This window comes from Lynx rufus, unplaced genomic scaffold, assembly GCF_022079265.1.
Source record: "Lynx rufus isolate CCGP_SWC_20201006 ecotype Redwood Valley unplaced genomic scaffold, mLynRuf1.p SCAF_3, whole genome shotgun sequence".
In the NCBI taxonomy this organism is placed as follows: domain Eukaryota; kingdom Metazoa; phylum Chordata; class Mammalia; order Carnivora; family Felidae; genus Lynx; species Lynx rufus.
Window position 1 is genome coordinate 15,821,815 of NW_025814845.1, and position 288,358 is coordinate 16,110,172.

The 288,358-nt window shown below is 42.1% G+C and overlaps 1 protein-coding gene across 3 annotated transcripts; it reads right to left on the bottom strand.

Moving 5' to 3' along the window:
• Nucleotides 1–55,006: 55,006 nt before the first annotated feature.
• Nucleotides 55,007–234,521, bottom strand: PPARGC1A (PPARG coactivator 1 alpha). Of its 3 annotated transcripts, none has more exons than XM_047090903.1 (13): nucleotides 234,466–234,521; nucleotides 149,154–149,333; nucleotides 97,957–98,151; nucleotides 95,534–95,656; nucleotides 94,469–94,673; nucleotides 90,126–90,171; nucleotides 89,943–90,016; nucleotides 75,827–76,742; nucleotides 75,118–75,222; nucleotides 74,838–74,958; nucleotides 65,450–65,571; nucleotides 64,965–65,116; nucleotides 55,007–58,910 (listed from the first exon to the last, which is right to left on the bottom strand). In XM_047090903.1, exons 3-13 carry the CDS (start codon nucleotides 98,002–98,004, stop codon nucleotides 58,807–58,809), a joined length of 2,016 nt encoding a protein of 671 aa, XP_046946859.1. In that variant the 5' UTR covers nucleotides 98,005–98,151; nucleotides 149,154–149,333; nucleotides 234,466–234,521; the 3' UTR covers nucleotides 55,007–58,806. The 3 variants fall into 3 exon arrangements, with proteins under 3 accessions (XP_046946859.1, XP_046946860.1, XP_046946858.1); XM_047090904.1 differs by lacking the exon at nucleotides 234,466–234,521 and adding an exon at nucleotides 154,356–154,470 and having other exon boundaries at nucleotides 76,625–76,742; XM_047090902.1 differs by lacking the exon at nucleotides 234,466–234,521 and adding an exon at nucleotides 154,356–154,470.
• Between the last annotated feature and the right edge of the window lie 53,837 nt (nucleotides 234,522–288,358).

Sequence of the window (288,358 nt, forward strand, 5' to 3'; positions counted from 1 at the left end):
ATGTTGTGAGGAGTTGTACAAAATGGAAAGCTTTTATAGGAAGGAGGGCATGGCATGGAAGTTATTCCAAAAGACAGGAAAGGATTGTTTCGGGCCATGACCTCTTCTTTTTGGTGGGAAAGGAACCGGTATGGTTTTTATCATTCAGATGACCTCGCTGGCACTGATTAGGAAATTTCGGATTGACTTTTAAAAGGTCACATTCCTGGGATAGGTTGAAACTGTAATTAAATCTTAAATCTTGATTTGCTGTCCTTGTGGGGGATGTGGGGGAAAATTACTCCAATTTGGCCTTTTTTTTTTTTTCTTTTTTAACACTCTCTTAATACAAAACGATCTCACAAATTAACATAATCTAAATGAAGCAGGTAAGCAAATAGGTGCAAAAATCACTTGTTCTTAAAGAAGAGACGAAGAGTGGACAAACATTGCTTATTCAGGATGAATGAATGATTCAACCCAGTCAGCATTATACCTCCTACACAGTTATGCAGACATTCTGGAAAACAAGAATATTACAAGTACTCTCCCATGGTAAGTCTGAGAGCCATACAGCAAACTGATGGCAAGAGACCAGATTTTTACCTGCCTGTGTTAACAGAATCTTCTGGGTTTGTTTTGTTTTGTTTTGTTTTGTTTGCTTGGTTTAATATCAGAGGGCAAAACTTTACTAAGACATGTGACAATTAGCATTGATTGGGGAAATCTAATTAGCAGCAACTACCCAAAACTGCTTTGGAGGTATGGATTATCCTAAGAATTTTACTATTGTCTCCCAGCACCCAGTTGTTTTATTCTTTAAATTTCTTGTTTCGCTGCTGGCCTAGGGGCATCACACGCTTTTTAAAGAATCAGTTCATCCAGGATAGTTTCCTTCATTCTGATCAATGATTTTGTCAGGGGAGAAATTGTCATTAACGGCCACAAAAATGCTAAAACTCCTATAGTCCACGCTATTCCAAAATCTTTAGGGTACATAATCCAAATAAGCTAAATTTGGCTCTTTTTTTTAATCAGAGGCAAGAAACCTCTGGGTCACAGTGATGGAAACAAGGTAGTGATGTAGCTCCAGAACACTGAGAGGTAGCCCTGACGAGCCTGCATCCATTCCAGCCCAATTTCACGTTAAAGATGAAACGATCACGTGTCCCCCTTCGACTATTAACTCCCCATATATTACTGTCATTTCACTTCCTAAGCAGAAGATAGCTATGTGGACCATGACCAACCCAACCTATTTTTCTTTGAAGACATCTGTATCCCCCATCTTCCCAGGGGAAATGCTTTCACGAGGTACATGCAGGAAATTGATGTATCACCTTCGGTAGATTTCACCTAATATAAACATGAGAGAGAACACCCTGAGTTCTGATGCCAAAGAGTTTCTATACAATGACCTTGACACACAACCCTGGAATGCTTAAGCACTCTTATTCCAACCCAGGCTGAGACTGTTCCCATTGGCCAGTACTTTCTTACCCTCTTCTGGGGATCTTTGCTTTTCTTCCCTTTCCTTTTTCTCCCTCTCCCTTCCCTATGCTGTAGGTGCCACATGCCTCCACAGATTGTTAGTACATTTCCTTTTCTGTGCCTTCGTATTAGTTTGACTTTCTAGCATTGGGCTGGGCCCTTTTCATATGCTTCATTCTCACTGGTGTTTTCTCTCCATGCAAACTTCTACTTGGTATCTCTTCCAAAGCTAATTTTCAACTTTTCAAAACTCTTACAAGAAGTAAGGTAAGCTTGGAAGGCAAGCCTTGACATTCAAAGCATCCTGGAATATTCACCTCAACTGGGTCTTATTCCCAAGATGTTTGCCTTTCTCTTCTTGTTAGCAGAATGCTGGAGTGGAGAAAACGAAGACACAATATGATTGCTGATCTTGGTCTTATGAGACTGATATTTTCATGGGAACAGACTGTTTGTTTACAGTGAGGGCCCTGGGGGTGGTTTCCATTGCTGGTTGCCGTGGCAGCTTCAACAACACCATCAGCAGAGATTTACCACCACCTTGTCTTTTCCCCACACCTCCTTCCTCCCACCTTTCCTCAGTCCCTAGCTACCAGGACACAATAGAAAACTAAAACGTTATGTAGACCTCTTTGTCAATAGAAGAGCTGACTTGCTGTAGTTAAGCCTGTGTTTGCAGAATTAAAGTCAGCTACTTGCCTCCATTTCTAAATGTCCCACTCTGTCAAAGCCCAAGACAAATGAATCTGCTCCACATTCAATCAGCCTTTATGTTGACTGTGTACCTGACACCATATAATCCCGAAGGAAATGCCAATTCCTGCCTTTCTGGAGCAGCTGATAGCTTGGAGGTCCCTGTGGCTGATACTAGGGCAAGTCCAGCGTGATAGGGGTCAGAATAAATAAATAGTTGGCTGTCACTAGGTACCGTGCCTAGTTTCTAGTGTGCCTGGGGAGAAACTGAACCCCTGAACCCACAGTCTCATTACCTAACCCTGAAGGTGGTATCAGACCATCTAATTGGCTTCATCCTCCCTGTTTTTCCTTTCCTGTTCTAACAAAGTAGCCCTTTTCAACCAGAGCAAACTCTACTTCCGTACCCCTGTATCAATAGGAATTGACCTCTTGTATTTGAGACTGTGGAACCAAAAGTTTCATATCTGAGTCTTTGTGTATTTGACTGCTGCAATATTGGCAATAGTGGAGGTGGCCTAAAGGTAGATCGAGCTGGATTAATATTAAAAGATGCCTCGAATTTGATGCTTTGAAATCTGGATCTTTCTAGAAAGGGAAGTTATCCCTTAGCATGTGACTTCTCATATGTTTTAGTAGTTTAAGAGACTATAAGTAGAAACGTTTTAAAACAAATCACCACTCTTGTAGGTCAGAGTCCTGGGAAGCTGTGCCTCTCATGTCATATCCTGCCCACTCCCATCACACAGAGAAGATGGAAAGAAGGAGGAAGGTTGCCATAACTTCACGCCAGTAAAATATAATGACTAAACAATTTAAAGACAATCACAGGATCCCAGGCGGCCGGCCTCTCAGTTTTAAATGACCGTGGACTCATTTAAGCATTTGTTCACAGAGGGCCAAAAGTCTATGATGGATCATGCAAGTCAGAGCTAAGTAATGGTTCACCATGGCCTGGTTAATAGTTAGACAAGCTGTTCAGGTTTGATTAGGGTTTTCTTTTCCATTGCTATAATTGTATGATAATTAACTCAACAGAATTACATCTCATTTGGGGAAAATACGTACATTTTGAAGTTTCAGGAGTAACATTCCACATACCAAGAAAACATCTGAAATTATACTGTGGGTCTACTGCTCAGCCATAAAGATTAGACCGTTAGGTGTGTGCCTTGTGAGTTTTGTCTCTAAAGGAGCTGGTGAGTTTCCTTAGCTCCGACTTCTTCCAAAGGCCCTATGCACAAAAGTGCTCTACCCAGACAGCTGTTGATAGATTAGAATTGCCAAGTGGCAAACAGCATGAACAACTAATGTAATCTGACTTTGGAACTCAACTTGAGATAGAACACACGAGGCTTCCCTGAAAGAAAAAGCATCCATTCATACAGACACCACCCCATGATCAGGTGTTTTACATAATGGAAGGAAATTCTTTTAAAGCAGATGGCAAAGTATCAGAGTCGGTATACGCATTAAGTCATTTATAAATTGGCCACACTAATAACCATAGAGATCTTTTCCCTCCTCTGACCGCATATATACTTATCTCTACCACACATTAGAGCTAATAATAATTTACTGTCTCATATTTATGCTAATTTCTAGAGTTGCTTGTATCTTTAAAAAAATTTTTTAACGTAATTTATTGACATATTGGTTTCCATACAACACCCACTGCTCATCCCAACAAGTGCCCTCCTCAATACCCATCACCCACTTTCCCCTCTCCCCCACCCCCATCAACCCTCAGTTTGTTCTCACTATCCAAGAGTCTCTTATGGTTTGCTTCCCTCCCTCTCTGTAACTTTTTCTTTTCGCTTCCCCCCGCCCCGCCCCCCGCCATGGTCTTCTGTTAAATTTCTCAAGATCCACATAGGAGTGAAAACGTATGGTATCTGTCTTTCTCTGACTGACATTTCACTTAGCATAATATCTTCCGGTTCCATCCACATTGCTGCAAATGGCCAGATTTCATTTTTTCTCACTGCCAAGTAGTATTCCATTGTATGTATAAACCACATCTTCTTTATCCATTCATCAGTTGATGGACATTTAGGCTCTTTCTATAATTTGGCTATTGTTGAAAGTGCTACTATAAACATTGGGGTACATGTGCCCCTATGCATCAGCACTCTTAGATCCCTTGGGTAAGTTCCTAGCAGTGCTTTTGTTGGGTCATAAGGTAGTTCTATTTTTAATTTTTTGAGGAACCTTCACACTTGTATCTTTATTTAAAAAAATTACAGTTATTTATTTTTGAGAGAGAGAGAGAGAGAGAAAACACTAGTGGGGGAGGAGCAGAGAGAAAATGAGACACGGGATCCAAAGCAGGCTCCAGGCTCTGAGCCATCAGCACAGAGCCCGATGCAGGGCTCAAACTCACAAACCGTGAGATCATGACCTGAGCTGAAGTTCGACGCCAAGCCAATTGAGCCACCCAGGTGCCCCTAGAGTTGCTTGTACCTCTAAAGAGAGAGAAGACACTTTACAGCGGAGACTCTTCTCTGTTTCCTCCAGATCTTGCGAGTTCAGTGCTAGCTCATGGTCTGTGCTTAATATGTGAATCAAATCATATCTGTAGGCCTCTACATCAATGCCATCTTTTCTAAGAAGCCACCCTTGACCACCAGTATTGGGTAAGTTGTCACTATTCTGTTTCTAGAGCTTCTCGGACTTAAACTTATCAAAACATAGGAACTCCTGTATTAAAATTATTTTCTTGCTTATCTTACTTGTCTACAGTTTGTTCTCAATAAGGAGTTTTGAATGAATAAATGAACAAACACATTTACCTTTCTCTTTTAGCAAATAATAAGAATGATACAAGGTTCTTTGACAAACAGGCCAATTTATCTTCTGGCTAAAACTTAGTATTATTCCCTTGCCAAATTCCAACAGTCCTATAATGTCAGGATTTAGAAAGCTAAACAGACTCTTCTAGGATGTCAGTAATGACCTGTCAGAATAGGGGGAGAGAAGGACAGGGTGAATTGAAGAGAATCCTACGATTTCTGAAAGGCCAGTGCAATGTTGCTTGATGAGGCAGATAGCAAACAAATTATCACCCTTAACTGTTGTCTGTGCTAACGATGTCTCTTCTTCCAGGGACCTTTGGATCCTAGACGCAGTGATAAGATTGATTGATGTAATACAAGCAAAACAGGGATGGTTTTCCTGCTTTTTGTCTACCAGAGGATTCTAGGGACCTAATATCTCTTACCGAAATCCTTGATTTTTGAGTAGATGAATGTTCTGGTATCACTGACAGTATTCCCTGTTCTCCTGTTTGCCTCTGACATGATGAGTTTGTATTTCTCCCATTGAGTTTTTCCTCCCTTTTACCCGTCTCTATCTCAACAGGGAAGCTCTTCTTTTTCTCTCTGGTCCAAACCTGGATAGAAATCCCTCTCCTTATTTCTCCTTAGAATAACTGAAACGTGCTGACATTTTGGCCGGATACTTTATGGGAAAATAGCCAGATCCAATGCAGATTATAGAGTTCATTACAGAGTTCATCTTAACAAGTGCATGTTTCTGATTCTATACATGCTAGAAAACGCAGTGAAGAGCATTCACACCCCAAATTCCCTATTCCTGACATAATGACATTCTTGAAAGCGTTGGCACAGCTGTCACTGTGGTTCTTCCTTCTCAGCCTGGCTATAAGCCATGTTGCCTGAGGACACCATCTTGCCTCTCTATCACCCATATATAGAACTGCTTATTTATTATATCCTTCTAAGGATGAATATCAATGCATTAAATGACAACATTCGCTAGTTCAAGCCCTGTAGACACCTAAGGCCTTCCCACTCAGCTCCTGTTTCCTGGTGGAGGGTCTAGCCTGGTGCACACATAATTTGCAAGGAGGTGTTCTTCCTGCGATCCCCTCGGGCGACCTGATTCTTCCACGTCTGGATTATCCACAGTTTTGCACACATCTCGAGAATTCCAAACGACTCACCAAAGGACGCACCATCACCTACATACCTAGAGAAGTAGTATTTCACTCGACCACCAGGTACAAAAACATACTTTCAATAAGCATGTGCATTACTTTTTTAAAAGATATATTGCATATAGAGACAAGGAAATGGTGCTTGCAGTGTCCTACGTTTTACTGTACTGACTTGAAAGATTTTAAATGCTAAACATGTAACTGCTTACAACAGTAGCCATTATACTCTCTACATATTTGTTTATATTTGTCTCCTTAAAACCAGGAGCCCCTAGAAATCAGAGATCATGCCTTGTAAAACATTTTTTCATTGTCTTCACCCAGCACAGGGTCTAACACTCAGGTAGCCCTTAGTAAATGTTTGATTAATTAGCAAATAAACGTGTGAATGAATGAATGAAGTCTGATGCAAAGTAACTTTGTTGTAGTAGGTACTATTTAAATTTATATTAAGGAAAACATAGACAAATTCAGGTAAAGCATAGCAATTGAATGTCCTAAATGTATGTGGGGTGGTAGTGCTGTCTTGGGAGCACAAGTCAAGGATGAAAACCTGGATTTGAATCTCATCCTTACCCAAGGGAAGGGATATCACTTTTGGTGAGTTGATTTCCTTGTCTGAAAAATGGGGATAATTACCTTCATCTCATTAGGCTTTTATATAAAATAATGTTTATAACGACCTTAGCATGAGCCTGGCATGGAGTCAACGCTCATAAAATGGGAGCTTCTGCTGTTGCCATCAGTGTGTCAGTGTAACAACAGCAGACAAAGCACAACTAAAGAGTCTCCTGGTTAAGAGATGCCTAGAAGTCTAAGTGAATCATTATCTGAGGCATCTGTCTATGGATAGCTGATGTCTAGACCATGGACTAAGGTTAACAGTTAAACTTTTAATTGCTAGAAACATTTGACAAAAGCCAAATGGGGTCTCTTAAGCAAAACTGAGGGTTTTGAACAGACAATGATGTGGGAACTTAATAATGGGACCAGAGAAGAAGTATTATGTGGCCACATAAAGACACAGGCCAGTAGAAACAAAGGCCGTAACTCCATGGCCAGGTAAGGAGACCTCACTCTTAGCAAGGAGTATAAGTTCCCATGTCTAGGGCAAGCGGTTTATATGAAGCCCCAGCAGACAAAGAGGTTTTAGAGTACTAAGAACTCTGTCCGTAGGTGCAAAGTCAACTGGGGCATGGCTGAATCTACGAAAGGACAGCTACGGACCAAACTGGGAGGAGCTGAGGTGAGCAGAGGCAGGCTGACAGAGACCAAGACTAGCACAAAGCATTCAGTGCCTAAGGGATAGCCATGGCATTGGGGTGAGAGTCTGTAGCTGAAGCTGAACAAAAGAAAATCCTGCGTGGCCAGGCCCCATTCATACAACGAACACTCTGGGCGTCCATCAAAATGGAATCATGTTCAAAGTGAAATCGTGTTTGCATGGCCAATGACAGTGCATCAATCAAAATGTACATTTGAGTCCAGGATGTAGTAAGAAATCTGAGGTACAAGATAGCATCAAATGCCTGTAGCAATATGACATAGAAGGCCCAAGAAAGACAATTTGGAGAAAAATACCACAGGAAAATGGAGTTATGGACATACATCATTCCTCAGGGTTGGGTTGACCTAAAGACACATATCCCAAAATACGTTCTTTCTAGTATTAAACTGTGAGAAGCTCCAAGAAAAAAATCAGTTCTGTGCTCAAGTAACTGCGAAATGCTACATGCTATAGCCCCTTTTGGATAGTTATAATATCATAAGAGCATATTAATAACATAAAAAGACCTGTTTAAAAGCATGATTACATTTGTTTAATCTAACACTACCCCAGTCTTCCAGGGCTGCCATTCTTTTCATAGTACTCAATATTCTGTGAAATAACTGGGAAATTGTGGCCCAGGACTATCCATATTAAAGCAACTACCGCTTGTTGATTTCCTCATTTGAATAACAGAGATACCAATAAGATTGCAGCAAAGTGTAAGGATCAAATAAAGTAATGAATGTTACATACCAAGAAAAGCACCCAACATGCTATATTGTAGGCAGAAACAATGGAGGTTAACAAGATGAATTCTTGAGAACAATGGCTAAGAAGAATATTACTATTATAGCTAATGTATCTTTGAAATATTAGAACTAATACCTTTTATATTATTTTAGCTAATATATTTTTGCATCTGTATCCACTATTCAAGAAATGTGTGAAGCACATCTTACTGGGGGCTTACATTATAACACAGTATTAACCTGTTCCCTTCTCAGATCAAATATTTCTGATCACGTGTCAGTTCTCTAGAAAATCTCTGTCTCGGTGGTCACCCAATCCGCATCCTGTTTCCCTCCAAAAGCAGCACCATTAAAAAAAAAGTGGTTTTTTTTAATGTTTATTTTTTAGAGAGAGAGAGAGACAGAGAGAGACAGAGACAGAGCACGAGCAGGGGAGGGGCAGAGAGAGAGAGACACAGAATCCGAAGCAGGCTCCGGATGTGCTGACAGCTCAGAGCCTGATGTGGGGCTCGAACCCACAAACCGTGAGATCATTACCTGAGCCCAAGCAGACGCTTAGCAGACTCAGCCACCCAGGTGCCCCAAGCAGCACCATTTTAAATGGAAACTGAAAAGCAACAATAACAAAAAAAAAAAAAAAACACCTTGTTTATCTCTTTTCTTTCCTTCAGATCCTCAATGGATGGGAAGAATCAGATCAAACAGAAAAATCTTGGAACTGAATCTTAGAGAAGAAAAAAAACAAGAAAACCCCCTCACACACATACACACACCTCAACATACACATCCCAGTGACAACAACAACATAGATTTTGCACAAGGTTGAGTTCTAGAGATTCAAATGTTGAGTTTTCAATCGACCTAACCTTCTCCCAAAATTTGAAACTCTTATATCTATCTGCCTATCTTATATCTCCAATTGGATATCAAAACCAAATTTTTGATCAAATTTGCTGCTGCTAGGTTATCAAACTGTTTCCCCCACAATCATTCAGTAAATGCAGTACACAGCAGCCCAATCTATCATTCCTCAAACGGAAGTCTCAATGCCATCTTGACTTCTGTCTTTCTCTCCCATACCACTTCCAATTCTTTAGCAAAGCCCACTGCGATGTATGCACTCTACTCCTGTGGAAACCACCGCTGTCTCTTACTCAGATTACTACGTCATCTTAACAGATATAGCCTTGCTTTCACCTGGTGCTGCTTTTAGCATGTTAACCTTCTAGTGTAAGGTCTCCAGCAGCTTCCTAGCTGACTCACAGTATAACCCAAAGTCCTTACCATGGCTCCCAAAGGTCTGCACTCTGCTACCGCCCGCCCCACTTTGGCACATCTCTAACTCTCCTCCTACCCCTTCTTCTCCATTTGCTTGCCTCTGGCCCTCCTGCTCTATCTGGAACATTCAAGAATGCTCCCACTTTGTAGAACTATCATAAAGATGAAACGGTTGGGGCACCTGGGTGGCTCAGTGGGTTGAGCGTCTGACTCTTGGTTTCAGCTCAGGTCGTGATCTCGCAGTTCGTGAGTCTGAGTCCCACATGGGGCTCCATGCTGATGGTGTGCAGCCTGCTTGGGATTCTCTCTCTCTCCCTCCCCCCATTTGCTCTTTTCCTCTCTCTCTCAAAATAGATAAATAAACTTAAAAAAAGATTCAATGGTTAACACGTACACAGCATTTTGAGCTGCATCTAACTCATTGTAAGTTTTAATTAATATTGCATCACTATTATTTGGAGCTCCTATGTCTTGCTTTTGCTCCTTCTTTATATTTTTAACACGTAGTGTATCATGGGTACTATCAGGGATGCCTCCACCTCTGAGCATTTATTTCCTCCAATGACTCCCTCTACCAAAATAGTATTTGATTCTGAAAACCACATGGTCTTCAGCCTCACTGCCTTCAGATCTCTCCTAAAATCATCTTACCCATAGGCCCTGTTGACCACACTAATTACATAGCACCCATGACACCTGATGTGCTGACAATATTAAGAGGCAAAACAAAGAGCCATAGATCCTCCAAATAGTTGTAAACTGATGTGGAGACTTACTGTGAATAAGGCATGGCTCTAAGAGCTTTGCATGAAATTGATCATTAAGCCCCCACAATAATTCTATGAGATAGAGAGTATCATTCATCCCATTTGTCAAAGAAATTTAAGATGCATCAAATTTACTAACCTGCAGAAGGCCATGCAGCGAAAAACCGCTATGAAGTTGAGATTTGAGCACAGGCATTTAAATTGATGGCCAATCTGTTTATCTACACTGCAGCCTGTGTGCCTTGCTGCTCCCTCCATTCTGGTGCATATAGAGCCCATCTTTCACTGATTTAGCAGTGTGTCCTTGATCACCCACTGTGTGGCATGGTGTAGGCATGGGAACAAATACTGGTAAAAAAATTAATTTGGAGAGGTAGCCAGGGCTCAGATCCCACATGGCTTTGCAGGTATTGTTCTAAGAGAACCTTGGGTGTTTTTCTAAGTGTGATGAGAAGCCCTTGGAGAGAAACGACGACATTTGTATTTTGAATGAAGCACTCTTGTCGCTGAGTGGAAAATAGACTGTAGGAGGCAGTAGAAGAATCTGGGGGTCATTAAGGAGGCTATTGCTGGAGTTCATGAAGGAGGAACCGTTATGGGTGGTGACTTAGATGAGGCCTATGGTGGGATTGGTGAGAAATGGTCAAGATTCAGGGTACATTGCAGGGGAAGAACTAATGGGATTTGCTGGTGGATTGGACATACATCTCCCATGTTTTAAAAAAATTGTCCCATTATATTCCGCACTATGAATACTCCATTGCTTATTTAGCCATTCCTTATATGTAAGGCATCCTTCTCTCCTTTTTTTAAATTCCAAAGTGTGCTAGAATATTTGTTCACATTCATGGCTCTTATACACATGTGATTGTTTATATAAAGCTATGAGGTGAAATTTCTGGGTCATGGAGTACATGAAAGTTTAATCTTAACAGATACTGACAAATACGTCTCTATGCCATATGTACTGATCAGCCCGTGCCAATTGTTATTTCTTTACTCCACTCTTTAAAATGCGATGCCAATGTGATTTCAATGTGACATTGACAACAGGCCCTCTTCTGTTTTCCCAATCTATCCACAGGCCATGCTGGTACTCAACCTCACCTATACACCAGTGATGAGATGGTACTTGTTGCATCACTGGCCTCTCCCTGTCTAGTCTTTGCAATGCCCAAGCTGACTTTCATTTGCTATTTGCTACTGTCCTTTCTGGGGAAAGTTGAGAAATCACAGACAGAGAAAAGGTGTGGTGACTTTGAAAGGAAATGGCAACTGCGGCATTTGGCTACCCTTGTAAATACTTGAATAGAGAGAGAGCCCCCCCCCCTTGAAAGTCTGGTTATTTCCGTGTTAGGAAGATGTCTTTTCACAGCCCTGGTACAAGGTCAGGCAGTGCCTTCAGGGACTGTTAAGAACAGGTTGCCCTGTAATTAACCGATGTGCTACAATACAGTAGTAAGGCATGTGTTTCCTCTAACCTTGAATATCACCCTGTGCATAGGTGCTCATTCACCTGTAAGTTGAGGGCTTCCAAGGAAAAGAGATAACTCTGCTCAATAATCTTTTGTACCAAGGTTTCATAACCCTCCACTATCTAGCACACTCACTTGTAGATTGCCTATCACAACAGACTGTAGACTTTCTGATAAACAGTGCTCTGGATACTTTCTAAACTTTCTACCATTAACCCTTTCAACCTCACATACCTGGGAGCCAGAGAGGCAGGGATATGTTATTCTAAGTTTACTTAGGTCAACCTGTGGAATGGAAAGGTTAATTGACATGGCCAAGGTCATAAAACAAGCCATAAAGAGAGCCAAGAACAGAATTCAGATCTCTGGAAATGTTTGCAGTCTAGTGTGGGAAATGTTAAATGAAGTACATTGCTCTAATTCTGCACTGTTCTTTTCTACAGTCTTATCCCCCAAGAGCAATTTTGCCTTTTCAATTCTTCTCAATTACATTTCCACATCATGGAGTACACATAAAATGGCACGGTGTACACATAATGAGTGTAAATGGATGGTGATTTCTATGGTCCAGGCGACCAACTTCAAGTCCTAGCCATTGCAGGCCCTGTGTACTTATTTCGAAGAATGGAGGCACTGGCATCTCTGTCCGCTGTGATCTAGTGGGATCAAACAAATGAGGAAGCATCCAACATTTCTACAAAACTCGACTTCCTGCCAAGATCAACCACTCTGCTTGGAAAAAGATACGAAACTATGACAGAACCTGAAGGCTTGTGATGTCATATACGCTAGAGGACCCTCTAGGCCTGGGACTCACAGCTGCAGGAGACCAGGGGTTTGGAAGAAAGAACTATGGACTAGGGCAACCTCCCAGATAAGAGAGGATGAACTGCAAGACCGTGAAAATGGCAGTGACAGAGAACAGGCATCTGATTTGAAAGAAATTTTTAGGAACGGGTGACTAGTCATGTGGAGTGTTACAGGAGAAGTTAAGGATGTCTTCAGCATGATTAGCATTTTATAGTTCTCACTAATGCTCTTTTCTCTATACTTGAACATATCATCTCAAATCTTATATCGTTACCTCTCTAACATAAAAATTTGGTCACACTTTCTGGGCAAGCTTTAATGGTTTCTTATCTGCCATAGGAAAAAGTCCAGGTTCATTACCTCAGCATGAAAAATCCTCCAAGACCAGTCCCTAAAAACAAGGCACCAGGTTTCTCTTTCTCCACTATCTCCAAACCAGACCCGAACGCACAGCAAAGAATGATCTCTTTACCAGATTGAGCTTGTCTACACTTTGAAGATGCTCTTTGCTCTTTCCTTCTTCTTGTTCTTTGCCTGAAATACACCTACTCCATATCCTACCTCAATGCTACCTCCTCCATAAAGTGCTTCCCGGTCTACCAAGTATATGAAGCTTCTTCTTCCCTTTTTCTCCCACAGAACCTTATAATTCTTGCATATTAACTAATGATCCGCCTAAATTTCATCTCTCCCATTGAAGAATGACATTCCCCCCTAATGTCAATGCCAAGACTTAACTACAACCCGCATTTAGCATAGTGCTTGGAACATGATAGGTGTGTTTGTTGGCAGAATTAAATAGATCTTTCATGTTCACCAATGTTTGAGAACTAAGGAAATGATGATTCTTTGTATTCTCTAACACTTTGCTAGAAGTTGCCCTCAGTGGTGCAGAGGATAGGCTGAAGTCATACATGATTTTTAATCTCACTTTTGACATGATTTTAGGTGAGTTACTTCCTACCTTAGAGCCCCCTTTCCCTCACTTTTAGAATTAATAGAGCAATACCAACCTTATAAGGTTGATGAGAGGCTCCAGTGTTACCCTAACACTTGCCACATTCCAGAATGCTCAGTAAACATTTCTTCCTTCCTGATTTTCTTCATTGGCTCCACTTTGAATACTAATAAAAATGCCTCTTGTACAACACTAATCTTTATGCACATCTTTACTCTTTTATAAAGTTCATACATTTACTTTTGGACTTCTTTATCTATGTGAACATAACCTATTAAAGCATATATGTATAGTTGTGTCTTTATGTATATAAGCCATAGTTTTAAAAGGCATACCCAAGAAATCATTGTTCTGCTAAATACTCATATAGTCATACATATATATGAATGGCTAAAAATAATATCTTACAGTAATAATCTGAGAGGTAATGTAATATTAAGAGCTTGAGCTAGGGGGTGAGAAATAAACCTGTATTCAAATTTTTGACAATATACATTACAGGAAAATCTAACTTAATGAGGCTTCGGTTTCCTCAACTGTATCATGGACATGTTAAACATGTTTAACTTGAAGAGTTGTAAGGACTGAGAGAGATACTGAATGGAAGGCACTTGGCACAGAGCCTCTCACCTAGGACACTCAATAGCTGTTATTTTTATGGCTCCAATCATTATTATTATTTCTCTGGCTCTCACCCAAACTTGCTATTGCAGACTTCCAGGCCCCTGATAATCTCACCTACCTACTCTGAGCATAGGGAGCATAGGAAGGAAGAATGGGCGCTCTTGGTGAAGATCTACGCCTGCACAATAGATCCACGCAGGAAGCTGTGTGACTCCTCTTTATCAATCGTGCCAGTGCCAGAAAAGCGGTAGTCCCCTCCTCCAACACTCTACCACCCTTCCATCCTCTGAGCACGGCCCCAGTGCACACGGCCACCCTGAGGCACGGCCACCCCAGATCTTCCTGCCACTTGAGTCCTGGGTATTTCCAATGTACAACTGTTCTTGATGTGCCAAAGGAACACTGAATTCTGTGCCAAAATGAAGAGAATGTTTTGCCACCATCTGTTACATTACATTTGTGACATAGACACAAAAATGGTTTGGCCCTGTGGCCCAACATTTTATAGGGTTTTTACTGTCTGGGAAGTAGAGGTTAAGGTTGTAGGTTGGGGAAATATCTGAATGACTGAAAGCGTTCTTCTATGAGAACCACTCCTTTTTTTTTTTTTTTTTTTTTTAAGAACCACTCTTTCCTTTTTTCCGATAACAGAGTCAGATCACTAGACACAGTCAATTTGTTTGTTTTGTTCTTCCCTTAGAGAGAAAGTCACTCTAGTTGGCATCCCCAAACATTCCCACCCAAGTTCTATGCATAGTGAACGCAAACTCTGTGTGCCTGGGAACAGGGCCAAAAATGGCCTGACATGAAAGCTAAATCTATTTGGTGTTTCATCTTTTATCTTAGGGGGGAAAAAAACATATGAATTTGGCATCCTCTCCATAGTATTATGTTAATATAAAATAATGGCATTATTCCTCTGGATTTTTTAGTCCATTTCATGACTTTTGGGTACCCCCTGGAATACCTCACCAAACTCAAGAGGACTTATATCCCATGTCACGATCCCAGATCAGCCTTGGAATAAATGAGTTCTCTCTCAGGAGACTCCTCCTTTGGTAGAACTTGGTAGAAATAGATTTCTGGCATATTCTTCCTACCCATTCGTCCAACATGCCCTGACGTGGCCAAATCCCAGCCATAAACACAACTTACAATTAAATGTGCCTCTTCTATCCCCCAACAGATCCCAGCCATGCCTCAGAGACATCATCAAGAACCTTCGTTTTTATCCTGTCATCTGCCTGTGCATTTGCCAGTGAAATGTGAGGTTTTGTTGGCTGAGTAGTCAAAAGCAGAAGGTTTGCTGTGCATGACTACTGATGGCAACCACATTTCTTCGAAGCGTGGACATGCCCAGGGAAACATTTGACAAAGGTGTCTTAAAGGCAATGACTCGCATGGCAGTATAGCCTTATACAAAGAAACTTTGGGTTATCCACAGATATTCGGGGCCTTCCGGAAAATAAAACCCATTCGATGAGTTCCCTCCATGTACTTAAGCATATAAAAGTAATGGATCCATAGAAATTATTGCATTCCATATTCATACCAATTAAAAATTCCTCAGATGGTTCAGTCAATGGCCCATATGGATTATAGTTCCAGCAACTCTCAACCATATGCAGTGACATAGGCTGTGCCAGAAGTACCAAAATAGTCTTTAGAAATAAATGCCTCTGCATTGTGGCTCATAAAAAATACCTGTTAATTATAAATGGAAGCCAACTCAGCCCAGTATCAGCTGAATGACATGAAGCTAATTTCTGAAACGCAGGGAGCTCGAGAACTAAACACAGTGGGTAAAGGCTTAATGGAAAAGTAATAAGGTTAGGTCATGTTACTCTTACCTGCAAATTCCTGTGGTTTTCCATGAAATAAGTGGAGCTCACTGCAGTCCTGTGAGATACCGAGTGTATAGCCCTCATGTTGGTTGGGCTTAAAAAGGCCAACCTACCACAAAAAGGAATGGAGTACAGATACATGCTATAACATAGATGAACCTTGAAACATTATGTCCCGTGAAAGAAACCAGTCACAAAAGGCCATGCATTGTATGATCCCGTTTGTGTGAAAGCTCCAACACAGGCAAATCCGTAGAGACAAAAAAATGGATGAGTGTTTGCCAGGGCTTGGGGAGTAACTATTGATGAGCAGGTGTAACGGAAGTGTTCCAAATTTACGTTGTGGTGATTATTGTGAAAATCCACGAATGCACTCAAAACCACCGAGTTGTAAGCTTTAAAGGGTGAAATTTTATGGCAGGTGAATTATATTTCGATGAAGCTGTTATTAAAGGGGAAGAAAAAAAGGCCAACCAGGGTGTGGTATTAAGTGAAGTCTGGGAATGGGAAAGGATGAGGCATGACCAAAAAAGACCAAAAGGCCTGATCGCGACCAAAATCCTTAGAAGAGCTATAGTGGACCTCTCCGCTCCTGGACAGGCTTCCACAATATCATCCAGAATCATTCTCCGACTTCATAGTTTTCATTGCCAGGATCCAAAGGGCCACGGTCTTCAAGTTACTAAGATGTTGGCGTTCCCTCTCTTTCTTTGTTTCTTTTCACCCCCTCATTGGATTTCCTAGTAATTTTCAGTCAGGTGGAGAGGAGTCCGCTCTGCTTGTGCTGTTCATTATGGAAATTGATTTGACCCTCATTTGCATCTATTTGCACTGCCATCAAGCTGATTTAGAATCCGAGGGTGGTTGCAACCTCCTCCGAAGCTGGCAGATTTGCTCTAAAAACAGAACCCTGGAACTTTCCAACCAGCTCCGAAGAACTTGTTCTCTTGCCCTTTTGATTTCTGCACAATATGGGAAGAGTTTCAGAGAAATACAACTCGTGGTAAAAGAAAGAAAGGAAACCTTTGTTGCCTCCTGCTATAAATAGCCTCCATTCCCTTGCCTTCCCTTCATGCTACTAGTCAACCCTGCAATCGTGGGTTGCACATCAGAAATAAACACATTGGTCTGTGGAGCCAGAGGCCCCAGGCAAGCTTGCAGGCTGGCAACTGGCAGCACAGGAGTTAAATCTTAAACAATCCAGCATGGCAATTATCCCTCCTGCACTGACCCATGGGTTCCTCACTAGCCCCGGGAAGTGCAGCCCTGCTACCCTAGCCAAGGAGCCAAGGGGAGTGATCAGAAACTAGGAGAGTGCAGACTTCACCTGGCTCAGCCATTCTGGCCTCTCTGGTTTCCCTTTGCCTCTACAGCCCTGGGCTGGTTCCTTGCTTTCTATCCGATTCTTCCTCTCGCCTGCCCTGTGCGGGCCTCGCGTGTGTCCAGCGACAAACACCATCCTCACCTTCCCTGTGCACCTGTGCTCTCTTTTATTGTCCGAATGGAAATTGCTTTCTTGCTGTTTATGATGTAAAATGCTGGATTCTCATTGTAAAAAAAAAAAAATCAGTTTATATAAAAAGGGAAGTAAGAGGGCATAAAAATTAGCTACGCTCTCACCGCTCAGAGAAATTCACCCATACTGCAAGTGTAGAGTCTTCAAATTCTAAGAGAATGTTTTTTAAATGAAACCTATGAGACATATCTATTTTTCACTTAGAAATCCATCTTGTGCATTTTTCATTTCAATAAATATAGATCTACACTACCATTTTTAGCAGTCTCTATAAATGTATCCATAATTTGCACACTTAGTCTGTTTCTTCTTGATTCATATCTATGTATATATATATATGTGTATATATATGTATATATATATATATATATATATTCATAGATAATATACACATTCACAGTTTTTTTCTTAGTCCCAAATTTATCCATGAGGCCCTCCTTCTACCCTCAAGCTCAGTCACACCTGACATCTGGGCCTCCTGCTGCCCCAAACTGTCTGCTCATCAGAAGTTACCCATCCTAGGCCTTACTCCTCAAGACCCTATGCTACTTGATGATAAATAGAGAAACATAAGGAACAAAGTGAGTTAATGGGTTAATTGGTACAGTGGCTTTTATTTGGTGTCAACGGATAATTAGAACAGGAATGACCTTTAGAAATAATCTGATCTGTCATTTTCCTAACTTGTCAGTAGAGTGTAGGGGTGAGAGAGGTATAAAAAAATTCACTGGTCCCTCCTCCAGAGAGTTCAACATATGATTTGTCTGGAATGGGGTCTGGAAGACTGTCATTCAGCAAGCTCTTCATGGGATCATTTTGATCAGTAACATTTTAGAAACTCTGATTTTATTCAATATCTTTATCATTCATGTGAGGTCACAGAGGACTAAATAGATCTGGATTGTCACGTCTACATGGACAATTGGCAGTGGGACTGGAGGTATTGTCTATATTTCCCCATCCCTGAGCCCATCATCATTTTGTTGCACAAGACCATCTTATTCCAAAGAAAAATTTTATTAGAACAAAGGACTTCTAAATATAATACTATAAGGGGAAGGATTTGTACCTGTTACACAGTGACAATTCTGGAACTCAAAGTGGGCTAAAGGGAGGTTGACTTTGAGTCAAGGAAAGGATCTTTTATTGACACTCAAACCTGTATCTTGCAAATGACTGCATGCATGTGCGTGTGTGTGTGTGTGTGTGTGTGTGTGTTGGTCTTAGGAAAAATATTGGAAGTCAAACATGATTACAGAACCCATAGTATAATAATAAAAGATAAAGACCTATATCTAGAAGTATCCCCAGTGGTGGGGGAAAAAAATGCCGGTGCTAATGCAGAAAGACTGGATCTAATCAAAAGCAAAGATTTCCTTTTACTTGAGTCTATCTTCATCCATGAAGACCTGTTTCAGCAAGATGTTCAACTTTCGTTGGAAACATGTGTTATACAGGACACACAGAGACAGAAAGAAGACTTCTCAAGGCAATCTTCAATAGGAAGCTACTTACCTACTCTGGTGGCCAGCTCAGTCATGGTGTTCATGGATAATGGGTATCTGACAGGATTCTTTAATCCAAGACCTAATGAAAATAATAAAGGTGATGATTTAAATCATCCTAGCCTCATGGAATAGGAACAGTCATGGACACCTTCCATTTTCCTGGCAGACAGTAGTTCTTCCAGCGGGTACAGCTTCAGATGGTACATTCTGCTGTCTGCACTGTGTGGCAGGGGAAACAGCCGTATTGATTTGCATGGCTCCTGTTATGGGTTGCATAACTCCTCAAAATTCATATGTTGAAGTCCGAACCCTCCTGCTACCTTGAAATGTGACCTGATTTGGAAACAGGGTCATTGCATATCCAATGAGTTAAGTTAAATGAGGTCACAGTGAAGTAGGATGGGCCTTCACTGCAATATGACTGGTGTCTTTATTTAAAAAAGGGGGAACTGTGGACACAGAGACAGAAATACACACACAGCAAAAATGTCGTGTGAAGATTGGAGCTATATGTCACAAGCCGATGAACTACCCGAGCTAGAAGAGGCCTAGAACAGATCCTACCCTAGAGCCTTCGCAAGGAGTATGGCCTTGCTAACACCTTACCGTTGAACGGTTGGCCTCCGAAAATAAATTTCTGTTTGTTTCAAGTACTCTGTTTGTGGTACTTTGTTCCAACAGCTCCAAAAAACTAGTAGAGTACCCTTCAGAACACAGCCTCCACCAGATGACAGTTTTTAAGGCAAGAACAACTCAACAATGGGCTTATCCTTGTAATATTTACTAGCGTGGCCACACGAAATCTTAATAGATTTGGAGAGCCTAATGCCAAAGGAGGAACACCTGAAACAAAGTACTTACTAACCTTGATTCTCTTTAAATAGAAGCTGATTCTTCCCCTTTGCCACTTCAGGCTCCTTATGTGGCTGCACCAATAGGCAGAGAAAGGTCACTGTACCTGCAGCCATGATTGATCCTGGGTCACCGGATTGTTGCTATCAAAGAGTACAAGAAGGGCTGTATATGGAACATAGGATGTCTCCTGGACGCCTCTAAATGCTCCCTTGCCTCAAAGTACTAATGATTGGAAAACTGGATCAACCCCCTTCCCAAACACAGACACACACACACACACACACACACACACGCACACATTCTTCCTAAAAGACCCCTAGGGAAGCAAAATTATGGGAATGAAGGCTCAGGTCACCACGGTCCCCACTGAGGTGCTGCCGCAAGCTACGAGGAACTGGAAATGTATGGTAGGAAGGGATAGTGATGATGATGCTATTGATAGCAGCATGACCAGCTTCCAAAGCCTGATTAAATATGATGATTTTTTACTTTTTCTCTTTCCTCTGCTACATATTTTATATGATGACCAGGAACTAATGTTTTAAGTTTCAGGTAGAAGGATGAAGGAATCCACGTTACTCCCCATAATAATACAGTAGTGACTTTGTCTCCTGTGTTTGGGCCATAAGTTTTGAAAGGGACAAATGATAAGACCAGTTATCAAGACACCAAAGGGATTGACTGTGCTAATTATAATTCCCTTGTGTCTTTAGATCTGCTCACTACTCTTCCTCACCCTGCCTCTTGCCTCAGGAGGATGACTTATAAATGTTACATGAATAAATTCTCATCTCTCGGGGTTCCTGTTGGCATCTTCTTCACTATGGTTCTCTCAGATGAAACGAGAACGGTGGGACTAACTAAATGAGAACAGTAAGGACTAACTTGATTACCTCTTCCTGGGACAAAACTTTGCCTTTGAGTATAATGCTGTAAGACAATGGAGTCTATTATCGATTCAATTCAAAGTTTTAGTGGAATATGAACTGGTAAAAAGACTCCGGGTAGGGAGTAGTCCAGATGTTTTCCACTGATTTTCATTTTTTCACTAGGATCCTTTCTCCCACTGTTACCACACGGGGATTTCCCTTCCAGAGCTCTTCCTGGTAAAAACATTGGAGGATTCTGTGTTTGACATCTGTAACGGAGGAAGTAGCTGGACCAGACAATAAACACTTTGTGAAAGGTGCTGTTGAGGAGAAAATAGTCCAAACCCATTTACACAACTGTGACACCATGCTTCTGAAAAACATGTTTTTTTGGTAGGACTTGGTGGTCAATTTTTTTCCTACCTGTATTGAGGTATACAATTTACACATAATTTTAGGTGCACAGCTTTACACATTCTGACAAACTGACATTGTCATGTTACCACACAAAAGCCAAATTGTAGAATATTTCCGTCACCCCCAAATATTCCTTTGTGTCCCTTTGGACAAAATCCCCTTTCCTCAACCTTAGTCCCTGACAGCCTGTGATCTCATGTATGTCCTTCTATCTTTGCCGTTTTTAGAATGGTATGTGAGGGGGATCGTACAGTATTGTGGCCTTTTGAGTCTGCTTTTTTCATTTAGCATAATGTTTTTTGAGAATTATCCATTCTGCTCCAGGTTTGAGTACTCATTTCTTTTTTATTGCTGAATAAAACACTTATTAGAGCATTTTATTGTATCATACGCTACCATATGTATCTGAATTATGCCTACAATTTGGTGGATAATTGAGTTGTTTCAAGTTGTTGACAATTATGAATAAATCCACTGTATACATTCACATATACGTTTTGTATAGACATGTATCTTCATTTCTCTTTGGTGAATATCAGAGAATGTATTAATGGGTTGTATGGTAAGTATGTGCTTCACTTCATAAGAAACTTCCAGACTGCTTTATAAAAAGCTACATCATTTTGAAGTGACATTAGAGTTCTAGTTTCTCCACATCATTACTGACATTGGTTATTGCCATTTTTTATTTTAATAATTGTGTTCTGGTTGTTAGTTTTTTAATGTTTTTATTTATTTTTGAGAGACAGCCTGAGTGGGGAGGGGCAGGGACAGAGGGAGACAGAGAATCCAAAGCAGGCTTGGTGCTATGAGTGTAGAGCGCAACGTGGGCCTCAAACCCACAAACTGTGGGATCATGACCTGAGCCGAAGTCAGACGTTCAACCAGCTGAGCCACCCAGGCGCCCCAGTAATTGTGTACCGGTTCCAGTTTCCGTTTCTCTAATAGTGAAGGCCGTTAAACATTTTTTCATGTGTTTGTCATCTGTGTATCTTCTCAAATGAACTGTAAGTTCAACTATTTTGCTTATTTTTTATTGGGTTGTTTCTTTCCTTATTATTGAGTTTTGAGAGTTCTTTATATAGTATGATTACTCCTCTTTACAAATTATTGCCTTTAAAAATATATATATTATATATATATTTATTATATATATACATTTAATATATGCATTAAATGTGTACAGACACACACACACACACATATAATTCCTTTACATAACGTTGCAACCCCAAGGAAAGAATCACCTCCTAACTCTTTTATCACCTTCTGAGGATCATTCATTTCAAACAATTATACTTCTGTTATGCCCAGAATTCGTGATCCACAAAGACCACCAGGGAGCCGAGTCCGATGCAAAAGCAAAAGAGCCTTTATTCGAGCTAGCTCGAGCTCAATCCCCAACCTGCACCGACACAGCGGTGAGATACCAGGGAGAGAGAACGAGTTTCAAAAGCACAAAGGTTTTATTGGGGCCTAGGGGCAATTGGTGAGGTAATGGCTGTGGCCTCGGCCGATTGGCTGGGGAAGGGTCGGAGTCCTGTTACGCAGGTCGCTGGGCGTGTTTTGATCAGGAAGTTTGAACGGGTGAGCAGGAGGTTACTCAAGGGGAGGAGGCGTGGTCTAGGTGAAGGACACAGAACAAGATGGAGTGGGCTGGAGTAGGCCCGCCCTTTCACTTCCTCAATCTTTTAATCTTAAAATGTTGATCATGCGTTGCTTTAAAAGTTGTATGAAAACTAACTACTCACTCTGTCTCCCGTAAAAATCTGCATATATACAAATTTTTGCATATCCTTTTTGGAGTCCATAAGATACCTGCTCCTGAAGTTGCGCGTGGACCGCAAAGCAGGACCCCGGACTAGAAACTTACGTGTGCAGTCTGTTAATGTCAACTTGGATCAGTATAATCATCTTTCTTCTTTATCTTAGGTGAACTTAAGCTATTGAATGATGCAGGATAAGGCATGCAACTGTGCAAATTAATGCACTAAAGATATACTTTCATCCTTTTTTGCAGGGTCTGTGCAGCTACACAATATTTTTTTTATTAGTCTCTTTAGTTCTATTTTTAACGCCCACAGAAGCCAGTTGACAAATGTTCTTTATCACCTGTATCCCCTTCACTCTTTCATCCTGCTACCTACTCCACTGAAAAATAGAAGAAATCGGGTATAAATAAGTATCCCCACTTAATTTAAACTTAATCTAAACTTAATTTAAACTTAATTTAAAGAATGCACCTCCATTCTTCCTTTGAATCTCCGAAAGAGATGTGACTTTCTTGCAGCCAATGTTATTCCTTCCTTTTGGGCTCCTGATGCTACTCTATCCTGGACCCCACTTTTGCAAACAGCTCCTTTACCTGTATTATTCAGGTCTCCCCCTTAAATTGCTATTCATTCTCAAGATTTCAACATTTTTTTTTCCCATTGGAAAAGAGAAAAAAGCTCCCTCAACTGTGGAGCCCACTTCTCACCCCTCCCCATACTCTACCCCATGCATTTCCTTTGTTTCACAGCCAAGCAGAGACAAAGACTTTACACTCGCTGTCTCTAATGGTTCCATTTCTCACATCACTACAAACTCTCTAGCATCCCCAACACTCCATTAAAATTGCTTTTTACAAGCAATAAATAATTTTCCAAATGGTCTAATTACAAAGAAAAAAAAACGAATTGGTTATTTTCAATTATTATACCTGTCCTCTGGGAAATATTTGTTATTGTTGACTATTTCCTGAAACTCATTTCTCTCTTGTCTTCTGTAGCAATACTCTCTCCAAACTTCTCTGTTATGTGTCTATGTTGTGGGTCTCCGACCTCTTGTTCTAACAAGTACCACTGTGATAGTGATCCTCGGGTCTCTCTGTTAAGTCTTTTTTTTTTTTTTTTACTCTCACTCAATTGCTGAATGACCAAACTGCATGATATTTTCGACTATTGCCTACCTACCTATAGATCAATGAACCAAAACTCTTGATCACTTTTAGGAATTCTCCAAAAAAAAAAAAAAGAAAGAAAAAATGAGGCAGTCTTCTCCTAAGTTGTTTGAACACAACCAGTCCCAAGTAAATGTCATCATTGTTACCCTCCCCAAACTATTCTCCAAATTTATTCCCCTCTCTTTTTTCTATCTCAGTGATTATCTCCACCATTTCCCTTGTTGCCCAAGCAAAAACCTGAGAATCACATTAAATTACTCATTTCATTTCTGAATAGTGACTAGTCAATCATACACTTATATGTGCAATAAATAATTATGGAGTGTATATACCATGTGCCAGCCACTCAGCTAACCCTTTCTGCTAACCCTTTGCCAGGTTGAATTAGACCTTATCTTTGCTCTCAAACTGCTTACATTGTAATGTTGCAGAGGCTACAGCCTATATTCAATGAGAGTTTAAAGGAAGGGCTCTCTGAATCAGACTGAGGTGGAGGTGTCAAAGAGAACTTGCCAGAGGCAATCCTTGCATTGAATGATAAAGGATCAATGGTAATTAGCTAAGGAAAGAAGAGAACAATAATCCAAGAAGGAGCAGCCTAATGCAAGTTTTGACAAAGTGGTTCTGCTTCCTAAATCATTCATAGCCCTTTGGCTTTCTCTCCAGATACACTGCTAGAAACTTACAAACAGCCAGCCACCATATTTTTCACCAATAAAATTAAAAAGGCCTTTTCATTAGCTCTCATTGGCCGCTAGTGTTACCTTCATCCAATCCATCTTCCACATGGCTACTGGACAGATCTTTCTAAAGTGCCTCTCTGAGCATAACTCTCTAGTACTTAAATGGACTTCAAGCTGTATTCCAAAGCTGTAATCATTAAGACAGTATGGTACTGTCGCAAGAGCAAACACTCAGATCAATGGAACAGAATAGAGAACCCAGAAATGGACCCACAAACATATGGCCAACGAATCTTTGACAAAGCAAGAAAGAATATCCAATGGAATAAAGACAGTCTCTTCAGCAAGTGGTGGTGGGAAAACTGGACAGTGACATGCAGAAAAATGAACCTGGACCACTTTTTTTTTTTAATTTTTTTTAATGTTTATTTATTTTTGAGACAGAGGGAGACAGAGTGTGAGTGGGGGAGGGGCAGAGAGAGAGAGAGAGAGACCCAGAATCTGAAACAGGCTCCAGGCTCTGAGCTGTCAGCACAGAGCCCGATGCGGGGCTCGAACCCATGAACTGTGAGATCATGACCTGAGCCAAAGTTGGATGCTTAACCGACTGAGCCACCCAGGCACCCCTGGACCACTTTCTTACACCATACACAAAAACAAACTCAAGATGGATGAAAGACCTAAATGTAAGACAGAAAGCCATCAAAATCCTCAAGGACAAAGCAGACAAAAACCTCTTTGACCTTGGCCACAGCAACTTCTTACTCAACAAGTCTCCAGAGGCAAGGGAAACAAAAGCAAAAATGAACTACTGGGATCTCATCAAAATAAAAAGCTTCTGCACAGTGAAGGAAACAATCAGCAACACTAAAAGGCAACCGATGGAATGGGAGAAGATATTTTCAAACGACATATCAGATAAAGGGTTAATATCCAAAATCTATAAAGAACTTATCAGACTCAACACCCAAAAAACAAAACAATCCAGTGAAGAAATGGGCAAAAGACATGAATAGACACTTCTCCAAAGAAGACATCCAGATGGCCAAACGACACATGAAAATATGCTCAACATCACACATCATCAGGGAAATACAAATCAAAACCACAATGAGATATCACCTCACACCTGTCAGAATGGCTAGCATTAACAACTCAGGCAACAACAGATGTTGGTGAGGATGCAAAGAAAGAGAATTTCTTTTGCACTGCTGGTGGGAATGCAAACTGGTGCAGCCACTCTGGAAAACAGTATAGAGGTCTCTCAAAAAACTAAAAATAGAACTACTCTATGACCCAGCAATTGCACTACTAGGTATTTATCCAAGGGATACAGGTGTGCTGTTTCAAAGGGACACATGCACCCCCATGTTTATAGCAGCACTATCAACAATAGCCAAAGTATGGAAAAAACCCAAATGTCCATCGATGGATGAATGGAGAAAGAAGATGTGGTATATATATACAATGGGGTATTACTTGGCAATCAAAAAGAGTGAAATCTTGCCATTCACAACTACATGGATGGAACTGGAGGGTATTCTGCTAAGTGAAATTAGTCAGTCAGAGAAAGACAAATATCATATGACTTCACTCATGAGGACTTTAAGATACAAAACAGATGAACATAAGGGAAGGGAAGCAAAAATAATATAAAAACAGGGAGGGAGACAAAAACATAAAAGACTCTTCAATATGGAGAACAAACAGAAGGTTACAGGAGGGGTTGTGGGAGGGGGGAGGGGCTAAACGGGTAAGGGGCATTAAGGAATCTACTCCTGAAATCATTGTTGCACTATATGCTGACTAACTTGGATGTAAATTAAAAAAATAAATAAAATAAAAAAACTCAAACCAAATAAATCAATAACCCCCAATTTTCACATTGCATCCTAAGACATATGATTTAGCTTCTCACTACCCTGCAGGTTTAATGAGTTACTATCATTGGACACTCTACTAACCAGTCAGTTTACTGACTGTGACAATGTACTCTGTAACTTTTGATCCTTTGCATATGTATATGTTGATTCCTCCTAAGATTTTCTTCTTTCTTCTTGTGTGACAGATACTCACTTACGAGTGAGTGTACTTCATCAAGACTCATTTAGGTGGCATATCTTTAGATGCTCAGGTAGATTAAGCACTACGTTCTCTATGGTCCACAGCAACATATGCATATATTCATTACAGCATATGTCACATTATATTATACCTGTTTACCTGTCTATTTCCCCAATCAGACTTGGAATGTCTTGGGGGAAAAAAAAATGTATTATTCATCTCCATATCCTCAGTGCTCACAATAGTTGCTGGCATATTCATAGGTGCTGAAAATATTTATTGTGTAAGCATTAATTAATTAGTTAATTAATATTAGGCACTTCCATTGATTAGTAAGGGAGATTTCCTTTGTGAAATGGAGAATATTTCTTTCCTACAACCTTAAAGAATCAACAAATATTTGCCAAGCTCTGACTCTATGATAGTCACTGTGCCAAGCACTTTTAGTTTAAAGGCAAAAAATATAGTCCCTACTCTCAGTAGGGCTTATATTCTATGAAGGAAGACACACATGAAAATAGGCAACTACACAAGAGAATTAAGTGATATGATAAGGGAAATAAAGAAAACCATGAGAAATCGGGGCCAGAGGACATCAAACCTACTTCTGGATCATTAGAGTAAATTTCCAGAGCAAATGACAGTTAAGCTGGGACCTGGAGAATAGGTAGGAGGAGGGGACAGCTATTCCAGGCAGTGGGAATTTCATGTGAATGTCCTGAGTGGGAAGAAAAGCACACCCTAGCCACAGAATTTAAAGATCGGTCTGAATGGATCACAGTAATTCAGAAAGAGTTGGTGGGAGGTGAGATTGTGAAGGGTTTTGATATCTCCCAGGATTTAAAAAAAGGGACAGAAAATATCATGCTATGTTTAAGAAGATCACACTGGCTGCAGAATGGAGGCTGGCTTGGAGGAAGGCAGGAATAAAGACTCACATGCAATCATGTAAGTAGGAGACGGTGGTGGTAGTGTATAGGAACTCTGTCACCCCCAACATTTTTTTAAGACTGGCCCCTGTGACCATGGACTGAGGAAAGCTGCTGTGCATTGAAGGAACTCTAACATCCTGCCTCCCTCACTGGGAAATGAGAGAAAAGCTATAGAGTGAAGGCAAGGGGAGCCCTTATATCTGACTTCATTTGGATGCTTATTTATTTATTTATTTATCCATTCATTCATTTATTTAAAATTTTTATTTAAATTCCAGTTGACATACGGTGTAATAGTAGTCTCACGTGTACAATATAGTGATTCAACACTTCTATACAACACCCATTGTTCATCACAACAAGTGCCCTCCTTAATCCCCATCACCTATTTAACCCATCTCCCCACCCACCTCCCCTCTGTCACCATCAGTCTGTTCTCCATAGTTAAGAGTCTTGTTTCTTGATTTGTCTCTCTGTCTTTTTCTCCCCTTTGTTCGTTTGTTTTGTTTCTTAATCTCCCCACGAGTGAAATCATATGGTATTTGTCTTTCTCTGACTTACTTCACTTGGCTTAATACTCTCTCATCTCATCTCCATGGTTGCAAATGGCAAGATTTCCTCCTTTTTGGTGGCTGACTAATATCCATTGTATATATGTACCCCTTCGTCTTTCTTCATTCATCACTCGGTGAAGCAACTTGGGCTGCTTCCATAATTTGGCTACTGTTGATAATGCTGCCAGCTTAAATGTATGATGCAAACCTGAACAAAACATGGTGTGAGGGGCTGAAGCTCAGAAATGGTGACAGGCTGATGATTAGGCCCTGGCCAGCCACACCCCAGAAAGAATAGGAGGCCACAGAATATTTCACTAAACAGCAACAGTGAAAGTATGTTCCATGGGCAAGAGAAGATCTTGATGGGCAGCTGAATAACCACTGAGATAGCTGGCCCGTAAAATAGGAGTCTTTTCAACTGGACAGAAGTTCAATTCAATAGGGAGGCAATATAAAATCAGAAAGGGGCTTCTGTTGAGGTACTTCTTGGTTATGAAATGGATAAAAAATGAGGCTTCTCTGGTTTTATGTCAGAGCCGAGGATGGGCATCCACGCTGGGTTCAGATTCTTCCAAATCGCTGTAGTCATTTTGTTTTCTTAGAATCTGCCTTCAAGTCCTTCTTCATTTAAGGAAAAGGCACCTGGAAAGGGACAGTAGAACCTCTGCCTGCGAGGCCAAATGTTTTCTACCATACTCCTATAGCAAATAAACAGCTACTGTCAAGAAGAACTCCCCCAGATTTCCCCAGTGAGCCCATATATTAATACCTCACAGCAGAGTTTCCACTTGGCTTCATGACTACAGGAAAGCATTCAAGTGTACACAAAGCACCTTGATGCTCTAATACTACCCAACCTTTGCCATAAACATTGGGCCTGTTTCACGAAAATGAGAGGTTCTCCTCCCCTGTATTACCAACTATAAAAGTGTACATTTTGCGGGCATAGGTTTCTCATAAGCTCCCAGTCACTCAATCAGATGTTAAAAATATGGCATGAAATCTGAAGTCATATTTACTCCAGATGGATACCAGAATATGTATCATATTACACATTCCATGTCGAAGGACTATGGCAAGTTCTGCCTAGCTCAACTTTTTAGATTATCTCTTCATCCCATTCACTTTCCTCTATCCCAATGGCCACTGACATAGTTCAAGCCACTACTATCTCTCACTCAGAGGCTATAATTGAATCCATCCCAAATGACTCTGCCTACAGTCTTGCCCCATCCAATCCATCCTCCACACTGCAGCTGGAGTGATACTTCTAGAATGCAAAATGAATGAATCATGTCGCTTCCTTACTTAACACTCATCAAGTGTTTCCCAGTGCTATTACAATAAAGTCCAAGCCCTTTAGAATGCCCTTTGTGGCCTGGCATCCTGCCTTTCTTGCCTAATCTCACCCTCTTGTCCTTCCTACCTTAGGTTCAAATCAAGAAATGTGTACTTTTCCAGTTCTTGAGCATAATTTTACTCTTACCTACTGAACTCTTCATGGCCACTTTTTTCTTTTTAGATATCATCATCAAAGCTTTTCTACCCTTTGGTAAACAACATCAAATGCCCCTTTTATGAGCTCCTATTAAATCTTACATCTTATTGTTGTATTTATCACATTTTATCACAGGTAATGATTTAACTGCCTATTCTCCTGCCATACTGTAAGCTTGCAAAGAAGTGATCATTTTTTATCTTCTTCACCACTGTATTCCTAGCACCTAGTGCAGCATTCATATCAATTTGTTGGATGGATAGATGGATGGATGGATGGATAAGGATGAGCTTGTAGAGAGCTTGATAAAGAAAGCGGATGGAGGCTTGTATCTCCTCTATAAAGAGGAGATAATAAAAATACTAACCTCATATCATGGCTATAAATATTAAATGAGGTATTTATTACATGTAAAGTATTTGAGACTGTGTCTGCCATGTTATAAGCACTCCTCTAAAAAAAGTCAGCTATTATTAATATTAATATTAATATGGTATATTCTCAAGAAATATGACAAATAAATGAATGGGTTTAAAAAGATTATTCAGTAGTAAAATCTAGATACATTCTCTCCGGCATCTCTGTCTAGCCCTTAATTACAAAAAAGCATTTGAGATTTCCTGATAATGCCCAACATCTGTGGTCACAACTCACCCACATTCAGCAAGCAATACAATAATAGAGTACAATGAAACATTTTCTGCCCTAGGATCCAAGTTCAACCCTTATTACTAGAATTGTTTTTGTCAAATTCCCACCCCTAGGCTCTGGATGCTGCCTGTGTTCTGAGATCTATGACATCTTCTTGCTCCCTGCTCTCTTACCTGACCTTCTGGTCTTTGGTCCCTTGCCTGTCTATACTGGTGGTACCTGATTAATTGGGCTCTGCTCCTGACCCTTTCTTGTTTGGCTTGTGTCCAGGGTGGGTCAATGGCTTTAAGGACATGCCCCTGGGCAGTGCACTGTGCCAAGACACGCAGGAGAGGAATGCCACAGTGGTTGGTCCGCATTAGCATAATTATCTCCTGAATCTACTTTCAACCAATTCATACTTTGTCTCAGACCAACCTAGTTTTGACCTTCTTTTTATTTTTATTACTTCCTTACAAGTTGCCCTTTCAACCTGATGTTGTTCCTTTATAAGGCTTTGATTAGCATTCTTCTAATGTGACATTTCCTTGGAAAATGTTTGGCTTGGTCCCAGGATCCCCCTTACCAATGGGCATACTTCTGTACTGCCCTAAGTGGGTATAAGCCCGAGGTGATATGCAAAATATTTAATATCTGATAAAACAGAGGCAATGAGGAATCAAAATGAATGATGGCAAGAGGACTGGAGGTGGATACTGGAAGGTCTCCATACTACGTCGAGCACTGATTCGTTAGTAGCTGTATCTAAGGTTACAGACTGGGGATGTGGGGAAACAGCTGCTTACCAAGCAGTCTAATTTTTAGCAACCACTAGAGTATACCTCAAGATTTTATCTAGGTTGGTGTTTTCTAATACAAGCCTATTTTTTCATGCTCCATAATGCGTTGCCCATTAGACTAATCCCTAAACTTAGGCACTAATTGACAGGATTGCTCACAAAAATGTCATATGCACATATATTGGCTTTAGTTGTCCAGTATGAAAATTGCTAGAAGCAAAATCATCCCCCAAATTACTAGGTTTTTGAGGGGATGATGTTATTCAAGAAACCTCAAATTTATTATTTTTAACCCTATAAGCCCTCGAAACTTCGTGAACAAGAAATAAACTAGAAGTTTGTACATTCCTCAGGAAAAGTATCTTCTCCAAAGTCAACTTCAAATATAGTCATGATGAATACTAGGGATCCTCATAGGAAAAGATAGGTAGATTGTCTAATAAAAAAAAAGGTGGACTCCAGGGCCAGGAAAAGTCCTTGCTATTTGACATGTTATAGACCAGTAATTTGTATGTAATTCCCATTCTTCCTTTTTCTAAGATAAAGATTCTATTGTAGTTACCCTGTTCCTTCACCACCCCTGGATACTGGATGAAGGGAATAGACAACTTATCTTTCCTAATAGTCTCTAGACTAGATGATGTTATTCAAGAAACCTCAAATTTATTATTTTTAACCCTATAAGCCCTCGAAACTTCGTGAACAAGAAATAAACTAGAAGTTTGTACATTCCTCAGGAAAAGTATCTTCTCCAAAGTCAACTTCAAATATAGTCATGATGAATACTAGGGATCCTCATAGGAAAAGATAGGTAGATTGTCTAATAAAAAAAAGGTGGACTCCAGGGCCAGGAAAAGTCCTTGCTATTTGACATGTTATAGACCAGTAATTTGTATGTAATTCCCATTCTTCCTTTTTCTAAGATAAAGATTCTATTGTAGTTACCCTGTTCCTTCACCACCCCTGGATACTGGATGAAGGGAATAGACAACTTATCTTTCCTAAGAGTCTCTAGACTAGAAAATTCACATCTGGATCTGATAGCGAGGAGTGGACATTACTCAGAGATGATACACTTTAAGCTAGATCCTAAAATAAATGATCTCTGGGGTTACTTCCTCTAGAAAAGGGCTCAGTAGACCCTATTGAAATGTGTATATGAAGAATGGTATGCACGGATGCCCACTAGTCTAAGGAATGTCAGAGACTGTTCATTGTTGAATTCAGTACTTACCTCTAACCTCCTTCTCCTGTGCCCCATCCACCGCAGAGGCCAGAGAAGCTACATATGTTTTCCCAGCTTCCCTTACAACCAGGGTGAGCCACATGACATACTTCTAAACAAAAAAGATGTGAAGGTCAGAGGTAAGGTGTGAAAGCTTTTACTTTACTGATGAAATGAACAGACATCACTGATAATTTACCTTACCCCATTTTTCCTAACTTTAAGTAGACATGAGATTTGGTGATGTGGTATCCATCTGATAACCATGAACAACAAACGAACAAACCAACCGAGAGATTTAAAGAGGTGCAAGCCCTGACACTACTATGCTAGTGAACACGTGTCAGCAATAATCAACCTCCTGATTCTTGAGTGCAAAACAGTCATATTATTTTACACCACCGCTGATTGAGTTTGCTGGTGTTTGCCGCGGAAAACATCCTTACTAACAGAGCCCTTTGTGATGCAATTAAAGTCTCTAACATCATTACCCAAGTGAAAACAACGGTGAATTTTGCACTGCACATTTTTTATATTTTCTTAGATCAACATCTCTGTTTCCTTACAGTCCATGTGGGATGTCTGTTCTCTGCTACGAAATCTGTCAGGGTACAATTTTGTAGCAACCCCAACTGGGCAAACAATACAAGGGCCAGATGGCTATTATGATACATCAATCCTTCCAGAAGCAAATTTTATAATAAAAAATTTAGAACCCCCCAAAATTATCAGAAAACTAAACATAATTGAAGTAGCAATTAGGCATGAATCAACAATAAAAAAAAATCATAGAATTCAAGCTAGCACTTCCAAGCACCATGCCTATGATAGATATTGCTGATGATTACAGTATCTTTTTTCAGAGATACCACCTCATACCTGAGAATACTTCATAATGGTTCTAGGCAACCATTATCCAGTAATTGGAGCTGGCACATAATGTGAAACCTAACTGTATCTCCTAATAACTGCATAGTCACGCTATATATATAGTCACAATCCGAACAAAAATCCATGTTCACTAGAAATCGATAATATCTTTTTGGGGGAGGGAGTTTGGAGGGTACCAACTAAGTGTTTCAATTTCATTTTGTACCCCTTCTTATTTCTCTTAAGTCCTAGTTGACCTTGTCATCTTCATGACTACCTAGTCAAGAAGACATATAAAATCACATTGAGTTCTGAAAAGCCCCATTATTATGACCTTGTGCCCATCACAATAGCTAGTAAACAGTCTACGCCCTTTGTATTAATCATTGATTGATTATATCTCGATCCCTTTGTCGTTGCATCTGAACATTTGAAACTTGGTCAAAACTAGTCTTACTGTTACGTATAAAAAGAATTTTCTATTACCTCTTTACAAAAGATTGTGTATCTGCCCTTTTGGACAAATGGGCACACACATTTGTTTCTAGATATGACTTTTTGGAAGACAACCTCTCTCCTATACAGGAAAAGACATCCTGGCTTGAGAGATTTTTCATTTTCTACTTCAAATCTATCTGGCACCTTAAAGGATAGATACAAAGGAGTAGAACTATTAGGAGTTAATGCTTAACACTTTCCTGCCAGGTACATGGAATGTCCTTCTTTGATCTGGGCTGCATTGAAAGAGTGCTAAAAGATACTACAGAAGATACCAAAATAGAAAGAGATGCTATCGGGAAACTCAGGCAATTGCTGTTTGGTGACCTGAAAGGAAAGAATTACATATGAGAAAAGCAAAGGATAAAATACAAGGAAAAGAAAATATAGGTCACGGGGAACAAAATAAAGCATAAAATTAAGTTGAGTAACATTTTAGAAATGAGTGTATACATATATATGTGTGTGTGTGTGTGTGTGTGTATACATACATATATATGTATGTGTATATATATATATATGAAAAAATGGTCTAAGAAAATTGGACTTCTGCTAAAAGCAACCCTAGAAGTATAAGAAATCTGAAAAATAGAGAAAGTTTGACATAAAATCAGCTGGTGTCAGTAAGAAAGAATGGGCATGGAAATTCCAGCTCCCCATGACAAAATGGCATGATCTGGAAAAGTAACTCTAAGTTCTCTCATTGTAGGTGATGCTGTGAGCCCTCCCCCAAGGGAGGAAACAAAAACCACATGAGGCAAAGACAGTAAACAAATGAAGAAGGGCATTTTGACTTTGTATTCATTCAATTATTCAAATATTTAGTGAATCTCTACTAATGCTAGGCACTGTGCTGGGTGATGAGTGTATGTCAGTTAGCAAAAGCCTCAAAATACCTGCCCTCATTTCTAGCAAGGGAAAGACGTGATACACTCTAAGGAATTGTAGAGATCATATCCCTTCTGTATTATATAATCGTGTAAAATTAAGCCTAAGTATTGACAACTTTTCAGATTCCACTGACCTATGGTCTAATGAAGTCAGTGTAAGAGAGAAATTATGTATTTGCATATACATATTGCCTTGCCTATTTATGAGTCAGCATCCCTTCCTATAAGAAACCATGCTTTGCTAGAAGCTCAATTTCCTGATCAGGAGATGTAAAGTGGACTAGGCAGTCTTATATGCTATTCCCCCTGACCTTGCTCTTTAGGTTAAGGAGGTTAAACCTTCAAAAGAAGGGGTAATCAAGCAATGTTTAGCACTAGAAAAATCTCAAAGAAATTAGTAAAGATACTCAAGGCCAAAGCACTCAGATAACATCTTCTTTAAAGGTAAAAAAGTTAGTATAATGATAGGTTAAGAAGTATGTTCTCAGGCAGGGGCTGCTGTTCTAGGTCATCTGTCCATCCACCCATCCATCCATCCGTCCATCTGTCCATCCGTCCATCCATCCACCCGTGTATTCTAGGAAGAGCAGGGAGCTATGCAGAGGCACAGGCAACTTTATCCTCACTAGGAAAGAGGTGCCCTGATACAAGTTGACTTGCAAAATCATATTCAAATCCCGTGGAGTTTATGTTGTAAGCTTTGTCAGTAGAGTTGATTCATGCGGGGGAGGGGGGTGGCACTTGTGACACCAGCCATATTTGTCTCCAGCCCAGTCTCTTCTTCTCATCCTGTGCATTGTTACATTTCTTAAATTCTTTTTTAAGAATTTATCCAATTTCCCAAAGTTGCTGGATAGCCCTGTTTGTGATAGACAAAGTCAAGCCAAAATCCTACAAAGAGAAATTTGCCTGCTGTCAGAGATCTGACATACTTTTGTATGAATGATGTAGATAGATTCTATAAAGCATTAAAGCAATCCCTGAGAGATTGATGTTGAACACAATCACTCTTATATAGACATATATCTTGGAAGTCCACTCCTTGACATTTCTTCCTTAAGACAAAAATTAAATAATGACTCTCTGTAAAAACATTAAAGGTCTCCTTTTACTGGGGAAAAATGAGCAAAATCACAGGGCACTTTTGAAGCTTAACTTCTCTTCAGCCCACCTTGAATTCCTTTGACACACTTCTAGGTCTACCTAAGAGCAGGAGAGATTCCGTAAACTAGAGATTTATAACATATGACAACTCAACCCAGATCCTTATGAAACTAGAAGTGAGTCAGCAACATTATAGCTGCTTGAAATTCAGGGCATTTCAGAGTGAGGGGGAGAAATCTTCAAGAATTTCACAGGCAATGTTTTACTCTGAAAAATTGCTGAGAATTCTTCAGAGGCGAAGTGGTGCCTGAGTTTTTATTTTCCATGGCTAGCTGGTAAATGAACCAAGGCTTTGTGAGTTGGGATCAGACAGCTGACGACAAGAAGGGCCACATCAGCGGGATGTCTAGTTGCTTCCACACAACCTCTCTCAGAAAGTAGTTAACCTTCAATGGCTCCCATTCCCTTCAAGAAAATAATCTCCAATCCTTAATGCAGGCTATAGGCCCTTAATTAACTGGCTCCTGCCTCACTAGTCACACATGCCATCTGCTCAGGCTTTCTGCTCCTCTCCTCCATACTATTGCCAAACTGAAATTCTCTCATTGCCTCGATGAATCATGCTCTAGTTCTAATTAATTATGGAATTGACCCTCGATGGATTCATAATATAAAACAACTAATTATTATACATAGTAATAACAAAAATAGAGTCTCCGTGTATTGAATATCTACTCAGTGCCAGACATAAGTCTTATGTTTCCATTTTACTAATTTTCACCCAAACCCTGCAAAGCAGGCTATATATCTTTTTTAGAGTTCAGGAACCTACATTTCGAGAGGATAGATAATTTGCTTAAGGTAACACTGATAGTATGCGGTGGACATACAACTTTAGCGTAGGTCTTTTTGGTGTCCCCTAATTAACTCATCTTTGACTCTCAGTACTCAATGCATTGCAGCCATGTTCAGAAAGGTTTCCTCTGATGCCCGCTGCTCCTGTGGGGAGAACAGGTGCTTCTCTTGCTATTGGAAAGCAATTAAAACCTCTATGAGTTACTGGTTTGCTTCTCTGTCTCCCCTCTCTTAGAATATGAGCAACAACCAGCACTCTTTCTTCTCCGTAGCATCTTTACCTCCCATGTGGTAGCAGCTCATAAGATGTTTCTCACCCGTGGCCAACCATAAATGAGCGAATGATTGAAGAGGTGTCACGTGGTGATGCAAGACCCAGGTGAAGCCAGGAAAAAGATATCTTAAGCCTTTGCCAGTGAGCACTTTCTGAAGCTACCCTTTCTTACTTTACTAGCGGTAAGCACTGACTAGGACAATTAGATGTAGCTAAAAACCCAGGACTTTGTTTTTTGAGCCCTCACCCTCACCCTCACCCTCACCGAACCCCCTCAGCCCAGTTCACCTCTCCAAATGATCCAGAAAAACTAAAAGACAAAATCATCTCCCTACAAGGAGGTTTAAGAGTGATCATGTAAGGTAGCTGCTGAGGGACCGGCGTGAAGGGAAGTCATGATAAAGGCTGTTAGGAGGCTCTATTGAATCATAACTCGGGAGAAATGTGGCTGGATTCATCAGGCTGTGGTTAGGAGACCTATGAGCAAATTTTACTGGCTGACCTTAACTAGAGAATTGATTTTTCTTTTCTCACAAATCTCATAACAAGAGTAGAACAGAGAAAAGACAAGAAGCCGGCAGGGATGGAGAGAAGAGCTGGCAGAGCTGAAGGGATTCTTCCCTTCTTTCCTGAAGAAGAAGAATGTGTTCTCTGCCAGGCTCAGGCCCGGGCCAGGGCCCCGCTGCAAATGAAATCCATGCATCTCCTGAGCTCTTCAAGGTTGGGAATTTCCAGACCAAATCACAGAGCAGGTCACAGAATGAGGATCACAGGAGAGGACGTTGATTTCCTGCTTCACTTTCAAGGGCACTGATTCATACATGTAAACACACACGCGCGCACACACACACACACACACACACACACACCTGTTTTCCTTTCTTCTCTCTCCATCTCTTTCCGCACTTGACAAGGAATCCCTGTTGCACATAAGCCCTGCCCATGCTTGTTTAATAGCTAGTATGTATTTTCAGTCACTCAGATGTCTTACTATCCTACTGAACTGGGGTTACGGAGCATGCAGGGAGCACCAGGTACTTGAGCTGCAGAAACTCTTCCGAAGTATGCCATTTATTAAGTGACGAAAACTCTTCCCTGGCAGACATGGTGATCACAGATGTTGCAGTCATTTGCAATTTTATTTATTTTTTTTTCTTTTCAACGTTTTTATTTATTTTTGGGACAGAGAGAGACAGAGCATGAACGGGGGAGGGGCAGAGAGAGAGGGAGACACAGAATTGGAAACAGGCTCCAGGCTCCGAGCCATCAGCCCAGAGCCCGACGCGGGGCTCGAACTCACGGACCGCGAGATCGTGACCTGGCTGAAGTCGGACGCTTAACCGACTGCGCCACCCAGGCGCCCCAGTCATTTGCAATTTTAAAAAAGGTAACCATGAATATTTTTATATGTCACCTCTAGGGATTCCTGAACTGACCAAACTTCTTGATCATAATAGCTGTTGGCTGGTGTAATCACACTTAACTCCCGGGGACTGTGAGCACCCAGGGAGGGGATGAATCTCCTGCCATGTTGGAACAGAGAAATAATCAATATTTGCTGTTATTATTAGTCACTGGTAATATTGGTCCCATTTTATAGATAAAGAGGTTGAGGCTTACAAGAGTTCCAGGCTTGCCCAAAGTCACACACCTAACAATTGACGGAGCCAGGTTTTGGTTCCACTGGGTGTACGTGAAGAAGCCATCAAGGCTTCTGGACAAAATAGAAATGGGTGTAGAATCAGAGGAGAAGAGAGACTCACACGGCTGCCATTTTCTCTCCTTGTCTCAGAGGAGAAGGCCAAAAAAATGCTTCTTAATGGGTTAAAGACAAGGAAGGTCCAACACCGTGTATGTGGTAAGAAATCAGCAGCTGGTCCTTGGGACAACTTCGCCAAACACCTCCATCTCAGAACAAAGTTGCTCCAGCTGCATTTACCGGGAAGTGCCGTTAACTCCTTGGAACTCAATTGCGTTCTGACACCTTATTCATCTTCCAGATTATTTCCCATCACTGACCCCGATCTTATTAGAAAAACCTTGGAGAATATCAGTAATGGCACCTTTTCTTTCTTGCTCGCTTGCTTTTTTTTTTGACAAGTTACTCCAGAATGGATTTCATATCTTAAAATTGTCATTGATTGAAACTAGTAATTCTAAATGAGCAGTTTAAAACTAATATCGCTCTTTTTTTTTTAAATCTTTTTTCTCCCTAGCTACTCGACACTTGGTCTTTTCAAGGGTGTCTTCCTAAGCATTCAACAGGCCATAAAGATGTCCATGGCAGACAAAGATGGCGAGAAAATGTCCAGGAGCGTAGGACCTCCCCAGAGACGTCACTTATTCTCCCACTGAATCGCCCACCTACCAAAGAGTTTAGCACATAGTAGGTGCTCAAGAAATATGGAACAAATCAGGAAAAGTCATTCCTAACTGGAGCTTATTATTCATAAAATTAGAGGCTAGAATCTCAACACTCAGTACTTCTTCAGTGGAGCTTTTGTGAGAAACAAACTACCAACATGCAGGTAGAGTGGAGGACCTGGAGGCAATGAACTTTTGTCTACTTCAAACATTTCTCTTCTCTCTCTCTCTTCCGGCAACCTTCTACTAACTGAATTTCCCATCCCTTCCCTAAGGAAGGGCACTAACTTTGGAATTCAGAGCTGTTAGCCCAGATAAGTTTATTTAACTAGCTAATAAAGACCTTGGGCCCTGGAAGGACAAAGATATGGGGTGGGTGAGTCCCAGTTCCAGGAGGTAATCAAAAGTGCTCAACCAAAAGGGTGGCATGATTGGTTGCTGTTTGAGCAGAGGAAGTTGAAGAGAGCATGCTAAAGGGAGGGCCACCTAAACCCAATTCACCAACATAACTAGCTTGGCCCTGACACCAAATGAATGGCATGGGTTTGCTGCAAGAAAGCCATGTTTGCATTGTTCACGAGAGAAATGCAGCATCATGAATAATAATAATCATAATCATAATAATAGGTTTGGGGGTCCGAAAAACCTAAATTGGAGTTCCATCTTCATCCCTTTTTAGCTATCAGGCCTATGACTTACTTTGTGTTTACTCAGTTTCCTCACCTGTAAAATGGGTACAGTTGCCCCTCCTATTCAGTGGCGCAATAAGGCATAATTGAGATCATGAAAATGCCTAAGATTGAGTCCAGTGCAGAAGAGATGCACAGTGAATGGTAGTTTTATCACCCTCAGTAATTATCAATAATTCTTTTCGAAGCAATCTTTAGCCTTGTTACTAAAGCAAAAATGAAGAGGGTCAAGGGAAAGAGGTAACTAAACATGGAGAGGGAAGAGCAGGGACAGGAATATTTATCAAGCATCTACCAGGTTCCTTCACATAAGAACACACCCTGAGGAAAAACAAAATGTGTCATATGAATCTAGCCTTCTCTGTCTCCCCCCTCACATCACCATATCCCACAGACCCCAACTCTTCAGGCTCCCAAAAATACAGAAACACCGATGGAAAAGGAGAAACGTGAGTGGGAGGAAGAAGAAGAAAATTCTGTATAAACCGAAAGCTTAATTGCTGGAGTGTCAGACCCGGACACTTTCTGAGTTATCTCAAAACTCTGACTAGCCTCATAGGGGAGAGGGAGATTCCCACACTGCCAACAAGAAGTGATCCCTTAGGGGCGCCTGGGCGGCTCAGTCGGTTAAGCATCCAACTCTTGATTTCCGTTCAAGTCATGATTTCCTGGTTGGTGAGATCGGGTCCTGCATTGGGCTCTGTGCTGCAGCACGGAGACTGCTGGGGATTCTCTCTCCCCTTCTCTCTCTTTGCCCCTCCCCTGCTCACTCTCTCTCTCTCTCTCTCTCTCCCACAATAGATTAACATTAAAAATAAAAGGAAGCGATCCCTTAAGAACACAAGCCCCGTAGCAAATGGAAACCTGGTGTGCACTGGTTCAAACATTCCAGGGGAAGGGACCAAGAAGGACGGCTGAGCGATCAGAATCACGGAGTCACAGAGTCAGGCAGTATGAGCTTATAATCTTGGGAAATTCTGGAAGAGAAGAGTTTGCTTCCCTCCTGCTATTTGTTCATCACCTCTTCAGAAGTATTCAAATGAGCTGAGACAACTGCTTCACTTGGCATTTGGATCCATCTATTAGCCACTCCGGGCCGCGAGTGCTTAGTCATTTCTTAGCTCATGTCACTGCCACTTTGTTCGCGCATTTGACACTGACTCCAATAACCTTGTAGCATCTGCCCTCCCAATTCCCTGAAAACCCTGAGCAGCCTGCTTCGATGAACGCTCCTTTGAATGTCCTTTTCTCTTTCTCTCTCTCTCTCTCTTTTTTCTTTTGACAAGGAAAAGAGCTATCAGGTTTCTTGAACATTCTTGAATAGCTAATTCCTGGAGTCCTTGTCCTCACTCCTTCCCCTCTGTACCTCACTGGCATTTGCTCCGAGATCTGCTGCTTTTCAAACAACGACCTGGCACCGAGCTGAGGTTTCCAAATGTTAACTCCCTGGCATCAGTCCTGTAGGTGCTAAAAGAATTTTTCCCTGATTTGCACACAAACCCTTTCATTTCGATGCATATCAGGGTCAGCCCGGCTTTCTGCCTTACCTACAAGGTGGTTTGGAGGCCATGGCCCAGAGAACAGCTAGAGAAGTGTTCCTCTTCCTTTTCAAACCATCTCTCAGCCGCTCTCACCCAACCATTTAGAAATGCACAGTCCTCCCAGGTTCTTGTTTAAACCCCTACAGGCAGAGTCACACGGTGGACTCTTACCTACACTCCAGCTTGTCAGACTTCCTTCAGGGAAGTCTGCACAGGCTCCAGCAGCTTGTCTGTTCTGTTCTCATGCCCTTGCTCAAGGGAAAGCTTGTCTGAAGCTCCTATGATGGAAGAAACTTTCCCACCCAGGTGTCACTGTCAATATGATTATTTTAGCAGATTGCCACGAGGCTATGATGTCTACTCTAGGGCGAAGGAGTGGTCTCACCTGCCTGATATCCATTGGTTTCCACATTCCGTGCTTGATTCTTACAAGCAGAATGTAAGTGGAGCCTGGCGAGAGGAAATCAAAGACAGAAGGCGACACGAGTAAAAGAATCCATTCATTCACCTATTAATTCAAAAAACTTTTTCTGAGTGCTACTATACGGATCTGGGAAAGGTGATGGGGAGTCAAGGAGACACATGGCTGAGGCCTTTGTCCTCCGGAACCTCAAGAGTCTAGAAGAGAAAGTGAAACCATTTCGATAGCATATAAGCAGAGCCTGTTACTTAGGAGTATTTGACCAATGCTGAGTGAAGATTAGGGATTTAATAAGAGCTTTCCAGAAGGAAGAGTGTTGGAGTCAAATCTCAATGGGAATGAAAACCTGTTTATGGTTGGCCTGTTGTGGCTCAGACAGAGTGACAAGTGCTAGATATACGTCAACAAAATAGACTCTGTCCTGACATCATGGAGCTTAAATTCCAGCTCAGGACGTAGAGAGATGGAGTTGGGGACGGGAGGCGCTTAGATTCTCGTTGTAAAGGCCACGTGTTAGTTAACAACTACTGAATGTTCCTATGTGCCAGATGCCATGCTAGATACATCATATTTAATCTTTAGAATGACATTATATAGCAGATATTGCTATTTCCACTTAAAGGTGATATAACTGGGATTTAGAGAGCAGTAACAGCCTGCTTACAAAGTTTACAAGTACTAGATCTGGGATTTGATATCTAGTATGTCTTACCCCACAGCATGGGCTCTTAATCACCATGGGGAAAAGGCCGATGGGCTCTCTCTCATAGAGCAGGTGAAGGAGGGCATTCCAAGTAGAGGGGATGGCTTTTGCAAAGCTTCGGAAACATGATAGAATAGAGCATACTGTATTCTGGAAGCTGCAAAGGATGCAGTAAGAGTGGAGCTGTCGTGCCGGGGGCAATAGCGCTGGGAACATGAGGAAAAAGAATGTTTGTGTGAGGGGAGAGACCGTTCATAGATGAGTTCACACTCAATGCCAAGGACTTGGCACTTGGTTCCAGGGAGTCTTTTTTAAAGAGCACATCAGTGGACTCTAAGTAAGGGCAGGGTAGGATAAAATTGGGGTTCCAGAAACAGTATTTTGAACTAAATGGAAGAAATGGTGGAATTGGTTATATGTGAAATAATGACGATGAGAAACGATCAGTTTGAGAGCTTTGAAAGAAGTAAAGAAAATGCGATGATCTTCGATTTGGTGAAATTAGATGTGGGGAGGAAAAGGAGGAAGGATTTATAGTGACTCCTAGGTTTTTGGACAGGGCAGGTTGAGTTGATGACAATCTCTGAAAAGAGGAATGTAAGTAGATTTTTAGGGAATAAGATGATCTGTTCGGCTTGGGAACATATCATCTTATTGTTAGGGGAAACTCAAGAGGACATGTCCAGTAGGTCAATGAGTCTGAGCAGTGGTTGGGTTGGTGAAATTGATATAGAAGTCATCTCCCAGGGCCTTTGGAAAGTCAGTGTTGTTGGAGTCAGTGATACATCTCAAGGATACAGTGGCACACATCAAGAACAGAAAGATGATTCAAGAAAAAAGCCAGGGGAATATCAACATGAAAGAGTTAAGTCGAGGAAAAGAAACTAACAAAGGAGAATATGATAGGATAGCCAGAAGAGAAAGATGAGAGCATATTTTTCTACCTGCAAACCATTTTAGAATTGGAAGCTATCTACCCCCTTTGCTTTGAGATGTGGTCAGTGGGGCTGGGAGAGATAAAGGGTATTGGCAAGGTGCGTATAGCCGACTGATACTAAAGCCAGAACTAACACCCAGAGATTCTAGTCCAACTGATGCCAGGGTTTTGGTTTCTTTGTTTTTGTTTTTGTTTCCCTTAGTCTATCTGGAATAGTGTAGGAGGACTAAAAAATGTTGATTGAAAAAGTATTCTTTGGAACTCAGATTTCCTTACAAATTTCCATGTTTTGAAAGGCATCTCAATTGTCACTGAGAAGGGATGTGAATGTGCTCATTGTCTGCCAGGTTCTTTGACACAGATCAGGAAATATCATATCAACCCCACAAAATGGACTTAATTTTCCCACTTTTTATTGAGGAAACTGAAGCTAAGAGATGTAAAGAAATAAATTTCCTGGGATCACGTGGGGAAAGGAGACAGTTATTTCACTGTCCCACTGTTCTCATTACTTGCCAACTTCTTGATCAGAGCTGACTCCATATTCAAACTCGACAGAAGGGACAAGTTTAGAGGGGCACACAACAATAATAAAAGGGGGAGGCTAGGTTGATTTAAAACTGTCGTTCTCTGTACTGGGGGACTGAGGTGAATTCTACAGTGGAGCCATAGCTTTGGGGAAATTAGCAACATCTTTCAAGAAACGCCAATAACTGAGAACCAACTTCAGAGTTATTAGTTGGTGCCTTGCTCCTTCAGAGCAAGTCTATCAATGTGCAGAGGCCTCAGCCTCTTCTGTGGGAAATGAGTTAATGTAGTCAAAATATGACATGCTATTTTTATTTCTTACCCGGATCAGCCATACTCTAACAATGCATTTCAAAGCACTGCTGATGGAAGCTCCACCTGAAACCTGTTCTCGCAGATAAGTATCTTCATCCCATTCATCCTTTCAAGAAAAAGAAATCTTACTGCACAGCAGCATTTTCATCTGCTTTGGTTTCTACCAGAGATAAATTGTGCCTGCTGCAACCTAATTAATATCAGTCACCTGGAAAGCAGAAATTGGGAGACAACAGGCTTCTCTTTCTTGATAAACAGATTGCTGGGGAAGGGATGCACTTGAATGTGACAATTCATTTGGCCATGGAAATAGGAGAAATGAGACTTTGGGGCCAGATACTTGGAAGGCATGAGGAAATCTCTTTCGGCTTCATCCACCTTCAGATCAGGTGAGGCTTTTGCACTAAGTTTCGAGCTTCCCGAAGTCCTCATATTCAGCAGAAATTTCTAGGCCCCCAGAAAGGTTGCTCTAAAACTGTAACCAGACTGTTAATGACCAAATACTTGGAAAACTGGCTCTGGGGACTGAGGAGGGCACCTGTTGGAAGGAGCACTGGGTGTTGCATGGAAACCAATTTGACAATAAATTTCATATTAAAAAAAATTAATTAACAAAAAAAAAAGGAAAACTGGCCCTGTATTCCTTTCATTAGCAGCCCCCTTGCCTGACCCAAGTTCGCTCTTGGGTAAAGAACCCAAAAGCCTGGCCTCCATAGTATGTAATGCAAGGAATCCAGTATCAGAACCAAGCAGCTAGAAAAGAAGAGCAAATGATGTTTAGAAGCAAGAAGCAGCAGACAGCTTCCCCAGAGCTACCCCGTGGGAGGAGATGTCCTAAAGTGCTGAGAAAAGACGGTTGTTTTGCGTGGACCAAGTGGAACAAGTTCATCCCAACTACCCTCAAATGAAGATATCACATCTTTGTCCTAGCAAAACCGTTGTGTCAGGAGGTGGTTCTCTGAGCCATGAGAGGGCAAATGCCACCATATGAGTATTCCTTACACCCAATTTGCTACAGAAGGCTTGAGGGATCATTTTCCCATCTCAAGAATCATAAATTGCCATTTTTACAGGAGTCTCAGAAGAATGATACTCCAGAAATGCTTCCATAGCCACAGAATTTGGGGATTAGTTTAGCTAAACATGAAAATTCATACCCATCCTTCCGTCCAGTCAGTATCCTCATAAACCCAAAGGGCAAAACAAAGGTAAATTAATAAATTAAAATATGATATTGTCATGGCTGTGATAGATGTGGATGTAGAAGACAAAAACGAGCCAGTTCTACAAATCTGGGGTAGGAGGTGGGGATAGGTCAGAAGGGTTTTTGTCGAGACGGCAACACTTGAACTGAGTCAAGGAAATACGGCAAGAGTTCATAGGCAGACAGAGTGGGGAACTCTAGAATGCTTTCAATTCTAGAGAGACCTGGGGAAAAGATTGTTGTACTACTTCTACTTCTGCCATTGCCCAGTTCTACATATCAAGGTCAACTCAGGCAGTAAAGATCCCATAGAGACTTCACTGTCCAGCCCCCTTTGCTTAGTGGATTTGTTTCCATAGATCTTGGGACATTTCCTAGTTATATGCTCATGACATTGTAATGAGTCCACTGGATTACAAATTGCTCAAAGACAGGGTCTCTCACTAACTCATTTTTTTCCACTTTGGTGACTGAAACAGTGTCTGGGACAGAGCAGGTATTTTGCTGGCCTTTGTCAATACAGTACATGTCTCCACACCTGATTAAGAATTTCTGAAAGATAGGAACTATATGATTCATCCCTTTTAGGTCTAGTACAACACTCAAAGTAGATGTCCAATAACTTTAATGAATGAAAAAATAAGTGAAAAAGAAAGTTCTTAGGCACTGAGAATATAAATACTACATCTTCTTGGAGCCCACTCAAACTTCAATGTGATAGTGAAGTCAATGACACACCCACTATATGCCCTTTTTCTGATCGCCCAGCGTCATTGTCTTTCCTGCCTTTCTCCAGTCAGTGAGGGCTTGGGTACCCAGATTTGTTTCACTTTTGCTCTAACACACCTTGAAATTATCTGAGCAACCGTGGGCTGGAACTGGTAATGTCTCTGGTTCACTGGCTTACATCATTTTCGTTATTTATTATCATTTTATCTTTTCAGTTTTATTTTAAATTTTGTAAATATGTGAATCACCAAACGTTGATTATTTGTAAGAATTATGTGTAAGTCACCCATGGGAGAGATATTTTGTGGGAAGGAAACCTGTACACGGACCTCACAACTCCCACCATGCAGCTGCCTGATCTTCAGTGAGACTGATTCTGCCTCCTGTTCTGGCCACACCTGACTGGTCAGTCAATATCCCTGTTGTCCTGATGGACTCAATTTCTTCTGTAAGAGTTTGGTATTGTCACCGTATTGCTGGCTCACGTTCTGATATTGTATGGCGCTCAGCAACCGGTAGCATAAGTGATGTAACTGCAGCCTGTTCTAACTCAGGCTCTACCGTTGCATGACCTGAAGCCAGGAACTTAGCTTCTGTGACCCAAGCGTCTTCGTAGGTGTCCTTGAAGATCCTCATCGTGATGCTAGTTCTAGAATCCTTTGAGTTTTATTTATCTTCTCAGCGAGAACCCGTGAAGACAACAGGGATGGCATTTCACTCTAACAGCTAGGTTTCCTTTAGAAGGGAGAGGGGTGACCTTGGAAGGATGGAAAAATTGCCACGGATCTTGTATAACCTATTAACAATGATTCGTTAAGCTGCCAAGAGGTTCACAGCCTAACTATGCCTATAAAACAACCTATTCAATCCCAACCATTGGTTTGATCTATGCAGAGCGTTGGAAAATGCAAAGCAACAGAAAACTCTGGAATTGGAATGTCATCCATATATTTGTTGGGTGATGGGAGAGACATGAAGGAGCAGGGACAGATCAGATCAGGGAGTAGTGCCTTCTGCATCCAGACTTACTTCAGAACTACCTCCTTTTTGAATTTAGACATCCATTGGTTGTATATAGCAGTCCTAAATACAGAAAGGTCACCTCAGGGAGAAACATGCCCTCTAAACAGAGTCTAGAACCAAGTTCTAGACAGATTCTTCCAGAATAAAATTCTGCATTTCTTCTATAAATCACAGCCTCTTTTCAACAATTCCTTTCTTCCTTGGCTCATGAAATGAATCACAAAGAGATTATTTTCTTGGCAAAATGGTAGGAAAACCCTAATGCAGACAGTTCCCCTTCTGATTGCAGTCTGACTGCCCCTTATTGAATATTACATCAAGTAGTGGGTCAGGGGTTTCAAAGGAGAGCTCAGCAAAAGGAGACAAAAAAAAAAGCCCACAAAATTTTTCAAGGTACCTACTGCAGAGTTATCAGGTCATAGATCTAAATGTCAGCACTGTATGCCTGATTTGCACATTTCAAACCGATTTGGTTTTTTTTTTTTTTTTCATTTTTATCTGCACGCCTGAAGTACTCTGGAATACTGAAACAATTTAGAATCATATTTAGTTTGCAACAGTTCAATTAACTTAAGTGCTAAAACATGCTCCCCAGCTGGTAACTAGTTTAATCGGTTACTATTACAAGAAATAATTTTTTCGGTGCCGGGGCTCCCCGATGTCCTCTCTGAGAGGGCATGGCCATTCACAGGTATGTGGGAATGGGAAGGTTAGGAGTCTGGCAAAAATCTCTGACTTAGCAGAGAAGAAAAAAAAATCAAAGAATCCATTCTCCTATAAAAAACAAAACAGAACAAAAACCTAGGTATGGGTTTTCATCTTCTGCTGTGATTTTATGACCTCCTGTTTCTCTGGAATAAGTTTATAACCACTCAATAAGCAAGATGAGGGTATGGACCGAGGGTCGAAGATTTTTAAAGATATTGCATAAATGCACTTAACCATGAGCCAAAGTGATAAATAGGAAACCAAGATGAATGTCAGAAACACTGTGAAGAATGATTAGCTGGGACAGTTGGAGCAGCTGCTAAGGCAACTCCAAACACCTGGAAAGAAGGATTTCCTTCTGGCTTACACCAGGGCTGAATTGTTCTAATTGCATTTGCATTAAAAGGCACCACTGGCAAATTGCAAAAAGGATACATACAGTACAGTAGAAAAACATTATGTAAATTTTCAAAAGACACACAATAATACTGCATCTTAATTTTGGATATATGGAAATGCAGTTAAAAGAGAAAGAAATGGATGGGGAATGACACACACCAACCACAGGAGATGGGTCACTACTGAGAGGGGAAGGAGATGGGTATGTGATTTGTTTGAAGAGAGATTTTAAGCATACAAGGCAACATGTTAAGATCTTATAAATCAAGGAAGTGGATATACAGGGCTCTATTTCATTATTTTATGACCTGATGCTTGTTTGAAATATTTTATAATTAAAGCCATTTTTTACAAGAGTCACTGACAACACCCGTTTTGTAGCCATTGTTAGTCATTTCGCGAACATTTGTATCTCACCATGGAGACCACAAACCCTGGACTATTCAGGGTTCATAGAATTCCAAAGACTGATCAACCACCCTCTTTCCCATTACATGATCTTAACTGACCTCGTTGAGCTTGACAACCGAGTTGGAGATGGAGCCCAGATATGGCCGTATTGGAAACCGAGCCCTCTTCTCTACTATTGGTGCTAGATGCAACGAGAACACTACCCCAAAAAGACCACCCATAAACTGGGACTGTGAGTGTCTAGTGATTGATTTCCATGGTAATCCTCAGATCCAACTGTAGAAAGGTTAGCTCTGTAGAGACAAATCCAGATTAATATATCTGAGAAATTTTGAGGAGGCCCTCTGCCACGAACAGCTGATAGTCAAGATAACAATGACCATGACCACAGGAATGAGGAAGCATCCGGTTCAAGGGTAACTTGTCAATATGCCTATTGTTTCTTATACATCCCAGCCTAAACCAGAAACTTTTAAATAGTGTTTGTAAAATCATAAAGAGCTCTAAGATAATTGGTTTTGTTATTGAATGCCTAAGTGGTAATAGTGTGCCAACTTAAACCTCCAAATCCATTTTAATGTAGGGAGGAAGTCTACTTTTTTCCTTTTAAGTTGGCTACCAGTCCTTTTAAATCAGGTTGTGTACTACGGTGTCACAGCCCTGTGTTAGTTTTGTCCATTAAGTATGAGGATCTCTGACCTTAACCTTCACAGAAATTTGTTACACAGTAATAGATATTCCAGAAAACACACACACACACACACACAAAGGGTCCTGGCAAGAGGGTCCTGCTGTTGCTATTAGTAAACACACATTTTATTTTTCTTTTACTATATTTCCAGCTAGAATGTAGGGTAGGGTCCCTATCTAATTCTCCTTTTGCTCTTAGAACCTCATGTGGATTCTGGGCCAATTCGAAGAGTTTGATGAATGGATGCAATATGTGCTAAATTTGGCTTAAACCAGATGGTAACAACAACCCTACCCCAACTTTTCAATGACCTCCAATGCAAAATATTTTCTTCTGGGCATTTAGATTTTATTTGTCGAGGCATTGTATGTAGTAAGATGGTCAATGAAGTAAGTTTTGGGGTGAACTGGACTTCGCTCAGATCTTGGCAGTCCCTTAACTTCTTTACATCGCCCTTTCCTCATGTATGCGATGGGAACAGTTGTATATCTACTTCATTCTTCAGTTTGGAGGACCAATTAAGAAAATTCGCATAAAGAGCTAAGCAAAGTGACGAGGAGACAATAATCTTATAATAAATGTTAGCTGATCATATTATGGTCATCATCATCTTCGTGCTTTAATCACCCCTGAGTCTACTGGACTTTCAAATGGAGGATGGCTTTTCCTATTGGTCTTCTCATTGCAACAGGAAGATTTGTCTAATTTAAAATGAAGATGTTAGGGGAAACTGGCCAGATTAAGTACCACCATCACAGCCGAAGTGGAATTACTGTGAAACAAGGAAAGCAGATGCGTTGCTGAGAGCCGATTCTAAGAAAGGAAGTCTCCAGGTTGATCCAGTCTCCAAATGGAGTCGATAAGGCTAAGTTTTTGAAAGCGTGAAAAAAATGAAATAATATTTGTAAATCACCCCAATGCCAGAGTTTAAATGTCTCCACAGTGTCTAACAGATAAGACTTTTTGAAGGGGTTCAACGTTCACCTTCAAAATGCTGAAAGTCTGAGAAGGTTCCTTGTCTCAGATGGCTATGGGAGGGTAAAACTGAATAAGTCAGAAGAAAAAAGGGGATCTTCCTCAATGAATTATTGGGATGTGAAAAGCATTGTTTACTGCATGCACATAGGGGCATCTTTTTATCCTTCCACAAAATTAAGGTGAAAATTTCCATCCAAAAACCTGGCTATGGAAATCCCTAAAAGCCTTCCACCAATCCAGTAGCTGAGGCAATAGGCAGGATTTCAATCAACTCCTCAGAACAACATCAGGTCAGTGAAGGCCAACTGCTGTGTAGCTGACACACAGCCACGCACACACATGGAACAAGCATTGTCAAGTCCATTATCTTCTTCACAACTCTACTGCCTCAGCTGTACAATTGCCTCTTTTGTTTATAGAATCCCATGGAATGAGTTGGCATGAAAAGCAAATAAGACACCATGAGGAATCTTTGCCCAAACCTTGTTTTGTACCCAAAGTTCCAATGTGTTTGGTTAACCTTCTATTTATTTCTTGTCTTTTCACCAGCTGACCTTTCTAGTCTTCGTCTTTGCCATGGCAGAAGGTGGCTCAGTGAGACTCTCGTACCATGTGACAAAGAAACTCTTATGGGCTCTCTATGAATTGTTTCATTCATCAGGTGCATTCACTGGCGCTCCTTTGTATGGCCACCAAACCTGCCATTAAAAATGGGAAAATGTCATTTTCCAATACACAGGTACTTCTAATCTTCAGACACTGAGGCAAACAGTGGGCAGTGACCGCCAGTTTTTACGTTTCCTCCAGTTATTTTCCTGTTGGACGCTCTGAACTGCAGTTTGGATTGCTGACCCTGGGAAAGGTACCTTATTGAATAGGGATCAGGATGTTTTTCCCATGTAGCCAGATAACTGGAGGAAAATTAGGCCACGCGTTGAACTTGATCATTAAGTTACGTGACATGAAAGTAATATGGTGACATCACATACTGTGTGGCCAGTTTACTAACTTAAACTGCTCTAGGAAGTAATTGATCCTTATTCCCTGATAGGGTACACATATTCCTGCCAACAAATAGTAAAATGCTCATGGGCGGGGCGGGGCAATACCTCTATGCATTATGAAACACTAATCACTTTATTAAAGGATATAGCAATCAAGCTGAAAATGGTCTAAATGGTTAAACCAGGAACAAGCATGGTCTCACTGTCCTTCAAGTCTTTCAGCGCACTGAGAATCTCAGTAGGAATAGGCAAGAGGCCTAGTTGGAAGTGAAGTGAGAGAGCAATGGTATGAATGAAGACAGGACGTGATTTTCAACAACACAGAAGTCAATCAAAGGAAAGTACCGGTGAATTCCCTTAAATGACCTGCTGGAGGGTATTGTGCGGTAACGATATTACTATAGCTACTTTTTTCCCCCCATCAATTAGTATTGTTAGAGAGAAGCTTGACTATGGAGTTCCTAACAGCAGCAAAAATAAATTCCCTCCAATTAAGTAGTCTAATAAGCTATTTAGGATTTTACCACTTAACATTCTTTCCTTCCCATTTAATTTCGGCTTTCACTTGGATGTCATCTTGTTGAAAATCCATCACAGAAAACTATGTGGGGAGAAAAGATAATGTTGCTAAGTGCCCCTGATGTTCAAAAACGAGCGGAAGCACAATATTTTTTCTAAATCACCCCAGGATTTTTCCTAATAATTCAGCGTCTTCCTCCTAGAAATTAATATATGAAAATATATGAAAATGGTCAATATGCAGATTCAAATATCACACCAGCTACTTGTCTTCAGTAAGTGCTATATGCATAAATTTGGAACAATATAATATTCTAAGGTTCCTTGATTATAATAATGCCTTGGTGTGCATATGTGCATGTATAATTATGCTCATTTAATTTAATCATGAAAATATTATAGGATCATTTGGTTTTCTCCTCTAAAAGTTCTCTCACTTTTTTCAATTAATTAATTCCACTTTGCCCCTGCTAGAAGTCAGCTGATGGTAAGTAATGGTTTTTGAGCTAACAGGAATATGGCCACATTTCTAGGGAATTATGGGTAGAAAAGAGGCATATGGGAAGGTGATGGCCTCTTTAGCATACATCCCAGTCATGGAATGATGATAAGCTTTTCAGTGGAACCTGATCCTAGAAATACTCGCATTTTATGATCATTTCTTCCCGCAAGTTTCCAGTGTCCCCCAAATACTGAGAATTTGCCCAGGGGCAGGCACCTGATTACAACAGAAGAGTCAGCTCATGTGACCCTCACATTCCACATGCTTGACTGGAGTGGAGCTTTGGGGACTTTGCAGAATTACTAGAATCACGTGGGATATATTGAAGGGAAGGAACGAGGAGGTGGAGGACATTGAACTTAACTGTGCATTAGAACAGATAATGCCTCTGTAAGTAGAATGAAACAGACAATTCTGAAAGGGAAGAAACGTGGCATAAAGGCCATCTCATACTATCCTTCCCCCATCAAGACATCTTGTTTCCGTTCTCGCCGAAAAACTGTGTCTCTTCTCCCCAACGTGTTAACAGAGACCAATGAAAAGAAATAGGCTGCTTTGTGCCCATCAATAGAATCTATATAGCATCTTTTCCCCCAGGGATTAATTCAGCTTTTGATTAAATCTTTCTGAGATTTAAATCATGATGTTACAAACCTCCAAGGAACTCCTCTATGAGTTGTGACCTTCTTTATTACTCTCTGCTGTTTGATAAAGTACGAAGATTGATTTATAATGGCGTATAATGTGTTTGAAAACAAGGAATGGCAACAGGAATTGCAAAATACGAGATTAATACAAAGTAAATATTGCGAAAAGGATGCTTTGGTTAAAATATTCTATAATTAATGCTGAGTTACAACTGTGTAGCTCGTAACACTAGTGTCAAATGAGTATACTAATGTTGGGGCTGTAAATTATACCCAACGATTAGCTAAATAATCCTACAACGGAGAGAAAACCGGCAACGCTGAAAAAGAATTTTGAATATCACATTGTACAGTTCAGGCAGATTTCGTTTAGAGGACTTCTGCATTGAGACAAGCTCCCCTTAAGTAAGCCATTCATATTCAGCGCTCATTTCTTTTTATCAGCCTAATTTTGGTCCCAATAATTGTTTTTGCCATTCGTGTCATCAAGGATGGGAGTGATTTAATGTTTTGAGGACAACATGAAAAAGAAATCTTTTGTTTTGAAGCAGAACATCCTCGTATCAGACCAGCGGCTACTACTGCTGCTTCTGCAAATTCCCTCTTTACTCTCCAAAGGTTTTGAAGGGTAAAAAGTTAACCTTTAAACCCTTTAAGAGAAATACTTGCATTATTCTAATGTCCTTGCTGGGTCCAGCCAGAAGATTGAAAATGTCGTATACAATTTAAGCATCAACCGAGACGGGTCAGAATCTGAGGGTGATCTACCGAATCTCCAGGAGTGCTTCATGCCCACGGTTGTCGATGAGGATGGTATTTGGGTTAGATAATGGCAATTTTTATTTTCTATTTTGCTAACGTGACTGGCGAATCTTAGAGTGGCATAAAATAGAAATAATGGGCAGCGCTTCTTGTGTTATTTGGCAGGTTCCAATGTACTGTTTCCAAGAATTGCACACACTTTTTTGCTCTAGGAGGCGGAAGGGGGCGAGGGCTGGGATATATTTAGCCACCTTCCCCCCAGTGCCCCAATGTTTAGGGTGGGTCTTGCAATGCAGGTGGCTGGGACCGGGGACGACCATCTGAAAGCAGGAGAGGACAGAGCCCTAATAAGTGTGCCCTCTGTCATCTCTGTCATCAGGACCACCAGTCACCTGCGAGGCACAGCGGACAGACATCCTGACGGCAAGCTGTGTCAGCGGCTATCGGCTCGTCCCATATTTAACCTGATGACTTACATACGATGGGGGCTGCGTCCTGTTAACAAGTCTTCGAAACGTGTTCAGTCCGTCCACGGAATTGCTTCCTAAGCTGAATATTCAGCAGGTTTCTCACTAGGGGCAATGGCTTGTACTCAGGAAGACACAATTTCTGTACAAAAACAGAGGCAATCCATTTCATAAAGTCTCACGTCACTTCTCGTGATAGAAAGCACTTCTGCCTCTGCCATTTGAAAGAAGAGAAGGTAAAACACAGAAGGTCTACGTTACCTTACAGCTGAGATCCATCCATGAATATGGAAAAGCGGGGAGAAAGGGAGGGAGATCCAGAGAGGAAATCGAATAATAATAAGCGAGTAATGGGTACCGAGCTGAGAAACATGCCAGGAGTTTGGTTACAATAAATAAGAAAAGCAGAAGTAGATTTGAAACATTCGTTTCCCTTTATTAGCTCAGTGAGGCTGATGTGTACTGCACATTTAAAAAAAATCACAGGAATTTTCATACAATGAATAAAACCACAACAATACATGTAGAATCGGCAGGTGGAAAAAAGAAAAAAAAAAAAAAGAAAAAGAAAAAAAAAAGCCCGGCAAGGGCTGAACTAATCGCTCACTTACCCTCTTCAGCATAGTTCAACCAACAGTGTTACACTTTCACCTACAAATCTTAAAGTAGCTCCATCAAATCAGCAGTTCACATTATTGAAAATGTCTGTCACATAGGTACAAATTTAGAATCATCACATTATATTACATGGCTATTCTAGGTCATCTATAGATCAGGTCTTAGACTACAGTGATTGAAGTTCTCGTTACAGCCATCGAAAAAGGACACATAATCATTACCTACTGTAAGCTCACATCTAAAGGCATGAAAAGGTTTCCTTTTTTCAACTGACCCAACCACACACCCCAATAGTGCAAAGTTCCCTCTCTGCTGCTTTGAATGTTGACAGCCCAACCGCGTTGTTCTCGGAGTCGTTTAGCAAAAATTGATTTGGTTGCACTGGAAGAATTATTCTGCTACATCTCTTTAAAAAAAAAAGGAAGAAAAAAAAAGCCCACATCTCTAAAGCACCGGTTCGGTTCCCAAAACTAGATGTGGTACTTACCACAGCAAGAAGGCAATGGCCCGCGGTCATCTAAAAATCCTACAGATCTATGCTGAAATTTGCCTCCAGTGATGATGGTGTGCATGTGTTCATTGGAAAGATTCTCTCCAAAAAGAAATTACAAATAAAAGTAAGAGGAACACAGTTTACGTTTTGATGGCCTACCCACAGGGTCTGCATAAGATACAAAAAGCTCTACTCGGACGGTTTAGTGATTCTCTTTTTTGCACTAATTTTAGATGCAATTTGAAGTCCGTGGAGGAAAACTATCTTCATGGTAACAATATTTGTCAGGCCAGAGTGGGGATAACTTAAGCCTCAACGTGAAATCTGTAGTGTTGTCTTTTTGAAAAGTAAGAAAAGAAACCAAGTATTTGACTCATGTCAACAATCCAGGGCAAAAAGGAGAATGTATTTAAAATTGGATCACAAAAATTTAAAGGCAAAATAGAGAACGCATCTGGTCCTTGAACACATAATATGATTTACTAAATATTGATTTCTTAAAAATAATTTATTGCTCTTAATAGTCTTTTTTTATTATTATTATTATTCTACAACAGAAGATACTCAAAATTCCGAAAGAAAGACTGTAAACTTTAGTTTGGCGTTCACACAGAGTTAAAATATCTGCATTTAACCTACAGAACAACAAGAATTAGGCGGATTAAAGATGTGTTACTGCCGTAACGCAGAACCTGTGAACAAGTTCTTTGATTTCATATTTTTTTTTTTATTGCTTTCTATCTACTTAGAAATAAGAAGCCAAAAAATCAAGCAAGCATCCGACAGGACAGACAGTGGATTCACTCAGAACACAATATGCTGGTGATAAATGAATACAGCTATCAAAATTAGCTGCATTGGCCTGGGGGTGAAATCCGTTCTCTAAGATTGTGTTGGGCGAGAGAAAGGAAAAGAACGATTAAGTAGTAGGTGTATCACATCTTCCAGAAAAGTCATGTCGGCCAAACCGTAATCGAATCTCAATTTAGAAACTTGAATACACACTCCAAACTTTCCTGACTTCCTTTCCAGGGGCTCCGCACTCAGATGAAATCCTGATGCTCAAAATGGAGGTTTTTCTGAAGTTTTTATTGAATTTAGCAGAAGCAATGTCATCAAGAACAACATCATGGTCACGTGAGAGGCCAAGCTAGTGCAAGTAGAAACACCGCTTCTGCAAAAGCTGAATTTTCCAAATGAAACATTTCAACTGCAACCTGACAGTCGCCATGCATCCTAGGTAGAAAATTTCCACTGGCTTTATTATTTTCATCCCCTCATAATTTATAATAAATAGGCTATCTGCAACTGATAAATATGTCTCTTTAGTAAACAAAGGAATGAAACATCAGTATTTATACAGGATGCGTAACTGTAAAAAATACAGATAAATACCATCATCATACTCTGCCAAGGGAAAGAGATACTGGCTTCAAGAATAGTCTTCAGACACACATTAATTATTGTAAAAATCATACTGTAATTATTACCTCAGCATTTTGTATCAAATTAAAATCACAAAAATTAAAACGAAACAGCATTTTAAAAAGATTTCTGACCTCTAGTTTCAAAACTACTGTTGATAGAGAAAATAAAAACATTTCTTAATGGTTACCCATTGAGAGACTTTACATAAAATCATGATATCTCCTAGAAAAATTTTAGATGAGAAAATTTCATTCCCCTAACAAATCCAGTGTATAAAACTTCAAAGGAAAACAAGCAACAAGAAAATGTGGAAAAATATCGCGTAAGTGGTTAATACCTTTGGGGGGGCTGGGGTATTTCTTGACAAGATGCTCAGATTGACGCTCACGTAAGAAGGGATGGATGTGAGTAAAGCATCATTTTGTTGTTGCACTTGACGGACACACACACTGTCTTTTTTGTTTTTTACAATCAAATATATATAAGCAGTAAGTTCAGCTTCTAAATATGTTAGTGTACAATAATTGTATCACCTCATAATTACATTTGAATATTCTTGATTAAGAAAAATTTAGCAGTTTTGAAAAGAAGGCTGCATTTACAGTGCATAGCTGTAACAAAAAAGAACATCGTTGTATAGTATGCACACAAAATAAAAATACTCCATTTAACATCTGTAAATACTTCACTACATCAGAGAATGTAGCAATGACACTATCTGAACACATACCAGAGAGTTCTACCCAACTCTCCTCAGTAATGTAACACCGTGCCCGCTCCTCAGAAAGAACCACTGAATAAGCCGCGCGCTCGACCATTTACAAGGCTTTTGAAATTTGCAGTGGAAGATCAACATGTGGGACATTTACATGGGTGTCAGGATAGAGGATGAACTACAGAAACTTCAAAACGTTAGGAAAGTTTAGCATTCTGGCGCCCGCAGTATCCTCTCCCACCCAGACTCCATGGCAAAAGGAAAAAGAGAAGAAAAAGAAAGGGAGAAAGGAAGAAGGAGAGAGGAGAGACAGGGGGAGGGGACGGGGAGAGAGAGGGAGGGGGGAGAGAGAGAGAGAGAGAGAGAGAGAGAGAGAGAGAGAGAAAGGATATTAGTTCTACCGAAACTGTGGTTTCTTCGGGATTGTCAGATAACCATTACATTACGAGAGAAAGCTTGCTTCAAGTTGATTTTGCACTTTCTTAAAAAACAGAGTACGGAGGTTGATGCCCAGACATCGGTGGCTGTCATTTTAGGGTGGTTTGTGGTCGGTTGGTTAGTTTGCTTTCCTTTTGAATTTATGCATTTTTTTTTCTTTTTGAATAGAGTATGAACATTTTGAAGTTCTAGGTTTTACGTGCGTCTTCATGGAACTGCTGCCATTTGAAGCGATTCGCCCGGGCACACTCTGGTCACGTGCCCCCAGTCCCCACCTGTGCATACAGACTTCCCCCACACCAGCCGTGCGCATGCGCGCACACCCACGCCCATACTCCCGCACGCACGCACACACCCGCGCGCGCAAACACACACACACACACACACACACACGCACACGCACACACACTCCGTCACCAAGAGACTCCAGGGAAAGCAAAGCTGACACCCATGAATAAACGTGCTTACTGGATATCCTTCCTGTCTCTTGCCTCTTCAGCAGCTGTGTTCATGTAAACCATTGTTGTTGTTGTTCTTGTTGTATTGTTGTTGTTTTGTTTTGTTTTTATACAGAGAGTGTAAAGTAGGAGAAATTCCTAAGTATGACTTGCAATAGTCAGTTAGGGAAGGACGCGCTGTCCCGTGAGGTATTCACCGTCCCTCTGTCATCTTCAGCCAGGGAACATGTTACCTGCGCAAGCTTCTCTGAGCTTCTTTCAGTAAACTATCAAAATCCAGAGAGTCATACTTGCTCTTGGTGGAAGCAGGGTCAAAGTCATCTGAGTTTGAATCTGCAAGAAACCCAAGCTAGGTTAGAGACACCCTTTGCCAAGTGTCATTAACTCAATCATCCAATTCAAGATTACCTGATTCAAACACAACTTGTCCAGTTAAAAAAAATATACCCAACTTTTGTCGGTATATCTATATCTAGATAGATATATTGCCATAAATATCAATATTGATATTAATTGACATAAATATAATTGACATCAACATCAATATTGATGTAAATTTATATAAGTACATATTTGCAGAGGGTATATACACCCAATATTTTATCGGCATACTATTGATACATATATATAATTTACATAATAATTTATGAATAATATATCAGTATACTTATACTTTATTGGCATGCTATTGATACAGATATATAATTCACATAATAATTTATGAATAATATATCAGTATACTTATGAATTTATATATATATAATTATATATAATACATAAAAATAAGTATTTAAAATACACATATATTTGCAGAGGGTAAGGGGTGGGAAGCATTCAAAACACTCATTTATTGACTCATTTTAGTCTTAAACAATCCTAGGAGATAACCAGAACAAACTTAGTATTTCTATTCAATAGCAACACATTCAATCAATATACTTTAAAAAAAACCATGTCCTGCCCCCTTTCTGGCATGTTAAACGACTTACCCAAGGTTCCTCGACAACTTAGGTGGACAGGTAAGAGTAGAAGCTGGAATTAACTTCCCTATCCAATAGGATGGATTTCACAGAGCATAAAAGCCAGGAGAGTGGGCAGGAGGGGGAATCATTAGAATTTCACCCATTCGCCACCTGACTGCTCCCCTTTGAGGCAGGAGGGACATATGATCCATTGATCTATTCCAGTACCTTGGGGAAACCCCAGCAATACTGGCACAAATTATGCCCACATGAGAAGGTTCAGGGAAACACTTCAGGTCCAGAGAAGGTGAAGTCAACCTCTTTACCCAAGAATACGAGAGGAAAAATTCACAGGTAAGAATAAAACCACGGTCTTCTTTGAATTCCTACACTAGTCCAAGTCAGCTTTTGTGAAGAGTTCCACGTACTTCACATAGCCCTTAACAAAACTGTCATGTTCCAGCAGCAATGGGTGTGAAATGAAATTCTGATTCTAAATATTTCTGATTTTCCTCCGCTGACATTTATAAAAAAGTCAGATATTTCTTGCCGGTCTTGCAAATGAGGAAAAGGTATCTTGGAGACAGAACAGGAAGCCTCTTGCAAATGAACTCATTCATTTGAAAGCACTTATTTGCAGGGAAAACAAGACCTCTCTGGGAAACATTAACAATCCTACTAAAATATGAACCCTTGTATGTTTCATCCAGAATAAGTTACAAAATAGAAATGTCCGAAGTGACAGAGAGTGTAAGAGTAGATAATGTGGAGGCATCCTCATTGACCTCACAAGCTGTTCTGCTGAAAAGGTTGCAATCCCTCAAGCTCTCCAGTACCAGGCTGATTTCCCCTCCTCGCTTCGAGCTCCTTTAACCATCTCAGACTTAAAGGCAAGGAAATTCCTTCACTTTTGTTTTTCCTTTCACTCTTACCATCCCTTGTATTTACTGACGTTTTGTCAATCCAGTTTTTCCAGGGAAGAACAGCAATTGCAGTCGGCCGGACATAAAAGAAAGGGGAAAAAATCGCTCCTCACTAAAATCTCCAGGAGTCAATTCTTAAATCACACTGGCTCCCACCCTTCTCTTCAAAGCCTGATGAGCAGTTGGCTCGTATCACTAAAGCCTCACGACCAGCGGTTGTTCCAATCAAAGTCTTTCTTGTAGACACACACACACACACACACACACACACGAAGTCCTGCTCGTGGCTTGACATTAACTTGAAATCAGAATTCCACTTGCATTACAAATAAAGTTAGACGAGCTCCCTGATGGCCGGACTCTGTGGCATTAAGGTCATCACTGAAACACCAAGAGCACACATACATATCTTTCCTGAAGGAAATTCTGAGAAGACTTAAAATATCTTAACTTTGGGTCACTCTACATCAAACCCAGAGTTTCAGGGTTTCCATATTTTCGTTAGCAAAAGATGCTTCAAAACCGTGGCTCTCAAGAGTTTCTTCACTATGAAACATGCTGGCTGGTATTCACATAGATGGAATCACTTATGCGGGCATACTATGTCACACTACGGGCATCCGCAAACTCTTTGTCGTCGCATGAATACAGAATGTGGTTACGTACAATTCCTGAGAAAATAACATCGACAACACCTCTTTCTTGCCACTAAAGAAGGATGTCGCAACACAACTAAGACATAATAAAAGTTTTATGGGAATAACCCCAAAGCCACTCTAGTTATTAAAAATAAATAAGTTGTTACAAATAATGATACCGTATAAATAGAAACACATCATGTTACAACGGTATTCCTACCGCCTAGAAAGCTTCTGGCACAAAGGAGGTACTAAAATGAATATTTTTTGAATGAATGTATTAATCTTGAATGCCAGCATACTAAAAAAAAAAAAGTGGTTGAAAATATTTGTGTTGGGATCTTGGGATGATTTACCAATTAATGCCAAGGGTATATATAAAGTTATGGATATATTCAAGATGCTGATAATGTAATACATTTTTTGAGTTAATAATTTGTGATGGATATACTATTTATTTTATTTTTCTTAGTATAAGTTTTATGCGATAACTAATTCCTGATGAGCAAATTATTATATTCCTTTTTATACCTTTTTTTAATGTTTATTTTTGAGAGAGACAGAGACAGAGTGTGAGCAGGGCAGGGGCAGAAAGAGAGGGAGACACAGAATCTGAAGCAGGCTCCGAGCTGTCAACACAGAGCCCGATGCAGAGCTCGAACTCATGAACAGGGAGATAGGGACCTGAGCCGTAGTCAGGTGCTCGACCAACTGAGCCACCCGGGCACCCCAAATTATTATATTCTTAATACTGACCCATCCTTCTCTTCTGGTCCTACAGTCCTAATTTAATTTCTATCTTTCCTCTTCAAGATTTTTCATCGAGGTCTTTCAGAAAGACCCATCTGTTTACAAGACAGTAAACAGACAGACTCACAGATTACAGATTCATGGAAACCAGGCCTAAATCCTGGCTTGACCTTGGTAACTTTGATTGTCCTTTTAAACTCTCGAGTCTCACTTATAAAAGTGGCTCATGATATTAACTTGGAATCATTACACTGTGCACTAATAGCATTGTGGTAATCACTAGGTGGCCTCCATAGCAGAGGGATAGGATGTGTGAGCTAACTTGGCTTGGGGAGCAAATAAAAACAGAAAAAAAAAAACTGGTTAAATCTATCTAAGATGATAGGTCACTTTACTCCTGGTAAAATTAATCTATATCACATCCTTTTCACTAACTCTGGACACACATATGAGCTCCCAGTCCCTCCAAGTGTCCAGTCTGGTCTCATGTTCACCAAATTCACCGGACGTTCCCTGAAGCATTGCACCGAACGTCTTCAGGGGATAAAAACAAGACACATATGAATGTCATTCAGTTCCGAAGCTGACCCCTGACGCTGACGCTTTCATTTTAAAATAACTTGAAACTTCAGAGGCGCCTGGGTGGCTCCGTCGGCTAAACGACCCACTTCAGCTCAGGTCATGATCTTGCGGTCAGTGGGTTTGAGCCCCGAGTCAGGCTCTGCGCTGACAGCTTGCAGCCTGAAGCCTGATTCAGATTCTGTGTCTCCCTCTATGCCCCTCCCCCACTCACACTCTGTCTCTGTCTCTGTCTCTCTCTCTCTCTTTCAAAAATAAACATTAAAAAAATAAAATAACTGGTATTTCTAACTTCTCATTACCATCATTTATAATCACAATCATAGCTTCTATTTATTGAGCACCTACTTTCTGCCAGACACCGTGCTAACAGCTTCACACAGATACTGTGCTAACAGCTTCACAAACATTTAATCTTGGCAACAACATTATGGAGTGGTTTACAAATGAAGGACTGGAAGCAGAGGACGTGTAATTGTTTGTTCAAGGTCAGAATTTAAGTCAGGTTTCAAAACCAGATCTGTAAGATTCCAAAGCCAGGGGTCTTTCCACTACAGAGCAACTACGCTCCAATCGACTACCCTTCGTGAAATTGTAGGGCTTGAGGGAATTGGAAAAAGCCATGCTGCTACAATACACATCAAACCTACTTTTCACAGAATACAGAGCCAGCTTAGCGACGGCAAAGTTTCTATTGCTGCTGGCTAGACAGAGAGATAACAAGAGGGGAAACATTCTTCTTAGAAATATTTCAGGGAGGCTCCGGTTCAATTTGGAAATACCATCCAATCCTCCCTCTACCAGTGATGAATCGTGATTTAAAGGCCCCTCTAGGTAGCTTATTTTAAACTCTAGATGTTTTGAAAGACTGGAAACACCCTGGCCTTCATCACTGAAGAAAATAAGTCAAATCAACTTAAGACTTCAATCCGTCTTGACTGTTTTTATCAGCCAACATTTGAACAAATGACTTGCCACCTTTTATATTTTCATCCCTAGGCCTCTATCTCTCTGACAGTCAGCTGCCTCTCCCCTGCTTCATACTATCTATTTAGCCTGTGAAGTGAATTATAGCATATTCCCCCCCGAACAATGCACACCACCTATATCAATTACTTTAGGAAGACATCACTTCGGTGGAAGGGAGAAAAAAAATCCCCGTATTTGGTATTCATTTCTTTCTTTATACCAAGCCAAAGCAAGTGCAGACAGATACAGAGTAATGCTTCGGAAGAGATTTCTATGTTAATTTTATGATTATTGTTACAAATTGATTTAAATAATTATGTCATATGCACAAGACATTTGCCATTTTCCTTCCTTCATTCCTTCATCTAAGAATTTAAAGGCTTACAATACACACATTAAATAGGGACTGACATGCAAAGGCACCAAATTAAAATGGAGAAGAAAATTAAGATGTCCATTTTGGCATTATTTATAATGCCAAAAAATTGACAATTAAATAAATGTTTAGCTGTAATGGAATGATTAAATATAATGGTACTCACCTAACACAATACAGTGCAACCATTCAAATAAGTTGATAAATTATTTTGAATCCCATGAATCACAGTGGAAAATGAACTTCTATAATATTAACTGAGAAAAGTAGAATTTAAAGCTTTATAAATCTATATGATGTGACCTCAACTGTAAGAAATTAGACATTCTGAGACAAAACACTGGACTGCAAATCACACAGCAGACCTTTAGGTGATGTGCTGATAGGTGATAGGACTCTTTTTCTTAGTACTTTTTTCTATTTCCCAAATGTTACCCCTTGAGTCTGTATAACTTTTATAACAGGAAAAATGAATACTTAGAAATGCTTCAGTTTCCTTATCTGTCAAAGGGAGATGACAGTAACAATAGCCACCTTCTAAGATTGTTCTGTAGTAATTAAATAAGAAAATGCTTGCAGAGCCCCGGGCACAGTGCCTAGCATCTGGAAACACTAAAAACAGAACAGGGTTGTTGTTTTTTTTTTCCCCTCTCCTTTTGTTTTAAAGAAAGTATAGTGTGATTTAGCATATGAAATTATATTTTCTCTTCTCAAGGTGTAATTTGTAGAATATGTCTTAACATTTTTAAGAGTTTGTAGGACAATAAGGAAAAAAGAACCAGACTTTTGCATATTCTGTTCCATGAGCCAATGATGATAATGCTAAGGTTTATACAAAAGGAGTCGCACTGCAAACCTACACAATAAAGACACACACACACACACACACACACACACACAAAACATAAACGCTTGCTAACACACACATACGCAAATAGCCCAGACTTTCAGCATTTGAGAAGATACTCCAAAGAACTCACTTCTGTCCTTTGTTTCCAAAACCTAAGCCCCTTGCTTCTGAGAATGGCCCAGATGATAAAAAATTAGAAATAAGATAAAATATGTATTCAAATATCCCCCCTAGCAAAATAAAATGATGGCCCAACCCAATATGCCTATGGTTTACATCTGCTTCCATTTTTGAGCCTTCCATTATGGATTCCTCATTCCATGTACAATAAAATCCATACCTAGGTCTGCATAGTTAGACTTGAAAAATTGCTTGCGTCCACAAAAGTACAGCTCGAAGTCAGTTTCATTCGACCTGCGCAAAGTGTATCCGTTTTCAAGAGCAGCAAAAGCATCACAGGTATAACGGTAGGTAATGAAACCATAGCTGTCTCTGGAACAGACAAAGAAGAGAGGATCAAAGCTGGTGAGGAAGGATTAACATATATGCCTGTAACCCTTCCTTACTTCGGGAGACTTCGCTGGTGCCAACGTCTCAACCGCTGCATCCATTTATCAGTGTGATTGTCCTGTCAAGCAGCTAAATACTTATTTCTGGGACAGGAAATCTCAACTAGAAAGATTAATAAATAGGGATAAAAGAAAATAAATAAGGTTCTGAACTCAACATGTCATCTGTCAAAGCATTCCCATCCTAGTAATCTTATGGCCATAATTTTTTACATATGTCAGCCTCTAAACAAGAAATAATCTTGAAGATTCTTACCCATCATCCCGCAGATTTACTGTGCACTCCTCAATTTCACCAAAAACTTCAAAACGGTCCCTCAGTTCCGTCCGTGTTGTGTCAGGTCTGATTTTACCAACGTAAATCACACGGCGTTCTTCCTGGGGAAGGGGTGGGGGGGAGTAAGGAGAGACTTTTGCCAGTTCTGGAGATAGGAAGGAAGCTACATCTCTAGAAACATTCATACATGTGTGCTCATGCGCACCAAGAGCCCACGGAGCATGCCAGTGAAAGCCAAACGTACACTAAAACTGAATGAGAGACAACACGTGACCCCGGTTTTCGTGTCCATTTCTCCAGTACTGCTCTTTCTCCCGCGCACCCTACCCTGGATCTCACTCTTCTGCTTTTGCTCTCCAGCTCTGTTCTTCGCTCAAGTGAGCGTCTATGTTTTACAAAAGAAACATGGGCAATGCAATCTTTTTATCTCTGGACAGCTGGAAGATACCGGTTAAATATTTTAACACCTGTGACTTGATTATTCATCTTCCAAATTGGTAAGAAACTGACCTGGCTTGCAAAACTGTTTAATTTCTCATTTAACTCAGGATTCGAATAATGAGATGTACAAATTTAGACATCCCTCGAAACAACGATTCTTAAACTCCAGTATAAATAAAAATTACCTGGGGTGCTTATTAAAAATGCAAATTATTGGGGTTTATCCTGGCTATATTAAAAAAATTAGAAAATACGATTCAACAATCTTCATTTTTAATAAGCACACCCCAGTGATTCTGATGCAGGTGGTCCAAAGACAATAATATGAAAATACAGTCTTAAAATGTAGGCTATTTTAAGCCATGGGTCTCTGCAGAATAAGAGCTATAAAAGAAGCTATAAATTTCACTTTAGCAATGAATCTTATTTTAGGAACAGACTAGAAGGGTGTGGCCTAATTTTCAGAAGTGGAGTCAATATCATCATAATCTGAAAGTCATCAGCAATTTATAGCCTACAAAATATGGGAATAATATCTTACAGCCCAGGGATGGACTCCTTTTTCAGGAAACAGTAAAAAACACTTCTCAGTGTAAGAAGCAATCCTGTATTTGTCGTTCCAAGAAGACAAGGCCAAAGGTGATGATGTCCCTCAAAACCAAGGCAAGGTTTTTCGAGAACATAGGGCGTCAATGGAAAGAATGTGCTTACCAACTCGTCTATATGCCTACTGAGAACAAACAAGAATGAAGTGAACTTATAGGTTGCAAGCTTTAAGTTAGATGGGAGCCAAGATTAGGAAACACACAGGACTAAGGCATGGATTCAGCTTGCCGAAGAGTTTCCTCCAGATGTACTGAGGGTGTCCTGTCTCGGATGAGGTACAAAGTAATCTGGGCTTATGGCAAAGAGATACTCTATGTTATTCCCTGCATGTCTTTCCTTTTCATATGCCCAGTATTTAGCAAAGGGCCTGGCAAAGAGTGAAAACTCAGTAAGCACTTGTGAAACGTAACTGAGCAATTTACAGACTAGAGTCTCCTAGGTGATCCGATCATCCGTTCATCATCTTCTTTTACCACAGGCAACGCTCATATTTCTGTTTTGATAAGAGAAGTTCCTCGGAGACTCAGATGCAAATAGCCAACTGTCTATCTGACATCTCGAGCTGGATGTCCCCTGAGCACTTCAAACTAGACCATTACCCAAACCCAGCGCTCCAGTTCCACCCTCTCCCCAGTAGGTCTCTCTCCAATGGTCTTAATGTCAGTGAAGTTAATGTCATCTAGCCAAGATTCAGGACAAAAACCTGAGCGCCTTCCTCGATTCTTCCCTTTTAGTCCCCTCTATACATCCAATCATTCATTGGCTCTGTTGATTTTACCTCCTAAATACCTGTCTGGCCTGTCTCTCTTACTCGATCTCCTCTAAACCGAGGTGCCAGCATCTCTTTGTGGACTAGCATAACAGTCTCTTAACTTGGATCCTGGGTCTATATTTATTCTCCTCCAATCTATTCTTTCACTTCAATCGGAATAATCTTTGCTAAGGGAACAGGAATCTGATCATGTCAATTACTGTCTAAAACATTTCAATGGCCTCCCATAACTTTTAAGGAAAGACCTAAATCATTAACAGGACCCACGAGGACTTGCGTGGTCTAGACTCGTCTCCCTCATGGGTTTTCCCTCCTACTTCCCACTCATCCCTTTATTTTCCAGCCATCTTGAGCTACTCGGTCCCTAGTATATAGTGTGCTCCTTTCCTTCCCCAAGGCCTTTGCACAAGCTGTTCCCTTGCTCCTTATAATAGCCTCCCCACACCGTCTCCTCCTCCTCTTCTCCGATATACACATACTGTCTAAAATTACACCGAACTCAACAATCATTTCCTTTCTGAGACTTGAGAGGAGGTCAGGTTTCCTATCATTTGTTCTTATAGTACACTATTTCTCTTTCAGAGTTTGATGACCAATTGTAATTAAATAATTAATAATTAACTCGTTGTTTCATGTCTGTTTCCCCCTACAATCTGCATCTGTCCGATTGACAACTGTATGTTAAGGGTACTTGAAACCTAACAGAGTCTAAATGAATATTTGTTGAAAAATCAATCAATCACCAGTCAGTTAATCAATTTCAACACTTACCCTTACACCCTTCATTGCACCAAAGAGGCTGAAGGGTAATCCTTACTCCCTGAGACTCTCTAAGAAAATGGAGAATGAAAGCCAGGTTTGATGCCTAGTCATAGGAAAGACCTTGCCAAGGTAGTTAAGCTGAGTGAATTGACAAAGGTTTCCATGATTTGTTTTTACAGGTTTAAGTGGAAGAAGTGTGGAGTAACTACATGTTTGCAGAGCTCTCACTCCTAAAAATCACTTCTGAAAATCCGAGGTGGGCCTCCACTGAAACACTCAGTAAAACACAATTCCCTTGACAACAGCTATCAGGCCTAAACGATTGACCGGGTGAAGTCCCACAAACAGAACGGACTGCCTGATTCACTTCCATGTAGATTGTATGTCTCAACTGAAGGCTGTAATTGTGTTGTTCCAGACCACCCAGCACATCCTGGAAATCAATAAATATAAATGGATGGTGAGACTCATCCTGGGGCAGTGTTGTACACTGGAGTAAGGGACTCATCACACCACATTCCATTCTATTTACAGCCAGCTCTAGCCAAACAGCCAAATGTGATGGGACTGTTATCTAAACTTTCTGGCGCCTGCTTGCATGGGTGTTACTTTTTTTTTTTTTTTTAATAGGCCTTTTTTAGGAAGGTTACTACTGTATAAAGAAAAAGGAGGGGGAAAGGCAGAAGAGAGAGAAAGAAATTGAACCATCACAAAGAAATTGCTCAACTACCATTATGGGAATACACACAGCCTACGTATTCAAGGAAATTTGAAGTTAAAGCTAAAATCGACCATATGCACGTCCATATGCAAACATATTGGGACAGTCTCTGAATTGCTTCTTTATACAAAACTGTATGCAACAACGATCCCACAAAGAAGATAAACCAGAGGACCTTTTTGGATACTGATACATTCTGCAGTAAAAAGAAGACACAATCTAGATGGGAAAAAACAGAGACCCAAAGGGCTGGTGCACAATCACTTAAATTACCTATTTGTCTATCATCCCCTTTTATGAAACACAGGAATGGAACCACGTCTTGCTTCCTTACAAAGATCAGAGATTGAATACATGCTGAAATTCTCATTTTAGAAAATGATTAGAGTGCTTGGTTTTCCTAGTGCTAAAAATGAAACTAAAAGGCATCTGAAGGTCTAAAAGCAAAGACAAAAATCTTTCCAAGATTGGCCAAAATGTCTAGCAAAGAACCGATTATTTTTAACATGTTGCAGTTTTATTAGGCAGATGAATAGATTCCATATCTTTAAAAAACCTTAACATTTGCAGCCAATTTTTCAAGACATTAATTTCTAAACAGGAGATGAAAGGAAAAGAAATCAAAATGCTTAATAACATTTTCAACTTCTTAAAGGCTTGGAGGAACTCTAAACCTTTGGAAAAAGCTCCTTGAAAAATGATTTTCGGACCAGTTTTCACTATTGAGGAGGATGGAACATTTATCAAATATCTTTTAGCTTCAATTTTCACAAAAGCTAGTTTGCTGATGGTGTGGATAACAAAATTGAAGATTTATATTGCATTAACAGGTATAGTAAATCATCATTATATCAAAATGCAGGGGGGGAAATACAGGGAAAAAAAACTGACTGAAATTAACTGACTTTGCATGATCAAAATCTTTATCAAAAAGAGAATAGAGCCTCTCGGGTAGCTGGGGAAACATACAATGGCTGCAGTCAAATAATAAGCTAGTCTTGGTAAAAGGGGTTTGACTAAGAGAAAGGGAATTTAGCAGGGAGGTTAACATTTATTGAATTCTAATATATGCCAAGCACTGTGCTTGATGCTTCTTTATGGGTTATCTCCCTAAAATGCTTTGCAACGCCAGGTAACAACAAGGAACAGCCTGATAGAATTTAGATTTTGATTCTCAGATCTCTTAGCCTACATTTCCAAGTCGGGATAATGTAAAAATTCTTTTTCCTATGTTAAGGAAGCTGCATGTCAACTTCAGCCACGAAAGACTCATGTTCATTTCCAGATTAGCTACCAACCTGACTTCCTCAGAAATTTCAAAGATATTACAAATACTGTATGTGAGGTGTATGGATAAAATCTATGCCCTCTAGGCTGAATGGTACAGTGAGGTCCTCCATCTAAAAGACAAGGTGAGGGGGTGGATGGCTGTGAAAAGGCACATATGGACAGAAAGAAATGCCAAACCTTGACAAAAGTCAAATTGTGTTTTTTCCCTCTCTTTCCCTTCATATTGATTATAATAATACTCTTAGGGAAGAAACAAAACTACAGTACTCAGTTTTCCAAAGTTACTTGCAGTTAAGTACTACCCAGGAATATTCTTCTAAGCCTAAATTTGGATCAGGGTGAATAAATCCAGGATAGTCTACGTAAGAGCCAGTATGCAAGTAAACACACGGATAAGGCAGACAGCATGGAAACTGAGAGGATGTAGGACAGCTTTCAGTAAAACTGATAATTTCTAAATAGTGAGGTTCAACTCACAATAGAACATGTATTCTAACCTACATGAAGTATCTCTTGAAAAAGGCTTGGATAGAAAACTATTTTCTCCAAAAATTCTAACTATGAGAAATTACACACACACACACAATTTTTTTTTTCCCATTTGGAAGAAGCTGATAATTATCCGTGATGAAGCACTGTTCCTGACTCCTGGGCTGCATACTGACGAATGGAAGGGAGAAATGAAATGGCTTAGTCATTGCCCAGGCACATCTGGTTTGGGTTTCAAGCACTGAGCCGTATCATAATGTGTACATTTACCCTTTAAATGAACATCCCATTATCATGTTTTCTGGCAGAAAATTTTACCGACTGCAAATGAGTGGGACTTAGAACTCTACGAGAAATTAGGGCAGTGACAGTTTAGACATTAAGTGCCAAACTCTGGCTTGCAAAGTTCCGATTAACCTAAATTACTGCAAGGCTGAGAAAGACAGGGTGACGTGGTTCTTGAGAAAGAATTCAGGTGGAAAGTGGAGGAAAGGAACAATCAGAACGGTGGCAATGGTCAACCGAATATAAGACTCTGTGTTAGTAACTACTGACTATTAGACCTCTCTTAACTCTCTGATTTGCTACATCCAGGTTGGTCTGGATAAAGACTTTTAGACGCATAAGCAATGACAAGTTTATACAGACCTCCTAAACCGTCTCCTTACGGAACTCAAAATAAAAGCAATATAGACAGCAAGCCAAAGGCGGCAAAGACCGCTTTAATTTTGTAAAATATCAGTTATTCGATGATTTAACATTTTTTTCATTTCCTTTTTGGGCCTCTGCTTTGCTAGTCCTCTAATTATATGATTGATCTGAATTAATAGATAACCCAACATTGCGCCCTAGATATTCTAAACAAAATTTACTACTTATTCCTTACGTCAAGGGTTTCTCAAAAATATGAATGGAAATCACCTACCCAACCAAGTTAAGAGGACTGCCCTAGTTCCTTTAGCTGTTTCACGAATGACCTCTCAAGCTGATCCAGTCAAATGAGTCAAAGCTCATCACATGTATCTCTGTGCCCAAGTCCATTAAAATACATTTTGCAAATGCACTGTGGCACAAGAAAGTAAATCATCTTGATGAAGGAAAGCAATCAGAAAATCTTCCTATGGTAAACTCATTAAGAAATTCCACTATGCCTTCAAGATAGCCTTCACAATCTTTGTCATGTCTTACAGGACACTTTAAGGATCGCGCTTCCATCGAGCCCTCCAGTACCGATTCTGTTCCCCAGTGTTCTGGTTAAATGACTAGCAGTTTCTCAGCATACCTTGCTCTTGTCTAGGGACTTACTGTGACCTATAGCTTCTGCCTAGAACAGCAGTGCCCACTAAAAACATAATGCAGCCTATGCAAACTTAAATTTTCTAGGAGGCACATGTTAAAAAAGCAAAAAGAAACAGAAAATTTAATTTTAATAATGTATTTTGTTTAGCTCAATATGTCCAAAACATTATCATTTCAATTTGCCATTGATATGAAAAGTATTAATCAGGCATTTTACCCTCTTCTTTTGAACTAAATTTTCAACAGCCAATCACATTTATAGTGCATCTTAATTCAGTGTGGCGAGTGGCTGCCATATTGGAAAGCACAGGTGTAGAAAACCTTTGCCTTCCTTCTCTTTCGATTTCAGATCAATCTCACCCTCACCAGGAATGCCCTCCCTCATTCTCAGGTCTAGGTGTCCACCCATTTGCCACCAGTACCTTAGGTTACCTTCTGCCATAGCACTTAACGTACCTTATTGCTCGTTTGCATATCTTTATCTGCAGGGAGACTTGAAGCTCCCTGGATGTGTGGACCAGGTCTTACCTGATTCTATATCCTAAGCAACTAGCAAATGTTTATCACATAAAGGATCACGAGTTCTCGCTTATGTGAAGCAGAAACAGCATGTCATTGTCCAAGAGGGGGTGAATTTACGAGTTAGTCCCAAATCTTTATATTCAGCTCTTATTATCTATAGTTCGCTGATTACAGAGTAAATAATCCCTATGTCCTAGTTTTTTTTTTTCAATCTCCTTTTCCAAAACAAAAACAAAAAAAATCTCAAAGCCAGATGTCTAGTTAATTTATAATGACTCAGTGTAAGCCAACTTGATATTTTTACTATATAAGCCATCTTTCAGAGATAACTGATAAAGACTGTCTTACTCAAAGAATTAACTAAAGAACTGGTCAACATTGGTGACACAAAGAGAAGGCAGAGGGTATCTGCTTTCAGTCTGGGGCTAGTGACCTCAAGGTTGCTTTTGGCACAGGCGTAACTGTGGAATGTAGACCAGCCACACCAATTGACATTTTGGAAAGAGCCAAACTAATGAAAAGACCCCTCTCTCCTTTATGCACTCTCATTAAGTATCTGGCACTAAATTATCTTCGGAAGGAAAAAAAGAAACACATGCCATTTAGCCACATTTATCTGCACAGCTTTGGTCATAGTGGTGTATTTTGCACAAACACACGATGAAACCGTTAATCGTTCTCTTCGCTGTGATACTTTTGGGAAGAAACATGAAGGATTTTACAAAATATGGATTTGCAAACACTGAAATAACTCTTTTCCTACATGCTTGCTCAACATGATTCTCTTTTGTAAAGATTAACTGTAATGTGCCATACCAAAAGGCTTTGTAAACTCTATGGCATTATATAAATGTGAGTTATTATAATTATTGAACAGGCTATTAATTAAATACAGCAAAATTAGAAAAATTGAATTTTTAATTTTCATTAGTCTTCTTTAAGTGTTAACGAATGACACTCCGGCACCTCTTAATATCACAGCTCATTTGAAAGTTGAGAAAAATGAGCAAAGGTGTTGTAATTTGCACAAGACTTTTGATTCAGTCTTAGGTAGCTTCAACGTTAAATGACAGCAAACACTCTAGACCTTTAGCCTAAGTATTCAATTACTTCTCCCTTCTTTTTCCTCGAGTGCCTGCTATTAACAAGCCTCTCAGTTAACCTTTTCCCTCTGGTTGATAACTGTTGGCCAGTGCTTGATTTTGACCCCATTCATCAGTTCTTTTATGTAGTTTTTTCAAGATTTTGTTGATGGTTGTAGGTTTTCTTAAAGGTACAATATAAATCTCACCTTTACAGTTGAAAGTCATTTCCCTAAACCTTGGTTCCCTTATATGCAAGACCTGGGAACAGCTGATCTAACTGAAATGACTCTCAGGAACAACGAGCACGGACAGGCAGCCACGGCGGACGAAAGCAATGCCACTTCTGATTGATTACTCAAGGCTCCCTGAAGCCCTGAGTTGGGAGAGACCCAAAGTTTCCCCGCGGGCTCAGTGGGAAGAGTTCCATAATTGATTAGGAATGTCTGCCATGGGCAAGACTGACAACTGGGGCCACTGGCTTTCGCCTTCTAAGTTCTGGGTTGAAGAGCAATAGGAGGGAGCTGGGGTAAAATCTACCTACTTGCGAGCAGGTGCTGAGAAGTAGTGACCCGCAGAGAACCAACAAGTTCAACATAGCCTGGATCTTTACATCGAAGTGTCAGTGATGTCTGTATGTCAAGGAGATGCGATGCCTTGCAGTACGTGGTGACGAAATACATAATGGGTTACTGCAAAGTAGCTCATAAGAAATGTGGATGTGTCAACTGCCCGGTTAGATGCTGACCCAGCACAAGTAAGAAATGATGACTTTTTAGCAAATCTTCATCTACCGCCTCCTTTAAATCTAACTTGAACCCGGTCCCTTCCTGCACGATCCAATTCTAACGTCTGCAGAAAAGACAAAAACTAAAAAACCAAACACGGGCACCGCCTCATCTTCCACTCACAAAAGCCGCAGAGGACGGTAAGAAAAACCCATCTTCTGACCCCGATGGAACCAGTCTTTGACTGAATAAATCCCTGCTCCCTCCATTTTGGAAAACAAAAGTAGAGAACAGCAAGGAGCTTCAAGATGAATGAGGAACGTGAAGTCCGAATAGGAACCTACGCTCATTTACCATGTTGCTTCCCAATAATCTGCGTCAAGAGGGATTGGATGGGGGACCCACCGCTGTTTCAAAGTCAACAGGCTGAATGTTGCATATTCTAACAAAGCCTTCGCTTTAGTTTATTTTCTAGTCTACAAAAGAAAAAACAAAAAACAGGTGGAAGGGAAGGGAAGGAAGGGAAGGGAAGGGAAGGGAAGGGAAGGGAAGGGAAGGGAAGGGAAGGGAAGGGAAGGGAAGGGAAGGGAAGGGAAGGGAAGGGAAGGGAAGAGAAACCCTCCCTTAAAATGAAAGCGAGCTCCCAGCTGCTTACAATTGCCTTCTGCCTCTGCCTCTCCCTTTGTTTGGCCCTTTCAGACTCCCGCTTCTCATACTCTTTGCGGTATTCTTCCCTCTTCAGCCTTTCGTGCTGATATTCCTCGTAGCTGTCATACCTGAGAAACATAACTTCATCATTAAGTCAACCGTCAACCGCCTCCATTTACCCAAGCAAAACGAATCATGATGGGGGGAGGGGGCAGGGTTCGAGCTAACACCGCGTCATCTAGAGGAGGGGGTGAGAGGAGCAGAAGGAAAATGACAGGCGCCCTCACCTGGGCCTCCGGCTGTAGGGCGACCCGGAACGTGATCTTGCGCACAGAGGAGAATTTCGGTGCGCGCGGTGTCTGCAGTGGCTCGACTCATAGTAGTAGCAAGATCTGGGAGCGAGAGGAAAAACAGAGAGGGCATTTGCAACCGCCGCTTCACCCCGGTTTACTGGCACGACAGAATAGCCCCCGGAACACCGTGTGACAGAGAGCGGCTTTTTCTTCCTAGCTACTGGTGAGATTTCCCGGTGGCGGTTTGTGATGGTGTAGTCAGCTTAGAGGTCTGGGGAGTGATGTGTGCTTTCCCAGCCTCTCTTATTGATGCTAACGCCGAGCGCCAGTCTGGTACAATGTCAGCTTTATCTCGCGTGGATCTCAACTGTACTGGCACAGGGCAACCCTCCAGGTAATGGAAAAAGTTAGGGGAGCAAGTAGGTTTCTTACAAATCGCTCTCTGTGATCCGACTGGCTCAAGCCACTGTGCTCAAGGCTGACAGATTTAAGATGAGGAGGACTGTCTGTGTGACAACATCCTCGTTAGTTCCAGAGGCACTGGGGATGCGGTGTTGAGGGGCCGGGCTGCCTGTGGGTTGCGAGTGCGTGTTTTGGTTTGTTTGTTTTTTTTTTGTTTTTTGTTTTTTTTTTTTTTTGGTTGGTTGGTTGGTTTGTCTGTTTTTTGGACCTGACGCTCTGGGGTGGGTGATGACAAGGTTACCTTGAAGAGGATCTACTGCCTGGGGACCTTGATCTTGACCTGGAATATGGTGATCGGGAACACGACCTGTGTCGAGAAAAGGACCTTGAACGAGAGCGCATCCTTTGGGGTCTTTGAGAAAATAAGGATTTGGGTGGTGACACGGAATCTCTACACGGAGAGTTAAAAGAGGAGCAAGAAGGCGACACATCGAACAACGAATAGGATTGTGTGCCATCCCAAGGGTAGTTCAGTTTATCACTTTCATCTTCACTGTCATCAAACAGGCCATCCATGGCTAGTCCTGAATTTATAAACATAGGTAGTTTGGAGAATTGTTCATTACTGAAATCACTGTCCCTCAGTTCACTGGTCTTGTCTGCTTCGTCGTCAAAAACAGCTTGACTGGGATGACCGAAGTGCTTGTTCAGCTCGGCTCGGATTTCCTGGTCTTGGAGCTGTTTTCTGGTGCTGCAAGGAGAGACCTGCTTGCCCGCCCCCGGAGTCTCTCTCAGGTAGCACTGGTCTGAATCTGTGGAAGAACAAATCTGCCCCTGCCAGTCGGAGGGGGCATCTTTATATTCTAGTTGTCTAGAGTCTTGGAGCTCCTGTGATATATTAATGAGTATTTCCGTTTTGGAATTAATCGACTGACAATAGTCATGGTCACCAAACAGCCGTAGGCTGGGCCGCTTGGCCTTCCTTTCCTCGTGTCCACTGGTGAGCACGGAGGTCTTGCTGAGTTGTGCGTACAACTCAGACTGCTCGGGCCCCTTCTTGGTGGAGTTATTGCCTTGGGTGCCAGGAGGCTCACTGTACCTGGGCTTCTTTGATGGAGGAGGTCCCACAGTCTTGCAAGAGGACTTCAGCTTTGGAGAAGTCCTGAAAGGGTTATCTTGGTTGGCTTTGTGAGGAGGAGTAGTGGGCGGAGTTAGGCCTATGGGAAAAAGAAGGAGGGGGGTGGGGAGAGAGACAAGAGATGGAGATCATGTGGTTAAATGCCAGGACAAGTGTTCCTAACTTCTCCAGGGCTTCAGACAATGGCGAGAAAGAAGGTACACGAAATTCATGCAAGGCCTGAAAAAGTACCTCTCTCCCTGTAAGCCCCTGTCACCAAGAAAAGACAGATTTCACTACTGGCAGGCAGCAGTGAAATCTGTGATATTTTGTGTTTTAAATGCCAATGCTAACAGACCTGGCTTCCCAGAAAACTCGAACGCCTCCCTACCGGCCTCCACGGGCACCAGGCATTACCCAAGCTCGCATTTCCAAGGGCACCGTGCGTCTGCCTTATGGAACATTAACACAGCACGGCCCAGGGGGATCACAGAATAGCTTTGGTAGCCTTTGTCTGCAAGGAATTCTGAGGAGCACACAAGTGGCTCAGAAAAATTTCCCCAATCGAGGATCACTACCCAAGGAGCCCCAGAACTCGGCAACTTAAAAAAAAAAAAAAAAAAGATGGGATGACAGACAGCAAATGTGGGGCAGGGTGGGAAGGACACAGACAACTTCAAAGGAAGTCCAGTAGAACACGACAGACGAAAGCAGGGAACCAGACAACTGTGCAACTTGACGGCAATGATTCTTTTGTCTCCACAGTTCATTAACTTAGTAAACCATGGCTAATGTAGGTATAATACTTTCTTGTAAGCATAACTAATACATTCTGTCTAAAATATGGTTCTGCAACAGAAACCTAAATGAACAGGAACACTAAATATTGCAGTGCTAGTGGACCATTTTATTTAGAGCACAACATCGGGGCGGGTTAGGAGGCTGAAGGACTGAAACGGACCCAAGCTCCGGCAACCAACTAATTAAAAAAAATAATAATAAAATAAAGGGAGACCAGAGACACCCCATCGGTTGGTGTCTTTCGTCCTTTTCTACAGAAGAGCAGAAAATGCCATCAGATGGCCACGGTGGGAGAGTCTGTGAGCTGTAGTTGCCTCCACTATGTTTCACCCCTGAGAAAGTTCTACTCATCCCTTCACACCGAGGAAGGATAATTGGGAAATGGCTCCAGAGTCCAAGGAACTTTGAAGAAGGGCACGCTAGGGTTCAAATGACTTTACGCTTACAAGGGAACATTTGAGTTTACAATCCATTTTCTATTCGGGAGGATGGGTGAACGCTGTTCAGCAGAGTTCAAGTCTGTTAACAAGTCTGGGGTTAGACTTAAGGCAACTGCACATTTCAAGGAAATGGCAGAAAAATCTGACTTTGCTGGAGAAAAGGGAAAAAAATACACACACACACACACACACACACACACACGACCAAGTAGGTCACAGAAAGCCACATGCAATTTTGGTATGAACAGGAAGATACTGCCTCTTTTTCCTACTTTGCAATAAAAATATGGAAGAAATTAATATTTCCTGTATAATAAAATATTTGACACCACTATTTGGCAATTTTTATTCTGTACGGCTAAAGCTTTCTAAATGAGGGGAGAAAGGCTACAAAAATGCAAAGTAATGTGACTTTGGAAATCCATCCCAGAAAATTCAGAAAGACAGGGGAATACAAACACAGAGAAGGGACCCAGCAGAGTCCCAGAAAAGCTCCCTTGATTAGCAGGCACCCCCACATGCCTTCCGTACTCTTCATTTGAAGGTAATAGGGAGGTGACATATTGTACAATGAAACCTCCATGTCACTGAGGCACACTCTCCTTTTGTCCCCTCTTTCATGGACAGGTATGCCTTTTACTCGCTCTAAGAGATTCTTATGTATTCAATCTTTCTCTCTCTTTGTTGCCCTTGTTTCCTTTACCTTTCGCACTGCCCCGTTTCTAACACTCATTTCTACCACATGCTGTCTTCAGTTACCATTACAACAAATTTAAAGATACTAATGCTCCTCCAAAGAAACGATAAATTCTCAGATACTTCTCACAGGAGGCTAAGATGCCCAAAGAAATAATGATGAATAATCTCTCTTTGCTCAGCCAATAAAAGTCAAATATTGCAAATGACATAGCCTTTGAATAGGGGAAATGACATTCGACATCCTAAAATCCAATTCCATAAATCTTCTCGTGGTTCCCAAATTAGAGTAGTTGTTACATTCCTAATAATTTATTGCCAGGATCACTCGTTTGATACTTATCAGATAATGCTCTATATTCTTGCTCATCTCTTTTTTGAATGTATAGTTTATCTTGTCTTTCCAAATAGATTATATGCTCTTAGTAGAATGTTGCTTGGGCTTATTTGTGCAAAAATTCTTGTACTTTTTTTAGAAAAATTTTTCTAGATTCTCCTTTAGTAGCGGGTCTTATATTTCAGTGGCTCAAGAATACCTTGGGAAGCTGGTCAAACATTTTTAATGAGGTGGTTCATGGGCCGCATATGGAGAGCCTCTGTCCTGTCATGTCTAAGTAGCACATTGCCTTGTTCTCAGGTGTATGTATTTTGACTGACATTCTAGACTTATAAAAAGAAACCCTAAACTTCAGAAACACCAAATTAGGCCACTATTAAAGAGAGACTAGTTCTAAAAATAGCTCAGCTATCTAGGGATTTTAAATATAGAAATTCTTTTTAGTCTTGAACATTCGAAACCCTTGTCCTAGTACCTAAGCTCATTATCACTTAAATAACTGATTCTCAAGTTGCTCTGGGGAGTGGCGACACCCTGATGGTAGTTTGTTTGTTTGCTTGAGTTTTTTTGTTTTTGTTTTTGTTTGTTTTTTGAGTTAAAAACAAAGCCTTTTCCCTTCTGCACATTTTGGAGGGCCTATGGGGGTGGAGCAGAAATTCACTGGGCTTGTACTCTGTGCTGGGTAAGACACCAAGATGCTGGTATTTTAGGGACTTCATGGTTCCTTTTAATAAACGGGCAATTCCCTAAAACTTGAAGTAAGCGTATGTTCTTGCATATGTGCATAAGATTTCCGGAAACACTCCGAGATAACCAAATAGACCCCACGAGGGAGAATACGAGGGGTGGAAATTTCTGTGGGCACTGCTTGTTAAAAAAAAAAAAAAAAAAAAGTAATACCTGTTTCATGGATGGAAGTTATTTCAGGATTAGTGAGTAGGTGGGTAAGGGAAAACAACTCAGATAATTCCCTAAACTTTTGTACTGTTTACTGAAATATCTTTATTCAGAGAATACCTCCAAGCAAGACTGGGAAATCTCAAGGATGCAACCACCAGTGCCTAAGTGAAAATCTATTTCCAGATATAGTTGAGACCTAAAGCAAAACAAAGCAAAACAAAAGCGTGAGAAGCACTGTATATACTTATATATATAAAATAGTGTCAAACTTTCAAGAGCCGCTGATAGGACAGAGACCCCTTGCCGCACCTGAACTAATTGGATTTCTCCCATTTCCCCACCCAGAACTCTGTCCCCTGCGGGAGGGGGGCAGTCAGTACTCAATTCCTTAATGCCACTACCTTTGCTCATCTTCCCTCTAATGGCCAGACTCTCAATTTCACCCCACAAGCTTAAATCAACAGGGCTAATGCCTCCCATAACCTCCGGATTATTTCCTGTGTGTTGATTTTCCGGGGAATGTGTACATTTTGGTGTTGACAGTACAAGGTATATTCCGTGCTCTCTCTTGAACTTAGCAGGTTTTGACAGATTTATGTGAGGACAGATGGCCATTACAGGCTGAAGGCTGACAAGAGGCAGTTCAGAGCATTGCTAACACACTTGCACAAACTCTCAGCAGTGCAGCACTGTGCAGAATGTAATTCAGACTATAGCTTTTTTATTACTGCCTATTTTCTTTTGTCAAAAGAGCCTGCTGTGCAGAGCAACAAATGGCTGCTATTACCCGGAATGTAATGGGTGTCAGACAAATCACGTAACACAAACAATCAAGAGTATGTAGGTCATATTTCAACAGAGCACAACCTTAGCAATATTTATGATTACTGCATTGAAATGTGTTCTATAATAAACAAGTACCTCTGCATCACTCACACTTAGGCACTTCTGCAAAGCAAGTCTGGGAAAAGTGGTGCACACTCCACAGTCATCTTTTTAAACAGCCCTTTTATTTAAAAAAAAAAAAAGTCAGAGACAAGTTTTGTTTCGTTTTTCATTATGGGCTATAAAACGATTTTCTTTGAGGAGTTCTCTCTTGGGTTTGTTTGTTTAATTGCATGACTCTGATAAACGGTGACTCCTCTGTGTTTTGCATGTTCCACTGTCTACGCAGTGACTTCAGCAGGGTTTTGCTTGTTGTTTTTTGTTTTTGAATAGTTTACAGTATTTTGCAGACCCTAACGCTGTATCTGTGCCTTGCCTCGGAGTTTCTTTGACGGTGGGATTTCCCTTAGGCCACATGTCGATTCAGATATTTCTTAAGGACAAACAGTGGGAAGATGAGGTTCTCATTTGCTTCAAGCCTTCCCAGAAAAAAAGAAGGACTGGGCAGAGAGGCGTGTGGCTCCTCCTACCCACACAATCTATGCCTCAAGAATCTGGAGATTGTAGGAAGGGTTGACACTCAGTATGAACTGTGACTGCTCTGCCACTGAGAATATTTTGTTAAAAGAGTTGCTCCTGTGGTCTCACCCACCCCCAACTTCCCCGGAACTCACCGGAGCCCCAGAGGAGCCAGCCACGGAAGTGTTAATGCTTGCACAGGGGAACATCCCACACCCTGCCCAGTACTCTGGCTGCCATCAACCCCGGCTGGTCTGAGGGCCAGTGCTCCTGCCTTTACTGCTTTTTCAGTATTTCCTACATCACCCCTGATTCCCGGAGAACAAATCGGCCTCACGGAAAGCCTTCAGAACATTCCTAGGACATGTGCCTAATTCCCCAACTCTTGCTCATGGAAGATGAAGATACTAATTGGTTCCCCTTGCACTTTCCCACAGAGCTGGGGCAGGAGTAGGGATGAGGGTGGGGGTGAGGGGGTGACGTTTCTGGGAACGTCGATCACCAACTCCCCCCACAAGCTGATGTGGGAGAGGAAATCACTGTGTTATTCTTGGCTTTAAAGAAATTTGGATAGTATTATTTCCTGAAAAGATAACAAAGGAATGATCATTCCAGATGTTGGGTCAAGAAGAATGAGATCAAAAAAAGAAAACGAAGAATGGAGTTGAAATATGGAGGAAACCCCTGACAGTAAGAGGTGCCAAACACTGGAATGGGCTGTAAAGAGAATTTGTGGGGTCTCTCTTTCTTGGAGTCTTCAGGCTCAGTAAAGGATTATATGACCTGTCAAAATCACTTTCCAGTTCTCTCATGCTATGGTTTTCCTTTGAAAACTACCAACTACTGCTCATATTTGGCTTTGGTTCATTTCCCCAAAGATAAGTCACATACAAAAGAAGTATATACCAAAAGCGTACAGCAAATCTATGCTCTCTGTCAATATTCTGTCCAGCAAAACAGATTTTCAAATGGGAAGTCCAAAAATGGCAATATAAAACTCTACCTAGGGGCACCTGGGTGGCTCAGTCAGTTAAGCCTCCAACTTCGGCTCAGGTCATGATCTCACGGTTCGTGAGTTCAAGCCCCACATTGGGCTCTGTGCTGACAGCTCGCAGCCTGGAACCTGCTTCGGATCCTGCGTCCCCCTCTCTCTCTCTCTGCCCCTCCCCCACTCACACTCTGTCTCTCTCTGTTCTCAAAAAATAAACAAAAATGTTAAAAAAAAATAAAACTCTACATAAAAGAATAAGAAACGACAAGCTGATGGGTTAATGAGTGGGTTCTTTTAAGAACAAGTCCACCAAAGCTCAGTTTGAATGTTGGCCAATTTAAGCCAAGGGAAAACATACAGTGAAAAACAAATGACACCAAACACTTGTCCTCTATCATCAAAACCACGAGGAAACTGCAATACCAATGGAGGAATATACTGTTAAGACCTAGTGCGTTAGGGTGATGAAACTGCTGATTATTTTGGTCTTCCCCTTCCCCCTAATTAGTTATAACATAGCCATCTTGCTTTTTATTACTTCTACAGAAATAATTTTAAAACCGGTTCACGTGTACATGTACACATACATACATGTGAAACAGTTGAGCTGACATTGCCTTGCCATTTCCATTTCAGAAGCAAAAAGTCTAGCACTCTGAAAATCTCCATATGCAATAGATTTAAATGCCTTCTGCCAAAAGAGCATTCTCTCCTCTCATCTTGTTTTACTAACAGCTATTTTGAAATCAAATTAGTTTTTACACCTGTAAAAAAGAAGCGTTTTTTTTTTTTTTTATCAGCCCAAATGAGCTAGTTTAGGACAATCACAAAGTCAGACCAGCTGGCAATACCTAATAAAGCAAACTTCCTGTCTCATCCCTCCTGTTTCCCAAAGACTCTGCAGATGGGGCAGAGGGATTTTTCTGGAGGTCTCAGAATTTTGTTGACTCTTTACATCTGCACGTAAATGTTTGGAACATGTCCCTAAAATTTGTGAAAGTAAAGAAAAAGGAGACACCAGAAGGTCCTGGGCAACAGCTTGATCCATTTCCTCGGCCATAACGAAATGGATTAAGCCTGTAGACCAAGGATCAACAAATCAACAACATGAATGTTTCCACCCTGTCCACCCCCTTGCTGCACCAACGGCAGACATCACTAATTGGTCATGACATTTTCACCGAATACAGACTTGGCCTTGGAATCCTCCTCAACACAATGCTCCTGGCAGCCAATACCAATCAATGACACTTGGCAAGTGAAATGAAACCTATTTAACATAACACATGTTGACTACTATCTTTAAAATTCACGCTTCAGGAAGGAGACATCATCTCTAGTTGGACAGACGTGCTTTGAACCCAGGGTCCACCACGAAGCCAGTGTCAACACACAGGTTTTTCCTCAACCAGGAAATGGCCAGAGAATCAAAAAGATAGTATATATCACATGCTTACTAGGGAGTGGCTAATCTCCAGAATGTGTAGGAATAATAGAAGTAGCTATTATTGACAGAGTATCAGAGAGGAGATTGTTCTTCCTTGACTTGGTAAATCCATACCCATACCAAAAATGGTATGTGCTGAATTTCATATTAGAGAATTAGAGGGATTTTGCCACAAAGAGAATATGTAACTTCATATGAGTGTGCCAAGGAGAAAACAACATGAAGGCCAATGAAAGGGAACAGGTGAAGATATCACAAGTTGAAAAGATGAGCGACAGGGTACAGACACCTCAGCAGATAAAATTAAGGCAGAATCAGTAATTAAATACCTTATATTTATTGAATACTTATATATGCTGGCACTGGAGTAAACCTTTTTTCACATTTTATCTCAATCCTCAGAGAGACCCAATGAGATACTGGTGCTGTTATTATCTTCCCTTGGTGCATTAGGATCCTGAACCTTACAGAAGTTAATTAAAATGACCAAAGGCCATATTGCTAGCTGGTAGATCCAGAATTTGAACTTGGGTTTATCCAATGTCAGAGCCAAGGTTTTGCATAACTTCACTAAGCTATGCTGCCTGCTTTCAGAAAATCATAGTAGACTACTTTTATTTGGAGCTTTGCTGCTTATAAAGTTTTAAAATTCTGGTTGAACGCACACAAAATTGCCATTTTAGGATGTCAAAAATAGTTGAATGCTGGCAATTTTATTTTTCCAACCTATATTTTAGTCCTTTAAGTCAGACGGTAATTCGATTGGGGGATTATAAGTATGATTTTAACATTAAGGAAACTAAGACCCAGAAAAGATTAAGGAGAGAGAAAAGCGTTTTAGCAATTAAAAGACGAAGGGGGAAAAGCGCATGGCCCGTCTTGCAGTTCCTTACTGATGTCACTGCCCATGCCAAGTTCAGTGTTACTAAAACATCTCTTTGATTTCCTGCCTTCTTGCTTCTGCTCCATCAATATCTTCTCCCCTTGGTCCCCTGGGCAGTTCAAGTCTGATACAAATATTCCTCTCCCTAAGGCTCCCCCAGTCAGTTTTGCCTACAGAGAGCAGGGTTCCTTCCACACTCCTTTCCATGGATCGCCTGGGTCCTTGGCTAATGATATCACCTCAATGCTTCCTTTGGTCCTTGAACCGTCTTTGTAATCCTTTTCAACCTTCTGCGCAGTCATTGTATTTAACTTGAAGCAAAGTGACTTGATAACTTCTTTTCTCCCTTTGGTGATTCTCCTGAGCTGCAATCAGTGTGCATCACATCCTCCAAACACTACTATGCAAGAAGTTTTACTAGAGATTGTTTCAGGAGATGGAGATCATAACCATCACATACGGCAGAGCGTTTCAAACCCACAATATCTCTACCAAAAAAAAAAAAAACTTCCTTACATCCTTCTCCAGTCAAGTTCCAAACTTCTCTTCCTAACCTCCTTCTGCCTGCTGCAAGTTTCTCCTCAGTCCCTTGTTTTCCTGGAGCTGTAAATTCTTTCTAGTATGTAATGCAATTTGACCCCACCTCACTTTCTCTAATTTGCATCTTTACACTTAAAACTACCATGCTCAAGAAACTAAAAACCACCCCCTGGGCCCACCTTTCTTAGAAGATAACAAAACATGAGAGGTAATAAATATTTCGCCTTCATGCTACTTGTCCCATGTGTGTTATTTCCCCAACAGACTATAAGCCCATATCCTTTTTTTTTTTTAATGTTTATTTATTTTTGAGACACAGAGACAGAGCATGAGCGGGGGAGGGGCAGACAGAGAGGGAGACACGGAACCCGAAGGATAAGCTCACATCTTAAACACAAGACTATTGAGCAGGCCAAGTACAATGCTTTATGCTTTGTACGGATCAGTCTCTAGGCTTTATATTTGCTGTACATCCACTAAGACCTATCATATTGCAAGCATAGAGCAGGTATTAAAAATGTTGGTAAACTGATTTTCATTGTACCCAATAATCTTTCAAAGCACCAAGAAGAAAGGATTTAAACCAGTCAGACAAATTCTGATTCACTGACAGAAATAAATCCACTGTGTATATTTTTAAGGATTCTAAATATGTGAAAAAAAATGTATCTTCTATAAATCGCTACTTTTCTCTCAATAGCGTGGGCTACTAAACTTTCAAAATGATAATTAAATTATTTAAAGTTAGGTTCCTCTCAAGAAGAAAAATGCTAAAACTTTTGCAAGAAGAAAAAAGAAGTGCTTTTTTTTTTTTTTTGTAACACCATAGTCTCACTAATAGAAGGAATGCAATTAAAGTGACATTCTCATATATACATGCGAGCAAAACACTTCAAAAACAAAGATACCTAGGGGCACCTGGGTGGCTCAGTCGGTTAAGCCTCCGACTTCAGCTCAGGTCATGATCTCACCGTCCATGAGTTCGAGTCCCGCCTCGGGCTCTGCGCTGACAGCTCAGAGCCTGGAGCCTGCTTCGGATTCTGTGTCTCCCTCCCTCTCTGACCCTCCCCTGTTCATGCTCTGTCTCTCTCTGTCTCAAAAATAAATAAACATTTAAAAAATTAAAAAAAAAAAAGATACCCAATGCCAGGAAGGATGTAATAAAGCAAGTATATCCATGGAAGGATATCCATAGGGTGATAAATGAAAGCACTTCTTTTGGAAAGCAGTGTGGCAATCTATACAAGAAGGCCCTAAGATATTATATCTTTATACTCATTATTAAAAACTACTAAGAATTTGTTTTGAGACAATAAGATTAAATTTATGAACAGAACCAACAAAACCCACAAATAATCCAATTGAAATGGGCAGAAGACCTGAACAGACATTTTACCAAAGAAGACATACAGATGGCCAATGGACACATGAAAAGACGCGTAACATCACTAAATCATCAGGAAAATGAACATTAAAACCATGGTGAGATATCACCTTATACCTGTCAGAACGACTCGTATCAAAAGACAAGAAATAACAAGAGTTGGTAAGAACGCTGAAAGAAAGGAACCCTCGTAACTTCTGGTGGGAATGTAAGTTGGTGCAGCCACTATAGAAAATGATATGGGGGTTTCTCAGAAAATTAAAAATAGAAATACCATCTAACCCAGTAATTCCACTGTTGGGTATTTACTCAACAAAAATGAAAACACTAATTAGAAAAGATATATGCATCCCTACATTTATTACAGCATTATTTATAGTAGCCAAGATATAAAAGCAAGAGATGAATAAAGAAGATATAGTATACATATAAAATGGAATATTACTCAGCTATAAAAAAAGAATACAATCTTGCCATTTCTGAAAGCATGGATGGATCTAGAGTGTCTTGTGCTAAGCAAAATAAGTCAGACAGAGAAAGACAAATCCTGTATGATTTCACTTATATGTGGAATCTAAAAAACAAAACAAGACAAAAAACGAACAAACAAAAGCCAGAAACAGATTCACAAATGCAGAGAACAAACTGGTGGTTACCAGAGGGGAGGGAAGGGGGGGCGGGGATGGGCAAAATAGGTGAAGGGGATTAAGAGGTACAAACTTCCAGTTATAAATATGTCATGGGGATGAAAAGTACAGCATAGGGAATTAATCAATAATATTGCAATAACTTATATGTTCACTAACAGTAACTACACTTATCCCGGTGAGCACTGCATAATATATAGAAGTGTTGAATTACTATGTTATATACCTGAAACTAGTATAACATTACATGTCAACTATACTTCAGTAAAAAAAAAAATAAATTATGAGCAAACATTTCTAATGCAGTGCTATTTCAAAACAGTAACACTTTAAAACAACCAAAATTTATAATAGGAGTATGATGAAACAAATTTTGATGTACTTACTAAAGCTAATGTCATACAACACGTTAAAAGCCTGACAGTAAAAGGCCGGTGAAGATATGAAAATTTCTTATTAAAATGCTAACTGAAAAGTCAGGATGCAAAATTATATATACAAAATGACTATGGTATAAATATAATGTATAAAATTATCCATAGGGAAAAAATACTATGGATAACTGTACATCTTAGAATTACAAAGAACTTTTCTACTAGTTTATATTTTTGACATTTTTACAAGAAGATTAAATTATTCATAATATAATACATAATACAATAATAAAAATGTTTTAACAGAAACCTGGGTGTGGGTATACACGGTGGAAGCTTTCTGAATCCTCTTTGGAACAAAGTAACTGCCTTTTACAACATTCTGCACACTCATGTTTAGTAGATTCAACTGAGTTCTTATCATGATCCACAGTAGTATTTCCCAAACAAGGTGATGTCTATTATAGTGGTAACTGGAATTATGTAAGATAATAAAATATTACAAAATTGAATGACGTATACGAAAAATAGTTTCCATCAGAAGAACCAATAAAGGTATCCCACTAAAAGAAGAGTTGTCAAATAAGTTGTAGACAGGTGGTATTAGAAATACTGGGAAAACATGGGAAATGATTATTATTATTTAATTATGTGAAAATCATAAAAATCTAGGATGATTTTGCTCTCAGGCTACAACACAAATATCTTTAATTCTTTTCCTTTAAAAATCAAGAAATGAACAGTGTATACCATCTATGATACATTATTAGTGCAGTTTGTGCCAGAAAGATGAATGGATTGACAGGTTGGACATTAAAGTTGAAAGCAAAGGTCTCTGTGTCTTATACAGAAAATTTGATACTTGAATGTTTCTTTATATGATTTCGGCAAAAGTAAAATGACAAAGCTGTATACTTTAATCAACTTTTTCAACAGACCCACCAAATACTCATTCCAACTGGTCAGATAAGAAGGTCTCTGCTGCGTATGATACACACACATAAAAGCTACTTATAGGAGTAATTATAATTTATTTAAGAAATGATGTAAAGCATATGCTTTTAAGCAAATCTCTGTGCGCGTATATGTATGTAGGCATATAAAGATATGTTTACATTTGCATATGTATATGTCTGTATACACACACATACACACATAAAGTATATATAAATACCATGAATTCAACTAATCTACTGCTTGAGCAAATCATGCGATCATGCGATAGACCTTTTTCGTAAGGAGGTAATTTAGCAAACTCAAAGTGCGAAATTAAACTTAGCAACAATGACCATGGTGCATATAGGCACTATAGTTCTGGTTAAAGGAATCTTGTTTAAGTTACTGTTCCTTTACCCTTATCAGCAATGGCCAGAGCCAAGGAACTTCCTACTCAGACAAGCCTAAGATTCACTTTCTGGTGTAGTTTAAGTACCTCCACATAAAGCACTCAGTGCAAAGGCACTTTTTGTAACCAACTTAGAAGTCTTCCTAGGAAGTCCCTGGATGATTAAGTTACTTAGGGGTTACTCCAAGTTTTTAAGGCTCCTTCCTCTTCAGTATATAAAGTAAGACTCACTAAATGAGTCCAGAAGTCCAAATGGTAAAGAAAATCACTCTTGTTTGAGGATATGGGAATACATTTCGTTTTGGTGAATGGGCAGATTTTTATTTTTCGCCTTTGCTGAAAAGATATAAAGATGGTAACATATATAGGAGAGATCATATTGTTAAGTACAATGGCGAGCGAGAAAATATTTCAATTAAAACATCGATGTAATCACTTTGCTCCTTGGGTTCAGAACTTTGCTCCCTGTTTTCTAGCTCTGTGATCTTGGGCAAGTTACTTAACATTTCTGAACCTTATTTCCTCATCTTAAAGATGGGAAAACTACCACTATCTTCGTGAGGTTGTTGTGAAACCAGTCAAAAATTCCTCATGTTTGGGGCACCTGGGTGGTTCAGTCGGTTAAGCGTTGGACTTCGGCTCAGGTCACGATCTCGCGGTTCTGAGTTCGAGCCCTGCGTCGGGCTCTGTACTGAGCTCAGAGCCTGGAGCCTTCTTCCCATTTTGTGTATCCCTCTCTCTGCCCCTCCCCCCCTCACACACACACTCTCTCTCTCTCTCTCTTTCTCAAAAATAAATAAAACATTAATTTTTTTTTTAATTCCTCCTGTTCAAGTTTTGGGGTCTCAATCTGAAATAGGGTTATTCAAGGATCCAAAGCAATAATACACATCAGAGGATCTGGCCCCAGTCTGACACACACAAAAAATGTCTTCTTTAAAAAAAAGAAGAATAAACGAAAATATTTATAGGTAACTTCTTATCCAATGTTGTTTGTACTATTTGTTAATTTCATTAATCACATACAGAATACATGCTTTCATTTAACACATATTTCATACACACACACACACATAACTACACACGGTTCCAAGTGATATATAAGGCTTACCTGCAGTTCCAGAGAGTTCCACACTTAAGGTTCGTTCAATAGTCTTGTTCTCAAATGGGGAACCCTTGGGGTCACTGGAAGATATGGCACATTTATAAAAACAAACTGAAATGGAGTTGCTGTAGCCAAATGTATTAGAACCCCCTTCCCTTTCTGAAAATGGTTACATTTCTTAATACTTACTTTGGTGACTCTGGGGTCAGAGGAAGAGATAAAGTTGTTGGTTTGGCTAAAGGAAAGAAAAGGAAACTAATTATGAAATATTGAGGGGTTTTTTTTTAGATTTTTTTTACTACAATCAGGTTGGAAACTGGAAACTGGAAAACTAAATTACGGAAATCCCTGAATATTGGATCAAAGTCAGACAACAGTCCATTATGCTAAAACAAATTCCAAACAACATTTGCATCAGTAAACTATCATTCAAAACCACATACAAAAACCAGAATTTTCCCCAAAATGTAGCATCTCGGTTAAGGATACAAATTTTGCATCATACCATCAGAGAGAAATAATGTTTTCTATTTTAATTTGGAATACAGTACACGGTTTGTTTAGACAAGAAAACAGCAGAATAACTATCAGACAACAGAACGTTATGAATATTCAGTTGATTTTTCTCCTAAAATGTATAATTTTGTATCTAGCCCTGAGAATAGGTTATATCTATGAGGCCAAAGCTCAAGCAATAACCATTCCATTTACTGAAAATTAATTGAGAGATTATGACAAATTGTGGACATTGACCCAGATGGTTTAAAAGAGGTTTAGATCCCCAAATCTTACAGACTACGGAAGTAAAATACTGCATTTATCAGTGGAGAGATCAACAGACTTGCAAAGAGAGAGCTCATTTACTTCCTTTTATGCTTCCTAAATCTTACCTCCTACAGGTGGCATTTCCTAATTAGGAGGGGTGGAGTAAGAATATTCTCACTCCAAAATTTCAATTGCTTCTCCTTGGCAGTCTTGTATTTTAAACAGAAGGAGGGGAAAACATGATGAGAAACGCACTTGGGATATACATCCACATATTATGCATATATGTGCTTATCTATAAAGATATATTTACATGTAAGTAAGTTTATGTCAATTTCTTCTCATTAACATAACTACTTTCAAAAGGTCAAGAGGTAGTCATTTACGTAATGAAAATCCTAGACTTGAAAATAAAAAGGTCTCTAGAACAAACTCTTATTTTAGAGATGAAAAACCTGAGGTCTAACGATATGAAATGATATTTCGAAGGGCCATAAAACTAGTTCCTGGCAGAGTCAGCCCAGAATATGTTTCCTTTTTCCTATTACCGAAAGGAATTGCATTCGATAGATATTAAAGTAAATTAATCAACCCCAGTAATTAAGGTCCTTTGAAATGTGAAAATATTATTTATGTCCAAATTAGGCTGAAATTACATACTTTACTTGGATAAATAGTATTTACATATTTAATTTGTCGATTTAGATTTGGTTTTTAAACAATTGAATGGTTTATCATCTATCCAGTGTGCATCCAGAAATATGAAGTTCATGCTGTCTTCTACAAATTAGGTACATTGATTGATCGGCTTTTATATATACAGATAAATGAACTGGGTTTTACATTAATTGTTTTAGTATGTCTGATATAATGAGCCTTTCCAAAAGAGCACACTCGTGAAAGAAATTTACCAACTTTTTCAGTGTTCAACTAATAATTAGGATCACGCATACAGGTTTCATGGAAAATGTCACCAGATAGGAACTGTGTGCTATAGGTCACACAATAAATAGACATTGAAAATCGGTCTTTGAAATTCCAGTTTTCAAGGTGTAGGGTAGGCTACCTGAAATGCTCAAAGGAAGATTCCTAACATTCTGATAGTTGGGTATAGGTGATCATGATACCATGATTCCTGAATATGCCCACGGTCACAAAAACTACCACTAGGGGAATATTGATATGGTTTCCTGGGAGTTTAATCCACACCATTCCAATGACTGATAGACCAGGGCCTCTAAGATCCTTGAGGGCAAGAATGCATCTTTTTCCTTCAGATCATGGTATTTTCGACCACGTAGACCCTTGGTTATTGTCTCTAATTGTGAATACATTTTTTTCGGTTTGAATAATAATTTAAGTAAGTCCTGAAGCTGAGCATTTATTTCCTGTTGGTTATCCACAGCCAACCATTTTATTTTTTGTTTTAGGCCTTTGATAACTTCAGGAATTTTGCGGGTTTTTTTGGTCACTCGTTTTTGTTTTTTGTGTTTTGTTAACAGGCCTTGTTCTGGGATAAACTTTTTATGCTTTGTCACAGACAAAATATCTTTTTTAAAAACCCATACAGGGGCACCTGGGTGGCTCAGTCGGTTAAGCAGCCAACTTCAGCTCAGGTCATGATCTCACGGTCTGTGAGTTCGAGCCCCGCATCGGGCTCTGTGCTGACAGCTCAGAGCCTGGAGCCTGTTTCAGATTCTGTGTCTCCCTCTCTCTCTGACCCTCCCCCATTCATGCTTTGTCTCTCTCTGTCTCAAAAATAAATAAATGTTTAAAAAAATTTTTTTTAAATAAATAAATAAATAAATAAATAAAAATAAATAAATAAAAACCCATACAAAGCAGGTCTCTAAGGAATATATCCTCCACAGGCCAAGTTAACGCCTCACTGTCATGGTTTTGTAAGAGGTTACAGTAATATTAGTGGTAAATGGTAAATAGTTTGATTTAAAAAACAAACAAACCGAGACCCCCCAAACTCTCAAAATCCAAAAGGGCCAAATAAAGTCTTAAGAATGTAAAAATTAAAAAGATGTTTAGGGATGCCTGGGTGGCTCAGTCGGTTAAGCACTGAACTCTTGGTTTCAGCTCAGGTCAGGCTCATGGTTGGTGGTTCAAGCCCCGCAGGGGGCTCTGTGCTGACAGTGCAGAGCCTGCTTGGGATTCTCTCTCTCTCTCTCTCTCTCTCTCTCTCTCTGTCCCTCCTGCACTGGCGCTGTCTCTGTTTCTCTCAAAATAAATTAACGAACTAAAAAAACAAACAAACAAACAAACAAAAAAAACCATGTTTAGAACATGTGCTGCTTGTCTGGTTTCACGCACTACAGGGTTTCAGCCGGCTTAGGACTCCAAATTCAACTCCAAAAACGCTGAACTCATGACTAGGACACACTAGGACCAGGGGGAGAGCAGCCCAGTGAATTTTTCATCCCCTCACTAGAGCAAGCCCAGCTGCGCCCCCTTCCCCTGAGGCTCTCTCCACACCACTGCGTCCCAAAGCGCCGCGGGTTCTGCTCTAAGCGAAACTGTTCCCGCGCATGCGTGTGAGGGGCCAATCAGGGCAAGGTGAGCTGCAAAACAGCTTGGCCCATTTCAAGAAATCTCTTTCCCTGAACCGACAGAAAAGGATAGCCAAGTGATTTTGAGATAACCACCAGGGAAAACCTTATTGAAAGCCAATTTCAAACTCTGAAAGAAGGTTCCAGAAGGTTTATGGGGACGTAGGGATGAGAGAGGGAAATTCAAAACACTGGAAAGAAAATACTTATTAAAAGCAGCAGCAACGGCATACCTGTATGAAATAATCATGGTTCAAAACAGGGATCAGGGACTACCACTCTTCAGCTGGAAGGGGAAGTTGAGGAAACAAAAGGGGAAAAAAAGAAGTGGGTGTTTGTAATGGCTATTTTACAATATGCCTGCTTCCACTATAAGGTTAAAGGTAGGGCAAATGTGGAAGCTGGGATATTTTAAAGCAACAGCAACTTTCATAAGCTTCTCAGACAGGACTTTTGTGAGGGAAGAGCCAAAAAGAAAGAAAATTATATCTCGGCCAAGGCAGGTTTTCCCCAAATCACCCTGATCTGCCTCAGAAGCATCGGCCTTCCAGCAATGTATGGGAATAATAAAAATCACCCCAGATGCTTAGTTTGCTCTCGGCCATATTTTTTAATAGAAAGCAAATGAAAATAAATTCCAGGAATTTCCAAATCATTATTTACAAAATAAAATCTATGAGTGTAACATGTGGTCTTAAAAAAAAAAAAAAAAGAAAGGGAAGAATACACTTAATAATCGGGAGAGGCTGCATACATTATTATGTACTATTTCTTAAGGTATGTACAGCAAATCAACAATGCCTCATTTTTGCCATTATTAGAAGAGGGAAAAAATAAAATCTTTTTAATATTGGCTAGCCCAGCTTGCTCAGAATTTCAATTATCTCAGCAATTCAGATTTCACATAAACCTTGTCCGAGGTAGCTATTCCCTTTACACGCCCGCCCCCCCCCTCCCCGTCCAGTTCACATTTCAGGTGCCTTTTGGTGATTATGAATTCGGCCGCATATCAGCCAAAGAGGACGTGTTCAACCTGTGTCCAAGGGAAGATTTTTTTTATTTTCCTTAATCTCTACCCAAGTGCTGAATCCTCTTTCCAGAGAGACGGCCGCGGAGCGAAAGCCCAAAGTGGGGGCATCGCAGCGCGGTGCAGGCCGGGTTTGCCTTCGGCTCCCTCCCCGGCAGCCTGTGTTTGGGTCCCCAGCCTACCTTGTAAATGTTGAGACTGCGACTGTGTGTGGGACTTCTTTTTGGAGGTGCATTTGTCTCTGCTACTGTTCCTGTTCTCTGTGGGTTTGATATGAGGTGGGTCATCATTTGTGGTCAGATACTTGAGCAGCTCCGAGCAGGGACGTCTTTGTGGCTTTTGCTGTTGACAAATGCTCCTCGCTTTATTGCTCCATGAATTCTCGGTCTTAAAAACGAGGCATAAAGAAAAAGCTAAAATTAGTGAACTGAACCTTATCAGAATGGATATAGGTTTTCTGAAGAGATGAGATTTTCAATGAAGTGTTCAGTCTAAGTGTACTAGATCTATGAGCTGTGAATAATTGTTTGCAGAACAAGGAAAGAAAATTACATTTAAAATTCCTAAATGACATTTAGGCAGCTTTTTATTTCATTTCTCCTACATTTCAATGTTCCTACTCAGCAACATGTAACTAACAAGACCCTATAGCGCCTTTACTGTGAATAAAAAAAAATAAGCTGGTTTAAACCTTAATTTGCCACTGATTGCTGGAGCCCCGTATTCACAATTCTCTTAAGTACCCCTTAACGCTCCGTTTTCACTCACAGTGAATGGCAAGACAAACATTGTTTAATACAGCCCGCTAACCGAATTATGTCATTGCCAGCATTCTATCCAATTAATGGCAGAGACAGATCTTTTGCGGTGATTCCAGAACAGTCTTTCTCAGGTTAGACAGCTGGCGAAACGGCAGTCCTGCATCTTAAAGTCACTCCTAGACAATACCAGCCTATCAGCAAATTTTATTGTAACCCACATTGCCGCACGTATTAATAAAGTGGGCAAGGAGTAACAGACGGTGGAACTTCCATTCCAATCATCCGAAGACAAAGCATAAATGAACTCTTTCTAGTTTAAAGTAGCTGGAGCGCTGCTTTTGGAAACCCATTTCATATAGTTTCACAGTTAGAAAGCAACTGCGGGATCCCAACTGAATACGTAGAAATAAACCTATCCTTTGTTTTACAGCTTCAAGCAAAATCCTTTGTTAGTTTCCCTCCTATATTACAAAGTTCACATCGTACCTTGACGACTGCAGGGTTTGTTCTGATCCTGTGATTATGGTTTGCATGGTTCTGGGTACTGAGACCACTGCATTCATTATAACTTAGCTGAGTATTGGCTGGTGCCAGTAAGAGCTTCTTAAGCTAGAAACATATCAGGGGGAAAAGCAAGAGAAGTTATGCATCTTTTAAGCATCTGAATAAGCTATTGAAATTTTAAACTTAAAATTAATTAATTATAATTATAAACATTAATTCCATCACTCTCTAATTATATTCACACCTCGGCACAATAGTGCTAAAGGAAACATATTTCGAAAAAGAAAAATTTGGCATTACACTACCAACTGTGAAAGTATGTCCTTTCCCTACATTTGAGACTAAGTGTTGTCTACTTTGATTTTTTTTTAAAGATAAAATAAGGCAAAAGGATCTTCCTGAAAGGGTTTCTAAATACCTACTAGATGAGAAATGCTGCCTTGCTAAATGAGGAACTGGGGACTGGGGACAGAATCTATGTATTCTGTCCCCTCAATAACCCAAATGCATCAAGTGAAAATATATACAATATTCCGCAACGCTTTGAAGGATATTTCACAATCCATTTTAACTTTACTGATTCAAATATTTGTGATGAAAGTGTGGCTATCACTGAAAAAGATTTGTAAGTAGATAGAGTCGGGAGATGTGATTCTGGTTCACGCAAAGCATTTACTCTCTCTTTTTTTCTGAAGTTTATTTATTCATTGTTAGAGAGATTGTGTGTGCACACGTGTACATCAGCAGGGGAGGGACAGAGAGAGAGGAAGAGAGAGAATCTCAAGCAGGCTCCGCATTGTCAGCGCAGAGCCCAACACGGGGCCCGATCTCACGAAGCCATGAGACCATGACCTGAGCTGAAATGGAGTCAGATGCTTAAAGCGACTGAGCCACCCAGTCGCCCTGTCATTTACTCTTTCTTGACCTCTGTTTCTTCATTTGACTTGCTGGCTTGCTGGGACCTCCCTGCTTGGACAGGCAGGATGACTCTGAATCAACAACTCCTCCTAGTCGAATCAGTTATGCGGATGCAAATCATCTGGTATCAATGTAAAGAAATCAAGAGAAATGGAGAAACGGTGTGTGTGTGTGTGTGTGTGTGTGTGTGTGTGTGTGTGTGTGTTGGGGTAACAATTACTTAGGAGACAGTTTCTTCTAAACCAGAAAACTCAAAATGCACAGGCATACGAATAGAGTCTCCATATGTTTACATGGAGTGCTTTCCACATTTAAAAAACTTAGAGATGGGAGAGAAACAACCTCTAAATGGCATGCCAAGGAACATTATTAAAGTTTGGAGAACAGCATTCCATAATTTACATAGTGTGGTCTTACATCAGATTTATGGCAAATGACAAATGGCTACCATAGATGAGAAGGTAAACTGTGTCTTAGAACTAATAAAATTCTGGTCAAGCACTGCATCGAAAAGAAAATTTACTCTTCATTGCCAACAAATTCACTCTTCATTGCCTACCATAAATTTAGGGAACTTAGGTTGCAAATGTGCTATTATTTTTCAATCTTCATAAGAATTATGGATCTAAAACCTTAAAATATTGCATATCCCTTTTTCTACCTTTTATTTCTAGAATCACGGGCATAAGAATAAAACTACAGATATGTCGATTATTACATTATTTATGATGGTGAAAAAACAGGACAAAGACCAAATATCCAACCACAAGAAATCTCTTAATGAATTAGAGCATCTCCAAACAGTAAAGTCATGTATAACACTAGCAGTTATGCATATCTAAAATTCATAAATATGATAACAGATCTTAAAACAAGAGGAGATTTCAACCTTTTTTATATTAGAGATTATTTGAAATCACAGGTGAATTTTTGGTGCATTCATTTCGGGTCATCTACGTCTTCTAAGTTTCTACCACGAACATAAATAATGCTAAGAAATAACGATACACACACATCCACAGCCATAGACAGTTAAAAACAAACTTCCGTAAGCCTACGTGAAGACTGTTAACGACCAACATTCTTTTTTTTTTAATTTTTTTTTCAACGTTTTTATTTATTTTTGGGACAGAGAGAGACAGAGCATGAACGGGGGAGGGGCAGAGAGAGAGGGAGACACAGAATCGGAAACAGGCTCCAGGCTCCGAGCCATCAGCCCAGAGCCCGACGCGGGGCTCGAACTCACAGACCGTGAGATCGTGACCTGGCTGAAGTCGGACGCTTAACCGACTGCGCCACCCAGGCGCCCCACGACCAACATTCTTAAACACAAAATCACAAGAATTTGCAGCTCCGAGTGTGCTCGGGAATTATTTTGGCATCAGTCTAAATTAAAAACCCAAACCTTATTGGCACTACGTCATACCCATGCAGCGGGTAGCCAGAGGCAACTCCAATTCCCGTTAAACACTAGGAAGGGTTCTTACTAGAGACGTCTCTTCTGCCTCCTGAGGCGGAGGGGTGCCGTCAGGCATGGAGGAAGGACTAGCCTCATTCTCAGTGGTCACATCTCCATCTGTCAGCGCATCAAATGAGGGCAATCCGTCTTCATCCACAGGGAGACTGTCCAGTGTCTCTGTGAGGACTGCTAGCAAGTTCGCCTCGTTCTCTTCATCTATCTTCTGCAAAAACGGAAAAACAGACGTCGTGATGAGCTGACGTTGGGCGATAGGTAACGCTACCAATCAGCATAGGCGGATCATGTTTATCCAAATGAGGAAACTATTCGTGAAATTTTGAAGGCTCATGCCGGAATACAAAAGATCCTGTCTTCCTCAAACTCCAAATTCACTTTGGGTCTGAATCCGACAATTAACTGATACCTCTCGGTACCGGTCTTTGATTGTTGAGCTGTCCAATTTAGCAATTTATGGCATCAGTGCTTATCACGACTGGGTATGACTCCGTCTTGCTCGCACTTTCCCCATGTTTATGTCTTGTTTCCCTAACCAAAGGAGAAGGTCTAGAGAATCTCTAGAACTTGAGAGCATTTTAACCATCATCTATTTCATCTGCGGATGCAGTGTTTCAATCTCCTGTACAGGCAAAATGTTTAGATAACCCTCAGTTTGAACAGCACCAGAAACTGAAACGATACCAAGAGGAACTATACACTTTCATGGTTTCAATTATAATCTCATCACTGAACACTCCACAGCCATTTATTTCCCTCCCTGACATCTCTCCCAACTTTAGTCATAAATCTACCACTGCCCACTGGACATTTCTACCTGATAACGGCTCCCTCATCCTTCAAAACCCAAACTCAGGCCCTTTCACAACCAAACTGCTGTTTCCCTTGACTTCCTGAGTTTGGGTAACAGTTCTGCAGACTCAAACTCTAGAAGTACCCCGAGTCTTCTTTATCTGGTCAGTCATTAAGTAGAGTCTTGCTTTGTAACGTCTCTCAAATGCATTCATTTCTTGCGGCTGGGGTACTAGTCTAGTGCAACATTACTCTGAATGGGGGCTCCTGAAAACATATCCTAACTCGTTTCTCCAACTCCCACAATCATGCCCATCGACACACCCTTGGAGAGTTAAGCTTCAGGTATTCATTCCATAAACATCTGCACACCTACAATACCAGGGCCATGCCTGGTGTTAGAGATAAAAAGAGAAAGACCAACCTTCGCCCTCATAAACCTTCCAGTGCAAGGGAAGAATGTGTAAATAACGTATTATAAAAGATGATATTTATTTCAGGACTCTGCACAAAAACTTTCAAGATCTCCCAAGTTGGGGCTTATACACCTTGTTTAGAGGAAAATGTGTTATGTACCCCATGCACCTGGGCAACCAGGGCCAGTGCTGGCACACGGTATCGTCATTGCTTCCTTGCTGAATAATTCCTTGATCTGCATTTAGTACCTAGAATGTATGTTGTGTAGATCACTTTTTCCCCCTTCTGATAGCACTTCACATTGTTTGTCCAATTTGACCTGCTTCATAAATCTTTTTTTTTTTTAAGTTCTGTATGCTATGACATTAACAATATCGGCTAAATTATCCCACACAGACTCTATTACAAAAGGCACCTAAGCTACTGACATCTAATGAAGCCAGCAGTGCCCACACGTCCTTTCTCTCTAGCACTCAACTCCAGTTAATTGACCTGACAAAATTACAAGAATCACAGAATAAGACAGCTAATCAGAAAATCAAATTGTATTACTAGAGAAATTAGGCAGGCCTTTATCACGTAGACATTCTATTTTCACATAAAAATTGTTTTCCTTCATTACTGAGGAGTCCCCCATCCAGGAATAAAACTACAGACTTCTTTCTCTTTTGGATTCAAGGGCCCAAAAAGAGCCATTTGTCCTCACGGTGGATTTCACTAGCATTTCTTACATTTGCATAATGTATCTCTCGAATGCTCCTGGACTTAACGCTATGAGTCAAGTGGTTTTGGGCACACGGGGTAGAATGACAAGTCTCTGAGTTTGAAGGCTCCAATGCAGGAGGTAAATCCTAATCAGAGGGGTAAAATGTTAACTCCAAAATGGCACCACTTCTTCCAAAACTGACCGATTCTTCAAAAACAAATTGCTTGATTTAATAACAAAACATTAGTGAGCATATCCCCCAGCCTCCATTCTTCTGGATCTGTCCATGTAATCTGAATAATAAAGATACTGAAGTGATTGTCACTTATTTTCTGTCCAGGGTCATAACCTAGTGTCCAAAGATTCCGATCTCTCCTCTTTTAATTTAGATTCCCCCACATACAAAAAACCAAATTCGGGTTATTAATCTGTCCTAAATAGAAGTCATATTTAAATGAAATATATATTATTTTAAATCATCTAAAATCACGAGACTTACATTAATGTAAATGTATGCATATTATCTAATAAAAACAATCTTTGAAGATATCTCAAGCACACACACACACACACAACTCAGTGAACTGGGCTTCTTTTCCAGGTATCCCAATTTTCAGAAAGGCTTATTTCAATGGCGTTCAAAAATAGCTCAAGAAAAACAGTTAAGAATGTTTACCAATAAATGAGTAATTTTGTTTACCCCGATTTAAATTTTGTGTTTGGCTTTCCAGCAACACTACAAGCCTCTATTTGCTTTCAATCACATAATACAATAGCGCCTTAGTTCCATCCCTCGTGTAAACAAACTACAATAATTCCAATCAAGTCAGAATGACAAAGAACACTTAAATTAACTAGTTTTCTCCAATTTCTTTAATAAAGCCCGGGTGAATGTACGTCAAAAACAATGGCAGAAATAGTGGAGCCTGATAATGTCATAATTAATTTACAAGATCTGATTAAACCACAGCCATTTAAATTCTCTCTACTGGAACCACAATGGGAGGGAGGGTTGTGGGACGGAAGATTGGCAGTGTGTGTGTGTGTGTGTGTGTGTGTGTGTGTGTGTGTTGGGGTAGGTAGCTAGGGCAGGCTGGTAGTCAACCAGTATGGACTGTAATCGTTATTTAATCCGTGTTCATCAGAAATGATTATTAAACCTCTTTATTACCATCCCTGAATGTGGGTGACTCAGACAGGTGCTCGGAGACCATTTAATCAAGTTGTTCTTGAATTATGGAAGAAGAAAATGTTATTATTTCAAATTCTCCATGTTTTGTCTAATCATAGAAGACCGGGGGGAAAATTAAAATATTTATTGATGACATTTTCGTTTTGAAGCTCAACACATACTCCTGTATATAAAGGTGAGTGGACATTGCTCCTCACTGTGGCAATATCAATTAGTTTAGCATGAGTTTCAACAGTCACACAACTCCAGAGAAGGCAATGGATGTGACAAAAAGGATTCTGGTAAACAATTAATGTCACTTCCCATTATCGCTCCGGTCCCAATTTACAGAGCAAATAAATCAAAGTCATTGCAGATGAAGCACACTGGCCTCCTAACACATGCCTGTTCACAGGTGACGGGGCATGGAAATACATCAGGTTGTAAAGTGACTTTACAAGATATCCCTTCAAAGACTCTGCTCTGCTACTGCTTTCCAATCGTTTGAAATTGCCATTCCTACAAAAATACACTTATGAGCTCCATATAAGTTAAGAAAAGAAAAGCAGAGAGTGGGTCACCAGTTCCGTAGCGATCGACCTACACAGCGGAGCTCAGTCTCGCAGGGGGTAGCAGAGAGATAGAGAAAGGAAGGAAAGAGCCCAGGCCGATGGGCATTTCCGCAGGGGAGCTCTGTACCTATCAGGCAGCTCTTCCCCTGGTGGGGGTCAACCTTGGGCTCTCCTTCCGCAAGTCTGGTGCTATTCTTCCGGCCCGAACAAAGGTCTGTGTGACTGTGACACTCACTCTCTAAGGGAGCTCCAGGAGTAAAGACGCCTCATCAACAAAAACTCACTCAAGCTGTAAAGAATTTCCAGTGACAGATGACAGGCGTACACGTATACTAACAACCCAACATTTAGAATGTGCAACAATTCCGAAGCGTTCGTCACCAACAAATGACAGTTCGACACACTCCATCAAACCAGAAGTTTCATTACGATCGCTGGTTGGGACTGCTGGGTCCCTATTTGACCCGCACTAAGTGTGAACTCATTCAAAGGGTACAGTTAAAGGAAGGTCGATCCTGCTCCTTCAAGTGCTCAAAGTCACCTCGAGACTGCAGTTTGGGATCCAGTACGTCATATCTGGGCCTGCTTCCCTTGTGAGCAGTTGGCAAAAGGATCTTCCAACCGATTACACATGGTGGGGCAGACATGCATTCAGCTTGCCCAGGTGCGGAGAGAGTGACTAAATCTACTAAATGAAGGAGGAAATGAGGGACTCTGAGATGCTCACCGACACCTGAAGGGAGAACTGCGAAGCGAAAACCGCATGTGGTATCCCAAAGATTTTTAAATGCAGGCTATTATGGAAGGACCATGCCCTGCTTATGATAGTAATTTTTTCCACATCTTGTAGAATTGCAATTACACTCTGCGTCCCCAGATTCTCACACTCGCTTGATCTCTGTTTGATAAAAATAGTTTAATAGCCATTTAATCACAGCTTCATTATCTTAGCTCTCTTAATGCGAATTAGGCCAGGAGAATTCTTGCTTCCTCATTATTCAAATCATCAATAAGAAGGAAACAGTGGGGTCTCCTTATCATTCATTAATCAGTTTCAGTATCTTAGGTACTGTTTACTCTGAGATCAATCTATGTGAGGGGTCAACCTCTCTGAGCCTCTATTTTTTTTCTATATAAAATTTTAGGTCATTATCTGCCTAATTCCTATTACAGAATTTTTTCTGCACTCATGGTAAATAGGGAGACAAAAAGAATTGATAAAAGCCTGAGAATTCTTCAAGAAGGTGCTCAACAAACATCTCCAGTGTATATGCCCATCGTCTTGATTGCCCATATTTGAATTTCATTCTTTGAGCACGATCTACCACAGACTTTTAGCACTGGGCCAGCTTCCTCCCAAATACCCAGCAAGCCTTGAGCTTCCTCCTTGCCCCATCCCGCTGATTTGGAAGCAGCTAATGAAGACAAAATTAACTCCTCCTTTAAGTGAGGCCTAATTAGGAAGGGAAATCTGCTAGAGTAACATCTGGTAATGCATTCTGAGGCCAAATATAAATGACATTTTTGGATTATCCACTATTTTGGATTATTTGTCCCACTAGACCCCAACTGGGAGTTGAAGTAAATAAATGAAAAAGTGACTTTTAGGATAGATTCAGGGGTTCAAATAAGAAATACAATTGATCATAGGAGTCCCTTTCCTGGATCTTCATAGATAAAGTTCTGTATTTCTGTTTCAGGCACAAAAAGACAAAAAAAAAAACTTTTACATGTATAATTTTTGGTTTTAATGTATAAAGTTTGATTCAAGATTTGCAAAAAGCTGAACTAAAATTTTAAAAATAATAATTTCTTCTTTTTTGAAATGAAATAAAAAATAACAATTCAGACTTAGACTACTGAATTAGACTTTGAGGTTATTGGCTTTTTTTTCCTTTAAAGCATTTTAATCAGGACAGATCCCACGTCACTGATGGTTTGTTGTATGCATCCGCTCTGAGGGGTCTGAGCCTCTGCTGGAGAGGTTAATATTTTGAATAGTCACCCTCAAACAACTCTCTTTCTCTTTTATACTTTTGTATCTATTCATTTCTCACATACTCCCTGAGAATTTGCTTATTCCCCTATTTTATTCCCATAAGAGATAAGATAAGCACATTATGTGACACTGTATTTGCTCTGTTGGATGCCAAAGTTGCTGGAATTTAAAGTTGTACTGATACAATGGTTAATAGAACACAAATTTTAATTTCACTGTTTGGGTAACTCTCCATGGACATATAGGCTACTTAAAATATCATGTATGTAGGGGCGCCTGGGTGGCTCCGTTGGTGAAGCGTCCGACTTCGGCCCAGGTCATTGATCATGCACTTCGTGGGTTCGAGCCCCGCGTCAGGCTCTGTGCTGACAGCTCCGAGCCTGGAGCCTGCTTCGGATTCTGTGTCTCCCTCTCTCTCTGCCCCTCCCCTGCTTGTACTCTGTCTCTGTCTCCCCAAAATAAATAAACATTAAGAAAATAATTTAAAAAAGAACACCATGTATGTAAATGTGCCTATAGATACCATGCCCCCAACACAAACACACAAAAGTTTGCATCTCAAGTACACATATTTAAAACAGAATCCATGTAGATGTGCATTTCAATCTCTTAAGTGTATTCTCCTATATTCCATTGCAGTTGACTACATATGTGTGTCATCAGCACATGTACTCTTCCACCCAGTTACCCACTATAACTGAGGGAAGCCATGATCAAAAACTGAAGACAGTTCCTGTACAAATAAAACGAGAACCAAGTGAAAATAAATATAAGCAAAACTGAAGATTTCCCTCCATAGATATGTTTACACCTGTGAGAGTCTAGTTCGTTTTTGTTAACATTTATGATCCTATTGAAGCAGCCAAATAATGTGTGTTCACATCGGTATGAGGCTCCATCCAACCTATCAGCTTATAGCACACATCCATGAGTTAATCAGCATGCCCCCAACATGTGGAATTCATTATTCTGAAGAGGTCACATGAGCCCAAGGTGGAAATACAGACGTTCAAGAGAAAGGCTTAAGAAAATCTTGGTTGAGGCTTCAAAACGAGCTATCATTTGGAAGGGGGGGGAAGGGAGATGTTTCATGTCCATTTCTCACCACATGAAGAGGAAGCAACCACGTGGTACTACCACACAGGAGGCTTAACGGGCCTGTAAAGATCTAGCCCGGCACTCAGTTTGTTCTCAGGCTGAAGAAACAGGGCTCTGTGTAAAGGACACCGGAGTGAAAGTCAAGACAATTGACCCAAGTCCCTTCTGCACCACTAACTAGTTACACAGCCTCAAGTGAAATGACTCAATTCTGGCTGCGGTGCACATGCCCAAACAGTAATCTGGTAGGTTCCCAACTGGCTCCGCGGTTTTCACCCTTGCCTCTTGCCTCCCCATCCCAATAGCCCATTATCAGCACAGAAGACAAAGGGATCCCTTTTCTAAAAAAAAATATTGATCTATTTATTTTGAGAGAGAGAGGGAGAGAGAGAGCCTGTGCACCTGTGAATGTGCAAGAGGGGGAGGGGCAGAGAGAGAAAGAGAGAGATTCCCAATTCACTGACAGCACGGAGCCTGACACGATGCTTGATCTCACCAATCGTGAGATCATGACCTGAGCTGAAGTCAAGAGTCACTGCTTAACTGAGCCGCCCTGGAGCCCCAGAAGATGAAGTGATCCTGATAAAATCTAAATCATGCCTGCCCCCCTTTTGATGTGGCCCTCCAAGGCTTCTCTTTGTCTCTAAAAGTTAAAATCCTAAGAGTGACCTAGTAGCCTCGGATCACCACGTAACTGAGCACCCAAGCCAGAACACTCTTGAGCATGTAAATACTCAATCACTGGGGTATTAACCCAGACTATCAGAGTCTGAGATGTATGGTTGATTGCCCTATATTAGACCTACATCATCTGACCCTGTCAATGCCCCCATTTATCTGTCTCAATCCTCTCCAACGACTCTGATCTTAGTACTACTCTACAGAAATGCCAGGCATTCTCCTGCTCCAAGGCCTCTGCCCCTGCCATTTCCTCTTACTAGAAGGCTCTTCTACCAGATAGCCACAGACTTGCCCCTTCATCCCTTCATTTACCCAAAAGTCACTTTCTCAGTTGGACCTTTCCAACTACTCCGAGCACGTTCTATCCATTACCTTACTTTATTTTTCCTTTCGACACTTCCTTCTATAACTCAACTCAATATATTTTACTGACTTACCGTGTTCCTAGTCTATCTAAAATAGAAGCACCGTGAGACCTGTCTGATCACTACTAAGGCACTTGGCATATAGTAGATGCTTATTTAAAATGAATAAGCATCACAAAGAAAATGTTGAACCAATCCTAAAAATATAATGTGACTTTTCATTTTCTTGTTGTTGTTGTTGTTGTCATTGTTGTTCATAATTCCCACCTTTTCCCACCCCCATCTAATTAAACGGTGTTCATCTTTGGCTATAATTTAAAATTAGCTTGCATTCATTCTCATACATCAGCTGATAGGCCAAACAGCCAATATTTTCTTAGTGGGAGATAAGGAAATTTGAACAGAACTACAGAGGGGCGGATTCTGAATTAAGCCCCAAAGTACTGAAATTGTATGAGTCAACATAATGTACACTTTTTGTAAAGGAAGAGGTGGGGATAGGTCTTGTGAACAGAGAGATTAACTCACCCCAACTCTGGTGTTTGGGAGGATCCTGGAACGCATCATCAAGGAATTAATTTGCAAAATTTCCAAAGAGCCAAGATGGTTTGTGAAGAGAAAATCATGCCAGACCAACTTACTATCTGTCCATGCAGAAGCATCAGGCTCACTAATCAAGAGAAAACAATGGATGGAATCTATCTGGACTAGAGAGAGCTTCTTTATTCCTTACTGTATAACACACTCATCGACAAAGTGGGAATATATAGTAGCCAGAGTCTTTTTCGAACTGTAGGCCATGGAGCTGTGGATGTTAGTGCAAGTGCTATAAGGACTGATAATAAACGCTGTAGTATGTGCTATATTCATGTATTTATATAATTGAGCTCATATAGCAATATAATTAGTTTTTAGAAAGCAACATGCACACTCAAATGTGTTATTTCTCCTATCATAAACACAGTGGAGACCACCACTGCATTAACTTGCCATGCTGAATCACTTTATGTTGGTCTCAGGATTTAAAAAAAAAAAATACCTTGAGAAGTGAGGGTGAGCAGCTTAAAACCTGGAGCCATTTACAAATACTCGTTTCTATGAAGCAGGATTTTCTCAATCCTCTTAGATCAAAACAGAGTACAAAATAATCAGTTGCTAAGATTGATATAAGATACCGATCATCATCTTAAGCCTCAACTTCACATTTTTTTCTGCTCATTTAAATAGTTTCATAAATACTACTACCAGTACATTTTATTTTAATAAAAAAAAATACGATGAAGTGGCAACTGACTTTTACTGAGTGCTTCCTACGTGCCCAGTGCGGAGTTAATTTCCCCGTACATACTATTTCATTTAAACCCCCCATTGACCCTATTGGTGGCCCTAAATTCATGCAGCTGATAAGAGGTAGGGTTGGCTATCAAACTAGGTATATCTGATAAAACCTTGTTCTCACTCCCTTTCTTTATATGTTGGAATTTTATGACCGAATTGATGGAACGAAAATGAGAGTGGGCATGCGCTAGTCTAATCTACATTCATATTAGAGGATACAAAATGAGTTAATTATCAACAGATAAGAACTAAGGTGGGGAACCGCAATTACATCCCCTGACGGCCTTCCATGTAGAAAGAGGATATTGCTTTGAGATTGCTTCTCAGTATTTATTGCTGGCCCAGTGTTCCACAGAGCTTATCTTCAGTCCTACTGGGTGGGATCCATCCTTCTATTAAAATGTTCTTTCCATTTCCCTTCATTTCTTCATATCCTATCCCTACCTCAAAGCCTATCTACCTTCAAGCTCCTAAAGCCTTTGTAAGAATAACACGGATCCCCGGATAGACATACAGATTTCTAGGTCTCATCACAAACCACTACATCAAAACCTCTAGATCAGGGTTTCTCGACGTTGACACTGTTGACATTATGAGCCAGATGATTTATTGTTACGGGCTGTCCTGTGCATTTCAGGATGTTTCGCCGCAGCCCTGTCCTCTACCTGTTAGATGCCAGTAGCATCTCTCTAATTATCAAAATAATCAAAAACGTCTCCAGATATTGTCAAACATTTGCCGGGAGGCAAAACTGCCCCCAGTTGAGAATGTTATCCCGGAGGAACAGTCCAGGATTCTGCAGTTTTGATAAGCACCCCAAGAGTTTCCGAATCATGCAGGTCTGGGTAATTTTCTGTTTTGTGGCCGTTGAGTAGTGTATAGATCAATTTATGACTGGAATTTATGACTCCATGTGCGCTAGACTTATCCCTACTAACACAGGCAACTCTAGCAGCTCTTAATAGTCATTAATAACATAGTTTTATTTACTCTATGTGAATTCTTATCTCCAATATCTTACATTATGTGCCCAGATGTTTTATAGTCAATGCTTCCTTGTTGATTATAACTTACTGGTTATTTACTCCCGGAATTTCTTTTTGATTAGTCCGATGGCATTTCACTCTTTTTATTGCCAATCATTCTCCTCTTTCTTCAACAATATTCTTACCATCATCATTATCATAAAGTTCATTTTGGTTTTGTAGTCTCTTTGATTACATAGACTACATGCTAACTGGTTCTTGAGGGTTTTCTTCTATATAGTTTCACAGAGTTCTGAAACACTTCTAGACTTCTTAAGATTTTTTACAGCTCAAGAAGTGCATAAAAGCCTTATACAAGTTTTATGTTATTATGACAGAGGCGGTGAGGCAAAATATAGACTCTGAAGTTAGACCGCTTATGTTTGGATCCTGAGTTCATCACTTACAAGGTGCGTAACCTTCAGTAAGTTACTTAACGTCTCTGTGTCTCAGATTTCATGTCTGAGAAGGGGGTTATAATAAGACCTCAGTTGAGGGCTTATTTTGAACAAATCCATGAAAATCATGTAGCACAGTGCCTGATAGATAGCAAGGACTATCATTGTCATTATTATAGTCCTTATACACTAGGTTGAGTTCAAAATAAGTGACACACAAAAATGGATTTACTGGGAAAATACTATAAGGGAGAGAACATTGAAAGTAGACTGAGTTGGCACAGGATACGAACAAATGAAGGGAAAAGGGAAGACCATTCTACACAATAAGCCTACACAATATAGAGGTTTTAAGCGTGGCCTCAGAATGCTCAGAATGCTCAAAAATCCTTACAACTGGTGTAAAGGTCACTGTCTACCAGTTACTTGTTAAGGCTGATATGTTGGAGTTAACAGATGCAGTTTGACATAATCACTGGCTGTTTGCATGTTTATCCCATGGACTGATGACCTGAAATCCATACCAAGCTGAACCATGATATCTGCATTGGATGCATCCACCATTCACGTACACACATGCACACCTATACTATATTTATGTACATATATTTTGATTACTTATACCTATTTATTGAGTGCCTACTATATGCTATAATCTGTTTTCTAGGAACCTACGTTTTACTTTGGTGGGAGCAGGAAGGCAGATAATAAACAAATGAGCCCTTTCCAAAGATAGATAAATAGATAGGCAATGTATACATACACATATAGAGAGAAATAATATAGAGCATATAATATATGTACTCTATAACATAGAGGGTATATATGTACTCTATAACATATAGAGTATGTATAATAATATATAATTTCATACAATTATGTTATTATATAACATAATAATACGTTTTGCATATATATACACAAAACATAAGAAGAATAGAATATGTGTGTATGCGTACTTGGTAGCAAAATATATACGTCCAATAATGTTTATGTACATATACTGATGTATACACAGAGAGACAGACAAGATGATAGCATTTGAAGTAGCAAGCCGTAATAGAATGTTCTAGGCAGAGAAAGGAAAAGTATAAAAGTCCTGAGCTGAGAACTTGCAGTGAGGAAGACATTAACATTTTCAGAGTTTACATATTGGTATAAGTGGGAGGGAAGTGATCTTGAAAATATTTAACAAACATTACACATGAGCACTGATCAATCAGAACAGCGGCACCAGGATGTCAGAAGAAGGCCTATCCTATAAACGACACATAAAATTTTATTGTGGCAAATTAGCAGATTATATTAACCCTGGGCATAAGCATGTTTTTTAGGCTGACTCTGTAAGACATTTCGTAAGGATTTCCCATTACAACCAATAAATTCTCTATACGATAGTGTATTTCCTGTCCCAGAGAAGTGCTTAGAAGGTATTATTACACAGGCCAATGCTATTGGCTCATGAAGGCTTAGCACCCCAAGATGGGTGCAAACCACGCAGCTGCAGATCCCTGGCACCTGGACGTACATGGTATATTAAGGTTGGGGATGCCAAGATTCAGGCGACATCAAATGATCTGATTACTTGCAATAATCTGGCAATGGCATTAAAATGGCATTAAAATGGCATTGAAATTGTCTCAAGGTGGTTAGGAGCTATTCAGAGGCAAGGCTGTCCTCTCTGTGGGGACATCTAGGGTGAAGGAAATCAGTGTGCTTCCTGGTAATCCTCTGTGCCGTGCAGGGCCCTTCCCCCAAGAGGATAGGAGCCATTTGGAGCCCGGGATCGGGTCTTCGACTCCTTGAGCAACTTCCACTTCCTACGAAAGTGTTCTGAACAGAGTAGTGGGTTGTCAGTAAATACTTGCCAAACGAATACAATATGAGCAGTCTCAATGACTTTGTATCTAAGTATTCCACACGGGTCTAGGTTTCCAAAGCATCTGAGTAAGGCTGCAATCTCCTAGGATTTAGAAACTGAGCTTCTCTTAATACCAGAATGAGTATACCCTTCGTGAGGAATCTTTAAATACTTTATACTGAGTCAGTTCTTGATGCAGAATCACTCATGATTCTCAGCGATTTGCATGCATATGGGGTGAACACACACAGTAGGGTAGCATATGACACCCAGTTAGACTAAGTGGCTAATAACACACAAGGGGACATTTATTAAAGTGACCTTGATCACTGGATTAAGGAAGCACAGGTGCCTGTAACAACGCGGAAAATGACAAAGGAAGTACAAACCAAACTGGATAAAAATTCAAGAGTTACAGGACAATAAAAGGAGAAAAAAGTCATTTAACAATAGGCTCACATAATGATAGGATGTAGTCACTGAAATACTGAAGAGGGAGAGCCAAAAAGTCAACTCATCCAACTGTATGATTTTTGGAGATGAGAAGACAGATAAATAAAGTGTTAAACAGACTTTCTCAAGGTCAATTCGGAACTGATCTAAATCTGCATTTGTTTGGGGCCTATGGGCTCCCTAGTCTTTCTATTATGCCATGTTGCTTCCCTGGAGAATAAGAGGAAATACTAGCAAAGAATCTTTCTCTTACAGTTGACATTTTTCTTCTTTAGGCCTCTACACTGTTTAGAATATTGCACATGGGAAGTTCCCAGTGCAGACCTCTCTAGAAATCCTGGACTGTAACAAAGTTCCATGTTTGTGTGTAACGTTCTTGAAAATAGGAATCATGTGCATTTGTGCCTAACCTTCTTGTGTGTTTGTGCATAACCTTCTTGAAAGTAGGAATCATGAGGGGCACCTGGGTGGCTCAGTCAGTTAAGCGTGTGGCTCTTGACTTCAGCTCAGGTCATGATCTTACAGTTCATGAGTTCAAGCCCCACATCAGGCTCTGCACTGACAGCACAGAGCCTGCTTGGGATTCTCTCTCTCTCCCTCTCTCTCTGCCCCTCCCCAGCTTGTGCGATCCATTTCTCTCTCAAAATAAATAAACTTAAAAAAAAAAAAGGAATCATGATTTGCACATCAAACTGTCACCAAAAAACATTCAATATTTGTTGAGTACCTACTGTGCACTAGGCATTCATGACACTGATCTAGCAATGAACAAAACAGCTAAAACTTCCTGCCCTCACAGAGCTTTATTCTAACAGGAAAGGCAGATGATTGACAAAATAAATTACTGTAAACAAAATAAACAACTGTGTGGAAGAAATAAACGGATAAAACAATACAAAGTCCACTTTTATTTATGGAAAGTCAAATATTTTTTAAAAATCTGATTTATTTAGGGAAGCAGAGCATAGATATTTTTCTTAGAAAAGGGGTGGAATAACTTAGAAACACTTAAATCCCTAAATTGTTGAAAATATAGTTTCTTAGTACAAAAACTTCACGCAAAGAAAAGTTTCCTGCTGACCATCTTTTATACCAAGCGGAAGATGCCTATAAAGCCACGAGTCTCAGTTTTGGCTACATATTAAACTTAGGTGAGCATTCAAAAAATTATTTATGCTTGCCCTCCACTCCCACCCCTAGCCCAGAGCAATTAAATCAGTCTCTTTGGAGGACGGAGTTAGTATTTTTAGAAGCTCCCCTGGTGGGACTCTAATGGGAACCAGGACTGAGAATTACTCCTATAAAAGAGTGAATGGTAGAGTCTTTGAGGGAAGGTGAATATATTTGCCATGATCTATCTTATGGGCTAAAGCTGAGATGGCTTTCCCATCAGGGTAGACCAGCTGTCTCACATTGTGACACCTGAAACCCATGTCTTCTATCATAAAATGTTAGACTCTGTATGTTCCATCTTCAGCTGGTACATATCAAGGTAGTCCTCTTTACTATGAAGGCTTTCTTTCCTGGGCCCCAATTCTTGCCTCAATTGCCCTCTTGTAGCCGGGTGTTTCGACCTTTGAACCCCTTCATTTGTGCCTATCAGTATCTTTCTCCAATGCTTCCTTCAGTACTTATAAGTCCCTCAAACAGATCTCTTTGGCAGATGGCAGGGACACCTACCAACCAAGACCCTACCTACTATGATCATAGGCTAGTCAGGCTACGAAAGCTTGAGCTTAAAGGAAGAAGATGTCCAGTAGAAGCCACACCATGACACTCTACATCCATGAAAATGATGGCATAGATGTATGTCATTAAAGTGAAACATACCCATTAAATAGCATTAAATCAATCAAGAAAGTTAGCCAGGAGCACTTGTTCAGCCCATGACCTAGGCATGCATACTGGAAGCCATTTGAAAGAATAAACTCCAAAGTATTATAAGGAACTGTGACTTGAGATGACCTTAATTGAATTTTTTCCTAATCTTTTTACAATGAGCATTTTTGTATCTGTAACATACAAATATAAAACTGTAAAACGTGTATGGTGTGTGATAAAAGGGACAAGAGAAGAAGCTCACGTGTGACTATGTAATTAACCAAGGTCAGTCCAGGTCTACTCAACTTTGGGGCCCTGGCTTAGAATCTGGCTTTATTAGGCCTTAATTTCCTCATCTGTAAATTGGCAGCCGTGAAATCTGCCATGGCTATCTATCCCCTAAGGTTACCAGAAATAAGCATAGCATAATACCTATGCGCTTTGAGGAAGCATTAGATAAAAATGTAATGCTAAAGATACATGCACCTCAGATTAAGTCAATCAAACAATATTTACTGAATTTGTACTACCCTTTTATGGTTGAATCCTTCACTTGGATGTATTTCTCCCTCAAATCACCCCACAAGATCAAACAGACGATAACATCCTATATAAGAACGATGACAGTTTGCCTGAGACTCCACAGCAACGTGTGGAAGGAAAGGAGGAACCACAGGGATGCTCCCCTCGGGGAGTCCTCTCTGCCCCAGGTGACATCAATGGTTGTAAACAAACCTTCCAGGTCTGTTGGTCGGGATGAAGTCAGCCAACCGCAATCTGTTCGGAGGTAAAGATCTGATGGTAGCAGCTAAGGGCGGCCCTGAAGTAGATCCTTTCACCTCCAGGCATAAAAGGAAAATACCAGGCTTTAGCAACTGACAGAGAAATAGTTCTGTGCCATTACAGCATTAATTGCTGTTCAGTCTGCCCCTGAAAGAGCATTCGGTAGTTCAATATTTCTGAAACATGAATCCAAGGCCTCTCAAGTTGCTGCTGTTGCTATTGATGGCATGTCCCCTGTGACAGTTTCCAAAGTAGTAGTCAAAATCTTAAGAGCTGTGGTCTCCTAAGACCAGATTCACGTTCTAAACCTGCCCCTTACTAACCTATATTCTTGGAGAGGCATTTGGGCTTTGTGTCCCCAGTGCCATCAACCGGACAGCAAAGATAGCTGCCCTACAACAGTGTGGTAAGAAGTAACGTACTGGGCGTGATGGGCACCATGAAATACTACATAAGTATTTCCTGCTATTTTTCTAACGATTTTCCTTTTATTTATTTATTTATTTATTTATTTATTTATTTATTTTGATTGAGAGAGAGAGAGAGAGAGAGAGAGCATGCACACGATCAAGGGAGGGGTAGAAACAGAGGGAGAGAGAGAATCCCAAGCGGGCTCTGTGCTGTCAGTGCAGAGCCCGATGCAGAGCTTGATATCATGGTTAGTGAGATCACGACCCGAGCCAAAATCAAGATTTGGATGCTTAACCAACTGAGCCACCCAGACTCCCCAATGATGTTCCTTTTCAAGAATCATTTTCAAAATGCTATCCTGAATAAAAGAGCAAAACCAACAAGGAAATCCAAAGAAACCTTATATAATAAGAATTTATTACCTAAGATAAGCCATTTACAACGTTTACTCCTGATTAAATAGCCTGCCTCCTTACCTAACAAATTGGGTTTAGTAACTTCTAAAACCCTACAGGTATTGCCTTCAGTCGGAAGAGCTGACCTAGGACAAAAATATCGTTAAAACAAGACAAAACAAAACAAGAAACAAACACACAAAAACAAATGCCACTGAGTCATAGGAAATATCAACAGAAGATATATATGAAAAAGCACAGTTTATCTGTTTGGAGATGACAAGGCAGAAGAACAATTCATTTTACTTAAAAATATGATTAGGCAAAATAGAGTCCTCAGTAAATGCAGCAGACATTTTACTTAAATTCTTTATAATATCTTAAAAAAAAAAAAGGAAAGAAGGCCTCAATACATATCTAAGCTGTTTCAAGTCAATGGCCATGTTTTATTTGGCTTTATTCATTCTTTTCTTCTTTTATTCATTTGTAGATTTACAAGATAGGTTTTTGGCTCTCAGGTGTTTCAGGAACACAAAGTGGTTCTAACTGACGCAGTCCCTGTCCTCATGATGCTTACAGCATCCTAGCTGCCCAGCAGTCACTGGTAGATAACACAACATAATTATTTCAATGTTGAATGAAGGAAAAATAGACTAAAAAATAAAAATACGGATGGAAAAGAAACAGGAACACCAAAGTAAAGGGAATTAGAAAAAGAGTGGAATAATCCATAATTGCATCATCACTTATAGTTACAAATAAAATACTCTTCTCATGTTCTATTCCTCATTGGGGCTGCGGGCTCCAGAAAATAATTACTCTCTTTGTAATGTGAACTAACGTTTTTATCACCACACACAACTCTTCAACTCCTCTTTATTCTTAAACGTTGCCAAGATCGTTGGGGGCTACAGCTATAATGAGACATTAGAGGAGAAGCAAGATTTTTCTTTGAGCTTCTGTGACACTGGTCATCAGAGTATTATTGCCATAAAGGCCAAATAAAATCAAACCATAATCTACCAGGGAACTAAAAAGTAAACTCTTTTTTTTGGCAGAAACTGTCAATTTCTCTCAAGTATTAAGCATGACAGGGAGATACAGCTTTCTTTCTGATAGATAATACAATGGCTATGTGCTTTTTAATGATTACATCTTTAATCTTGAAAGAAGAAGGCTGCTCTAAAATCCAACTGATTTGGGGATAAAGGGCAAGTGAAGAAAAATATTTAGGTTGACAAAAAAATAGTCGTCTTTGAGTTCTTGCTGTGGGCTAGGGTGTTTTTAAACACTTTGCACGTGCTCCTTCCTTTTATCTGCATTACAATCCTTTGAAATATCTACAATGTCACCTTTATGCAGATAGAGAGGCTGAGGATTAAGGAAGTTAAGAAACTCACCTAAAACTAGAATTTAAATAAAAATTTGGAGAAAAGAAAATTGTTTAAAGAAAGAAAAGAAACTCACCTAAGATTCTATACCAAACAGACTGGAAATTTGAAGCCAGATTTCCCTGTCTTCAGTACCCATAACTTTTCCAGAGAGTTTTTCCAGTAGCAGAATTCAAAACTCTTCATACCTTCACAGGTGTACATTTAAACTTAATTGTTAATTTTATTTTCAAGATCTCTTTGGGGAAAAAAACACACTTCACTGAATATTCTTCTAGAAAAAGAAAGTCACATGTTTCACTGCCTCTAATGAGTTGTTGCAGTTCAGAAGTTTCCATTACATTCTGACAATTAAGTTGCTAATAAACTGAGGAACCACTAATTGACTTATCCATCTCGCAAATTCAGGACCCAGCTAGCACCCTAGAACACAATTTCCATCACCGGACCCAAAATCGTTCACATTTTGCAGTCCACGGAGTGATTAGATTTGATTTGGGAAAACCACATATTGTCCCTACACTTGACATGAAGTTCTGACTGGGAACGCACACGTGCTCTCACACAGACTAGTAACAACGGGCTGTACAGGTGCCGACTGCATTATGGGAACCAATAACGAGAGGTCGTTAAGCTGGGGCCCGTGCAACGGCCCAATATAAAAAATTCATGGTGATTGAAACCACAGAATCTTAGGAAATGCAGTCAATTTCATACAGTATCAAAAGGTCACTCTATTCAATTCATACTTGAAGCCGAGCACAATACTGAAAACACACGTGAAAGCAAAGGGTCCTATCAGCTGTCCAAGATTCAACATTTACGGACGATGGAAGGTAATTTACTGATTACCAAATAAATGCATTACCTGTGTCGAGCCCTGTATTGGCTCGCCAAATTCTCGTACAGAACTTAACGCTTTGAAAGCATTACTAAATATGTCAGCATTACCATATTAACTGCTCCATTCAAGCTTTAGTAAGAGTGAACTTTTTTGGTTCCATGTTCCACTAGTAACTCTAAAGGTTCTTGGAAATTTGGCTCTCTGCTCAGACTCTTGGGGTATGATCTGTCTTACAGGAGCTACTTAAAAACAAGAACGTTAAGTCCCATATCTGGTGCTTCTCAGACAATAATGTGCGTACGAATCACCGGAAGATGTCGGTAAAATGCAGAGTCTGATTCATAGAGCCTGAGACTCTCAGTGTCTAACAACCTCCTAGATGATGTTCACGCCGCTGGTCCACGACCACAGTTTGAGTACCAAGACTCCAGTTTTCTTCAACTCAGCACATTTTCTTTATTACTGGCCCTCATCATGTACGGGGCAGGGGGGAAGATCTGTTTAATGACAACTAATCCCCACTGGAAAGGCATGCCATCACGTTTTGAATCAAGACTTACATCCTTCTATCATTTCACTCCTTCTAGCTCGGGTTGCAAACTGAAGGTCCTCAGGCCAGAGCTAGTCCAGACATAGGTTTTGTTTAAACAGCATGCCTCTAAAAGATTTTAAACATTATTGATAGTTAACAAGATTTACTATACTGGAGATTTCGTCTAAAGTTTCTGTCTTTTCGAAGGAACCCAGAAGATGAGGAGATGTGATCAGAACCCCCTCCCGCTCTCCTTACAGCCCTGACTTTGACTTCCCGCGGTCATCCTTACAGTATTTCCCGTTGGCATTGGATTCACTCTCTCCTCTGATTTGTTTTTCCTCCATTTTTGCACCTCCTCATTAAGTTATCTCTGATATAAAATGCTTTTCCCATTTCGTTTCCTCAAAAAAATCCTAAGTGGGGCTTAAGATCCCGTTTGACTTTTCCTGTCCCATTAAATATTCTGTAAGCACACTAAATTAACTCTTTTAAAGTGTCTTAGCACATCATACCACATCTTATGCTTATCATATAAAGCCCAGTTTTCATCTTTTCATAAGCACATTTTCGTCGGCCTTTATCTGATGAAGTGAAGTAGAGACGTACAAGATCTATGACGGAGATATGCAAGTGTGTATGCATTGCCCGTGAGCCGTTTGTAGACCAATTACTTCAACTTTCAACTACATTGTCACTGTCCTCGGGGAATTTACAGTGCGTTGAGGTGTTTGCGGGTTAACAGGATGATCTCCGTGAAGTAATTACAGGAAAAGTTATTTCTGATTGTATGATGGAGCTATGATAGACCTGTTTTCACAGGTTTTCCTTTTTGTACAAGGCACCTATCTGTGAAGAAGTTTTTTGGGGGGAGGGCTGCCTGGGTGGCTCAGTCAGTTAAGCATCCGACCTCAACTCAGAGCATGATCTCCTGGTTTGCCAGTTCAAGCCCCGCATTGGAGCCTGCTTGGGAATCTCTCTCTCTCTCTCTCTCTCTCTCTCTCTCTCTCTCTCCCTTTCCCTCCGCCCCTCCCCCTCTTGGGCACTCTCTCTCTTTCTCTCTCTCTCTCTCAAAATAAATAAATTTAAAAAAAAATTAGAGAAAAGAACTTTTCGTTTAAGCATTCAGCACGTAGGGTATTGTTTTTCTACATTAGAAGAACGTTTTGGCCATAGAAAGCAAAGCCATAATCAAAACTTCTAACTACTGAAAACTTGACAGGTGATTAAACGTTAAGTCCAGAAGTTTAGTGGAAGGCACTCTCTGAAACATCTCTTCGAGTGGGAGACACGTAAATGGGAGACACGTAAGAAACAGAGGTGGCGCAGAAGATTCTGCACAAAACCAAGATTTACACTAGGGTAGTGATATTTGATGTGCTCTCTTACAATGGGTCACGGGATTATTAGAATAATGAACACATTTGGGAAACTATTTGGTAAATCGATCATTTCATATTTGTGGAGCCCCTTCCATACCTGAGTCATCATTCAGTAAGGCAAGAGACATCTCGCAAAGCCGTGCAGTGACGTGGACGAGGGTCCAGGATCACTCTGCGTGGGCGGGGATCCTGGCCCTGCCACTCGCTAGGGTTGAGGATCCGTGGCAAGCTACTAAACACTGGGACTCAGTTCCCCATGGGTAATGAAGACAATTATAAAACACCTGCCCCGAGGTTGGTGTTAAGATTAAATGGATTAAAACACGAAAAGCACACAGAATGCTCCTGGCCCATTGAGGCTTCTGATAGATACTAATTATTGTTAAATGTTATTTTTGCCCTCCTCCATGAGTTTATAATCTAGTCGAGGAAGTGAGATAGGACAATGAAAATAGCACTATCTCCCAAGGCTTGTATGTATGAGAAGTGTCAGATAAGCCATTTGGATACTCGGGGTTAGTTCTGAGAAGGGAGAATCATTTTTAGTTTTAACTCATGTCACCAGGAATCTAGGCAAGGGATTGCTTATCAAGGCACGGAATTTTTAGCAAAAGGTTACCACAGCATACATTATTTTGGTCATGGAAATCCCTTCGACGACCATTATAAAACAGACCTCTCCTAACATTCTGGCGTATGAACACATCCAGGCTTTCCCCTCTGACCTGGACAATGAAGGCGTATCACGGGCACATCTAGACTTCACACAAAAACTGATTATGGACCTATCCAATTACTGGCAGCACAAACACATTTCTGAAGGCCTCTCAGCTCACCCGGCCTGACAGAGAGGTCTTAGAGTCAAATAATCCCACAGGCTTAGCATAGAAACATAACTTGAAAGAAGAAATAAAAACTCAAACCAAGATGCCCTTGTCCCACAAAGATGAGCTTATTTGTATTCAGTTATTTTTATCAGTCTACTTATCTTTAATTCAAATGCAGGAGTTTTATTTTATTTACAAGTTAGGAATGATCTAAAATTAAAATAGGACGCCACAATGCGGGGGGGGAAGCAGGATTTCTTTGATGGGAGCTATATAATAGAAGTTTATCAATGCCATATAGAAAGCCTCACATATTGGCATTTACCATCAGTATAAAAATGGCAATACACATGTTTGCTATCATTTATACGTTTTAGTTCATTTTCTGAATGTCAGTAATAAAGATGTGTCTTAATACTATTAAGATGCACTGTACTAAAATGTTTGGTTCAAAGGCAGGGCTCATCTTCAAAAAATGTTTAACTGTGTGTGTTTCCTGGGGACAGATGTGCCATTTATTTTTATATTCTAAGTATCTAACACAGCATACACTGAGTAAGTCCCAGATGAATGAATGAATGAATGGCTAGGATGAAAAACAGGGAAGGAAGAGAAAGAAAGGCCTTATTTCAGAATAAAATAAGTTCAAATATTTTACCAGCTTTATAATCTCCTTCCGTATGCCACACTTCACTTGTCATTGTCTTATTTGAACCTGCCACTCAGCACTCAAGACAGAGAACACTTAATATTAGTTACCCTTTAAAATACCCATCTTTACTTTCACATAGATGCTGACCTGGAAAATAGGAGGCATTCAAAGAGCATTTGTCCAATATACAAGATTGGTTGAATTCACTGGAAGCTCCTTTAGGACAGGCAAGGACCTACTTATGCTTGATGGTTCTCCAAATACCTAGCATTATACCTTGGTATAATGTACTCCAAAAATAATTTCAGATTTATTTAACTCCTTATTCATTCAACATGTACTTACTAAGGATTTACTGTATATCAGACACTGCACTAAATAATGGGACTGTGTTAGTGGAAGTCACTGCCCAGACCGTCAACGAGATTCCTGTCCAGAGGGAGAGGCAGAATAGATTAGAAACAGGTAGATTGAGAAATCGGGGGGGAAAGTACAGTTGCTACAGGGCACTTAGTGTAGACACCTAGATCCCTCAGGACACCAGAGAGAGAGATTCTAAGCGAAGTGATAGAGGAGGGAACACTCAGATGATAATACGGGATTAGGCAAGCAAAGAGGTGGATAAGGAGATGTGTTGCATCGAACCAAAACAATATAACTTACACATAGAAAAACCCAAAGTGTCTCCAGACCTGACATATTGTAGCAGATATTCAACAGTCATAAGCAAGGATTACCCCAGCATTATGTCAGGGAAACCATCTCATACATAACTAACACCAGGTTCTCCCGCCCTGCACCAAAATAAAGCATAAGATATGCAAACTTGTTGCCAGAGTTATAATATAAAACAACAACAAAAATGTATAGCCCCTGACCCCTCCTCCCCTCCGCCCAAATGGCTCACACAATGCATAATAAAGCTTGCCGCCTTTCTAGAATTCGCCATGACAACTGTAAAGAAAATCACAGAGCAGTTTGTTGAAAATGCCACGTGCTGAACTTTTGCAACCGGTATCCTGAGCAAGGATCCTCTGTGTTGATATTTTCTGTAGTGTAGGCCTCTGCTTCCCGGCTTCTGCTTAGCCAGGACTCATTAGTCATCGCAAACATCATTGACTAAATGTGGTTCACTTTAACATACAAAATGCCTTTGCGTGTTGGCTCTCATCAGCCACATGAGAGAGAGGTCCGGGCCGTGCTCAAAGCTGCAGGGCACTCTGAGGAGTCACACTGTGGATGCTTGTCTTCCCTCCAAAGGTTACATTTCATGACAGAGATTAAACATCTTGCCCGTTCTAGGATTGCTTTTGAAAATTATGCACTAATGATAGCCACTCAAGCAAGGAGCTTACTCATTTCCCTTTGGCCTCTGTCTAGAGCTTCCCAATTTGGTCATTTCTTCAACAAATATTTCTTAGGTGCATACCATGTGTTAGGGAACCGTGCTCAGTGAAGGGTACCATGGTGAATAAGAAGAAACATGGCCCCTCCCTCACGGCCTTTACACTGGATTAAAGGTACCCACTGGATACACACGAAGAAGCCACTTCAGAAGCCCCACTTGCCCTACATCGCCGAGGGGCTGGCACAGAGCCCAAGGGAATGCTGTTGGACACACCCTCCCGAAATCTGAATCTTGCCTAGAATTCTCTTACAGTTTTGTGCCCAAGGACACTTTTGGTTTTACAGAGCTATCCAGGAAGTCTGGGGTATTGAATCCTCCTACAAATTGCCATTTATTGACTACCGATTATGTAGAAGCGTTGAACTATGCCCTTCCCTTACATTATTTCTCCATATATTATTTGGAATTTTTTTTAATGGAAAGACTCATGTTTCTTGGCAGAGACATACAAGTGAATTCTCAGGGATAGCAAATATATGCAATTACAAAGCGCAGTGTAACACATCCTCCCACGTTCCCAGAGCCAGCATACCGCTAGACTCATAGAAGATGCTGATCAGTGATGCTCCATACCTGCTTCTAGAATTGTTCAATCACCAGAAAAGGCGATGAGTGCACGGTTCCAAATGTCAACGCGATGCACAGACCATAAGAGGGAGAGCTCACCTTTGGTAAATAATGTCAGAGGTAAGGTTTCATAAAAGCGATTTAGTGTGTGTTTATCTACATTTAAATTTTAAAGGCACTAATAATGAAAAGATCAGCATTATTTTCAATGACTGGAATCCCAGAGGACACCAAGGGTGGTAGAACTCCCACTGCTTATTGGGGAACAAGAGCCCCATTTGTTTTCTAAATGTCAAAAACATGCTGATGATAAGATCCTCTAACTACTATGAAGACCCTATAGCTTTCATGTGTTGTTTCTTGACTGCTTGTAACAGCACGAAAATTTCCTTTATACATTATCCCTCCACCGTTAGGTACAAGCCAAGAGCCAGAAAGCAAACTTGAAAAAAAAAAAAAAAGCGGGGAGGGGGGATACACTTGGGTGGCTCAGTCGGTTAAGCCACTTGGTTTTGGCTATGATTATGATCTCACGGTTCATGGGTTCAAGCCCTCCTGTCAGGCTCCCAGGAGGACACCGTGGAACCTGCTTGGGATTCTCTCTCCCTCTTTCTCTGCCCCTCCTCCTCTAAATGAATGCATAAGTAGATAAGATAAACAAACACACAAAACCAACTTAAAAGAGCCAGAAAGCAAAAGCCCCACTCTCTGCTCACTACCCAGGGGCTGGCACAGAACCCAGGAGAAACCTACTGAAATCTGAATTGTGACTGGAACCTTCTTGTAGTGCTGCTCCTAGTTCAATACCCTCGCTTGGCCTCCATGGATATTCTTCTGCTTTTCTGTTTAAGGAAAACAGACTTGATTCCTTTTTTTTTTGTTTGTTTGGTTTGAATTCTGTTGTTTGCAACCAAAGCACTTTAAATTATAAATCCCAACTACTATAGTTATAATATATTGTTTAGAATGGTTTCCCTGGGAATAGACTGATTCTTAGAAAAGAAAAGGTCTTATTGGGGCGCCTGGGTGGCACAGTCGGTTAAGCGTCCGACTTCAGCCAGGTCACGATCTCGCGGTCCGTGAGTTCGAGCCCCGCGTCGGGCTCTGGGCTGATGGCTCAGAGCCTGGAGCCTGTTTCCGATTCTGTGTCTCCCTCTCTCTCTGCCCCTCCCCCGTTCATGCTCTGTCTCTCTCTGTCCCAAAAATAAATAAATGTTGAAAAAAAAATTAAAAAAAAAAAGGTCTTATTAATATTACATTTTTTTATCTTTATAGATATACTTATGGATAAAGGCAAGTATCATCATCTACAGCTGTTTATAGACCTTTTATTCTTATTTCCAAAAAAACATTTATTGCACACCCACCATGTTCCAGGCACCGTGCAAATCACTTTCAATGTATTATCTCATTTAATTCTAACAACAACCCACTAGCAGGATTTCTAGGAAGGCAGGATTTCTTTTACCCCTTCATTCACTACTGAATCCCCAGTGTCTATCAGATTTTTCACATGTAGGTGATCAGTAAATCTTTGCTAAATGAATGAATAACCCTATGAGGCAGACACTGTTATGTGAAAGAAGAAACTGAGACTCAGAGAAGTCGAGTAAACATTTCCATGGTCCCACTGCAAGTAAGCGGTGAAGCTAAATATAAAACCCAGGCCTGTCTAACTCCAGGGCTCCGCCTCCTAAACATCTGTTTTTAAAGACCTTTTAAAAATGTTTATTCATTTCTGAGAGAGAAGGGGGAGGTGCAGAGAGAGAGGGAGACACAGAATCTGGAGGAGCTCCAGAATCTGGAGAATCCGGCACAGAGCCCGACGTGGGGCTCGAACTCATGAACTTCGAGATCATGACGTGAGCTGAAGTTGGACGCTTAACCGGCTGAGCCACCCAGGTACCCCTCCACCTCTTAAAGCATCTTGCTGTGCCTTTATGTTCTCTTGGATTGCCTATGTCCAGGAGCTTAGGCAAGGCCCTCTGATTTCTTGTCTCTTCACTGTGAAGTGGGGATACGACTCTCATTTGGCTTTTGTAAGTTCGTGGCACTCTTTTTGCACACGTGGAGAATGCCATGGAGTGATAATATGTTAAAATCAAAAGAGGCCAGAAGAGTCAACTCTCACCTTGGCCATTGCTAGCTTGTGGGCTGTCAAACCTCTTAATCCTGAGAGTGAGTGCCACACCTCAAAACACCTGCCTTGTAGTCTTTGTGAAAGGCAGGGAGAATTACTGCTCGCGCATGGGCTGACTCTGTGAGTTGAATTATAAACATTAAGTTAAGGCATTTAAATAAATAATTATATAGACATAAATTATATATAAACTTAACGTATAAATGTATACCTATGTTTCATAAGATAATTATAAATATAAATTAAGGTAACATAAAAGTGTAGATTTATATGATATAAATAAACATAGTTATAAATATAAATTAAAGTATGACCGTAACGACTTTTAATGCCAGCCCACTCCAAGTATTCATGAATTATCCACTCTCCTGGATTTCCTAGACTTCCCAGGGAATAAAGTTATATTAGGAGCCTGATCAAGCATCGTTCCATAAACCATTCTTCCTTGGGTTGCCTCTTAATTAGGGAAGAGTGATATTGCTTCAAATGCCAGTCCCAAAGTCAGACCAAGACAACACTCGGGGCAGAGATGATGCCAACACAATCAACACGGAGTCACTGGTGGGCTATTTCAGATGTGATCTTTGGCGTGTCCAGTTAGCTCTAGTCTGCTGGCATTCCGAAAGTGTAAGGAAGAGGCACCCTTAAGATCTTCCAACAAAGGAAAGAGAAAAGATGTGTTCAGAAAATGAGGAAGAACATTAAAAGACTGCAAAGGAGAACATTAACAAGAACTAAAACACTGAAAATATTTAAAACATTTAAATCATCTAAAATAAAATACCAAGGGGAGCAAAGAGCTTCACTACATCCTGGTCAATGGGGGGTATTCAAATAGCACAGAAAATTCCAGAAGAATGGGAACCTGATAAAAGGCTTTATATTAGACAATTAAGAATCTTTGGATAGTATCAGAGGAAGCACCATTAAACTCAAGATGGAGGGGGGATTAGATGGAACGGTATTGTGTCCTCATACTCCTTCCAAAAGTAGATGAAAGTATGACTTAAAGTAAGAAGAAAAAAAAGTGAGCAGAGCAACAGAAAAATTCTAAAAAGCTAAGGAATTCTAAAAAAGGGGTAAAAAAAAGATTGATGCAGGACAAGAGAAGAGGCAGAACACAAACGGTGATGCTTGGAGGGCACTGGGTACCACTGGTTCGTACTCTGCCTGGTAATACTCACCTGCTGACCATTCTTCGCCTCCACGGGATGACCAGGCTCCCGGGAAAAACAATAATGAGACTGGTAAAACCAGTTGTGCTCTTGGAGATTTATCTCCATCCAACAGCGGTAGAGCTGTTACCATGATACCCCAATCAATAACTTGCCACTATGACCTTTAAATACAACATATTTCAAACGAAGGGCAAGTACATGTAACAGTGTTTCCTCAGGGTGCTGCAATGGGGCTGGTTGCGGGCCCTCTCCTGTTTAGATGGCAATAGAACACTGTTTTGTAAACATAACCAGAAATGCACAATGGGCACCGCTTTATCTTAAACATCAATGCACAAAAACTTGTATTATTCGAAACAGTGAATAAAACAAGCTGAAATGGACTCGTTGGCCTAACCAAAATTTTGATACACTCACCAGACCCAGCCCGGCAACTGCTTAGAGGATCTTATTACGCTGGTAATTTTCCCAGTCTCCTAAAAACATTTCCAGGATGGTTTAGGAGATCACGAGTTAAATGCCACTCATTCATTCATTCATTCATTCGTTCGATATGGAGTACCCTTGGTGTCCAGAATTTTGAACTAGGTACTAAAGAATGGCTAGAAGAACACAGGAACCAAAAGGAATTAAAAAATCATCATCCCTACTTATAACTTAACTGAGGTAATAATACGTACCTCAGTAATAACACGTAACCCCACGGCATGTATTTGTTGGTTTCTATTACGTATGTGCGAGGTGTTGCATTTAAGAAAAAGATGAATAAGGTGTGGTTTCACACCTTAAGCCAAGAGCAACAGAAAGCCAAAATGTTAAGAAAAAAAACTACACGGCCACAATTGCAAGATGATTTGGTGCCTGCTAAGGGAAGGAGAATGATCAGAGCTAAGTGCAATTTGTAAGAAATGGTTTATTTGGGGGAATATGCCTAGTTTCAATTGCATTTTAAAAGAGTTATATTCTCCACTAAACTTGTCTTTCGGGAGACTTATCTTGCAGGTATATTCTACCAAATCTACTTTACGAAGACATGCCCAAGAGTTCAATAAAGGACTTTAAAGCCAAGGTTAGGATGTGTTATCAATACTTCAGAATTGCCTTCCTTCTCAATCAAATGCCAAAAAAAATCATGGTTAATCAGTCAACAAGTATCAAAAGCATGCACGCTGGGAGCAAAGAACATCACAAATAGTTACCGGCCTTACGATTTTAATACATGCTTTCAAGAGCAATTCTCTGCAAATGGAAATATCTACAGATCCACGGGCAGCAGGGCACGAACTCCGATCTGCTGACCAGTCTGTGGCAGCATGGCTTCATGCTGATCTCTCGGCTAAATAACATGAAATCTGCTCCAGCAAGATCAGGTCTGGGCTCTGTTAGCTGTTTAGGTAGAGGTGGAATTAATCAGGGAACACTTCCTGAATTTGAGAGGTTCCTGCGATTTTAAAATTCAGCAGGATTGAAAACAAGAGGACAGAAATAATTCCAGGCATTTGGAAAATTTGAAAAAGGCTTGGGAGTGGGAGGGGATGAGAAGCTTAGTGCCTGGCGATAGAGGTATTAAGTCAGAGGCAGTGTAAGCGAGTGGTTAAAATTTTAAGTTTTGGAGTTGGGCAATCTCAGTTCTCCTGGTTCCTTTTTGTAACGTGGCCCTAGGCAAGTTACTTCTCTGAGCCTTACTTTCGGACCCGTAAAATGAGATACACCCTCCAACCCATCATGGTGATTAAGAAAATCAGGTGAGATCATTTATTTTTAATTTATTACATTAAACTTTAGAAAACTAAGGTTTTTCACATTAAAACGCCGTGGAAAAATGTTTAGTTCCAGGGTCTGGCACATAAAGACACCCAAAGTTACTATTACTGTTGGCAAGAAGTCTGGCAAATTATCGACCTCAGAGTGAAAGTGAAAAATGCGTAATCCATCCGACAGAGGGGAACCCTCAACTCCCCCATCCACTGTGTCTGCCAAACGAACATTTTCTTCAAGACAGCTCTCCTCTGAAAGACTTCCGTGACTGCTCTCCAGCTCAGTCACTATATTTCGTTCATAGACCCCCAACAGCAGCTACCCCATTTACAATCTACGCACATCGCATTCTAGATCTTTCCTCTTAGCTCCTTCCCTCAACCGGATCCTCCTCTGATTCTCTTATTTTCCTTAACTGACCCCACATCCTCTAAATCACACAGGCTCGAAACCAGTCATTTTCGCTTCCTTTTCTCTCACCGCAACATTGAACCTATCACTTCATGTGATAAAGATCTGTATCGATTCTTCTTCACAACGTCGCCCACATCCAGCCCTTCCGCTCACCCCACCGTCACCCCCTAATTCAGTCCTATTGCTTCAGGTTCAAAAACCACAACAGCCTGTTCACTGGGCTCCTGCCTGCAATCTCCGTCCAAGATAACCCTTCTTCCGTGACAACAAACCCTATAGTCTGTCTTCTCCCTGCTCGTCCTGACGTCAGGCTGAGGTCCGTTATGCAACCTACTTAACATGCCTGGGCCTCAGTGTCCCTAGGGCTAGTCTAAAACTGTCTCATATTCATTGAGTCTAATTCTAAGATTCTATTCACTTGTATCCCTTTCTCTTCTGCCCAGTTAGATGGGCCCTTATTTCCCGATCACCCTTGGGGTTCTTCTCACTACTGACTTTGCTCATAACATCGTCTCTATCCTATCCAGTTATGTCAACACCTAACATGAATCCTGGCCCGTAGCAGGTGCCGAATACGTATTACGTAAGTAATGAGATGACCTTTGACCCTTGAACAATGTAGAGTTAGGGGCAATGATGCCCCCCGCCATCAAAACCCTGGGTATAACTTTTGCCCTGCTCCAACCTTAACTACTAATTCCTTCCTGCTGACCAGAAGCCTTACCGATAACATAAATGGTCGATGGGCACATATTTTGTATGTAAAATGTATTCACTGTACCCTTACAATAATGTAAACTAAAGAAAATGTTATTAAGAAAATCATAAAGAAGAGAAAATATGTTTACAGTATTATATATACATTTATTGAAAAAATCCACGTGTAAGTGGATCTATGCAGCTCAAACCCATGTTGCTCAGGGTCAACTGTCTTTTCCTTTCCTCTTTGCCGACAGAAATCTCTCTCCATCTTGAAGATCTATTTTTCCACCAGCCCGACTTCCCACTTGCCCCATTGGTCTTATGGCTCTCTTCCCACCTCTAAAACTCTTAGTGTGGTTTGCTAATATCATGCCAATGATCGCATCTCCTCATGGGACAGTTACTTTTTTAATGGAAACTGAAGGCAGGAGCAAAATCGCTGACTCTTCTGTGCCACACGGTGCCTGGAATAGAGATTTGTCGAGTGACAATCCACCTTTCACCCACTGTCTGATTGTGTCACATGCGTGGGCTTTATCTCCTCATGAAGTCGTGCATCCCCAACGATGATCCCCAAACCCCTTTTACAAGTACTATAGTTTTTGGCAAAGCCTAGGCACACAGCAGAGGCTGAGAAATAATGGTCGCTTTCATAATTAAGTATGGTGTGTGTGGAGTATGATATGTTCAGGATGACCGAGGGAAGAGGGAGGCAGTAAAGGAGGCTGAGCTCGCTTAAGTATGAGTTAGTGAAAGATAAAAAGAACTGATGGAGGAAGATGGTGAACATTCACCTAAGACCCAGGAGGAAGTCTTCAGCAACCGACCAAACATGGAGAACAAAGGACAGCGAGACAGAGGCAGTGACCCTATGTGGTCTGGGGGAAAAACAGCAGACTGGTTTCTGATCCCTGGGAGCACACAAACAAGAAGTTAAGCAACCTGGTGTGCACCGTGTTGCAGAGTCAGCCTGTGCTAAAGATTAACAGCCGGTCTTAAAGGGGAGTAAAGATCAGGAACAAGCTTGCAAAGCACAAAACACCTCACTGGCCGCAGACTCCGCTGTGGGGCGATGGATGCCCATATCCCACCCGCTCCTCTGCAGAAATTGGCACCCTCTGATCATTTACCAGTCAATAGGGCATTTTGATAAAGCACACATATTCTGGGAGATGGCCGTGCAAGTGGCCAGTGTTTCCGAGGCTCGCTCACAGAAGAGAGCAATCCCATCCTCCTGACGCTTCCCCCCCGCAAGAGATGTGATGGGAACCAGGAAATCTGAGTTCTGGTTAAATACTAACTCCTAAATTCCTAATCTGCAGGAAGACAGAATCCAGGCATAACCAAAGGTAGTGATTGGGGAACTTACCGGGGGTCCAGTGAAATGCTAACCAACAGGCTGGTAAGGGAGGTAGAATCACGCGTCAGAGAGGAGCCTAGGCATGTGTCGGGGACACGGTAGGATATCTCTAAATGTCCTAAACTTTTCTGACTGCCACTCTGTGGGCATGGCTATCTTATTTCTACAAGTTGGTGACAAGTCTCCTTGAGGACTGAGGTCCTGCTCTAAAGCCCTTTCTATTCCCCATCATACCCGGCGTAACACCTTGCATAATATATGAGCTCAATAAATATCTGGCAATTGACTGCTTGACAGGGAGCGTCTGTGGCTAAAATCTACTCCATACTGAACTGACAGATTCAGTCTTCTGAATTTCAGGAAACTGGTTAACCTTGGAACAATTGTAAACTGTGAGGATTAGCAGCATTGTTTCTGGTGAACCAAGTAGAAAAGAAGACATTTCAAGCGTCCACCTAATATGGTCATACGATTGAAACAGGGACAGCTCACACACACACACACACACACACACACACACACACACACACGCGCAGAAGCACGCACTAAGGAGAAAGTGTGCGCAATCAAGAGCTGATAAAGCCGTTTACGTATACTGTATAGAGACAGACGGACAAGAACAGACAAGAGCAATGGTTTTACAAAGGGCCGTTAATACGTAGGAAAGAAAGATGCCAGGAATAGCCAGCCTAGTGTTTTAAAACTGCATTTTCTTTGCTCTCTGCTTTTAAATTACACACTGCAAAGTCACTGAGGGGAAAGCTTTAAGAAAACTTTCATTTGCTATGGTACAGCTCGCCGGTCTTCCTTTGCCTAAAAAAATAAATAAACCCCCTGGAAACGTTTCTTTCTTCTCGTAGACACTAATAATGATAGCTTGAACTGTAAAGATTTGGTTGTACCGAAGGTAATGGAGTAATGTTTATTTCCATTAGACTAGGCCTATAAAATCCTCTTTTTATAACCATGAGCCTACAATTTCAAAACAGCAAAGCTTGACATTTTGGTCTCTGACAGGCAACACTTAATATTGGGATGTTTTAAAAATCTATATGAAAAAAAGCTCTTAATACAAGATAGGCCGAACATTTTCCCCGCAAATGGTTTGTTTTAGCTATCTCTCTTCCTCCCGGATGGACGAGGAAAATCAGACAGCTTATTGGCTTAGTTTGTTAGGCCAGGTTAAAGGGATGCAATTCTGAAAGACTCTTAGAGGAGCTTACCCTTGGGCTAAAAATAGCAGGCACTAGAGAATTATCTTAAATACGACCAAACTTGTTCTGTACTGTGAATGCAGATAACTGTAATATGTTTCCATTTTTGGTCATTTCAGGGCTTTTTTTAAGTTTGGCTTGCTGTAGCTGACTATTTAATTCATTTCTCATTCTCTGTGTCACATTTGCTCTCAGAGATAGTACCCGGGGTGCTTGACTGAGGAATTCTTACTTCGTTCTGTTGCTTTTGTTAAAATCTAACGAGCTGTCGGACTGCCAAGCACAATGTAGACTGGCCTTACTGGAAAGGTGAGGAAAAGCCTACTGTGCGCCTCCTTTTTCCTGACCGTTCTGGTTTCCCCCTGAGGAGAAATGCAATTTACTACATTTTATAAATCAACAGGAAGGTTTAACGTCTGATGTAATCAAGTCTCACGACCCTATAATCTAGCAACCCTTACCAATTCTCCTCTCTGTTTTAGCAGACATTTTTACGCTCTCTTTGTGTATTTGTGGCACTTCATTGCCACAACTCGACCACAGAATTCACCCCGTTATCTTCTAATTAGTTAAGTCTGTCTTTTTCACCGTTCCACCAACTCCTACATCTGAAGGATTATGTACACGGTACATACGTCTTTGTATTTATGGATCAATTTAAGAACGAATAAAATCATTCCCTGGATTGGAGTGTCCTGTATAATAGCATACTGAATTATAACACATGAATCAGCCTAAAGTCCTGGACTGATCAAACCATCCCCTTCGAACAAAGACAACTCGCCAAGGTCTTTGCTAAAATAGCAAAAATGACCATGAATTCAACTGTTCTACAAAATCTACTAAGAAATTCAGGTTAGCGGATCCTCTTTGCTATTTTTGCACCCTGGCTTCAATGATCCCAGCCCATAAGCGAAAGCAGGGCCAAAAACATTCACGCCTTCTGAAAAGCCCAAAAGCCTGTGGCAATCGGTCATCCTTCCCCATCCCGCCATTTCTTTCTAGCCTTTGTGTTTGATTCTTCCAAGAAGTCAGGTAACTGCCAGACAGATACGGCACGATCGACCTGTACAATCACGCAATCACGTTTCCGAGAGAGGTGCCTTCCTTCCGTTGTGATTTTTGACAAGGACACTACAGCAACAACAAAATATTTGCGGAAATCTGATGCCCGGATCTCTTGAGAGAGTTAGAACAGACCAGGAAATAGAGGCACAGTGATGGGAACAGCGTGCTGGGAACCCGCTGCCGCGTACTTAAGGGAGCTCCCAGGTAACATTCGGGTCCTTGTAGGGTAGCAGAATTACCCCGATGCTCTGGAACCTTGAAAAGGTACCAGTTCTGTAGCTCTTCATGGCGTACGAGAAATACTCCCTGTCCTGTAGGCGAGAGGAGTGAACACTCAACACCCATCGTAAAACGTGTAAGGGCGCCTTCATGTGCCAACGTGCACCGGCTTAAAGCAGCCACGTGTCTCCCCGACTGCCATTAAAACCACCCAGATGTCTTCATCGGGGCAGCAAGCGAATTAGAAGGTAAGTTCTCAGCCGCTCTGGCAGGCACGCAACATACTGTTGTCGCTGTTGGCTCTGCTTACAAACCACCTCTTAGAGAACACGCTCTCAGATCTTTGGCACGTCTTATTTTTAGCATGACTGCTCTGAATGGCTGGGAAGGTCGTTTTATTCTCTCCCTCGCTCCCTGATTTGGGTAGAGCCACTGTAAATCCAACCATCAACAGACATCGGAGATCGAGTCCCTTACGTGCCTGGCTTGGTGCCGGGCCCTGGCAAGGCGATGAGGTGCCGACTCGAGGCACATCCTTTCCCTCATGCAGTGTATCATAGAGCTTGAGGGACACCGCCAGGAAGCTGACGTCTAAACGGCCACAGCCACAACATTCAAAGGCCCGCACGAAAGGAAAAGACGCGCCTTTGCACGTGTGGCAGTGAAAACTCACTCGGTGCCCGAGAAGGGCCACGAATCCCCTTCCTAAACGTAGGGACTTAATAGTTTATCCTTTGCCCGGTAAAGGCTCCGGTTGAACACAGACCAAGGCAAACACACAGCCTTTTGAATAGCGCTTTGTTCTAAGGCAGTTTATGCCAATTGTGTCTATGGAAAATCTCCTTTGGACGCTCACTCCTTGAGACGTATTTCCACTGTCACTCCGAGGAGGACAGATGTCATTTCTGGTAACCTCAGCTACACACCTTGCTCTATCCCTGCCTCCGCGATTAATTTGCATTGACGCTCTCCTTCCCACCGCTCCCTCCACGGAGGGCACGGAGGTGGCGGGGCGGCCAGCCTTGCGCACGGCCTGGAACCGGCTTTTATGCCACCGGATGAAAGGTCGGGTGGAAAGACCCACCACTGGCACAAGTAATCTGGTCACTCAGGGACCATCCGCTAGTTCAAGAATAGCTTGCAGGTGAATGATGGACAGGGTCATTGCTGCCTGACTGTATCAGGGGCTATTACGACAGCCATAAAGAGAAAGGGAAAAATTGAACACGGGAAGAATTACTCCTGAAAGAGACATGAAGGGAGACACAAATGCCTTCGTATAAAGGATAAGGCATGAAAAAGTACCAGAGGAGCCCGGCTGCTTACAGAAGTCAGGGGGGACAGCAGCCTTTGAAATTGCCAAAGTGTGAATAGTAATGAGGGGTCGCGGCCTAACCAAAGCTCAGGGCCCATGTGGCGAAATCCAAGCTGTCCATTCTCTCCCTTCGGGTGAGAGGTGGCCCTCTCTGGGCCAGAGAGTTTGGATGAAGAAGTCACAGTCAGAGCATTCCTTGGGTTTCTTTTTTTTAAAAATTTTTTTTTTTCAACGTTTATTTATTTTTGGGACAGAGAGAGACAGAGCATGAACGGGGGAGGGGCAGAGAGAGAGGCAGACACAGAATCGGAAACAGGCTCCAGGCTCCGAGCCATCAGCCCAGAGCCCGATGCGGGGCTCGAACTCACGGAGCGCGAGATCGTGACCTGGCTGAAGTCGGACGCTTAACCGACTGCGCCACCCAGGCGCCCCGCATTCCTTGGGTTTCTAGACAGAAATTAGATCTAGGGAACTCAGTCCTGAACCTTAGCTGAAATCCTTTCTCCAAAACCAAATAGCACATTTTAGTGATTATTCTGTAAGCCCTGAGGTGGGTGGTTTATTTATAAGGGTCTCCGGACAAAATGAGAAAGAAGGGGGAATGACTTAGAGCACTGATATTACAATTTAGTGTGCCCCAAATGAATACATACGCGTGAATTATGCATTATGGTGGCGCTGGCTTATTTGGGGACGGGGGAAGAGAGCAGGAAAGGGGAAAAGTATAGGTAATTTCATTCTAAAGTAAGGTGGGGAATTACTAACTTAAGAATAGCTCTGCTGAGCTGTATTTGTCTTGACTAATGGCCCCGTAGCCAAAGAGCTTTAGTATTGACAAGAGAAGAAAAAAAGTCAGCAGCCTCTTTATCAGAGGAAATTTTAACAGCTGTATTTTTTAAGGGAGCAAGTGATCTCACAGATCATACAATGAAGTTCAGCATGTCATGGAGCACTGTCTCATTTAGGGCTGTTACATGGGAAAGTCTTACAGAATGACGTCAAAACTCCATGAAAATCTTTCAGATCCAAAAATGGGCATGTGCGTTTGTATATACGCCTCATTTATCCTCCTCGTCAGGCATTAATCCACACAGACACTTGTGCAGATGAAACGAGAGGCTGACTTACTCAAGCACCCAACTTGTTACTAAAGCATTGAACGGAAAGAGCTCAAAATCGTTTTCGGACTTCTCCCATCTTAAAAATTGCGAGATTTGATTTTTTTTTTTTTTTATTAAAAATTTTTTTTTTTTCAACGTTTATTTATTTTTGGGACAGAGAGAGACAGAGCATGAACGGGGGAGGGGCAGAGAGAGAGGGAGACACAGAATCGGAAACAGGCTCCAGGCTCTGAGCCATCAGCCCAGAGCCCGACGCAGGGCTCGAACTCACGGACCGCGAGATCGTGACCTGGCTGAAGTCGGACGCTTAACCGACTGCGCCACCCAGGCGCCCCGCGAGATTTGATTTTTGTAGCATTGGGTGATACTGCTAAAGGTCCACAGGGAGCTATTTGGAAATATAGCCCCGAGAAAAACGGGGCTGCGTGCCCCCAAACCCAGTCCTATTTTGAGTGCGTGCCACCTTCTTTGGTAATTTTTTGTCTCATCTCTTTTGGTCAGGGCCCACTTCCTGCTATGATCTCCTTGCCTCCACCAGCTCATTAACCTTCTAAATCATTTCTTCTAATCTCCCATGTGCTTGGAAAACAGATAACCAGATTGGTTTAAATTGTAAGTAAAACAAAAGGAAGCAAGTGGTAAGGGAGGGCTGGAGAAGCTTATCCGGGAAGAAAATGCATTCAGTGTGAGGGTATGATTTTTCTGCCTCCAGTTTGGCTTCTCCGAGACAGTTTTACAAATGGTGTGCTTCTCAGCTATGTTTCGGACAATTAATAATACTAAGTTAATAACGGCCGAAGAAATGAGGTCTCCTAATATGAATTATAAAAATAAGCACCATGATTAAGTAAAAATGCATCCTATCTGTGGAACATATATCTTCCCTTCCAGCTATGAAACATGGAGCTGGAAATAAAAATGAACCAGCAATGAGAGGGAAAAAGTGGGATCAGTGTCTTGTTTTGTTTTGTTTTGTTTTGTTTTGTTTTGTTTTGTTTTGTTGTGTCACAAAAGCAGCAGGGAGGTCACCCAGGACTGTCGGAGGGTATCATGCCTTTGGCTGACTCAGAGAAGAAACCGTTTGCCATTCGAAGACAAATTAGATGGGACATGGACCACGCGATGTGGGTGACCAGACTCAGTTATCTGCCAAGAACAGTTACCTCCAAATGCATCTAAACACAGAGAATTCTTTGGTTCTGTGCAGACAGAATGTCTTTGTCAAAACATTGTCAAAACTTTGACAAACTTGGACAAAACTTTGTCAAAATATTTGTTGGAACAAATATTGCAAAGCAGCCAGACTAGATTTGTCCCAGGAGAAACTGACATACATTCCTTTAGGACAGGGACAGCCACCTCGGCCACGTCGGTGGGATTGCCGGGTGACAGGATTAAAGGAGCTAGAAAGTGGCACTGTGACCTAATGTAACTCTCAAATCTGCTGCACGCAGAGCCCTGGAATTGGGGACCAGCAGGAGAGAGAAGTCACTCATCCCATGCAGCATCACTGCACTCAAATGCTCAGGCATTCGCCTGGACTCCTCTCCGGCAGGAACAGGAGGTGAGCCCGCCCATCAGGCAGCACTGCCTGAAAAACACAAAACAAAAACCAAAACAAAAAACAAAAAAACCAGGCTGATAGATGCAGCTCAGAGGAGAGCAGGGTGTCCCTGCTAAGCATGTGTTGGCAAGACACGAGAGGATCCTGACATGAGAACATTTCTGGACAGAATCTGAGTTGGCCAGAATCCCTGGGCAGCCAGGAGAACTGTGGCTGGAAATGAGACACTCCAACTTCACATCTGAACAAATGAAATGGCACCCGGGGAAGCTAACGTCCTTAGGCCAAGAGCCTGTGGAAAAACCAAGGGCGTTCCTATAATAGAGGCACCTAATTCTCCCTACGTAAGCACTATTCCAAAGCAGAAATAAGCCTCTGAGAAAAGACTGGGGAGAAGAGATTTAAACTGAGGTATTACAGGAAATATTGAGCATAGCTCAGTAGAGGTGCAATGCTTGGTACCTCAACAGAGAAGAAGAAGAGGGTAGGTCTACATTCTTCGTGTGCAACAAGACAGTCCCCGTGTAGGATTATCCCATGAGTCAATGAGAAGAGGGCTCCAAGAGACAGAAAAGTCACATATGCAGGGTGTCACATATAGGCAAAAGCGTGCCAGCCCTTCTGGCTGGACAGAAATATCATTCTCAGAGAGAAAGGTCACTAGGCCTAAAATGGTGCAAAATGGTTTTCCTCCAAAGGAGCCCCATATACTTTGCCAGGGGCACAACATTCTAATCACGTCAGCCTTGCACTTGGGTTAAAGAACTTTCTGCTGACAGCTCTGCGTTCCTCCCTGAGGTTGGCTTCCTCTTGTCCTCCCTCAGCAATTCCAAGGAGCAAACTGCTGTTTTCCTTGATACGCTATGTGTAGAAAACCGGAAAGCTCAGGTCTCCCATTTTCAAATATTCTGTTCCACTGCCCTGCACTTGTTGGACCCTATGCCCGGGCTCTCGGTTTGGAATGGACGGCCCCAGTGACTAGGAGAGCTGCTCTCCAGAAAAATCCCGCTTCAAGGTGAAGGCCTTTCTGGAAATGGTAAGTGTGCCAATTCAGAGAAGGGTAGAACTGATGTGTTAGCGATGACCAGGGTAATAAGCAGGCGGAGAAAGTTCCTGCTTTGCTGTCTCTATCACACAGCTTATCTCACTTGATTTGAACAACTTGTCTTTATCACTAACCGTGAGCTTCCTGAGGCCATGGACTGTGTTGACTCTAAACCACTGCCTTTCCAGAAATTGGCGATGATGGTGGGCGACGATAATTATTTTTGGATATGGATGGGTAAACAAGTAATAGAAGAACTTTTAAAATCGAGAAGCACGAAGCAATGCGACAATACGCAAAAGCTGGAAACCATCTGAGAAAATGTGACCACCTGTATCACAAGCGATACGGGATGAAAAGACCGGTGGGGATAACAGTCCTCCCTAACAGCTGTCTTCTAATGCACTGCCCTGAGGTGTTGAGTTAGCAATTGATGGGACAAACCACCACACCTGCAGAGACACACTGTGACACTTGCCGTCTTCAGGCCGTTTGAGGAAGACGAGGAGGGCGGAACACGCCTAAGAATTTCTCAAAAGTGAGAAAGTACTCGACGTCAGTTTCTACTCTCGCCTCTGGTGCAGAAATACCAGTCGCTGTGGAAAGTGGCACCTGCCATTTCTCCCTAGCTCCTGGTGAGGACACTTCATCTGCCTTCTCCTCTCCTTCCAGTAAGTTGCAATTTGGATTCAGTAATTTCTTTTCTCCATCTCTCTAAATCCCCCAGACCAGGAGAGTTCACCCCAAATGCCCAGCTTTCACCAGGGATCTGGTACTGAATTAAGAGTTAACAGAGGTGCAGAGACAACAAGAAAGCTTGCCAGAGTAGAGCTAGAGAATTTCATGACAATTAGCGCTGATTTGCGCTCCAAGAATAGGAAAAAAAAAATTGTTTTAAAGGAGCACAAAAAAAGCTACTCACACATACACAACCCAAAAAAAGCTTTCTAGCACTGGCTGCAAATGATACCATTGGATGGCAGAAGAAACACACCAGATTAGCCAATTAGCATTCACCCAAGAAAAACAAGTGCTTCGGAGGGAGGGAAGAAAAGGGACCCATCATCGTGAATATCAACTTTACAATGGCCCTGACTGTTTATCTACCCAAAGGAAGTGCTACCTCCCTACTTTTTTGTGACCCTCTCGACGATCGCGGGGGAAAAAAATGTTAGTTCAACATTATCGCAAGCCTGAATAGGACTCTATTTATGTGACAAGTTGACAACATACAATTTCATGCTTGTTGAACTGATCGGTGTTATATATTCACTGTGAATATTAGGAAGCCTCACCATTATAAATATGAAACAGTATACACTTATTCAAAATAACTCCAGCAGTGGGAATTTATAGCTTGGTTGTTTGTGTCCTTACGAAGTCTAAATGCCGCCTTAAGAAGCTGCAGCATGCAGAAACAGATGTGCAGTGTGACTGCGACCAAAATGGATTGGCGATGACCTATGTGAGAACGGGCTATTACATTCTGGTCTGCATGGCAGCTGACACTGGTTTGTATTTAGATATGTGACTGTTGAGAACACTGTGTCCTTAAAGCTCTGTTTAAACATGGGCCAAGGCATTTGTCTGCTGGACTAATTATTTTACCACCCTTCTATGGCGAGTTATCGCTTTGTGTTTTCCTCTAAAAAAGAAAAGAAAAGAAATGTAAATGTGTATGCACATACACAGGCACACGTTTCCACTACGCTCCCTCAAGTTACAGCAAGTACTTTAAACCTTGGTCATGTCAGGTGAATGTTGGCAGGCGTTCCAGAATGCCTGCATAACAGGACTGTACCACTTTCCCGATCAGGTGCCTGGGAACCGGACAAGGCCACAAACCATCAAACCAGAAGCTGTCCCCGGCAACTGTTTGGGGTCAGGTTTTTCCCTCTTCCTCCCGCTCCCCTCCCTCCCTCTCTTTCCCCTCAGTGAGCTTCAACCAATTTGCAAGCGTTTGCTTCCACAAGGACAAATTTGGAAGAGTGAAGAACAACACAATTTATCCGAATGTGGAAGGAAATGAAGGAACCAGGCGCCTTGCTGGAGCTAGATATCAAACATTTGCATAAGTAGTTTTTCCAACAGAGGTGGGACTCAGAACAAAACAAATTGCTTGTATTGTACGCAAGGACACCAAACCTTGACCAAGTTTGTGGTTGCTTTCCCTGCTCGTGCTTCTTAAGTATACCCAGATATTCCCGCTCAGAAGCTCAGGTTAGTTGCCCTCGGTAGGTAGACCTGGAAAGGTAATTGTTGATTTGTTACATAATTATATATTTTCAGGTTGGCCTAAAAAGGCTGCTGTTTACGTAGGAGTCTTCAACATTTTTATCTCGCTGCTAAGAACAGTAAGTCCCCAACATTTGAGATCGAAACCAAGTTGTTTCAGGATTGTCTAGTGACTCTTTTGTGTCCTCGTTGTTTGTTTGTTTGCTTAGTATTGGGTAACACTTCTCGCTCTTGTTTTGAGATCCAGCAAAGGATTCGGTGATGGGAATCCTGGGTCTCTTTGGAAACATTTTAATTACAGTGCTTTGGAACTTCCCCAATCTAACAAAGTTTGCCATCCAGAATCTGCATCTCTCTCTCTCTCCTTTTCCTATTGGACGAAAGTGGTGGTGTCGGTCTGTCTAGGAAAGCCAACCCACAAGATAACATAATCACATACGTTCATTTCTCAGGGACCTTGGCGGTTCTTATCTCCTTGCTTTTATGATCTCTTATGAACAGCCAGGAATAGCAATTTGCAGCCTGTTTGTAAAGCCATCTTAGTCTGAACCTGGCCTTCTCCTCTTTTATCACACGGTGATATTCTGCAGCGAAATCCCATTCGCCACATCAAAATTTGCTCTGAGCTCCATCTTAGAATAATGTAAGTATTCTCTGCGTGTACGGAACATATGACACATGTAATGGAGGGCAATTATCATTTCAATGAACTATTTATTAATAGAAGATGCCTTGTGTGCTTTGCTTAGATTTATTGATATGCTGCCCACTGTACGTTGTAGCCTGCAGCTACTTAGTTCATGGTCGTCAGCATCTCAGACAAGGAGCTCTGCGTTTCACACGGTCCTGGTTCTTCTGTGTGCTTTGCTCAACTTTATTTTACCATTATATCACCTAGAACATTAAACACCACGCTCGAGTTCTGTGTTAAATCACGATTGTTTCCTATTAAGTGTTCCAAGCTACCCATTTTTATTAACAGTTACTTTATTAAATCCTTAATAACATAGATAGAATAGTTAGTTAATTTGTGTGTTGAGCCATGGATGTTAATTTGTAAACATAATAACATACTGCAATCATTTGCATAATAGCATTTTAATCTTTTTAGTAAAAGCTGTAATTCCCCACAAAGTACACTGCAGCAGAAACTAAGTGACTATTGGTAATAATACAAAAGGCCTTAAAATTCTGATCCTATTATAGTGTTGGAACATACCCAAACTGCTTCCATAATCTCTGAAATGTTACTGTTCTCTGATTTAGGTGTCTGTGTCAAGAATAAAAATGAAGTATAACGGGTAGCAGTAGACGATTTCCTAAATGTAATTTAGTATTCACTAAGCACCAGCACTTTGCAAATAGCTCTGAGGCTTTCCTTCAAAGTTCAGAGCTCCAGTTCTGCATTTTGCGTGAGGAACACCAAGGAACTCACTCTAAACTCAGTTGTGCTGCAGACAGGGCTCCGAGAAATGGTGCTGATTTGGCACAAGGAAAGGCATCAGCCACCAAGGATTTGGCTACCGAGTTTCCTCCCTCCTCCCTGCCCTATCAGCCTGCTTGCAGCTCCTTGCACTGACTGCCTTCAAGCACAAGTTTGGGAAAGAATGAAAATGGTTACAGGGACAGTATTTAAGGAAGATACTTCTGGGGGGTGGGGGGGGACAAAAAAGATTCTATAGGAGGCTTGGTCTCTAGAGCGAATTAACACCAATCACAAGACTGGCCAAAAAAAAGGAAAAAGTAGTTGCTTCAAAGTCAGGCCAAGTCATTTTACGCAAGATCTGGTAACTCATTAACCCATTTGGCTGCAAACCCTGAATGAATAACTCACAGTAGTAATAGAGATGGGCAGGTCTACAAGGTAATGGTGTTTAGAATCTCAGACTATGCAAATTATTCTATCACTTTGGAACAGAAAAGGCACAAAAGTATCTCCCATCATTGTTTTGGGACAAATGGCCTAACGGATAAGAAGCCATTTATCTTCATAAAATTTTGCCCTTGCCAAGAATAAAAGCGTGTATTTCATTGTGTATCTCTCTTCCCCCTTCCCTACCTCTCATCCTAGCTACTTGTAAGTCAGCATCTGTGGCAGGCTACAGGAAAATTTCGTATCCTGCTCTGCTTTCAAAACTATACTTCAGAGCACACAATCTTGGAAGTAGCCTCACAGGTGGGAAGAGAGAGAGAAAGAGAGAGAGAAAGAGAGAAAGAAAGAAAGAAAGAAAGAAAGAAAGAAAGAAAGAGAAAGAAAAGAGAAAGAAAGAAAGAAAGAAAGAAGAAAAGAAAAAGAGAGAAAGAAAGAAATAGAGAAAGAAAGAAAGAAAGAGAAAGAAAGAGAGAAAGAAAGAAAAAGAAAGAAAAGAGAAAAGAGAAAGAAAGAAAGAAAGAAAGAAAGAAAGAAAGAAAGAAAGAAAAGAGAAAGAAAGAAAGAAAAGAAAGAGAGAAAGAAAGAAAGAAAGAAAGAGAAAGAAAAAAATGGTCCTTACAAAATTGTTCTACATTACAGGTAATTCATTTTATAAAACCCACAATAAAAGTTTTCATTGCTAAAAGAATAGGCATGTAATCATAGGGACAAATTAACCTTGTTAAAAACGTGAAGTCTAGGGTAGGGAACAGTAGAAGAACAATTTGGCTCTCTGTTTAACAACATGAGCTTTAAAGTTCATCTTTTTATCTGCTTTGTGTGTTGATCTCATTCAGAGGTGAGCCATCTGTTGGGCTGTGTCTCCACGATATCACATACAGACAGGGGGACATGGACAAATAGACACAACATATGTGTAAGGTTACTATACAAGCACACACCGTGGCTACACAAATAGCCAGTTTGTCCAATCCAGCACCCCGAATCTTGATTACTTTAACCAACACTAATATCCTTCAAGTAAATCTAAGAGGCCATGAGCCACTTTTTCCTGATTCCTCTCTAGGTTTACCTCCTTGTGAATGTGGGTCTCCACTTTTCTGGCCCCAAAGAAATCTGGGCAGAGTCATTTTTAGTTAAATTATCCACTTAAATGAATCCAGAAGATGGGGGAAACCTAAGCTATGCCCATAAAATGGCTCACCCACATCTGAGAACACCTAGAGTATCCGGCATGAAATAATTGGTCTCTACTCAAAAAAACACAAAATGGTACATTCTGCAATCATTGTGCCTAATTAAACATATAGATTCTCACTTTCCAAGTTGCAAATGGCTAAGGACTGGATCGACTTCCATGAAAAACAGCCGCCGACCTCGTCTCCTGTAACCACAACTTACATTAGCAAAAGCAGGCACCAGGAGAGTTAGTGATGGTGAAAGATGGTCATGTAACCAGCACCTGCAAGCGACTTGCTATTTATTAGTGGGGGGTGATGCCAGTTAGACATCACCGTGTGGGTCAGGACTCCTGAGCCCTATTTTTCCAGCGGTCAGCATAATGGCAGGGAGGAAATACGGTGATAAACCAGATGTTCCCAAGATAAGGCAGATGTTATCAAGGCAAGAAGTCTAAAATATCTCTAACTGAGGTGGGTAGATGACCACACACACACACACACACACACACACACACACACACAACAACAACACTCTTTAGTCTCCCTCAAGATAAGCCGACAGTAGAGGTTGAAAACAAAGCAGCACACAGGCTGGGTCAGATTGTTGCTTCCTGATTTGTGACTCTCCAAGATGAACATCTAACTGATTTATACCCAGAATTTGGAATTTTGTGGTAGATTACAAAGGCAAAGATAAGTACAACATAAATTTTTAAAATACTCCATAAGTCTCCATGAGTTTCAACATTTTTCAATGTTCTTATGTTACAGCCAATTATCTCCCCACTTAAACGGCTATTATTTTCTTCCTTGAAGTTGATGTTCTCCGTTAAGTGTCATTGCCAAGTGTGGCAAAAATCTGGTTGGGGGCTGTAAATTTCATTCAAATGACAAACATTTATTGATTGCAAATGGGAAATCCCAGAAATCTCAAAGAAGTGATTATTGTAAACTAATTCAGCGTCTCCAAATAACAAAGGGAAATTTATTCTCCTGATGATTAAATTAAGGTGAGGGTGCTCTGACGCATATTTTTTCATATTTTTTCTCTGTCGTTGTGTTAAAATTCCAAGAGGTTTGCCATTCATAGAAAAGTCTGTCTGACCACAGGCACAGTCAGGAGCAGGAATTCATTACCATGGAAGGCTGCAGAATTTCCTCCAAGGAGACAAGCGAAAAAAAGCAGACACCACATAAATTTGTGGATTGGGTTAAATATGTTCTGCCCCTGAGGCAGCAGAGAGATGGGGAACCCCTTTGTAAAATGACTCACAAGTCCGAAGAAGGTACTTCGGCTCCTAAAGGTGAGTAGAAACGTAACCAGGAAGCTCTCCGTGGAGTTCTGGTTCCCTTTGGAGTATTTTTGAGTTAGCATTCTTTGCCACTTCCCTCTCTAACCTAACTCATATTCATCAGGGCTGATGGAATTTTCCTTCAAGGTGCTTCAAGTCTTTGTTCCCTGGACACCATCCCCTCTGCTGTCACCTTGTCCCTTCGCTGCACCTGCATTGCATGGTGTTGGAAATGCAGCAAGCCCTGCTGTCCAATTTCTTCTACTTTCTGCTCGTCCACAGCTCTTACGATTATCAGAATGAACACCCTTAAATCCCATCTCCATTATAGGGCTCTCCTGCTAGAAATCTTCACTGGCACCCCAATCCCTACTATGTAAACTCTAAACATTCCCAACCGGGGTCCCATGGACGGCTATAATTTTGTACCCACCCTAAATCCAAACCTACTCCTCCTACTCCTACCTTCCTATCAGTATATATTTTACTTTGGGGGTATCACACTCCTCACTGTCATACCCCCTGTACGAAAACACTTCACTCTTATTCTCTTATTAGCCATGGTGAAGTTATTCTTTCTGCTTCCCTCCTCAGCTAGGATACACACACACACACACACACACACACACACACACACACGTATATATGCACACACACACATATAGAATATATAATATAATATTAATATGTAACCCCGTGTATTTAAATATACATGTACACATATACATGAATATACAGTCTTATGTTATTTAATTGCTAAACTATAAACATATACATATATACATACATATGTGTATGCAGTCTTTCATTGTTTGCTAAGTGCTCTGCATTTCTTCACTTGACATCCCAAATCAGGCTTGAGGTCCTTTAGGAAACAGAGCCTTTCTGCTTTGTATGTAATCTTCACATGACCTAAGGCAGTTCACGCCATCAATAAATGTATGATGGTCCGTTCATTCATTATGTTGTAAATATTTTCAGTACTTACTTTCTGATGTTTTCTAACAAAACATCTAGAAAAACTTCAGGGAACAAGACAAGCAAGTCCCCTGCTTCTAAAATGCTCACGATCACTTGAAGAGCCAAATTTTGATTGCTTTTTTTTTTTTTTTTAACTCTTTGGTAAGTACATAGTATATGCCCATTTTAGAGAAAAAAAGAATACAATTGAAAGTCACAAGAAGAAATATAAAATCATTTACATCCTCACCAGAATAATTAAGCATCCTCAAAAGCCTCCAATCATAATTCCCTTGTTAGCATGATAGGATACCTTAGGAACAGATAGCAGGAAACTACCCCCAGTTTGACTCCCACAAAAGTTCACAGTGTCAGACCTTACGCGGAGTCCCCGTAATCACCTGACATGAATGCTGGGTGCAGCTGTGAGCCCTTCTCTGCCCATTCGCAAAGGCAGGCCTCAGAACATATTATGAGTAACGACCTAGAGACAACTACATTCTCCCTTGCCGTGTTGTAAAGAACTCCAAGTAGCTGCATTCAGAAGTAAGAGACTAATGAATGAAAGATGCTCATTCAGTTGTATCAAGGAGGCACTGAAAGCAGATATTCAAATAAAGCAGGGACAAGGTGGCCCACGGTGACCCAGAAGGGCCAATGCGCTGTTTAAACTAATCCCGTGCCACCCATCCTTACACCATGCCATGCTGTAAAAGTACTCCTTTATTCGCCTCCTTCAAACAATGCACAAAGGCAAGAGAGGGAAGGAAGTTATGTTGCAATGTTCTGAAACATAAATCTTGCTACCAACCGGTCCAGAGACAGCATCCTGTTTTCCTGACACATGGATTAGATTCACAGGAGGCCGCACCTACAAACGCCTGTGTCCTGTTTTCTTCTAAGTGGCCTCTGAATAATACCTGGTCACCTGCATTTACACCTCCGACAGAGGTTGTGCAAGCAGAGACGGCTGTTTGTGTGTCCAATTTCTCAATCGACATGGACAACTGCGCGTTGCCCCCCCGCCCCCCCCCCCCCCTGCGCCGGCTCTCACGGAGGAATTCACTCCTCCCCAAACCGTGACATTCAATGCCATTCTTCTTTTCTTCTAAAGTCCGATAAAAATTAAACTTAGATCCGAACGCACGGAAGAGGCCAAAGGAAGGAATTTCTACGCACTCGTGGGGTTTTAACATTCTGCTACACGATCTGCAAGCCACCCGGATCCCATCCGTATCGCTAAACACCCCTTGCTTTCTGCTTTGATTAGAATTCAGAAACCCTGTGGTCAGTTTCCACGTGCTGCTTGAGCCAGGGAAAGTGTTTCACTCCTGGTGCCTTATTTTATTCTGGGAATCTGAGGTAGATAATGCTTCGTATTGGCACATCAGAGGTGGCGGAAACCGTGACTGTTTGGCTTGCTCAAGTACAAGGACTTCACAAATGTGATGAGGCAGGGCTTTGAGAACTGGAAGAAAGTGAGCCCGGGGTAAAGTCCGCGGGGAGAGGCTTAAAGGCACAGGCTCCGGGAAGGGCTTCGGGGAGCCGCAGGGAGCTACACAAAGCCGTGGCCGTTCAAGGGTTACCGTGTTGTGCGTGGACCAACCGCCCAGGGGAAGACACAATTTTCGAATTCCACCTGTGCTCCGCACACACTTTTTTTTTCCCCCCTGTTATAGAAAAGATGTCTGAGTTTAACGCTAGAGGGCAAAGAGTAGAGGCATGCTGGCTGTATGCAAATGCTCAGGAAGCCGCGGCCCTGGGTCACAGTATTGCCACATACGGCCTTACCCTTTGCACAGACAGAGAAGAATGAGTTTTGTGACATCAGAGAAAACGGTTACAGTTATCTAAATGGTCACTTCTGCTGTCACTGACAGAATTCCTGACATCTCAGTCCCGAGGCCCTGGGCATCTCCACAATTTTATATGGCTTCTGATTGTTTTTACATAGTTTTTTTGAATGTTTATTTTAGTTTTGAGAGAGAGAGAGAGAGAGCACGCGTGGGGGAGGTGCAGAGAGGGAGAGGGAGACCCAAAATCTGAAGCAAGCTCCAGGCCCTGCACTGTCAGCACAGAGCCCGACGCAGGGCTCGAACCCATAAACCGCGAGGTGGTGACCTGAGCTGAAGTTGGACACTTAACGGACTGAGCCACCCTGGCGCCCCAGCTTCTGATCCTTCATATCCTGTGTCTTAACTATGTAGTCTCTCTGAAACCTGACCAGTTCATCTTTAGTGTTTTACAAAAGGGAATTTCAGTGACTTTTTTTTTTTTTTAGGGTTTCTCAACCTCAGCACTATTATCCTCTGGGGCCAAACAGCTCCTTGTTGTGGGAAGCTGTCCTGTGTGTGGTCTCTACCCACGAAACGCCAGGAGCGTCCTCCTGCCTTCGGTCCTAAAAAAAAAAAAAAATCAAACACATCTCCAGACACTGCTAAACGTCCCTTGGGGGGCAAAATTGCTTTCGGTTGAGAGTCACTGGTTTAAAATGAGCTAATGAGAAATTAAATTAAATGAACCCTGTGTTTTAGAGCATTGAAAACAATTCTATCAGTGGTAGAAAGTTATACACAGAACCAAAAGAGGTGTCTTCGTGTAGATTAAAGCACCTATATATAACCAGTTGCTGAACCAAGTCTCCTCAAGGTACCGATGAGAAATGCCTCATGCAGGTGCCACAACATGAAATATGGGGACACAAGGTCATGGGGAAGGGATTTTTTTTTGAAACTAGCTCACCGGGGAGGCACTGACTCCCACGCCATGGCCCCCACCCCCACCTTTTAGTTATTCCCTGGCCATCACCTACAAAATGCATGGCAATCACCCAAAATGGAATACCGATTTTTAGATAAGAGGTCTATAGAGATGGACATTTTTTAAAGTACTGTTTATTTAATGCAGCATGACTTAAAACGGGCCTGTCGCCTGACAAGTGTACTGAATGAGGAATGTTCAATTTACCAGTTCTAACTAGCCAAGTCCTCACATGAACTTTCAAAGACCCGGCTGAGAAGCCTGGGAAATAGAACTAACCGCAGACCTTCAGTGCCTCTTCTCCCCAGCCCGGACTCCCCCATCTTAAGTCCTCATCCAAGACTCTGTTCAGACATATTAGAAACTCTTAGCCATGGACGGAACCTACAGCAACCTTGGCTCCCCAACTATTCCTGCTCCCATGTCAACCAACACTGAAAGGAATGAGTCTGTTCTATTTTTAAATATATTCAGCAAAGCAGCAGCTTGATATGTCTTTGTGAAGGATGGTTGTCACCCCACCTCACTGGTACTCTATTTTTATCACTGATATGGCCTTGGACATCAGATCAATTTGGGGTTCAGATCCCTGGTCTTTATTTGTCAACTGTGTGATTTGGGGAAAATCACTTCACCTCTCTGAGACTCGGAGTCTGAGACTCACTTCACCTCTCTGAGACTCGACGGAAAATGGGAACGGTACTCATGGTACCTAAAAAATACGTTGTTTTAGGGATATGCGAGATGACACATACATAGCACAGGTGTCTCAAAAGCTTGGCCATTGCTGTTATCGCTATTATTATTAACATTACTATAGTCACCGGTCATTTATCAGTCAACCCACATTTATTCAACACCTTCTGTGTGCTGGGGTGCTGGAAAAAAAAACCTCAGTAAATATTGTAAAATTGGTTTTCTTAATGACTCAATAAACATTTATTCAGTGCTTTTTATGCACTGGGTGCTGGAAAAACTCAATAAATATTGTAAAATTGGCTTTCTTAATGACTTGAGATCTCAACCAAATACCCTGAAGTTTAAGGAATGGTTCTGCTGGTGGGATACAAAAGACATTTAAAGTGCTTCGCATGGGGCCTGGCACATATCAGGGAGAAGATGTTAGACAATGATGGGGGTGCTGGTAGTGGTGATATTGAAAACTAGTTGACTCAACAATCTTTATTCAGTTCATTTGCCAGACTGCTCAATGTTTGTCCCTCTAAGAAACCATTTCTTCTTAAGTAAATGAGTGCTGATCTTGTAAGAAAGAACTTCTTTTTTCAAAGTAACACTTTAATAGGAGTAGATTAACATTCCTTATTATAGGGTAGGCTTATAATAAGAGTCTGGAGCCTAGGAGGTAATTTTCCCTATTGAAAGGTAAGCGATTTTTACTAATTTGTAAGTAAATATTAGAATAGCTGGGCTTAGACATTTCTATACTGTAGAGAAATCAGAGGTCTGATCAAAAAAATGACAATAATAATAACTACCCACTAACTTTGTGAGACAAATAAAGGTAGACGTCTAATCTCCTGGATAAAAAAAAAAAATGCATTCTTTTACATTTCGCATTAATTTACATTAGGCACTTTTCTGTGGGAAATAGACAGGAACAAACAGGTTTAGACTCTTGTTCTTCTTTGTCCGTAAAGCTTTCACAACCCCTTAGTATTTCGACACAGAGTAATGCGCTCTGTTAGGGGCCCTTAGCCCCCCCAGATCTCAAAACGACAACAACGAGTCCACTCATTTGCCAAACACTGTTCTTCCACGAAAGAGGAAGGGCCTACCTGTGATAAGAAGTCTTTTGATGACAGCAAAGTGAGAAGCCGATATGCTTTCAGGCCAATAATGATATGATGGCCCAAGCCACGTTCAATGAGAAATTAATTTTCGCCAAGGGATGATCCCCTTACCTCAAATATGTTTGAAGGCTCATTGTTGTACTGATTGGATATTATTTCTGATTGGTCACTGCACCACTTGAGTCCACCCAGAAAGCTGTCTGTATCCAAGTCGTTCACGTCTAGTTCAGAAAGGTCAAGTTCAGGAAGATCTGGGCAAAGAGGCTGGTCTTCACCAACCAGAGCAGCACACTGCAGGAGGCAGGGGGGAAAAAAAGCTTTCATTAACTGCAGGAATTTATTAAACTGCAATAGCATGTGATAGGAATTAAGCCTGGTTAATTCAACCACACCACCAAAGCTGGTTTCCAGGGTTTTAGCCACCAGGGAAAAAACATCCTAAATTCTTTTACTGACTTTGCTCTCAATGGATACTTTGCCTGATCCATTCCATCCAAGATTCTACCTCCAAATTCATGGTAAATGCCGTGTTTCCGTGAAGCCCTCTCTGATTCTTCCAGTTAGAAATCAACTTAAAAAAGAAAAGAAATCAACTGGATTTGGACTTTTTTGATGGTTAGCACTGAACGAGTTTCAACTTTCTCAGTTGCATAGAGTTACCTCTACGCAAAAGTCTACTCTACCCTGAGAGTATAATCTCTTTGAGGGAAGGATACAAATTTGATTTTACCTTGGAATCGCCATCACATGTAATAAAAACAAAATAAACAATTGTTGAATGAAAACTAGCAGCATAAGAGCTCTACTAGGAAAACTTTCTCCATTCACGTTCCTTTTGACCATTATAATCCACATAATTCATTTAGCAACTAATGATGCAAGTCCTCTAACTTGTCTATGGTTCTCTTGAATTATTATTTAAATCTCGCAACTTGACTCTTCATGAGCCACAGCACTTCATCTTGAACAGGTCAAAAGCAAGTTCCTTGAGATAAGGACAAAAGTCATAGTTTTTCTGTATGATCTTTACATCTTTTACAACGTTTAACTTGTAAGTCAAGTGTGGAGGGAGTGCATGTGAGCGGGATCGCTTGACATCTACGAAGGAAAAACCCCTATAGCGCCCCACAACCGTATTTTTTCTCATCATTTATGTATTCCTCACCTACGCTCTGAGTGAATTCAAAAGAAACTACTTTCCTTCGGAGTTTTTCAACGACTTCAACACAGCGAGAGGTTGAAAATAGCCCATACTGTGGCCGGGCTGCTTGTCAGCAAGGCTATGTCAGACTGGAAGAGTCATTCACTTCCTTGCACGGAGTAGGTGGTCTTTTCATTGTCCCACACTGTGGCTTTTTGAAGGAAGTGGCCCCCCGTTATCAGAGAGGTGGTCTTCTCACCTCCAATCGGCCATCTGACTGCTGATTTCCTCACGGCATACTGTGCAGAACCCTGCAGAAGTTTCCTCCTGCGGGGCTCCGGTGATACCAGAGCCAGAAGGACTTTATCCACCTGCAAGCCAAGGTGTCTAAATCAGAGCAGGTGCGCAGGCTGAAGTGGCACCCTCACGGCCCTGCCTTCCAAGGTCAGGAGAGATGCCGTGGAGTTGTTCACATCCAGGCAGCGGTTGGGCCTGAAGCTCAAGATTCTGCCTGACATTTAGGTTTTGAATAAAAGAAGTTTTATGCAGATTTTTTTTTTTTTTCCTCGAGCACCCCTGTCATCCCTGGCAGGCTACATTACACGGGTCATATGCAGCAGCACGATCGTAAGCACCACGCTGAGAAGAAGGTACTGGGTAATGGAGTCAGCAGTTGGTAAGGGGAGGCCGGGGGCAGCCTGAAGATGACTGTGATTCTTCCCTAAGACCACCAGGCCCCAGTCAGATCCCAGACTGCAGGCACGACGGTAACGCGAAAAGAAAGGGCAATCCTCTCCACCTGAACTCTTTCCTTATCATTTTATCGGTCGTTCCATTTTTTATTATCCGAGTTAGCCCAAAGTTGCAGATCGGTATACTTGACTAGGTTTATAAGTAGGCGGAGGCTGGGCCGCGGAGATTTTGTTCTGGTACAATGTTCGCGTTCTGTTATGGGCGTAACACTTCCCAGTCTCCATACTGGCCCACGCTGCTTATCCTCCAGGTACAAACACACAGTGTTAACTCTTCCCCAACATGATCGATTCAGAGACAAGGGTAACTTTTTCAATGGTGCAAAACCCACCAGGGCTTCATTGAGGGACCGTCCTTAAACAAGAAAGAAGAAGCATGAACAACAGAAACTGCAACAAAAAATAAAATGAAGGTGGAAAACACAGGAGGTGTCCATCTGGCTTAAGTTCCTGTCGTGGAGAACATAACCTAGAAGCCAAGCTTCGGAATGCCGGTGTGTCCCATCGACTGGCGAACAACTTCTTGCTGTCTCTCCCCTCAACTGCCTTCTCTAAGCATGGCTTGCTCAACACCCTTCACCCTTGCAGGTACGTGCATTTTTAAGTGACTTCTGAAAAACCATTAAAAAGACCAGATCAGTTTCTGGCATTTTACTACGCTGTCATTCACGCATTCCTTTCCTCCCTTTTCTCTTTCCGTCCCATTTTTGCTCTTACGTTGTGGTTGGAAATGTGCGTGTGCTCTGGCCAATGTGGACATGCTAGCAAAATCAGTGTTTCTGAATGTGGCATTATCCCGATAATCTAAAACACATTAGTGATAGCAGGTGTCCCTGTTATTAATTTGTATTTGGCCTTTGGATGATGCCAGACTTAACAGTCCCAGCCCTGTAACTGTCCTCATCTGACATGCTGATATTTACTGCTTCCCTATACATCTGTAACAGGTGTCTTTCTTGCAGTTACAGAGACACATTCTCCTGCCTCTTTGCAACTATGACAGCTATTTCACAACCGTAGCCTTAATTTTATAATAAGATTTAAGAGGATAAAGCAGTCACTAAACACAAAAGGCTAATTATTGTACGTTTTTTCACCCCAACAGACTTTTCCCTTAGTTAAGGAGCAGACAATAAATTAGCTTAACTGCACTGATGATAATGAATCATCATAATTAAGTATAATTCTCCATTAACCTTTTGGAGGTTTTTGTGCCATTGATGGTAAATTTTAAAGAGAGAGAGAAGAAAGAGTGGACTTGGCCACATTAATTATATTAAGGAAAAAAGAATTCTTACTTCTTAGGAAAAAATTAGTGAGGACAGGGAAAAGGGAGAGGGAAAAGGGAGTAGGGCGCGGGGGGGGGCAGGCAGTAAAGAATGACAGTCTTAGTGGAGGGTATGTCATGTGAACTGTCTCTATCAATCTTGGTAACCTTATTGTACATCACCTTCATTAAACTGTAAAACACTGGGGACTCTGAGTAGCTACAGCGATATAGGCCTTTATGAACCACTGTGCTGTCCTGTCATTACGTGCAAAAGGGCATAATACGTTTTAGGATGACAGCAAACATTAATGATTCCAAAAATGAAAACTGCCTATGCTACCTGCTGCTCGTAACACGTTAGGCTGGCCGAGGTGGTTCCCAGAGCTGCGGCCGCCAAGGCACGGCTTCTCGCAGCTCGCTGCCTCCAGTGCAACAGAGAGGCGACTGGCCAGTCTCCGCCGACAACTCAATCCACGGCTGGACGCTGAGCCCGGGGAACTCACCTCCTTCAGAAGAACATGAAAGGGCCACTGTTCTAAACGGTCCGGACGCTGACTTGAAAACGACTGCAGGAATTCCAGTGATGAAAGGAAATCCTCCATATTTCCAGATCAACTCCCAACAGCATCCAGAATAATGCGTGGTGGAAAAATGAAACTACAGCAGCTGAGAGACCCACACTGCCAGCCAGCCAGCCACAGGACGCTCCGGCTGCCCCGAGACACTTGGGACTTTGAAGCCACTTAGAACCCTGACTCCTAATAGCGACAGCACGTATGAATTAGCCCTATCCAGTCCACCTTACCGAGAAATCACAACAAGATAAGGACAGTCAGGATCCGCGAGTACCAGCTGCCAAGGCAGGAGAGGGCAACCCGAGCCAACATGTGCAAACCCGGTGAAGAGTTAAGCAGCCAGGGCATGCCTCGCTAGATAGGAGAAATGCATTCGCGGCCGGCCCGGCCAAATTATTTTCACTTTAGATGTGTATCGCCACACCACATGGACATCTTATTTAATCAAATCACGTGTGGCTCTCGATCCTCCCCCTCACCCTACGTGCCCTCGGCTGCCCAGAGGGAGCCCTAGCAGTCCTCTGCCGGAGTCATTGTTAGCTGCTCCGGTCCCCCGTGCAATGCAATTGGGCTACATCTCGCTGCAGTCCGCAGAAAGTTTCGCTTCTTTCCCAAGTTGCCCAAACTTTCCGAGAACATTCCATTGTGTTGAATGCAAACATGCCGCGGCCCTCCTTCCCCCCGCTAGTCACTGTAGGCTCCAGAGATTATGAGGAAACGGCTTGCTTTTCTCCCCCTGTATGAATTGTGGCCAGGAGAGACTGTGGAATTGATGTATTGCCGTCTATTTTTACACAAGCAGCGAGCAGCCCCACACACAGCCCTGCATAAACTCCTCTCTCCGGCTTCAGGCAGCTCTCCGTGGTACAGAGAGATTTAACCATTGGCTTCCCTGCCACCGACGCTAATGCAAAACCTTGCATCGTAAGGCGTATGTACATAGTTTTTTATTTGCTGACCAGATCTTTCAACCACATATAGCTGTTTTAAAGGGATCAGCTCCCTTGTTTTGTGGTGCTGTGGGGAAAGCAATCTAAAATAGCCTAGCAGGATTATTTAGGATTTTGTGAGTTCTCTGTCTGATGAACAGAGAGGGGAAAAAGAGAAAAAAAAAAAAATCCGGACTAGAGTCAAAACTGACTATATTTGAGCACATCCATTTTAATATTTTTATCTTCATCTTATTATAAATAGAAATGGCATTTTTCCAACCGGGCCACTAAACACCACTGGAAAGACTTCAGCTTCTGATTCATATCAATATCTTAGAGCATAAATATTGCATATGAGTAGAAACAGAGCCAAAGGCACATGGAAAGAGTTTCCAACTGCAACAGATATGGGTGACAGCAGCTAAGCTTTGATTTGCTCAAGGCATCTCAGAGCCACCTTAAAATAGCAAAGTTATTGGAGTTAAGATAAGATTGAGATTCCCTTCCAAAAGCTCCTGCCCGGGATACTTTCCTGCCTCCTCTCCTTGTCCAAGCCCTTCCCCCCCCCCCCCGTTACAGGAATAATTGCATCGGGAGGGAAGCTTCAGTCCTGGCTGCAGTGCCGAGCCCAGCCCCAGCTCACCTCGATGTCACTCCATACAGAGTCCTGGTTGCACATGTCCCACGCCATCCAGCTCCTGAATGACGCCAGTCAAGCTTTTTCAACTCCAATCCACAGTGACACAGAGCACACACTCATGCAGGCAACCAGCCCCTTACTGAGAGTGAACTGAAGGCACCTGTCTTACTACAGTCCCCAGTCACATGACAAAGCTATTAAAAAGTAGGCTGGGCTGTCACTCACCCAGCCTCCCTTCTCCTGTGCAGCTTGCTGCTCAAACTCGTGACGTCACTCAAAGGCAGCCTTCTGCCTCAGTGAAGTAACGCTTAAAAAAAAAAAAAAAAACGGAAAGAAGAAAGAAAGAAAGGAAACACTTGGACTTTTGGAGGCTTCAAGCATCATGCTGTGATTAAAGCCAGCTTTGAATGCCACAGACTCTAAACGGAGTCCTGGCCATATAATAACTAAAATCCCCTGCAATCTTTTTTTAATTTATTTTCCTTCCAAAACAAGCAAGTGGCAAAGCTCCCTGTTTCATCACAGAGTAACTATACTCTTAGCTAAAATGTGCACTCCCCAAGGATTCAAATACTAAGACCTCCAGTGGACTCCAGCTCGGTTTGGGACTAAAGCAAGAGCTTATCACATGATGCATTTTTATGAGACATTTTCTAATTGGGGGAAGTGTTTGAAAGCAGAGAATGGGGCAGGCATTTTTTTTTTTTTTGCTTGTTTAATCAACAAAATAGTCTGTATTTGTTAAGGTATAAACAAACTCCTCTACCCAGGAATCTGCTGTCCCCGTGGCGGTAGGGAACACCAGCTCCCAAAGTGTTACTGCAATTTGCTTTGCTCCTTATAAGGAGAACAACGAACAAAATACCACCCTTTCAGGTCCTTTCTAATTATTTCCATTTCTCTCATAGGCTCCCAGAAAACAAGTGTTAGTAAATACAGTTGCTGCCGCTGTGCTCAGATCAGCTGAGTTTCCCGGCTGCCTTTTTTTTCATACGTGTACCATTTCCACCCCAGCCGCCTTAGGGTGCCTTTTTGAATAAACACTGGATTCCAACCCAAGTGCCTGAGCTGTGCAGTTTGCATTTGAGACCAAGAATGTCCGTGGAGTAAGGGAAAAATACTGACACGCTATTAGCAGAAATATTCATTTCTTGAGCTTTTTAATTTTTTTTTTCCAGCCTCTACCCTGAGACAATGAAGGCTAATGCAGGTGCACTGTTTTATGATGACATACATATTGAATACATAACAAACTCAAGGCACTGGGGATCGCCGAGAAACACTTCCCATAACACTACAGTGGTCTGATTTAACCCTTCCAAGTTCCAGGGAAATGTACATGTGTATATAAATTTGTGAATACATATGTTTTTAATAAAATTTTCAACCCAATATACTTTAAAATCAGTTCAATTCTTTTACTTGATAATAACTTCTCTGGAAAAAAAAATCCCCCAGGTATCTAAAAATAATTTTAAAGCACTATTAATTTAATCTCCTGTTCCACTAAGGTTAATTTAATGGGTTCTCTCTTGTCCATCTCTTTCTAAAGAAAAAAAAATGGTGATTCTCCCTGACACATTTTAACTGTAAAGTTGCACCAATATTAAAGGTGAAAGGAAGACAAATCAAACAAACAAAAATCAAACTGTTTCTTCTTTCAGACCACACATGTTATAAGGTATTTTTCTACTCTGATACCTGCAACAAGTTGCCAGTAAATTCCTGAAAAATGTGATGAAATTGACAGTTTGTCATTACTGGACATAAAAAGATGGCCCAGAGCTTTGACATTTTAAGTTAGCTGAGTACATTTCACCGGCACATTTTCCCTCTTACAAATAGCGGAAAATTACTGTAGTTTTAATTTCCTAAATCAAGAAAGAACAGGAAAATACAACCTCGGGAAGGCTTTTATACATGCAATTAGTGGCATTACTCTGCACTCCCCACAAAGAAACACTAATTTTCTTCCCAATTATATTCTGATTTAATGTAAAACTGCAGTAAATTATTAAAATTCAGGGCAAAGGTCATTGGCTCTACCCTCAACACAGCCAACTGTGAAATAAGGGTGGTCAGTTGACCAATAAGAGTTGATGTTTATTAATTATTATCAGGTGATCCCCGTGGTGATTTTTTCTGATACTCTTAACTGTCTTTATCAAAGGTTAGGCATCCATCATGCATATCTTTATAAGCATATAAATGTATATACATATATTTTTTTAAATTCTGTTCACACATTTTAAAGAAGTTCTCTGCACTGGAACATTTTGTATGATTGTTTTTGATATTGTCACCTGTCCACATTGTGGTGTTGGGGTTTTCTTACTTGTTTTCTTACCACCCAATTCCACTTTTTCTTAATCCAATCAGCACACTCACTAAAACTACAGTGGTTTTATATACATTTTCTTCTCCCTTCACCATCACAATGAGGGGGAGTTAAGAGTCAAAACACTGACATGATTTATAAGCTACAGCATAGGGCACATTTCCCCTCAAGTTTCTATGACGGGACAATTCCAAACTTAAATTGATTCTTGGGACAAATTAGAGTAACTTTCACTATTATTATTATTTTTTTTAATCTCAAAGTCACAACTCTAACGAGAGGGATATTTGAGAGGTCTTATAATTTGGTTAATTAGCTCTGCAGATTTTAAAAATTCTCTTCTGTCCAGTTTTTCCTTTTCTCAGGAGAACATAAACTGTTAGTTCCTCACCAACTTAGCTCTTTTCTGGCTTCCCAGGCAGTTTCTATATTTAATTCTTTCTCTGTCTTGACTGTTTTTCTCTTCCTCTCTCCCTGCGGCCCTCCTCATACCTCTCCATCAGCTCTGCCTCTAAGGTTTCCAAATGTTTGTTTTCAATCAGCGAGGATCTATTGAAATCTGACTGTGTCCACAGCAACGTATTGTAAGGACTACCGAGAAGGCATAGGACATGGACACAAGGGAGCTGACAATTTTAGGGGGATGACAGCCCTTAAAAATGAAAAATAATTTGTTATGAAAAAAAAAAAACAATGCAACTTTGCCCAATACCAGGATTCCTCTTCTCCTCAAAACACACCCTTTTTAGGTACAAGGTCCTTCCACTAACCATTACAATTCACACCCAAATCAACCCCACTTTGTCCCAACAATAGAAAGAGGTATTTATTAACATCTGTTGAGAGCCCATAATGTTCCATATCTTCACAGAACCTAGATTCCACCCCAGTGGAATTTCTCCCCTCACTAGCTCTGTTAACGTTTCCCAAGACTCCAACATTAGTGAAGGCAAGAGATCTAGCCTCAGTTGATAACAAGAGAGAAAATAAACCTTCGAGATAATTCCATTCCGTAACAAAAATATGACACAAAGCATGTGACATTTCCCCACCACTGCCCCAAACTATAGGCTTTTCCCACCCTCTCTGCTTCAGACAATTATCACTTAAAAACTAAATAAACACAATCAAACTCAAACACCCAAGTAGACAGCAGCAAAGACAATTTGTTTTAACATCATTATTGCAAATAGGTGAGAACTCAGAAGTAAAGAGCTACTAGTATAAAATATCTTTGTCCCATTGTTTTTTTATAAACTTAAATAGAGATGTAAGGACAAATTAAAGGCTGAAACTTAAAAAGAAACCTGGAAAAGAAAATATATATAGCAGGGCTGACATGAGCTTGACATTAAGATCAGCATTTTATATAGCATATTTCAATCAATTTTGGTCCTCAAAGCTACTCAATAAAGATTATCTTGTACTCATTTTATAACTGAGAAAAAGTATAAAAAGAAAAAAAGCAAGGGTTTAGAGAGCAGCTGAAAATGGCATATAGATCTCTGAAAACCCTTCTAGAAAGGACTGAAGTTTCATACATAAGAATAATATTCATTCCCAAGTCAAAAGCACCAGCAAAGACCCCGGAGGTAACTTTATATCCGAGAGAGTGTCTACATAGCTGGAAACTAACATTCCTGGGAATGCTGCCTGCCTAGAGCATTCTTCCAGAAAAGGAAAGGGATCTGCCCAGAATTGCTAATGTTTTTAAAGTTAATCATTGCTAACAGGCATTCAATTGCTTGCTTTTAATTCCTAGAGGGGCTGATTGATTCTGATACCCCATGTCAGTTTCTGAGCACATGCTCTGAGCCTCTGGGACATGTTTGAAGCTGGGGCCATGCAGGGCACCAAAGTTGGTGGCAGAGCAGGGTATATCAAACACCTCTAGCCCACAAACATTCTCAAATCAAATCTTACTTTGTTCTGCCATGATGATGTCAGTGTGAACAAAGCACCTTGGGGGAAACAAACAGAAGAAAAGTCACTGCACGGCTTTAATGCTTCCTTGAATTCATTTGTTTATTTTTTAAAATAAACTGAACGCAATAGACAACCTTGGCAACACAACTTTTATCCCCAATAAAACCTTCTGCAGAACAGTTTTGTGCAACTGAGTCAGCCTGTATTTTAACACAGACCTCAGAATCTGCTCCTGCCGTTTTTCACATTAAAGCCAAAAAAAAAAAAAAAAAAAAAAAAAAGTGAAAATTTGGGCTGCAGTCAGTCAGTTGGACTAAGCTAAACATAAAGTAAAAAGTATGCTTATTAGGTGTGAAGATAAGAAATAATAAAAGGATGGTTAAAATCTGCTTTTGTCTGATATTTAATTCTGCCGTATTTGTGCATCTACAGACATTTTCATTTACCTTAATTATTTCAAGTTAATGCATCTATAATGCAGGGAGTTATTGGTTATATAAATAAGAAATGCTCCATAGGATTATTTAGCAATATTTTTTTTTACTGAAATTGAAAATAAAGCACATTGTATTTTATTAAATTTGGCACTATTGAAAAATATAAAGAGCCACTAAACCTCAGTAATGTAATAGTTCACTGAAGAAGATATTTTTATTCCCTAAGGAACTTAGCGAAGGGCCTGAGAAAACTGAGGTACACAAATCACTAAATTGAAAAAAAAAAAAAACTGTTAGTCGAATAGTTCTGCCTGGTACTTTTTTCTAGAGCTTGGGTCCTAATGAGCTTAACTTTTCTTGACTTTAGTAAAGTAAATTGTATTTTTCAATTAGTCTCAAAATGGAAGCATGAAATAGGTGAAGAGTTTTCTTTCTTTCTTTTTTTCTTTCTTTCTTTCTTTCTTTCTTTCTTTCTTTCTTTCTTTCTTTCTTTCCTTCTTTCTTTCCTTCTTTCTTTCCTTCTTTCTCTTTCCTCCCTCCCTCCTTTATTTTTCTTCCTTCCTTCCTTCCTTTCTTTCTTTCTCTCTCTCTCTCTTTCTTTAACTCCCATCAGACAAGTCTCAGAAAGGTTTGGTGATTTTGCTTTTGTTTCTGTTGTAGATTTTTCCAGTGCTTTGATATTTGAATTTAATTCCAGCAGAGCTAATATCTATCCTGAAAATGTGGGGAGGCAGAAAGGGAATAAATTCCTATCTTAAGAAGCAATTAGCTTCAGGTCTAAGCTGAATTTTATGATGACTTAAATAAAATCTTACCTTATATTTGCTAGCCCCAACAGACACAGGATTTTTGAGAAAACTTTCTTAACCAAGAAGAACACTTCACTAAGATTGACCTCTGCATTTAGCAGCTCACTCAAAAATAGATGTCAAATACTACTGGTAGGATTACAAATGGGTACAAGTGTTTCTAGAGGACAAGTAGGCAATACATATCAAAAGTGTTAAAAATAGGCATCCCCATAAACCCAGAAATTCTACTTCTGGAAATTCATCTTAAGGAATTCATCTTAAGGGCACAACAAGGGGATGTGTGCAAAGATTTTTGGTGTGAGGAGACCCAATACTATATTATTTGTATATAAATATATACAAATAAAATACTTGACAACTTGAAAGCCAGGTAAATGAGCGACAGTAATAGTCTAGTTAAATAAATTATAAAGCATTTTATATGTGTGTGTGTGTGTCTGTGTATATACACATATATATTCATATATATATTCATATGTTTATATATTCATTATATATGTATATTCAACGCTAACATTAAAATCTATTGCAAAATACATTTAATGGCAAATAAGAAAATGTTCAAAATACACTAAGGTTTAAAATTACATTTGAAAAAACTATAGTCAAAACAAATTTATATGCCAATGTATCTACTCAAAGAAAAGAAGAAAGAGGACTGGGAGAACATATGGCAAGGTGTTAATAGTGGCTGATGATATTATGAGTCCTTTTTAATTTTCTTTCCGTGTGTGTATGTTTTTCTGTAATTTTTAAATTTTCTGTGATGAACATGTATAACTTTTGTATTCAAAATAGAAAGTATTCCTTTTTCAAGGAAATCGAGAGGTTCAGGCGTATAGCTGTGCCCTCTTAACGTACAGGGAATGTAGCAAACAGAAATGGCCCCTGGCATCCAACGGAAGTCTCAAATATTCATCACATGTTTACAAGGAAGCCATTTCTGTCTATCGTACCGAGTGTAGCCCACACTCCACTCAGAAGAAAGCCTCCTGAGTAACTGGGAGCAGTTACTCCTCAGCATTCTGAGAAACCCTCTGAGCCCTGAGCTATAGGTTGAGGAAAGCTATCAAGTCTTAGTAGCTTGCCTCAGAGGTGGGCCCAAACCCCTGGCCCCAAGATCCCCCTGGCATTTTCACTTTGTTTCTCGATTTGAAATTTCATCAGTTCAGTTTAACAAACTCTCCGTTCAAAACTGTAATTATCCTTGGTAGGGCAAAGGAGATTTCAGTTATTTATACAAAAGCATCTATTTGTTAGCCATATTTTTCCTTCCTTTCTAGCATCTAACAGAGTTCAGAAGCACATACCAAGAAAAAGACTAGTAAATGTCTTCAGAATGGTGTGACTATAAACTATTAAGAAGATTTCTCAGGAAGAGATTTTAGCACCTGGGAACAGGAAGGGGCCGTCCTGGCAGGTTTGGGAAGAGTTGACGTAGACGTGACTTCTTCCCAAGACAACTGAAGTGGACAGGATGAGGAAAATGCCGTTCAGGTTTCAAACCAGTGGCTTGCAAGTGAACTTCTGGGACGCCATCTGTTCCCAAATGTGTAGCCACTGTGCAGGCTCTCATGTGGTGCAGCGCTTTTCTTGGGCAGGAAGCTCCTTCTGGACCCTCCAAGTATCCCGGAGGAGAGGTTGACCCATTCTCTTTCCCCAGGAAGGCTCACTATCCTCACAGGAATGAAGGCTCTTACTATTAGCCCCTTGGAGTTGGTGTTCTCACAGTTTCATGGGCCTTTCCTGCAAATCACTCTTCCCACACTTGGGTGATCATTATTTTGACTATTAAGAATTTTCGTGGGAAAAGGGGTAATGAGGCTGGAACCAAGGCCAAGTTCATGAGATTTGTAGTCACGGGAATAAAAGGCACAGCAAAAGGAATATAGTCGATGGTATTATAGCAGCCTTGGATGGTGACAGATGGTAGCTATGCTTGTGATGAGCATAGCATAATATTTGAATTTGTCGAATCATTGTGTTGCACACGTGAAACTAACGTAACACTGTATGTCAACTATACTCAAATTAAAATATATATATATATATATATATATATATATATATATATATATATATTTTAAAAAGGGATTACATTTGGCTCAAGTCTATCCGAGAAGTAGAGGTAGAGGAACTTTGTGGATCTTGATTCAGTCCAAGATGGAAGGAAAGGGATGATGGAAGAACATGGGTCCTCACTCAGCTGTGTCACTAGCCCACAGTTCAGCTTTGGGCAGTTCACTTAATGTCTCTGAGCCTCGGTCAAAGGAGATGGCCAGATTCAAACACATCTCAGATCCCTGCCACCTCTCAAACGCAAGGATATGCCTGCCTTGACAGAGGCAGAGACAGGCAACTTGGAAAGACCTCTTCGCACAGAGTAAATCCAAATGTTTCACTGCACAAAGGCAAGAATTCAGAAAGCGTGTGCAAAGAAGAGTAGGAAGCTGGTTTTCAACTTTGTTGAAAGAGCACAGCTTCATCGCTTCCCTTGCAATATAGGTATTTAACTTCCTAACCATTCTAGAAAAGGAATATACTACTTTCACACATACTGACTATGCGAAATCTGGCTTCTACAGACCTGAGTTTCTTACAAAGCCCAGCAGTTGCCCCAGAGAAACAGCAAGTTTTCATCTTGTTTGTCATTAATGCTATTAAGTGGCATAAGTCGTATGTGAGACCAAGTTCCTACTCGCACAATAAAAATGAAAACCACACACCTCGCGTGATAGTGACTATTGACTATGTCTGCATAGAGATGCCGTTTGACATACTAACATGCAATTTGGTTTTACAACAGGGATTAAAAGACATTACCAGGAGAGAGAGGATTTGGACAAGAGGAAGGATCCCGAACTTAGGGTTTTGTAAAGAGGAATAAGGTCTACAGCATCTAGGGAAATAAAAACTTAGAGTAACCCTCTTGCCTCCTAATCCTGGAATGCTCCCCCACCACTGCACTCCCCCTTGCCCAGCTTAAATGAAGGATTCATTATATTTGGTCAAAGGAGACCTTACCCCTTTTTAATTTGAGGGAAATTACCTGAGATATTACAGCAGGGTATGGAAAGAGAAGAGGCCGTGCGCCTAAAATGTTTTATTATGGCATTATTAGCAAATGTACTAAACCAGGCTGTATCACAGGTTGGTTGATGTATCCTTGGGAGTTAATAATGTCTCCCAGTCAGCTGTTTTCTTTGTACGTACAACCCAGTTTAACAGGAGGAGGAAGATCTATGCTTCAGAGTCATCTGATGCCACCCAGCCAGAGATCCTCCTTTAGGGCTGAGTGAGCATCCACAGGCACACTAAATTCCCTAATAGGAAATTTGGAGAGAGAGCCCTAGTGACAATGGAGTAAGCAAAGTAAGACCAGGTAAATGATAAACCTCGGTGAGGACAAAGCCTGGATAAACCGCCAGCTATTTTCATACAATGCTGGATGTCCAAAGAGTATTCACTAGCACGACATACTTAACGGTCCCATTTTCCTGCACCAAGAGCGAAGAAACAATAAGAAAGCTAACATAAGAAAGCTTCATTTGCGTGCCTATGGATTAATCTCCAAAAGGCAGTTTGCAAGAGTTTGCCTTTTAAACAAGCCAAAAGCTTCCTTGCGCTTTAAGGAGACTGGGTTGTCCTTTGCCCCGAGCAGATGATCAGAAAGGATTCTTTTGCTACCTCTTTTCAAAGCAAAAATCTCTGACAGCTCCTAAGGTGTTAACTTCCCACTATCTATCTTAGTGGACCCACTTCCACGTAGGGCACCTAAAAATAGGCCACGTCTAACCTTTTGCACAGCTATACAAAGCTACTAAGTGGGAACTACAACTTGGTGCTCTCCTGTGGGTATTTTCAGACGGTGCTCTTTGTCCTCTCTATTATATTACCTGAGGTTGACTATCGCATAAAAACGCAGGACGAGAGTGGGTTGCTGGGATGTACCTTGCATCACCACCGCTAAGGTGACCGCTCTGTCATTGTGTTTTAGGTTTATTATTTAGATTTATTTATTACTTTCCCTTTGTCTGTTGATGTATTTAGATTGTATTGTTCCTGTGTTTTAGATTGAACCAAATGGAACGAGGGATGATAATGTTCTGGGGGGGAAAAGCCATTGAAATGATATTAATGTTCCATAAACTTCTTAATTCCACTTACAATATTAAGGTTGTTGGGACTCTTACGCTTCAAGAGTATAGTCAAGCACATCGATGAAAAAGAATGAACTTCTGTGACACATCAAAATGTACATAAATCCCAGAAACATCATGTGAAGCAAAAGGGGTTGGACACACCAAAAAAGCGCATACCTTATTCTATTCTTTATAGAAATAAGTACAGAAAGAGATAAGCCTAATTTACGCACTTGGAAGCCTGGATAGAGGTCGCCTTTGGCAGTGGTGGGGAGCTGGGGACGTGGGCTGTGGGGAGGGGCTCCAGAAAGCTGGCCGTGGTTTATTTCTTGCTGTCAGTGCTGTTTATGTGGGTATGTTCAGTTAGCGAACATTTGTAGAGCTGAACACCTACGACGTACGCACTTTTCAGTATTCACATTATGCTTCAATAAAAAAGTCTAAAATGCATAGAGGAGAAAGAGAAAAGAATCTTCCTATAATATTACAACGTTTCAAAGATTACTACACTTCTGTTAAAAAAAATTCTGCATGTTTAACTTATCTTCTCAAAAGAACCATTAACCACGCAGACAAACCACTGGGGAGTACGTGTGGAGCAACCTGATGTCTGAGTGTGTTTGTTTGCCCGTGGACAAAGCCCCTTCAACTTCCTAGGTATATTTTCTATCAAAAGATAGGATAGGATTAGGTGTTCTCTGAATAGATTTCTTTTCTTTTTTTAGTTTTTTTTTTTTTTTTTTTTTTTTTAGTTTATTTATTTTAGAGAGAGTGCACACACAAGCAGGGGAGGGACAGAGAGAAACAAAGAGGGAGACACAAAATCTGAAGCAGGATCCAGGCTCTGAGCTGCCAGTGCCAAGCCCAACAATGGGGCTCGAACTCACTAGCCGTGAGATCATGACCTGAGCCGAAGTCAGACGCTAAACTGACCGAGCCACCCAGGTGCCCCTCTGAACGTACTTCTTAAATAAATTGAGTGAAGGAAACTTCCAACTCTAAATCTGTAGTATTTTGCCGATGGTTCAAACTTCATTATTGAATGTTGTCACTGATTTGGTTTGGAAACGTGATCCCATTCTCTGAGAACATGACCTTGGGGGTCAGTCAGTGCAGATCTGTCACTTAGAATCTATCTATCTGGGTGACCCCAAGTGAGGTACCTAAACTATCTGACCTCACATTCTAAACAATGAAAATGGAAGCGTAAATGCCCATTTTTGATGGTTGCTGTTAGGGTTGAATGAGGTGTATATGAGCCCAGTGCTTGACATATAAAGTACTCAATGATGATACTTTATATTCACATACAAATACTTCACACTCAATTTAACATCAAACAACATTATAGTAGATGCGTAAGTTTGCACTTTGCCTGGCTTCCTCATCTAAAAAAAAAAAAAAAATCTAGAAACAAAGCAGAGCACTTTCTTTTGAAGTCTTAACATTAAGCCGACTTTCTATGAGAGCACACACAGAATCATCGTCTAAGCTGCAGGGACGCCACGTGTCTGTTGGTTTCTCTGTTTACCTGAAGAAAAGTAAAACCAGCCTCATACTGGTCCTGACCTGGCTCTACCTCCAAAGAGACTGGAAGCACCAAGTGCCGAAAACAGTTTTTGTTTCCATTGTGCTGGCCACAAAAGTCACTTAAGCCAAAAGTCTGCAAAGACTTTCTCTGTTAAGAAACGAGACATCCCATACCTTGCGTGGAAACTGACAAGATACCATGCGCTTGCAAATGTAAGAAGAACCACAAAGTATCAAACCGTGTTTTAAAATGATGGTGCCCGTGGGGGAAGCATGAAAAACAAAGCCACAGGAGCAAAACACTTTTCAATATCAAGTCAATTTTGCCACCAGTGGCCTATCAACTGAATCATCCAAGAGTCCATACTCTTCCCAAAAACTTGTGATCATACAATCACTTTTTAGATGGCTAAAACGACATAAAGGCTATGTTATACTTGTCTTAGATATTTAAGGTTGTTTTTTTTTTCTTGTAAGTCATTTTTCTGTGTAATGAAATGCTGAAAAGCTGGCATATATGTTAAAAACTGTACTGTCCAATACAGCAGCCACCGCCCACATATGGCTGCTGAGCACTTGAAATAGGTCTAGTCAAAATGAAGATGTGCTGTAAATGTAAATATACATGGTATTTCAAAACGTTAGCGTGAAAAATCAAATGGAAACGATCTCATTAATAATTTATATTGGCTACATGTTAACATGATACGGCGGATGTATTGGGGAAAACGAGAGATTTTCTTAAAATTAAATTTACGTTTTCTCAACGCGGCACCTAGAAAATTCAAAGTCACGTATGTGGTGTGCGGAACCTTCCTATTTGACAGTCCCCGTCTCCCGTTTTGCGCTCCCCCCTCAAGCAAGTGATATGGTACATGCAAGTTAAATTAGTGAATTCCGGCATCGGGGAATTGCAGAATGAATACGGGGTAGGAGAGGAGGGCCACAGCAATGCACTCCCCTAGGGGGCACCACTCGCATCCCAGGCTGTGAAGAGTGACCACTGGAGCTTTACAGTATTCTGTGTGCACGGCTCTGTATTATATGCTGTATAATCCATCGTCCCTACATAATCAGGAATCCCTTCCAGAACATCCCTGAGGCAACCGCATACATCTTCAACACTTTACACACTTTGCCAAAACATATACAAAATAATGAGATGCAAATGTATAAAGTGAGGTCTACCCCAGTACTCCAGACTGGGAGGATGGAAAATAGAGCTGATCATATTATACAATTCTAATAGGATACAGAAGATAGCCAGAGCAATTCAAAGTATGCAGTCCCCGATATACACTGGGATGCGGCGTTCTCAAGAAGACGGTTTTCTTCCTGGAGACTAGAGGCATTTTTCAGAGGGTAGCATCCACGTTAATTACAAAATGCACCCGCCTCTCTCTTCCAAGGGAGAAAAGCCTGTTGTTGCATCTGTAATGTAGCTTTAGTTTCTGATGCCAAAAATGATTCAGTAAACACAGTTATGTTATGGTATACTATTTCTTATTCAGCACTCAAATTAATCTCAAGGCAGCGCTGGCATTAATTCAATTTGACGCCTGTACTTAGGATTTCACATAGGTGCCTTCATCCAATTCTTCTTTGCAACTAATAAAATCTTAATTCATGGTAATATATTTATTTCTAGTTCAGTTCATGTTAAGGAGTGCAGTGCTTTACAGAAAACTAATTAATATCAATCATATATTATAACACTTTTAATGGTTCAGAGGAAAACCCTACACTGGGGGAAAGATTAGATGAACCGAGGGGTCTGAGCCCATCCTATTTACTCTATTTTTAGGATTTGAGGAAAAGATACCAAGCATCATTTCAAATATTAATTTAAGTGAAGGTGTGCATCATGGGAAAGCCGGGAATTAAGAACTCGGGTTCTGATCCCTAATAGGACATTGATTTGATGTGGCCCAAGAATGTAATTCACACTCTCAGAGACTCCGTTTTCCACCTATTTTGTGTAATAGCCATATAATTTGCAAGTTGGTAAAGATATTCAAATTGAGATGCATGGCACTATTAAAATAATGAACAACTTCACTAATAGAGAGCCTTCTGCAATTGTTGTTAACAATTCTATTTTTATGTAATGTTTGAGTAATGTTGATAGCATCATATTTTCTGGGATTGGACATATAGTCAGCGGGATAGTGCAAGCGTGAGTCCTCACTGTGACATAAACGGGGCCCCCCGGAGTTGTGCAGTGCAGTGGCCCTCACATTTCCTTAGAGAACAACATTTAAAAGGCCTAATTCCTCCCCCCCGCCCCCCGCCAGGCACAAAAAGCTGGAACGGTGACTATCCAACTTTTTGAAAAAAAAAAAAATTAAATAATAATAATGCAATAGGTCCCTTGAAATGCATGGTCATAATATTTAGTCTTCCCAAATTAGGCAGTAAGCATTTCATTCATTCAACAATTTCTCCATATTGACATTCTACCATCAAGGGAAAAAAAAAAGCACATACTATTCTGTTTTCTCTCTCTCTCTCTCTCTCTCTCTCTCTCTCTCTTTTTGCCTCTTTAGAAATCTACACATAAAACCTCCAAATCTGATCCCCATATAATTTTTAAAATCCTGATCATTAGAAATAAAACAAAAGCCCGAACACCGGCAGCATACTGGCTTCTGGTGCGATACTCACTGTCAAAACTGAATCCATAGATGACAACCCCAAGACGTATGTCATTCATTTCACTGCAGTGCAAATACTTGTATTGCAAGCTGAGGGAACACTCACGACAGGGGCCTCCGCAGGCTACTTTTAATTCACAAGGGCACGGTGACGTGGGAGGGCACCTCAGAGTCACTGTTCAATGAACTCCACAATAGGGCACAAATCTGAAACCCAATCTTAGGCAGATATGGACGTAAGAGCAAACATATACAGTATCATGTGCTTTCCAACAGCCCTGTGTCTCGAGGGAGCTCTCTGACATCAGCAGTTGAGACAGGTGGTTCCCTTTCCAACTGTGGAAAATAAAACCCTAGTGCAGAGGCACTAAGTAAATATAGCTGTACTGTAATCTTTCCTTGGGGCGCTCTCCCTGTGATTTCTGTCCTGTGATGATACTTTATCCAATGAACCCATCCAGGACATTCTTCGATACTAATAACGGACCGCACATTTGCGAACTGGCTGAAGCTGGCATTGAAGCTACTGAGCGAGGATTCTGTTTGCTGCCCCCGTTGGTCCGACGGAGGTTTTCCTCCTCTCATTTATTCAAAATAGATTGTCAAGTGGCTGCCCAACCCCTCTGCGGGGATATGTCACCCTTTGTCCCCTGGTACTAACACGACCCAACAAAATGACAGACAAAAGTCAGATGGTCTTAAAATCACATGCAGAGAGCAGGTCAATACCAACCGTATCCAGTTTGGGTCTGAGAACTAAAATCAGCTGAGACGTACTAAGCCCTCTGTGGCCACAGCTATTTGCTTTTGCATTTAGGAATTACTAGCAGAAGGGCACCCTGTAACGTGTGTGTAAAATTACTTAATTCAACTTCTATTTCCCTTTCTGAACGTAGATACTTTTACACTCTGACAGCCGCTGGCTCTTAAAGCATTCTCCTTTTTGTTGTATCTCCTTGGAAACACAAATCTTGTTCCCTGGCGGCAGCAGCCCTCAGTGCCGTACCACATGCCCAAACTCGTTCTCCCTCACAGCTTTAATTCACAGTAAGTGGCACGAAAGGAGGTCAACCCTTCTCAAAAAACACTCGGAGTTCTTTTCGACTTCAGAATCTATTTTGAAAAAGCCACACTCCCTGCTACGTAAAGAGCGGCTTCCCATTTTGAAATTCTGGCTATAACTGCTGACGACTTATGGAATGGTCCGCAAAGGGGCAAACACAGGCCGACGGTCACAGTTTCAACCCTTGATCACAATTCTCTTAGAGAATTCAGGAAACTGTGAGACACGCAAGTCGGCCGCTGCCATCCCCTCCTTACCCCCAAATAACCCTTTTGCCTGGAAACTGCTCAACGGCACACATACATGTTATAGCTTTCTTTTCCCGAGGTGTTCATTGCATGCTTAACTCAATAATGCCATCTTAATCCCTAAAGTTTCCATGGTAACCTACCACTGTAATAAACAAGTCTGAAGAATGAGAAACCAAGCAAGGTACTCCCGTTTCCCCCGTCCTCCTTCAACTTTAAAGAATAGGGTCTTCTCTAATGCTCTAAGCATCATGGGTCATAGCTACTTGAGCTGGAGTAAAAATAATAGCAATAAAGCAATGATATCCAACATTCGGTGAATATGTGCCAGCCACTGTGCCGAGTAGTTAGGTAGAATATCTCCTTGACTTCTTACGCCACCACTAGGAGCAAGTACTCCTATTACGCCGACTCTAGGGTAAGTCTGCGGAAGCCTAGAGAGATTAGGTGACTCTTCCCAAGACAAAAAGCTGGTTTGTGGGCGACATGAGACCTGAAGTTAGTCTCGTCTGATTTCCAAAGTTTTTGTTTGTGCCCAATAATCACATGACTTCAACATCTAGGAGTCTCCCTACAAATCAGAAGGGGAACCACAGCCTCCGATTCCAATGGAAAGTAAAAACACCACACACATGTCGCCAAAACAACCAGGGCAACTAAGGAAATCATGACTCAAACAGGAACGGCCAATACATGGCTGCTCTGGTCAAAAGAGGCTGTACTACAGGGGTCTTTGAATGTGACCTGTCATATCATTTAAGAGAATGCACCTTTCTTTAGGAGCGCCTGGGTGGCACAGTTGGTTGGTTAAGCATCTGACTTCAGCTCAGGTCACGATTGCTCAGTTGGCGGGTTGGAGCCCCATATCGGGTTCTGTGCTGACAGCTCGGAGCCTGGAGCCTGCTTCAGATTCTGTGTCTCCCTCTCTCTGCCCCTCTCCCGCTCATGCTCTGTCGCTTTCTCTCTCTCAAAAGATGAACAAACATTAGTAATTTTTTAAAATAAAAGAATCCACCTTTCTTTGTAGACCAATCTCTAAAGGTAAAAAAAGTTAAAATTGGGGTGTCTGATTCAGATCACCTACGAGCACTCTCAGAGGAAAAGAAGCCTTTACATAATGCCACATCTCCCCCTAAATGAAATTGAGATTCCTTTTGAAGATGGCAATTGCAAACAAAGGCCAGATTACAACATATCTGAAGACCACACGGCAAAACGTATTACAAAAATGTTTCCCATGCTACAAATGTATTTCCATGCAAGTCTATCCCATGGAGTACATATATTAGGTTTATCTGACTCTAGACGAGAACTCAACAAACAGACTTTAACCTTGACTCTTAGTATTAACAACTGAATCAACTTCTAATATATATTTTATAGCTTTTGGTTGGAAGTATGATCAAATATGAAAGGTCACGTGAGTTAGAGCCATTCAAAACTCACCATGGTACAAGTTTTTGGAAAGCGGGGCTGAAATATGTGGTTTTCTAACCTCCTCTGATTTCGGGAATAGAAATAAACTCCAATGAACATGTTTCAAAAAAAAAACTTTGAGAACCTTGTGGCTCTGATCTTGAAACAGTTATAACTAAGGTCCAAAGTACTTGGGTCCTGTGGCAGGCTAAAGGGCCATCATTCAATAGGGCAGGTTCCAAAGTGAATGGCCCAGAATACAAAGCCAGAATAGGGGCGCCTGGGTGGCGCAGTCGGTTAAGCGTCCGACTTCAGCCAGGTCACGATCTCGCGGTCCGTGAGTTCGAGCCCCGCGTCGGGCTCTGGGCTGACGGCTCGGAGCCTGGAGCCTGTTTCCGATTCTGTGTCTCCCTCTCTCTCTGCCCCTCCCCCGTTCATGCTCTGTCTCTCTCTGTCCCCAAAAAAATAAATAAACTTTAAAAGAAAAAAAAAAAGCCAGAATAAGCCGCCTTCTCTGATACCCTCCCACCTTTTGGAACCTAGAAGAACAAAGGCAAACAGGAATGGCCTATGGCCATCTGGCGGGGTAGGCATGCCATTATTAATTCTGACATCCCCATTGTGACCAACATCACCACACCTAAAAGAATCAAAACCACACTGATGATTATTGAGTAGGAATGGAAGTTACATGCCTTTGAGGATGTGAATTCTGAGGTCTGGTCCAGAGGTTATAACATTAAAAGAAGAAACTCACTTTCCAAAAGAGCATTAAGCCAAGTCCACATTCATGATCCTTTTCTAGGTATGCAAATTATGCTGCTAAAACAAACCTGCAAAGCAGAATCAGAACTCTGATGGACACGGAATAAATACACTGGCTGGGGGGCTACGCACGTGGTGAACACGAACGAGGAACATGAACATAACTCTGAATACACTCTACCTCAATGAACATCCACCACGTCAGTCTCACCAGTTGAGCCACTGAATGTCTAAGTTGAGCCACTTAGAAAATGGGGAGAACACCCACCTCACTGGCTTATCATGCGGACCCAACAGGAAGAACTGAAGGGATATGAGGGAGGGCCTTGCCGAGAATGCCTTATCTGCAGGGGTGCTACACAAACGTCCCTTTCCTGCGTTGTTCACGGTGCTCAGCTCCAACTATTTATCTGCCCTCCCAGACTCTCCTTCTCTTCCAAGAGTTTGTTTGTTTGTTTGTTTTTTAATAAAATATATACAATAAGACTTCTGCACCTTTGACTCAGTCGGTTAAGTGCCGACTTCGGCTCAGGTCACGATCTCACAGTTCATGGGTTCAAGCTCTCCATCCGGCTCTGTGCTGACAGCTCAGAGCTTGGAGCTTGCTTCGAATTCTGTGTTTCCCTCTCTCTCTGCCCTTCCCCCACTCACGCTCTCTCTCTGTCTCCGTCTCTCTCTCTCTCTCTAAAATAAACACACATTACCAAAAAAAAAAAAAAAAAAAGACTTCTGAACCTTTCATTCCATGGAGTGGACATTGTGACTTACGAATACACAAACATGTGTGGGAAACAGGGCCCATCCCTCCCCTTCTGCTGGTGCCTTGCCCACGTATAGAGGGGAGAAGAAACACCAGCTCTGCTTGGAGCATAAAATCAGCCTCAATGAAATATTTAACGAGGCATTTTTATTTTTTTTTTAATTTTTTAATGTTTATTTATTTTTGAGACAGAGAGAGACACAGCATGAACGGGGGAGGGTCAGAGAGAGGGAGACACAGAACCTGAAGCAGGCTCCAGGCTCCAAGCTGTCAGCACAGAGCCCGACACGGGGCTGGAACTCACGGACTGTGAGATCATGACCTGAGCCGAAGTCAGATGCTCAACCGACTGAGCCACCCAGACGCCTCTAACAAGGCATTTTTAAAGATCAAAGATTCATGCGAAAGAAAAATCCTGAAAAACTTTGCAATGGGAAAAACGTTGACATTTGGACTTACTGCCAATGGTTAGTTACTGCAAGTTTGGGGAAATATATGAATAAAGATACAGTGCAAATTGCCACTACATGGATTTTCATTTTAATTTTTTTTAATGTTTATTTATTTTTGAGAGAAAGAGAGACAGAGACAGAGACAGAGCACGAGTGGGGTAGGGGCAGAGAGAGAGGGAGACACAGAATCTGAAGCAGGCTCCAGGCTCTGAGCTGTCAACACAGAACCCAACGGGGGAGCTGTGAGATCATGACCTGAGCAGAAGTCTGATGCTTAACTGACTGAACCACCCAGGTGTCCCCATGGAACTTTCTTTAAAAGAACCAGTGACAGACAATGTCTGCACTTTCCAACTCAAGCGTCTCTTCCGGTATTTAAAGACAAAATTATCAAGGACTAAATATGAAAAATCCAAATTTGGAAAACTCAAAAATACCTGAAATACAGTAATTTCCTACTTAGGAAAAACAAAACAATACAAAACAAAAACAAGGAAAACCTTAAAATCAGCCTATTCATATGCACCAAAGCTTTCTTTGAATATCCGCCTCATAAAATACTCTAGAAATGCCTACTATTTTAAAAAACTAATATAAATTCAACTGGTGACACAGGAGAAAAAAATGTATTCTCAAAATCTATATATTGTTTTTCTAACTATTATCTGAAACCAACACCACTCGAAAGAAAATACCATACTGCTTGGGCAATTATCCACAAAGAATCTATCTCTCTAATTCATGTCTACTGTTGTTATTTATAGTCTCAGACAGTAACCTTAGACTTGTCCAAAGGTGTGGAATGTACTTCCTTCTTGTCTGCATGGATTCTGCTTAGCTCATACTAACCGTTCACCGTCTTCCTAACTCGTGAAAGGTAAATAAAGCTGGCCCTAAAAATTAAAATTAAAAATCTTGGCTAAAAGTCTCCATTGGGGTCAAAGAACTACTTTAGCTCCACGAGGCCATGGCAAAGAGAAAGACACGCCTCACACCTCTCTCTACCCCTCTCCATGGGTATGGGAAAACACACACCTGTGAATGTGCAGAACACATGATAAGAGGACACGCAGCCAGCTGTTACTAGTCTGTAAATCAAGAAGAATCTATTACGTTCCAAAAGATGGTCCAGCAGGATGCCAGTTGCTGAACCTCTGTAAGATTTTATATCTTCCTGCCCTGAAAATGCTTGCATTCTAAGAGTAAGTGGAGACCAGATTCACAACCAACCTGCCCACATGTGAACAGAACAATAGCACGTGTGTTGAGGGAGAAAAGATGGGAATTGTGTGAGGTTTGAAACAGATCTCATGAACCTTATAAACAGCCTAGAATGAGCTAGTCACGCCCTATGAAGGCTTTGAAAGGCCCCCGCCCCATACGTAGTCCAGTGTAAAAACTAGACTCATTACCCAATTAGGTACAGATAGGGAAGCCCAGAAGAGTTCTAATCTTTGTCCTAATAGCTGCTTCAATAATTACATTAAATGATCAAATATAATAGTCTTTCAAAGGAAAAATTTTGGTGCCCCTGATGGGTGCCCTGCTTTGCTGGAGGCTCTACTCGCTAGTTTAGTGTAATATTGGGCAGTCCTCTGTAGATACCAACATACCAAGAAAGAAAACCAAAGATGTGGTTTGCCAGGACCTTGCCCATCCATTCTTGGACCTTCCAATAAAAATTCTGGGGTCCCAAGGATTGCGAGAAACATACTTGACTGGAAAAGACCACGTGGGTCTTTCTAGCTTTGGGGGGTGACTGCTAGGCCCCTAAAAGGAGAAGAGGCAGAAGGAGGAAGGGTAATGAGGGAAAGACAGTACTGTCTTTAAGACCTACTTGGGGGTAGAACCAGGTCCTGAGACTTCCTGACTTGTTGAAATGGGTCAACATGGACCTCTAGCAAATGGAGATGACACAACCATCCTCAGGGAGAATGGAAGGATCTGATACGTAGCTTGGCACCTGGTAGATATTTGGTAAATGCTGGTTTTCCTCAAGACTAAGGGGACTAGAAAATAAAAAGCCCTGGTGCGAAATGATGAATCATACGAGGTCCAGTGTTAGCTGCTGAGGGAAATACAAAGAAATATGAATGGTAGCAAGAGCCGAGATTTGGCTCTCAACTAGGGGGTGGGAGGCCGCCACTTATGTGGTATTATTGAAGATCGGTCTTAAACTCAGCAGATTCCAGGAGGTCATCAGAAGACCAGAGATACAAAATCAAAGGTAGTTTAAAATGGCAGAAGGTGATTTTTTTTTTTAAAGTACAGTCCAATGTATGTGGCCCACCATGTATCCACCACTCTTCCAAGTGTCTCATGAAATGGGATCTATTGTTGTCTTCTGCTTTCTTGTTTTTAGATGCAGAAACAGGCACGGAGAGTTAAGTAACATACCCAAGGCTACACATATAATAAGGGGTAAGGTGTGGACTTGAACCCAGGGTGCCTGGTTTTGGAGTACATGCCCTTAACCCCTCCACTAAGCTGCTTCCCACCGCCATCTCATGCAGTTCTGAATCTTTACTAACTAAAGTCGAGTGAAACATTACAACAACATAGTTCAATTAGATTTGGCTCCTGGTCTCTCACAGAGCCCACAGTTTAATAGCGATTCTGCAACTTATGAGTCTGAAGCAACAGAACCAACTGTAGGACCCAGTGAGTAAAACACAAACAGAGAACCCCAGGCTGCCTGGAAGAGCGTGGGAGAGGAGAAGGAGGCGTTATGAGAACAGAGCCCTTCTCCTTTCTTCCATTCTTTGAAATCATTCTGTGTGTGCCCAGCAGGGTGTAGGGAACCACTCAGTGGAAATAATTGCCTTTGTCATCTTTGGATTCTTGAGATAATGATGTTTTCTACTGATCTTACTCAAGGATATTAATAAAATACAATATATCCTCCCAAGGAGTTTACGATCTTGTGGGCACAGAGACATGGATGGATTCAAAAGATTCTGGTACGAGTTCACTTGGTCCGCAGTGATGACCTGAAATCTCCAGATGGGAGCCATGGTAAACAAGAAGAATCCTGATGTAGGGGCGCCTGGGTGGCTCAGTCAGTTAAGCATCAGACTCTTGATTTTGGCTCAGGTCATGATCTCACATTCATGGGATTGAGCCCTATGTCTATTGGGATTCTCTCTCACCTCTCTCTCTGCTCTTCCTCTGTTTTCTCTCTCTCTCTCCCTCACTCTCAATAAATCAATCAACCAATCAATCAATAAAAAGAATCCTGATATAATCAAACCAAATTCTGAGAGTTACCTGATGATCTTCCTAGTGGACTACTGGTCTGACAGTATCTGCTATTCACTGTAGATAAACTGAGATCAATGACCATGAACTTAACCAGAAACACATCTTAAATTATAATTAGTTAATAACTTTCCAACTGGACAAAAAATTGACAGTGCTTACCACGGATTGGAGAAATTATGATACATGAAGAGCGATTATTTCGTCAAGAAATATATACTAAAATGTATTTTGATAGCTTCTAAAAAGCACCTATTTTTAAAGAAATGGAATCCCACAGGCTGTTCAGGAACTTCATGGTCCCAAACATAACCGATTACAAAATGACAAATCACAAAGTGGAAGATTAAACCATATGGAGGTCATTAGGATTAGATTGAAAAGATACCCAGTTGGAGAAACTAGTTTTTTAAGTAGGAAAATGTCTAAGAAAGGGTATTTACAGAGAGAAAGAGAGAATTCCAGGTGAAGAGATGGTGTTTTCAGAAGTGTATTCTTGGTTTACTAGGTCAGGTGGAAAGGCATCAAGGTACAGGGCAGAGCCTTATTCCCTCTACTCTGACGATGACGTTGGCTCATAGCCACATGGCCCAAAGAAAGGTATGGAGGCTCTCTGTGCCTTAGTTTCCTTATCTGTAAAATAGGGCTCACTGTGCCCGTTTGTTAGATCCTATTAGGATTCTATAAGCATAATAAAAGATAATACACATGATTGTTTATGTGTCAACTTGGCTGGGCTATGGTGCCTATTGTTTGTTCAAACACTAATTTACAGTTGTTGTAAAGGTCTTTTCTGTAAATGTAATTAATACATACAATCAGTTGACTTCAAGTAAAGCAGATGATCCTCCATAATGTGGGTGGGCCTCATCCAATCAGTTGAAGATCATACAACTAAAAACAGAGGATGCCCTAAGAAGAGATTTTGCCTCAAGACTGTAACTAGAAATCTTGCCTGAGTTACCGGCCACCTAGCCTGCCCTATAGATATATAGATTTCAGTCTTGCCAGCCCTCAAAATTGCATGAGCCAATTTCTCAAAGTTTCTCTCTCTCTCTCTCTCTCTCTCTCTGTCTGTCTCTCTCTCTCTCTGTCTCTCTCTCTCTCTCTCTCTCTCTCCCTCTCTCCCACATTCCCATGTAATAAATAAACATATAAAATGTAGCCCTTCATTTTAGTAGTTGTAACCCCAGGACTTTATTTAAAAATAAATGTAGGACTCTTCAAAGAGAGGAAGTGCAAATAAAATGAGGCTTCAAGATGTTTTAGAACATAATCTCCACGAAGACAGGGCAATTGATTTGTTCACAATTCTGTTCATTGGTCTAAAATGGTGACTGGACCACTGAAGATGTGCTAACAGTGAGCGAATGCTAGAATTCTATAGCTGTGTAGAGAAAGGCAGCAAAGTCTCTCCTGTTACTTAGTATCAACCCAAATGATTTTTCCTCAGAGCTAATAAAGCATCGTGTAGAAGGCAAGTATTTCCATCCATCTCTCCACCCACCCGTCCACAACACACGCACTACTGCTTTCTACAGGCTGTGCCAGGCTTTGGACTGTGAAGACAAAGAAAACAGAAGTCTTGTCTTTGGAGCACCGTAGCCTAGTAAGTGAGCAGATGAATAAACAAGCACAATTATATTAGTAGAATATACTGGAGTAATAATGCAGGAGGTGTTAAGGGACCTCGGAGAATGGACACCTAACTTCTTCTGGAAGGGATTCATTCATTCACCCATGCAGGCATTCATTTCCAAAATGAATCTTTACGGAGGCAAACTCTGTGCCAGCGTGGTGCTTTATTTACCCTGGCCATAATCAGATAGCATAATAAATAATATTAATAAATCTTAGATTTTTTTAAAGTTTATTTATTTATTTTGAGAGAGACAGAGACAGCACGCGTCGGGGAGGAGCACAGAGAGGGAGAGAGAGAGAGAATCCCAAGCAGGCTTTGTGCGCTGACAGCGCAAAGCTCAACGCAGGGCTCGGACCCACGAAGCCGTGAGATCGTGACCTGAGCCGAAACCAAAAGTCAGATGCTCAAACAACTGAGCCACCCGGGAGCCCCAATAATGGCCAGATTTTATTGAGTGTTTACTATGTTTCAGGCATTGGTCTAAACCCTTTGCATTTGTTTACTGCTTCTCTTTGTACCACTGGAGAAAAGGGTATGCATTTTCCATATCCTCTTCTATAAGACAATCACACAGGCACAAATTCTCATATTTACTCCTCAAAGAATGACTGATCACCCACCATCTAAAAGGCACACTGTTGGGCACAAATTCGAACAACACGTTACCTCTGCCCTTAAATTTACTGAAAGAGACAGACATACTAACAACCACAATTTCAGACCGTATGACTCCCACAGTCTCTCCCACGCCCTGTCATAGCATAGGCCTGCCATCTCCAAAACTTCCCGAAAACTTGAAAATGTGATTTTCAACAACCAATAGAAATGTGTTGAGAGTCTCCCGTACTCTTACCAGGAAAATAACCAAAAGCAAATACTGTTAACATGCAAGAGAGAGCTTCCAAATTATACTTGAGAACTAAGCTCTTTCTGTGTGCGTGTGACCAAGGAATAGATGACTACAGGTCAGCATGGCCTGTGCGTGGCTCACACAGATACCTAGGTTATCAGCCAATGCGAGTGTTTTCTATTACCTCGCAGGCACTACCACTAGCATAATGCATTGTCCTCAAGACCTCAATGCTTGAAACTGTGAGCACTGCAACAGAAGATGCTGATATAAATATCATGCATTATTGATAAATAGCATGAATTTGTCATCAATTAACAGCAACCATAGGCTGCAACGATTCTAAGTGGAACCTTATAAATAACTGTAGTTTTAATTACTTGAGAAAACTACAACATCCATCAACATTCATCGCTCCTGCTGAGGACTACCATGGTCCTAGAAGTTCTACAGTCACTGAAAATGTTTACAGCAATGAAAGAGTAAAGATTTCTGCACCTTAGAAAAAAGAAAAAAAAAAGCCAATTCTATCCAGGAATCACAAATCTGGACTTTCTTGAAAGTGAAAATTAGGAGAGAGAGAGAAAGAGAGAGGGGTGGGGGGGAGAATGTGTACGTGTGTGTGCATGCGATGCACATGGGGAAGAAACCAATAAAGGAAAGGAAACAGTTTCCAATCAAATCAAAGATGAGATTATCCAACAGTCAATATGGGTAAAAACAAGGAGATACTCCTTTGGGTTAAAGGAAAATGGGCTGTTTACTCTCTTTTGTACTCTTCACTGAATCCATTCTTCTTTTTCTTCTTCTTTTTTTTTTTTTTTTTTGATGTTTAAAATGTGTATCTTATCTATTTCCAAAAATGAGATTCTGGATTCCATACAAAGTTAGACACATTAAAACAAGACAATAAGAATGAAAACCAGATCAAATCAGGTTAAAAAGAGCAAGGAAGCAAATGCTCATATATAGTTGGAATGCCTTACTTTTTTTGTAACTGAGTTCTGAATTTAGCTCTGAGTTTCCTGGCTGTTTTGACAAAACTCAAAATGTGTTGGGTTAAATAAATATTCATTAGTTAACAAAAGGAAACAGGACTTCCCTGACCTCTCTAGTCCCACTGTAACCCCACCTCTATTCCCGGGGCCCATCCATCAGTATCCGTATTCTGCCTGTATTTTTTCTCCATAGTATGTGTCAATTTTCTAAATTCTATATCTTTTGCTTATTTTCTGTCCCCTTCCACTGGAATGTAAGGCTCATAAGCAGCCCTATAAATACAGAGAACAAACTAGTGGCTTTCAGAGGGGAGGAGGTGGGGGATGGGCACAATGGGAGAAGGGGAGTGGAAGATCCAGGCTTCTGGTCATGGAACGAAGGTCATGGGAATAAAAAGCACAACACAGGGAATACAGTCCGTGGTATTGTCACAGTGCTGTATGGTGACAGATGACAGCCACCCTTGTGGCAAGCATAGCACAATGTCTAGAGGTGTCAAATGATTATGTTGTACCCCTGAAACTAATGTGACATTGTGCATCAACTATACTTCAACTAAATGAAAAGGCAAGAGAAAACAAAAAAAAAGATGTAAGGCTCACGAGGAAAGGATTCCTCGTTTTTTTGTTTACTATTTCGTCTGGGCTTGCCACAGAGCTCACCTTAATAAAGATTCGCTGGAGAAATGAATGCATGAATGAATGAATGGATCCCTTCCAGAAAAGGTTAGGTGTCTGTTCTCTGAGCCATATAAATGCAATCAAGAATGATTTTATTTTCAATACCGAATTCCAGTAGACATTTACCAGGAAGAGCCCTAAACAAATTACACCAGGCTATAAGGCTATGTTGGGGTGGGGAGATAATGGCCTAACAATCCATAATGAGCATTAAATAAAAGGCACATGCAAACGTGCAGTGACAAGGGAACAAAATTTGAAACCAGAAGAGCTAAATTCGGCTAACAAGGCCACGTCCTCCCACCCTGTGCCTCCTATCAAGTGGCATGGCATAATTGTGAAGCACACAGATCCTGGAGCCAGCCAACCCGGTTTTAAATCCTGGCTCTACATGCTCATAAGCTGTGTGACCTTTGACAACTGACTTAACCTCTCTGGGCCTACAGTTTCTTCATCTGCAAGATGTAGACAATGATAAAACTTACCTTAAGGGATTACTGTGAGAATTCAATGAGTTTATATGTGTAAATCAGTCAGAACATAGCCTGGCACAGAGTAAAACTAAGTAGTGGCAGTTAATTTGAACTTGTGTTGTAAAACAAGGCTTACAACTACCTTTGGTGTAGCCATAAGGATTAAGTGGTCTTAACATATGCTAATGTGCTAATGTTTCTTAGTGGATGATTTATTTTTTATTTTCATGAAAGTAGCATATGTTCATCATAAGTTTTTCAGAAAATGCCGAAAGATGGAAAAGAGATATAAAAATCCCCTATATCCCGGTAAACACTGCCACCCACAATTAGCCTTTTCTTGTGTAAACTTCCAGATGTCTTTCTAGGCCATATCTACACGTGGATATATGTGTGTTTGTGAAAATACAATTTTTAAACAGAGCTAGATACATTTAATATATTGCTCTGAAACCTGCTTTAAAAAACAACTTACCATGGGTGTTATCTGATATCAGCAAATAAAGATCTACATTATTCCATATAATAGCTGCCTAGTATTCCACTGTATGCAAGTGCCTTGATTTATTTAGCCAATACTCCATTCACAGACAGTTAGGTTGTTTCCAATTTGTGAAAGTGCTCTGTAAACTACGAAGTAATATACAAATGTTAGCTATCATCACCATTATTTTTAAAATAAATATCTAGACATCTCCATTAAACTCCTGAAAGGTCTTCCTTCACTGTTTCTTTAACCCCCTGGAAATGATGCTTCGATCTAATTGTATTCACACCATCATTCAACAAGCATGATGTTTAGGGATGCCACATCTGAACAGGAAAAACATGAACTACTGAATCAGAACTGGGGGAAGGTGTTGGGGAACATTCCCAAGGGCCTCATTCTCGGTGCAAAGACTGTGTATCTTTTCCGGGCAAAGGCCACCGGGCTCCCTCTCCTTTGCTCATAGACTGATATCACTCACTGATGGCCACCCCTTTCAGAATCTGCTCATGACCTCGGAATCTTTTTTGACAATGCACTCCCAAGCAACCATTATGAAACAGTCAGAACAGGCAGGAGAGATGAAATGTATCTGCTAACCCCATGTGGAGGACATAAGGAATGAAAGCAGTGATACCTGCTTACTGAGAACTTACGGAGTAGTTACCACGTAAGGTACACGTCTTGTAAATCCAACCCTTCTTCGTGGCCTCTTTTCTCTAGTAAAATGCCACGTAAGAGTGGATGCTTAATAAATGTTCACGTATGGGTAAGCCGTTTAAAAAATATCTGAAGTTCTTGCTCTTGTGAATTTTATAATCTTGTTGGTTAACAACAGAAATTAAAATACAAGTGCCAATGGAGTCTCTGAAAATAAAACCTGCCATGTTACTTCTCATGGGATGTGGTTGGGTAGGACATCCAAATGCAGGAAGACAAGTAATTTTGAGTTGCTACTCTTTTTTTTTTACAATAAATTTTTCTCTATTAATTAATGTTGTGACTTAGAGCAAATGTGCATGGCAGGAAACAGAGGGCCCTGCTGATACGAATTTTACAGAAGAAGGTGGTTTGTGCATTGAGATATATTACAGATATACTAGTTCCTGGCTCAGGTCCCAGCATGAGTTGGATGGATTCAGCTTATAAAACTGCGGCCTCTCACCTCTTCAAGGCTACAATTAACTTCTCTGTGAGTTTCATTCATTCAACAAATATTTACTGCACGCCCAAAATGTACCAGGCACTGCAAAAAGCACTAGACCTAGAGAGAGCCGACATGCCAAAAAATAACTTAAATTCAAATAGATTATACGCAAACGTTGCGGGTCTCTTAACGATGGCTCATCCTGGCCAATATTCCTCGTGATTATCAATGGTAAAACTTATACATTTTTATCTTCCGATATTAAAATAGTAACTCATCGCACTACCAGAAATATCTGTTCATCCAAACATGGAGGTTAGCAAACATATTTCATCATTTGCTGCCCTGCCTGGTCCAACTACTTCAAAATAGCTGCCAGAATTTCATTGTCTAAAAAATATTCAGCTATGTCTGGGTTCTGGGAAAAAAAAAAAAAAGTTCTGCAATCGATGACTGATGTCTGCCACGAACAGAGAAGGGGGCAAGTGGCCCGCATGTCAAGTATCTGCCATTCCTTTTCCATATATCTCCCACTGACCTTGCTCCTCTGTCCTGCGCTGTTCTTTCTGAATAACTCTCTTCTACTGGTTCTTTGCGAGTTATCTGAAGACCCATCTATTTTGTAAACCATGAGCAAAGGCAATAATGAGTGTTGCCCCATCCCCACTGCACCATCTAGCACTTGACTGTATGTCCGGCTTCACCCTTCTCTGATTCCTTCATTTAGATAGGTCTTGCTTTTAAAACTGTTTTATTTTAGGGGCGCCTGGGCGGCTCAGTCGGTTGAGCGACCGGCTTCGGCTCGGGTCATGATCTCACGGTTCGTGGGTTCGAGCCCCGCGTCGGGCTCTGTGCTGACAGCTCAGAGCCTGCAGCCTGTTTCAGATTCTGTGTCTCCCTCTCTCTCTGCCCCTCCCCCACTCGTGCTCTCTCTCCCTCTGTCTCAAAAATAAATAAAACTTAAAAAAAAATTTTTTTTAAACTTTTATTTTAATGTTTGTTTATTTTTGAGAGAGACAGAGAGAGACAGAAAAAGAGCATGAGGTAGGGAGGAGTAGAGAGAGAGGGAGACACAGAATCCGAAGCAGTCTCCAGGCTCTGAGCTGTCAGCCCAGAGCCTGACGTGGGGCTCGAACTCACGGGATCACGACCTGATCCGAAGTTGGATGCTCAACAGACTGGGCCACCCAGGCGCCCCATGATATGCCTTGTTTTCAAAAGCAAAACCATAAAGCTCCTTGAGGGCAGTAACCCTTTATCCTCACCCTACGACACTAAGCACAATGCTAGCTGTATCACAAGTGTTCTACAAATACTTTTTGTATCATCGCACGGGGAAAGAATCGGCCTCAGAGCTCTGAAAGCACGGCTTCATAAACATGAACAAATGTTTGTCTTCACTTACCTACGTACACAACTTTGTCTTAATTTATGTCACTCTTTTGGGCCTCAGTTCCCCCATCTTTAAAATAGAGAGATGGCAAGAGAAAATCCCGAAGGTCCCGCATCAACCTAGCATTGGATGATTCTACGTATCTTAGAAGATACTGTGCTTCGAAGGGAGCCTCTGCAGTTTGGAATATCTCATTTCATCCAGTGGAATAAGAGTTGTTTTTTTTTTTTTTTCTTCAAAAAAAAAAAGTGAATTGTGAGTCCTCTTGAGAGACTGTTGAGATTCCTGCACTCTCTCATTCTAAGTTCCCAATAAATGAATGGTGATTCTCTCCTCCTGCTTCAGCCCTTTAAAAAGCCCACCCTCTTACTAACAGAAAATAGGATTTGAGTGATGGCCCTCCCGCTAATTGGTCAGGGGCCCTAGATAAAATATTGTTATTGACAGAACGTTCTCCCTTTTCACGCGCTGAATAAGTGGCTTTGCAGCACACATAGATAGAGACTAAACGGAGGACAAAGAAAAAGCCCCTGGAATGTGGGTCTGATTGGAAGAATCAAGGCAGCACTGCCAGGTTCTTGCTCATAAGAGACCCTGCTAAGAGGATAAAACGGAAGCCAGCAACATATTCAGCAAGACAATGAGAAGACAAAAGCAAGAATCACCAGTGGTGGGTGAGAGGTTGAGATGAGAGTGAGATTCCAAACGTCTGACTTGCCCTGTGTGACCCCCGAGTTCCACAGAAGATCAAATGTAAATGAAATCATTTTAGAGACTATAATTTTTAACTCAGCCAGAAGAGTGATATGCATAAAGAAACCCCATCACAATCTGTGAAAAACCATCTATTGATTTTAACAGATAAAACATAAAATGTTCAGAGGAGCATCATAAATATAATGGTCTGGGTTAACATCAAGTGCAGACAAGCTTCTATCGGTGGGGCCGTATTCTGCCGCGGCAGGTGACGAACTCGGTGATCTATCGGCCCTTTCACCTAGAGAGGAGCCTCTGGCTACTAGAACTTGATCTATCTAAAGTTGGAAGAAAAAAAAAAAAAAGGTGGAGCCAAGGTTAGTGTCTGTTATTCGTCGTCATAACGGTGATTTGTTTATGTAGTATGGTCAAGCTTTCAGTCTGCCATCCCCGAGCACTAAACTCGAGTGCAGAAATCACTTCGTGGCCAGCAGCTTGGCAACGCGTTGAGGGACATGGAGCCCACGAGGGGCGCAAGCAATGCCTCCTGCCCCTGGGTAACTCGACTCCCGTGTAAATGTCACAACCCTTTGGCTTCAGTAACCCGTGGATAAACCAAAGCTCCATCTGCCCTGAAATCGTAAGCTTGTCAAGGCCAGATGTTGAAATTACTCTTCTTGTCTTTTCCTCTTCCCACACCAACTTTCCTCCTCCCAACTGTCCAATCCCAACCCTCACTGGCCCCTGGGAAGGGAAATTTGGGGAAAGTTCTGCTGGACTTCTTTTATGGGCTCTCCCCTATCCTACGATGTCATCATTCAGCTCCTAGAACCCCCCCTTCCTGTTTGTCCTGCTATTGAAATGACCAGAGCCAGGCCAGACTCAGGTTTCTGTTTGGGGAAAAAACAAAGAGGTTCCTCCAACTCCTCAAACCAGTCCCAGCTCTGGGGAGCCTACCCCGGCCAGAGCCAGAACTCTATCCCAGCCACACCACCCAGCCTGGGCTTGCCCACCAAGTAAACAGCAAGGAGCCAGGAGGGCACAGCCCAGGAAGCTAGGAGGTTCTTCTAGAAAAGGGACCATTGAGTTCCCCACAGCACCCACCCACCCCCTTCCTACCACCCGTCTCAAAGGGAAAGGAGTGGGTTACACCACTTTGAGCACCGGGCAAAGGGACAATTCCTCTCTCTCCCACTGTCACATTCTTCTGAGGAATGGGGCTGACTTTGATTCTTCAGATTACATTCACAATTAAACTCTTCAAGACTTTGTACTCTGGGAAAAGAGTAAACAACCCAACTCTTGTCCTCAGATAACCAACTGTGTGTGTGTGTGTGTGTGTGTGTGTGTGTGTGTGTGTGTGTGTTGGGGCAGCACAGAGTGGAAGGAATTGAATGGAATGAGAAGGGATTCTTTAACTTCTGAGAAAGTCACCACAAAGAGAAGCACATGTGAGTGAAACACCTTGTAATTTAAAACTATGTTTCCCCCGGCTTCTCCAGCTTTCAGCCTGAGCCAGGCCAGGCGTGGGATTTGATTTGGTTGCCCTTATGGTTAACAAACGCACTACACTACATGGCAGAATCCGGGGTGCCAGGCAGCTCCTCTTGTAAAGCCCCCGGGCACGCTGAACACCATTTTGCTTGACATTTCACTGGCGACAACAGAACCTTCTGAAAGCACTCAGATTCCACCAAGCACAGGCAGGTGGCTGGGGAGGGGTTAACAAGATAAGCACACTTTGTGTGGGGCTCTTGTGGAATTCTTTTGTAAAAGGCACGTAGAGCCTACTGAATGCAAGCGAAATTTTACCGGTGCAAATTTTGTGGATTAGTTGGGAGGAAAAGTTATTTGGACTCCGCTTTCAAAGGAAGCTCAGCCTGAAAGGGAAAATAATAATATGTCTGTGGCTTCAAGGAAAACATGCATTCACCTAAATGGAATGCCTCTGCTGGTCCCCAAATTATAATGTACCGCCAGTAACGTTAGAGAACACTTCCTACGTGTTTGAGCCTTCCTCATTACGCATCAGCAAGAAGTAATATCATCCATTCATGCCACAAATAGAGTATCCACAATGATGGTGAAGTGTTCCAGCCATGCTAGGAGCTGGGCAGAGCTGGGAAGGACACCCAGATAATCATAACTGGATTTTGCCCCTTAAGGAATTTGCAGTCTGATAGGGGAAATGATACACAAAGAGCAGAGATCCTTCAGTGCTAGGGGAAAATGCTAGGCATGTTCAAAAATGGGCCCTAATGGACTGGGTGCCTGGCACTCAAAAAGAAATTGATTCCAGCCAATGCAAAGTATATTGCCTAGCTCTGCTATCCAACAGAAGACGGGAGTCCTCAACATCCCATCACATCGAGAAAGGAGCATCTCTAAGACAACTTCACTTTCTTGCCAAGATATGCAGGTACACAGCCACGTGTGGTCTGAATCTCTATAGGTGCTGAGGGTTTTTTCTCCCTCTTTTCCCTCCAGTAGCAGTGGGGGAGTAGACGTGTTCACACAATAGGGAAGCTTCTTTTTTTTCTTTTTCTTAACTCTGTCATGTTTTAAGAGGATTAGCTTTATTAGTTCAGTTGGTTCACTTTCCTTTGTTTTCTTTTTAATGTCGAAAACAAACCAAGAGTAAAAGCAGTTTACTTCAGTAGTTCAGGGTAAGGCACGAATTCTCTGGGTCTGAGATGGAAGCTTCTGCTGGCATGTTAGCTCTCTCTGTGTTTGTCTGGCTTACTCCTGACAGATACAATGGAATGCTTCAATGAAAACCGCCCAACTCATTTTCCATCTATGAATGAACAGAAGGCATCCCATGGCTAAGGAGGGATAAATATTCAACCCCACTGAAGGCCTGCTGGCTCGCCCATGCTACGCCATTATTGTACCCACTCTGTTTCCACACGTAATTTACTAAAGTTTGTGCTGTTTCATGGCAGGGTGATTTATCACTGACACCTCCTTGCCACTTCAACTGGGGGCCACTGCAATGGGGCAAGGTTCAAGGAAGTTGGCCGAAACTGAAGCAGACATTTTATCAGCTAACTATTGCGTTTTCTTGCTCTTGACTTTTCCCCAGGAGCCTTTGGTTTTCATTTTGTTGGCTGCTTGTTAACTCCTCTGGTGCTGGACCACTCTAGGTTTTTTCTTTTGAAAGTAATAGAGTCTCCAGTACAGTGGGGTTTTGTTGGCAGAAGGTTTCAAGTGTTAAGAAGTATTTCTGGAGATTGGAGAGATGGACAGACTAAGGCATGGAATTAAGCCAAACACCTTAAATTATATACAGGTCAACAGAGCACTGGAGTCACCCACCTAAAAACAATCCTATTCTAGTATCTGTTCCTGTCATAACTTCTTCACTTGCTCACTCATTCATTCACGTATTCACTTGTTCATTCATTCAACAAATGGGAAAGATTATTGTGCAATGATAGAATGGTAGCGACAGAAACAAAACGTAAGACGCAGATGCTCCTCTTAAGGAATTCACAGTCCAGCAGGAAAAATACGTGCCAACAAATACTTTGGTGCAAAAAAAAAGGAAAAAGAAAAGAGAAAAAGAAAGAAAGAAAGAGAAATGACTACCAGAGTACTCCTATCAAAGAACTGTCAGAATAAAAAGGAAGGGAATATAACCTGATCTACCCATATTTAGAAAGAGATTCCCCAAATACTCCAATTGTACTGAAGCAAAATTTTATCTTGCCCTTCTGAGACAAAAAAAAAAAAAAAAAAAAAAAAGGCATTATACCCTCCCCCACCTCTCCTCTGAAATAAGATATATCCAGACAAGTTCACTCTCAAAATAATTGGTCCACTTGGTTTTTCTTAACTCTACACCCGCCCTCAACACCTTCTTTATGCTCTCGCTCTTTTAGCTCTTGTCGAAGCCACATGGTTTTCTTTGAGAGGACCACAAGTGGGGCTGGCCTACACTCTCGTTCTCTACTAAGGAAGGATGTCATTCCTGAGTCTGGGAAGCAAGACTAACTCCATTTCCATGCTGGCTCAGTCCTGGCCTCTCCTGGGCACAGGCAGAAATGATACCAAACTATGTTGAATCACTGAGAGTGGTTTTATGATGAAGATAATCAGTCACAGGAGATAGATGGTGACCATCAACTTCCTTTTATAATCCTGCAAAACAGGCTGGACACCAAATGCACCAGTCTTAAACTTCTGAGCCTCCCCCTGTGTAGACAAACGGTTTGCCGTAACCCTCCTCTGAGATTCCCTACGCTACTTGCAAGGACTATTAGTGCTCTTTGGAGAAAGGGTTGCTCAATTAATGTCCACAATAGATGTCCAAGGTATTAAGGCAAAAAAGTAAAGACAGAGTTTTTATTCCATTTCTTTCCTTGAACAGGCCTCCAATGAGGCCCTGGGACAGCTGACCTTTCACATGCACAGACTTCCGGAGAGCACCAAGCACAGGCAGGGCCGGCTTCTTCACAGTGTTTCCCATTGACCCCCTCCCCCTTCCGCATCATCAGAAGGCGTAAGGGGTGTGGCCGTCTGTCTTAGCCCTTGGGTAACACACACTTCTTGCCCCCTCTTTCCTACAACCACAGAAGCACGGTTTTCTCCCCTTTCCTTTCCTGTATAGAAGCATGATGGGTTCATGGTCATAAGACCAGAACACAACACATCAGTTTCCAGCAAAATACATTTTGTCTTGGAAAGTATCACCTACTTGAACAATTAAATTGTTTAAAAGACAGGCCCGCAAGTGTCCTCAGAAGAGATGCTCAAGCACAATTTGCTCCAAAAACGCAAACCTGGACAACAAAACATGAGCCCAAAAGCGTTCTGTTTCTAATTAACTTTTCTAAAAATCCTCTCAGTATGAGTGATCTTTCACTGACCCACTGTCACCTAGAGGAAACCATTATTTTGGTCATTGAAAAAGTCATTTGTTACCAATAGACTGTCATTATCAGTCAATCTAAGGTTCTCTGCATATCCCTGCACTAAATACAAAAATGAATAGGAGAATAAATCTGTAAGTGAATAAATTTTCTGCACATCAATCCCCGCAGGCCATGTGTTTATAAGTCAACAGCTTAAAATGAAAACATCTGATGAAGGTAATACACCTGTTAAAGGAGCATAAAATTCCAAACCCAATGGTAAAATATAAAGATTATAAAGCCTCTTAAAGGAGCCATCAAAGCGAACTATTAAACGAATACATCTGCTCCGTGCTAGAGTCTAGTTTATAAGTGCCACTCAAAATAAAAGAGATTTAGGACAAACATTTCATAAAAGGACGTGAGAAGCAGTGAAGGGAACATATTCTGAGGATGAGGAGAGAAAATGGAATAGATTCCGTTAAAAAGAAGAATTGACCTAAACTCAGTCCAGGACTCCAACGAAAGGTTTTTATGAGGTCGTTGTCATTGGAAGAGGTGAGACAGGAGGGGACATAGGAGGATCGTTTTTATGTCCCACTTTATACTTTGGTTTTAGACTACAGGCAAAAAGAAGAAAAAAATTCAGTTTAGAGCTTAATGGTTACCTGGAATGAAAAATAACACTCAAGGAAAATACTAGAACAAAACAAAACAAACGCAACTAGAAAACAAACAATAAAACCAAACCAACAAACCAACAAAACCCAATATTCCTCCAGTCAAGGCAATCAGGACAGTTCCAATAAAATTGCAAAGCTAAAATGTTACCACAGTACAGCACGAGAGACGTATCATCAGAAAGCAGCATTCGTGGTCCATGCTTGTATGTCTGCCGACCCTCCTACTTTTTTTCTTAGTCTTCCACTGCATTCTCTGGCTTTCCTGCCTCCCGAAATGCTGTGTCTCTGTTCCATCCCTTCTGACTCTGTTCTCCGCTCACGCTCCTTCTGCTTCTCACTCTTCCCTGGATGATGTCACTGCCTCTCAAGGCGTTCACCACCTTCCCTGGAGCCGTGATTCCTATCTCCGTGTCTCCCGCCCGAGTGGCCCCTCTCGGTCTCTGCGGCCGCTGATGGCTGACCACCAATGGCCCGCACGTCTAGAGAAAGTCAAAGTTCACAAAAGGGACCTTACTCACCATCCTCACCCAGTCCAGATGCTCCTGGGTCTACGCTTTCTGTATCGCTTGGGAAGTAGCAACAAGTTTCACTCAGCCAAAAATAGGGAACCATCGCTTCTCATTCCTTATGACCCTTAAATCTTTCTTTTGTTTGTTTGTTTGTTTTTTTTTTTTCCTTTCCATTCCACTCCCAGTGCCCTACTCCAGGTCCTATACAACTTCACCCTAGTGATCTCTCCAAAGTACAAGTCTGGCCACACTCCACCTTGGTGTGCCTCATTTCGGCGCCTCGACACTGACCTCGGGGGAGATCCGCAACATGGCAGCGAGGCCTTCTCTGACCGGCCTCCGCCCACACGCCCTGCTTGGCTTCTTATCGCGCCCTGCTTCCAGCTCCTAGACGAGCACCCTTTCTCACGCTCTTCCTCAAGCTCGACCTGAATTGTCTTTCTGGGCCTTCTTTCCTTATCTGACATCTCTTCATCTTTTAAGAATCAGCCAAGGTGTCGGCTCTTCAAGGAGGTTTTGCTGACCCCTTGAGGATGAGTTAGGTCCTTCCGCTCAGGATTCAAGTGCTTGGTGTGCTTGTCTACTGCTGCCTTTTAATCATTGGCCTATACACCTGTTTCCCCAACGGACAGTGAGCTCCTTGATGACTGGGGCTCTCCGGGATTCATCTCTGTATCCACCATACACACAACAATAAACAATTACCGAATACAGGATCTCTCTTACGAAAACACATACACACATATATTCTACGCGGAGACGTCTTAAAGATACTATCATTTTATTGTGCCAGTAAAATAACAACTTCACAGACACTTATTTCACATCATCGAGAAAAGTTTTATGGCTTCTTCCTCGGTTTGGTTTTGTTGTGCAGTTAGGGAAGAGGGCAATTGGAGCTGTTATACCTTCTCTTAAAACGAATCAAATTCGAGCATGAGTTTTGCCAATATTCCTAATAACAACAATAATAAATAACAATCCTTGCTGAGCCCTCACCAGGTTGAAACATTGCTCTGGGTGCTTTGGGTGTCTGAATTAACTTATCCTTGCAGTAGCCCTAGGCAGGCTGGGGTCTAGGTATTACTATTCTTCCCATCTACACAAAAGGGAAACTAAAGCCTTTGGAATAATTCATCTAAAGCCACATGAATCAGAAGGGATGGAACCTCGATGCAGCCCAGGTTTTTCAATTGCATACTCTACCGCCCTCCATCAAAATGCAGCTCACAATGATGGACTTCCACACCGTGGGACAGAACTGTGCTAGGACTCCAAAGCATTTATAGCCATGACAGCCAATGTGCAAATGGGCACCCACCAATCAGAATGCATCCTCGAAGCCCCTGCTGTAACAGGTAATGCTTTGGTGCTGGGATCATGAGGCAGCCAAGGGGTTCGAGGAGCAGAAGCCAGGGGGGTGGGCACACAGGGGCCTCCAGCAGCACCTATTTGCCCACGAGCATTTCAATACTTATTTTGACACCTGATATTGCCATAATATCAACAGCATATCAACTCTGACCCGATCCATCAGAGTGAGGGTATCAGGGAAAAGGGTCTGGCCTATTCTCAGGGTTTGATATTTTACTCTCCTGAGGGTCATCATCCTGGTAAAGGACGCCATTGAGTAGAATCTCCCTTAGAAGGAAAATTCACACTTTCTGGTGGAAGAAGAGGCCGTAAAATTATTCTGGGCTTCTAGACTCTTCTTCTCCTGTATCGCCAGGCCCTAGCAGCGCACCTAGTACAAAACGGGCACTCAATACGTATCGTTAAGTAAACGAATAAGCAGCTCACCAAAACTGGACTAAATGTTAGGTCAGCTGGGGAGGTACACAGCGCACCCATCTATAAAGGGCCAGTGAACTGTTGTAGATGAAATGAGACAGGGTGTTCTACGGGGCAGAAGGAAAACTGGTAATACGCTTGTGATGGAAGAGAGAAACCCCCAAAGATGTGGTCATACCATAATAAATGTGCCTTAAGCCACCAGCTAAGGATGTAGGCCCAGAGACCCACAGGCCTTGTGAATGCTTGAGTGGCACCTGGGAGTTTGGGGGCAGAGCTGAATTGCGCAGGCATTCGGGGTGAGGCTGGCGTTGCTTCCGGGGGTCACGTCGCTCCCTTTATCATTTTTCTGGAAGCGGCCCCAGTCTCTCCGCAGTCGCTAAGTGGGAACAGTGAGGAAAGCAATAGCAGACACGTCTCTGAGGGGCAAGAAGTGTGGCGCTCATCGTGGGGGGTGGGAAATTGGGGCAGGGGTGTTTGGGAGTGGCTCCAGTCCCTCAGCAGGGGAAAGGGTTGAAGTGGCCCGATGTTTGAAATCATCCCGGATGTCAACATTTCAAGTCTGTGTTCAAAGTGCTCTGCCTTCTGCTGCCGATCATGCAAACAATAATAATAACTAGAGTAGCACCTGCTACCTTTCACTGAGCACTCACGCCCCAGGCTAAGCCTTTCTAAGCCTCTTCTCATTAAATCTCTTTAACAACACTATGAGGAAGCTACTATTATTACTCTGTCTTACAGCCGAATGTTAACAGGGCACGAGCTCACCAAGGAAGGAAGTCCTCAATACGTGGCTGCTGTCCAACACCTCCTAGAGGTCTACAGACCCCTCCGGGGTCCCCCACTAAACATATTTATATGTTAGCCCCGGGGACGTCTTTTCCATGACGTCATCTGAATTTTTGATCTAAACACTCCGTTTTATGTACCTTCGCGTCCCCAAATAGAATTTGAAATTCCTTTTCACTCAAACACAGAGATCCTTTGCACTGTTTCACATGGCTTCAAGCGGGACAAAATCCCTCTCCACCACGTGAGAGGCTCTGAATTTGATTTCTGTCGTGGCAGGCTCTCGTGCAGCTGCCTAGCATCGTGCCATGCCATGTACACCCAGGGCGGCACATAAATAATAAATAATAGCATTTCTTATATTTGCTTTGCACCATCCGAGACGCCAATCATATTGTGGGGAGTAACGCCTTCTCACTGCTGACATTTAGGTACAACGCTGAAGGACTATTTCTCTAGCTAGGACTTCAGTGCGGTCCTCTAATACCTTAAAGATCAACCTTCGAACAACAACAACAAAGGCATAGGATTTTATCAGTACAAGGTGTACGAAAAGAAAGGTTTTGAAATATGAACAACCCTCATCATTGATTTTCTTTTGAAGCCCAAAGAGCATATTACCACTCAAGCTATGGGGACAAAAATACATCGTTGCCGAGAGACCATCCAAACGGGAGCCCACAGGACCCTCTGAGGTCCAATGGACTTTTTTGTTTCCTTTCCCTCCCTCTCGGGGGGAATACACTCCTGTGTAGGAAAGCGATCCTGGAAGGAATGGGTTAACAGAAGCAGCACAGTGCCCTCAGTGGTGCCTTAAATAAGTGTCACATGGCCCCTATAATCTGTCCCATGCTGTCAGCACTGGGTTAGTCATAATAATATCAGATAAGAGCTGTTCAAAGTGACACACTAACCAACATGAGAGCCACATGACTTTCTGGCTTGACGACTGCCCTTCAGCTGAACTTTGGCTTAGAACGAAAGACTCCCAGAGGCAGCCCTGCACATGCCGCAGCCCGGAGCGTCCGGTGGCATTTTCCGTTACTAAGGCCTCTGTGGCTTCACGGTCCCGGGGACAGGCAGCTGGGGCTCCGTTACAGGCGGTCGCCAGCTCACCCCCAGCTCTGGGGCCCGAGGAAGGGGATCCGCGGCTGTGGCAGCCGCCGCCTTTCTGAGCTGTGCTGGGACTCCCTGTCCCTTCCACACTTGATTAGTTTTGCAAATGTGCGTGTGGCACGTTATGCCAAGCGCTGCAGCGGGGAAACTCGGACCCCCAAAGGGAATTTGTGCTGGGAGAGGTAGAGAAGGAATGTGACTCTTGGCTCAGAGGACGCAAAAGCAAGGGCAGGAGCGGAAGGGAAAAAAAAAAATTAAAAAAAAAAAAGGCAGGAAAGCGGCCACCTCTGGGTAGAAGGTTATTAGGGCCTGGCTCTGTTTGATTTGTGCTTTTCTGCTGCCCACCCCCATTCCCTTTTCCTCCAGCACGTTTTAGATTGTTGATTTGAAAAGTAAAGTCATATCTTCTTCTTCTTCTTTTTTTTTTTTTTCAAGAAGGAGAATAAAGGAAGCAAAGTATAGTGGAAAAGAGGGAGAAAGGAAGGTGACCCATCCACTCACTGATTCATTCACAAAGCGGACAGCAGAAAGGAAGAGGGGGCGGGAGGGTCACCTGACGTGGGGATTGAGAACATTTATTGGCTGTGTGCCTCTGGTGAACTTACCTGACATCTCTCTGTATGCTTTATTATTCTCAGCAGTACAATGGAATAATAATACTTACTTTACAGCCGTGAGGATGAAAGGAGGTGATGTAGGCTGCCCGGCCAACACGTGGCAGGTGCAGGATAGACAGCAGCTACTGGGAAACCACAGAAGCCGTGATGTTGTCTGGAGTCAGAGATACCTAGGCCCAAATTCTGGCTCCACCACTTACCAGTGTGTGCCCTCAAGAAAGTTATTTCACCTTGGTGGGCCTCAGTCCCCTTATCTATAAAACGGGAATAACGATACCCAACTGTCAGGGTGGTTGGAAAGAATTAGGGAGGTGACGTTGAACACTTAGCACAAAGTCAGGCATGAGTGGGTGCTCAGCCAACAGGCACGGTGGTTGTAATGGTGGTGGCGGTGGTAGTAGATAGATAGATAGATAGATAGGTATTTAGAAAACAGCAAGTCCGTTGATGTAGTTAGCAGACGGAAATTACAAGAAGCCCAGGTAAAGGTAATGATTGTACAAAGCTTTCGGGAAGAGATAACTACAAACCAAAGGGGATGATCAATAATGGTAGAAAGGTTCTAAAAGGACACAAATACCTGAGAAGACAGAGAACACCACAGAATGTCCTGGGCAGGACTCATCCTTCTTCCTGTCGATGGAAATGACCCAGCCCGCCTTGTGGCTTTCAGGAAGGCAATATGGTGTTCTTCCCACTTCACAGACTGACGCTCGGAGACACGTAGTGACTTTTCTAAGATTACGCAGTTAGCATAGGGGATAGCATAGGGGGCCCACACCCCACTCTTCTCTTTTAGAAAAGATCCGTGGATAAGAAAAATATGACAAAAATTCCGTGTAAGTAGGGAAACATCAACAGCTAAAGGAATGGCAATAAATGGTATCAGATGAAAATTCCTGTTTACGCCAAAGGAAATAGAAAAAAAAAAATCATAGGTATTTTTAAGTAGCACAAACAGTATTTTGACACAATAAAACTTTTTAAATGAGAAGTAAAAATGGTATTTAGTAGAAAGATATCTTACTGAAGACACAGAAGCCAGAAATTCATAGAGCTACGTAGAAGAATTCCAGGGGGAAAGAGAAAAGCTAGACCTTTCCTGCTAGTCTGATTATTCAGGGCACCACATGTTCTAAGATTTTCTGACAAAGGTCTGGGGCAACTCGCTCTGCAGACGGGAAAGCCACCAACACAGAGGGTCTAGGAATCCAAGTCTCGCTGGTTCTAGGCTGTTAACATTAGTGCCTAATCAGAAGAAGAGAGAATTAGGAGAAGAAAGAACATTTGCATGGGGCAGGTGGGCACACTACTCCCTAGAGTGGTGGCTCCAGTGGGATAAAAGTTGGAAGACCCCAAAGTGAAGGTGAAACTCAGGAAGGAACTGGAGCCATTGCTTGGAGTCTCTTCCCAATTATTCTAGTGCCAAAATTTCTGAAACCTCTGTGATTTTTTTTTTTTTTAAGTGGGGCCATTCCCTCTGCAGAAGCCAGGCGATGTGCTAGAACAGAAAACCACACAGATGATGAAGTCAGCTGCTCTCGTGCCGCTAAAGAGCTCTGTGGCTCGGGCCTGTCCCTAAAGCTCACCACTGCCATCTCGTTTTCCTCAGCTATCAAAAGAAAGTCCTCTGCACTGTTTTGAGGATTAAATGAGATAGCTGGTAGAGGCGTGCCTGGCGCATTGTGAGTTATTAATACTATTATTCTCCCTTTGCTTCTAGAAGCACGCGTTTGCAGCTTCCTCTTCCCCCACCACGTACAAGTTTGAGCAGTTGACTGGACCTGCTCACCTCATACTGGGTGGAGGCTCATGGAGCTTAGGCAACAGCAACTAATATAAAAATGGATGACAGAGGAAAATAAAGAATGGGAAGAGAAAGGAAGAAACATGATTCCATACACTGGGAAACAGCCACTGGCCCAGCATACTCTGAGGCTCTCGAAAGCATTTTATTTCAGACAGCTTTCTGGCTATCACCTGCAGTTCACGAGCACCAGCCTCGCCTATACGAAGTGCATAAATCATTCCTGCCTATTTAATAATAGCCATAATGGCTTGCTTTTATAGAGAGTGCTTTAGTTTAGAAGGCAGTTTCACCACATTACTTAATCATTCCTGGGACACCGGGTCCTGGCAGGTGCTAGCCACTCATCTGCCAGGGGTGGGCAGGGCAAGTCTTTCTGCAGTTATGTAAAGATGAGGTTCACGACACCAGTTCCTTCCGGGAAAGAGCTACCATATCCTGTGCGGCCCAACAAAGGTGTCCCCCACGATTCCCTGCCATGCAGAACTGTCCACTGCAGAGAGGTGAACAAGTTGTCAGAGAGAATAACGGGACTCTCGGAAAGAAAGTTTGGAGGGTCTCACTTGATACTGAGTGTTCCTGCAATCTTTCCGTTACAATGAGGCAGTCTCAACTAAGGTCCCAAAGAGGACCCGTAAGAAGGATAGGGAGGCTAACTGGGCAGCAAGGGGAAGGACAGACTCGGCTGAGATGGAAATCCATCCAGAGCCTACCACCCTGTCTTGGTATGATGCTGTGAGGAGCATTGACTTCGCACGTGGGGGTGATGAAAGCAAGTGGCAAACCGGAGCCCAAGCTAGGAGATGTCATCGGGTCTGTACAGGGATCTGTGGCAACAAAGCCCCTGCTGGGCAGCGGACTGGCCCCTACTGTGCTACGCAGGCTCGCCATTCAACAAGGACACCATGCGGTAGCAACAAAAGTGGCGGTGCTATTTAGAAAAAAACAAAAAACACATGGTATTCACTTGTCCCACTAGCCTGGTGTTTAGAAAACACAGGCTGAATCCTCTAGACTAAATAAGCCCCCGGTTATTCGGAACAATTAGGATTGTGATCTGTGAGAGGATAAAGAAGCTTTAGGAGGGCAATTTCAACTTCTTGCGACAATAGCCACTGAGACACTCTGTTGATTAATAACAATAATAAGAAACGTGACTGTGTGGCCCATTCTGGTGAAGCCAATCATGCTGGCTGAGCAAGAACTCTGGGCCAGACCCTATGAGACAGGCAGAGAGATTCTTATCAGCCCCAATTTAGAGATGAAGAAACTGAGTAGTTTAGCTTAAGTAGTTAGCCTGAGACTCAAGACCCAGGAAGTGGATAAGCCGGTTCCCTTTCAGATAGAGACGATTCTAGGTAAACCAGAAATTGCTCTCCATTGGGACCAAGGTGGAATATCCCACCGAACACTGTGGATTTGTCTCTGCATGTGAGGCAGTATCGTTTTCACAAAGGTCCCCTGTCTTTTCCACTCCCCTACATGGACTTGGGCAGAAACCAAGCTCGAGGTTCTGCTCACATGCTTGTGGTTTGGCTCTCAGCTAGGGATCACATTCCCTGCTCCACGGGCAAACCCAAGGATCCTTCTTGCAAAATACTACCGGTGTCCTGGTACCACCTCCCCAAAGAAGCTGTCTACAATACCTGCCTGTCTGGGAGGTGGGGAGGAGGCGGGGAGGAGGGAACGCTGGCAACAGAACATCTAGCAAGCAAAGTTGATGGCCGCTCTTTTTCCCAGTCAGTTTCATAAGAGCCAGAGACGTGACCATTGATGAACACAGCCCACATTCAGGAAATCTCTCAGAGACGAAGTGGTGAGATTAAAGAGAGACAGCATGCAGCAGCATCTAATGTACCAATTTTGGCCACTTATTCCTGCTTATACATTTGGCAGAGGAAGAGCAGAAGAGCATGTAATTCTGGTCACAGGTACTTTTCCTAGCCGCGTCATCATAATGATAATGTCAGTAGATGCCATTTTCGTTTCAGGGCCACCTACGGCACGACTCAAAGGGATGCCACTTACATAGAACACGACGTGAGCAGTGCCCCCCAGAGGTGTGCAAAAAGGCTGTTTCTACTGAATTCTGTTGTCTCATGCCAGGCATCAAAAGGGTTTACATGCAGTATCTTACTTTATCATAATGACAGGCCATGCGGTAGGTATCTCTGTTATGCAAATAAGGAAACCAGTGGGTACTGAGAGTTTAAATGATTTGCCTGTGGTAACACAACTAGTAAGTTGTAGCAGCAGGATTCAGTATTATCTGAGTCCAAAGCTCGTGTTAACTATCTCACTACCATAACTGATGCCCTAATATAACAGTTAGACACAAACCTTCGAAAGAGAGTTGCAAAGTTGCTCAGACCCTATATATATAAGCGGACCTTAAATTCTCTTTTTTCAGCAAGATAAAAAGGCAAATGGATTAAGCTTTCTTGTCCTCTTACTATAGAAGACCTTTTTAGTACATCTGTTTAGTTTAGTGAATATTAAGTATTGACATTAGTGCGTATTAATTTGCGCCCACATCCAGGACAAGTTTGATTTCATTTAATTTTAAATGATAAGCCAATATCATCACAAAGTCTCCAGACACAACTGACCCGCCAAGATGATTTCAAGAGCTGATAACAAAAGCTAGTGTGTATTGAGTATCTACCATGTGTTATGTACAGTTTTAAATCATTTCCATAATACGCCGCATCCACAAAACACCCTTACAATGTAGGTACTATAATTAGTCCCACTTAACATAGATACGTTCAGGACCCAGAATATGAAGCAGGCAGTCTGGCTCTGGGTTCTATTCTACTGACTCAGAGAGCCAGATCAATAGGACACAGAAAAGAGCAGAAGGAGTCCAGAAGGGTAATCATACAAAAACAAGAAAGAAACAGGCTCCCGGAACAGGGTAAAATACTAGCTCCTACAGGGACTCGATATCAAAAGCATAGACTTTTCAGTAATGCCCAGGAAGGAAGAGGCACTTTCTGTGCAAAATCACTACAAAGGACAGAGACCAGAAGTGATACCATGAAGTGATACCACTTGCCCCAGTGACAAGTAACAGACTTCATGATCTACAGAATGATGCACATCTTTTCTACATAGAAAAGAGAGGAAGAGAAGACAGGGGATACCATAAAATCACAACATCCCCAACCAAGGTCCGTATGTCACTTCTACTGATTGATCCTACGTTTGTTGCCTCTATGTAGCTTTACAAGAGAAATCCATCCTTTGTTTACTTAATGCCTTTTCCCCACCAACATAGTGTGCTCATGCAATGTATGATGATGCATTCAAAAGCCCTGCTGATCCCATTTCGAACCAGGAAATTGGGTCAGAATGTTCTACAGTTTCTGCCTAAAGTAAAACTTGGCACTGAACAAGAGATAGAATTGTGGGTCATACCCAAGAGTCCCAGTTCCCAGTCTACAACCTCCCTATTTTTCTCACTGGAAAAAAAAAAGTTAACCCAGATATAACCTTTATTGACTCTCTTCTACACATTTTTCTCTTTAAATAATCTAAATTTCCACCTGTCCTCAAAGGTCTATCTATCCTCTCCAGAAAGGGGGGTAGGTACTACCAACCGTCCAGTTGTTGAGCATAAATTCACTTGTGGGGTAATCATTATCCCATTCTATACCTTGCATGTCCAGAAGAGTTAACAAATCTCTACCAGAGACAGAAATGATCTCTGTGTTTCTCGCTCCACAGGAGGAAGAGCAGAGCTGTTGTGTGGTAATATTTTCTGCCTCATCATCACAGTCCATTCAATTATACAACTTCTTGTTATTTAGGATTAGTCCCTTTTCACCACGTCCCAAAGGGAAGTGCCTTGACAAACCTCCCATTCATCTTAGGAGAACTTTGCAAAGTCAGAGTAATATGCATAAGCACAATTGGGCTTGGAGTTAGGTCCAAAAGAAACTATCTAATGTTGTGACTCATGGGAGGCTGAGAGTGGCCAAAATGGGTCTTATGAGATCCAGAGTCAAGGCTCCAGAGAGGTTACAAAAATAAGTGACCTGAAGAAATAGAGGAGTTGTACAGAGATGGGAAAATCGGGGGGGGGGGGGAAAGTTTCTGCTGACTACAACTTCTGGTTCTTGCTGTGGGTTTAATTTCAGCACCTTTGGGTATCTTGAGTAAGAACTATTACAGGGAAAGTCTGAGGCACCATGAAAAGTCCCTCCTTGGAAGGTAGAGGCACCAAGTGATCCTTCTTCATTTAAAAAGAAACACATCTTTTCCTGGTCCAACAACTCTCTAGGTCATTCATTTATTCATCCTTTCATTAAATTTTTGCAAACTTCGTACATGTCATACGTCATACTAGGTAATCACTAGAGGATGTAATGACAAAGAAGACGTGCCTTCAAGAATTTTGCAGTAGTGTTGGAGAGACAGATTCTAAAAGACTGATTAAGAAGTATGGCTAAGGGAGCAGAGAGGAGAAAATGATTAACTCTAAAGATGACAAGGAAGGCCCTTCTTGAAGATGTGATGTGTAAAGCACCATGAACAATGAATGCAAGTACAAGAGGTAAACAAGTAAGAGAAGGCCACTTAGGAAGTGGCAATACCATGACCCCTTTTGTTAGGCAGGAATCACAGAAAGAACAGGGAGGGGAGCGGAGGGGAAGGGAAAGGAGGGGAGGGGAGAGGAAAGGGAGGGGAGGGGAAGGGAAGGAAAAGAAGGGGAAGGGAGGGGAGGGGGAAAGGAAGGGGAGGGGAAGGGAGGGGAGGGGGAAAGGGAGGGGAGGGAGGGGAGGGAAGGGAAGGGAAGGGAAGGGAAGGGAAGGGAAGGGAAGGGAAGGGAAAGAAGGGGAAGGGAGGGGAGGGGAAGGGAGGGGAGGGGGAAAGGAAGTGGAGGGGAGGGGAGGGGAAGGGAAGGGAAGGGAAGGGAAGGGAAGGGAAGGGAAGGGAAGGGAAGGAGGGGAAGGGAAGGGAAAGGAAGGGAAGGGAAGGGAAGGGAAGGGAAGGGAAGGGAAGGGAAGGGAAGGGAAGGGAAGGGAAGGGAAGGGAATGTTTGAACAAGAAGGTTAGAAACAAAGGCCAGAGACCTGGTGAGAGACAGTGTCAGGGAAGCGAATATTCCTCCCAGCCTTTTAGGACACTATTTCCACACAGGAGAAGTAAAAGCTGCGAGGAGCCAGTGGGTCTGCTGCCCAGCGAAGGTCAGCCTTTGGTGGCTAGGAGGCATCCTGTGGCTGCCCGGGCAGGTGCCCCTTGGAGTCAGGGAGAAGCCTCCACAGCTGCTCTTGTTCAGAAGCTCATCAAGGCTATTTTGGGCCGGATGGGGTCCATGGTGAAAATTGCCTGACCAGGGCAGCTCACTCAGTATTACTTTTTTCGCATTCTGTTTTCCTTGTCATTTAGCTCTGTACCATGCAATTAGTCAAATAAGGAAAAAAAGGGGGGGGGGGGGAGAACATGACTACATCTTATTTTTAGCACTCGAATCAATGGTGGCGATGTCCTCTGCATTTCAATAGGAATTTTGCATATCAAAATCCCCCAAAATAAAGCATAGTAAACATATTAAAATCCATAATGACATTTTTCTGTGCTGCTTCAAAATACGTTTGTTTGTTTGGCAATACCAAAATGGCTCAGCCCAAATTAAAGACTAATTCATTGACAGATGGGCAAAAATAATGTATAAATACAATGAGCAACTTCAGAAATGTGTGCCTCACCTTACTGCTCTCTAGGTCAAAGAACATTTAAAAAACAATAACGGTTTTTTTTGTTTTTTAATTTCTACACACTCTCCTAAAAAATTCAAAGCACGTCTCAAGGATTATCGTGGTCATATTATTCTATGGTGGTAGGAACTGTCAGAGATTTTGCTGTCTTTGCCCTACACATCAACATTCCCTGGGAAATGAATTTCTACCCCATTTGAAAATCAGAGACAGGGAAAGGATTAGAGAGTGGCTCACTAACAAATGACACAAACCTGGGAGTTAGAGAGAGTTTCGCTTCAACACTAATAATGGCTAGCATTCAACCAACTATGTGCAAAGAGGAATGCTGGGAACTTTACATGCAACATCATAATGTAACTCCCACAACGACTCTAGAATTTGATATTACCCTAGTTTTACCTATGAGGACATGAGGCTCCAGAACCCATAACTCCTGAGAGAGAATGTAAGAAGTACCTTCAAAAAATGATCTTAAAAAAATTGCATACTACCAATGAACAGGGAAAAACAACCCCCTCGTTAACGTAAGGTATTTCTTTTCATTTTCCCTCCCTTGGAAGTGGTCAATGCATATAATAAATGCATGGATTTGAAAAGAAGATTTTTAACCCTTTGACATGCCTAAAATCTTTCCCAGAACTCCGCATTCTCAAGCCTCCCCTTACTGGCCCAAATTTCTAAAATGTGATCAGTGACTGGGGTGCCTGGGTGGCTCAGTCTGAGTATCCAACTCTTGATTTTGGCTCAGGTCGTGATCCCAGGGACGTGGGACTGAGCCCCATGTTGGGCTCCATACCAGATGTGGATCCTGCTTGGGATTCTCTAACTCCCTCTGCTCCTCTCCCCTGCTTGTGCTCTCTCTCTCTCTCTCAAATAAAATTTTTAAAATGCAATTCGTGATTTACTAAAACCTGGAAAAATTGTGTGAGTCTCTCTTCAGCAATTAATTTGCCAAGTGTATATTAAGTGCTTTCTTGTGCCACGCACTCCCGTTTATCCACAGGGATTAGAGAATACCATTCTTGACTTGAGGAATTCAAGGGACATGTAATAAATAGTGGAAGCAATGTAACAGTTCCATCTCAGAACAGAGAACTATGGAAGGTACTACATAGAACATGTTACAGAAAGTGCCAACTCTTCCATCAGCTTCAGGGAAACTTCCAGAAGGAGGTGATATTTCATTTAAATCTTAAAAGATGGGTTGAGCTTTCTTGGGTGACCTCAACAGGCAGGTGTCAAAGGAGGAAGGACAGGTGGAAGCACATTCTAGATTTCCATTTGAAAATATTCTATGGTTCCCACTCTCATGTTAAAAACAAATACACAGGGGCGCCTAGGTGGCCCAGTTGGTTAAGCATCCGACTTCGGCTCAGGTCATGATCTCGCGGTCCGTGAGTTTGAGCCCCGCGTCGGGCTCTGTGCTGACAGCTCGCAGCCTGGAGCCTGCTTCAGATTCTGTGCCTCCCTCTCTCTCTGCCCCTTCTCCACTCACACTTTCTCTCCTTCAAAAATAAATAAACATTAAAAAAAATTAAAAAGAAAACAAATGCACAAAGAAGAAACGTCTAATTTTCACTGACTCTACATGCTTATGATAATATCAAATGAATAGTAATGGTATAGTCAGTAGAAGCGACATTATGAAACCAGATGACATCAGCAAAATTAATCCATGAGATGTTTTTATCTCATACATTCCAGTGTGTGTGTGTGTATGTGTGTGTGTGTGTGTGTGTATGTGTGTTGTTTTTGCTTCTGTTTATATTTTGTGGTTAGTTCATGGAATTATCTTGTTTTATGGGCTTTCTGACAAACTAGACCCAGGCCTCACAAAGAGTCAGCCGACAAAATCCAATTCTAATTTGCTTGGCTCCTTCTTGGTGACTTGCTACTTAAAAGCTTCAGCATAAGATTATTCCCCTGAAGACCCTAGAACACAACTTAGCTCAGGATGAAATAGATGAACTTTAAAGCCCTAAATGGAGTGTCCCCAAACCATTAGCTTCCGCAAAAACGTCTTATAAAATTAATGTTTGTTAAAGAGAGACCTGGGCAAAACCAGAACGCTGAATCACTGAAAATAGATTTTTTTTCGGTGCCTTCTGTCTAAAATGAATGAACCAATCCCCGTTGCTTTGTAAGAGAGAAAGTAAAAGTCCAACCCATAGATTAGAGTGTGATACCTCTCAGACTGCATCAGACGGGCCACCGATATCAACAAAGAATTTCAGCATTACCTTCTAAAATGGAAATAATGACCCACCTTTAACCTCGTCCCTGAAGGGACTTATAAACTCCACAGATAGAGTATATATTCCACTTCACACATACTCATTTTAGAAAGGAGAATGGCTCTGGTGATGGATTTCCGTGTCAGAGGGCACCTAGTGTTGCTTTTTGTAGCAGGAATTCTGATGCAAGACTGTTCTAGCTTTATGGGGGCCATGTGAGGTCCTAGGGCACAGTATCACTACTAAGTGGGCTTCATATCCATCGATCCTTTCAGGTATTATTTCCCTGGACACATGTTGGGCATCATCACTAAAAAAACCTCACTGCATGAACCCAAGTCACAACACTGACCAGCACTACAATTACATTGTAAAGAATGAGTATAATAGCTTTCCTTCTCCTGCTTACCTAGACTACTAAGAATGATTTTAATTGGGTTTGGTGACGAAAAAAAACGCCGTTATTTCAGAGAATGGCCAGAACCTCGTTGTCCTCCTTACTTCAAGCTGGGCAAAGGCTTTAGCTCCTAAAATCAACAATCTAAGAGTACCACACATGTCAGGAGATACAGTCTTTCTATGACACAGGACAATGTATTTCCAGAAAGCAAAGGAAAAACAAGAAGGAGAGGGAGAAGGAGGAGAAGAGGAAGAGGAGGAAGGTGAAGAAGGATAAAAAGAAAGAGTACAATGTCATGAATTTTCGACCTTATTGAAATAATTTTCAAATTTCACCTCTTGCCATGCTGATCCAAATATGTTCTAAAACAACACCGTCAACAGCACAGGTCTCCTTGGAAGAAACAAGGAGCCAATGAGCAGCAAGAGGAGTAAGTAGTTGAATTCACTTCACTTCACTTCACTTCACTTCAATTCAATTCAAAACAGTTGAAAATGTCCCTCTGGGGAAAAGAACTGGTATCAATATTTAGCCTTTGACTGTATCCAAATGATTCCCAATTTCTTATCAATTCTACATGCTCTCAGAATTTTTCTGTGTTTCTCTGGTAAAGCATCTAGACATAGTACATTAAGATCATCACAAACAGTATAGGGTTTAGGACAAAAATCTCAGTCTGTGGAAACAGCCACATTGCTGTTATTTGTTTAAAATTCACTTCCATACTCGCTGAAGCTGTGTAGCTCTGTTTTCACCAGATCCCATTTAGTGCTCATACACTTAGTATTAGTAAATTGGTCCCTTTGGGAATCTAAACTGAGGCGCACGTAACACTACATCTTGGAATTCATAATTCTTTCATAATCACCTCCCATTTGGCATCTGTGAACTCACAAAGGCAGGTTTCCTCAGTGAAGATCTGTTCCGAGTCCAATATTTACATAAACAATTTCTGTTTGGAGTGCAGGTTCCTTCATGCACCAATGACTACTCCATCTATGTAGGTCTGTAAATTTCGTGTTAAATAAATTTTAGCACTACTGAAATACTTCAAAAAATCTTCACTATTTTTCAGCATGAAAAGTCATGTAGACCATCTCGAGAGGTATTTTGTGAATTCTTAATGGAGTAAATGCAAGAACAATTTGAATTGTAAGTATTATTCTGATTACAGGAAATTTTTGAGTTATATATAAATAAATATATGTGTGTGTGTGTGTGTGTGTGTGTATCTATAGATAGATAGATAGATAGATAGATAGATAGATAGATAGATAGTCTCCCTCTCTAGACAGAAGTATCCTTGGGACTAGGGACTATTTACCTATCCAGAATATGGTCTAGCAAATACCCACGGCATTAACTTTTTAGTCAACTTCAGTTTGTTCCTTTTTTTTTTTAATTTTTTTTTTCAACGTTTATTTATTTTTTGGGACAGAGAGAGACAGAGCATGAACGGGGGAGGGGCAGAGAGAGAGGGAGACACAGAATCGGAAACAGGCTCCAGGCTCGGAGCCATCAGCCCAGAGCCCGACGCGGGGCTCGAACTCACGGTCCGCGAGATCGTGACCTGGCTGAAGTCGGACGCTTAACCGACTGCGCCACCCAGGCGCCCCCAGTTTGTTCCATTTTAAAATAAGAAAGTGATTATGATTTCTCAGTCAAAATAAGCCTTTGATTCTGTATCCTTCTTTTAATTGTATAGCCTCTTACCTGCTTAAATTATCTGCTTATCAAATCATCAACGATAAAATGAATAACACACAGCGTTGTTATGGCTTGGTGAAGTAGCTAGCACCCAGCGGCTAAAAGAGGTATCGCCCTTCTAGAAAGTAATTTGTCAATACAAATTTAAATATTTTTTCAAAATGCCTGTGTGTTGTCCCAAATGTATGTAGAGGAGTTTATTCTAAGGAAAAGAATTTGAAGGGTTCGAGGATATTTGTAAAGGGTAGTCATTTGGCATCCCTTTAGCGGTTCATACAAATAGGAAAACCTCAATGTCCATCAAGAGGGGGTTGAGGAAATCAGTTGTGGAACATCTTTGCACTGTAAAAATGCAATCATGCTCCCTGCTCAAGGAAGTGGAACATAACTCCCACCCCTTAAGTGTGGGCTATACTTAGTCACTTGTTTCTAAAGAGTACAATATAAAACGTGGGGTAGAAAGTAACTTTACAGCAGAGAAATCTGACACGCAGACCTGAGCCAGGTGATCAAGATTAACATCATAATTCATGTTGAAAGCATGTATTCTTGACATGATATGTTGAGGACAGCACTTTACCTCTGTGGACTTCCTCCCCCAAACCCGTAACCACAGTCTAATCACGAGAAAAGCAGCAGACAAATCCCAGTCGAGGCTCATCCTATAACACATCTGACGAGTATTCTTCAAAACTGTCAAGATCATCAAAAATCAAGGAGAGTCTGAGAAACTGTCACAGCCCAGAGAAGCCTAAGGAGACATGACAACTAAATGGAATGTGGGATCCTGGATGGGATCCTGGAACAGAAAAAGGACATTAGGGAAAAACTAATGAAATCCGATTAAAGAACTGAGTTTAGTTAATAGTCATGTATCAATATTGGTTCATTAGTTGTGACAAGCATGCCGGAGTAATAGAAGATACTAAATTAGGTGAAACGGGGTACAAAGTGTGTGGGGATTCTCCAAATTCTCTTTACAACTTTTCCGTAACTTCCATAAGTTTTATTCTAAAATAAAAAGCCTATTTGAAATCATGCAGTCGTGAACGCTCATGGTAAATAGATACGTGCACCTCTTCCAGATTAGGTTACACGTTACCACGTGCCCCCACAGTACCCTGAGCTGCTCTTACCCTCGAGCACACATCACACACACGTGGTGTCTCGACAGCCTCCTCCCCACTTCATGAGGGCAGAGAGTAATTCTGTTCTGCGCAAAATTCTCCTAACACTGCGCGTGGCGCTTACCAGGTACTTCATAGATACCTGCTAAAGAAATGAATGGGTTACTGCGTTGTCAAGCGAGAACAAAAATTTAAAAAAATTCGAAAGTAGCTTACAGAACACTAGGTAGAGCATCCGATCCTCTGTCACATGGGAATGATACGACCTTGCACAAGTCAGTTCACAGCTCTGAGCCCCGGGGTCTTAATCTCCAGAACAAAGATGATAAGTTGCACACATCCCCATAGGCTGGTCCTGAGGATTCGTGGGTTAACACGTATGAAACACGTGTTCTCTCTCCCACCTCCTCTCTTTGTGGGGAGATGCACTTAATCTCTCACCCAGATGGAGTGATTAAAAACTGTGTCTGTATGAGAAGCTACAACCCAGACTGAACAACGTTGGCCGTTTTCTTCAGCTATTTTAAAGCGATTGTTTCTCTCTGCTCACAATTTTTAATGACGAAAAGGTATTACGCTTCTTAATATTGATAAACTATTAAGAAAGAGATATAAACATGCATGCACCTGGACCAGTGACACATAACAAAGACACCTAGGATGTGGTTCTGTCCTGCGCACAATGTATAATCTAGCTGAAGAGACAAGGGACAAAGAGAGCCACCCAAAAGTTGAAGACCCAGTCAGTGAAGCAATATAACAGATCAGGAAAGCAAATGCTCTCTGATGAGAAGCAACTGAGGCAGCAGCAATGATCGAGAGGACGGTGCCTGGGCGAGAGGAAAGGGTGCCGCAGGGAGCAGACACTGGGAATGAGTAGGCGGGGAGGGTGGGCCCAGCAGGAGGGGCAGCGGGGGTCAAAGCACAGGGTTGGCGAAGCTCAGGGCCTAGCAGTGTGCGAGGCACAAGGCTTGCCTTTTATAGCCACATCAGTCTGGGTCCTTTAACTGTCCCCAAGTCCCCATGTTTGTTTTCCAAAAAAACTCCTGACTCACGAAACCCTCATCAAGCCTTTCTGATCCGCTCCCGTTACATAGAAAGAGGAACAAACGACCGAAAGAAGCCTAACCTGATTTCTGAGTTTGTATTTCCAACGCCAGTGACGCACATGTCACGATGGTCAGCCTCATGTGACCTGCAGATGTGAGTCACAAACGGCCGGAGATGCCCAAGTGGCAGGATCCCGCACAGCTGGAGGCGGTCACAGAATGACAGGCCCGACCCTCCCTCCTCCCCGGGACCAAACAGACTCTCTCTCTCTCTCCCTATCATAACTTGGCACGGATATCTTTAGGACGCCGTGCTCCCAGACAGAGTGGGGGAAGCAGGGAACGAATTGGGCCTCGCTGCCTGACGACACGTCGCGGGGGACGCGCTCTCTCCCGTCCCCCCCCAGAAAACAGTACCCACTTTGCCCACCAGGAGACCCGATGGCCTTTTTAAAAATAGATTTTGCCAAACGATTGTGCGGGCAAATGCTGACTTGCAGTCTGGGAGACATCTCGTCGTCAGGCGCCGCAAGATGAAAGCAGGGTCTATTTTCACCGCGAGCGAGCCGTGAACGGAAGCGCCAAGGAGAAACTCGCTGCTCGTCTCCATCAGGCGGAGCCAAAGCGGGACTGGCTCGAACAGTTGCCAAAATACCTCGCGCGCGGGCGCGCAGCGGCTTCAGCTTGAAGAATGGCATCGGGCGGCTACAAATCCCGAACAGGAGGATCTCCCGTTGCCCAAGCTCAAGCTCAAAGTACAAAAAAAAAAAAAAAAAAAAAAAAGAAAAAGAAAAAAAAATCTTTCCCCCGCCGTGTGCCAGGAACTTGACAGTGGAATAATATTAGTAGGAAGAGCAGCAGGTCCGAGTGCAACTCAGACGGACAGGAACGAGAAAAAGGGCCATGAATAAAGCCTGCTCCGAAAGTCGAGGGGATTGGTTCTTTTTTTGATCCTTTTTAGGTTTTCCCCCCAAGGCAGATCCTGGCCTTCAAGCATCAAGGCTGGGAGTAGTTTTCAGGTGTATGTATTCCCTTCCTGGTGGGGAGGTTAAAAAGAATTAATATCTACGTATATTATGTGTGCAGGTATTTTGCTCTCTTATTAACGGCTACAGAGATAGCATTTTTGAATATTCATGTGACACCTCTGGTGTCAATATCTCCTTACAACAATCAGACTGAACTCACAGAGCCCAATTGTGCACTCTCTGCCTCTGGCAGGTTAGTGCGAAATTCGATTTGTACTAATCAGCCCCTGGCTGTTGAAGCATGTAATATACTTGATGTGACAATTCCCTGTCTTGCAATATCTACTGTTCCCCCCTGGAGGTTCCCTAGTGCCAGCTAACTGGGAGCGATCACCTCATTGAGAGAATTAGGTATAACGAAGGGTCAGGTTCGGAACCCGTTAATAAGGAGGCTGATGGTGATGATCCGATGAGCACTAATATGAAATATGGCAGCTAATAATTATGGTGTGCCTACTGTGTGCCAACCACTGTACTAAATGTTTCCGTAGAGTATCTTATTTGCCCTGCAAAATAATCCTGTTAAATTACCATCACCCTTTAATGGAGGGGGACCCGGAGGCTTAAGGAACACTCGATCGGCCTGCCCAAGGTCACACTAGTGTTAATTAGGAGAGATGGGATTTGAACCTGCCCAGTGCACGCTAGTCCACTACCCAGACCCGTATCCTCCTCAAGAACAGCTGCTCATGCCCCACTCCCCAAAGCTTGCTTACTACCCCTTAGCGCACACAGGAAATAAAAGCCACAGGGTCGAGACGTGGCCCGTCAGAGTTCACACACATCGCACGTGGAGATCTATCTCCTCTCGGGTCCAACAGAATTGCTGACGCTCTCAGGCTCCTGGGTCTGTCCAATGCATACCGGGCATGTGGCCGCCTGTTGGAGCAGCCTAGAAAAGAAGAGCTACATAACTGCCGGTGTGGGAGGCAGAGAGTGGGCACCAGGGAAATTACATGTGTTTCTCCCTCCCTGCTGTGCTGGGCTCCATATTTGCTTCCTTTCCCTTTCAGACGTACAGCAGGAACTGGGGAGCCAAGTGGAGACAGGAGGGCCTGGTTTTTCCTCGGGTATCACAAACCCTTGCAAAGAGCCTTCTGATTTTGCCACTCAGCTGCAGTTTCCTTTTGGGAATGGCCACTCTGTGTTCTCGTGCTTCCTGAATTCTTATCAGCCAAGAATGCAGCCGCCCTCCTCTCGGTCTGAAAAGCCTCTACTATTCTTTTATTCTTTTAATTCATTCATCTCTCCAACAAATGTTTGCTGAGTACCACTCTGTGCCAGGTACCATGTGGTCAGGATACACGATTAATAGGACACTTGCTAACTTCAGCGGGTCCAGCATTTAGTAGGGAAAACAAAACTACGGTTCCTACCTTTAAAAATGTGTGATAATTTTCTTCGCTACAGTACAGTAGCCCACGTGGGGAAGGGAGGAGGGGGAAGAAAGAGGCAGGAAGACCAGAAAACACTAAGGAACAAATCCTGTGTGACAATCCCCGTTTCAGATGCCTCACACACATCTCATTGAATCCCTTCTACAGTTCTGAGACGCAAGTACTGTAACCCCCATTCTACGGCTAACCGGGGTTCAGACAGGTTCAGCAACACCTTTTCCAAGACAATGGAGGTTTCAAAGGTTCTGTCTGGGAGGCTCGGTGGGGTTGAAAGCAGCTGGACCAGGGGGATCCCTGGGGCTTGTACTGAAGCTGCATTTGCAGAGCGAGCCCATTGCCCTGACTTACGAACGTCCCTCTTCGTGCCTGTGGTCCCTGAAAAAATTATTACAAACTCCTGTTTTCACTTGTAAGTGTTCTACTTTCATAATAACTTACATGATCATCCCAGTTTTAATTCTGTTCTACTCTTATTTTGAGTTGGCTTGGAGAAGATTGGTGGACATTGGTGAGCCTGAAGATTCTGTTTCCCAAGCCGGCCCGCGGGAGCACCCAGAGCCAAAACACTGGTGACCAGCACAAGTGCGCTTCTTCCCCAAGTGAACACGCTCCAAATCCGGAGCTCTTTTCCCCAACATACCCGCTCCCTAGGAGAATCGTAGCTGGACGTGAACTTATAACCTAATTCCCAGATGGCATTACTTTCTCTTGGCCTAAACTAGTTCTTACCTCATATTTCTAGTCGGGAGACAAACAGATAGCTGAATGGCACAGCACTGGTTCAGTCAAGATCATTTCTGACTTAGCTGCCCGTTGTTAGGCAATCCGAATAAAGATCAATTAACAGACCACTCAGAAACTCGAAGAGCCCTCATACAGATCATGGACCAGGCACAGCTTCACTTATCCCACAAAAAGCCAATGCAATTTCGACTCTGTCAACCACACTTGGAATGAGGTGCACAAAGGAAACAAAGAAAACATCATGACGCTTTGCAATCATTGACTGTCTCTATGCTGGGCTGTTCCATAATGGAAGTCCCAAAGCACCAAGCAAAGCACTAAATTACGTACAGGTAGGGGCTGGTTATAGGCTGCCAGCCGGCTTTTAGCAACATCCCCCATATGGCCAGGAACACTCGTGCCAGTTAATTAGCACTGGCATTAATCGAGAGAAGGAACATTGACCAGGACATCGAGGTTATCCTTAGACTATTTAAATATGTCATGTGATCACTCGTTCCATCTGTTATCAACATACTTCACACTTAATCCAGTAAATAACCTCCCTACCATTTTAAGCAAATGGATTCCATTTTGGCAGACCTCTTTAGACTTTACAAACCTTGAGATATTTTTCTTCCCCCTAGAATCTATATTGTGAAGTGTCACAGTGTCCTGATGTGAATTCAAGGACAAGAGCCACCCTTGCCCTCCATCCATGACACCCTGGGGAAGTACCCACAAGAGGTGGGGGGAAAGAAAAACAATCACATGCCATCACTCACTCAAATGCATATTTTTCACTTTGCAGCTACCCTACAAATCTCCCTTGTTTTCTTTCCATGCTCACAATTCTGCTGAAAGCACATAGAAAATAAAGCCCATTATTCAAATGAATTTCACCGTGCACTAAAAATGTGACTGAGTTTAGACAGAAACCCATTTTAAAAGTGCTCTCCTCTGAAATGGATGATGGCAGGCAAGGTATAAAACACTCGGGTACTTAGAAAAGTAGATAGCAAATAGTCCCAACCCCAAAACACCTTATTGGCAAATTGACTCATCATAGGCATAGACCCAAAGTAGATTTCTGATCCACTTCCTAGAAAGGTATATATTTCACACATTTTTAAGAATACTGATATAAATCTTCCCTGAGAAACTTATCTTCAGAAGAGTCTGTTTTCTTGCCCTAAGAAAAGTGACACATTCAATACATCATCAGTCTCTAGTATCTCTTTAGCTACTCTCTTCTACAGACTCCCTTCTTCTCCAACATTCGCTCCAAAGCCAATTTTTAGGAGGGTGACAAAAATGTACTTCATTTCCCCAATTCCCAAGATGGCCTTTAAGGAGAGACCAAAGCCAGAACAAGGCTGTATACAACACAGTGAGTATTGGTCAGGTGAAGGTGAAAATAATCCCAAATAGCAATGGAGCCTTCTGTCAGGGCTGAAAGGCATCTTGGAATAATGGATAGAAAGCACTGGACCTGACTCAGGAAGACGTAAGGTTCAAATCCTGTTTCCTCCAGAATGGCGACCTTGGCAAAATGACTCGATCTCTCCTAGCTGCAACATGACAATCAGATCCCTATTCTCTGCACGTGTCAGAGTGGGGCTGAGGATCCAGGGTGAAAATGGCCATTGTCATTGCCATCCTATCCACTGTGGACTTGGCACGCTAGTGATAATTAGGGTTAGTTCCCTGCTCTATTACTGCACATAAAAGATATTACCGAATCTGCAATTTAGTCTTAACAAGAAGTACAACTTAACTCATCCAGGTAGCTTCGTGTGACAAAGCAGACGCTTACTGGTCTAATTTTACCCTAAGCACAGGGAAAATCCAAAAGTCATCTCAGGAGCCAATTAATCAGAGAGAGATAATTAAATTTTACACATCGGACTAAGTTTTAACTAGGACACTAGAGCTACCTTGAGGATTACGTAGTGTTTCCCGCTTTGGGGAAAATGCAAATGTTGTAATCATACGATGGTTCGGTTCAACAAATATTTATGACCCGCTTCATGCCAGCTCTTGTAGGCTCTGGGTAGTAAGAGAAATGAGACCCTTTCCCTGAGTCTGAAAGGCCAGCGGTCCAGGAAGCAGAGTCCAACACTCGGTGTCGATGTGATATATGATACGGGAGCGATGAGACAGAGGTACACAGAGACTGAAGGATGATTCCCTAGAAGGGATGCCAGGTCGGAGTCAAGATGAATAAGTGTTAGATGGGTGGCCAGGAGCAGGAAGGGTTATGCCAGGCAAGGGGAAGAGCACACACAAGACCTTACGTGGAAACTTTACAGGGAGCTAAATGCTGGGCCTTTTTTCCTAGAAAACAGAACAGAGGAAGGTCTGGAACATGAAGCTAGGGAGTATGATTAAACAGATAACCTAATGATAGGAGACGGGTGTCATGCATCATCAAAGGATTCTTGACTTTAGTCTTGATATCTCACACAGCTTTTCTTCACAAAAGACCAAAACATGCAAACAAACCGCATTCCAGTGCGTCAAGCCCGGGTTTACCACAGATTCTGAAGAAAACATCCATTATCCAAATAAGGAGCAGAGGGATACATACGAGGAGGGGGGTGGTGGTCCAAGGGAAGCTGAAAAGCTGACTCCCTCTGCCCGACATTCACAGCCCAAAACTACCTCGGAGTTGAGAAGGAAAAACCGAGAGCTTAACCATTCTGCTCTAACCTCTTCAGTGTACTGACTCGAGTAGTTATCGGTCTCTCGGTCTAGAACCCATTCGTGCCCAAGTAAATTGGTCGCCCTCTGCCCTACCAGCAAAGCCATTACCTTCCTCCCCAAGACAATGCTTCAGGAGCCACCATTCATATCCATCATCAGGGATTCGTGTAAATATTGGAACAGTTATTAATGAAAGCTCAGACTGAAGGATGGTGGTTCATCTGGAACGTGTCTGTAGGTTGAATCATTTTGTTTATAACTCACGGTCATTTCCTTCCACTTCCCCATCACCGTTTACCACGCGGGACACTCCGGCCCACGGTTCTCCAAGTGTTCTGTTACTTGTCCTGACAGAGGCTGTTGGACAAGCCAGTCTCCTGTAAAATCTTAACGCTATCTTGTGGTTTATTCTTCTCTGAATCGGCCATTAGAAATCTCCCTCCCCAGTTCACAGGTTCGCAGACGCCTCTAAAAGGGTTCAGAGCACAAAATGATACATTCAAGTCCTCTGAATTAGAAAATAGGTCACAAAGTCGATTTTACCACACCTCTGTAACTAGCCCCTCTTCATTTAAACCGTCGGTGCAGAGTCTGTGTCCCTCAGAAATCTTTTCCCATAAGCCTATTCTAACGTATTATGCGAAGCTGTGACAGGCAACCTTGTTTTCTTCCCCTATTGCCTGCCTGCTTGGGAGGCATTAAAGTTTGCCATAACTTGGTCTAACTTTTGAGTCTCCGCTTCCTTTCCAAAAGCAGAAGTAAAAAAAAAACAAAAAACAAAAAACAAAAAAAAACAAAGGAAAAAAAAAAACGAAAAAAAACCAAAAACTAGACAGGGCTAGAAGGAAACACTTGACTCTCTTGTGAGCTTTTCCAAGCAGGTTACAAGTTGAACGTATTGGGTCCATGTTCATTGAATGCATCAAAGAAATATTAGGGTATCTTTCCGAAGACACAGCCAGTCAACTTCTATTTTTAGCAACTGTAATTGCAATGCGCTATCTGGCATTTCTAAATCACCCCCTGTTGCTCCTTTTGAGTCAACCTCTCAGTGGCCACCCAGGACAACGTATTATTATGTTACAGAAGAAATTTATGATGGAACCATGTTGGTTCAGCTCTAACCACACAGAGTACACGCTTCTGCAGGTATTTGGTGCAGATGTTTGAACGATCAGCCCCTTGCATTTACTGTAACATCCAAGGTATCCATTAGAGATTATGCAATCATTAGATTATAGAACAATATCCCCGGTGAAGCAGCCTGGGCTTCGTTTTCCGGAGAATTTAAAGCTCACTCAGGTTACGCCTGCATGAGCCGTTGTTTCTTCGCAATTTTCAGAACCATGTCATTACTCACGTCCACAAATACTCAGTAACAAAAGGAATTGTGACCATTTTATGATTGATTCAAGTCGTCAAACAACTTCACCTTCCAAAGTTAGAAACCCGAAGAGCTAAGTGCCAAGAAGAAAATACAAGGCCACATTGTCACACCTGGAAATACACAAGGGGATTCCAGGCACTTCACATGATAAAAGTGCTTCAAATTAGAACAGCACGTTCATTGTAACCAAGATTGTTTATAGGACTATGCTGTCCAGTAAGAAACATTCAGTGAAATTTCCTATGAAATGTGGCTTTATTCCTTCCCCCATGTCATCACTTATCCACCTAACCCCCTACGATCAGTCATATCCTTCTTTCTTTTCTTTTCTTTTCTTTCTTTCTTTTTTTTTTCTTAACCTGTTCATAGCAACCTGTTCATAACATAGTTACGTTATGAACATAACCTGTTCATAACATAGTTACCACTTTGGATTTTAAACTACTTATAGATGCTGGCTCCCTTTCCCAACCAAGTTGAACTTTGTATTACTACGTTAGTGTTTCTAGGATGGAAAGGCAAGGGAGAATGAGATCTTCATAGTAAGCTCAACCATACCAAATGTGCTACAAAAAATAAACACGCTCTGTTCTCCTGCTGTAGCAGTTAAGCAATGCTAACTGTGGTGATAACCAGTTTTCACATACTGCTCATTTTCTAGCAGGTTGGTCCCAGGCATATGTTAGTAGTCAGATAAATATTTATTTTAAGCAATGGTCATTTTAAAGGCTTTTTGGACAACTTTTCACGATTTGTAACTTCCATGTAATATATATTCTTTTATATTTAAAAAGGCTCTGGAGAATTCTTTCACACTGTTTTACAACTAAAGGCTCGTGGGAAGAGTTCCCATTTAGCTGTTTAACACGAAAAAGTTTAAATGAAACTTTGAAATAGTCTCAATAATTATATAACACAACTTTAGCATAACGATAGCAGAAGCCAATCGGAAATACAACGTCTATTAATAAAGCAGAATAAGATGGAGAAAAAGAATATAAATAGAAGGCATATGTATTTGTCTCTACAAAGCTGTGAAGAGATAGGTTGTTTCATACTGAAGCAACGTCCCATGCTTTGCCATGTGTCATGTTTATAACTTGTTACAAATGTGAATTGGGTTTCTCTATTTCCTAACTCTTAAAAGTCTGTACTAAGAAAAGATATTTCCAATAATTGAAGATCTAAGGAAATTATCCACTTGTTAACACCACAGCCCAAATATTCTTTGCACAACCAGGAAATAGCAGCCCGTAAATTCTCAGCTTTGCTGCTCTTCGCACTAAATGTCCCTGGATATCAGTATTTGCTAGAAGAGATATCAGACTGTAACTAATAAGAAAAGGCACAGGTAAAAAGGCAGGGACATTCCATTTTCCTTGAAACAGTATCTTTCTTTTGAGGAAAAGTTATACTTCAATTGACAAGATAACCAAAATGCTTATCTGTACTCAATTTAAGTTCAAATCAAGGTCCAAGCACTAAACACCAGCATGGTTTTTTTGCAGCATTTCCTCAAATTGGGAAAAACCTCCATGGTGGTGATTTCTTTACTGAAGCTTTTAAAATGCGTTCAGAATACCCCGTGCTTGTGTTACTATTAATAAATGTGAATTCTTTACCCTAGAAAACCTCTGGAAATACACACAGCATCTGCCCAGAATATAAAACAACATTGATTTATGCCTTGAATGTAGAATTACAATGAATAACAAACAAATTCATTACGATGGCATAAAAATATCAAAATAAATTACTCCCTAGTATCTATACCACATTGTAGGTTATTAGTTATTAATATCATTATTCATGACAGGCCTAACTACGGATGTAAAGGGGCAATTTTCTTTATTACTAGGCATTCCTCTAAAACTGGTTAGTTGCACAAGGGCAGAAATCAAGGTAACCTAGAGTGAATGTCCAGAGGGACAGTGGTGTTAGATGTGCCCGAAGGGAAATCGGCACCAGTGAGAAACATGCGTGATCAAAGCAAAAGACCTGGGATGTGCCCTGGTCATTTATTAATATTTTTATTGAGTAATAAAAGCCAGTATGTACTGAGCACTCCATAGACGCCAGTCTTTGGGATAACTACCATAGATGCATTATTCCTGTATATTCTTATGATCCCGTGGGATAGAAATTTCATCTTCGTTTTATAAATGGGAAAAACCAAGGCATAGAGACTTGAAGTAACTAACGAAATATTGGAAAATAGAAGCAGAGCTAGATCCTAGGGCCACCTAACTTCCAAGTCCTTTCTCTAGACCAGAGGCCAAGAAACTTTCTGTCAAGAGCCAGATGGTAAATACTTTTGGCTTCGTGAGTCATACATTCTCTGTAACAACCACTCTGCCACCGGAGAGCAAAAAACGACCGTTGACAGTGTGTCAAGGCAAGAGTGCGGCTGTGTTCTAGTAAAATTTTACTGAAGGATACTGAAATTTGACTTTCACATAATTTTTAATGTGCCACAGGATATCATCCTTCCTTTAGCTTTCTCCAACCACTTAAAAATGTAAAAAACATTCTCGGCACACCGACTAACAACAAAAACAGATTGAGGGCTAGATTTGATCAGGGGGCTGTTTGCAAAATTTGCCGTAGAATGATGCGTTTCTAACTTTGATGTACATGCGCATCACCTGGGGATTAGGCTCAAATGCGGATTTTGCTTCAGGAGGTCTTGGGTGGGGTCTGGAAATTCTGAAAATCTCACAAACTTCCAGGTGACGTTGATGGCGCTGGTCCACGGACCACCCTGAGGAACGAAGCTGTATACTACAGTGCTATCCTACGAAATCTCTAAGGATGCTAATTTCCCTATGTCCAGAGTTTGGGTTAATGATCTCTCTTAAGCTCTCCAAGCTGGGAACCTTGGAGCCCCCTCTCCCTATCATTATTGTCCCACCTCTGAATGCTCTTTCTAGGGTCTCTGCCTCCTTTTCATCTCCAATCTCCAATGCCGCTGCCCAGTCACATCCTCCAAATGGGTCTCTCATTTTCAGTCTTCTTAGAAATGTTTCCTCTATTTGAAAATACGAGAAAATTCTTTCTCTCCAAAATAAAATCCAAACATTTCCCTTCCTGACTCATACTCATGTCAGTGAGGGACTAATGCACACAAAATAAAATTCAAGTGCTAAGTTCTTCACAATCTCACCTAACCAATTGTGCCAAGTTTGTCTTGCATATTTTCTTTTCTTTAATGTGTATTTATTTTTGAGAGAGAGAGAGAGAGAGAGAGCAGGGGAGGGGCAGAGAGAGAGGAGGACAGAGGATCCAAGGAGAGCTCTGTGCTGACAGCAGCAAGCCTGACGTGGGGCTCGAGCTCACGAACTGTGAGATCACGACCTGAGCTGAAGGTGGACGCTTAACCGACTGAGCCACCCAGGCGCCCCTGTCTTGAACATTTTCTTTCTCTCTCTCTCTTTCTTTCTTTTTAAATGTTTAATGTTTATTTTATGTTTAAAAGAGAGAGAGAGAGACAGAGTGTGAGCGGGGGAGGCAAAGAGAGAGAGAGAGAGGGAGAGAGAGAGAGAGAGAGAGAGAGAAGGAGACAGAATCGGAAACAGGCTCCAGGCTCGGAGCCATCAGCCCAGAGCCCGACGCGGGGCTCGAACTCACGAACCGCAAGATCATGACCTGAGCCGAAGTCGGAGGCTTAACCGACTGAGCCACCCAGGCGCCCCCATCTTGCACGTTTTCTAATTATAATAATAACCACAGCCCCAAACTTTTGTCAAGCTCTTACTATGTATAAGGCACAACTGTATTTCTTTTCATCTTTGCTCCAGACAACTGTATGAGGTTAAGTCCTGTTATTTTTTTCCCTTTTACAGATAAGAAAGCTAAGGCAGAAGGAGCTTAGACAACAATAGAGTTCATAAACCGAAGAGCGAGGATCCGACTCTAGGGCACCACTAAGGCGCATTCCCTCCCAAAGTTAGTTCACGTGCCCATCATGCTTAATCACTGAAGGGTCCCTGACACGGGCCACATCATTTCCGGCCGCAGGCCCTTGCAGCCATTTGTCCTCTGCCCACGACCTCCTATCACCATCATCTCCTGTGTTTTTCTCCTCTCTAAATATTCAGCTCCTATCCCCAAGGAATACAGACGCACTTAGAGCCATTAATGTTTTCCTGTGCCTGATTCCCCCACTCACGCCGACCTCCCGTAAGGCAGCGTCTCTGTTTAACTTTGTGCCTGGTGCAGCCATCAGTTAGTACTAAGCTTTATAGGTAGGAGGTGTTCGGAAAATCTCTGACGGATGAACGAGAGGATTGAGTAACAAATGAATGGAAGAGCGATCGATGTAGAAGTCATCCTTAGCCTAATTGCCACATCTATATAAAAAAGGGATTGAATGGGGTAAGTTCTAAGTTGTTCCCATCAACGTGTCTTCCTTCTTTCATTCATTCATTCATTCAGTCAGTCACTCCCGTACTTATTACGTTTCTACAACACGTCAGGTATGATTCCAGGTCTTCGGCACCCAACAGCAAGGAAAGCAAAAGCTCTGCCTTTGTGCCTTTTACAGTCTGGTCGGGGAGTGAAGGCTGGGTCAGTGATAAATCCATAGAGGGAACAAAAGGGGCACTCCTTTAAAGAGATCTCCGCATACACAGAAAAATAGAGAGCTACTGGGGCACCTGGGTGGCTCAGTCAGCGAAGCATCTGACTCCTGATTTCGGCTCTGGTCACCAGCTAGTGGTTCGGGGGATCAAGCCCCACGTCGTGCTCTGCACTGAAAGCACAGAGCTTGCTTGGGATTCTCTCTCTCCCTCTCCGCCCCTCCCCAGCTCACATGCATGCTCTCTCTCTTTCCCCCTCCCTCCCTCAAAATAAATAAAGAGACTTTAAAAAAAAGAGAGAGCTATTTATAGGTGATATTTATAATTTCATTAACCAACTCGTATGGCTGCACTGCATCACACCTCCTGCCACATCAGCCATTCCCAGGGGCCGAACCTACTGGAACTGGCTGAGAGGTACATTTCTGAACATCGTTTTTTTTGTGTGTGTTTCGCCTCCGTCTGTTAAAAATACTGAAATGAAAATCAGTCCTGTCATCTTGTTAGCATGAGTCATGTATTTATATAGATTTGATTGTTTTAATTTTCCTTTTTGTGGGTAAATGTTATGTAACGATTTGATTCTTCACAGGTTTAACTCGATTTCCAAGATCTTTTGGGCATTTGGTCTTGACTGAGTTCTGGTGGCATCAGTGTCACTGCCTGCCTGGCACCCTGGTTTTTTAATACAACCGGGGTTTCGTTATATGTCCTTTTCCATCGAGGTATGGCATTTCATTAAGACACTTCAATACAGCCCTTCATTTCTAGCTGTACATGGGATGAAGAATCGGTTCCTTTGGTCTTGAAAAATGCACTGCCAATATGGTGGGAAAAGATATATGCTATCAATATGGTGGGAATCTGGAATGTTGGCAAAAGCAGAGAGGGCTACCTGAGTTTAGGTTGATGATACGGTCCTTTGGGGCCTTGAAATTGTAGTCGTTTTGCAGTTGCTAAAATCAGTTGCTAAGCAGCCCATTTCTGGGTTTAAATGGGCCCACTTAAATAAGGACACTGCAAATACAAAAAGTAGAGGGATGAGAAACACCACCTTCCCATAATTTGAGAAAGTGATCTTTCAGAGGAAAGGACACTGATACTTGTTCAGTTGTAGGCTACAAGCACAAATGACTTCATTCAAGTTTGAATAAGTTCCAAGTATTGGATGAGTTTAACGATAATCATTGTTTTCCTTTTCATTGTACTTATGGGTCATTTTTACTCTAGGTAGAATTGCAGTTACAATAAAAATATAAGCATGCCCATAGAAATAAATATAAGCTGAAATCCTTACAAAATTTTCATAAAAACCCCAGTAAGACAAACTTGTAAATTAGTACATTGAGATTAAAGGCAGCAGATAACGTGACTTAGGCCAACCACAATTTCATAGCAAAAATAGATATAAATCCAGGGGCCTAAACATACTTTCCAGGTTTATAACCAGAACTTTCTTTACCTTGTTTAAAATTCTGCTTCACTTTAATTAACTGTATCTGTATCACCTGTAATCTACTTTGACAATTCATTTAACCTTAACGATATCAATTTTGTTCAAGCACGGGGTAATTTTCAAATCAATGGTCTTATGTGGATATCTGTTTGTGAATGTAAGTCACTGTACTTTCTATAAAAAAATATCAAAATACAGAAATATGAAATACGTCTTCTTGTACAAATGTGTTTTCTTATAGACATCATGGCAAATGGAAAATAGTTCATAGAAATAAAGTGTAGCCTATGGAAAAATAGCTAATAGAAAATAATGTTTTTATACTTACAGTGTTTATAGTAAAGTTACTTCTAGAAAGTACTTCAATGTACTAATGAAACAGAATTGTCTTTAGCATAGACTACGGCATAGCATAAAAATAGATTAATTTGCCCTTCCTACAAGGAAGCCTAAAAACCGTTAGTGAGGATATACCCAAATTGAAGCCTAGTTCTCTTAATTTCTTAAAGAGTATGTTTATTAGTGTGATTTATCCCCAAAGGGTTTATGGTGTATTCATATTGACAGAAGGAAGGGAATTTGGAACACATCCTAGAACTTCAGTATGCAATTAAATGACTTTAGCTAGTACCCTTGATGTTTTTACAAAAAAAAAAAAAAAAAGCCTCCAACCCTCATCCCCCACATTCAGTCCTGCTCCAAACACAAGGTTCTCTGCATGGGAGAGGAGTGTCCCGTCTCTTGTCTCATCAGAGCATGAATGCAAATGTGACTGCATTGATTGAGGGGTGGTATTGCCTACCATATGGCCCTCCTCAATGGACTCAACATGAGGAGGGGCTCTTTGCTGACAGAGAACTAAGCGGGAAACAAAGTGAACACCTGGTCAGATAAAAATCCATCAGGATATTTGAACTGGCTGCCCAGTCTCCAAATTATTCACAGGCATCAAGTCCAAGGTAAAATGAAATGTGCCCCTCTTGCATATTTCAGTAATTATTGTGGTGTTAGAATGTTGTACGACATACCCCTGAATGCAAAAACCTCCTCAATTGGCTGGTGTGCTTCTGGACTCTACACAAGGGGATGGTAAGATACGGTGACCAGAGAAAGAGATTAGAAATTGTGCATCCTCCCCGTTTCTTCACTGGGGGCATGCCAGCGCAGTGTGGCTTTGGGGAAAATCACTTGCCCTCGCTTCAACTTGGCCATTTGTTTCGTTTGTTTTTGTTTTCTAAAGTTCATTTATTGATTTTTAGAAGAGAGAGAGGGTGAGCAGGGGAGGGGCAGAGAGAGAGGGAGACAGAGAATCCCAATAGCACAGAGCCCCACGGGCGGCTTGATCCCACGAATCATGAGATCATGACCTGAACTGAAATCAAGAGTCAGACACTCAAGCAACTGAGTACCCAGGCACCCCTCATCTTGGCCAGTTGGCAAGAGGCCAACAGGAAGCCCTGTAGAGATTCTTGCTGCCCTTTTAAACCTTCAAGAGGCTGTGAAGTCTTGGACTCTCTTTTAAGGGTAGAAGGAGAAGGGTAAATGTGACAGGTCGGTCTTTCTCCTTCTTAGCTCTCTGATCAGCACTTTTTGTCCTTCTCATTGATAGAGCAGAACTTCCATATCAGCTGAGAAGGTGATGGCAGCGGAAGATTTTGAATCGTTGGGTGCACAAGTAAAGGCTGTTTATCAGCAAGTGCACCAGGCCATGGTAAACTCAGCGAGCTTCTGTAATGAGTGCCCAAGAGCAGAGGGGAAACCTTGAGTCTGTAAAAAAGCAACTCAGCCTTAAGCTTGGTCAGCCTGGGCAAATGCTCAAAATGGCGATTTCAAGGCCAGACTAATGAGCTAATAAATTATAGTCACTTCACACGCAACCTGGTATGATTTCTCCTGCTGAGTTGAATCAGGTAGCAATCTAGGCTAACCTTTAAAAACTGATTTGAAATCTCCCAATAAGGTGGCCACATAGATTCAGCCTCTATTTTAGATATGAAGGCCTAAATTCTCATCCTTTTGTGTCAGAAATATCTCCAGAGCAGTAGTGATTTTGTCCCCCAGGGGACAGTTGGCAATGTCAGGAGACATTTTTAGTTGTGACTACATAGGGGACAGGGATGCTACTCACACCAGTAGATGGAAGTCAGAGATGCTGTTAAACACCCTACAGTATACAGGACAGCCCCTCCACCCCCACAAAGAATGATCTGGACCAAAATATCAATAGTACTAAAGTATTATCAAGAAACCCCTCTAGGGGCTCCTGGGTGACTCAGTCAGTTAGGCATCCAACTCTTGATTTTGGCTCAGGTCACGATCTCATGGTTTGTGGGATCGAGCCTCCCCGTCGGGCTCAGCACTGTCCGTATGGAGCCTGCTTGGGATTCTCTCTCTCTCTCCCTCTCTCTCTGCTACTCCCCCACTCTCTCTCTCAAAATAAGTAAACAAACTTAAAAAAAAAAAAAAGAGACCCTTCTCTAGAGCATACATATTAAGCAAAGGAGGGCTAATTTGACCAACAAGAGTGAGCTGGAAACCCGTGGCTCCTAATTTACGAGGCAGGAATGAGCAGAACCTGCAAGTCTCCTTGAGTTCCCCTGGGCATGTGTTGGCCAAGTAAATCCTGTATGGGGTCCTACCGAGCACAATACATTTGTCCTATGAAAATGACTAAAACGAAAAAGGAGGAAAACCATCATTATTTCTGGCACAGAGCCTCATCATCTTGAATTGTGAGATGTGTCCTGCAGGTGGGTAAGATTTAATGAGCATGCTCAATTAGCTGCATCACCTCCACCTAGGGTGAAAGTCATCACGTTGTTACAGAGCTTGAGGCTTCAAACCCTCCTTAATCTGCCCAAATTCATAACAAAATTAAGCATCACTAAAGCCTTCCCAATTTCACCGGGAATCTGACGGACTAATGGACTTACACGTACATGGCAAAATAATGGTGGTTAGATTAATCCCTCTGATCAACGCGTACTCTCATTTAGAGTTATCAAGGAAATAATCTACGAATAGTTGCATTAATTACATTTCTGCACTTTCGTTTAGTGAAGCGTACGCATTGGCAGAAAAAGCAGAAGGATGGCTAAAAGCATGTGCATGTGTGTGTAGGTATACTTTTCCTAGATAGTTCTCTTAAAAATAATCCCATGACTGGACAGCTAATAATGCCAGGAAAGAGGCAGTACGCCATTTTACTATTTATATCTCGTAACAATACTATCTCTCCACGAAAGACCTGCCGCCGTAGGAGTTCTGATGACAGAACAGTCATTTAGATTTAATTTCCCTCTGATCAAAATTTCATCAAACTTGAAAAGAAGGTCAGACTCTCCTAACGCAAGGTCCAGTCCCACTTGTGGAGGATTTAAGGGAGGCAGCGAAAGTATATGACCTGATTTATCCTTTCTATAGAAACCATATGTTACCCGGAAGTTCCCGGCCTGCTCAACTGTATCTTCAGAAACTACTGGGGAGACTGGCCATTTCCCTTGTTGACTCCCATATTACCCTTCCTCTAAAAGGTTAGGGCACTTGTGGGTAATTTCAGCATGAATCCAATTTCCAGAGCAACGCAGGACAACGAGGCTGACAGAAACACAGGAACCCCCACCCTCCTGTGTCACCTGTTATTGCATTATAAATACACGGCGCGAGAACTGGCCATTTTCACGGTGGCATTTGGGACAGGCGTTAAGTGGTCACATCCTCTGCCTATCACAAGCCCCCCTGTGCTTGTTATGCGGTGATGAGATGCTCATCGCAGAGGACTCTCCCGAAATCACCCTTCTCCCTGCACGGTGACACCAGCCCTAAAGGTGTCCAAGTGAGTACTTTAACTAATAGGCTGTTTTGAGGACTTTGGATAGAGAAATGGATGTGAAGATCATGACCAATAAAGATAATGAGCATTTGCACTGTTAGGTGCCATTTCCAACTAAATCAAACCCTTCCGGCCAGTAAGAAAAGGGTGAGGGGAAAAAAATCAAACGGCAAAATCTGCTGAGAAGGCCAAATGGGTCCAACTTCTACAAACTCTCTTCTCATTTTTTTTTAATAACACACAGAAAGAAAGAGAGAAAGAAAGAAAGAAAGAGAAAGGAAAAGAAAAGAAACGAAAAGAAAAGAAAAGAAAAGAAAAGAAAAGAAAAGAAAAGAAAAGAAAAAAGAAAAGAAAAGCAGAGGTAACGAGAGGGGCGGCCAGATTTTCTTTTAGATAAAATATAGCGGGGTAGAAAAGTCTGAATATTCATTCAGCAATAATTGTCACATTCTGTTGTACATCTTGGCAGAAGGCAATGCATCGCTACAAGGGACCGAACCTAGGTTGGTCACACAAGAGCATGTTAGGGCCGCGAGGACACTGGCCCAACACCTTCATTTTAAAGAGGAGGAAACCGATGCGCAGACAGGGTGAATGTCTTGCTCAAACAATTCTCAAGTAAGAGCACGAGGAAGCAAAACTTGCCGCTTCATCACGTGGCCTCCCCTCCCTGTTCCATTTTCAGATCCACCGCTGAGAACCCTCTCTGGAGCCTACCATCTCTGTGTTCAAGCCGCCCGAGACACTCTGAGAGTGCAAAGGAATCGGTGCCCCCTAACTCTCAACTCCAAACTGGGTGTTTGAACTTGGGGTTGGTTCTTCCTAGCCAGGAAGACAACGGTCTGAGTCTGAGCAATCCCGAACGTCAATACAAGAATCCTGTTTGCCAAACGCTTACTGCACGAACTTGGCCCACTGAGAGCAGAGGGCCTGCGAGGCACCCGCACGTATAGATTATACATAACCTTGACTGAAGCCCAAGCAGAGGAGGTGATCAACATAGCTGCCATTAGTCTGAGCCTTTTACCTCTCCCATTTCAATTGTCTCCGGCTCTTACCTGAGCCCACGGGAAAGCTGCACAGCAAGAAACACGAAAAGCAGGGAGGCCTCTTAAGCTCCAGGGACTTGAGCTCCTAGCTGCAAATTTCCTTTCATTCAAAAGAACACTCTCCACCTTTTTTCTCAGCACAACACTTACCATGCCCATGAGGGGGGGAAAGTGTTTCTCACCAGGAATAAGCTGTAAGGTATATTTGAAAATTGAGATTTTTGAATTGCAATTGGCATCTCTCGGTGCCTTTCAGATGGGGGCCATCTAACTGCAAAGTGACATTTTGTGATGCGGACGTAGTGGAGACCCAGTGAAAAACCACAATCAATCCGTTTCTAAAACACAGGCTCAAGAAACTGGGACCTAGCATTAAACCTGGAAGATCTTTTATGATTGTTCGTCAAAGGAAAATAGCAAGAGACATTCATTTTTCAAATTATTCTCCCTCACTAGCCTCTCTCATGGCTATTACCATGAGCAATATCATTCTTTACCCACTGCAGGAACCTTTTGTGAGCAAAATACCATAGAAAATCTTTACTTTCAAATCCATTCACTCCTGGCAAGAAACAATCCTGGATGAACTTTTAGAGTGCCCAGCTGAGTAAATGAGTGACCTTTGGTTGATCTAATTTACTTGTCTCTTTTTATCCACATATGATTTATATTACATGCGCATTTAAGCAGTCCTTTGTCTTCTAGCACCTGTAAGTCCTTCATGATCATTAGTTAAGCCTCCCAGTCCATTTGAAATAAGAGGTATCTTACCTTCGGAGAGGAGGAGAAAGTCCCGGAGGATTGCAGGTCCCCAAGGAGGCAGAGTCATGCACGACTCAAGCCCTAGAGGGAGCTCAATACATTTCCCAACCCCCTCCAGGCAGCTTAACTGTTCATAAATGTGTGGCCATAATATTAAATTCCTACTAACTACATAATTGCACTTACGAACCCTGGCAGTCGTGCATTCACTCCTGGGTGCTCTTGGAAAGTTGGCCAAAGGGATGGAAAATGAGGGTGTGGGAGCAGAGCTAGAGTGAGGCCAGCCAGGGAGGAAATATTGTAGTTTTTGATGTCTTAATCTTCTTAAAGCAAGTGTTCTTTATAACATGGTCAAGCAGCCGTGCGGAGGAGGCATTGGAAGAAGCCAAAGCTGGAGGCCAGGAGGCCAGTTTGGATGTCTTTTTAGGGTGAATCCAGGAAGTGTAGTGGTGAAGGGGCACGAGTTTTGGTCAGTCAGCCATGAGTTAGAATGCTGACTTTAGTATACTCCCTACATGCATGGGCAATTTATTTCCCTTCTTCAAGACTCCGTTTGCTCACCTGTAAAATGGAACTAACAAAAACCCCACAGCATTGTGGAGATTCTAGAAGATAAATGCCAATCACTCAGCACAATATTCAATACAACAAATGTCCAGCTGTATTGTATTCAATACAATAAATGTCCAACAACTCAGGAAGTATGTATTCCATGTTGCTTCCATTTCACAGATGAGCAAACTAAGGTACAGAGGGAATTAGTCATTTAAGTCGTGGAACCAGAATCCAAACCCACGCACTATCTCCAGAATCTGTGCTCCGTATCACTTCTCTAATAACGGCAACCAGTATTAACTACTAAGGCCGTAGATCAGGAAGGAAGGCAGATTTAAGGTATATTAAAGAATGAGTGCCTGGCAGGATGTATGAATGATGAGAGAAGGGATATCCGAGACTGGTTCCTGGTGTTTAAAAAAATTTTTTTTTTCAACGTTTATTTATTTTTGGGACAGAGAGAGACAGAGCATGAATGGGGGAGGGGCAGAGAGAGAGGGAGACACAGAATGGGAAACAGGCTCCAGGCTCTGAGCCATCAGCCCAGAGCCCGACGCGGGGCTCGAACTCACGCACCGCAAGATCGTGACCTGGCTGAAGTCGGACGCTTAACCGACTGCGCCACCCAGGCGCCCCTGGTTCCTGGTGTTTTGACTTACGTAATGGTCCAGGGCATGGGCTCACGGAGGTAGGGAATGCAGAAAGAGAGGCATGCGTGGGACGTGTTGAGAAAGTCTCACGTATTTGTAGAATATTCAGGCACAATGGTTAATAATACACTCGTGGATATATGGATCTGGAACTCAAGAAAGAAGTTAGGGCAGATGTTACAGATTTGAGATTCATCAGAAAACACCTGGGAACTGGAGTCATATGACAGATGGGGTCACACAGTGTGTGGAACGAGAAAGGAAGAAGGCTAAAGGAGACCCCTTTGGGGGAAAGTGGGGAGACACCAACATATAAGGGCTGAATACACAAGAACCCTTAAAGGGGAGCAAGAAGGAGAACGCTTGATAGATGCCCAACAAGAAGAGGTTTTAACGGTCTTCTGGCTTAACACTGTATTTTTTTAACTGGGAAAAACATTTTACCTTCTTCCGCTTACCTTTCTAGGACGCCACTCCACAATTAAATGCAAGGGATTTAAAAGACAGGCTGGATGGATCAGTGTCAGACCCACTCATCTCCCGGGAAAATAGGGGAACTCGCATCACGAGCTAAGGGGTGGTCCGTGGGCCATCCTTCTCCCCATGTCTAGTCAGATCCAGCCATTCTTCATCTCAAAGACTACCTCCTCCATGATGCTCTGCCAGGTCCTCTAGTTGGAAAGAAAGCCATGGTCCCTTGTGGTCCTAGAGAATTCTATGTATATCTATACCACATCATTTTTTTTTTTTTTTTTTTTTTTGCAGTCTGATTCATACCACTGCCATTTGCGTATCACTTGCCAGACTAAAAATTCACTGATGGCAGGGGCAATGTCACATTATCAGTCCTGTACCACTAATTCCGGATGCCATGTCTGACCCACAGGGGGTGCCTCATAAATGCCTGTGTCCCACAAATGAATCTAAATCCTACTGAAAGCGTAACAGGTACGTTCGAGTCGACCTCCGCCTTTCTTTGGACTCAACCCTGCTTGCCGTGACCCCTTGGTAGTACGGAGCCCCCACATCTGTAAACTGAGGAAAACAGGGCTAGCGGGAATTAAGTGAGATTATACACTTAAAACAGCAAGCATCCAATACTCATTAGCTATTAAGTGCCGGCTTCCCAGCTCGAGGGCTGGCCGAGCCCTACGGTGAAGGGTTTTTAGAAATCCCTTACCTGGTTCGGACTGAGGCTCCTCATAGACCCAGGGGTCCTGGTTCCCAACCCACCGCTTTAACTCCTGTCCTGCAAGATTTATAGCCTGACTGTGACAACTAATTTTGGAACTGTAATGCCTCCTGTCATCTTCCATAAATTTGACATAAATAAATCACAAAATACGCTTTTTATATCGCTTTTTATCTTGCCACGCTTCTTGTTTCTTTTGGAAACAGTTTTTATGGCAAATGCAGAGTGTAAATCCACCCGGCAATAAAGCATGCCAAACAAGCGTGTAGAACAGGCACCTGAGAGGAAATTACCCACCATTTGCAGCGCTCCACACAATTATCAGCAGGATGTTCTGGAGTGGGCCTATTCAACGCACTGCACTGTATTCCTCACCCACGATTTGCATAGCCCCTGTGTAAACAACACCGTTGAACCCAGGAAGTGGGCACCCACCGGTCCACGTCTTCGCGCTGGCCTCCTCTTGTGGTAACGTGGAGTCTAGACTTCGCATGACACTCCCACCCCCACCGGCCCGTTTCTTTGGAGAGGTCATTTCTCCCAAGGCAGCCACGTCCAACTGAAGTCGCTGCGATGATGGAAAGGCTCTGCCTCTGTGCTGATCAATATGGCGGCCACTGGCCCCGTATGGCTACTGGACGCTTGACGTGTGGGTAGCGAGACAGAGCAGAGGACCTAGATTTTCAATTTTATTTGAAGTGCTATCAACTTAAACGTGAGTAGCCACGTGGGGCTAGTGGCTACCTTAGGGACAGCACAGGAAAGGCTGTGCTCGATACATCTTCCATTACAGACACCTTGTCTCCCATACCTTCAGTCTCAAGTGCCAGGAATCACGCTGCGCATCCCCTAAGCACTTTCTCACGCACCCTCTCCTTTCATCCTAATGGTGACCCTCTGGAGCAGGCGTTATTATCTCCATCATTTAAATGAGGCACACGAAGTTGAGAGAGTTCAAGTGACAAGCCTGAAGTCTTTGGACTACCACGTGGCAGAACAAAGACGCGAACGTAGGTCTGTCTGTCAAAGCTTTGCTGCTCTCAGAGTAGTACTTAGACCGGGCATGCTGGCTCGAGGTTATTATACTTGAATCACTAGGGCAACCTTTCTGTGAATTTGTTAGCACCGTGGGGCTCGACATTTAGGTCAGCAAAGCTCTCCACCTAGGAATGGACAGAGCTAGATTCTCATCACGCCTTACTACCCAGTAGCTGCTGGCGCGAGCCCATGTACTTCCAGACATATTTCCTCATACGTGTGGACAGGAATAAATGCCGGCCGCTGCCTGCCTCCAGGCCTGTTGGGAACATACACAAGATCCCTCTGAGGATGTGCTAAAGAGTAAAAGTGCTACATGGAGGTGAGGCTTTGTTACTAAAGGAAATTCTGATGAATCCTACCGAACCCTATTTATTTCCGGCCTAAGTTGCCACAAAATCCATGTGCAATATCATTACCCACACCGATACTCACCAAACACCCCTAAAAGCCTACGCTCCGTGCGGCGAAATTAAAGGAACACATCCCGTGAACTTTTCGTAATGCCAAATGAAAGCAATGAGAATCCACAGCAGAAACCCACCCCACCGTGCACCGATTATTAACATGTTAATTTCTATGTCCCAGCTTTTGAAAATGATTCTGGGAACTACTTATTGAATTTTTAATTTGCAGATTATCGACCAAATTGGCCGCCGTGGCTCTGAGCAATGGGGCCCACATGTCAGAGGGGCAGGTAAAGCAGATGTGAGGAGACAGCAGAGGCTCCTGTTCTGATGGGAAGAGTCGGTCTGCCTGGGAACTGGGCTCCTTAGGGGCTCCTGGGAGCTTCAGGTTCAAGGGAAAGAATAATATATCTCCCAGATGTGTGCATGGGGAGTGGGAGGGATACAAGAATTTTGCACTAAGAAGGCTTCTGAAAATTATTCTACAATCTGAACTTCCAAAGCCGTTTACTAGGTTTATCTTTTAATACCCATCCTCCTCTGTTTTTCCCTTTTTTCCTTCCTCCCTTCCTTCCTCCCTCCCTTCTGTCCCTCCTCTCTCCTGTTTTGCACTGGGGATACCATAATGAGTAAGACAGACCCTGCCTCTGCACTCACAGAGCTCACATCCCAGATGAAGGCTCAAGGCAGAGACGGTGTGTGACACAACAATGTGACAAGAGGTATGCACGGAGGTGCAGAGGGATCCCTGGCCCAGAGAGAGGGAGGAAGAGGATCAGAGAAGCCTTCCCAGAAAAAAAGAAAATTAAAGAAGGAGCAGGAGAGAGTCAAATGGGTGAAGGCAGAGGATACTTCAGGCTGTGGGTGCAACAGACGAGAAAAGCCAGGAGTCCGAAAGCCCTGGGCACGATCCTTCACAAGGGCAGATGGTCCTCGGTCTGTCCCTCTCAGGTGGAGGTGATCCGCAAGCCTCCCCAAATCCGACAGAAGGCAGAACAGCCCCCGATTCCATAAGCACCGCTTGTTAACGAGCGAGTGACTTAACCCTTCCAAGTCTTATTGTCCACATCTGCAAAATGGGAATCACGAGAGTATTCTCATGAGATTTAGAGAAGGGCACAGTGGGGAGAGCAGGTATCACAGCACCCATATGGGCTGCATAAAACACCAGAGGTGGCCGCTTCGTCATCAGCACCATGATCACCAGCGCACAGAGCTTCTGCATGCCTTATTCCTACAACGAGATCGTAACAACTTGCCCGTAATAAATGCCTCATTAAAATAAGAACTGCTGAGACTTGGCACCGGCCCAGAACTTTGTGGCTCGCAAAGGGTTCTCACCAGAGGGACCACGACGAAGATCTGCGGAACAACCCCCTCAGCCCGGAGGACAAGTGTTATAATCCTCATTCTACTGTGCCTCAGAGAAGCACAGAAACTGAGTGAACTTGTCTGAGGCCACACAGCTGTTTCACAGTTGAGCTGAGGCTAGGATCTCAGAGCCACGGTACTAAATGTCGGTGAGGGTGTTGACAAAATGGCTAACGTCTACTGAGTGCTTATTGGGTGTGCCGTTCTAGAAACATTACATGTGTAAAGTACGCGGACCTCACAAGCACTCTGTGAAGGAGTGACTACCAGTTTGTGCTTTGTTACGGACAAGGAGACTGAGTCACGGAGATGTTAAACAGCTTGCCTGGGGTCACTAAACTAGTCACGACAGAGCTGTAGGTGTAACCTACACTTTGGCCAACTCGTTGGCCCATATCCACAACCACTTCGCGTCCTGCCTCTCTTCACTTCTCTGATACTTGCTAGGAATCCTCCAGTGCTGGGAAGAATACGCTGAATATTGGAGAGGCTCAACGAATATTTATTTATTAATATTTTTAACAGCTTACTGTACTATTGGGAGAATAAGTATCTTGGAATGTTAGAAGGCTTTGATTATTTTCTTCCAAAGTTCCCATAAGGACCATGGCTGTCCATGAATCAACTCTTTTTTTTTTTTTTAATTTTTTTTTATGTTTTTATTTTTGAGAGAGAGAGAGACAGAGTACAAGCAGGGGAGGGGCAGAGAGAGAGGGAGACACAGAATCCCAAGCAGGCTCCAGGCTCTGAGCCGTCAGCACAGAGCCCGACGCGGGGCGCAAACTCACAGACCGAGAGATCATGACCTGAACCGAAGTCGGACGCTTAACCGACTGAGCCACCCAGGCGTCCCAAATCAACTCTTTCTCACGTTGTTTTATATTCAGTCTCAACCCTAAACCCATGGACATTCTGTCATATTATTTCTGTCTGCCATCGGGTCACCCATGGGGCCTACCCACACGGGGACTCCCAGACGTGTGCCTGCCTCAAAGGGCAGGGGATGAGCATGAATTACACTCGCTCGGCAGAAGGCAACTTCAATGCTATTTGCTCAAAAGACCCCATCGTGTCCCTTAATCTTTTCTGCTGGGCCAGGTGAAGACTTTCTTCTGTTCCCTTTTTCCTTTCCCACAGAGATGAGTCAACAACTCTCCTCAACACTCCAAAAGCAAACAGAAGACAGCGAGAGAGTGACGCAAGATACAGTTGCGTGCATGTGACCTTGAACACTCTACGGGATCCTTCCGTGTATGACCGACTACCCCACTTCTCATTTACCAAAAGTAAGGCGGATTTAGACAGACTTCTTACTAGATACCTTTGACCTCTGGGTTGAACAATTCCCATCTCAATCTGCAGGGGACCGGAGAAAAGCGTTGGAAACAAAAACTTCCAACTCACCAGAGTGTAGGCCGCTGGACAAGAGAGGAAAGCAAATGACTCAGGCAACCCTTCTCCCGCGGCTGCAAAGGGGTGGGGCGAGACTGAGGCTGAACGAGTTAACGGTAAGCTGTGTCGTCAGATGCACCCTGCAACTCCTTGAGGGCAGCCCTGCTATTTTGCAACTTAGCAGAAAACAAGCTGTTAGCCACATGTCCCCGCCTAGTCCCCTCCAATTTTTCAAATCATGATTTATATGCTTGGCTGCTTATGCAATATGCGGTTATAGCAGGGGGTAGGTAACCATGGGGAAACAGTACCTGGAGGTTTAGCACAATTAACAAGCTCTGAATTTGACCCTCGGGGAAGGGTGGATACAATTCATAGTCACACTACGCTCTCTGCCTCGATGCATTTATTCTCTGGGGGGCGTTTGCCAATCCGTACAAAATGTGTTCCCTGCCGCTGAGGGACCCTAGGCCGCTCGTTTATATCCCTTCTCCCTACCCCAATGGAAGGAATACCAGGTCGCTATCTATTCTGAGTAGTGTCAGTGGCTATGATTTTGATTAAAGGTCAAAAGGTCTTTGTACCCCCGACTTTTTCTAAAACAAGGAAAACGGTGCCCACTTCTATTTCCCAGTATGCTTCTCATGATATACGCCCGTGTGATATTCAGCAAAGTGCCGTGGCATCGGCTGTTAAAAGATTACACTTCCAGGCTGGTATATGCGGGTACTCCAGTCCTCCCCCCGCTCTCTGTCCTATTTCTCGAGGATCCAACAACTAAGAGGGGAGCATAGCACAGCAGGGGGAGAGGGGGCGTCCACAATCCCGCTCCAGCCCGGACCTCGGTCCGTTCTAATTGGTGATTGCCCAAGTTGTACCTATGGTTATGTTTTCCAAATTATCTTCCTAGGTAGATGGGATAATAAATGCAAGAATAGCAGAGATTTATGGAAGGCTCCCTGGAACTTTCAGGAAATATGATAGTAATTACTCATATAATCGATATGGTTAGGGTATAGTGTAGACAGAATTACCTAATTCGCCATTTACGAAAAATTAGTCCACTTCTGCAGGGAATCCACCCAAGGCAAAGGCCCTCTCCCCAAACAATGGAGATAGCACCCTGGACCTGTTTCTCAGGTATTTGACTTTTGTGGCCAGCCTTTCTCTAATGCACATTCTTAGCAGAAAACAGGACTTTTCTAGCAAATTACAATATCTGTCATCTGGACCATCGTACATACTTAGAAACAGCACTCTATGGCTGCCGAGTTGCTTAGCTTCAGTGACGTTGACCAAGCAGGATGGAAATGAGGACATTCATCCTCCCCAAATGACACTGGAATAAAGGCACAGACATTTAAAGAAATAAAGTAAAATGTGAAATGTGAAACGTCAGAGGTGGTGCTTAGGAATAATGAAACTGTAAGAAGTTAAACACAATCAGGTTTAAAGAGATAATGATAAAAATGAAAATCTGAAATCTCTTGCCAGTAGAGTAAACCTAGTCTAGGAAGACGAATTCAATATTTCCTGCAAATAAACAGCAGTTTCTAAAAATAGAAAGCACAGCTGTGCAAGCCAGAAAGTTTCAGAGGATCACTGGTAGTGGTGGTCAAAGTATGACTTTTTGTGACTCTGTGGGATTACAGATGAGTGATTGCAGCCCCTCGGGTAACTAAGATTTTATTAAACTGACAGACCATAATTTAACACATCCTTGGTGGAATATACATAGGCTCACTTTTCTGTTATGGAAGTGCTTTGTGAAGCACTAAACCAGTTTACCTTTGTATCCAAAGAATCAAAGACTTGTGAGATCCTTAGTGAAAACTCAAACTAGTATTTCCCACTGTGTTTCTCAGATGTTCACAATGCCCAGGAAGCCATTAAAGGCTCTGACGAGTACTGCAACATTACTTTTGTCTTTCTTTCTTTAATCGTCATTTCCCAAATTTACCTCAACACAGAAACCACTTTATTTTGCCATGATTTGGAGAATATTACATTAGAAAAATATAAGATATTATCATCATGCTATCGGTAGAGTTCTGAAACATGAAGTTTCCGTGCGTATCTTCAGGTGTCTGACACTGAGGGTCCTCAAAAGGACCCTCTCAGGCTTCTACTTGTGACGTCTATCGTACCAGTGATGTTGGCTTGAGGGTCCTTCAGTTGCTGGTTAAGCAAAGATTAACTGCATTATTATTCAACTGTAAGATTGCACCCACTGTCAGTTCCCTGCAGGATCAGATAAGCCCTTCCACTGTGGTCTTCCTGGGCTTAGGATGCTGGTTCGCAAGCTTCCCTAATTGCTTCACCCCCTCACTTCCTACCCTGCATTTTTATCACTGGCAAGTGTTTGTAGAAAGTGCAGTCCTGTGGATGAAGAAGGAAAGAAAATTTAGAGCAAGTGCCTTCTTTTAAGGAGAGCAGCCTTAGCAAAAAATGTTACAAATTAGCTACAATATCAGGTTCTCAATTCTTTCCTGATTTCCTCAGGTGCCTGCACTTGGCACTCCAAAGGCTTTCAAACTTTATTTTCCATTCTTTGATTGTGCGGGGAGAAAGATGCAATTCTAAAGGAAATGCATCATAAAATTTATATTTGGGCAGTCTTATCAGCATTGGACATGCATAATCTTCCCTTGCAAAGTTTTTGCTATGAAATTGCACACAAATTTGTTTCTAAAAAGAGACAGAGACAGAGACAGAGACGAGAGAGAGAGAGGGAGAGAGAGAGAGAGAGGAAACCCTCTCTGTTTCTATGGTGTTTGATGTCTATTTATATGTTTCTTAAAGATAAAGCATTTATTCTATGCATGATTTGAATTTTATGCATCTCTTCTCTTTGCCTTAACGGAAGTGAATTCTTATGGCATAGCCAAATTTCACACTCAATTTATTCTGCAGAGTAACTCCTGTCCTCCAGATGGGACTATAAACCAGTAGAAAGAAGTTTTTTAAGTGTTCCTAATTGAATATATGGGGTCTACTTCTGAAATGAAATCCAAAGCTCAGGGAACAGCACAGAACATCATTGGTAGAGGACACAAATACCCATAAAACAAAACCAGTCTGTTGGTGCAGGGATGGGTGGCCCCATCGTCACCGAGTCACAGACCAGGCAGCCGGGAGAAGGAAAGAGTGGCTCAGGGGGTAAAAAAGATTTCTCCGGCTCTTTTAAAAGCTACTGGAGATCAAAGAGAGGGACATCTCATGGCTAGCAAGATAGAAGAATAACGACAAAGCCCAGGAGAGCAGCCCCAAGTATTAGATAGATGGAGAGGTAAGAATTAGTTACACGAAGCTCGCTACAGGGGATCCGATAATGATCACATGAGAAAAAACTGTTCTCTGCTTAAGAAGGTAGGGGTGTGGGAGCGCCTGAGTGGCTCAGTCGGTGAAGCCTCCGACTTTGGCTCAGGTCATGATCTCGCGGTTTGTGAGTTCCAGCCCCCGAGTCGGGCTCTGTTCTGACAGCTCAGAGCCTGGAGCCTGCTTCGGATTCTGTGTCTCCCTCTCTCTCTGCCCCTCCCCCACTCACACTCTGTCTCTGTCTCCTTCAAAAATAAAATAAACATAAAAAAAATAAAAAAAATAAAAGAATGTAGGTGTGTGTGTGTGTGTGTGTGTGTGTGTGTGTTTTCCCACAGAACATCTGTGACAATGCTATATGCAAGCGGGGCAGGTACCAGCTATGGGACCCAAAACAATGTAATAACAGTAGCAATAATCATACGATGAGGGCTTATCATGTGGCAGGCAACTGTGCCAAGCACTCTGCATGTGTGATGTCATTCTCTGAGGTCGCACCCCGTCTCTAGTGTTCACAGTCACATGGAAGGCAGTCAGTAAACATGTATGGATTAAGAAACATTGCCTCGATGCGGTTACCGTTATATTTCCTCTCTTACACATGAGAGAACCTCAAAGAGGTTAGGATCCCACACAGGTAGAAGTTTGCAAGGGCCGGCTTGCGCCCAAGGACTGTCCACATCTGTGCTTTATTTAGACGATGCTGCTTAAGGTAGGACAGGGACAAGGCTTACAAAGTTTGCAAGTGGTGGGAGGTCAGGATGTGAAGCCATGGCCGCAGTGGAAAGGCAAGGGAGGGAAAAGAGACACAGAGAGCCATCTACTCTGAGTTTGGGGCTCATTGTAACCAACTTAACCTCCTCCTTGGTCTCAGTATCTTTATCTGTAAAATGGGGGAATTGAAATCCAGGTTAGTCAATTATGAAAATCTGAGATTAGGTCGACAAAGTGGTATTGAAGTATTTAAAACTGTAAATTTTGTTTTCGTTATGTGTCATAGGACAGCAACCCCTGCCGCCTGGGGTTTGTCGGGTGGCACCCCATCATACGACCATGTGAGAATAAGAACCAGGTTGGATCTTGGGTTCTTCCTCAGTCTGAATAACTGAGTTGAATTAGGGTGGGTTGATAGATTTAAACTATCGACGCTTCCAGATTTAAACTATGCTACAGAGTCCTAGCAGCGTAACAGTTAGGAGTGCAGGTGCCAGAAACAGGCATTCCGAATTCAAATTCTCTCTCCGCGAATCCTTGCTCAGCCGCTCACCAGCTGTGAGATCTTGAGCAAGTCACTTAACCTCTTAAGGACCCTCATTTCTAATTTCTAACATGCAAATAATGACCTGATGGTCTCAGTTTCCACATCTGGAATGCATGAATAGTAGTTATTACCACTGGATACGGTTGTTGGAGGGACAAAGTGAGTTAACACACTTAAATCAAGGTCTGCCCAGTTAATATCAGCAGTGATGATAAAGGAAACGGTGACGAAGATGATGGTGGTTTTTTATCAGCCAGCTACTGCGGTTTGAAATGCTCACCATACTAGTAAGTCAGCTTTGGTTTAGCGGATATGAAACTTCAGAAAAACGAAGGGCAGAATTTGGAACAAACGTGCGTGCGGGCATTCGAGTTCTGACGTGAAGCAGGAAAAGAGAAACGAAGAAGACTTTATTCAGTCGTTAAATAAAGAACATTCCTAAGATCTAGTGGTTCTGCTGCCAACACCCCAACTGCAGGCTCGGGACCTTGAAGAGGAAGATATTTGGTCCGTGGGGGGACAGATTCTCTGAAAAAGGTGGTGGTTTGGGCTCCTTCAGAGACCGATCTCTCTTGGACGTGGGATTACAACGTTTAGTCCCCAGAATAGGTCTAAGGTATCTTTTCGTACAATGCCTTAAATGGACCATTTATCCAGACAGCATTTATAGTATTTGTTGTGGACCGAAATGTGTCCCAAATTTTGTATGGTGAAGCCCTAACCCCCGAGGTAAATGCATTGGGAGACAGGGCCTTTAAGAAAGTCATTAAGGTTAAACGTGATCATAAGAGCAAGGGCCCTAATCCTACAGTACTGAGGTCTTTGTAAGAAAAGAACCACCAGAAGTCCGTGCACACAAACAGGAAAGACCACGTGAGGACACAGGGAGGAGAAGGTGGCCACCCGCAATCCAAGGAGAAGCTTCAGACCAAACCTATCCTGTCGGCATTTTGGCCTTGGACCTCCAGCGTCCAGAACTGTGGGGAAATCAATTTCTGTGGTTTAAGCCGCCCAATCCTTGGTATCTGGTAATGGCAGCCAGTATATACCTGGACAGTAGCCCTGAGAACTTTCAGGCTTAGAGACTTCCTCTGCTTGACTGTTGAAGAAGCAGCAGAAGGAAAGGTAGCAGGCATTGGATTGTGGGAGGGGAAGGAAGAGAGGGAGGAGGAAGAAGAGGTCCAGGAGGTGGAGAGGAGAGCAGTGCGCCCCGGTATCCGCTCTGGATCACAGTATAAAACCATCACTGCTGAAAAATCTTCCCATGACCCTCTGCGGAGGACCGAGGTCGCCTCTCACGGTGCTCAGCCCCATGCGTGGTGCCATGTCCATTCCGTCTTCTGCCCGAGCACCAAAACCACAAGGATGTGTCATCTGCTGGCTTTTCTGCCCATTGCCCTCGCTGACACTGAGCCCCAAGCAAAATGATATTTTAATAAAATCACCTCTACTCTAAAGAGAACAGAATAGGAAGTGTAGCTATCTGTGAACCCTCTCATTGTTTAAACGATAAAGGAAAGAATGAAAAGAAAAGAAAAAAAGAAAAGCAGCAAAACCTCAGGGAAGCTGTCTCCCATATATATGGCTGCAGTGAGTGAAAAATTCAAGTATCAGAGAAATGGATGGCTTGGAGATGAATACAAATATGAAAAAGGAAAGCATTTGTCACTTGCTCTCCACTTCTATCATCATCACCCCTTCCCCTCCGACTCTGAAGGTTAACATGGTACCCGTTGGCCAATAATAAAGGTAAAAAGTATTTGAGACATGACTATCAGCCTCCTGGTGTATTTTCATCACAATGTATACTAAATGTGTATTTGCTTGCCTTCTCTTTCACATACCGTGGCAGCCAGAGTCAAGGTTAAGAGGCCACTACCACACTGTACAACGGGGCAGAGAATCACGTGACTGTGACAGTATTTTCGGCTGGCATTTACAGGACTCCAGTCAGATAGCGGCAGCTATCTCTGGCAGCCGCCCCCACCCCCGAGGCCTCTAAGCTCCCCATGTGCATCCGGTTTTGCTTACTTCCCAGCTGAAGAAAAGACTCCAGTGTTACTTTGAACCCACTCCAGTCTGACAGGGGAGGACCATTTGAAAGGAAATTATGTATTCAACAGTAAAACGCTTGCCTGTTAAGGTCACCTAACCATCCTACTCTATTCTGTTTGAATTTACTGGCTAGAGACTACTTTAATTCATTTTATAGCAGAACAGTTAGATTATGCTCCATTTATTATAAACATTTGGTTTGCATAGAAGATTTGCTATGTTTTATTAATCCATCACATCGTCTTTCTAAAAATATGATGAAGGAGGTAGCACAAAATGTCATTCTTTATCCACTTTAGGTGGTTGGGCAATTAACACGCCAAGCCTCTGCGTCTCTTCTGAATCAAAGGCTGTTTTCTGATACGGATCCATCTTGCCCATATCATCCGTGGAATCACAAAACATATGATAAATCCAAGCATTTGACAGCGTTATTTCTATCAGGTTATAACCCTATTTGATAAACTCCAATCAGCAGCAAACCTATACCAGATTAATGAAAACCCATCAGAAAGTACGCCGTGTCATTTCATTTCTGGGGAATTACAGCTAAGATACGTTCTAAAACATTCAGAACAAATGGGGCAGGATTTTTAGAACGTATATTTTATTTAAAGTGACTGGGGGGAAAAAAAAAAACACCCGCAGAATTGTGTGTTCACCACATCATGTCCAAGAAGCTGAAACAGGAACAAAATAAAACGAAATGTGTTTTTCGCAGATGAACGAAAGCTTCTTCAATTATGAAAGAGTAAACTGATAATAGGATCCCAGAGACAAAGAAGTAATATGAACACATGGCTTACCGCTTACCGTATATACAGTGTGGAAGCGAGTTACACCTTACCGCACAGAGAAAGCGTCAGGGAAAGAGTAAAAAAAAGGACAGAAAAGAGAGGAAGAAATTAAGGCTGCCCATTTTAGTACACTTGGCCCATGTTACAGTCAAACAATAACTTCAGGTCTAAAAATGGCTTAACCCAATAATTTAGCAGAAATTCTGGTTTATATGTAATTATTGAAGGGAGCTACCACCGTCTTTTTTTCTTTAAGAAGATAAAATTGTCATATTCAGAGGCTGACCTTTTACCACGCAATAGAAAACCATTAATAAAAATTTATTTTAACACCAACAAGCCCAAAATGCTTTGAAATATCAATTTTAAAGGATACTTTCTCCCGTATCCCTTATTATAAATGTTACACAGACAAAGGCAGAAACCAAAAATCAATTTTTAATATATTTCTTCCTACCACGGGGCATGAGAAACATTAATGGTTTCTGCATCTACATGGTTACAATTATTAGCTTTGCCTTTCTAACTCAGTGCTCATAAAGTATGCTCGGCTTATGATTTGGGGGATGGGGTGCTATTCTTAAGGTTTTTCTGGATGTACGTTAATAAGCAGCAATCCAGGATCTTGAGAGTCAAGCCATTACTTGCTTCCCCCATCCAGCATCCTGATATTTACATGATCACTTACACGGAAGCAGCAGAACAACTTAAAACTTAATGATCCCAATTCACAACTCTGCAGGGGGGATAAGAAGCTGCCGTAAACCTATTGAGGGATGCTGCCATGGGTCCTTCCTGTACAGAAGGGGAAAATAACCATTCCAATGGTTTTGTTTCACCTTTGCTCAGATAGACTCTGATGTATCTTGCGCTCTTCATTTCAGATGTATTCTTCACTCCGGGCCCAATGTCTTTGGGGCTATCGCTGAGGACAGGTAGAGTGGACATCTCCTCTTTCGTCCTCTCATGAGCCCCTGATCTCTTTGGAGAACCACCTCTGTCTCTCTCTGTCTCTGTCTCTGTCTCTCTCTCTGGCTCTCTCTGGCTCTCTCTCTCTCTCTCTCTCTCTCTCTCGATCTGGGTGGTTTCATTGGAACTGTTAATCTGAGTATATGGATGTCTCCTAGCCAATCAGGGTAAGCATAGGCTCCAACCCATTGAAGACTGCTTTGTAATTCCTAGCTTCCAGGGCCTCAAGAATGCTCTGGCCCTACTTTGCTGAAACCTGGTTCCCAGGTTTTCCCCTGCTTCAGTAAGCTACCCCATAGCCTTTCTTTTCTGTTTTAATTAACTTAGCCAACATTACTTTCTGTGGCTCGAATTCAAACTACCAGCCAGCAGAAAACGGGAGATAAGTGTCTTGGTCTTTACTTTCCTCCAAACTCTCACCCAGTGATGTCATTTATCTGCCCAAATATCTTCAGAAGCTCCCTTTTCTATAGGTGAAAATCCTCATTCTTCTGCAAGGCATTCGAGGCTCTTGCCAACTGGTTCCATCTATCTATCCAAACTTAACTTCTGTGTTTTTTTGTTTCTGGGGGCTGTTTTTTGTTTTGTTTTTTTCACTACAAGGAATCCACTGCTTGAGTGAATTCACTTTCCCTTGCTTAATTCTCTACTCTGAGCGTCTGCATATTCTTTTGGTCATCCCACGTAAGAAATCTCCCAATCTTTATCAGCAGCGATTCTTAGTTAGAAACAACAGATCCTATTTCCGCCCGTTGAAGCTGACTTAAAAAAGAAACACGATCAAAGGACATAAAAAGCGCTTCCCAGGCACTCCCAGAGCATCAGGCCAGAGACTAAGAAACCAAAAGCAATGCTTAAATCCCAGGCCTACTGTTCAGTAGGTCTCCAAGGCATTTGAGACAGGCCATAGACTTCCCAGGAAAGAGGCTGGCACGGGAGCTTACCCAGATTCTCTCCCCCTGCTACCTCTGATAGCCAGTTCCACACAGAGTCTGCTCCTTGCCGTAAGTCATTTCCAAACCCAAATCACATGGACGCAGAACGAAGATCACATTCCTACACCTTAGGAAGGACCTTGGGAGAAAGCTTCTGTCTTCTGCCCTCAGGGAGGCACAAATGCACAGGGTGTCGGGCGACAGTGAACTTGAGCCCTCATGGTCCTACCCTCCCCCCAAGGCCTCCTCCAAGTTTTCTGGTAGGGAACATCCTCGCTTGTCTCTGAACTCCTTTCAACTTATTATCTGCATCTCAAATGTTCAGCTTAATTAAACACATTTAAACTACATTATGATTTGCAAAGCGTTTCCACACATATCATCTCTTTTGATCTTCCCGACACTCTGTCAGTTGTGTTTCCCCAGTGGTCTCCTTTTATAGATGAGGCAGTGGAGGAACTGTCCAGCTTCCTACTTAAAACACACTGTGCATCACCCTCGGTAAACACACCACGAAGGCAGAAGTCAGGAACCAGGATTTCCTTGGCCGGCTATTCTCTCCAACTGCTGGCCATAAACAATGTTGCTTGTGTCTCTCTCCTTTTGAACTTTTGAACTTTTAGGACAGAGTTAAACAGCACACGAACCATGAGACCCTGCGTTTCCAAGGAAGAGGAGGAGGAAATGGGTCAAGGATGTCATTGCTGTGGAAATTGTCACCCCCCCTCCCCCCGCCCACATCTCTGATGGCCACTTGACACAATCGGGCACCTTGAGAGAAGTTAGGCGTGGGGTGGAAAAGGAGCATTTCTGGAAAAAGGGATTGGCATCATCTGATGAAAGGAAGGGGTCAGGTGAAGGAAGGGAGTTTCACGGTGTAGATAGAGAAAGGACAGGTCCAAGCTCTTGAAAGGGAAGTCAACACACAGAAACAAAGGAGAGAAAGGCCAGGATGCCCATAAGCGTATAAGCTTTGTCATTTCTCCACACGCGTATGTTTTTAAAAGCGATTACCATCATTCCCTGTTGGCGTTTGGTTTTTCTTTGTCCTGTGTGGTTTTGTTTTGCTTTGGTTTGATCACAGAGCGAACAGCAGTGGTGCTTTTCTCTGAGGCCACAATGAGCTGGGAAAGCTAAGGAGAAGCCAGGCTCAGCGGGGACAGGAAGCCCAGGGATGGGATGGGAGGAGGATAACTGAATGAAAGCAGAAGCAAGCAGAAGAGGTTGGAGGACAAAGGGACCCTGAGGCAAGAAAGAAAATGTAACACCAAGATGGAGGCCCCGAATTAGCCAGGCCAAGAGCAAAACTTTCTGACATCGAGAAAGGGACACCTTCATCTCATTTCTCCTCAAGCCTGAAGGCGCACCCATTCCCACACAAGCGAAAGATAGTCCCGAGGACCTACCCAGAGTGCGCTCTCTCCAATATGGGGTTTTATATGAGTAACAGATTCGCTGCTATAACAAAGATCCTCAACATAACAGTAGTGCATACATTTTGTTTAATGTTTATTTTTGAGAGAGAGACAGAGAGACGGAGCGTGAGCAGGAGAGGGACAGAAAGAGAGGGAGACACGGAATCCGAAGCAGGCTCCAGGCTCCGAGCTGTCGACACAGAGCCCGACGCGGGACTTGAATTCACGAACCGCGAGATCATGACCTGAGCTGAAGTCGGACGCTTAACCGACTGAGCCACCCAGGCTCCCCTTATTGTTGGCAAACCACAACCCGAAGCCAAATCCGGCCCACCCTCTGTTTTTGTAAATAAAGTTTTATTGGAGCACAGCCATGCCCATTGGTTTACATATTGTCGATGGCTGCTTTCACACTACAATGGCCCAGTTGGGCAGCTAAGACAGAAACCGTATGGCCTGCAAAACTTAAAATTTTACCCTCTGGTCCTTTTAGGAAAAAAGTTTGCCAAGCGCGGACGTATGAAGTCGAACAGATCTCGCTTTTGCCGAATCGCATATGTTCTGTTACAAATAAATCATGATACCTGCTTCATAGCAGTGATTTTAAAAAATAAAAGAAATAAATTACATAAAGCGCCACAGCAGCAATCACATAGTAAACGCTCTATAACCTTTAGACTTGTTTTATGTTCCTTGATGTATGGTCAACACTGGTCCTAAAAAAAACACTGCTGAATGTGTGCAAGATGATGTCATGAGACAAAATCAAATCTTTCACTTTGATGTGCTCACATATATTTTTTAAATTTTTTAATGTTTATTTTTGAGAGAGAGAGAGAGAAGAGAAAGTGAAACAGGGGAGGGACAGAGAGAGAGGAGACACAGAATCTGAAGCAGGCTCCAGGCTCTGAGCTGTCGGCACGGAGCCCGACGCGCTAACCAACTGAGCAACCCAGGCGCCCCTTGTTGTGCTCACATATTAAATGCAGATGCAGGGCCTTTAACACGTTGGTACAACCAGCCAATGCAGTGACACCTCATGTTACGCCAGGGAGAGCTGTGTGCACCCTGACGTGCAAATAGGAACAAAGCATCCACGTACACATGAAGGGTAAGTTCTTATCTAAATGGGGCCAAGATATATAAAGCTTTGAATTAGAAGATGCAAAATCTAAGCCAAGAATTTCCAGAACTACAGACTAGAGAAAAAGATAGAACAATGCCTGGCCCATAGAAAATATGTATTAAAGGCAAAGAAAGGAGGAAGCGAGCCTCTAAAGGCTCTCCAATGTTCCCAAACTGAGAAAATTCCTAACTGCCTATCCTATCTTTCTTTAGAGCACGTCACCCGCCACCCACCACCAGCCCCGCTCATTTCCTGCCCCTTGACCATACTGCCCTTAGTGAAGCTTCTTGAAATTGCTCATATTCCTCCTACCTTTACAAGAATGCATGAACATTGAGTCATTTACAAATTATTACAAATTGTATACATACATTCGTCTCCAAAAATGCCAAAAATAGAAACTTAAAAGGCCACCTAGGAAGTTATTATGAAGCAAATTTTTAATATTTTCCCAAACCCCCTGGACACGCACACCTGCATCTCTCCCCGCCTCTGCCCATCACTCATTCTACTCCAGGTCTTAGCTCAAGGGTCACTTTTTCAGAGAACCTTTCACACCCAGAGGGTACCATTCTTCTTTACTCTTATTACTTGTCACTTCTTCCCGGTACTCACCACCTTTTAAACTACAGGCTCCTTTGTAATCATTCAGTTAATGTCTCCCTGTCTCCCTGCCAGCCCCACCCTATGGCCCATTCAAATATCTATTCAAATATCTATTAGGCCCTCCTCGTGAGAGTGGAGATGGCGTCTGTTTTATTTACCAGGGTGTCCTCATCATTTGTGAGATGACACATTGTGGCTCTTCCTCAATATTGATTAAACAAATGCGTGCGCCGATTCTAGAAAAGAAATGGAAGCTCAAAAAAGCCTTAGAAAGGCCAGCTTTAGAAATAGGTAATGGCTTATCAAGATGGTGTCTGATAAGATAAATCCAGGTGAGTCGTTACAGACCACTTTCCAAGAGCATCTTTATTTTTCAAAAGCCTTTTCCCTCCGTGATCATATAAGATTTTCCCAACACCTCTTCAAGTAGATGAGGGCAGGGGTTTTTGTGCCCATTGTACAGATGAGAGAACCGAAACTCAGAGAGTTAGAGTGAGTTTCCGAAAGCCACACAGCTAGATGGTGCAGGACAAGAGCTCCGACCGTCTGTCTACCGACCACCGCATGGCCAGGGGGAGGCAGGACATGGTGCGCAAGTCCGGGCAGGGACATTCCTGCTGCCCTCAGAAAGACAGGAATTAGAGCTGTCAGAAGAAGCCACTATAGGCATTGCCACGCAACACTGACAAACATTTCAGAGGGGCCAGAAGACAGACATGGAGATACTTAAAGCCCTGGGAATTAAAAGTGAGAAAGATTACAGGGCTACAGTGAAAAGTTTGGAGGACAGAAACTGAGGGATGGGTTCCTAACAGCCTGCCGTCCATCAGTGGTTATTACATGGGAGGAGCCTAGCCAGCTGCTGTGCAGTTCCAAAGACTACCAAAGAATGGGAAACGGCTTTAAATTATATGAGGACACACTCCCCATTCGTGACATAGACACAGCGCTCATAGAACAGGACGGTTGTTAGACTACAGAATTACTCCGCAGGGACGTCCTGTTCCCTGATGGTGAGCAGGAGAGGGCTCACCTAACAGGGTCCATTCTGATGCAAAGGTAAGGGAACCAGCACTGTCAGGTGTTCAGAGGTGGCTGTTACGTGCAGAGCAGAAAAGGCCAGGAAAATTAGATACATCCCCACAATTTTTCCTGCTGACCATTCCTGAACTGCCGACATTGATGCTTAGGTTTGTTTGTTTGTTTGTTTGTTTGTTTGTTTGTTTAAAGCAAATATTTTGGCTACACGGACAAGTAGGAAGCAGAAGTAAATGCACATCTAGGAAGGATGGTGATTTTGACCGATTACTTATCTACGCAGGTAGTGTTTTCCAATTTGAGAAGGAAGCTAAAAAAAAAACAAAACACAACAACTGAACACAAATCACACACAAAGTACCATTCTCAAGGAACTGCAGAAAGATCACGAGGAAATTCAGATGTGCCTACTTTATCTTCAAGTTAATCAACAACGATAAAATAGAATGGTTTTTATTGGGACTATTTCTCATGACGGCCAATCACACCTAAAGGATGTGCTGTATCACACCTCAACCAAGTTTTTAATGAGGAAATGATAATAGAAAATGGCAAACTACTGGTGCTCAAGAAATCAGAAGACCTAACCCTCAATTCTGAGACCGAACCCCAAGTAAATGCCAAGGTATCTTAGCCACGCGACCTTGGGCAATGACCCTTCCTCTCTCCACACCTGTTGCCTGGTCTAGAAAATGAGAAGACTTCACCTGGCACTGCCCGAGGCTCTTTCCGCTTCTACAACAACCTGGCTCTCTGATTTTCCATCTCCAAAGAGGCATTGAAGGTAAGCTATGTACTGAAGGCCTCCTTCACGTCAATCTCAAAATTAGAGAATTTCTAGAAAATATTTGGAAAGTAAAGTGTTCACTGGGATGCATCTCAGTATTAATTGAAATGCCTTAAGGCAGAGTAAAAAGGCTAAAATATTTACATACACTTAATAGAGATTAGCTAGGGGAAAATAGAAGGAAGATTTTACCTTACTTTGGTTCACGGCATTCTTCATCAATTAAACTTAAGTGTAATGACATTTTGACTCAGGTTCTCAAATTAAAATGATTTGTATATGACCCCAGGTAACATTCAGTTAAAAGTAATAGTTAATAAGGCTCTGCTTGCAAGGCTAATGGGCTGGTATTTATCAAGTGAACACAGCTCTGTACAGATTCTCAGCGAGCTCGGAGCAAGTGAGCTCCCTTCCCTTCGGGAGTCCGAGCCGCTCCCTCATAGGAAAACGCCACAGAAACGTAGGCTGCATTAGGTATTGGATCATATGACCTCATTTCAGTGTTTCCACCCACAGTAACTATGGGTGGTCTCGTCTCCAGTTTACAGATGATGAGACTGAGGCTGAGGAAAGTCACATCTGCCCTGGGTCACACAGCCCAGTATCCAGCAAAACCAAAATTCAAACTCAGGTGTACCAGTTCTGTCCGTCTTCTAGCGTCACCTCTCTGGGGTATATTCATAAACAGTGAGGCATTATTGAGTCTCCATATTAAATAAATGACATGTTCAGAGGGAATCACAAAGAAATGCACAGAAGGTTTATCAAGTATCGAGTACATCAATGTCTCCTCATTTTCAAATTCTCCAATATAATTTGGCCACTACGGGTGGTTAAAAAGTATTCCAGTGGTAATTCTACCATGAAGAAGAACCTGGAACTCATCTTAAAAGTAAACCCCGAGGTATCCAGGCCTACTTCTGGTTCCCTAAGCCCATCGTGCTATGCTTGCCTCTGAGCCTTAGCAGATGCTGTTCATTCAGCCCAGACAATCCTATGCTCACCCTCCACCACCCACCAGACTCTTTTCCTTTAGGCGTCAGTGTTCATGGAGGCCTCTGCTGGCCCCCACCCTGCCTGCCACGCCCATGAGAGGTGCTCCCTCCCGGAGCATCTCATCACCTCCATGTTCTTGCACATACACTTCTAAGATATAACCACCTGTTCTTTGGTTACCCTGCTCAGCATATGACCCACAAGAGTAGAACCTTAGTTTGTTTGCAGTGGTATCCATAGCAACCAGCTCAATGCTATCACATTGTAGGTTACCTATAAATACTTGTTAAATGAACGAGAAGGAACGGCCCTGGTATTCAATATTGTTGGGAATAACCAAATGCAAAAACTATCCTCAAATAAACAAACCTTTGAGAGAAAACTTCATACAAAGCTTAGTGTACTGAAGGTTAATAACTTTTCTGGCTCTCTTAAGTATTTAGAATATATTCATGGAATAATAAGTATTCTAAATACGTATTTAGAATATATTAATTCTATAATTAATAGAATTAATAGAAATCATCCCAGTAGTATGTATGGGTTTACTGCTCTTTATAGAGAAAATTATATACAGTAGGTCTATATTAATATTTATATACATACCTATTCTCTATATATTTATGCATAATAGATATTATCTATAACACATAAAAAGAGTTTTAGCCATAAAAATAATTTGCACCCGAAGTTTTTGTGTTCACATGAGTGTGCATGTGTATGTGTGTATAAAATAGTATGCTATACTAATCCCTTGGCCTCTAGGGAACACATCTGGCATTTGAACTTTTCCTAATGCAGACACTGTTACACAGAAACACAAGGTTGGAAAGCTTACCAGCAAGTATATATTTATCAAGTGTTTCTAATGTCCCCATCACTACAAGATCGAATACCTTCTAAACTTTCAGATTAATGGCTTCGGAATTCGGGGTGGAGTTCTCTTTTAATAATGCACATTTCAATCCTCGGTTAACAAGAGGTCATGTCAATAATTAATGGTTTCTGCAGCAGTTCGACACTGCATCATTTCCTTGACAGATTTTTTTAAATGTATGCTTTGTCTTCATAAGTAAGTGCAAGCGGGTAAGGGAGTAGGGAAGTGTGGCAGGAGTGCATTTTTAACTTGTGCTCCAAACTGTTCTTACATATTACCCCATCTGACAGGCACAACAAGCCTGCAAGGCAAATGGAATGGAAGGAAGAGGAACGAACCAGAACAGCGGAAGATACTGCCCTATGTGTTTCTAGAAGTGCAGAAACCCAAATAAAGAAAAGTTGTGTAAATTACCTAAGAACATAAACTCCGTGAGAATGAAGACATTATCTGTTTTTTTCCCCCACTGCTTGCTTTACCTCTAGCATGGCGGTGGCTGGGTAAGTATTTACTAAATTAAATGATGAATGAATGAATGAATAAATGCAAACTGAAATTTTCTGCAGAAATAGGACCTCACCTCTAATTTCCTGACTCTCAGTCTCATGAACTCCCTGATGTATGAAATATTTTGTTCTAAGCCTATTCCTTAACAAGATTAAAAACGGCTTAAAGGAAACATAGTTATACATATTCAAAGCAGACAATTAGTTAATCCCCACCCTAAAAGGCAACACTTACTGAAGACTTTTTTAAATTGGTTTTCTTAAATAATTTGTCTCTACCATTAGTGCTCACTTCAAATATATATATTTAAAAATATATATATTTCATATATTGTAAAAATATGTTATAAAAATTATATTATATATATATTTCGTATATTTCAAACTATATACATTTCATGAGGAATAAATAATAGGATCTTGAGCCTCTTTGTTGGTATCGCATTCACTATACTATGTACCACACATGCGTTAATGCAGCAATTATACAGCCTGGCCTGACCACACCAGTGACGCACCCTAGTTTGTAGCAAGAGGAACCAATGCACGTTAGGATAGACCATTTTCCTACAGTAATTACCATGATACTACATTATCCATAAGAAAACTGCCGCGTGCTTTCAAGAAACATAAGGAAAAACATCCTTCTCCTGTTTTCATCGCAGTCAAAACTCTGCCGGCCTCTCGGAAGAGTAAATTCTTGCTGAGAAACACACTGGCCATTTCCTGATCGCTGGAGAACCGAGGCGCTGCGCTCAGGTCCAGCTCAGAGGTAGACTCACGACACTGACGTGTTCGGCTTTTGCAGTCATCACTACCTCGCAGAGGATCGACAGAAAGTCAGGAGCACCAGTGGCCGAGGCACAATTTTCAATCAATTCCTATAAGAGGGGAGGAGGTAGGGGATAAAGCCTGACTGCCTGACCAAGTAAAAATCGAGTAGGACGGAGAAAGAAGCATCCTCATCGGATACAGAATTTGGCATCTGTTGCCAAACATGCTCCCCAACATGCTAAAATGAGACCAAAGCACCTAAACGTCTCACCCTGTAAGAACGTGGCAGCTGCAATCAGAACATCCTGGTAAGTAGGAGACTTGTTTGAATTGAGTTTTCCCATGTCCACTTAAGATCAGAAATAAAGAGCTCTTCAGAATCATATTGTTGACCTGGAGGGACAGCCTTTTCCAAGCCCAATCCCCAAAGGCCAGTCACAAATGACAGGGCCACTCCACTTTCTGGAAATGATGGTCACTCCAGAGACACGGCCAATTAAGAGAGATGGGCAGGCAGATGGCTTTTTTTTGTTTTGTGTAGGGATGTAAGACAACAAGGAAAGTTTTACGGAATGAGGAACTAAGTCTCCTCCATTTTTATAAGCCCCCAGTGCCAAGTACAATGCTGCTCAATAAACATTTGTTGAACAAATCGAAGAATTGATTCATCTAGAATTAACACAAATTAACCAGGTAAGAGAAACATTTGACCCTGAGCTCAAGCAAACACGGTCTCTGCTGCTTTCCCATCAGGGCCGGGGGGTTCTTCCACTCTGATCCCATGTTGGGAGTATGTCCTTCCTTCTGGAAAGAGCCTCCCGAAGAACGTGAAAGCGTTCACATGGGGGACCATACGCAAGCCTTTATTGGGTCAATCCTGCTCTGGAGGCCTGCCCTGCATTGTCTGGATTTATTCCCAAACAACCCTACTGCAAAACCACTTTTATAAGCTTCATTTGACCAAAGAGAAAACAGAGGATAAGGGGATCAGGCTAATTTGTCATCTAAAGGGGACACAATTACATTTAAGCGATAATTTAGGTACCGGGGCAGCTTAAATCAGTTGCTCAAAACTTTCCACGAGCAAAAGTCAGAACAGAAATGTGAGTGCAAGCTTCTGAAACGCATGTCACATTCTGTCCCGGACAGCCCAGACGGTTCAACAAGTGGACTGAAAAATCAACATGTGATCAAGGTCAACGGACAAAGAGGAATGGAAAAAAAGAAAAAAAAAAAAAACATAGCAAGAAATCTCAGCTGAGGAATACTGCAACACAGGAGCGAAAAACCATTGGCGAAAAACCCCCTTAAATCGAGCAAGTTTTCTTTATCTCATACAAGGCAAGATCTCAGTTCAACGGAATAAAACGGGTTTGCAGGCACTGCATTTCGGAAGGAATTGACTGTGAGAGTCTTTTTATAACATGCGTTGAACAATATAATAAATGATCCTCGCATCAGCTACTGGTTGGTGATTTTTCCCCTCCTTTCAAGTGCTCGGAAAGGGAAGTTTCAATCATATTTCCCTGTGTCTGTCACATGGAGACAAGAACTATCTTAGCAGGTCTATTTATGCCACAGGGCTAGTACAGAGAGCAGGAACAGACCCGATTATATTACTAGTAATATTATGATGACCATCAGGTGATTGCATTACTGTTACGTCCCATTCCTATTGTGTGCCAGGCATTAGGGTAAGCCCTGCATACATTATTGCATTGTAACCACTTTACAACCCCAGCAAATAGGTATTGTGTGTCTCCACCTTTAAAAAAAAACCAGGGAACTGGGAGCCTGAGAGGTCACCTAACTTGCCTACCACGTTAGCACCCAGAAAACGGCAGAGTTTGGATGTGAATTCAAGTCCGCTCGACACGGAAGACCCATCCTCTAAACCGCAGCTGAATGGAGGGTGCCGGTTTTGTGACTGTTCCTCGTACCTTCTGACGAGCTACACGTTCCCATTTTCAGAGAGTGACTGAAAGACTCGATAGAGCCCATTAATTTTAAACCCACTTGTATCAAAATCTCTTCAATTCCCTTTGCAGCTTTTCTGTTTCCATTTCAGACTCTGCTGTTCCCTCTGCTGCTCCTGCCATTCGTGTGCACGCGTCAGAAGAAAGTCAGGAGGCTCCTTCTGGCCCAATCTTCCAACGTTTGAAGAGCCAATGAAAGCACCTTCTCGACTTTCAATTAAACAATACTTAATTCACACAGCACTTCCTTTCTGAAAAATTCAAAGAGCCTTAGGTGCTTTTAATCAGATTCTCTTGGTACCTAAATTATTGCTTAAGTTTAATTGTGTCCCCTTTAGATGACAAATTACCCTTATCCCCTAATTCGGGAATCTGAAGGGAATGGGTCTTCGTCTTTCCTCCCTCAGAAAATGAGGGCCACAAAAATGAACACATAAACAAACAGAGCAAAACAAAAGGTCAGACTCTGTGTCCATAGTAATAAAAAACGGTTAAAGAAAAGCAATATTCTGTTACTGTATTATAGAAGCTAATAGGAATAATGATGGTGTTTAACAATCATTGAGTATATCCTATGTGCCAGGTAACACGTTAGCTGTCTTACTTAGATTGTTTCTTTCTTTAACACTGAATCACATCAGACACAAAATAAATTTAACCCCTGCAACGTACAGAGAGGACAACGAATGAGGACAGACGAGAAAGTTCACTGGACCAACACAGCAAGAATGAAACACTGACATCTAATGATGACCAGTCAGAAATGTTTGCCAATTTCCTCCATGAAGAAGCAGTAATAGTCAAAAAGTAAATTCATATTTGCCGTAGCGTATTTGAAAGTAACTGTGCTCTGCCTGTCTTAGCTGCTTGATGTATTTTGTTCACAGTTCACCTTTATGAGCCAGGGACTATTTCCATCACCCCCATTTTACAGATGTTGAAACTGAGGCTTGAAATGGGTAAGTAATTTGCTCATGGACACATAGATCATCAGGGCTTAGAGACAGGGTCTGGACCAAATTCCCAAGTCCAAGCTCTCGGCCACTAAGCTAAAAAGGCTCTCATGACAGTTTATTACCTACCTGTTGTCTTCGGGTCAGCATGTCATACAGACGATAGAAGGAAGGAAGTGGATTTTTTTTTCTCAACAGCACAGCAAAGGCGTAATAATTTCTTGAGTGACTGGGATTATACTCAGTACCCTCAAGAGTAATTTTCTCAGTGGTATCCTAGGGGCTTGAAACAATCCACTGGGCACTTTTTCCTTTCTAAAGGAACTTTAGAATTAAAAAGTTATCATTTGTGTTTGACAATCTCTCCTGAGGTCAAAAGGGGGGGGGGGGAAGTAGAAGTTTCCAGATAATGTGAATTGGAGGTAAAAAAAAAAAAAAAAAAAAAATCCCAGTCCGCTCAGATGCCCATGCCATGAGCTACTAATAAGCTGAGGATTAGAACCTTGGTCACCTCATTTTCAGGAAAACCCTCTTTGTACTACTATTCTGGCCACTTTCCTTCTGCCTCAGCTTAAACCCATCCCGCCCCTGTCCATGTAATCCCTGTATGCAGGCAGTAACCAGTTAAAGGCTCCCGAACAGATTTAAAACGTTCTGAAGCTCCAGGAGCCCAGAGTTCTTTTGATCCTGTCTGGAAGATTCAGCAGAGAAGCTTTCAAGTATACCAGTCAGAAAGTACTAGAGAAAAGGGCTGTTTTGTTTCCTGGGGCGAAAATCTTCCAGGGGGTTGAGGAGGGAAGTGATCTGTACGGAAGCCGGTCTTCTCGCTAATGACATAGCATTCTCTGATAGACATAAACACTTGCCCAGATCGGACAGGGAAGGGGAACACAGAAAACGCTTTTCCTAATAGAGCCCTTCAGCCGTCATTTTCTAGGCATGTGAATTGCAGCAGACACAGCACTGGGCACAGTCCTCGTGTCCAATCTAAACCTGACAACGATCTGCAAGGTAGGTATCAGCAATTTCATCTTTTACAGACGGAGAAGGAAAAAGAAATGAAAGAATTTGAGCAAACTTGTTCCGAGGTCACAAAGCTCCTAAGTGACTGGGGCGCCTGGGTGGCGCAGTCGGTTAAGCGTCCGACTTCAGCCAGGTCACGATCTCGCGGTCCGTGAGTTCGAGCCCCACGTCGGGCTCTGGGCTGATGGCTCAGAGCCTGGAGCCTGTTTCCGATTCTGTGTCTCCCTCTCTCTCTGCCCCTCCCCCATTCATGCTCTGTCTCTCTCTGTCCCAAAAATAAATAAACGTTGAAAAAAAAAAATTTAAAAAAAACAAAGCTCCTAAGTGACACGTTTCAGATTTCCCCCTCAAGCTTGTGACATTTCAGAGTCCACATGGCTTCTAGCATACTCCACTGTCTCAAGACCAGTGATACAGCAGCAAATAGCAACCCACAAGGTTTCAAGAGGGAGGAGTATGCATTTAAAAATGCACACATGTATGGAAACCAATTTGACAATAAATTTCCTATATTGAAAAAAAATAAAAAAATAAATAAAAATGCACAAAATATCATAATAAGGAAAGAAGCCTATGATAGGATAGGCCGTGCAAGAAAGGCGACCACAAGTGGAGTCCTTTCGGAAATGACGATGACCACACACTGCCAAGGAATGGGTTTGGTCACTGCAACATACACCGATAGAAGCAACGATCCGCGGAACAGGAATGAGACTGTCCTAGACTTAACACGTTTACCAGCTCCTTCCATGAAGGACTGTGGGCCCAAACTCATGTTTCCGATAGTATATTTGAGATTGATCATGTCCTGCCTAAATGAGGAGTTTGATATAATTTAGTGTGAGTCTAAATCATTGTTACGTAATCAACCTCTTTTTGTGACAAGCTCCAGTTAAAAACCCCCAATGGCATGGATTGTATCCACATTTCTCAGGGCTACGTGAAGTCTGCAGAGAAGTGGAGTTCCCAAATGATGACTAGAAGATTCCTATTGGTCCTCTGAACACACTGTGCTGCATGGTAGAAAGTAATGCAGGAAAGTCATGTAGATTGACCGAGAAACACACACATACACACACACACACACACACACACACACACACACACACACACACACACACGCACTTGGGCTTTTCCATCTTGCCATGGGCTTATTCTCCTTCTAAGTGTCATGTTTCGGTTTAAAGTTCCTTTCTGACCTCCCAAATACCCTTTTAAGGACCCGTTCACCATTTTATGTCACCGTCCTGCTTAATATCCCTCAGGGTCCTCAGTGGTCCCTCAGGGTCCTCAGTGGTATGGCAGAGAGAATCCAAATCCCCTAGGTTTGCACATAAAGGTATTTGTGATTCCCTGAGTGCCTCCTACCACCCTCACCCTCCAGTGGTACCCAAATACATTCACCTCCTCACTTGGATTTTTTTTACTTTTGTCACCTCCTTAGCTGGACACAGGCCTAGAATCCCCACCCTGCCCCTTCTCATTCTCTGTGTTCTATGCAGCTCTCAACTTTCAGCTGCAGAGTCCCTTCCGTGAGACAGTAACTTCCCAGGGAAGGAGCAGACCCTCCTGGGGCATCGCCAAAAGCCCCCACCCCCCTTCCCCCCTTTGTCCGAATTGTCATTTACTTGCTTATTCCTCTGGTAGACTGTGGGGAGGAAATGAGTCATATTCAGTTTTATCTGTTCATTGATTAGCTAAATGAAACAACGAGGAATCATTTTTAGCAATATAGAATGCTTCAGAAGGTGAGGCAAATTCTAGCCAGCCTTCTCAAGGGAGACTGACTCTGAGGCCAATCCAGGCAATCCTCACAGGCAAGAAAAAAAATGAGGCTCCGGAGAAAGCATGCTCTTCTTATCTCTAGCAGGACTGATGTCTGCCTGACACAAGCAAGAAGACCCTTCTCGTTCATCCAGAGCGTGCTGTTTGCAAGCACATTCAGAGCTGGGACAGCGTTCTCTGCCCTGATGAAATGGGGTGATGGAGACCAACGATGATTCACCTCTTACCTCCTACCAGCACTTTTCATGTGTTGTATCCCTTAGCAACCTGAACAGGTACGCATCATCTCCGTTTATCACGCAAAACCCAAAGTCGCACAGAAAGTGCGTAGCACACGTTGTGGAAACCTAAGCTCCTCGCACCATACGGCAGCTTCTGCAGATGAGAAAAAATCCTTCCATTCATTCCTTCCTGTCTCCATCAAAAGGGATTTCCCAGCCAGAATGGCAGAATAGGGTTCCCCATGAAGCTAGTTCATTGCTTCTCATTCCCATTGCCGCTTAGACCTGGGCAACACCTAAAAGATCAGCCCCCGGAGCGTGGTTGGGAAGCAGGTTTCCCCTTCTCATCCTCCCTCCAACCCCGTTTCCCCTGAGAAAGCTTCCTAACACTTTCTGTTTCTGCAAAACGAGGAAAGCCTAGACAAAGGAAACCTATAAAGATCTGAGCCAGGGGTCAACACAATTTGTAAAGGGCCAAAGAGTAAGTACTTTCAGGCGTTGAGAGTCATACGGTCTCTGCCATAACTATTCAACTCTGCCATTGTAGCATGAAAGCAGACATTAATGAGTGAACATGGCTGTATTCCCATAAAACTTTATTTTCCAAAACAGGTAGCCAGCCATATTTGGTCCACGAGTTACGGTTTGCCAACCCCCTGGTCTAGGTCAAGGGTAACAAATACGTTTTATTTCATATGCCAGCTTTGAATAAGGAGTAGTAGTCAGCTTCCTGGAGTCTGGTGAAAGATTGTAAGGCCGTATCTACGGGCTCAGTAGGATAGATGGCATGATCAACTAGTGATGTCCGCTTTAGGGGTCAGAAGGATCATGGAGGTGCACGTGCCATATTGGCCATTTTTGGCTGAGCTTTGAGTGTACAAATGAGTTACAAAGAAGCTGCCAAACAATGAATAGTTTTCAAAAAGTCCAAGACTCACCAAAACTAAGCAACGGTCAAGTTGCCACTCGGCCACCGCCTCTTTCCCTAGTAAATTTCACCTCCCTTCTGTTCTAAATGGGTCAGAAATCAGGAACTTATGATGTGGGAAAAGAAGACAGTAAAAATGTCCATCTATAGATCAAATCTAAAAGTAAATCACAGGGGCGCCTGGGTGGCGCAGTCGGTTAAGCGTCCGACTTCAGCTCAGGTCACGATCTCACGGTCCGTGAGTTCGAGCCCCGCGTCAGGCTCTGGGCTGATGGCTCAGAGCCTGGAGCCTGTTTCCGATTCTGTGTCTCCCTCTCTCTCTCTGCCCCTCCCCCGTTCATGCTCTGTCTCTCTCTGTCCCAAAACTAAATAAACATTGAAAAAATAAAAAAAAAAAATAAAAGTAAATCACACTTGGAGAAGTTGGATAAGGCAAAAGTCCTTTTTTATCTAAGTTTTGTACGTCAGATCACCTAGGATTAAGAAAGCATCCTGCTCTCTCTGTGGCAAAAGCAACTGTAGCAGGTGGGAATTGTTTTTCCTTTTTAAAACAGACTCACCATTAATAACTGCCAAGAAAGCCCTTTCTGCAAGCAATGTTGTCGTCGACGAGAGGGACAGTTCAAGAATTGTACTTTGAGTTAATATTGAACTTGCAAGTAAATACATAAAGCTTCAGCACCATAAAGCTAATTTAAAAGGGACATTTCTCTTTATAGTTCCCTGGAGTATTATAGACTCGATGATATTCTTCCGCCATAATGTAGGATTCATTAAAGAAGAGAAGCTATAATTGTCTACATCAGTACATACGGGCCGACTGGATAAATCGGCCAAATGAATTGGCTAATGCAACCTGAAGTCTTTGGTATAAAGTTCTCCACCTGACCCCTGGCAGGTGGGCAGAAAACCCAAGGCTGGATTTTACTTGTGAGAATATCAGAGAAGGGAATTCAAAGAGAATTACCAAAGCATCATACTCTTTACAAACATAAGACAATTTCTACTTCACAGTTTTATTCCCCCAAATGGAAAATGATAACATAGGTAAAACTATATACATCTATAAAACACATACATGCATATTTTTAAGATGTATGTAATAATTATTTCCATTGTTTATTGTGTTCTATATCATCTTTCTCATTATATCAATAATGGGAAATTTAAATTGAGCTGAAGAAGTATTACCATTTGAAGGCAAATCCTTTCTTTTCTTTTCTTTTCTTTTCTTTTCTTTTTTTTTTTTTCCTACCATGTTTCCACATCATCTCTGTGAAATGTCAGGGTAGAGACACAGAGTAACAAAGAGACTAAAGTAAGCACTATGCAAAATGGTAACTTTTTAATTAATCAATGAGAAGGCCATGTGATAACAGGAATCGTAGAATAACACAACTTTTACCCTAAACTCAGAACCGATTTTACTGACAACAATTTTGGAAGAGTAAGAAAATGCAGAGTACATTGGCCAGATATAGATATAATTTTGTCTGTTTAAGATTTCTGTGCATTATCATTCATAAAATATGTATGGCTTTATTGACTTCCCAGGGAGAAGGAGAGGTTGCTTCCCTTTAGAATATAAAAAGTCAGGAGAAGCTTAAGAGTCGATAGCTCTCATCCTAAATGCCGTGGTAGCTTGGTGAGTGGCCTATATCTGAATGTTTTGATCTCCCTTAGTTGTTGTCAAGTTTGAGGACGATTTCAATGATTAAAATTCCAAATGGGATACTGTGACTAAACTCAGAAACGAAGACGCTTGATTTATTGTGTATCGTGAGCATTGCGATCAACCGATGCATGCATATTTATTTATTACAATAAAAAGAGGCTTCTGTGATAACAGGGGACCCTGGAGATTCTTGCGCCCATGTTTTATTTGGGCTGGTGACAGGCAACAAAGAAACCAGCCTACGTAGCACTTCCGGCAAGTGGATATCTACAAGAATGCCAAGGGCCTCTTCCTGAGCGCCTTTAGAAGCCACGGTATTCCCTACCCTCTTCTGTGGAAGTTATTGCTGTATTAGACGTTGTTGAACATATTTGATATGAAAGCATTGTCTGTTTGCTACCAGTATCTAACGAGTCTCTCCCCCAGAGTTGCCAGCAAGGTGCTGATTAATTAACTGAAGTAGTGAAGCTGAATCGTACAACAGCTGTTTAGAGAATTGTCATTAACTTGGTCTCCTTTCCCGTCTATTAGCTTTCTTGCAGCGCTCCCACTAAAATGCAAATCTGGGAAACTCAGCATCGCGATTTACCTTCACCTCTGTGCCCTCTTTGATGCACAAAAAAAAAAAAAAAAAAAAGGAATGGTCTGGGCTGATTTTGTGTTTGTTTTTTTAAGGGAAATCCGAGGAGGGAGCAGGAATGGAAAGAAGAGAAACCATAAGAGGGTAAACAAGGGATTTGGGAAACTTTCTAGAAGTTACAGTTCGTCTTGTCACTTGTCATTGGCAGCTGACAACAGGACAGTCCTTTGGGCTGAATGTCAGAACGGGACCCGCAGAGATCCTGAGTTTATTGAACAGTTCAGCTATCTGACAGCCTCTCGCTGGGACCTCCTTGCACCGGAGGGGAGAAGGCACCAGCATGGAGAGACTAAGGCGAGGAGCGGTGTGGAGAGGCAGATGTGGTGGCTGCTCTGGAATGATGACAGTTGGCAAAGGATTCCAACCTGTAGACCTCAGCTGCCCCAAGAACAGGGATGATTATTCATAGGAGCAGAATCTGTATTAAGTGGCAGATTGGAGGGAGGGTCGGGTTGATGAGACACAAGCGCGTCATTAAAATGTTCTACTGTGAGGTGTAGTGACTCAGACCAAATAAAAATGATGGCATTTTTTTTAAGTCTCTTCCTTGTTTTCCTCCTTCTTCCTTCCTTTATTCTTTTTCTTTCTCTTCTCCCTTCTTTGCCCCATCTTTTTCTTTCTCTTCTCCCTTCTTTGCCCCATCTTTTTTTTTTTTCCTTTTATACGTCTCTATATATTTTAAGTCTACCTGGCAGGTCGTGTGAAAGGCAACCGTGTCTTCCCCACACAGGCCAACAAAATTAATTCATAACAGAGGCTGTCGCCGTTTCATCCCAGGTATCGCCCGATAACCCCGGTAAGCTCTGCTTATTCCCTCTGACATGAATCTCAGAGACTTGGTACCAGAGAGCTCAGATGTTAACACCTTCTGTCGCTGCAACGGTTACCCCGTGCAATTGCCTTTGCCGTAGCACCCCTTCACATCAGACTCACTTCATAAAATACAGACGGAATTTTTCAAATCACAAAGAAGTAGAAATTAAAGGTGTGATCAAATAGCCTCTGCTCAGGTCATCAGGGCACATGTAACAAAGAAGGCAAAAACATCCCCCTCCCCCCCCCCCAAAACGCAGAAGGTGCTTTTTTTTTAATGAAGCAGATAAATGCAGAAATGAATACACTGATACAGACAGAGCATCTGCCTCGTGATAAAATTAAGTCTTGTGACAGAAATAAATCACCGTGGGGGAGAATGTAACCCATTATCCAATGGGATTTTTTCTTTTCTTCTTATGTGACAGGACTTATTGGATTCCCTGACGCTAGGCAGCTAAGTGCATCCACAATTTGATGATAAATCAGAAAGACTGCAGGATTTGAAATTTAACAACTACTTATTTTTCTGTGATGTAGAGATAAGGGAAAATTTTCGGTGAGTAACTATTAAATTGGGAATCTCCTTCTTTCCTGATAATCTGATCTTCGGGTACTATGTCACATCATCACACAATGCCAACAACCAGCAGTGAGTAAAATGGATTTTGGACTAAGATGAATAAGGGAACTACTTATCTTTCTCTTTCTTTCCCAATATTCGGTTTTATCTAAAGAGTACCACAGAAAGGTTACTTTTGACATAAAAATATACTGCTCTTATTACACTTTCCTTTTTATCCCCTTCAATATTTTAAAAAAATGGCAATAAAAGCATGTTTTTCTTTTTAAAACATTTTCACATTTGAACAATAGAAAAGGAAAATCCATATATCATGTTAAAATCCACGGGAAATAATAGAGCTCAGGACTACTTTACCATGTTTGATAAATATGACTTGAAACAAACATACCTTCACGTTTTAATGATTTCCTTTGTTACAATATGCTATTAATTAGTGGGCATGGGGGGGATAAGTCATCTCTCTGAGATGTACCTTTAGTTTTTGGTGTTGAATCTTTGCAGTTCCTCGGCTCGTTGCTAACACTCATCCCAATCACAAGCCCTCGTACTGAACTATATAGATTGCCCTTGTAAGAAAGGGAGAGGGAGAAATCAAATGATTTTTTTCGCCCTGTAATTTTTTTTTTAAGTGAGAACATAGTACATCTTGAAAAGGAAACGGATCCATTGTAGAAAAATATAGGAACAATCTAGCAACTGACATTGCCGAGAATGCTCAGAAACGGTGCATTGTTGAGCCTAAGTATATTTCAAAAGCCAGACCACAATCAGTTTTCTTGTAAACTAAATCAAGCTCACTATAAAGCTGCTATTGCTGATTGTTTTTCGCTTTCTCTTTCTTTTTCTTTTACATCCTGTCTTGTAAAGGGGCAAAGGTGGGGTTGGGTGGAGAGGCATTACACATTGATCACTGGTAATTGTGGTAATGTCCTTCAAGAGCTTTGACTGCTGCAAAGTCAGCCTGTCTTCAGAGAGCTAACTCCGTGTGACAACACAAGGAAAGCTGTTACAAAACTGTAAACTCCTACAGCTGGGTACCAGCCTGTAATTAGAGTGTGGCACCGAAACAGACACTCCTCGAGTATCCAAAGAGATATACGGGATCTCTTAGTTCAAGAAGTAAGAGATCCAATCAGCCAAATCATGCGTCTATCATGAAACATACCAAGAAGAGAAAGAGGGGACTGTACAGTCAGCTTAATGTCATGACCGTCAGGAAGAGAGTCATTCAACGTGGTTTGTTATTTAGTTGTTCTGTTTCACACCAATCGGATGATAAAAAAAGAAAACTGGAAGACAAACATTTCCAGGAGTGTTTGGAAATTTGGAACAGTCTTCGAGGCTTTAGAAGTTTAGTTTGACCTGATTGGTCATTTCCGGAAAGCAGAAGTCACTGATCTCCTTGCCATCTGCCATTGAGAGAGTGGAAAGGGTTCTACAAAAATCAAGCAAGAGGTCCTGGCATAATCCCAGCATTAATTATGGTTCTCGCAAGCGCATACTGCTTTTTTTTTTTTTTAAATAATCACGACAATATTTCCCTGGCTTTGTTTTCCACTAAAACACAAACAAAAAGAATGAGACGCAATATTGAATTGGCTAGTTCTCCAATAGAAACCTTACGCTAAAGGACTAGAAAACACACCTCATAGTGTCCTTCATTCTACGGACCACCTCACAGTTTGGACCCAGGTACCTGGCCTGCCACACATAGCCACGAATGTCCCACTTACTGTTGCTGTGATTTTTTTCTAATCACTCAGGCTAAAAAACAGTTACAGGGGGAAACAGACCCTCACAAAGGGGACTGGGCCAACCTCACAGCATCTTGAATCTTTTCCAAACCAGAAAGAACTTGAAATGGAAAGCCATGTTCGTGTCAATCTTGTTGGATTTCCTTAGTCTGATCCTCTCTTGATCAGCACAGAGACATCCATTTTTATGATTGCATAAGGAATCATTGCCATGTTTGAAAACTCTGTCCAGGCTGGGGCGCCTGGGTGGCTCAGTCGGTTAAGCGGCCGACTTCGGCTCAGGTCGTGGTCTCGCGGTCCGTGGGTTCGAACCCCGCGTCGGGCTCTGTGTTGACAGCTCGGAGCCTGGAGCCTGCTTCCTATTCTGTGTCTCCCTCTCTCTCTGCCCCTTCCCCCGTTCGCGCTCTGTCTCTCTCTCTGCCTTTCAAAAATGAATAAATGTTAAAAAAATTAAAACAAAAAAAAACAAAAAAAACCTCTGTCCAGGAATAAGAGATTGAGTCAAAAGCATCTGATTTTCTAAAAAGGAAGCTATAGGACCCCGAGAGATGGGAGTGTTACCTACACCCGTACAACTGGTTAGCAAGTGGGCTAATCCAGAGCACAGATTTCCTGACTCAGAGTCCAATATTCTTTCCACTGTGTCTGCTAAACCCCATTTCTTCTTACTCTCCAAGTGAACAGCAATGAAAGGAAAATCACAAAGAAATCAAAGACATGTTCCTCCAGCCTCTGGGAACTTAGTTGAATATACTTTCGACAGTACATAACACCTAAAACAGACGTCCAGTAGATGAAAGAACAGAGCTAGCTATAGGAAAATGTGCAGTCGAAGGAGCTTTGAGGGACGAAGAGGGTGAGGATTTGGACTCATCCGGGAGTATTACCCAGGCCACGAAGATTAATTCAGCTGACACCAATTTCAGGTGTCAAGGAGCCAGCTACACAGACATCTTCACAAGAAGCATTTCGGCCCAGAGAACAGCAAGTACAAAGACCTTGAAGCAGAAATGAACTCCAGAAATAGGGAAAAGACCAAAGTGGCTACAATTGAGTAAGCAGGAGGTAGAATAGAGAGGTAGGCGGGGGTCAGCACCTGTAGGGACTTTGAAACCACGGGAAGGAATTTGGCACCTGTATGGATGGCAACAGGAAGTGGATGCAGGGTTTTAAGCAAGGATACGATATGATCAGATTGATTTTTTTTTTTTAAAGATTCCTTCGACTGCAGTACGAAGAAAGGATTGTAGGACTGAGATAACATACATGAAAGTCCTTTTGAAAAAAAAAATGCTAAGGTAAAATCTAAACGGAAGCAGTGGCTGTCATTACGGAAACAGCATCACAATCTCGAACGATAACAATACGGTGATATTTCTCACAGCAGGTCTTAAACTTCGGCGCTGGCCAGACGCATGTGGTCTGTCCACGTTCTGAAACACTGACTAGATAGAACTTGGAAACAGAGGCAAGAGGAGAGTGACGTTGGGCATCATTGGGTGGTGTCGTCACTAGAATTCAAGCTGTCTGTGCTGCTAGTGACCGTTAAGAAAACCCGAACTCTGACACAGGCAAGTGTCGGCTGCTTAAAGCTGTGAGCACTTTGGAGTTTTGTCTCCCAAGCTGTCCTAGTTGAATTGAGGGAAACTATATATATATAATATATAATATTATTGAGGGAATTGAGGGAAACTATATATATATATATAATATATAATATATAATATTATAAATATATATTATAATATAAAACATATAATATATAAAATATTATATAAAATATATATTATATATATAATATATATATTTTTTCTTTTCCTCAAAGAAGGGCCCAACAGTCATCTTGCTTTAAAAAGAGGTGACACAGGGGAGCCTGGGTTAAGCCGACTTCAGCTCAGGTCATGATCTTGTGGTCCACGAGTTCAAGCCCCACGTGGGGCTCCGTGCTGACAGCCCAGAGCCTGGACCCTGCTCCAGATTCGGCATCTCCGTCTCTGCCCCTCCCTCACTGGCACTCTGTCTCTCTCCCTTCTGTCTCTCAAAAGTAACACAAATTCTTCTCTCTCTCAAAGTTCACAATTTTTTTTAATTTTTTTTTTATTTTTATTTAAAAAAAAATTTTTTTTTCAATGTTTATTTATTTTTGGGACAGCGAGAGACAGAGCACGAATGGGGGAGGGGCAGAGAGAGGGAGACACAGAATCGGAAACAGGCTCCAGGCTCCGAGCCATCAGCCCAGAGCCCAACGCGGGGCTCGAACTCACGGATCGCGAGATCGTGACCTGGCTGAAGTCGGACGCTTAACCGACTGCGCCACCCAGGCGCCCCCACAATTTTTTTTTTTAAAGAGGTGGCACAAGTGATCTGAAGGACAGAAATGAAGTCTCTGCATTGAGAACAGGCAACGCTCCATGACTTGAGGGATCAAAGTCCAGATCCGTTGGGATGATTAAAACACAACTGGTGACTTCCTGGGCTGAACGGGTAGGAGAGTCCTGCACTGCGCTGAATTCAAGCCCGTTCATTTCATTCTGGCACTCTCCATTCAGTTTCAGTAGTGACTATGCACTGCTAACCCATGGCAGAATCTACCTCTAAATGGCCGCCTCTCGATGATAAATGTCCAGGGATGTTCAGATAAGACAGAAACAGAAAGAGACAGTTTATGAATCTCTTTAGGGAAATTACTGATTGTGTTACTGGTCTTCGGTAAAAGATAAATAATTAAATCAATAGCTCAAGAACCTCGCTAGCCACATGTTATGAAAACGTCAAGTTCTTAGATCTGAAAGGGCAAACTACAAGAACACCATGCTTCATAAAGAGACAGACTTGGGTTTGAATCCTGGTTCCACCCCTTGCTACTCGAGGGACTTGCTGATACATTATTTTTAACATCTTTATGCCTCAGTTTATCTATAAAATGAAAGTCGTGTTGACACCGAATGTTGAAAGGGTTAAAAAAAGACCATGTTAGTAAAGCACACAGTGGGTACACAAGATACATTCCACCCGTGCCAACTTGTTCACACCTTTCACCCCTGAGGGTTTTCCAACAGTATTCATGACTCAGACTCTACCTGTGCCATAGACTGTGTTCCCTCCATCCCCAATGTGATGCTATTTGGAGGTGGGGCCTATGAAGCCTAATCCCCAGTGTGATGCTATTTAGAGGCGGGGCCTATGAGAGGTACTTAGGTCCTAAGGATGGAGTCCTAATGAATGGGATTAGTGCCCTTATAAATGAGACCCCAGATAGTTCTCTTGCCCCTTCCACCAAGAACCAGGAAGCAGGCCTTCATGGGACACTGAATTGGCCAGCACCTTGATATTGGACTTCCCGGCTTCCAACACCGTAAGAAATAAATGTTTGTTGTTTAAGCCACCCAGTCTACGGTATTTTTGTTACAATGTCCCGAGCTAAGATAATCTGGTTACAGAGATAAGGTCTTTTAAGAGAATGAGAATCCTTAAGACAAGATCCTGAAGAAATGTTCTGGGACCCTAGGTTATTCCTAAGAAAGAGGATTTACGTTTAAAAAGTGGCAACAAAGCGTCTTGAAGTTGAGGACTTAAAGAAAATTACAGCACTAAATTTGTAAGGAAATTCATATTTGTATTTTTAAAATGCAAACTAAAAGAAAAGCTTTTAGGGGAAAAAAAAAGATACGATTCCTCTTCAAAATAGGTTTGCAAAACTCAGAAGGCAAAGTAAATACACACTTAAAACAGGGTACCGGAATCTATTGTCCTGAAAATTGTTAAGAACGAAGTCAGTTTGATATGCTGGAGAGAACACAAGATGGCAGCCCAGAGGGTTCTGTCTTAAGTCAACCACTACCACCTGGGTCACCTTTGGTAAGTCATTGCCCCATCCCCTTGAGAGTCTGCTCATCTGTTAAATGACTGAATTAGGTAAGATAATCCCAACAGATCCCGTAAGATCCAGCATTTTTTATGCTTCCGTGGCCCAAAGTTCACAAGACTGAGAGAGCAGTGGTAAGTGCCATGGCACTCACATTTTCATTTCTAGACACAACTGGAGATTTCTGGAGTTGAGGTGCTACACCTAAGCTAGAGGGGAGAACACAGAGTGAACCTATGAAAGAATAAATACCAGGAGTGAGGGGGGGAAAATACAACAGAAAGGGGAAAGGGGAGGATTTTCTCTGTGGCATAGTAACTGACACTGACAATGAGTCTCTTGGTTAAGAAGAAAGATGGAGACGAATCTGTGGAGGAGTGTAGGGCACAGAGGGCATACCTACACAAAACTCAGGAATCTTATGATTCATTGTCATAGGGGGAGGGGAGTTCAGATTAAGAGTGGGGACTGGAAGAGTCCTGGAGACAGGAGATTCCCATTGAGTTTCACAGGGGTAACATTACCTGTCAAGGTCATTCAATTCATCATAGGCCTAGGATCAGAACCAAGATCCTTGGCTATTGACCTGAAGAGCCCCTTTTGCTGGGGATTCTACAGATTGGTTCCTAGAGAGAAAGCTGCGGTGCCCATGCAAGGAAGGGTCGCTGAAAATGTCCACTCCTCCGGAGCATGAGTAATGGCTTTGCAATCCATAGATTTGTCCCTAAACATTGGTTCGAACCATGGTTAATCCATAACTCGTCTTCAGAATAACACGGTGCTGAAATCATCTCAGAGAGATGTACAAATATGCTACTCTACAGGATCGGGGCGAGAAGACATGCGTGAGGACCTCTTTGGACTACGTGCCGTACTGCTTGTAGCCTGTTAGTCCATTGGTCAGTGCATACCATTGATGGCCATGATATCTTCCTCTTGCTACAGAGTAGACTGTTCCTCATAACCTCAACCACCTGAAAATCGAATGCTACTTCTCACCCAATGGTCAAGGTGCACCTATGTGACCAGATGTGCCCCAATCCATGCTATATTACCAGAAAAGAAAAATAAAAACACCGTTGAGGTCAGCAGTGGCATCCTCATAGCCAAAAATTTGTGTTTAGTAGCACAAACTCTACATTCATTTGACTGTCATTTTAGCCCATTTTTCCCCAGACTCGATATCATCCAATGCTAATGTGCATTTATTCCAAGATGCACATCTTTCCACATTCTGTCATCTGAAATTTTATGTCATATCTAAATGTCTAAAATTGGTGTGGGGGCATTTGACAATCAATGGTATTTCGTATGTTAATTGGAAGTGTTTTTGAGATATATAAAGTAATTGTGTGCCATATAATTATGGTATCTTAGACTTCATGGAATGCAGTATTCAAAGTGGAAACAGAGAACTATTTCATCACTTATCTTCCCTAAACTACAGGATTCTCTCTCTCTCCTTCTCGCCCTCCCTTCCTCCCTCGTGTACACAAGGGCAACTTTCACTCTCATTCTCTCATCCTTTTCTTAGCTTACCTAACAAGTATCCGATGCCTGCTCTGTGACAAGCACTATGCTAAGCACCGGAGACATAACGATGAGCCAAAACAGAAGTGGTCCCTGTCCACATGAAGCTGATCAACTACTACGTCTCTGTACAGGTATTGACTAAGTAGGACAAAAACACACGTAAGGCCACAGGTATAGCAAAGTGCTTGACAGGAGAGCTTTATGGAGCTACAAAGGAGTCCAGAACAGAGTAATGACCTGGGCGGGAAGACTTCCCCGAGGAGGCGAAAAAGGAGCCGAGATACCATGCTTGAGAAGAAGTAAAGGCAAAGGCTGAAGGCAGAGCCTTTTTGTTCAGAGGGAATGACGTATCGAAAGGTCCTTTGGTAGTTGGAAGTAAAGCTTTGCGGAAGTCATGCTGCTGGAGCCCAGAAAACGAGGGGAGGTGATGCAGAGGTGGGGCGAGTTGGGTCAGGAGTCAGACGATGGCAGGACTCTGTCTTTATCTTACGAAAATTTGAAGGCATTGAAGAGGTCAAACCAAGGGGATGGGGTGGGAGAGGGAAGACGCTTCGATCAAAAACAGCATTCTAGTGGTCCAGATGGGAACCGATAGAGAAATACAGACTTGGGGCCGCTCGTCTTCCTGGCTCAGCCACAGACCTCAGCTCTGCAGTACAGCACTTTCCATAGCCTGGACACAGACCTGCAGTGACAGCCCGGGAGCAACACCCAGAGAAGGAGGTCAGAATGTATTCAATAAAGGTTCCCGCTGCAGAAGGGAGACAGCCGGGAGCAAAGCAGGACAGAGAAGGGCGCGGGGCATGCACCAGGAGAGGAGAAGGCATGGCCCGTATGGTCGGCCGGGTCTGGCCCGGGGGGGGGGGGGGGGGGGGGAAGTTATGTGCCCAGTCTGGCCCTTCCTCTGAACATTCCAACGCTGCGAAAGTACCTCTCACTCGGTCCTCTTCAGGGGTCCTGGGGACCTCACACCCAACTTGTGGAAGATAAAAGTTGATTTGAAGCCCGAACGAAAAGTGCTCTTTATCTAAAGGGAACACAAAGGGTCCTTAGGAGCTTTTTTCTTTTTTTTTTCCCCTTGGCAGATATTGACTTACAAACCGATCTTACTCCACGGGTTGGAATGTATCTATTTCCAGCTCTTGTACACCTGCCCTATGAATTGCAATTTGATGAAGCCACATGAACAACTAATAAAGTCTCAGTGTAAAAACGCTATATGTTCTTAGGAAGGGAAAACATAAAACTTCAATCCATGTTTTATTAAAATCCCCAGGTAAGCACAGTTTACAAAGCCAAACGCCAATACCTATAACTCTCCCCCATGATAATGTTAGCCGTAGAGTAACTGCTATCTCTAGCTGCATTCGAGTTTGGTTGCCCTTCAGAAGCACTGAAGATCTAACTCCTAATGGCTTTTGATATAAAAACAGTCTCTGATTGACAGAATCTAATCACTAGAAGGGCAGCAAACAAAAGCTGGGCAAAACACAGTTCCCTGCTAATTTTTTTTTACCCTTGCAACATCCATACGCATCTGATCACACAGTTGTGCAATTATTTGCTAACTGAAGATGTTATTATTCTGTTACTGTCTTAGAAAAATAGCAACCTTTCTTGGCAAAGATAAAAATATGTGGGTTCTTTTCCCGCAGTTTATATATCTTAAATCTTAGGTCATTTTTACAGCAGCTTTCTTCTGGACTCTCCCACCATTTATCTTTCCATTCTCAGCAAGGGCTAGTTTACTTAATACAGGAAGACCTTCACATAACTTTCTGGCATTAATTATTGTGGTGGCACAGACTCCCATGTGAAATATTTGCTGCAATGTGTCCCGCAGCCTATTAAACAAAAATACAGCGAAGGGAAAAAATGGAAGGCAAAACACTTCTGATGATTATTCACTACTGTAAAACAACTTTACATAATTAATCGAGAGTTCGACGGTAAAGCACAGTGCCTCTCCTACACAGCCTCGCACTAAGACGCTAATCTAAACCTTTTCCAGGTGTGCCCCCAAGTAAAGGAAGCAAGAAAGAGAGGCGGTCAAGGTTCTTATACAGGCTTCGTTCCGAGAACGAGGTCTGATTCTGTTCTTGCTAGGTCTCTTCTGGCAATGGAAGGGGATTAGGAAGCAATGTGAGTGACATTAAAATAATACAGCCCCAAAAAACCGATAAGCAGTTCTGAAGAGTCAATCAGCCCGTTAGGATGACAGGCGGTGAGATGCTGCACATTTCTGGGCTGACAGTGGATTCTAGCTTCCTTCTTCTCCCTCTCCTTGTGACTACAAACAACTCTCTGTAAACTTCCATTCTGAGAAGAAGTGAAGTGGGTAAGGCACAGACCAGGTCAATATTTTAAGGGACAGCTGTGGATTTAACTTAACGGGGGAACACGGACAAGATCTCTGTTGCAGAACACAACACCAAGTCTGTTTGGGAAGCAGTGGTGACCTCTTTGCAAACAGACTGTCACTTCGGTCTGGCTTTGGAGCATTTCACTGTGCATTACCCACTCCATCAGGAGCATCTGTGAAGTAAATTGGTAGAAACTGGTTGGGGCGCCTGGGTGGCTCAGTCCGTTGAGTGTCTGACTCTTGATTTCGGCTCAGGTCCTGATCTCATGGTCATGAGATCAAGCCCTGCATTGGGCTCTGCACTGAGTGTGCAGCCTACTTAAGATTCTCTCTCTCTCTCTGTCTCTCTGTCTCTCTCTCTCCTCCTCCTCCTCCTCCTCCTCTCTCCTACTCTTCTTCTCTCTATGTATCTCAAAAAAAAAACAATGGTTGAAACTGGTCAGTTTATCTTACTGGGGCATATCTACACCTCCTCCCCCAATCCCTGGCCCCTCCTTAGCACGTCAAAAATGGGAAGGCCATGCCACCAGGAACCCAACATGGTGGCTGACAAAAAAGCCATCAATAAAAGTAGGTTAGTTCACTCGTTGGCTGAACGAACCAATCAAAGAAGGACATTGGAAGGCTCTCGTGATTCAAGGGGTGGCTCTGGAATTAACCAGACTTGGAGTCAAATAGCGGCCACTCACCTTATCAATCTGTATTCCTGGCCAAGTCTTTAACCTCTGTCAACTTGAGTTGCCTCACTTACAAAATGGGTATATTCATAATATACACCTCACAGAACTGTAAGTGAAAGACTCATGCATGTGTCAACAAAATACTTATCTCAGTACCCAGAACACAACAGACCCGTCGATAAATATTAACTTTCAAGGCGGCGTTGTGCAGTCTAGGGTATTTAAAATTGCCCCAGCAATTCAGAACCACCTTCAAAAGAAGAATTTAACGTTACCACCCCCATTTTTTCACTCACTCAGACCTCTCAGGTGATCCACTCATTTAACATCATCAAATGCCGACTGTATCCCTGCTCCGAGAATATGCATTGACTAAAACAAGGTCCCTGCCCTCATAGACATATTCTAGTGCAGAAAACAGGTAACACACACACACACACACACACACACACACACACCAAGAAATCTGCAACGTCATAAAGTAATGATGCATAAAAATCATTCATCCATTTCATGTATATTTATTTGATTACGTTCTACAAATCACTGAACTTATATATATATTTTTCTCATCACAGGATAAAGAAGTTTTGATAAACATACACCTAAAATATCAAGAAGTAAAAAGAGCCATGAAACGAGAACCGCCCACAAAGCCTCCTCGAGCAGGCTGCAACCCATGACACTTGCCGAAGAAGTACAGCAATGCTGAAAATTGTGACTACAGACACATTCCAGGTTGGGGCAGGGTCTCCAAACACTGAAGAAAGATCTTGGTTTTAGAATAACACGGGGCTCCCAGGAGTGTTAATTTTTACTTGGCATCGTACGGAATTCCAGAGAACCGCTCAGAGCCATCTGTTCGCCTATGATAATGAGGGGCAGGGGGTTTCTTGGGGGAATGTGCCAGGATATATGAAGAACCAGTAGCAGAAGCAGGACCTTACCATTTTCAGAACAAATGGAGGCAACCCACCATCTATCCTGTCGGCTACCTGTAAAAGTCCCGGCTGCCACCCTTTCTTTCTCCTGTGACTACAAAATGAGTCCACTCAATAATGATAGACTTTAATTAGGATTGTCTCCTTTTTTAAAAAAAAAAAAAAAAAAGGTCAAAACTTTCTGTCCCTTCTCTCTGGAGCTCTTGGGCCAATGCATCCATGTAGGGACTTTACCAGCTGCCATCAGGACATTTGCTTCCCATACATGTTAAAGTCTTGACGAAAACAAAAGGGCACCAATTATACACTCATGGACTCAGGCACACACACACACACACACACACACACACACACACACACATGCAAACATATACTGGAGGCTCTCATTCAAGGCCTTCAACACAGCTTTTCATCCTCACGCAAGCAGAGTAAATAAGGCAGTTTGAGCCCAAGAAGGAATGTGCCAGAGTCCCTTGGCTTTCTAGCCTGTGGACTCGAGGGAGAGTCGTCTGGGACCACTAGAAGGCTGTGCAGAGATTGCTCTCTTGTGTCCACGAGGTACTGGACTTTCTCCCTGAACTCCTCTGACTTACAGTCACTAAACTGACTCACAGAACTCGAGTTCTGTCACGCTCGAATCCTGATTTCAGTCAACTCAGGGCCTATAGGGAAATGGCAGAAAGAGGATGAATCACCACAAGTTGGTGGCAGCAGCTGTAGGTGGAATCCGTGGCAAGCTTGGACCGTTTGTGAGCAAGGGTCGCCTCTTTAAGGACAGTTGGCGTTAGGTGCCATATATAATCTATTCTGGAGGTTGCTGGCTGATGAAGGTATGGGAAAACTGCCAACTTAGCATCTGAACGGCAGTTATGAGTGGGAACAAGCATTTTAATTTACATTCAAATTCTGTTTTCAAGTTAACGACGTATCTCACGTGCAATCCGGCAAAAGGCCGTTTGTGCACGTAACCTTTCTGCTCCCTAAAATAGAAATCTGGGTTTCTATTACACCTTTCATACTCTGGGCCCCCTCGCAGGAGCACTGAGAAAACAGTGAGAGAGCGGCTCGTCAACAAAATGGAGCTGCCTTCATGCATCCAACGGGTCTTAGAAAGCGGGAAATATTTTCGTGAAGAGTGTCAAGTGTGGGTAAAGCTAAAACACCTGTGTACATAGAGGTGAGCAAAAGTATGTTGCAGACCGGCCGACCTTATTCAAGCAAGTTGGTAATTTCTAGGTGCGAGGGGTGATACTAGGAGAGCCTATTGTCAAGAAATACAGCTCAGCTCTCACCAGTTGACCCGACAGTCTTAGGCTCTTGACCCATTACTCAGACTGAACAAATCATTTCTGCTGTTCACTCTTAACCTCCCTCCCACGTCAGCACCTACCTGCGCTCCTACCTGTGAAATATTCTCCGGCCATTGCCGGCCCATCTCGATGGGACTCTCCTCTGCCCCAGCTCCCTGATGGCCACCCTGGTACTGAGCTGCTCTTCGGCTCTGAAGCTGTGCTTCACAGCAGTTTCCATATCTGGATCACTTGTCCTGTCCTCAAGCCTGGCTGATTAATTAGCCACCATAGCCCATTAGCGTCCCTAAACCTGGTAAAATATCAAAAAAGGAGAACCTACCCAAACTTCGTGAAATCTCTAATCATTCCGAAGGTGAGACAGGAAAGACTAATCAGATACTATTTTTGAAAACAATACACGTATATATTTTTTTGTACATTCAAAATATACAGTGGGTCCCACTGGGCTATCAATGAATTCATTTGCAGCCTTCCTTTGGAGCCCTGCTTTAATGACTGGGAACCAACGTTTCGCGATTGAGCAATCATTGCCACGTCAACAGTTCATTCTTCCCACTTGTTTTGTTTCTACAAATGCAATCACATAATTAATCTTATGAGGAAAGAATTTTAACGGGTTGCTCAGTGGGTAAGATTCACTCGTTTGGTCCCAGTTCTGTTTGAGCATCCACTGCCACGCAAAACTCTCTGGTAGGCGTTGCGGAAGCAAGAGACAAGAGGATGGGGCATGTCTCTTGCCCGCTGGTGGAGTTGGCATTCCAAATTCCCACAAATTCTCAGTTAGCAGAGTATTAGCTAATTAATTTTCATTTTGCCATGTGTTGGGTAGTACAAACTTTTCCCTAAAATTGTAGTTTCAAGTCCAAGTTCGGTATCAGCTGAAAAATCAATGAATTTATCATCACCACAAACTCTTCTTCTGGCTAAATTCCCCTATCCAACTCCAGTCTCAACACTTCCTCCCCGATGCCTCCCCTCTCTCTCCCGCCCCGGTATGGTTTCGTCGCCCTACCCTCCTGTCCATCATCCCTTTGTACTTGTGGCTCACAATCTAGCAAGAGTTCACAGATGGTCATCTTTGCATGACTGCTACCCGAATGGACTGCAATCTCCCTGAGACGTGGTCCGGCTTTCTAGAACGGTCCCCTCGCAGAGCTGTAGGGCATAAAATAGCAAAGAATGACTTGAGACCGGAGTCCTGGCATTCACGGATTCCCTCACAGTCCTCATGGGAATACCCTTCCCCCCCTCGTCCACGCAAGCCATCGCCATTACTATTCCCGCGAGAGCAAATTCAATAAACAATTAATTGTTGGCAAAAGGAAATGCAATTGTGCGTATCCCATGCCTGGACATTTAGTCAGTCAATTCATACCTAAGAAAGTCACAGTTGTGAAGCACTGTTATGATGCCAAGAATTAATTACCCCCAAATAAGTTCTTGGGGAGAGACCAACTTTCCCTCATCAACATTCAAGGCAGATGCCACCACACAAAGGGAAAGAGGAAGAAAAAGCCCGAAGCCTGAATAGGAAAGAACATTAAAAAAGAAAGTAGGGAAATAAAAGAAGTATATTATAGCAGCCACACGCCTTCTTCTTCACGCAATGCTGTAGGATGATGTGCCTGCAGGGAATGGTCCAAGACCCCATTCCTAGTATCAAGTGTCTGATGTTTCTAAACCAAGAGAAAATTAAATATTTTTTTTTTCCTGGAAAGAGAGTTTCTCCTCACTGCAGGAACAGAACAAAGTAAAGAAGAATAAAGCTGAGCTCCCAGATACGGGTGCAAAAACGCCCACTGAAGCCAGCATGAACACGAGGCTCTCTCTGCACCTCGGGCTCTCACCTAGGACCTTTCTCCGGGTCACTTATGGATGGAGGTGGATGAAGCAAGATGCTGAAGAGGCAGGTTGTGGCAGGCCCAGGAGCCATCGGAGCCACTCTCTGAACATGCAGATCTTTGGCTGTGTGCATTCATTCTCTATTGTTACATACCTAATTACCGAAACTTTGGTGTCTTACACAGCACACGTTCATTATCTCAGTTTCTGAAAGTCAGCAGTTGCGCACATCTCAGCTGGATCCTCTGCTGAGGGTCTCACAAGGCTTTCGTCAAGGTGCTGGCCAGCCTGTGCCCTCATCTGGAGCTTAAGGTCCTCTCCCAGACTCAATCAGATCGCTGGCAGTTCTCAGTTTCTTGAGACTGCAAGACTGAGACTCTCGGCTCCCAGGGGGCCACAGCCAGGTCACAACGCGGCTGGCTGTTTCATCACAGCCAGAAGGAGAGTGTCTGTCTCCTTGGAAGGACGCTTTTTAAGTGCTCTCACCTGATTAAGCCAGACCCACCCAGTATGATCTCTCTTTTAATTAATTCAGAATTAGCTGACTTGGGACCTTAATTACATCCATCAAATCCCTTCTCCTTTTCCTTTTAATGCAACCTAATTATAGAAGTGGCATAGCATCCTATGCACAAGCCTTGACCAGAGTCAAGGGGATGGGATTATACAGGGCACATACACCAGGGAGTAGAAGGCTTGGGAGCCCTTGCAAAATTCTGTCTGATGCAATGCTGCAATTCTCTTTTGGCCTTTACAGCTTATTTCTGTAGTGTACAAGGAAATAGGGGAAAAGGGGAGGGGAAAGTAGGCAAAAAAACCCACTCTGTGGTCAGGGTTACTGGGCCAAACCCTATGAAATCAATACTATTTCATTGGGTGTTTTTTTTTTTTTTTTTTTGGCCAACAGAAATAGACAATATGCAATGAGCAGAAGATATATATGCATGTGTGTGTTTCTCTATATGTATGTGATCATAGATAGATCGATCGAGCGATCGATCAGATCTAGGGATAGGCCCAGATGGGATAGGTACAGACAGACATGGAATCAGTCTTTTTCATAAAGTGACATCTTCCAAAGCACTCTGTCACAGCACTCTGCCCACAAGTACTCTTTTCAGTCTGGTGCATATTATGTGTATTTGAGCTGAGATTTCAGCGGCTTTAGGGGTAAGACAGTTATGATTTGTTCTCCATTCTAATGGGTCCTCTTTCTCATCTCCACCGTCCTATCTGCAGCAACAATGGAGTCCCAAGGAAGGGAGGAACAGGATGAAACTCATTCGAGATCAGGCTTTCCTCACGACTTCAGTGGCTCGGAGCTATTCTCAGTTCACGGTGGCATATGCGTGTCTGTATGTGTGCGAGGGTGTTGTGCTCGTACGTACGTGCACTTGGGAGACTCTGGAAGGAAATGCCTCCCAAGTACTTGTCACTTCTGACGAGAATGAATTAAGTCAAGTCTAACAGACAATTCATGCAATTCATACAAAGCTACCCAGAGAAAGCCTCTCCCAGAGCAGAAAAATAAAGCACAACTGAACTAAATTAATGTTTATTTTGTAAAGTGGGAAAACTTCCAGAAGACATCACATGTGAACTTGGAGTGCACATGCCGGTTTCACTGCCAACAGTCACGAAAAGAGGTGAGATTGAGCTCCATGGACAAGCCCTGGAACATTTCAAATGCATGAGTTGTTTGCAGGTTGATAAGACACGCACAAATATGCGATCGTGTGTACTTTGGGTTGATAAAACCTCTGCCAACAGACCTCAGCGTCTGCAGCATGAAGAGGAAATTATGAGCCTAAAATGTCAGAATTCCACCAATTGTTAAAGTAAGGAAACAGTCTGTAAGTGTTCTGAAAACTGGAAGCCGTTATTTGAGTACAAATCTGTCGGAAGCATGAATTAGAGTCAGAACCACCAATACTTATGAGCATTTCGAGGGCCCACGTTAAGTGAAAATTGAACATTGACTGAAAAGTTGGGTTGCAGTTGTAGTGTGAGGGGAAGTGGGAAGAGATGAGGAAAAGGCAGCATTTTTTCACTTAAACAAATGTTTGAACAAAACAGCCACATGTAACCTCAGTTTTCTCAGTGACGTCCTGTGTGACCAAAGGCAAGTTACTTCTCCTCTCTCGGCCTCAGTTTCACAAATGTTCATTCATTTAACAAACATGTACTGGATGCAAAGCGGAGGCCAGGTACTGGTCTCCTTACTCTCAGTGTATTCAGAGAGATCAGCACAGCCCGAAGGGGCAACACGGGGGAGAAGTCATCAAACATTTGTGTGGGGCAAGGAAAACTCAGGACCTCACAAAAGACCCCCCTCTGAAATCAGAAGACCCACGAACATGAGTGTATTATTGGAAACTAGACATGCACCAACAGAATTTTTGAGTTCTTTCAACTTTGGCTACTTGTTCAAATTGTGGCGAAATATACTGAAGCTCAAAAACAAAAACAAACAAACAAACAAAAACCCAAAACAAAACAAAGAAAGAATAATACACTGCAATCACACCAGAGAATGATTTATACCAATATCACTAAATGGTCGGTAGACTTAGATGTCAGGGACCTTGAACGACATCCACAGAGGGCTTGTTTGTTTGTTTGTTTGTTTGTTTTTGTCAACATTCTTTGTCTTGGGGCCAGCCTTACATATAAGCTGAAGAGGCATCTAAAGGATAACTGGAGGCACCCCTTCTTATTGGTCCAGCCATTGTGACAGGAAATCCCATTGTTCTCCTTCTGGTGGAGGGGAAGGGGTGGAGGGGAACCTGGGGGTTCCAGGTGAGGAAGCTATGGGAGCAGAAAGCAAGAGCACAGACGTGGCAAAGTCAAATGGCTGCAGACATCAGGGCAGCAACATGGGTGAATGAAGACCCCAAAGAGTGACGGAAGGACTGCGACATATTGGACATTTTGGGGGAGCTACCGCTCCGCTTCAGCTCACTGTGGACCTGGGAAGGTGCCCAGGGTACAGAAATCGTCTTTACCTTTTTCAAAGAAAATCCGAATTTCCGTGTAAAATCGTAAAGCCCTGGCAAACAATTTAACATTTGTAAACAGCACCTGTATCAAAGAAAACAACCAGGTAGCCAGTTGTGAGCTCTACAGTAAGCAGACCATAAAATGTTAAGACATTTCTATCTCCTAACAGGATACATGAAAGTATAATAACATAATAATATAATTCTTGGTAACTGAAAGGGCTCTATGGAAATGGATGGTGAGAATAAATCTTACTGGGAAAGCTGGGACCTCCACGGCACAAGAGGGAATTAAAGGGGAGCAAAGAGGGTCTCGCACAGAAAGATGGTGCACACCAGAGAGAACAAAAGGAAGATGATACAAATAAGCAGAGGGAGAGAGAGACAAGAAGCATACAGAGAAAGAGGGAGAGGAGTGGAGGGAAGCAGAGGGAGAGAGAGCATGCACAGAAACAAAGAAGGAACGAAGGCAGAAATGGGCATTTCGGGGAAGTAAACATAATTTCTCGAAGGTTTCACTTAGAAGAATCTAGTAAAATAGCTTTTAGAAACTTTTACTGACAATGATGTCATCATTTGTAATGGCATTCAATTTATTTTGAGAAAGAGAGAGAGAGAGAGCATGAGCAGGGGCAGAGAGAGAGGGAGACAGAGAGAGAGAGAGAGAGAGAGAGAGAGAGAGAATCCCAAGCAGGCTCCACGCTGTCAGCACAGAGCCTGACACAGGGCTTGATCTCACAAACTGTGAGATCATGACCTGAGCCAAAATCCACAGTCGGATACAACCGACTGAGCAACCCAGGTGCCCCAATTCAAATACTTTATGAGGCTGAACTTCTGAGTTGTGTTAGAGATGAATGGGGCCCCAGAAGAAAACTGGTTACTCCTGGAATTAAGTATTTAACAGATAGGAAATATGTCTGTGGACATATCTGAGAGTATGATGGTATTGAGACAAATATTACTTTTCCATTGAAAAACACTTGGAGTTAAAAGGATAAAATGTACATAAATGTGTGTTAACCCTTCAGAGGAAAAAAAAGGAGAGTTCATAACCATTCGGGGTGCAATCTTATATGTGAACACATAGGCACCCCATCTCTGAAATACATATTCAGCTGGAAGCCCTGAAAATTCCAGAACCCTAGGGGTCAAGTTGTAGCATTATAAAAATGATAAACTACCATTCGTGAAAATAATTTTCCATTTATGAAGAAAATTAAGGGACTAGCCCACTCCTGAGGTATGAATATAAATAGATATTTATAGCAATCATGTGCTCCTTCCAAACATTATTTCAATTTTGACAAAATCCATTGGGATTTAGACCCAACTATTTCAATAAAGACTCGATATGAAACTATTCTCGGTTCTTCTCCTCTTTTTTTTTTTTTTTTTCCCTCTCTGAACAGGTACAAGTTTCCTTTTTCTTTATTATTTTTTTCTTTTTTTTAACAAGAGTCAGTAAAAGTGTTTAAAATGTCACAAGTTACTTTTTCAAATTTCTATCCAGATAAGTCATATTTTGAAAACGACAACTAGTCTTTCTGCACATAGCAATTTTAGAGAGTTTTATAGCTTATTCAACTGAATCCAGAGGGTGGATGGGTGAGGGTTTGGACGTGGGGTGAGGGAGGTGGGAGGGGGGCAAATCGTGCCGTATATCGCCCATAAATGCCAATCAACCTCCGTGGCATAGGTCTCCATTTTTCAAATGTCACTAAGTCTTCCATTAAAAAACAAAAAAATAAAATCTATGGGCCAAGCGACTGTACGGTTCTCATTCTTCATGATCTCATTTTCAAATGTTCCTGATCTCTCATTCCTTGCTTATGTCTTCTGATGGAGTGACACAACCTTTAGCACGTCCCGCTTCATATCTCAAAATGTCTGAGAAAGCCATACCGATACTATGGTTTTTTGGGTTTTTTTTTTGTTTTTTTTGTTGTTTTTTTTTTTTACCATTGGAGGATATTCCCCACCTGGGACCATCAACCCATGCTTGGGTTTTCTTTTGTCCAATCAAAAAATTTCTAATCAAGAAAGGCACACGACATTGTAAACAATACAGACAAGCAAAAAATGAAATCAAAACATTACAAAAATGTCTATGCCATCAGCCATGGATATCTAGATATGCATTTTTGGTGCATGGGTATATCGTTATACTTTTACTGTTTGGGCACACAATACGATGATACTATCCTATTGATAATAATCAGATGATGCTTAATGTTGCACTTAAATTATTGTGAATACTGTTCAGTCAATCAACTATTACCTGGTTCCTAACAGCCAAATCAGACAATAACCATTGTATTTATTTTCCATAATATATTTAGTCAATCCGACTGTTCAAGGTTGTAAACACTGGGAAGAACATCTTTCCAATTAAATCTTTGTATATGTCCATAACTTCGTACAGGTACCTTTGTACATGTGTTAAGGTAGATCCCTACCAACAGCAGCAGCAACAACCGTAGAGATAATATTTACTGAGGACTTACTCTGTGCCAGGCTGTGCCTCAGCACTTTACATACGTTATTCCATTTAATCCCTGCACCAATCCCAGTTTACCAGGTTAGAACACTGAGATACGAAGAGGACAAGTAATGCACCCTCTAAGTAGTATTTCCACACCTCCCAGATCTGGCTGAATCCAAAATCCATTCTTTTACTCACCTGCACTATTTTACCACACTGGAGATGAAGTTTTCAGCTAAAACAATGTTCATGCTTCAAGATATTTGATGAAACTCAACAAACGGCCCTCCAGTTATGCCAATGTCCACTGTCTCTGTGTTCAGGGGAATGGTGTTCTCGGCTCGCCCAGACCCCTCCAGGAACACACTACCAACACCACCGACACCATTGAAATGCTGCCTTTAAGTTTGCTTTAATACCTCAGAAAGCGGGGCTATAAAAATAAGCAAAAGACCTGGGACTCAAATTGAACATAAAAGTTGTTGTAGATATTGTTTCTTGACAAACAGCCTCTCTAAACCACATAAATTGTCCAAAACCTCTTAAACCTTTGCTCTACATCACCCACGTAGGACCGTAAAGGGAATATCACAAAGGAACTACAGGCTAATTGAAAAATCATTCACTTGAGATGCCTTAAGGATCATGCTCCATTTCTGTGGATGTATACAGAAACTAGAAACACGTGGAGTCCTCCGGAACCAAGCAATTGGCTGATCAGCAAACTCAAAGGGAAATCATCTGCCTTTTTCTCCCTTGCATTGCTGGCTGTGCCCTTAATAATTCATGGGAGATGCGCAAAAACACATAACTCTACCGGGGCGATCAGGTATCCAAACTCCTTCCACCCCTGAGCCCGGGCTTCTCCCCTTTCAAAGAAAAGCCGCCGCATTGACTGGGTGGGAGGCCAGTCTACCACCCAAGAGCTGATGTTTCTAAAACCTATTGTTCAAAGATCATTATCATGGTTTTCCATTAGCAAGACTAAGTAAATGCTTTCCTAAATAATCCTGTCAATGGTTTAAAAAATATATTTATTTTTGGAAGAAAGGCTCAATACGGTGCTGGCAGGGGGATTATATTGATCCTCATTTTGGAGGCTTTTTCCCCTCTGCTTTTTGGAGGGACAATTAATATTGACTGTACCTATCATTAATTTTCCACAGTCAGCAGGGGCTTTTAGGTTTTATAAGTATAATATCAATACAGACTGTCTTAGAAGCTCTTACTTATTTTATCTTTTCCTCCTGCATTCAATGTTCTCTACCCCCCAAGACGATACCTCACAGCTTTAAGGCAAGTGGCTACTAAAGAAAGGCATCCCAAGCTTGTAAGGAGGTGGGCTGTCTGTCTTTCTGGATCAGGATGTATATGGGAAATGCTGGGATTTCACAGATGTCCTGTCCTAGGGGGTCTCTGAGAGCAGAGACAGGAAAGGGAAAGGTAGACATAACAGGTGCACCACCACGCCGTTTTCTTCTCCCGCACCCCGGCGCACAATTCCGTACACCCCTTATCTCTGGGAAACTTCCGTGGAGTAGGCACCCCACCAAACAGGCATTTTTCTTCCCGGGGAAACATCAATACTCAGTGTAATTATAGTCTGTGTTCTCTCTCTCACATCTTTCAGAAACTCTCTATTCTTTCAAGAAGCCCTAGGAAAACACCACCAAAGATGCCAACAAAAGCTAGAATGCGGCCTCTGTGACTCTGCTCAGGCCAGCGCGGCCTGGTCACTGTTCCTGCCTCCCGCGATTGATCTCAAAGTTCCAGTCAGTTCCCCGGGCTTCTTGGTCCTCATCTGTCCCCCTTTCCCCTTTCAGACACACGAGCAACTGAGAGTCTGCTGGCTGGGCAGGAACATCCCTCCCCCAGCAATCTGTCCTCAGACAGGCCGACGATGCACGACGGCACTCAGGTTTTCCAAAGCCGTGGCTCAGAAGCACAGACATCCCCCACGAGCCTCTCTCCTGGGTGGATGTCTTACCAGGGATACCTCCTTTCCTTGCTCAGTCACGTATTCGGGGCCCACTCTGCCAGGTGCCAGGCTGTGCTCTAAACCCGTCTATCCTGCCTTCGAGTAGCTCACACCCCGGGGTGCATATCACCTGGGGCCTGGGAGGGAGGGAAGAGAAGGGCAGGCATGGAAACATCACAAAAACAGTGATAAATCTAGGTTGCTGTGCTATCTGTAGGCTGGGTTACCTCGGGCAAGTTTCTAAAGTTCTCTGAATCACAGTTTCATCATCTCTAGAGCGAAGGTAATAAGAGTACCTACGATTAGGGGCTGTCGGAGAATTCAGGGAGCTCAGACAGGAGAGCGCCCAGGAAGAGCCTGGTCTTCACTAAGGTCCCACGTTAGCTGACTTCAGCATTAGCGTCCCGTGCTTGCGTTCACTAGGAATTGAGACAAGTTGGTGGGAACCTATTAGAGTGAGCCCCATCCCAGACTGGGATGGGGCGGTCAGAAAAGCCTTTCCAGGGTTGACGCAGGAGCTCAGTTTTTAAGAGAGACCGCTGAGTGCAATGTGGCCCCAGCTGGGTGACGGCAAGAGCTGAGACCGGGGAGGTAGAGGTGGCCAGTGCTCGTGGCGGTCGTAGCCTCAGAGCACCAGGGAGGGACCGATGACTTCCAGGCAGGCTCGTGGCCCATGCAGAACTGGCTTCAGCAGCAGCAGCCGTGTGAGAAAGGTCTGGAGGAGAGGGCAGGGCTGTAGGGGGCTGAGGAGCAGGGGGTTGGAGAGAGCAGGGGAGGGGCAGCTGCCCCAGGCCCGAGCGGACCCCTGTCTGCTGTCTATCGTTCCGTCCACCCCTCTGTGTCTCACTCTTTCCATCTGGCTCCTCGCCGTCCCTCACAGCTTTTCTTTCCTCTTTCTGTCTGGTCTCTAGTCGTCTCTCAGTGTCCATGTGAGTATCTCCCCCGGCCCCTCTATCTCCAACTGTCTCTCTGTCTGTCCCTCCCTCGGTGTCTCCCCCTCACCCTGCTGTGTCTGCCTCCCAACACATCTCTCAGTTACTTACTGTTTCATCTTGTCGGTCCCCTCCCCTGCCCATTGGAGTATAAGTACCACGGGGCTGAGATTTGCCACCTGTTTGCTCACGGGCATATTCCAAGCACCTAGAAATATGCTTGGCATGTGGTAGGTGCTCTGTGGTAAATCCGGCATCTGTCGTTATGGTGGTGAGGGTTAGCGACTGACTCCGGAGGAGAGGGAGCAGGGGAAGCTTCCCTGAGTAGGACCTCGACATCTAATTCCAATATGGCGTCATCCATTGCCTCAGATTGGAAAGTAGACAGAGCCTCTGGGGCCCCAGGAAGCAGGGGCCCAACTGGATCACAGCCCAATTAGTCACTCCATTCCGCTGGGCTTTGGCCAGGTGTCCCTTCTTTTTAGCTTCTGAAGTCTAAATTTTCAAAGAAGAAATAGGTTTAGGAATGAACAGGTAAGCTCAATTAAGACCACTGACAAGTAGGGAAATATGGAGACCAGTGCCCTTTGGTATTGCACATAGGGCTATTTACGGTAATGTTCAGCCACTTGTCTCTGGAGTCCAGAATTTTCTAACCATGATACCTCAAGAATATGGGAGCTGATATCGCTGGAAATATATACTGACTTAAGTCCACTGACTTAAGTCTTTTTTCCCTTGGACATTTAAAGTAGAGGTGATATCATCACTGGCCAAGAGAAACGAAGATCAATAAAATCATCCTCCAACCTTTTAGCAAACTGTTTATTCATTCAACAAACATTTGTTGGGTTCCTATTACAGCTGGGGATTGTACTGGATCCTCTGAATGCATCAAATCTAGATCACATGGAGATCTGGTCTAGCAGAGATTAAAAACTCTCCACACACAGTAACGCAAGGGAGAATATGAAGTGGCGTAAGAAAAGTAAAAATAAAGTGCGCACGGTGATCAGAGCAGGCGGTATCTGACGGGAGATGGCTGAGGTGGTTTCGTGACAAACCTTCAAAGCAGGTGGAAACTAAGCTTCTCTGAGTGCATTCCAAAGTGTAGCCAACTTAAGTGGCAGTTTAGAGCTAAAATGCTACCCTAGGATGTCCCTGTTGCAAACAGTGGCATAATTCACTTATTTCTTCTGCCTTCTCTCTGAGTGTAATCAACATCTAGGGGCCACGGGCCAACCACACCTACTAAGCAGACTAGAATAAGAAATGACCAAGGTCCTCTCTGTGTTTGGATCCGTTTTCAAGCCTAACTCACTAATGGGCACCTTCCTGTGTTCAGGGTCAGACCTCTGATCCCGACCGGACCAGCGTGTACAAAGCATGCTCTACCCGTCAAGCCTGGACCCAGGTGCCTTGCATAAGCCCACTCTACAGACTGTGAAAGCTGTGGCTGGGAGGCTAAATCAAGTCATACAGCGGGTGAATGATGAAACCAGCTTCCCAATCCACGTGTGTCTGATTCCATAGACTGTGGTCTTTCCCCCACATCAACGGTCAGCTGTTCCCTGGCTTAGTTCACAAGAAGGAGCACCTGCCTCCACCTTCCCTGTCCACGCACACCCTCCTACTTCACTCAGTTTCGGGTTTTGCCTCTTCTCAACAGCCTTGTCACAATGCTGCCCACAACCCAGCATGACAGTCCCTAAATTCTGCTGGGCAGCCGCTTAGATCCAATTCACCCGGCCCAGTTTCTTCTCAGAGATGGACTTCGAGGGTTCTCTGGAAATGAAAAGTATCAAGCGTTAACGGTGTTCAGTGGCGATTTAAACAGACCAGCCAGTGGTCAAGCTCTCTCGTGGTCGGAGTGTATCTAGTTATCCCCTAGCAAGTGCTAGATCATTGCCACAGCACAATGCAAGGATAGAGAGACACTGCCAAATATCTGCTGTGCTCACAGTTCTGTGCCATTTATCTAACAGCTAATATAATATCAAGTGACAGTTTAAACAGGCCACTTTCACCTAATCTGCGCATGCTATATGCAAAACAGCTCTGACCCTGGCTTGATTCCTTAAAGCATGTAGGATTTAATTATCTCCCACTGTTATAGAAATAATGACAAGTTACTTAGTACTTTTAAGACTGATAAATAAAGTACTTTTGACAAGCGAGCGGAGAACCGACCCTGTTAACAAAGTTGCGGTATAAAATGGCCCTGTCCCTAAACCCAGGCTCTCCTTCCCTCAAGACGAAAGAAAACGATCCCTAGTCCCATAACACTGATCACGCCTGGCCACTCTTAAATGTGCTACACCCAGAGTAATGTGGAATTTCTTAGGTGCTACCTGGGATATATTAACACACGCAGAGGGGGAGCGTGAGGAAAAAAGAAATAGAGAGATGCATCTGTGTATTTTATTAACACTGAACTTCAAATAAACACGAGTGGGAGTTTCAATGCACTTGACTATAGACCATCATCTTTATGTCATAGCTAAGGCCCCGGATTTGGAGAGTGCAGCTGAGATTTATCTGCAGTGATAAAATCTCCAGTTTCTCTCAATTCACATTCATTTCTCCCATCTTTCTTGAAGGCATAGTCTCTCCTCCCCTCCCCAGGAATCGCAGATCTGCTCCCTCTCTCCAGGCTCCCCTTCTAATCTTTCTTATTTAACTGAGTTTGACATGCCTCTAATACTTATTTGGAGCTGCCGGTCACCTCTGTCTGTCCAATGCCTCACCCTCGCAGATGGGTATTTGCCACTAGGAAAGGACGTATGGATAGTAATACAGGTGGTCCAGGAGTCTGCGAGGCTTCAAGCACAGCACACAGAGAGAAACGGAATAAGTGACGTTGCCACAGATATACTTAAGTTCACGAAAGGAGGAGCTGCTCTCAACGGACATAATTCTAGGGTTAGGCGATTTTTTTTTTTAATCCTCATATAATTCAGTTGGGAAAGAAGCAGGAAAAACTTGTGTTCTGATGCTGTAACTGTCATTAGTGAAGCCAAGCCTTTCCCACGTTTTCCGGACCACAGTCTCCTTCAAGAATCAGATGAGAGTTACAAGTCCATGTTTGCACATGCGTGGCCCCGTGGCTGATATCTAACCTGACGTCATGTGGTGCTCGGCCTGCATTACCTCAAAAACCT

Excerpts from the sequence above, each read along its gene's own strand:
- PPARGC1A (XM_047090902.1), bottom strand. The coding sequence starts at position 154,403 with ATGGCGTGGGACATGTGCAACCAGGACTCTGTATGGAGTGACATCGAG. Across the intron at positions 95,657-97,956 it reads AGGCAGAAGAGACGTCTCTA|CTTAAGAAGCTCTTACTGGC; the intron begins GTAAGAACCCTT and ends ATATGTTTCTAG. Across the intron at positions 94,674-95,533 it reads CAAACCCTGCAGTCGTCAAG|ACCGAGAATTCATGGAGCAA; the intron begins GTACGATGTGAA and ends CTCGTTTTTAAG.